The 288,358-nt window shown below is 42.8% G+C and overlaps 1 protein-coding gene and 1 pseudogene across 1 annotated transcript; one reads left to right on the plus strand and one right to left on the minus strand.

The window, feature by feature from the left end:
* The first annotated feature begins 39,411 nt into the window (after nucleotides 1–39,411).
* CHRFAM7A (CHRNA7 (exons 5-10) and FAM7A (exons A-E) fusion) lies at nucleotides 39,412–202,151 on the plus strand. Its single transcript, XM_061594988.1, has 10 exons — nucleotides 39,412–39,803; nucleotides 51,705–51,844; nucleotides 120,226–120,270; nucleotides 136,855–136,964; nucleotides 170,061–170,140; nucleotides 171,871–172,038; nucleotides 179,926–180,120; nucleotides 186,774–186,860; nucleotides 188,786–188,895; nucleotides 201,633–202,151. Exons 1-10 carry the CDS (start codon nucleotides 39,749–39,751, stop codon nucleotides 202,149–202,151), a joined length of 1,509 nt encoding a protein of 502 aa, XP_061450972.1. The 5' UTR covers nucleotides 39,412–39,748.
* On the minus strand, nucleotides 58,876–58,991 carry LOC133370083 (5S ribosomal RNA; annotated as a pseudogene).
* Nucleotides 202,152–288,358: the final 86,207 nt, after the last annotated feature.

Below are 288,358 nucleotides of genomic sequence, written 5' to 3' on the forward strand. Positions count from 1 at the left end.
AAAAGGGAACATACCTAATTCACACTTTCTGAAACAATGCACAAACCAAAACATGGACATCCTTTGAAATTCACACTTCTTTGAATTTTGCAATGCAGTTCTCCAGCCAAGTAATGTATATAAAAATGCATATACTATGACAAAGTGTGGATAAAAGTGCATATATTAGGGAAATAACATACAAAAATGCAAATTAGGTGAAACTGCTTTTCAAAAATCTATATATTAGGAAAGAGTTGCACTAAAATGCTGATGAATTTTCATGAGGACTTTAAAAAATCACAAAGTGATGCAGAAATGTGGAGAACTGAAGACTACAAAAATGAGTAACAGAGATAAACTGAAACTGGCAGATTCACCTATCCCCACCAGCAGTATGTTACTAAGAGGTTACACTATATCTCAGTAGCTACTGTGTGTGTGACATGACAGGTTGCACACTGCATGATGTCACAGCGACCCTGCACATGCAATTATAAGTGGTTCCACACGTGTGGCAAGATGTGTCTTTCCAACACTCAGAGATATAATTTCTAGGTTTCAGGGGAGGGAGCTAAATCCTGAAGAATGGTGGCTCTAGAAACTCACATTAACAACCTCTCTCCTTTTGATGGGATGCATTCCTATTGCTTCTTGTTAACCTTGAAGCTTTTTGCTGTCACAGTACTATACTTTCTCCTGAACCTTTATCTTTGATCTGTAAAGAGTGACATACTTGTTGTATGTTCTTTGTTATGTTTATTGAACATGACAATAAAAATGATAAAGGAAAACATCCTCAAGAGATAAATTTGGGAACAAGATGGGAAGTGATTAGCCAGACCCTAGCCTTCCCAGTAGCTCTATTGCCTTGATTTTCCCCAAGTTAAATGCATAATCTTTTATTTCCCTTTCCCCCCCAGAGACATGAAACAAGCTTATTGGGGAAACAGTGCCAGAGTGTCTTGGGGAGAAGGAGGCGAAAAGAGGACAGGTGGAGGGATCTTTTGTTTTGAAGGACAGGTCTGGCTTTTGGTCACAGTGAATTATTTTCTGAGGCCACTTTGGTCACAGTGTTTTGGGGAAGGGATGTTGAAGTAAATACACAGAGCTGTTCTTTACATGGGTTATCATTGCTCTCTGAGTTATGGCTATGACAACCAAGTACAAGTGGTGGAGGTAAGTCTGTTTGGGCAAACTGCTTCTTCCCAGTTGTTCTTTTTCCCAACAATTAAAAACAATCTCTCTGTCTCCCTTTTGCTTCATGGAGGGTACTTGCAGGGAGGTGCATCAGGGAGGAAAAATGGACTTTCCTAGTTTTTTTTTTTTTAATTAAGGTAAATTCACCTAGCACAATAGCCTCTGAATCTATTTTTCTGAACTTTGGCAGTGGTACTACCCAGCACGTATGTCCTTAATGTTCAAACACACATGCACACAAACACACAGAGGGAAGGGAAGTTATTTCTATTTTTCCAACCCCAAAATGGCAAAATCTGCCTTTGCAAGAGAACCGCTGCAGCTATCTTTTTGAAATTTAGCAGGCTTCATCCCCTTGGAAAGGGTGACCATGCCTGTAACCTACATCCAATTCTGGCAAAAAATAAAACACACAAACGCGCACACACAATTCCCCTGTGCCACGCCTTCATCAGATGAGTCCTCAGAGGAGGATGAGGAGCAGGGGATTGGCAGAGGAGGACCCAGGATAGGGAACAAGCAGACCCACCCCAGAAGCAGCTCCAGAACCCCCACCACTGGAAGATGTTCAGGACACAGTGGGAGCCCACCAGTCAGACTCAGGGAGTGAACAGGAGCCCCCTCCACTCCCTGCAGAGTGAAGATGCCTGAGAGTGGCAGAGCAACATAGACGTTCTGGCTGCTTAAGGCTATAAGTTCTGGGAGTCAGAGGGCTGATTGCTAGCACCTGACCCAGGGAGGGGAGCTTAAAAGGCAGTGAGGCACCATTTGCCCTTTGCTGGAAGCATCATCAAAGTGCCAGTGTCAGTCCCTTGCCAGCTGTGCCTTAAAACTCAGATTACCTTCGTCAGAATATTGGACTTTGCTTCGTTCACTGACTTTGCCTTTTGGGAAGATGACCTGCTACATGCCCTGAGACCCCTTGACCCTCTCCCTTGCTTATCTGCTTTAGGATCAAGCCCCTAAATAGGCAGCTGCCAGCTAATTGTTTTATAGCACCATATATCACCTCGATTCAGCAACTGACAGCGTTAGGCTATAGCCTCTTAGGCAAACAAGTGTCTTCCAAAATAGGTATTGATCTTGCATGTATGGATCTGCTGGATTGAAAGAAAAAGTACCAGGAAGATACTATGCCTAAGGAATTGGACTGGCTGCTAGGCCAATGAAGTGGGATTTGATTCATATCCCCATTTGTATTGGCATAGGTTGCCATCTGGGTAGCCTAAATGTGGGCTGACCTTTTGCTCCCATGATTTATTTGCCAAAAGTCCACTTCAGTAGGGCTGAGCCAAATGGGGTTTTAGAGCATTCCCAGCTTGAACAGAGCTGGCTGTGGGTTTAAGGGAGCCTTGGGCACAGTATCTTCTGGGGGGCTCCCTCCTGTGCCCTGACAAGCTTACCTGGCTGTGTTGGCAGATCTCTGAAGAGTGCTAGGTGGCTGAATCTAGCCACCCTTTACATTTCTCACAATTCCTCAGAGTGAAGGAAAGTTGAAATGGGGTCTAGATAACAGGCACCCTGGCACTGCTCAGAATGCTGGGCCAGAAAAAAAGTCAAGACTCAGCACTGCACCCTGCCTCTGTGCTTGGGCCCTGACATCTGCCTAAAGATGGCAGGTGCTGATGCCGGCCCTGAACTTGAAAGTGGGATCTTTGCCTGGGCAAAAGGTTTCACCAAACTTCCTCTTACTCATGTTCTTTGCTGCTGCCACAATCCACACCACTGGTGATTTCACCCCATACATCTCCCCTGTTTGTGCACTTTCCTAAATTGCCAACATGCCCTCTCCCTGCACACACTTGTGCAGCCTGTGAATGGGGTGGCAGAGAGTGGTGGATTCTGGCATTGTACTAATTTGGCGTTCAATAATGAGAAGCTGCTAAGAAACTAAAATCTGGAAAAAACCAGCAAATGATAAAAATAAAACACAAGAAGAACAGAGAATAAATGCACCCAGCATTAACTGCAGGATAGCTACAGGCATAAAGGTTTGGCTATGGGGTTAGAAAATAATAATAATAATAATGATAATGATAATAATAATAAACTTTATTTCTACCCCACCCTTTTTCCAATAGGACTCAGAGCGGCTTACAACTAAAAACAACACCATTAAAACATACAGAAGTATACAATTAAAAAATAATTAAACTATGAGAAAAATTAAAACCATAAAACATACATTAAAAACAGCAGACAATTTAAAATAATAAAATCATATAATATAGTCACCAATCCTATGACACTTAATCCTGGTCGTTCTCTATCCCAAATGCCCGTTGAAATAAAACAGTCTTTACTTGTCGCCGGAAGGACGGCAAGGAGGGAGCTAATTGCACCTCACTCAGATGGGAATTCCATAACCTAGGGGCGGCCACCGAAAAGGCCCTATCTCGTGTCCGTGTCATATGTACTTGCAAAGGTGTGGGGAGCACAAGAAGGGCCTCACCTGAAGATCTCAAATCCTGGACAGATTCATGTAGGGTGATACGATCTGTCAAATAACCTAGACCTGAGCTGTATAGGGCTTTGTAGGTCAAAACCACCACTTTGAATTGTGACTGGAAACAAATTGGCAGCCAGTGGAGCTGTTGTAACGGGGGTTGTATGGTCCCTGTAACCAGCCCTGGTTAGCACTCGGGCTGCAGCTCTTTGTACCAATTTAAGTTTCCGAACAGTCTTCAAAGGCAGCCCCAAGTAGAGCACGTTACAGTAGTCTAAGCGGGATGTAACCAAGGCATGCATCACCCTAGTCAGATCAGGCAGCTCCAGGAATGGGCGCAGCTGGCGCACCAGTTTTAATTGGGCATATGCGCTCCTGGATACAGCAGTAATCTGGTCCTCCAAATTCAAAGCTGAGTCCAGGAGCACACCCAAACTGCGAATCTGAGACTTCAGGGGGAGTGCAACCCCATCCAGCACCGGTTGAATCCCTATTCCCTGATCTGCCCTCCGACTGACCAGGAGTACCTCTGCTTTATCAGGATTTAATTTCAACTTGTTTGCCCTCATCAAGTCCATCGCTGATGCGAGACACTGGTTTAGGACCTGTACGGCTTCCTTGGCTTCAGGTGGAAAAGAGAAATAGAGTTGAGTGTCATCGGCATACTGATGGCACCAAACCCCAAAACCCCGGACAACCTCTCCCATAGGCTTGCCATTTCAGCTAGTGATCTTTAGGTGTGAGATCTTTTTTCTGGAGAGACAATCTAGCAGATCAGAATAACATTCCCATCAAAGTAAATGCTGAATCTCTCTGTGAGATTGTTCCAACGGCAAATTCATGTCAGCCTTGCAGGTCTGAGGTGCTCCAGGTTCATTGTAGGGATGTGGAGCTCAAAGGCACTCATCACCCAGTTTCTCACCTTCTCCCCGCTCTGTTCTAGGCTGAAATATTTTTTGGAGACTTTTTAGATAAGGACTGGCAGTTCTGTAGAAATGGAAGATCTATCTGCTGGATCAAGAACCTCAGAAGCTCCCTGATATGCACTTCTTTTCTCTAAAGTTAAATACTGTGAGGAAGGAGTGGAGCCATAGCTTCCAGGGACCTGCTTGGGAAGCTGCTTGGCTTGGTGCTTTTAGGGCCTGGTGTGTGCTTCCTGCTGAATGCTGGACAGCAAGGGTGGGGTGTGCAGATCAGGTCTCCAACACCCACTGCTCCCCTGCAAGGGGAGATAGAAACATTTACCTCTTATCACACTTTATGGTGATGGAGCTCCACTGAGTGGTTTTGCTCAGGGTGGTAGACAGGAGGTCTTTCCCTCTTTGCCTACACAGGTTCCACCTGTCCGCACTAGAAGAATTTGGTTCAGTTTGCTGCAGATCCTCATGTTATATTTCAATAAATATAACCTTAACCCAAAGTTTTGTCTCTTAGGGATGGGAGAGAGTTATGCTGAAGTTGGATGATACTGGATTTTCCTATAGTTTGCATGCTCACCATCTTTGTGGAGCAATCACATTTGCTACAAACTTCAACAACTTTTCTCTGACACAGATTTTCTTTAAAACATAAAAAATGTTGAATGTAGCAATATTGTTGTTGAAAACAAAGTTGATTTTAACACACAACACAGCAGTCATTTATACAGATCTCTCTCTCTGTCATCCTCCCCTCCACTTGAATAATCCAAGCAATTCAAGTGGGAAGGGAGTAAAGGAGGTTGCACAAATTCCCCCATCCAAATTGAGAGGATGGCAAAAGACGGTCTGCCTTGGAGATGTTCTTTCTTCCTCCTTTCCTGCTCTCTCTTTCTCTCTCCTTTAAACAGTCTGTGTGTACCATCAAGCCAAGCCAATCCCAACCTGTCTGGAATCACAGCATTTAAAGGGTTAATGCTACAGAGATTAAAAGGCAGCCTAGAAGATCTCCTTAATGCAGCAGCTGAGTCAGTGGCCAAATTGAGGGGACTCTCTAGCATTTCCTTTTAATCTCTGTAGTATTAACCATTTAAATATCTCCACTCTCCCAATACTCCAAGCCCAGGATGCCCAAACCACATTAGAAGATCATCCTTTAAAGATTGTTGTTTCTTTCTCCTCCCCATTCATCTTTTTTTGTGATCTCTTCCTCTCTCACACACACTTGCTCCTCTTTTCCTTTCAGCTGATCTCCTCGCTTCCATGTGGACATTAACAATAATGTTATTTTTACTGGGGGGGAAATCAAATGGGTAAATATCAGAAAACAGACAGACATGGAATGGAACTGCCTGCCAGTTTGACAGAATATGATTGGACTGGCACCAACAAGTGGATCCCATCCAGAGCTTGGAAAAGTTACTTTTTTGAACTACAACTCCCATCAGCCCAATCCAGTGGCCATGCTGGCTGGGGCTGATGGGAGTTGTAGTTCAAAAAAGTAACTTTTCCAAGCTCTGATTCCCATCCCTATTGTCTCTTGAGTCTTCATTTCAGGTGTGTGGGCAAAGGGATCATAGAGTTTACAAAGGAAGCTAAGGCTGCCCTCAAAGTAGATCTATCCTTTCCTCAATGCTCTTGGAAGTGTTTTCCAGAGTCCCTTACACAAGTGTTTCCCCTGCACAGCCCAGGACAATTTCCATTCCTCTGATTTGCCCACAAGACTCCAGAGTGCTCACTTCTGAGTCCATCATTTCTCAGATTCCAGCATCTCTCTCTACCACAACAGATCTTACATAGGTCAGCTTGGAGCTGCTGCTCTTGACATGTTCCAAAAAGGGCTCATCATGAGCTTGATCTAGAAAGCAGGGAGCTTCTTTCAGAATGACGGAGATGCCTGAGCCACTATCAAGAACATCAGAAGAACCCTGCTGGATCAGACCAAAGACCCATCTAGTCCAGCATCCTCTTCTTATTGTTGCCAACCAGATGCTTATGAGAAGCCCATGAGCAAGGCCTGAGTACAATAGCACTCTCCCATGCACCTTGCCCAGTAACTGGGCTCCTACTGGAAGGAAGGGTGGGATATAAATCAAATAATAATAGATTAACTAATAAATAAAGTGGTATTCAGAGGGATGTACTTCCTCAGATATTGGAGGTAATACACAACCATCATGACCAGTAGCCACTGATAGTCTTATTCTTATTTGGCTTTGATTTGAGTCCCATGTCTTGAGACTGGCTCTGCATGCGGTTTGAAGCATGGAAATATTACTGCCTTCCACAAACCTCGCAAGGTGATGTACAAAATGAAAGCAAAACCAGTTAAAAGCAACACAGACAATAACAGATACATTTAAAAAGAATACCAGGTAGACACTCATGGCAGAGACCCATTTGTTCAGCTGGGAAAGCCTGTCGGAACAAAAATGTCTCCAGTTGTTTCTGGAAAGTGCAGATAGTGGATGCCTGACATCTCCCAACACAATATGGGCAGCAGCTACATTGAAAGCCCTCTTCTGAGTTGCTGTGGAGAGGGCTTTTGATATCTTTGGAACTTGCAGGAGAAGTTATCCAGCAGACCGCAGTGACTTATTTGTATGGGATATAAAGGATATACTTATAAGGGGCTTATAAGGAATAAGGGAGTCTCTCAAGTAACCTGGCCATGAGCTGTACAGGGTCACATATGTTAGTACCAAGACCTTGATGTTGGCCTGGTAGGCACAGAAGATTGCCAGAGTCTGGCATCAGGTTGTATCCAACTAGCTTTTACTCAGAGTAGACCTCCTGAAATTGATCACCATGACTCATTTAACTGCATTAATTTCAATGGGTCTATTCTGAGTAAAAGCTAGTTGGATAACAATAATAAATTCTGGTCAAATCAATGCTGGGGCAAATATAGCAGGCTAGCTAAGGGAATGCAGGACAGGCCACGTGGCACATGTAGCTCTGTCCACCAGCAACCCTCTTCAGTATCTGCTGCGCGAGGCAGCTACTTCACTCTGCCTAAATGTAGAGCTGGCCCTGACATCTCCTCCTCCCTTGTCCTTCTGGAATGAACAGCCTGGAACCTGGACCATAGTCCCAACTGCTAGGGACCAGAAAACTCTGCCATACATACCCCTCATTGTGGATCCCTCATATAATTGGTCCTGTATGTGCATTTTCATTGTGAGCCACTTTGGGAGAAAATCTCGGCTGAAAAAATAAGGCACAAATATAAACAAGCTTTGTTTCCAGGAACCTCATTACTGGGCACATATACATATTACAGCCAGTGTGGTGTAGTGGTTAGAGTGTCAGCCTGGGTTTCAAATCCCCACTCAGCCATAAAGCTCACTGGGTGACCTTGGGCCTAACCTACCTCACAGGATTTCTCTCAGGCTTGTCTCCTCTTAACCTACTTCACAGAGTTGTCATGAGGATAAAATCAAGAGGAGGAGACATGTTTGTATGCCACCTACAGCTCCTTGGGGGAAAGGTGGGATGTAAATGTGATAATAAATAAATATGTATAACATATATTGTTAAATAAATAAATATAAAAATAATAATTACAAAACAAGACATTGCATGCAGTTCGTAAGGCATGACAACCAAACTATCAGCTCAGCAGAAGAGGACCTGCTTTGCAAGCAGACGTGCCCTGGCATTGCTGATGAAAAGAGAACCAGGTAACAGGTGATGGGCAAGAACTCTGCCTGACACCCTGGAGTGCCGTTGCCAATCAGAGAAGACAAAACTAGGCTGTATAGACAAGTCGTCTGACCACGTACAACGCAGCTTCCTATGTACGCAGAAAATAACAGCCTCCTGCTGTGTGTAGTCAATTTATTCCATGTCTCTTTGATGTTACAATACTGTCATTTCGTAGGAGTTGATAAATCTCAGAGCTTATCCCTATTATAGCTTTCCCTGGGATTATTAATAAATAATCTCTTTGTGATTCATGGCATACAATTCACCGCCGATGAGTCAGATGCATCAACATTTGTGTTATTATGTATCTTTATTCTATATTTTATTGATTTTTGTTGACTTATTGTATTATAATGTATGTTGTACACCGCCCAGGGAGCCATTGGCTATGGGCGGTTTATAAATGAAATTAAATAAATAAATAAATAAAACATTTATTGAAAGGGGTGTTCCTGCTTTAGATGCAGCTGCTCCCTGCCCAACGCCAGCAAGATAGGAGCCTATTTTAAAAAATCCCAAACCTTTGTGTTACTTTAAGTTGGCATGCTATACTCTGTTTCCTGATTGTTACATGTTTGGTTTGCAACAGCGAGCAAAGTTGCTGGGTGCTTCCTTCCTTCCTGGTACCCTCAAGCCACAGCTGCCACAGACAGCATCAGACAGAGGCACTCAGCGTGGGCCTGAATATGAAGTTGCTTGGTAACCTTCACATCTAAAAAATATCCATAGCTTTCTGATCTGAAAGCTGTGATCCAACATGTATCATTATTTCCAGGAGTCTATTCAAAACCATCCATAGAAGCATAAGAATATCCTCACTAGATCCATTCCATCCAACAGTCTGTCTCCAACAGCAGACATACAGATGCTCCCTGATAAATATGTATTTTCAGATCTGAAGGCTGTGATCCAATGTGCACCATTATTTCCAGGAGTCTATTCAAAGTGGGTGCATTAATGAAAGTATTGTTCACATCAACCATATCTCCAAGGGGAGGGTTTCTGATAACCAGGGCACCACCACTGGGAAGGCTCTATTCTGTGTAGAGATGGAACGATCTCTCAGGTTTGGTTCTCTCAGTTTCTCATTTTTCCAGTCTTAAATTGTTCTCCACATTTCTGCAGCAACTTGCAATGTTTTTATAAAAAAAGTCATGAAAATTCTCCAGCATTTGAGATCCTTGGGATGGGTTAATCTCCATTTTGTCATCTATTATATGCTGCAAATGTAAATATTTTATAAATGTATTGATGACTGTCCAGTATTTTATTTATTGAGACTAATGTGACTGCATTTGATATTATTGTATTTTATCTCATTTTAATGTACGTCGCCTAGAGTGGCTATCTGCCAGATAGGCGACACACAAATTAAATATTATTATTATTATTATTATTATTATTATTATAATCAACATGTTTTTGTAGGCAGTTTTAACTAATGTACACATTTTTTCAAGCAATTTCTCCTCATCTGCAGTCAAAAACACAAAAAAACAGGAGATGATGCCTCTGGGGTTCTTCATTTTATCTTTTATAGAAGAGGGTTATCATTTAACCAATTAGCCCATTAGTCTACCTTTTTTAGAATAGATTCATAGGATGTTATCCTTGTGAGGATGTGATGTGTTATTTAGCCAATTAGGTTGAAAAAATGAATTGGACTGCCTTCAAGTCGATCCCGACTTATGGCGACCCTATGAATAGGGTTTTTGTAGTAAGTGGTATTCAGAGGGGGTTTACCATTGCCTTCCTCTGAGGCTGAGAGGCAGTGACTGGCCCAAGGTCACCCAGTGAGCTTCATGGCTGTGTGGGGATTCGAACCCTGGTCTCCCAGGTCATAGTCCAACACACTAACCACTACACCACACTGGCTCTCCCAATTAGGTTAAAGAATCAATAATCCTAAAATGAAATGAGAAGGGTATAAAAGTAGGGTCTGGATTTTGTGGGACACCCTTACTTAGTAGATTGGCCGTGGTCTGAACAGAGGGGTCCACTGATGAAATCTTGCTTGTATACACTTGCTTCTGAGTTCGTAAGTATAGTGCTTAGTGCGTGATGTGTAAAAGAGGGTGTGTGTATTTTTCTCTAAACCATTCTTTTGCTAATCAATAAAATAATTCTTTTATCAATATTATCTCTGTGTGTCACTTAATCTGGTAATAAGGTTTGCTGAGACTCCTTGTAAAGTGATTGCAGAGAACTTGGGACCTTGCTCCCTTTGTAGCCCTGGAGTTTTCAGCAACCTAATTTTAACCCTAACATGAGAGTAAAGCATCAATGCTTGTAACAAGTAACGTGAACCATTGGGGGGGGGGAATACAACCTATTCTTCTCTCACTGATTCCTTCTTTAGTAACTAGTTACTAGTTACTGGGTTCTTGTTGGGTTCATATCAGGTGTTTAGGAGGACCATGGGTGATGCCACCCCAATTTCAGTGATCATGGGTAGAAGAAAGTATAGCCATGGGGAGGTGGTGAATTACCCTAGAAGACGAGGGCAAGGCTATCTGCGCCTTGTTCCTTGCTGCTACTCCTCTCATAGATGGGTTTCTCATTGCTCATCTGCTGTGCCCACTGCCCTGTGTGTGTTGTTTAATGCCAGATCGGTACACAATAAGACCATACTCAACCATGATTTGATCGTGGATGAAGGTGCCAGTTTGGTGTGCATTACCAAGATCTGGATGGGTGAGCTGGGATGAGTTGATCTGACCCAGCTTTGCCCACCAGGATACTCGGTGCAACACCAGCACAGGCTGCAGGGACGGGGGAGGGGGGAGGAGTTGTTGTGGTCTACAGAACTTCCATCTCTGTCCCCAGGAAACCACTCTGTCTTGAAGCTGGCTGTGAGGGCCTGCACCTGGTGCCGGGCCGAGGAGACAGTAAACTGGGTTGCTGCTGGTGTACCGTCCACCCTGCTGCCCAGAGGCTTCTCTGACTGAGCTGGCAGAGGCCATCTTGGCTATGGTATTGGAGGAGCCCGGAATGATAGTGCTGGGTGATTTCAATGTCCATGCTGAGGCTGCCTCTAGTGTTCTGGCTCGGGACTTTATGGCTTCCATGATGACCATGGGACTGTCCCAAGTTGTCACTGGCTCAACGTATAGGAAAGGGCAAACCCTTGACTTGATTTTTGCTCCAGGTGGAGGAAAGGGTGGTCTGGAGATAGGGGGTGGTGGATGTCACCCCATTCTCATGGTCAGACCACTTCCTGGTGAAGTTTAGACTTATGGCTCCGATCCTTCCCTGCAGGGGTGGTGGACAGATTAAGATGGTCCACGCCCAGAGACTAATGGAATGCAGAGGATTCCTGAATGCCCTGGGGGAGTTCCCAGTAGATAAAGCAGGTGACCCTATTGAAGCCCTTGTCATGCTGTGAGGTGCGTCGGGCTCTTGACACAGTTGCCCCTAGTACCCTCTCCGGCATTGTGGAGCCCAGCTTGCACCTTAGTACACCAGTGAGCTAAGGGCAATGAAACAGGCTGGACGACAGCTAGAGCGCAAGTGGCAAAAGACGTGCTGTGAGGCTGATTGGGCATGAGTAAAACATCATAACCGTGCCTACTGTGTGGCAGTGAGGGTGGCAAAGAAGGCCCACTTCTCTGCCTCCATTGCATCCTCAAGTAGCCATCCAGTTTTCTGTATTGTCAGGGGTCTGTCGACATCAGTTCCAGGAAATGGAGTTTTAGACCCTTTGGAGGCCCACTGTGAATTGTTTGCAATGCACTTTAAGGGTAAAGTTGCTTGCCTCCATAGCAGCCTTGATGCCCCATCCACATCTACTGTAATCCCTAGTGAGATGTCCAGTACAACATCTGCTGCAACCTCTTGGGAATAGTTTCTGTTGATGCAGCCTGATGGTGTAGACAAGGTGCTTGCGATGATGTGGCCAGCAACATGTCATCTCAACCCTTGCCCTTCTTGGCTTATTAAAGCTTGCCGGGGGGGTTTGACTGAGTGTATCCAGGGTGTGGTTACTATTTCACATATTCAAAGCCTGATTCTTGTTTTTGCAAGGACTGGGGAGAATTTCCCTTATTTAAAAACTGAAATGAAAAGGATTGGTTTGTAACTATCTTCTTTGACATAGCCAAATTTCAAAAATTATATATTTTGCTATGTAAACCACTTTGGGAACTTTTTGTTGAAAAGCAGTGTGTAAATATTTTTACTACTACTGTTTTTGGCAGGACTGCATATTCATTGAATGCTCAAAATACTCTGAAGTTCAGGCAAACCTTACTGCACACCAAGGTTCTGTTCTTTCTAGTGGCATATTAAATACTCTAAAGACAGAAGACATCATTCCTATTTACTTGCTTCAATTTACTGCTCAGCATAAGCAGAAGCTTGGGTGTCTTCAGATACTTCAAACTTGTGCAAGAGTATAGTCTGGTGTTGGAAAAGATTCTATGACAGAACTGCTTGCTTTGAAGCTGATTAGATCAGATTATTTACTGAACTGATAATATTGAAATCTTGATTACTATTTCTATCTGTGTTACAGGTTGTAGCATTCATTTCACATTTCCTAATTGTTGCTAAGACAATCTCTCAGTCACAATATTGCTTTTAATTGACTGATTGTGTATTTTTATTGTTTTTGTAAGCTGCCCTGAGGGCAGGATATAAATCCTCTAAACAAACAAATAAATAAATATTCTAAAGTGTTGGAAACTTGAGTTTAGGCATTTTAAGGCTGAAAATGTCAGTTAAAAAAAAAGATTCCTCACATCCTCCTCCAGTTTTTGGTGGTAATTACTAGGCACAAAAACAGAACAACTATGCAATGCAACCTTAATATGTTTAATTTGCATAATTAGCAAATAATTTGCATAAAATACAAATTAGCCTCCCCGGATTTCTGGGACTGGAATATGGCAACCCTATTCTTGCCCTCCTCCCAGTCCCCCTGCAAAAGGTATTCGCTGCCCATATCTTGTCAGGGCCAGATGTTAGAATGCCAATTTTTCTACTCCAAACCATGGGACAGAAAAGTGCTTTGCTTTGGCTTCACTATGTCCAATCTGATTAATTGACTGAATAGAATGGATTCCTCAAAACAAATGTATTTGAATTTGGATCAAAAGAGCCTCAGACTATCCCCTTACAAATTAAAGAATGGCAGATGCAGAATGATCTATAAAACATCACTGAGACATTAATTATGGGCTACCAGTGAACACTTTTTTTTCTTTTAAAATTAAAGTGCTTACATGAATCACTATCCATGCTGGCTGCAGTAAGTTAATTTCCTTTAATGCATTTTGTTATCTTTGAGTTTTAATGACTATTGAACTTATACGGAGATTGGCAGTGCTAAAGTAGCACGGATTTTTAAACAGGATGATCCTTACCTTTTTAAATCCCCTTTCCCCCAACAGCCTAGTGCAAGGGTTAGGAAAGACAATAAACCTGTTTGTGAACTTTAAAAAGCATATGTAAAAATTTTTGAGATCAGAACACAGGCTCACTTAAAAGGGGACTGAGGGGCAAAGTGGAAAGCATGCTGCACACAAAACGTATACAAAGGCCTGCCTTTACTTTTTTAAAACAATGAAAGCCACCCTCAAGAGGCTGTGCTCTGGAGAGAGGGAATGGATGCTTAACACTTGAGGTTGGCCTGGAAACTGCAGCTAGTGGGAAATGCAGTGGCTCAGCAGCTCATTGGGGCAGAATATCACCATCAATTTGCACCACTGCTGAAAGAATTGCACTGGCTGCCAGTTAGCTACTGGGCTAAATTCAAGATGTTGGTTCTGGTATACAGCTTGGGAGAAGGATATCAAAAAAGATAATCTCACCACTTATATAACCAATCGCAGAGCTTGGAAAAGTTACTTTTTAAAACTACAACTCCCATCAGCCCCAGCCAGCATGGCCACTGGATTGGGCTGATATGAGTTGTAGTTCAAAAAAGTAACTTTTCCAAGCTCTGACCAATCGACCACTACACTCTGCAACAGAGGGCCTCCTGCAGATACCAGCTCACCAGGAGGTCCGTTCCGTACAATTCAGCAGTCGTGCCTTCACTGTGGTGGCACCTTCCCTTTGGAATTCCCTCCTGTTAAATATTTGACAGGTGCCATCCTGTTGTATTTTCAGCACCTGTTGAAGACCTTCCTTTTTCAACCAGCTTTTTAAGTGGAGATCCCAGTCTGTATCTCTGTGTTGGATTTGAAATTGGTTTTACGTATGGAATTGTTTTTAGCTATTTTTACATAACGGATTGTTTTCAATTGTTTCAGCTGCTGATGTTTTTACTGTGAAATTGCTTTGAGATATTTTATGGAAAGTGATTAAAAAATCGAATGAAATCAATCACTCTTTCCCCAAAGATGTATTTGTGCTCAAAAATCCTCCTCCTCAGCTGCTTCCTTAGGCAGCATTCCAGTGACATATTTCTTTTGGGTGTTGTCACTTAGCTAAAGATTTCTTTGCTGATTTCTTTATGAGTTATGCAGCACAATCTTATGCATCTTTATTCAAAAGTAAATCCCCTGGAAACACCTATCTGGAGTCCCAAAGGGGGCCAAAATCAATGGGCGGGGGAGAGAAACAATTTCGGGTGGGAAAATGGCCAGTGGGGGCATTAATTCCCCTACATTCAAAAGCTGCAGCCTCTCAAGGCTGCTTTTCATTACCATTCCCTATATTTGCATACAACAAGGGTGGGTAGACTTGAGGCTTGCTGCAGGATCTACTCTTCTTTTTTTACTAGAACCCCAAGGTCCACCAGCCTGAATAGAAGCTCAGGAGGCTGCACGTACACTAAGAATTAAGATTCTAAGCGCATGTTCAGTCTGTTGGAAGTGGGGCAAAAGTGACTCCTGTTTGGGTTCTTTTCATTGTATTCCGGAAGGAAGATAGAGTCAGGGTCCTTCAGCTGGTGAGGCTTGCCTACCTTTACCTGTGCTCTTCTCTGCCTAACTTCCTTCTGTTGTAAACTGATATGCTCAGGGAAGCTGACCTGCCCCTCCTTCCTTTGTCTTCTTCTTCAACTGTCCAAGGAGAGAGAAGATACTCTGTCTTTGCTCTCTCTCCTGAGTCATGAGGGCAACACCCAAGTCTGGGCATTGTACCTCCAATTTAGTTAGTTAGAACTAGGTATGCCTTTCCTATCTACTATGTATTTCTACAAATAAAGTAGCCTTTTTCTTATATTATTACTAAGTCTTAAGTCTCAGTGATGCAGGGTAAAAAGCTGCTTCTTAGGTAAATACACACGCAGCTCAGACCATTGAATTACTCTGCATATGCATAACACAGTCCAGGAGAAAACACCATTCCTGGTTTTCCTCTGAGGTATCTTTATTTCAGCAGTCTAATTTTGGATTGTGATGGGGTACCTTTCAGGAGCTGATTCTCATCTACCAGGAGTGGGAAACCTTTTCTTTTGAGGGCTGTATTTTCTCTTCTGGGCAGCCTTCTGGGGGCCACATAGTCAGGATCAGAGACAAAAGTGAGCAGAACAATGAACATGGATTTTACCTTTACACAGTGGGCGAGTTTCTGCACACCCTTGCATACCCTCCCTATCCTCCATCTAGGCAAGCAAGAGTTCAAGGACATGTTCCAGTTGAAAGGAGAGTGCAGAGTGGGGCCAGTGAGGGGTGAGACTTAGGAGGTTGTGTGGCTCAGGGAGAATCCTGAGGGCCTTACAGAGAGGGCTGGAGGGCCACATTTGGCCCCTAGGCCCGAGTTTCCCCATCCCTCTCTTAGACAACTGAGAGTTGGAAACCCTTTTGTCAATCTGATGCATGTTCTCAGAGATCTAGCAGTAGATCCCAATCTGTTGTTGTTATGTGCCTTCAAGGTGACCCTATGAATCAGTGACCTCCAGTAGCAACTGTTGTAAACCACCCTGTTCAGATCTTGTAAGTTCAGGTCTGTGGCTTCCTTTATGGAATCAATCCATCTCTTGTTCCTCTTTTTCTACTCCTTTCTGTTTTTCCAAGCATTATGGTCTTTTCTAGTGAATGATGCCTTCCCATTATGTGTCCAAAGCATGATAACCTCAGTCTCATCATTTTAGCTTCTAGTAATAGTTCTGGTTTAATTTGTTCTAACACCCAATTATTTGCCTTTTTTGTGGTCCATGATATGTGCAAAGCTCTCTTCCAACACCACATTTCAAATGTTGATTTTTCTCTTATACGCTTTTTTCACTGTCCAGCTTTCACGTGTTCAGTGATATATCTTCGCATTTGAGATCCCAAACTGCTAAAGTTCAATTTAAAAACAAACAAGTTCCATTCAAGTCCATCCCAAGGAACTTTTTAGTTCATCCTTGGCCATTTTTGTTCAACATTCAGAATTTTATAAGCTGCTGGGCTGAAGTATAGGGCCCATAAGTAAATCAGGGGCCCACACCACAAGTAATAAAAGAGCCAAAACATCAAGAGGTTAAACTTTCCCTGTAACTGTATTCTAATACTAGAAAAGGCTTAGTGCCCAATGATTCAAGAAACAAAGACAGGGAAAAAAATGGAAGTGCTTCAGACCGACTGGGTTGTAGATCAGGCTATTAAGAGACAAGGTAGCCTTAAGCCTTTCTTGGAGAATGTTAATGTAATCAGCAGGAAACACCATTATGAAGAAAATATAATTACAGGTGCCTGGCAACAATTCATCTAAAAAGCACAGCAGTTGATACACCTCCAAATGCTGGAATTATCTATAGTTTCGAGACTAATTAAAAGGATCACATAGAGTGTTTGACACCTTCTTGACAGATGAGGTTGGCAACACTCTCTTTCATGGCAAGGGGGAGTGTCTAGGAGGCATTTGTGAGCCCCTTCTGTTCTCTGCTGCCTACCCCTGGTAAGTCTGTCCAATACATTGTCCCTGGTATTTTTGCCTTGTGGAGATCACTAGCTAATTTATTGATGGTATAAGTTGCTACAGTTGTTAGTCCTGGGAATAAGCTTCCTGCCCCACAGGAAATTCTGAAATTCTGAGTCAGAAATGAATACAGTATATCTCTAGTGCCCATCCATGTAAACCAGATATGGGGAATATTTTTGAGCCTCTGACATTTGTGTGGCTGGAATGTTTCCTACTTCTACAAAGGTAAGCGTCCTATCCATTGCTCCACCCATGTTTGGCTGTGGCCCTGTGCACCACAGGAATGTGGTCCCCGAAGGGTTGCCTACAAGAGAATGTGACCCTTGGGCTGAAAAGGATGGCCCACCTCTGGTTTAAGGTATGTAAACTAGAACTAGAACTAGAATTTTAAGAAACAACAACAGCTGTCCTTCTGTGTTTCCAGCAATGGAACTCCATTATTATTATTATTATTATTATTATTATTATTATTATTATTATTATTATTATTATTATTATTATTATTATTATTATTATTATTATTATTATTATTATTTTAAACAAACTAAATATGGTCTAGGGACTGCAGATGTTTAGATCAAATGATCAATTGGTCAATAAAAATAGAAGCAAAGCCTGAATGAACCAGGTGAACTCTAATGCCACACTAGAGGGCAGCACTGAACTGTAAATTCTTCACCTCCCACAAATTGTAGAGTATCTTGTAGTTCTGGTTTGTGGGATCACAAATGAAAACATCAGATGCATATCTCACAGCTGCAACATATTCTTTGCCATTGTAGGCCACAAATGATGAAAGCAATAGGGTAGTGCTAGAAACCCACTCAGTCTTCCTCTTGATTCACAGATTTTTCATTCCCAAAACTGTTTTTATGTGCTCCCCGCATCCATGCATATAAAAGAGCAGAAATAATAAAATTCAGTTCCAACCACACTGTTTCCAAGCAATTGATCTGAAAGACTGTAGTCATACCAAAGACAAAATTTCCTCTTTGGTCTTTTTCAGACAGCGTTGCAAAACTTCTTTAGGAACATAGCAGGCTGCCTTATAGTGAGTCAGACCACTGACTGGCAATCGCTCTTCAAGGTTTTGGGCAGGGCTCTCTCCCAACCCTCCCTGGAGATGACAGAGATTAGACCTAGAACCTTCTGCATTGCAAAGCAGGTGCTCTACCAAATGAGCTGCGGCCCTTACCCTGCAAAGAATCAGTATCAGAACAGAGCATTGGGTATGACTTTTCAAGTCAGCTACATGATTCCGTCCTTTGAAGCAGACGCCACAGAGTGAAAATGGATTGGCCTTCTAGTGCATGTGCTCAGGATTTAGAAATGAGGCTATTCTACCAAAGTAAGTTTACTTTGTAAAAAAACAGCCAGCCAATACAATCCCTTTTGGGTTTTTTTTTTAACTTGCCTTATACTGAATCAGACCGTGGTCCATCTAGCTCAGTACTGACTACATTGACTGGCAGTGGCTGTCCAGAGTTTCGGGTATTCTGCCAGCCTACTTGGAGATGTCAGGGATTGAAGAAGGGGTCTTCTGCGTGCAAAGCGGATGCTCTACCACAGCCCTTGTGAGAGAAATCATATCACCATACTTTAAGGCAGAGGGGACTAAGCTGTGGCCCTCCAGGTGTTGCTAGACTACAGCTCCCATAATCTGCAATGTGCCTATCTCTTAAGGCTTAAGAAATTGAAATCCTATATACACTTACCTGGGACAGAACAGAATCAGTCTTACTTCTGAGCAAATGTGCATAGGATTTCATGGGAAGCCCAGGTTCTTTTAGTTTTGGTTCATGCATCTGAAGGAAAGAGCCTGGGAGTTACGTTTGACAGGGCCTTGTAGGCCATCTCATCAAGCCACTTGTTCAACACAGGAAAACCATAACTGGAATATTATGACAGAGCTCAGCAGTGGAGGCTTATCCATTTGGGCTCATGGGATACTCTCCCACCAACCTCAGTCTGCTCTCAGCCAGCCTCCACTTACCTGTCTTCTGAATAACAACTGGCCCAGGGGATGGCACTGCCTGTCATCTTAGTTTCAGTGATGTCCTTGCAGAACTTGGGAGGGAGACAGATAGACACTAAACTAGAATTAGTTGGCTCTTTCTGTTATTTGGACTGGCTCTGCCTACTGTTACTCTCTCCATCAATTCCCATGGGCACTAGCCACCAGTGGGGTTCAGACATGATGAATGGAACTGATTTTTGACCACCTCATATTTAGCCATTTAACAGAGAACCAAAGTCTCCAAAAAATATTGAAAGCCATTTTTTACCCAGTGACCAGTGAGTCCAGTCTTATGAACAATGAACTGTGCTCAGTTTTGAAGGATATGTTTTGAGAGACAGTTTTAGCTCGGAGCCTGTGTGAAAGACAACAAGCTCCACCTGGTCTTGTTAGCATGCTTGAGTCCCTGATGGAGATATAGCAACCAAGTAACCCCAAGGTCTTCACATGGACTGAGGGGGGGGGGAGCAAAAAGGTTTAAAAATATGTGACCACAGGATGAAAAACATTCCTGCATCTCAAGTGCTCTGAAGATCTTCAGGCTTGCTTGCTTTAATCAAGATGATGGGCCTTATATAGAGAAGGGGAATGAATGTATGAATTATATTTGTATGGACTATGGACTTTTAAGATCCTCCGTGGCGCAGAGTGGTAAGTGGTGGTAACGCAGCCGAAGCTCTGCTCACAGCCGGAGTTCGATTCCAACGGAAGGAGGAAGTCGAATCTCCGGTAAATGGGGTCAAGATCCACTCAGCCTTCCATCCATCCGTGGTCGGTAAAATGAGTACCCGGCATATGCTGGGGGGTAAAGAAAGGCCGGGAAAGGAACTGGCAATCCCACCCTATATATACGGTCTGCCTAGTAAACGTCGCAGGACGTCACCCTAAGAGTCGGAAATGACTTGCATATAAGTGCGGGGACACCTTTACCTTTATCTTTTATGGACTTTTACCCATCCTTACTGGCTTTTGACCTTTCTGATCCATCCTGTCTTATTAATATACAGGATAATATATTTTTATAATAAAAAGGCTGAAAATAAGGAAGAACTGCTCTGGTTCTTATTTGTCAAAGCAATAATCTTTGTCCTTCTTGTATCTTGGAAATTTGAGGCTAGTAGCACTGCTGGCCTCCTGAGTTCTAGGGAAGAAAGATTGTTGCCAGGGCTGGTGCCAGAGGGCGGCCAGTTCGGGCCCTGCTCAAGGACCCCTGGGTTCCAAGGGGCCCCTGAAGGGCCCCACCTCAGGATGGGTGGGTAGCGCTCCTTTCCATGATCATTGGCAGCGTCAGCTCCCGACCCTGCCGTGGATCGCAACAGGGAGCTCCCAGGTACCCCCCTACTGCCACGCAGGCCCACAACACCTACCTGCATGCCCCACCTACCTCTCCCTTGACGTAAATGCTGGTAGCACTGTCATCAACCAAGATGGTGGCTGAGGTTTCCCTAAGGGGATGATGCTCCTGCCACCATCTTGGTTGATGGCAGGGATATGCGCACGTAGCACGCAAGCGTGCCATCAACCAAAATGGTGGCCAAGGCTTCCCTAAGGGGCTGATGCCTCTGCCGCCATCTTGGCCCTGGCGACAACCTTTCTTCCCTAGAACACAGCGTGGGCAGCATTCACCAAGGAAAAGGTAGGTAGGCGGGGCATGCATATGTGCATGAACCAGGGCCTGGGGCAGGCTGGTGGCCAAGGGCCCCGGCATGCCTAGCCCCGGCCCTGGTTGTCACTCATGTAGGAGGTCTCTGATCTCTGTCAGCATCTCCAGCAGATGGCTGCTGCTGCCGCCATGCCTCTACATGAAGACCTCCAGTGTGTGTGTGAGAGAGAAAGACAACAGTTGGTTCCATTGTTGAATTGCTTTAGGACATTTCTCCTAATGTACCCTACTGCAACTTAGAACATTTGATCTAGTCTAATAGGTTTTGCTCTCTTCTATGAGTTAACCCTTCAGGTATTTGAAGAGTATTATCATGTTCTGACATTTAAACCATTCTGAACTGAGCTGGTTCTACCATTAGGTGGTGTGAAACTCCTGCAGATGCTATGGAGTGGAGAGTAGTAAAAACTCTGCTGGATCAGGCCAAGGACCCATCTAGTTCAGCATACTGTTGTTACAGTGGCCAGCCAGATGCCTATGGGAAACCTGCAAGCAGGACATGAATGCAACAGTGCTTTCACCATGATTCCTGACAACTGGTATTCAGAGGCATACTGACTTCAACAGTGGATATAGAACATACCATCATGGCTAGTAACCACTGATCACCTTATCCTCAATGAATTTATCTAATCCTCTTCTAAAGTTGGTGGCTATCACTCCTTCTTGTGAGAGCAAATTCCATAGCTCAACTATGTGAAGAAGTACTTTCTTGTGTCTCTCCCGAATTTTTAGACATTTAGCTTCATTGGATGTTGCCAAGTTCTAGAATTAGGAGGTAGACAAAACTTTTCTCTGTCCACTTTCTCCATGCCATGCATAATTGTATATACCTTTAACATGTCCCCTCTTGCTCACTTTTTATCTAAGCTAAAAAGCCCCAAATGTGGTAACCTTTTCTCATAGGGGAGTTGCTTCACCCCTTGATCATTTTGGTTGCCCTTTTCTGAACCTTTTCCAGCTCTAAGATTTCTTTTTTGAGCTGAGGAGACCAGAACAGTACATAGTATTCCAAGGGCAATTGCACTTCATCAAATACAGGAATAAACAATTATAGCTAAATTAATTTTTTTAGCAATAGCTGGCATTTGGCTATTGAAAACAGATGCAAAAAAGCACACAGGTAAAACACACAAATAGAAATGTGTCATTATTGATGATAACAATAAGCTGCATTTTTTTTGGTAAAAAAAGTATAGCCCATGTTTCCACTCTTCTACATATTCAAGTGGCAACAGTTAATATATAACATTTATGCTATTAATTGTGCAAGAAAGGTGGGATACAATATAACAGCTGCAAAACCTGCTACTTATAAACTTACAGTAGCAGATAAGGCTCTAATCCCAAAGGCTTGTGACAAAGAATGACCCTTGATGACTTTCTGAAGGCCTGAAAAGCCAGACCACCCTGGAATAGGCATTCTGTAGGTGGGTGCACTACTGGCAAAATGTTGCTCTTTATGGCCACCAATGGGGCATCACTGATTACATGAAAGGGGTGATGAGATGTATGATGCCTTGCTTCACCTGATGCCTTCTCCGCATTCTGTTCCCTTCAGAGGCATTGTTGGTTGGGATATAGTGCAGGGCCTTCTCTGTAGAGGCACCAAGGCTGTGGGAAAATGCCATTTCTTGGGAAGCTCAGTTGCCCTCCCCTCTCACTTAGCTTTTAGACAAATGGTCGAGACATTGTTTTACTGCTAAAAGTGTTTTTTTCCTTTCCTTTAAAAACAACAACTCAGTTCTTTGGTATGTTATCATGATATTATTGAAGTTTGATGGCGTATGTCTTTGTTTTGCATCTACCTAAGCTGCTTGAAGGGCTCTGGTAACTGAAAGGCAGGTATGATGGGACTGCCAGAGGCATTGAGGCAGTATGGCTCCCTGTCTATGCCAATTTGCTGGTCTTTGACTGAAATAAAATTACTACTACCTGTCTGTGTCAGTCAGTAGTCTGGAATTAAGCCCAGGTGTACTGAATGTAGCTCCATGTCAGTGGGCAGTGGAATCTGCTCTAGGTTTTAGTTCAAAGTTTCAAGCAGCTGTCCAAGGTGCTTCAGTCCTACCCAATGAGGAGTTGGGGCTCTTCTGTCCAACAGCAGGGACCAACACCAGATCTAAGCATGCATTTTGGTGTGAGAGGGAGCTGAGAACTCTCTGAGGATTGTGGCCTTGTGAATGTTGGGAGTGGGGCAAGAGCAACTCCTGTTTTGTTCTTTTGTTTATGTTCCAGAAGGGAGATAGAGCTAGGGTCCTCCAGGTGGATAGGCTTGTTTACCTTTACCTGTGATGCTCTGACTGACTTCGTTCTGGCTGCTAGACTGTTAAGTCTTTAGGGAAGCTTACCTGCCCCTCCTCCTTCTGCCCTTTCCACTCCTTCCTTCTCTGACTGTCCAGGAGAGAGGAGACATCTCTTTGTCTCTGCTCTCTCCAAGACATGAGGCTAACTCCCGCACCTGGGCGTTACGCCTCCAACTTAGTTAGTTAGAACTAGGTTTGCCTTTCTATCTCCTATGTATTTCTATAAATAAAGTAGCTTTTCTTATTTTACTACGTCTCAAGTTTCAGTGATCCTGATGCAGGGTAAAAGCCTGCTTTCTTAGGTAAATGCACGGACATGCTGGCACACTTGCATTTCAACATCTGCTGTTACTCTGCTGCTGTGGTGCTGCTTTTAAACAAAGTTAAGCAACATAATTGCACACAGCCGACAGTGGAGACCATCAGAGTGGAATACAAATTGTTACAATTCATTGTCCCTCTCCCCTCCAGTTTTAAATTGCTTTTATATGTTGAATTTTACCTTCTCAAGTCACTTTGAGATTTTTTATTGTATAAAGCGACTGATAAACATAATTATTATTAATAATAAAGATAAATAAAATTGCATGTTTTTCAATGAACCTATCTGTACAGTAAGATGTGAAGCATTGTTTTCAGGGGTTTTCTTGCTTACTAGGGATGGGGAAAAAATTTGACTCAGTTTGCATTTAAAGATAACTGTACCTAATACTCACTTCCCAAAAACTATGCAAATCAGTGGCTGTTGAAGCAGTCTAAACTGCTGTAGCTAAAGCGGCAGAGCTCACCCCCAAGACCGAGCTGCAGTTTTGTTTAAAGATCAGTCTGCTGGTGCTGCCTGCTGCTGAACCACCATCAAGCCTTGCTCCATGGAGTATTCAGCTCGCGCTCCTCATGAAACTGTCCAGGATGCTATATCATCCCAAACTCCCTCCCTCCCTTGCTTTACTTTAACTTACCTTCTTTTGCTTTACCTTTTTTTGACCCTGCCATGCCTTGCTGAAACCTGGACTCTGCTCTGCTTTGCTTCGCTTGACTCTGCTTTGCTGGACCTTGAACTCTTGCTGTGAAACCCATCTTTTCTCTTGTGCCAGAATGTGCATATTGCTGTGAGCATCACTTGGAACAGAACACATGCCAGGTTTCCTAATCACAGCCTCCCCTCGCCCTTTTTAGCTGTCCCATGGAGATCTCGGTCCTCCAACCCTGATTTGTTGCTCATCCTCTAGCCTGGCCCTAAATCAGGGGCAGCCAGTGCAATGCCATCCAGATATTACTGAACAACAGCTTCCTGACCATTAGTCATGCTATCTGGGGCTGATGGGAGTTGGAGTCCACAACAATTGGAGGGCACCACTCGACTATCCCTGAACTCACCTCAGTGCAATCTAAATGATGTTGTGTAACTCAGCTCTGAGGTCTTGTCTGTGATCTATTGACTCCAAATGTTGGCAAGGTCTGTCTTGCTTGCCCTGTTTGCTAATGACATTGTTTGCCTCAGCACTCTGAACAAAACCAATCAAAATTAAAGCACCCCTCAATGTAGCAGGCATGATGCTGAAGTGGAAGGGGAAATACCAGCCTCTTAATTGCTGGTCTAACATCCATCTGGAACCTGAATTGCCAAGTCTGGTGTGTAGTTCTTCTCATCTGGATGATTTTCTGATTTTTAATTCAAGATATTCCTTTATAGAAGAGCACTGACTGGGTGAATGAGCACCTGCCAGAGGGTGCATTGGTTGCAAAAGGAGTAGGGAATCTTTTTCTGTCGAAGTGTTGTGAGCCATGCTAGCAGGGGGTGGACCCGCAAGCAGGAGGGGGTTAGGAGGACTTGGACTGGGACATTCCAGTCAGGGAAGGACCGAGTGAGGGGAGGAATGGTGAAATGGCTCCTGCTCTGGACATTGATGGGTCACCTCCAGCAGTCCCAGACACCCTCCTGGAGAGACCACCAGACCCACCCATCACTCCTCTGCCTGACGAGGCTCCTCTCCAAGAGCCCGTGCTGCCGGCAGACAGCCTTCCCCTCGCGGAGGGAGAGGATGGGATGGAAACTGAGACCTTGGCCCTGGTCCAGGAGGCAAATATGGTGGGAGATTCAACAGTCCCAGCTGAGGAGGAGTCTGTGCTTACGTGCACGCACCCAACAGTGACTCAGGGAGCTCGCCCAGCCCTACTTAAGCTGGTAATGGGGGAAGGGTTAGTTGCTGAGTCAACGTCTTATTGCTTCCAAGTTGTGCCTAGTTAACTAGAGAGGGATGCTGAGTTCTGAGTAAGTTGTAGGTAGATTCATGAAGTGCACTGAACTGAAACTTCCTCTTACTTCAATAAAAGAAAAAGCTACAGCTGTAACTGAGTCTGAGTTCTTTGGTTTGGTCAGGACACCAAGGGCCACATTCTCTCATGGGAAACCTTCCAGGGGCCACATGCTAGTGGCAGGTGGGGGCCAAAGGCAAAAGTGCATAGGGGAATGGGCTTAGCTCTTACTTCTGCCCAGCAGGCTACATTCCAGAGATGCAAAAGCCAGCTGTTTTCACACACGCACGCACACACACACACATGCACGCATGCACGCACACACACACCTCCCCATCCTTCATCCTTGTCACATTTCAAGGATACACTGCATCCAGACAAAAGGACATGAGGAGGGCTTGTGAGGAGATGTTGCCTGAAGAGAGGGATACTGCCTGGGGAGAATCCTGACACCCCTCCCCAAGAACAAAGTTAGAGAGTAGAAGAAACAAGGTGGATTGTTGAATGATACTAGTAAGTCCTGAGCCCTCTAATGATACAGACTTGGATATCCCTCTAATTTCTGTGTGGGTGCCTGGGGACTCAGGTCTAAATGCATACATCTTTAAAAGGTACATCGCGACTTTTTGTTATTCAGAATTAGGTATGTTGATAAACTGCCAAGCTAAATTTCCTGAATTGTTTAGTACAGAACCATTTACTTCCTGCCATCCAGAAACAACATTTCATATATTAAGGATGGAAGGATCTGTTAATTTTGGTTCCCTCAGTTTCTCATTTTTCCAATCTGAATGTCCATCAGATGAATGGCCATCACAGATACACTACCAGAGATTTCCCTTCCATACTGCCTCGCCAAAGGAGATGCACTTGTTATAAAAACAAAACTTAACAAAAACACTAGTTTGTTTTGGGGGCCCTGTTCAATAAGTTGCAGCAATTTGGTTTTTTAAAAAAATCCTCATGAAAATTCCAGAGCATGTTAGGGCAAATTTCTCCTAATAATCATATTTTTGTTGGCAGTTTTCACTGATGTATTTTTTGCAAGCAATTTCTCATCATATTATGCATTTTTGTATATTTTCTCTCATTATATTTATTTTATGCACACTTTCCTGTAATATATGCATTTTTGTAAAAATTGTTTGATTGGAGAACTGCATTGCAAAATTCAAATAAGTGCAAATGTAAAAGGATGGCTGTGTTTTGGTTCTCATGCTGTTACGGAAAGTGCAAATTTAATATATTTGGCTTGAAATGCAAACTGAATTGAATTTCTCACCCATCTCTATCATTCATATAACACACATTTGGTGAATGCAAGAGAATCTAAAACCAAATCAAGGCTTTGAAAGGGGATTCATAACCTGCTTGTCTGCAATAACTTGAGAAACTACACAGGGGATATAGGAACAGTCAACACCCTCAAACTGAATTCTTGAAGGCTTGTCACCAGTGGCAATATTACAATGGATTTATGTGTGTGCATGTGCGTTTACATTTCAATGTATTTTCAAGTTAAAAACATACTAAGAATCAGTAGAATCCTACTATTTTTTTTCCATATGCAGTCTTCAGATTGCTTGGTCATCAGGATCCAAACTGCCTTCAGTAGGACTACACTTAGAATAAGTTGCCCAAATTCTTTCACCTTTGTTTTTGCTTTGAAAAAACAAAACAAAACAAGAAAACCAATGGTTATTTATTTAACATTTTATTATAAAATGGCAAGGTGGTTTACAGATTAAAGTCAATATCATAAAGACAGTAAGATTCTGAAAACACTAATACCAGAGATATCCAAAATTTCTAACAGTGCTGGTGCTAAAAAATCAGTGTTTGGGAATGCCCTTACAAACAGGGGTTTTACCATCTGGTGGCTTATCATTACTGTAGCTGCCTGCCGTATCTTTAAGGGAAATGTTGAAACAGCTTCAAAAGCAAGCAACTTCTCTTTAATCTAAGAATCGTCTCACATAAACATTTTCCTCAACTGATGACAGCAGCATCAAGTGATAATTTGCATGTATGAATGGTCATTGCAGATATACTCCAGCCTCACTGAAGGAGATGCATTTGTTACGAAAACAAAACTAAACAAAAACAGCTAGCTTGTTTTGGGGCCCCAATTCAATACATTCTCATTGCCCTTTAAGTGGCCAGATTCCTGGATATTTAGTTAGCTGGAGAAACGTCTCACCCCAAATTTATTTATTCACTCATTTATTAATTTTTTATCCCACCCTTCCTCCAAGGAGCTCAAGGTGGTATACATACTTCCCCATTCTATCCTCACAACAACAACCCTGTGAGGTAGGTTGGGCTGAGAGACACTGATTGGCCCAAGGTCACGCAGTGAGCTTTATGACTGAAGTGGGGATTTGAACCCTGGTCTCCCATGTCCTAGTGCAGCACTGTAACCACTATACTAGAGTGTCATTGGGTTCTTTTCTTTTCCATTTGATTCTGTTTTGAGCTTCTACCCAGGAATACCTGGAGGCCAGTTTGGATGTCTGAGAAGCAATCTCCCCACTCCCTCCCCCTCATTTGAGATATGGCCAAACAACAGTATTTATTCAAGTTAACAATAATAAGAGATTAGTAACACAGACAAAACTACAAAGTCTTCTCCAGGTTCAAAATGATCCAGGTCTTCCCAAAGTCTAGCCGCGACAATGAACATCTTATGTCCTTTGGTCTTATGGTTAAATCAAAGGTGCCGCAGTGAGGGGTGTGTGTGTGTGTCTCTTGTATGTTCCATGAAAATGCAAAAACTGAGAATGTAACAACACAAACTTGTCCAGCAGTTGACAGCAGCACCTTGGATGTGTTGTAAATAACCCAACATGTTCAAGGAGGGAACGTACCTTGGGCAAGCACTGTTGAGGAGCTTTTGCTCCTTGCCACCAATTGAGGGTGCCCTGCCATTGTTGATCCTGCCACCTCCCAGGCCCCACCTCTCTCTGGGACAGTGTGCAGTGCCTCTTTCTGTAAACTTTGGAGAAAGGGAGGCACTGGTCTCTTCTCTTAGGGGGAGGGGAGGCACAATAACCCAGTTCTTCTAGATTTAGATGCAATAAAGTCTAACAACAACCAATGCGTTCCTCAGTCTTCACTTCAGGGAAGAGAACAGTTCTTAGTCTTAAGTCTCCTTTCCTGGCCAGAGCTACATCCTGGTGCTCCCAGTGACTTCTGGGGTGATCTAGCCCACTTACTGAAGGTGGCTAGTGAGAAGGCACAAGTGTCCCAAACACCAGCTTGTTGGTTAGCGTATTACAACAGTTGTGATTCAGCATATCTTTACAGCTCACCTGACATGCAAATTGGGTTCCTTCACAGCGATGCATCTTGCCTTACATACAGTAAGAGTGCACTACTATTGTTTTATGCTGTTATTTGTATTATTCTAAATTGTTTTTTAGTATTTTAAGTGCCTGTTTCATGGTTTTAAGGGTGTGTATAGTTTAATTGTATCTTAATCGTATATTTTTGTATGTTTTCAACTACATGTAGTTTTATTTGTAAGCCGCCCTGAGTTCCAGTTTGGAAAAAGGGCGGGGTAAAAATAAAGTTTCATTCATTCACTACTGGCCTTTACCACTTGGTGGCTTCTGTTCCCCCCCCCCAATAGCTTTACACGTTACTCCTTCCAAGTGTAGGCTTGTCAGATCTTCCATGTGAAGACCATAAGAGTTTCTATGTACAGACTTTATTATGGATGCCTTTGCCTTTGGAGGTTCAGCAGGTACAGCAGAACCTATTCTCTGAAGAAGTCCCAGTTGTGGAATTGTTTCCCCAGGGACACTTGACTGGCTCCTATGATGTTGGTCTCTGAGCTGCAACTAACACACTCATGATTTCTGAGCTTTTACTGGATTTTGTTTTAGATGATGCCCTGGTTTCTTATTGTCTTAATTCCCCTTATTATAGTCTTCTGCATTGATAGTTAATGTTTTGTACTTATTATCATTTAATGTTTTAAACCCTATTTAGCTGTAATTTCATGTTCATTTCCTCCCCCTCCCTTTCTTTACAGCTGTTAGCTGTCTCAGAAGCCTCCAGAAGGGATTTAACAACAAAAAATCCCTTTGATGAATATCTACTGCTTCATGATTTCTCATTCTCCAAAGTTCTAGATCCAGGGTCTTTTATGTAGAGGCATCCTGTCCCTGAAAATCCCTTCCCACGGAAGCTTGCTTCGCCACTTCACTCCTGATTTTTTGACCAAAGTGAGTTTATGTAGAAAGATGAACTCTGGCTCCTAGAGGGTTTTGGACTGGCACAGTGTGTGTGTGTGTGTGTGTGTGTGTGAGAGAGAGAGAGAGTGAGAGAGAGAGAGAGAGAGAGAGAGAGAGAGAGAGAGAGAGACTTTTGTATTCAGCAGACAATAGATGGTAGCAGTTTTTGGCCTACAATATCACAACTGTGACCTTTTTGTTTTGTGGAAGTTTATGAGTGTAGCAACTTCCAAACCACTCATACCACTACATCAACAGCAGCCAGAAGAGCAGTCACAAACTTACTTTGACATTGCAGCAGATCAGTCTCTGCCTACAGGCTGTGAGCATGCTGGAATATACATATTTACGTATAAACATTCTGAGATTGCATTCACATTCTCTATCATGAGGTTTTTCATGGGAGAATTCCAAAGCAGAAGGATGAGTTTATTAAAGAAAACAACCCCATATGTTCAAGAGTTTACATCTCCTTTGTTTTCTTTTTGTTTCATTTTTAAGATTTTGTTTTGGCCAGCTCAATTCAAAACAGCAGATTCAGTCAGTGTTCATATCTTTCCTTTTTTCTGCACACTAATTATTTGGGATTTATGATTTAAAGATGACAGCCTAATTGTTTGTTTCCCTGGGAATGTGGCTTTACTGTATGTTGCAGTTTAGTGAACTGTAAAATATCCCACAGATGCTAATCTCTATAAATAAAAGATTCATAAGTCCCTTCAACAAAATGGAGTTGCCTGCTCGCAAGTCTGCACTTGACAGCTGCTTAAAGTAAGATCTATGTTTTCGCTTCTGTGTGTGTGTGTGTGTTTGTGTGCATGTGTGTGTTCTCACATGACTAGGGTCATTACCTATCAAACACTAATGAGGACTATATTTCATGGATAAATGAAGCTGTCCCTTTGGATTAACATTAATATTATATGAAAATGTTTCAGCATCTTTTCAAACTGCTTAGAATAATAATGATCATCCTTTGATTACAGCAGAATTGTGTATTTCCCCCAATTTTGCATGAAGACAGGCAAAGGATGAAAAAAATTGTTTGGGGAATAGAATGCAGTGTTCCAAGAATTTCTAGTTATGTGCCTTCAAGTCGATCACAACTTATGGCGACCCTATGAATCTGCAACCTCCAATAGCATCTGTCATGAACCATCCTGTTCAGATCATGTAAGTTCAGGTCTGTGGCTTCCCTTTATGGAATCAATCCATCTCTCGTTTGGTTTTCCTCTTTTTCAACTTCCTTCTGTTTTCCCGGCATTATTGTCTTTTCTAGTGAATCATGTCTTCTCATTATGTGTCCAAAGTATGATAACCTTAGTTTCATCATTTTAGCTTCTAATGATAGTTCTGGTTTAATTTGTACTAACACCCAATTATTTGTCTTTTTCGGAGTCCATAGTATGCGCAAAGCTCTCCTCCACCACATTTCAAATGAGTTGATTTTTCTCTTATCTGCTTTTTTCACTGTCCAACTTTCACATCCATACATAGATATCGGGAATACCATGGTCTGAATGATCTTGACTTTAGTATTTACTGATATACATCTTTGCATTTGAGGACCTTTTCTAGTTCTCTCACAGCTGGCCTCCCCAGTCTTAGCCTTCTTCTGATTTCATGACTATTGCCTCCATTTTGGTTAGTGACTGTGCCAAGGTATTGATAATCCTTGACAAGTTCAGTGTCCTCATTGTCAATTTTAAAGTTAGGTAAATCTTCTGTTGTCATTACTTTAGTCTTCTTGACGTTCAGCTGTAGTCCTGCTTTTGTGCTTTCCTCTTTAACTTTCATCAGCATTTGTTTCAAATCATTACTAGTTTCTGCTAGTAGTATGTTATCGTCTGCATATCTTCTCCCTCCAATTTTCACACCTCCTTCATCTTGGTCCAATCCCGCTTTCCGTATGATGTATTCTGCATATAGATTAAATAAGTAGGGTGATAAAATACACCCGTCTCACACCCTTTCCAATTGGGAACCAATTGGTTTCTCCTGTCCTTACAGTAGCCTCTTGTCCAGAGTATGGGTTGTGCATCAGGACAATCAGATGCTGTGGCACCCCCATTTCTTTTAAAGCATTCCATAGTTTTTCATGATCTACACAATCAAAGGCTTTGCTGTAATCTATAAAGCACAGGGTGATTTTCTCCTGAAATTCCTTGGTCCTTTCCATTATCCAACATTGTTTGCGATATGATCTCTGGTGCCCCTTCTCTTTCTGAATCCAGCTTGGACATCTGGGATTTCTTGCTCCATATATGGTAAGAGCCTGTGTTGTAGAATCTTGAGCATTACTTTATTTGCATGGGCTATTAAGGCAATAGTTCGATAATTACTGCATTCTCTGGGATCTCCTTTCTTTGGAATTGGGATGTATACTGAATGCTTCCAGTCTGTGGGCCATTGTTTAGTTTTCCATATTTGTTGACAAATATTTGTCAGAATTTGGACAGATTCAGTTTCAGTAGCTTGTAGCTACTCTACTGGTATGCCATCTGTTAATGGTGATTTATTTCTTCCAGGTATTTTACGAGCAGCTTTCACCTCACATTCTAAAATTTCTGGTTCTTCATCATACGGTTCCTCCGTGAATGAATCTGTCATCCTTGCATCTCTTTTATAGAGTTCTTCAGTGTATTGCTTCCATCTTCCTTTTAATTTATCTCAGTCAGTCAGTGTGCTCCCCTGTTGATTATTCAACATCCCTACCCCTGGTTTAAATTTCCCTTTCATTTCTCTAATGTTTTGGAATAGGGCTCTTGTTCTGCCCTTTTTGTTGTCCTCTTCTATTTGTATACAATAACTATTGTAATAGTTCTTTTTGTCCCTATGTACTAGTCGCCAGAACTATCACTAGAAGCTAAAATGACGAAACTGAGGTTATCATACTTTGGACACTTCATGAGAAGACATGATTCACTAGAAAAGACAATAATGCTGGGAAAAACAGAAGTGAGTAGAAAAAGAGGAAGGCCAAACAAGAGATGGATTGATTCCATAAAGGAAGCCACAGACCTGAATTTACAAGATCTGAACAGGGTGGTTCGTGACAGATGCTCTTGGAGGTCGCTGATTCATAGGGTCGCCACAAGTCATGATCGACTCGAAGGCACATAACAACAACAACACAATCCAACATTGTGTGGTGCAGTGACTTAGGGCGTGCTCTCAAGAGTCAATTAGGACACATGGGGGGCTATCAGGACTTCTGGTTCAGTTGATATCTCACATTACAACATGAGTCAGCTTGAAGTGCATTTGTACTCCCCCCCCCGCCAGCTAATGCTCTGATCCAAAGCTCAGTCCAGGAGGAGTTTCTCTCTTCAGATAAATGTTGATGAATGCTCCATGATGGCCAGGAACACATTTGCATTACTAAGGCTACTGTGCCAAGTGTCGCTATTCCTGGAAATGTCAGATCTGGCCATAGAGAAAAATCAACTCATTTGAAATATGGTGTTGGAGGAGAGCTTTGCAGATACCATAGACTGCGAAAAAGACAAATAATTGGGTGTTAGAACAAATTAAACCAGAACTATCACTAGAAGCTTAAATGATAAAATTGAGGTTATCATACTCTGGACACGTAATAAGAAGACATGATTCACTAGAAAAGACAATAATGCTGGGAAAACAGAAGGGAGCAGAAAAAGAGGAAGACCAAACAAGAGGTGGATTGATTCCATGGCTTCTTTGTGTCAAATATACTTATAAAAGAAGGACATTACTTTCCAGATACTGGGGTCTAATAGACCTCAGTAAAGTTACAAATGACAATGACAACAACAACAGTGTTTTATTTGACAGTATCTCCAACCGAATGTAAAAGAAAAAAGGAATGATAAGGAACATAATGTAGCTATTGCATGTTAAATGAGAGTTTTCAGCACATCAAAGTCATTTGGAGTACCTCAGGACCTCGGACAGGTAACGTTTCCTTCACTACCCCATTCTCCGACTGCAGAATCATCTTTGTTCCTTTCATTACAAGATTTGTAAACTGTCCTTCAGCAAAGCTTTCAAAACAGTTTACAAAAACAGGAATACACACCACACACACTATACAAAATAGATCTTACAAGGATGAAGTCTGTAGATATGGTATTATTATTATTATTATTATTATTATTATTTACACATATCCCACCTTCAGTAGTGTAGTGACAAATTCAGATGTGCAGGGTCCCTTCATGATAGTCACAGCCACGTCCCCCTCCTCCCCCACTTTTCTCTCTCTCTTTTTTTTTTTGTGCTGCTGGGTTGAAAATGAGAATCTTGTTAATAATGCTGTCTCCCACAACATATCTCCCTAGAAACCAATCCGCATGAAAGGCGAGAGTGTTTGCTACTGAGAAGAGTCTTTTCAGTGGCTGACTCGCCTCCTTTCACTCTGATTGGCTCCAATCAGCAGGAAAGGACAAGTAAGCATGTTAGAAGACTCTTCTCAGTGGCTAACAGACTCCCCCCAAGACTCTGGGCAGCTACACCTCTGCTCATCTTTCCTCCATTGGTTCTCTCTCTCTCCATATTATCCTTAAAACAAACCTGTGAGGTAAGTTATTCTGAGAATTGGTGACTGGCCAAAGATCACCAAGAGAACTCCACCGTCAAGTGGAAATTTAAATTCTGGTCTCCCAAGTTACCCAGGGCCTAGTCCAGCACTCTACCCATTATCACACTGGCACTGGGAGATTTTTTTTAAAAAGTAATTGTCTGGTGCTGAAAGGATAACAAGGTCAACACGAGGTAGATTTTTCTGAGGAAAGAATTCCACAAATGGGACACCACAACACAATGAGAAGATTACCCCTTTGGTTACCACCTGCTTCATCTTGGAGGCAATCCTCTGGAGATCACCTCAGTACATGAGCTGGCTGGTGTGGGAGAAGGGTGTTCTTTCAGATACCTGGATCCTAAGCCATATAAGGCTTTACACGTAAGCAACAGCATTTTGAATTGTGCCTGGAAATTGATAAGTGCATGGCCCATGGAGTGCAGCCCACAAGTCTCCACCCGAGTCATCATTTTGCATGTGGTCCCACCCCCAGTCATTATTTTTCACCTGGCCCCCAGTTGGTAGATGTCAGGAGTCCTGGAAAGCAACAAAGTAGATCTTGCAAGACTGAAGTCTGCTCATGCCTGCTTTGGAAAATGAGGAAGTATCTCCAAAGCAACCTTTTTGACAGTTCAAACAAAAGGGGCATCCCAGCAGTGAGTAGAGACTCATAAAGCTTTTTTTAAAAATGATTTGTTAAAATATGTTTTAAAGTCTTTTGTTTTTAAGATGTTTTAGAGTGTTTTTAGTGGTTTTGTTTGCCACCCTGGGCTCTTTCTAGGAGAAAGGGCAGGATATAAATTTAATAAATAAATAAGTCAGTCAACAAAGCATTTACTATTTAGTGGTTCCTGCTTAAATATTATATTTCAAAGGGGCCCTGCAAAGGTCTTCTGAATTGTGGAATGGATCAAGAGAGAATTTCATGTGCCTTTAAAAGGAAGCAAGTGTGTGTGTGTAGGGGGGTAGGGATGGAAAGATATGTCAATTCTGGTTCTCTCATTTTTTCAGTCTTAAATTCAGTTGTCCACATATCTGTAGCAATTCACTTTTTTAAAAACAAAATCCTCATAAAAATTCTCCAGCATATTGGTACAATTTTCTCCTAATAAATACTTTTTTGTAGGCAGTTTTGACTAATGTACACATTTTTGCAAGCAAGCTGTCATCGTATAATGCTATTTTTTACTCATATTCGTATTTATGCACACTTTCCCCTAAAATACGTGTTTTTGTAAGCATTGTTTGGTTGGCGAACTGCTTTACAACATTAGAATGAGTGCAAATCTTGAAGAATAGCTGTGATTTGGTTCTCATATTGGTTAACAACGTGCAAGTTTGATAGATATGGCTTGAAATTTGAAGTGAATTGAATTTCTTGCCCATCCCTCACATTGGCTGAACAATTACGACAATGTTAGGAAAATACTCAATTAGCAGCTATTGTAGTGAAGCTGAATAGCTTGCTTAAATGAGCTTGAGAAGAGAAGGGGGAAAAGAGAGAAAAGGAGAGAAAGCAATATGTATGAATGGGGCATGTATGTGGCTTTGTCCCCACCCATGGCTAGAATATGACCTCTAGAGGGTGATCCACACAGAAGGAGATACAGTTCTTGGTCTGAGAAAGGTTCCTCACCCCTGCTCTAAGCCCCTGGATGCCTTTGAGCAAGTCTTACTAGCCCAGCCAAACAGACCTCCAAGGTGTCATGAAGATCTATGTGATTAATAACCAGCCTTGAATCTTGGGACAGTGAGGAGGCTGCAATTGTACATGCAGTTACTTGGGAGTAAACTTCAGTGTACTAGTGGAAGTTATTTCTGGGTAAACTTGAATAGGAGCATGTCATACATTCATAATTGTGGAGACAGGCCCACCAACTTCTCTTTAAGCAAGGATGCTAACAAAGGATGGCTAGCCTGGCCTGATCTAGGGATGGGGGAAAAATTCAATTCAGTTCACACTTAAAGGCAAACTTGCCTAATCTGTACTTTCTAAAACAACACAAGATCTGGAAAACAGTCATCCCTCAAAACTCGCCTTTCTCCAAATTTTGCAGTGCAGCTCTCCAGACAAATAATGTGTACAAAAATGCATATAGTAAAGTGTGCATGAAAAATGCATAGAATTGTGAAAAGAGCATACAAAATGCATTATATATGGGGAAACTGTGTTGTAAATATGTGTGAGGCAATATATTCTTAATATATTGCATAGAAAAGCATATATTAGGAGAAATGCATGCTAAAACACTGATGAATTTTCATGAAGATTTTTAATAACCCCACCCCCCAGCAAACTGGTGTGAAATTGTGGAGAACTGAACTTAAGAGTGGAAAAATAAGAGAAACTGAAACACATATTTGCCCATCTCTAGCCCAAATGGGACAAAAGTCCCCTCTTATAGTTCACCACTTACTTTCGGACTTGAAGCACTGGTTTCTCTCCTTTTCCTTTCTCTTTCCCTCCCTCTTCCCTTATGGGATCTTCTACTTTTAGTTTGCAGGGCTGATGGCATGGCCTCTCTTTCTTTTGCTTTTAATTAATGTGAACAGAATAAAAATGCAGCAAATAAATAAATAACAACCTAAGTTGACTGTCTTCTTTTAGAAACTCATTGTAGAAGAAATGCTGACAAGATAAACTGGGCTTCAGTCAGTTCATTGTTTAAGAGTCAAGAAAGGAATGTTTCTGAAGTTCAAACAGGTTAATATTATAATCAGGGAAGTGACACGGAAAAGAAGCAAATATTGGTCTTGTCATAAGCTGTAACTCAAATTATCCAGTGTTAAAGCATGCATATTAGAGACTTTTTTAAGTCAGATATTTATTTATCTATTTATTACTACATTTATATCCCACCTGTCCTCCAAGGAGCTCAAGGTGGTATTAATGGTTTGCCTCTCCTCCATTTTATCCTTGCAACAACCCTGTGAGGTAGGTTAGGCTGAGAGGCAGTGACTGGCCCAAGGTCACCCAGCGTTCTTCATGGCCGAGCAGAGATTTGAATCCTGGTCTCCCAGGTTCTAGTCCAGCACTCTAACCACTACACCATATATATTACATGCATAGATACCTATTTCTATATCTATCTACAGAGGCTTTTGACATTTTAGCCCAAGTATGGGGAACCTTTAGCTCCCTAGAGGTTGCTGGACTACAATTCCCATCACCCTGTGCCATTGGCCATGGTTGCTGGGGTAGATAGAGGTTGTAGTTCAGCATTGTTTATATGGTATTTTTGTTTTATTGTATATTTTATTGTATATTTTGTACGTTACTTTGATATTTTATATGAATTGCCATCTACCTTAGTGTTTATTCATAAAAACAAACTTTAAGTTGTTTTTATGATGATGTAAGCAGGTTTTTTTTTTATGATGATGATGTGAGCAGTTCCCAGGTCCTTTCTTTGTTGCGAGGCTCTGGGGGTGAGCTGTGTTTGGGTCCTGGCTCTCACCCATAGGGTGTGTATGTTAGAAGCAGAAGGGATTGATATCGGGTTTATTTAATAGTAATCTATATTGGTGCTACACTTGTATATGTATTATTGTGTATTTTTGTAACATTTGTTGTTTCTGCTTATTTTGTGTTACTTTATATTTTGTAGTGTTATAGGATGAAAGTATGATTACTTCTGTATCTTCTTGTCATTTCTATGGTTGTAAACTGCCTTGAGTGCAGTGATGTAGAAAGGCGGCATGCAAATTAAAAATTAAATTAAATGAAATGAAACCTCTGGAGAGCCAAAGGTTCCTCACACCTGTCTTAGTTCATCCACAACTTCTTGTCTTCTCCGTTGGAAAATGTTTTGAAAGATCATTAATTTGGGAAGATTTTTATTTTTAAGGTAAGAAAGGCTATCTCCTTAAAAATTCATAGAAAGCTTTTGAAATGTGTTTTTGCTTATTACAGTTACCACTGCTGTGGTAAATCACATATCATATTATGTTATCTCATAAGTATTGTTTGATGTGTTTAAATAAACAATATTTTTATAAACAGCTTACAAGTAATTTGATTCACATTTAATGTCTGTACAATGCCTATCATGACCCACAAGAAAATCCAGGGGTATTTTCTTTATGGGTAATTTCATACACATTCAGGTGAATACAGTATAAGCAACTCAGGGTTTGCTTAATAACTGGGTTGTGATATCCATAAGAAACACACTGCAATGTCTGGATTCACTGCTCACAACTGTAAAAATGTAATCTTAAGGAAGATCAAACTGCCCAAATAGCCAGGGATATGAATTGGAGGGCTCTCTGATGTATGTCTGCTGTGTCCGGAAAGTTTGTTAATACGAGGAGAATGTACCAGACACATGCTCAGAGACACCTTGTCCTAGCATTCTTTCCTTCCAGACATAAGTCTCTGGCATGGAAAACAGGGTTGCTATTATTCTTTAAAACTCTGTTTTTATGTTTTAAAAAATCTTCATTTGTTTTATGTCACAACTGAAGCAGGTACATAAAAAGCTAAGGTGAACAGGAGCAACCTATATAAATACATTCAAAGGAAGAAACAGGCCAAAAAACCTTCTTTTTAAAAAATGTTTTTAAAGACGTTTTGTTTTAATATGTTTTTAATGGTTGTTGTGTTCTAATATATTTTAAAGTCTGTTTTTATGACGATTTAAAGAGTTTTTAGTGCTTCTGTTTGCCGCCCTGGGCTCCTTCTGGGAGAAAGGGCGGGATATAAATCAAATCAAATCAATCAGTCAGTCAATCAACCGGATCATCTATGCCTATTTACGCTTACTGGAAAGCAAGTCCCACTGTTATATCAGTGCGACTGACTCACACTCACAGCCTCGGTGGGAAGTGGAATGGGATCACAGGCTGAAACTATGAAACCTTGCAGGACTTTGCGCTCTGACTCGGAAGTAAGCCTCAAACGTCTCCAACGGAGCTTCCTCCGTTCTAGGGAAGCCTGTGCCTGCCATGTGCGCCTAGTTCCGCGGTGAACCCGGATTCCCCATGGCAGAAGAGTATCTTCCTCCCGGTTGGGATGGACCGAGACAGCCAGCAGGGAAACGCCGCTGCTGCAGAAGCGCCGCTGCCTTCAGGCAAGCTCTGGCGTCGGGAAGGGGCTGAGCGAGCCAAGCCAGAAGGGACGAGAAGTAAGTGGATGGCTGGGAGGTAGAGAGGAGGCGGGGGCCCGCCTGGGCGCTCCCCCTATAAAGCTGGCTCTGCCCCGACTGGGGAGCTGCATTTTCCCCCTGCCGCCGCTGCTGCAGGAGTAGCTGGCTCTTGGCAACTGATGCTCGTCACCCGTGGATCTACTCGGAAGGAGGGAAATCCATCACGTGGGGAGAGGCGGAGGAGGCGGAGGCGGCGGCGGCGGCAGGCAGGCACAGGCAGGCGAGTCGCATTCCAGCGCCGCGGCTGAGCCGGCAGCTGGCGAAGGAGAGAACCGGAGATTAGTCCTGAGAGGAGGAGGAGCCTCCAGGAAGGGGCTGCAAGCGGGGCTCCCCGGGTCCGTGGCAAACTCCCGCCAGCCTCCTCGCTTCCTCTTGCGAAAGCGCCACCGCTCTGGGACCGCAGTCCGAACTGAGGGCTTCTGACTCTGGGGAAACACGCCGCTGGGTAGGGGCTCACGGGATGGGGATCCGGGAGCTGTCCGTGGTGCTGATAATCGCCGGGGGACTTGTGCACGGTGAGTCGCTTCCTTCAGCGCCTCAATGCCAGCAAAGAGCTGTCCTTGGTACTGCAAGCGAGAGTTTGCTGGGCGGGCTCAGCAGTGTCCTACCAGGACTTTTGATCTGAGCCGCACACATTTCACAGGCATTTCTCTTCCCCGCCCATCTCCTGCTTAATCTGGATGATCCAGATGCAGTTTGGATGGAGGAGAGGGGGGGGTGGTCTCCTCTGAGCATGTGGAGAGCGTATTTCCTTTTCCCGCTGACTATTTCCCATGCATTTTGGTATTTGTGCGAGAGGAGGGCTTACAGATCTGAGGGTGTCCTTTGATGATATTTATATTTATGTAAGGTATGCATTTTAAGACACTTAGGGCCTGCCTTTTAGTAGGATTTTCAAGGCAGCTGCCAAACAAAAACACAGTAATGACGAAAGCAATACATTAAGATTGTTAATGACAAAAGTAATGGAAGATTAAACAAGCAAAACCAGGATAAAGTGTGGCTTGTGTTCAGTGTGCATGCCTTTGAATCTGGTTTGCATGCCTGTTAAACCAATCTCTCCAGGTAAAGCCTAGAATTGGCTCACCTGATCATTGCAGAGCATCAGGAAGGCACTGAAGACACCAGTAGATAGGTAAGGGATTTGGGATATGAGGGTTCCTAGTTCAGCTTGGAGTTCCTTAGGAGCTTGAGAACACTAGAGCTAAAACAACAGATAGAGTCTTGTGGCACTTTCAAGTCTAATACATTTATTATGGTATAAGCTTTCATGGACCAGAGTTTACTTAATCAGATGCATGGAGTATATATACACATGGCATTGGGAGTGGGTGGGTTGTAAACAGGGAAATGAAATGCAGAAAAGTACAAACAGTGATAATTACATAATTAGCATTAATAAATCACAAAAACACTTGTTGGTAACACAGGCAGCCTGACACTGGTAAGCCAATTAACACATACATTGTTGTAAAAATCCTTAGTTTTGGTTCACACCACAAATGTGTATATACCATGTGTATATATGCCTGAGAAATGAAGATCTCACTCCATGCATCTGATGAAGTAGCCTGTAGTCCATGAAAGCTTATGCCACAATAATTTTGTTAGTCTTTAAGCTGCCACAAGACTCTTTCTTGTTTTTGCTGCAAGAAACTAGCACTACATGAGAGCTAAAACAATTCTTTTGGCTTTGGGGAAACTGAAAGGAAACTGTCCTGGCTGGCAGACTTTCAAATGAATACTCTTCTAATTTGATTTTTTAAAATAAATTCCTAATAATAAATACAATTGAATTTTGGGAATTTTTTAAAATAAAGGATTAAAGAGCACAGTTAAATGTTTTAAGCCCCTTTGATTTTCCTTGGAGAGATTTGCTTAACTGCCTGCAAAAGTACATCATGCCCAAGGTGTAAAAAGCTTGGCTTTAGCAAATAGATACTAAGGCTGCAATCTTATATTTGAGACCAGTGGGGGCTGATGGCTCCATGTCAGTGGGGCAGAGGAATCCGCTCTGAGCTTCAGTTCAAACTTCCAAGGAGCTGCCTCCTTGGAAGTTTGGACTAAAACCCAGAGTGGATTGCACTACCCCAGTGACATTGAGCCACCAGCCACCACTGTTTGAGAGAAAAGTCCCATTGAATTCAATAGGACTTGCTTCTGAGTAGACATGGCTTGTGCTGTGAAGCTGCAAACCTGTATTTACTGACCTGAGAAGTCCAGCTGAATTCAACAGGGCGTACTTCTGAGTAGAGATTCATAGGAATGCACTGTTAGTGCTACTGTTTGAAAATTAATATCAAAGAGTAAAGAATTTAGACTGCAATCCAATACATGTCTACTCAGAAGTAAACTCCATTGGTTGAATGGGTCTTACTCCCAGGTAAGTGTGTATTGGATTGAAGCCTTAGTTTCTAAAAAAAACCAGTATCCCTCAAAGCTGAATTTCAAAGTGATTTACAAAGATATAACTGGTTCCTTCCTATCACTTACATTAAACTATACAGAAATGCTATGAACTGTGTTGATTTTTACTGCTCTGTATGTGTTTGGTGAAACTATACAAAGAAACCAATATTTCAAGAGTGAAATTTGAAAATGTGGACATTAAAAAAAACCCTTAGGTGTTTGCCAGTTTTCATATTTGTATGAATCTTCATTTCAGTGCCAGTCCTCATAGCAGCTTTCCCCTCTCCTGTTTAAGTGTGCACTTTTAAAAATGGTGGCACATGAAGTGTTCTGGAGGAAACATTTTCCCATAGGAAAATCAGTGCCTGAACAGTGCACCATATCCCCTAAATAGCTGCAGGAAAGTTGTGAGGGTAAACCTCACTGTCTGTCTAAGTTGTCCACACCCAACTGGGACCAATACAACTTGCCTCATTGATATGTTTCAAGAATGACCCAAAGCCCTTGAATGAGGGCAAATCCTGACATGATATTTCTATCGATGCAAATCCATATTAGAATGCATACATTTTTGTGATGTAGCTATGGTTATGCTAGTGTCACCCATGCAGGTAAAGCAATGTGGGATTATTATTTTCTTTTGTCCCATCAGTGCACACAACATTTTGCAGAATAATAAAAGCATAAAACAGGACCGGCTCCTGCACCAATTACCTTACAATCTGAATTTCAACCGTTGGGAGGGAATAATTGTGGGAAGAAGGCAAGGGGGGAAGAGAAGGGGAGGGAGAGATGAGAGCAATAGAATGACAAATAAAATGTGTGGCCACTCATATCTTTTCCTTTTCTCTCCCCATCCATTTTTCCTTTTGTGTCATGCACTTTTGATTGTAAGCTTTGCATGCAAGCTGCTCCGGGAGCTTTTTCAGCTGACAGGCAGGGTGCAAAGGCTCGAAATAAATAAATATCATAAAATGCATACATTCCCATCCATGCATGTAGGCTTGCATGTGCAGAAATGCAATGTGAGGAACAGAGCCAGTTTACCATATACTTCTTCTTAAGGAGAGTGTGATGGACTGCCAGAGCTTACCAGTCTCGGGCTGGCCCCTTAAGTAGGCCCCAGTCTGCACCAGAGGGCAACACCCAGGCAGTGAGTCCTGAGGACATCTCATTTGGACACTGCCTGGAGACTTCACCTGTGGGAGAAGAAGGGTACCACATTTCCCCTCAGCTGCCTAGTGGTGGAGGAAGAGCCCAGCTGTTGTGGCTTCAACAGAAGGAAGTGACTGGAGGCAGGGAGGGCCTTAGAGAAAGGGAAGGAAGCTCTGTTGAGACCCAGGGAAGAGGTTGGGCAAGCTGGGTCTCTGCTGAGGCTGGACTTCACTTCCCTGGGGGAGGCCTTCCTAAGTCCTATTGGGTATGTCTGAGCAGGGGTACTGGCAGCCCGGGCTTACCTACCCTTCCTGAACCTCAGGGAGCTATTATTATTTATTAAATTTAGATCCCACCCTTCCTCTCAGAAGAAACCCAGGGCAGCGGGAAGTTGTAGGAGCCCTTAATTTAAGTTTCCCAAGGGCAGTGAGGCCAAAGGCCCCTGTTGGTGTTGTGGAAGAGCCTCCACTGGAACACTGAAGCAGCCCTGAGAAGGACAAGGTCAGCTAAAGGAGGTGGGCCTGGGAGGAAGTGAGGCCTTCAGCAGATAATGTGAAGTAACACTTCTGTAATAAAGCCCAATCTACAGTTGAATAAATGTGAGTTGGTGCCTTTACTTTGACCTCTTTGCCAGGAAGACATGATGTATCCCTTCCCCAGGGGTACGGCACAGAGAAAAATGCTAACTTGGTGAAAAGGCTAGCATCTACTGTATTGTAGACGTCTTCCAAGGGAGGGACAGTCAAAAACCATACACCGAATAGGGAATTCCATACTGCAGCCAATCTCAGTGGGCTTGCCGTCAGGGCTGATCAGCTGACTGGTTCTTCCAGCAAGCCCACTTTGGGCAGGCAATGCCGTGCTATGGACTTCTGCACTGGGAACTGTGTAGAGCAGCTGATTGCTGCGAGCTTGTTGTAAGTGCCAATCAGTTGTTTGGCTCTTATCGAAAGCCCATTTTGGGCAGGCCTTGGTTGTGCTATGAAGTTCCCAATCCCAGTCTGCTTGCTGTCACTACTGATTGGCACTGGCAGAAAGCCTTCCTTGTGAATGAACAATTGGAAGTATTGTTTCTTGCCAGCCATGTCTCCACCTGCTGCATACTTGTTGTCACATGTGATATCAGGTGTGGGACAAGTAGGAATGTAGTCGTTCAGGCTCCCAAGGGATCTTAGACCCCTTGATTTTTTGGGAGCATGGGCTCAGCAGAGTCCCTATGTCTCCAGGGTCCTTTCCTGCTGACTGGAGCCATTTCAGAGTGAAAGGAGGTGAGTTGGCCTTTGAAAAGACTCTTCTCAGTGGTGAACACACTCCATGCTGATTGGCTCCTAGGGATGTCTGTTGTGGGAGAAGCTGTGCATGGGAAGGACTGAGCAATGTGGAGATGACAATGGAAAGCAAGCAAGAGGAAGTGAAGGGAGGTAGGGAAGGGGAGAATTTGGGAAGAAGGGCGTGCTCTCTTTCTGTCTCTCTCCTGTATCATCTCCAGTTGGAACAGGTGGAACAGGATCTTATTCTCAACCCAGCAGCAAAAAAAAAAAAAAAAAAAGTGGGGGGGAGATTTATGGTTTTGTTCTAGCCCAAAGCCAGGGAGAGAAAAAGGGAAAACAAAAATATGTGTGTGTGTGATGGTGTTTCAGCTTTTAATGATGTTCTGTATATATCTGATGTGAGTTGTAAGGTGAAATGCAAATGAATATGCTTGGGGGGGAGTGAAGCCAATGGCAGAGGTTAGGCTCAATAATTTCCATGCTCAAGTTTCCTCCTAAAACTCATAAGCTCGGCCCAAATGCAGTTACTCTGAGTCTTAGTAGGACAACCAAGAAGGGAAACTCAGCAAAGGAAGTTCCTTACCTTACATCATCTCAGTTCATTAGCTCATCTATGTGCACAAGAAATAGTAGATCTAGCTGAGAAGCAGCACAGGCAGATCTGCATTGATAGTTGCAATGCATCACTAAGGGAAAGTGCTCCAAACAAAGTAAGAGACTGAAAGCTCAAGTTATTGTATAATCTTAGGAGATTGTATAATCTTAGAAGGGGGTGTAGCTGTGAGGGAATATGGTATGACTATCATGAAGGGACCCTGCACTTCTGGAGTTGCCACTATGCTACTGGGGGCCAGTGAGCATGGTTTGGGGAAAATAGCCTTGTGGGCCAAATTGGGACCCATGCCAGGCTTCATATTGCCTGTGGGATGGAGGTTCCCCATCCCTGTGGTAAGGTTGTAGTAAGGTGGAGTACCTCCCACTGTTTGGAGGATGTACATAGAGAAAGCACTTTAGGAGAAATGGACAAATAGCTTGGATCACAAAACATCTTCTCACCACTCACATTGCGTGCTAACAACTTGGAAACTTCAAATGGTCCAAAATGCAGCAGCCAGATTACTGGCTGGGGTTCCACATAGCTCTTGTATAACCCCCGTTTTAAAACAATTGCATTGGTTGCCAGTTCATTTCCAGGCCTAAATCAAGGCACTCATACTAGTGTTTAAAGCCATAAATGACACAGGGCCCGAATACCTGGAAGTTTGCCTCCTTTACTACAACCTCTCATGGGTGTTAGATCAGCAGAGGGGGTTCTCTTGGTAGGTCCACTGCCCTCAGAAGCTTGGGTGGTGGCTGCGGCCCTGGAGAGGGCATTCTCTGTGTCAGCCCTTAAGCTGTAAAACTCCCTCCCCACAGAGTTGCCTTTGGCACCTTCATTATACGGTTTTTGTCATAATGCACCTATTTACCCTGGCCAACAAGACTCCTCACACCTGGGATGGAGGCAAGGGCTTGGAGGTCACAAGGCCTGTTTTTCAGGCATGTCTCAGTTTGGCACCAGTCATTCTAGTGAACAAACATTGTAGAAGACATCTGAGGAAGTATATTGGGTCATGCAGGGGAAGGGGACCTTAGGTTTTCCCCAGAAATGTCTGAAAAATGGTGTGGACTGGAGAGAGCAGTCTGCCTTGAAGGGTTATTGTGAACTTGGAGGACTTTCTATAAAGATGATTTTCTCTTTAAAGAGGTGTGTTCAAATGCTAGGGCAGGGATAGGGAACTTGTGGCCCACCACAGTTTCTAACTCCCATCAGCCAGTCTGGCACCAGAGGTTGGCCAGGTCAAGCTCAGAAATTCTCCCAACTGGCCTGACCTGTCACCACTTCATTTAGGAGCTGAGGTTGGCCCCCATCCATGGCAGATGGCTAACCACCTAGCTCCACCCCCTGCCTCTGAGAAAGGGCCAAGGGGTTCATCTTCTTAGAACCAGCCATTCTAGGTGAGGTGACCTGGAAAATGCCTATGCTGTCACTGTGCTTTCTCATGGTGGTTAGGAAGCCTTTTTAAACAGAACTTTGAAATATCTGTAAGAAAAACCCTGAGCAAACTAAAGTGACAACACTAACATTCTCTTGGCCACCTTGCTCAGAATAACCTTTCTCAGAGCCAAGGTACCACAGAAGCATGTGTATGTGTACATACACTAGGGGCTCTGCCCTTGCTTGCTTTGCTCGCCAGCGCCACCTACTGTCACCAGAGCTCCTCCCTCCTTCCCTCTCCCCCCATGGGTCACCAATGCTCCCACCTCCCTCCTTCCAAACATTTCATGAGTGCTCCCTCTCCCTCCCACATGGGTGGCCATTGTTCCCCCTTCCCTCCCTCCCTCCCTCCCTCCCTCCCTCCCTCAGGGTTGCCAGTGCTCCCCTCCCTACCCCCATGGGTCACCAGCCAGCCCTCCCCTCTTCCCTCCATGAGTCACCAGCCCTCCCCCATGGGTCACCAGCCCTCCATCCCCTCCCCTCACCCACCCACCCATGTGTCTCTGGGTCTCCTTCCTTTCCAAACCCACCAGTGGGCCTCCCTCCCTCTCAAACTCACTGACCAACTGGCCAGGCCCAGCCAGCAGAGCTGCCACTGGGCACCTCACTTGCCACCTCTCTTGCTCACTTCTTCTTCCACTTGCCACTGGGTGCCTCCTTCACTGCTGCTGGCGGGCCCCTTGCATGCTGCTGCTCCTGCTCCCACTGCTGCTGCTGCCACTTACAACAGATGCCTTGAGCACTGCCACCACCCTGCCTTGCTTAGCTTCACCTAGCAGCATCATGTTACTTGTGAACACTTCTGCGCAGGTAGTGTAACACTTTGAAAAATATTATATGTAAGAGATATATATGGGTGAGGGAAGAGGAGAAGGAGAAGGAATGGGGGGCAATGTGGGAAGGAAGAGGAGGAGTATGGCTCTGCTGCATGCTGAAAAGAGCAGGATAGGGGGGTGGGGCTCAGTGTCCCACAGGTGGCCAGATTATGTCAAAGGCCTGAATTCTGATGCCGGCCCTACCCATCAGCCTGACCCAGCCTGACTGCAGATGGGAGATGCAGTCCAACAACATCCAGAAGGTCACAGGTTAACATCAGTGGATGGTTTGATGATGGGGAGGCACTGACCTGACCTCCTGGCAGGTGAGCTGTGGCTGCTTACTGAAAGGAGGAGGGTGCAGTGGTGGGGAGTGCAGTATGGTGCAAATGCAGTGGAAGGAGCACCAAATTTGTTCTGCTAGTGTGTTTGCACTGCACTATCCTCCCCACTGCCTCACCCTTCCTGGGACATTGAGGAAGTGCCTCCACCCCACCATGCCATCTGCTACTACAGCTTAGCTCCTCCTGTGCTAGAGGGATAACCCATGTTGCACGTTGCTTTGCATTTCTGAGCCCTTCAGAAGGGACCCTGGCAGTGAAAGAGTGGGCAGCAGGTCAGGCCAGTGGGGAAGACCACTGAGCTCTGGGGCCCTCAGCTGCTTCTTGTTGAAACCAGTGGAGCTGAAGCTGAGCAGCAGCCTTGAAGGGTTTAGGCTGGCCAGCCACTGGTGCTGGACCTGATGATGGGAGTTATTAAGAAGTTCATAATCCTTCTGGTTCAAAGGATGGTTCAAGTCCTGATGGCAGTTTAGTGTGTGCAGTTGTGCAGTGATCGGCACTGTTATTTGAAGGAAAGACATTCAAAACTGCAATCCTGAGCACACTTGCCTGTGAATAATCCCCAACGAGCACAGTGGAATTTACTTCTGAAGAAACACACATGATATCAGGGCCCCTTCTTTCAGAGCTTGGAAAAGTTACTTTTTTGAACTACAACTCCCATCAGCCCCAGCCAGCATGGCCACTGGATTGGGCTGATGGGAGTTGTAGTTCAAAAAAGTAACTTTTCCAAGCTCTGCCTTCTTTGCACATTGACTCAGAGTTAAGGCAATACTGGGCAATAGACTTGCCTGACAGCTAGCTGAATGGGTCTTGCTTCTCTGAGTGCTGTGCATAGGATTGTCTTCGATAGCTCACTGAATTCATTAGGTCCCAATGATAATGAAGTTGACATCTCCATGGGACTACCTGTTTGTTTTCCCCTAGGTGGCAAATAGCATTGCTGAAGACTGTGTTTATACAGCTAGGAGAATGGCTGTATACTATAGCCAGCGTGGATTTTTCACATTCCGCAATGTTAAATTGAAAATACCCCCATGTCATTCTAATGTTTCCCATAAGCTCATTTCAAAACAAAACCTTACCAAACTTATAGTCCTGAACTCAGAAACGCTTGCTTAACAACCTGCTAAATTTTCATGGTGATACACAAAACAGTCAGAGACAATAGAGAGTTCAAAGTCTAAAAAGAGAGGAAAAAACCCCAGAGCCCTTTTGGACTTTTTTCTCGGAGAGTTCTCATAATCTGTTGAAATTCATTAAAAACCAGCCATGTTCACAGAGTACCTGGAATCCTATTACTGACCTTGCCCCATATTCTGACTGTCATCTTCTGTAATTTAAAGGTTAAAAAATGCCTGGCTGATTTTTAATTAATTTAAGAAATTTTGCATTGAACTGAATGATAGTCGGCCATGATCAGTAAGAACCAACTGTCAGTGTTCTAAAAGCCAGGCTCCCAGCTGTTGGGCTTGCCTAATCAGGGGGCCACACCCACACCAGACTTTGATTTCACGTGAGACAGTCATGGCTTAATAATAATAATAATAATTTAATTTATGTGTCGCCTATCTGGCCAATGGCCACTCTAGGCGACGTACATCTCGGTTACAATAAAATACATCATAATAATACAATACAAACGATAAAACTATACACAATAACAGTTCAGAGTAATAGGCAATTTGTCATAGAGATTAACCCTCACCGGAAATCCCGAAGGCCTGTCTGAAGAGCCAGGTCTTCAAGGCCTGGTGGAATACATTCAGGGAAGGGGCATGCCGGAGATCGTACGGGAGGGAGTTCCAGAGAGTGGGGGCCGCCACTGAGAATACCCTCTCTCTAGTCCCCACCAACCTAGCTGTTTTAGTTGGCGGGACTGAGAGAAGGCCCTGTGCGGCTGATCTTGTCGGGCGGCATAATTGGTGGCTTCCCCCAAAGAATCCTGGCAAGTGTAGTTTGTGAAGGGTGCTGAGAGGAGACTCCTGTTCCCTTGACAGAGCTCCAGTGGGCAGAGTGGTTTAACAGTCAGCCACTCTGATTGAAACTCTGTCTGGGGAACAGGGCCTCTCCCAACAACTCTCAGAGGCATATGTTATCAAATGCTCAGAGGCACGTGTTACCAAATTCTTCCAAGCTACACAGCAAGTGGATTGGACTATGAAAGACCAACCCAAATTGTGTGTGCATTTTGACCAATTTGTAGGGCAGTCCAATATCTCAGAGAGGAGGTCAGGTCTCCTGCTCCCCTGGTGCATTCACTATAGCTGCCCAATTTCCCTGCTTTTTAAAGTTTGATAGAAATATCTGTGGGCTGTAGGTATGTTCTTAAACTACAAGGTTTTTTTGCCTATTAGTGAATTAATCAAGGAAATAGTGTGCAGGGGACTATTAAAGGAGCATGAAAGTCATGTTCTGCTCTTCCAAGAGGAGCCTCATTGGGGAGGGGAGGAATAAGAACCTAGGAAGCTGCCTTATACTGAGTTGGACCATTGGTCCAACTAGCTCTGGCCTGTCTACACTGATTGGCAGCAGTTCTCCAGGGTTTCAGACAGGAGTCTCTCCCAGCCTTAGCTGGAGATGCCAAGGACTGGACCTTCTGCAGGCAAAATAGATACTCTGTGGCGCAGAGTGGTAAGTGGCGGTAACGCAACCGAAGCTCTGCTGACGGCCGGAGTTCAATTCCAACGAAAGGAGGAAGTCGAATCTCCAGTAAAAGGGGTCGAGGTCCACTCAGCCTTCCATCCATCTGTGGTCAGTAAAATGAATACTTGGCATATGCTGGGGGGTAAAGAAAGGCCAGGGACAGAACTGGCAATCCCATCCCATATATATGGTCTGCCTAGTAAACGTCGAGAGACGTCACCCTAAGAGTCGGAAACGACTCACACTACAAGTGCAGGGACACCTTTACCTTTTTACCACTGAGTCACATAAGGGGAGGGTTTCTGTGATGGGAGGTGAAGGGTGCCTAGAGTTACCCAGTTAACTAAGGTCTCTGAAAAAACCTGCAGTCAGCTCTACCCTGGCATTAGCAGAGCTGAGAAAGATCTCTTGCAGAGCTGCTGCCAGCCCAGTTAGATTGCTGTAGGCTGTATAGACCAATGGTCTGATTTAGGACAAGGCAGCTTCATATGCACTTGTGAGAGCTGGCTCAATTTCATTTTCTCTCAGTAATGTACACATTTTCCAGACCATCTTGGATGAAGTTATTGAAGCCTTGTTGGTGATATATTAGTAGGATGAATTTCTAAGTGAAATGGATCTTGGCAGGTCATTTTGACACCAGCCAACCTTGCACTCCCACCCTTTTCCAGGCCCCTCTTTGCCAGTAATTCCCAAATTATCTCTGGCCGAAAGCATATTTTGTGTTCCCCGGTTGTTCCCACTGGAAATTGTAATGTATTCTTGGCTGCAGGAATAAGAACTCACTTGGGGGGGATCTTCATCATGTGTTTAAAGTCACTGCATCTCATTAGGCATTCATCTTTGATGCAACTCTGAATGAAATTAAGCTTTGTGTCTTTCCTGTGATGCCTGCTTTAGGATGGCCAAAGAAGGGACCTGGCCTTAAGCAGGGCGTTGCATTAAAGCAAAATTAAAAGTTTGCATCCAGGTATTGCGTCAAGACAAGCAGTATTCTGCAATCAATATGAATAATGGAAACTGAGCACATTTGCATATTTCTTTTATTTTTGCATAATCAGTCTTTGAAATGTTGCGTAAATTACTGCTTTGCATAAACTGTTACTACTTTGCATAAATTGCAGTACAATCCAATGCATGTATATGTATTCAGAAGTAAGACTGACAATATTAAAGGGGCTTACTCCCAGGAAAGTGGTCATAGAATTGTGCCTTTAAACAAGCTTAGGCTGCAACAGAAAGAGACAGAGACTGGCCCAAGAATAGTGAGCTTCAGGACTCAGTAGAGATTTGAACTTGGGTCTCCCCACTCGAATCACTATACAACACTGCCTCTTATTACTCCCATTGAGCAGATACCAGGCTGAGAGGATTGCATGAGGCAGTCTTTCCAAACCTAGTGCCCTCCAGATGTGTTGGACTACAACTTGCATCAGCCCCAGCCAACACTGGGGTTGATGAGAGTTGTTAGGCCACAACACCTGGAGGACTCCAGTTTGGTGAAGGCTGACCTAAGGTTACCTGCTGAGTACTTGGCAGAGCTGAGATTTAAAAGGGGTCTTTTTGGCTCACACACACACAGGTTAGCCCTTGCATGTCAGCAGATCTCAGTGAGATTATTCAGAAGAACAGCTATTTAATCATTTGGCTCTACCCTTTGCTGATTTTTGAACACCTTAATGATATCAAGTCAACAGTGAGGCGTTTTGAAATTCTTTTTCTTTTGCCTCTGTTTCCACAGTGTCCCTGCAGGGAGAGTACCAGAGGAAGCTCTACAAGGAACTCCTGAAGAATTACAACCCACTGGAAAGGCCTGTGGCCAACGACTCCCAGCCACTCACAGTGTCTTTTAGCCTCAGCCTCAGGCAAATCATGGATGTGGTAAATCTTTCATTTGTATAATTCGGAGTGCTTTGTTTTTTCTAATCTCAATGGGTTTCACATCTTCCTTTTCTCAAAGTTCAGTTGGAAGTTCATGAGCAGCCATTAATATCGGTGCCTTTGGGAATATTGATGAGATCTTATGTAGTAAATGGTTCATCTGCAAATATCTGGACTGAGCAGTTTGCTGCAAAGCACAAATGCATGCATGCTGTGCTTTGGGGCTTAAAGCAACACATCCTTACAGCTTTCTGAGAGTCAGAGGTGGTGTTACGGGATGGCTCAGGAGCCCCAAGTTTTATGTATTAGGCCTTTGCAACTTCTATCTATTTACTACCTTTTATTATTTTTTCCCTTTGCTTACAGCAGCCTTTCCCAACCAGTGTACCTCCAGATGTTGTTGGACCACAACTCCCATCAGCCTCAGCCAGCATTGCCAATGGCTGAGGCTGATGGGAGTTGTGGTCCAACAACATCTGGAGGCACACTGGTTGGGAAAGGCTGGCTTACAGGGATGTAGGATATGTTTCAAAGCCTAGGGCTAATGAGACCCCAGCCATCTGTCATCTTAATTTTATTTCACAGAATCATATAATAGGAGAGTTGGAAGGGGCCTATAACCATGAGCATGTCAGGGAATAAGTTTATTTTATTTTACTTATTTTAGAGTATTTGTACCCTGCTCTTCAGCCAAAAAAGCTCCCAGAGTGGCTTACATACAGTTAATTGAAACAAGGCCATCCCTGCCCGCAGGCTTGCAGTCTAAACAACATGACAAACCGAAAGAAAAGGGGCAGGGAGGGAAGAGGGAAAAAACAAACTCAGCCACCAATTCTTAAATAGCAGTTCTTAGGATCAGGACCGGTTCTGAAGGGTGGCCAGGTTGGGCACCGGCCCGAGGGCCCCAGAGCTACAGGGGCCCCTGAGGGGCCCTCCGCTCCCCTTCTGCGATCCACACCCCCCACTTACCTGCCAGCCGGTTTTTTAGCATTGCCCTTAATGAAGATGGTGGCTGCAGCTTCCCTAAGGTACTGAAGCTGCTGCCGCCATCTTAGTTGATGGCAGAGATGTGCACACGTAGCACGCATGTGTGCCATCAACAAAGATGGCGACGGAGGCTTCATTTCCCTTAGGGAAACTGCGACCGCCATCTTCATTGGCAATGGTAAAGACTAGACAGGTAGGGGGAGCGTGGGGGGTGCATGGAGGGCACACCCACCCACCCACTGGGGGGCCAGGGCAAGCTGATGCCCAAGGGCCCCTGCATGCCTGGAGCCGGCCCTGCTTGGAATGACCAGCTGGCATAGAAACAGTTCAGGGGTAGGAGGTGCCTGATGGAGCTGGTCTTCTGGCAAAGCTGATGATTTATTTATTTATTTATTAGATTTGTTAGTCGCCCATCTGGCTGCTTGTCCAGCCACTCTGGGCGACGTACAGAATAAAAACATACAAATACATTAAAACATTAAAATCTCAACAGTAATAATAAACCTACCCTACAGTTTCTTCCGATTGTATCAGCTGCTTATCTGTTTACAAAAGCATAAAATATAGTTGTCGAAGCTGAAATACCTTGGAGTGTAAACTAATGTCTAGATGTCCCTCTGTTGCCTGCGTTGTCAGGTACCTCTTATAGACCTATCCTCTGCAAAGTCACACACAACCCATTGGGAGAGTGGCCTCGTAGTTAGACTCAGAAAATCCAAATTCACAACCCCATCAGCTCGCTGGAAGACCCTGGGGCAGTCACTATCTATTAGCATAGCCTACCTTATTGTGAGGATAAAATGGGAGTGTTACTGGACTACAAGTCCCATCGCTGGCCCATTGCTGGCTGGGCTGATGGGAGTTGGAATCCAACAACACAGTATACTAATCATGCCGTTGGTACTATGCACACAGACCCTTATGCAGATGTTGTTTTCTATGCAAGGACATCAAGTATACTGAAGAGGTATTTGCCTTATACCAAATCATACTACTTTCACCAAAGCTTCAAAGTGGTTTCCAACATCAATACAAGTAAATACATCCATTAAGGCCAAATACAATTAAAAGCAAAGCTGATGGAATGAATCTCATCTCTTTCAGAGGCAGCCTGATAGAATGGCTGCTGCCAGGTGACAACTGAGGGGCAGGAGGCTTTCTGTCTGACATGCTAATTTCCTTTGTGCAAGGAGGTTTTCCCATGGGAAAGCATTCAAACATGAATTCTCCCAACAGCTTGAGGTGGCATAGCCCAGGAAAACTTCTGCTACATGTTCCTGCGGATTTTCTACAATGTCCTTAACAGGGATCATATATTAGGGCACAATCCAACTTGTATTTGCACAGGGCTGGGGGAAGTTGGACATGGCAGACCCACGGCAGAGCTGGCAGGCTCCTGGTGCTGCTGGGCTCTGCCAGCAGAAGTCCCTCATCCCAGGTGAGCTGCGGCACTGTTGGGACCCTGCCAACTCAGCTGAGGGTCCTCTGGAGAAGCCCAGCCTGGCAGACGGAAGCTGGAGGAAGGCCTGAATATGGGGTGTTTCTGGGGGTGTGGCAGAGGTGGAGCCAAGGGGAGACAACTTCCGCTATATCCAACTACCCTTCAGAATGCGCATGTGGGTCCTGATCTGGACAAATTTCCAGTCAATGGAGAGCACTTACTCCTCAACAGGAGTATTTGTCAGAGACAGCTTTTACCTCCCGGTCCCTGTGTACAGCTCCTGACTGAGCTGGTGTTCAGCCGGCCTGGCAGCCCCCAAAAGGCAAGTGGATGCCACGGAGCTTCCCGCCAGCTACTCCTCCACCAGTTGCTCCTCCATCACCACTGCCCCCCCCCGGCTTCCCATGACTTGGATTGCTTACATAATACATAATACCCATTATGTATATTGGGGGGGGGGGAATGAGGAAAAGCTTCTCTGCTAAACAGACATCCCAGCTGTGTGTGAAGACTAGGGATGGAAGGCTCTGTCAGTTTTGGTTCTCACGGTTTCTCATTTTTCCAATCTAAAATTCAGTTCTCCATGTTTCTGCACCTCATGAAAATTCTTTCAAATTTACTCTCTCTCTCTCTCTCTCTCTCTCTCTCTCTCTCTCTCACACACACACACACACACACACACACACACACACACACACACACACACACACACACACACACACGTATGTAGTTTTGACTAATGCACACATTTTTGCAAGCAAATACATTTTTAGGTTATGTTCATGAATATAATCATTTTCGTGCACCCTTTCCTGTAATGTGCATTTTTGCAAACATTCTTTGGTTGGAGAACTGCATTGCAACATTTGGATATGTGCAAATTTCAAAGGAGGACTGTGTTTCCATTCTTGTTTTGTTTTGGAAAATGCAAATTTGATAAATTCGACTTTAAATGTGAACTGAATTGAATTTCTCTCCCATCCCAACTGAAGACTAAGGAGTGGGTGGAAGATGGGAAAGTGTTGTTACTCCCCAGTTATTTTTGTACAGTAGACTTGAGGCTATATTCTTCTGTGATTCTCTGTGAAATCACAGAAGAAGCACAGACTGTGTCAATTAGGTGCAGAATTCAGATTCTTGGGAGTTCAAGCTTTCATTTTTTTCTGCCTGCCTTCAAACAAAGGCACATTTTCAATTTGGCCAAAACAAAGCACTTCAAAGTATGGTTAATCCTATGCTTACTTAAAGCAAGGGCAGGGGATTTGTGGCCCTCCAGTTGTTGCTGGACTACCCCATTGTTCCTGAGCATTGGACCATACTGGCTGGGGCTGATAGGAGCACAGTAATATCTGGAGGGCCACAAGTTTCCCACTCCTGACTTAAAGGTTTGGCTGGGTCATCCCCCACATTACACGTGCACACAGGCTTCTGGTTGTAAAGAAATGAAGTGTTTGGAGATGTAATATGAATTTCAGAAGCCAAAGAGATGTCTGAATGAGACTGTCAAGGGGTGGAGCTCCAGGATATGGGATAGTTCCATGATTGGTAGAAGCAGAAAAAATGATGCAAAATGAACATGGAAATGGACTGCCTTCAAGTCGATCCCGACTTATGGCAACCCTATGAATAGGGTTTTCATGGTAAGCGGTATTCAGAGGGGGTTTACCATTGCCTTCCTCTGAGGCTAGTCCTCCCCAGCTGGCTAGGACCTGCTCAGCTTGCCACAGCTGCACAAGCCAGCCCCTTCCTTGTCCGCAACTGCCAGCTGGGGGGCAACTGGGCTCCTTGGGACTACGCAACTTGCCCACGGCTGCACAGATGGCAGGGCATGTAACCTCTGAGCCACTCACTGTGGGGGTGATCTTTAGCTGGCCTTGACACCCAGGAGACATGAGCGAGGATTTGAACTCACAGACTCTGGACTCCCAGCTAGACTGTCCTCCCCAATGTGCTATACCAGCTCGATGCAAAATAAGCAAAGTAAATAAGCAGGTAGATGTGAGATGGATTCCAGTGGCTTATTAAGCCATTATGCACTTGACTGATTTGTGTAATTTATACAGGTTTTAGAATTGATATTTTATTGGTGCAGAATGGAAGTTACTTTGGTGTAGAAAGTATTTATTTAAGCACAGAGTGTCCTGCTAGTGATTAAGGCTGGAAAATGGCAGGGATGGGGAACATGTGGCCCTCCAGCTGCTGTTGGACTACTATTTCCAGTATCCCTGACCGTTGGCCATGCTGGCTGGGGCTGATGCGAACTGGAGTCCAGCAACATCTGGAGGGCCACATGTTCTTCATCCTTGGGACGTGGAGTGAGCTCACAAATTCCACTGAATTTCCATTGAAGTTAAAGGACATCATGTAATTGGCAGATGCCTCGATTCCACTGAAGTTGCTCATAGAACTGTGAGATTGTGAAGGACTTGGATGCAATCAGGCTCAAACCCACATAACTGAGGCCACAGGGTATCGCACAGAGACAGCAGAAATGAATCTTTTTCATTGCACCTGCTGAGCAGATGGTTCATAGGACTCATATAAATAAGCCAGTCACAAAGAGCTGTAAAACTCTCAACACCTAATTTGCCCTGGAGGGGAAAATATTGTTGTGCGCCTCCCCCAATCTCCAAGCCGTGAGATTTCGGGGGTCCCTGCGCCTATCCACGGTTTGGTTTCCTTTGGGAAGAAGGCCAGCGGAGACTGCGGTGTCTTTATGAAATATGGTTTGCTTATTTACACACATTCCAACCTGAGCTTCAGCATGGAGGGGTTCAATGTATCAGCAGTCTAATATCCAGCTTTTTCATCTGGGTTGCAGGAGGCACCCCAAAGGCCATGGTGCAGAGAGCCAGTCTCTCTCTGTGCCTGCCTTCCAGTTCCCAGCAATTCTGTAGACACAACTCAAACTACAAACCTCTGCTGGGCTTCAGGAGGGGGGGATGCTCTCCTGAAGTGTTTCAATGACAAAAGGGTCCCCCTAGCCCATTCACCATTGCCAGGCAACTGATCAGCCCATTATCTTACCTGGCCAATCTATTTGGTTAACAAAAGACTCATTTGACCAGCAGAGAGTCCCTCATTCCAAGGCACAGGATTCCAAATCAGAGGTTGGAAAGGGGACCCAAAGGGATTATCCATTCCAACCCCATACTCATAACAATATTGTTCCTGGCATTGAATCAGACCATTGGTCTATCCAGATTAACATTGTCTGCTGTAGTCTTCCCAATCTTTGGGTCCCCAGATGTTGCCGGATGACAATTCCCATCATTCCTGATGGCCATGCTGGCTGATGCTGATGGGAGTTGTAGTCCAATAACATCTGGGGACCCAAAGGTTTGGAAAAGCTGGTCTACTGTGACTGGCAGCGGCTCTCCAAGGGTTTCACCACCACCACCTTGTCACTCAAGGTCTCTAAAATGGAGATGCCAGAGAGTGAACCCTTCTGCATGCCAAGCTGAATGACGGGCACCTCCCCACCCCATTTTAGGAGTGCCAGAGTGATTTTGTGTATCAATTTGAAATTCAGATTTCAAATTCCAAACTAAGATGTTCAAACTCTGCCTGGGCAGGGAGTAAGGATGAGCATTCCGGAAGTGAACTATGACTTGTGCAAAGGTGAAGGAGGTTTTATTTTTTGTCTGGGAAGAAAGGGTTAAACGGCCCTTTTCATTCTTTGAAAGACAAGGGCCATCCTTCAGTGGCAGAGCAACTTTCATCCAGGTCAGTGGAGGCTGGGGATGGAAAGATCTGTCAATTTTAGGTCTCACTTTTCTAATGTTAAATGCAGTTCTCTACATTTCTGGAGCAATCTGTGATTTTAAAAAAAATTCTCCACCATTTTAATGCGAATTTCTCCAAATACAGACATTTTATAGGCAGTTTTGACAAAGGTACACATTTTGCCATTTCTCATTGCATCATGACCTTTTGCATGTTATTTTCACTCAAGCATTTGTTATTATGCACACTTTCCCCTAATATATGCATTTTTATAAATATTGTTTAATTGGCAGACTGCACCCCCAAATTCTGATAAATGTGAATTTTGAAGGATGGCTTTGTTTCGGTTCTCATATTGTTTTGGAACGTGCGAATATGATAAATTCTGCTTGAAATGTGAACTGAATCGAAATTCTCACCCATCCCTAGTGGAGGCTTCTCCATTTGGGCAAATGGGACACTGCCCCACCAATCCCAGTCTGCCCTCTATCAGCCCCTGCCAGTCTGCCTTCTTACTTATAACCAGTCAGAGGGTGGCTCTGCCAGTCATTGGCTCTAGGGCCATCTGCTGTTGGCATCCCTGTCTTTTGTATCAGTTGTCACTGCTCCAGGTAGGTCTGGGAACCACTTCCTGTCTGAAACTCTGCTTTACTGACAAAAAGAAAGCTCCTGGAGAAGAGAATCTGAAAATCAGGAAGTGCCATGAGATTTTATAATACTAAACTCCTTTATTGTTGGAAGAAAAAAAGTAAACTCTTTCCATGAATTGTTGTTATGCCTTCAAGTTGATTACAGCTTATGGCGACCCTATGAACCTTTTGGATGTATTCATAGGGTTTTCATGGTAAGAGGTATTCAGAGGTGGTTTACCATTGCCTTCCTATGACACCCGATGTTCCCAGGTGGTCTTCCATCCAAGTACTAACCAGACCTGACCCTGCTTACCTTCCAAGATCAGATGAGATTGGGCGTGTTCAGGGTATGGCCATAGGCTTTCCATGAATAGAAAGAGAAAATACCTTTTTTAATAAAGAAAATAATTTATCATCTAAAAGAGTCTTCCCTGCTCCCTCCACTCTTGGCTGCTTACATGCAGTCATGTATGAATTAATGATGGTTATTTAAAGATGGACCTCTGGCCTTCCAGGCTCTTCCAGAGCCTGAATAGTCTCAACAGATGTTCATGGCAAGATCTATTAAGAGCAAAAGAAATTTGGATGGATTGATCCTCAAATGCAAGAGAAACAGGCAGAAGTTGCTCTCGTCTCTTCCTCAGCAGATTTTTGATCTTTAGGCTGGAGGAGGGGGATTTGTGATTGCCTCTGGAAATGGCAACCTCACATATCCCCCTTTCATTCCATGGGGTCTAATAATACAAGACCAGCCTGTTTCTTGTCTGTGTCACTTTCCAAATCTTCCTTCTCAAGAACATAAGTTGAGCCCTGCTGGATCTAGTCCAGCATTCTGTCCTTACAGTCGCCAACCAGAGGCCTGTGGGATGCCGAGAAATGGATCATAATGAATTTTGCTGAATGCCCTTTAGGGAACTTGGAAGTTAATGGTAGTCCTGGATTTGAGCATGTGGATCTGGAGGTGATGTGGTGCCTGGAATCTGTGTCCAAGCCAACCACTTTGGACTCTGTCTTCCTCATTATTATTTTTGTATTAGTTAATACAAGTGGGATCCACATCAAAAAGTTGCAGTGTAAAGTGCTCCCTGTTCAGGATTCCAACCACTCTACTCCATTACCCCATGGCTTTCTGTCTCCCCTTCCAACAGTCAGTTTGCGTTTCATGGCCACAGAGCAAGCTGAGCCCTCATTGGGTTGCTTGGGGGTGGGTGGGTCCAGGGGTGAAGCCATCCAGGGACATGGGGGGTCTTAGACCTGGTACATTTTTTGGGAACAGGGTCCCAGCCAGGCCCCTATGTATGAGCCAATCAGAGTGAAAGGAGGTGAGTCACTCACTGAAAAGACTCTTCTCAATAGCTAACACACAGCCTTCCCTTTCATGCTGACTGGCTCCTAGGGACATCTGTTGTAGTGGATGACAGGGAGAGCAAGGGTGCCGAGGGAAAGTGGAGAAGGGTGTGTGGCTGTGAGGGGGCATGTAGTGACTATCATGAAGGGACTTACACTTCTGAATTTGCCACTAGACTACTGTTTGGGTTCCACTTGCCCTTGGGCTTCATTTTAACTGAGGACGAGAGTGAAAGAGTAAGCCAACTGCTTTTTCAAAAAGGTGTTGTTTTTTTAAAGGGTTTGAGAACAGATGAAGAGCTGTGTTGGATCAGATCAAAGATCCATCAGGTCTAGCATCCTGTGTCGTTAAGCATGCAGCCAGACATTACATCTCCTCCCCCTCCCATCCCAACCACACCGCAGCGACCAGGAAGGTTCAATCCTGCTGGATGCTATTTCACCAGCATGTTCCCTGCAGGGAACACAATTAGGGAAGCAAACCCCCATAGCCAGGAGGATTGAATCCTCCGCTCACCAGCTGGTGAGCAGAGGAGCCAATCCTTTTGCAGTCTGCTTCCCCAGTCCGTTCCCTGTGGGGAAAAAGCTGACAAAGCAGACCCCTGCAGCCAGCAGAATTGCACCTTTTGTTCACCAGCTGGTAAGTGGAGGGTTCAGTCCTGCTCAGTTTGACTGCACAAGTGTGTTCCCCTGCTGGAACAGGTATGTGCAGCCAAAGCTCCTTCTTTCTGCCCTTGTCTCCCTGACAGCCCTGGATCACTCTAGGAGACTTGACATGAGGTGATCTTCACCTCACTTGGGTGAAGCCCAATTCTACCTGAATCAGCCTGATTTGGTTTGGGCTTTGGATTTTGGCTGATTCCAGCACACAGCCCTAGGTTATATGACAATGAGCATCCATCCTGCATTCGTCCTGATTTGCTTGCATCTTCCCATAATCATTAGTTCTTTCCACACTTTCTTATCCACTTCCTTGTCACTTTCCTAGCTGCAAAAAGTCTGGCTTTTTAAAAAATTGGATACTTTGCATCATGATGACAAAGTGCTTTAATCAACTTTTCACTCTGTAAACCTAAACTTCTGGTATGCACTTGAATCCCTTCCACATCATGCAGACAGTCTGGAGACACCCTGCCTGAGATGATGTTGTGCAATGGTGCAACTATGCATGTCCAGTAGAGATAGTCTGGTCATCAGTGCACCACCCCAGGCCTCTGAGACCCTGTTCTAGTGTCAAATATTGAAAGAAGGGAATTACAGAAAGAGGCAGCCATCTAGAATCCCATAGAGCTCCAGCTCAGGTGGGCAGGCCAGGCAGCTGGTGGCTCCAATGCCTGGCAGCTTTCTCTGCCCTCAATGAAAATCCTTATGACATGAAAGGTATTGGGTCATAATAAAATGTCCCAAGCACACCTTTTGAGGCTCACTTTCTTCTTCATTTCTGATTTATGGCTTTAAAGAAGACAGTTAAAACATTGCATTTCAGGCCTGATTTCTGCTGTGCATATTCCAGAGCAAACAATCTTGTGCCTTAATGACAATGATCTTTATGTTATTTATGGGATGGATTTAGCTACTTTGCTGCTAAATCTGATACATGGCTAGTTAGAATTTGGCAACGCTGAGTCGATGCAGAGAAATAATTATAGATTTGTTGAACCAAACTGAAGAAACTAGTTGCTTCCAGAGAACACTTAGCGGCATCATTGACTACCAAGTTTAAAGAGTGTGCATTGCAGGGCACAAAAAAGGCATGTGGGTTTATGTCCAGGACTGTCTTTTGTACGCCATTTTCTTTGCCTTTCATGTTACTCCCATTATCATAAACTTGACCACGCAGATTCTCAGTTGATAATCCCATTTGCTCAAGCTGTCCAAGAAGAGTTTCTGTCTTTTTTATTCAGAGTGCCACATTCCCTTTGGGGAACCTTCAGAGGGCCACATGTCACTGGGGGGCATGGCAAAAGGCAAAAAGTGTATGGATCAACAAATGCAATGTTTTATCTTTGTACAATAGGCTAGTTTCTTTCTACACCCTACACCCCGTATTGTCCATCCAGACAAGCAAGAGGAATTAGGAGAGTTCAAGGGCACATTCCAGCCATGCAAAAACACTATGAAGCAAGGCCAGTAAGGGGTGTGGCCTGGGGAGAGGTCCAAGGGCCAGATAAAGAGGCCTAGATTGCCTGCCTCCTCCTCCTGCCTGCCTTGATCTTCCCAGACCTCTGTTGTGGACCCTGCTCCATCATCCACCTGGTGGACCCTGCTCCATCATTCACCTGATCTCCCATGGCAGGTATCCCTCATCCTTTTTATTCTCCTGCTTGTTACTTGCAGCTAATTGGGCACAGGTGGATGTGCCAGGCATTCTCCAACTAAGCATGCCCGACTCTTTAAGGGTTCCTGTGAAAAAAATACCCCTCTTCAAAAGAAGAGGAAAATGTTGCTGAACCAGCAGGCACATCTGGAGTCAGCACCCAGAAGAGATATAAGCTGCTTATCAAAACTCGACAGCCTCTCTTGCCTACGGTACCCTTAGGAGCAACTCATCAAATCACCATTGTTCTTATAATTGTTTGTGTTATGCAGGTAGATTGGAGGGGGGGCAGTCTGTCCTTCTTTCTCCTTCTCTATTTTGAGTTTGCTCTCTTGTCACTCAAGAGCAAAAGGAGCACTCCTTCTCAGTTCCTCAGGAGACAAGTTGAGATTTATCTGCTTTTGTAAGAAGTCTAAAGCATTTCTAGGTAATGGCCCATTCAAGACTGTGTAATATTTAACAGGCAAGTCTTTCATAAAACACTATCAAGGAAACCAGGAGCCAAGTTAGATGTGATATAGGTGACCTGTGATTAGGACTGCCCATAGTGGATCACCAGTTCTGCCATTAGGCAGATGCTCCAGGCAGCACATGCATGGCAGCTACTAAGGCTGTGCTCTGTATTCAGCCAATTTCCAAGGCACAGGCCAAACGGGATCTCTTTGGAGGCTTTTGGACCTTGGCTGAGTTGGGCTCAGATAGCTCCGGATCACTACCGATTGGGTACAGCAGCCCAGAGTGTTCTAGGGCTATCAGGGCAGGGAACAGGGCAGGAAGAAGAGGATGTATAGTCCACACAGGGCATGATGGTGGTGCTGGTGGTGGCGGAGGAAGTGCAAGAGTGAGGTGAGGGGCTGAGGACGGAGCTGGTCTATGGGGCAGATGGGGCCGGGGTATGCCAGCAGGCTGAGAGAGAGGGGGGGCAGGCAGAGGTGTCCTCTCATGAGGCAGCAGCTGCACTCCTTCTTCTTCCTCTTCAGAGGCTGCCCCGTCCTGCCATGGCTGTCCTGGACAAGCCTGTTGGAATCAGTCTCAGAGTCGCTGACATATTTTTCTCCAGTATGTTTAATGAAAAACTTGTTTAGAGCGCTTAGTGGATCAGTTTACAGGTCACGCAAGATTCTGCATCTCTACACAGGATAACTAAGCATGACTGCTCCAAGCTAAGATGTTGTTGCAGCAATTAGACATACCCCCTTACAACCCTTAAGTAGGTTTGGGCAGGCTCATCCTACTTGCATTAGGAAAATATCATGGAATGGGAGTGTGTGTGCATGCACGCGCTCCTCCAAGGTGGGGAAGTGGGGGCCAGATGAGCCAGCTGTCTCAGTGGTCTGCGTGTCAATGGGAGTGGTGGCACCTCATTGAGATCCTCTTCTAGAGGAGGTGTGTGCTGCAGCAGCACCTTGGGAGGAGAAGGGGTGGAGGGGAGGAGAAGGGAGGGGCTCCTGATCAGCCGCTCTCCTTTTGTTGTAACTGGAGCTCAGGGAGAGGAGCTGTCCCTGTCAAAAGTACTGAAGCCTCCTGTCTCAGCACTTCCTGGTTGTGAGTTGCTGGGACCCTCTTCGTCCCCTTCTTCTTCATCACTCCGCGGCTGCTCTGCAGGGCTCATGACAATCGCTGTTAGCAGCAGCAGCAGTTCCCATTAGGCATGATGGTGTCGGTGGTTTCAAGAAGACACAGCATTTCTTCCTTCCCTTCCTCCTGACTATACTTTAATTTTTTTAAAGCCCTTAACCCCTCCCCTGAATAACTTTGGGGATGGATATAGGGCAGGGTGGGTGGTCCCATATTTGGCCCTCATTGGGTCCTGCAGATCAGGGCCATGGGGTGGACTGAGAGGGCTGTGCACAGCCCTAGCAGGTACTACTATTTGTCCTAGGTCACTGAAGGTAGCCTGCTCTGTGCCCCCTAAGCTAGCCTGAAGTCCTCAGATATGGTGGAAGATGCTGTCCCATCTCTCCTGCTGAAGCAAGTTTGTTGTAAGATTCAACTGCCACCAGTGACTAGATTTTGTACATGGAATTAGGATGGGGGGGCACCATCATGTCCTTTAACTCGGGCAGCAAGATATCCTTGGCCAGCCCTACGTGTGGCTGTTTTGAAGTGGCAGTCTGACAGAGGGTGTTTGATCCTTTCTTCCCTTGCCCTTTACCTGGTCTGAATCCCCACTCTGTCCCAAAGCTGCTATTAGCTGGGGAGAGGGCAAAAAGAGAAGCACAGATCACACAAGCAGGAAATGAGCCTGCAGTGTAATGCTGCTGCTGAAAAAGCCAATGCAGTCAAAGGCTCCATTATCAGGAGCATAGTGTCCAGACACTGTGAAATAATAATTTCACTCTATTCCGCAATGGTCAGGCCACATCTGGAGTACAGTGTTTAGATCCAGGTGCCACATTCTAAAGAGGGCTTTAACAAACTGGGGCATGCCCAGGGGCCTGTGACTCAGATGGTGAGGGGTCTGGAAGGCAAGGCCTCATCTTCATGATACATTTAAAACAGTATGGTACTAATTTAAACAGTCGTGTTTAAAAGAATCCTGGGACCTGTAGTGTCTTTTTTTTATTATTATTAATTTTTATTCAAATTTTCAAAAACAAACAAAAAAACACAAAACAAAAACAATTATACAAACAAAAATAAAATAAAATGTTGACTTCCGATTTGTCGCAGATCAAACATAGGTCTACATATATAACAATCCTGTCTCTATAATTATATTACAAAATCACTTTCCTCCAGTAGTTATCTTAATTAATCATCGAATCTCATAAACATTACTTTAATCTTTCCACAAAAAGTCCAAAAGAGATTTCAATTCTTTGAGAGATATATCTTTCAATTTTTCTCCAAATAAACATGTCGCTTAATCCATCTGATTCAAATCTGTTAGGTCCAATAATTTCAATAGCCATTCCTCCACTATCTATATTAATTCCATCTTCCATCTTCAATAATCCTGTTAAGTCCAGTAATTTCAGTAGCCATTCTTCCATTATCAGTATCCCATAATAATCTTGTTATCATAGCCATAATCCAAATAAACATATCAATTAATCCATCTCGTCAAATCTATTAAATCCAATAATTTCCATAACCATTCTTCCATTATCAATATTAATTCCATCTTCCATCTTCAATAGTCCTGTTAAATCCAGTGGTTTCAGTATCCACTCATCCATTATCAGTATCCCATGATGATCTTGCTGTCATAGCCATAGTCATATAACAAGAGTCTGATGGGAATTTCCCCCTTCACAAATACATCCTTGCCATCAAATCTGAATATGTTGCTGAAATATTGTTGTAAAGTCACCTCTCTGCTCTTCTTTTTTACAAAATGCACTGGCTCATCTCTTAAAAGTTTTTCCATTGTCACATATTTGTAATTAATTCCATATATTTTTTCTATGTCAAGCTCCATCACATCATTCCAGTCAAGAAAATTATCCAAGATGTTGATAACTTTATCACTAATATCTTCATTAGTTTCTTCAGAGACAACGTTGAATTCCAAACAGTAAACTTTATTTCTAACATCCGTAAACTCCAGATCTTTTTCCAATTCCTCATTTGTTCCAGTCTCCATGGCTTGTATCTTCCCTTTAATTTTTCTTTTCTCATCTCTAATCCCATCAAAATCCTCTTTCACAGAATCCCCTATTTTTTTAAACTCCTGCATCATTTTGCTAAGTTCAATTTTCATCTCCTGTCTGCCCTGTCTCAGGGTTTGTTTCATTATCTCAAACTCACTCATTATTTTCTGAAACATAATTTCTTCCATGGTCTCAGTCACTTTCCTGGTTGTCATTCATAAAACCACAAAAACAAAAAATTATTTCAGCCACAATTGGGTTAATGTTTCAGGCTTGCAGACATCAATACAGCCTGCCTTATCTTATTATATATTCAGGAAAACAAAACAAGTTTAGTTCCCAGCTTCAAACAGTTAGTGGCGTCGTGAGTAAGCAGATTCGTCAAAATGAAATAGACCAAAAAAAAAAAATAGTTCCAGACATCATACTCCAAAGTTCATAAATCAAATTTGTTTATTTTTTTCCCTCCTTGAAATAAAAATCCCTCTTCCGTTAATATCTTTAGAATGCACTTCCAGGCCCGCTTTTTGCAATAAAAACAAAGATAAGCTTTTTTCGATTTCTTTCCTCCTTAGTTTCGTGAGTGAAAGAGAAAATTTTTAACTCACCCAGTTCTTTATAGCTGATGCATTGACAAATCTCTTTTTGGTGCAACAATTTAAACCAAGTAAAAAAAAATAGAAAGAAGGATGCTTGCCTGTTAGTTCGTTTTTCTTTGGAGAAAAGATAAACGTGTCACTTAATCAGCAAGAGCTTTGATGGAAGTCCGTCCGGCATTCGCTGGCTGAACTTTCTCTCATAAATTAATGAAATCCAGTCCCCCCAACAAAAACAGGCTTTATGGTTAATCTCACGTTTCTCCCTGACCGGGAGAAATTCTTATCCAGTAAAAAAAACAACATTCTGACTGATTAAAGCTGAAAAAGCTTCTTCTGCGACAAAAGCTTGTCTCAGAGGCAGCACAGGCTAAATCACCCTTCCCAGAAGTCCGGGACCTGTAGTGTCTTAAGGGTGCTGAGAGGAGAGACACCTATTCCCATTGCAGAGCTGCAATCCTCAGTGTGGTTTACAATCAATTCCTCTTCCCAAGGAACCATGGAATTGTAGCTCTGTGAGGCGAATACAGGTGTCCTAATAATATTCTGGGTGTAGGATATTTAGGCAAAGGATGGGGAACCCCTGGCATTCCAGATGTTGTTGGACTCAAACTCCCATCATCTCCAGCTAGTATGGTCAAGGGTCAGGTATGATGGAAGCTGGAGTCTACAGGTTACCCATGCTTTAAAGGTCAACACCAGTTGTGTCAAGAAGCACCCTGAGAACCCCTGCAGCCACAGGAACATGGATGCAATTGTAATTCCCATGGCATAGTACAATTATACCGGCTCTAGGATGCACACCTTAACGCGGTGAGGGGGTTTGAGAGTGTTGAAGAAGCTGAGAGCAATGCCATCAAGAGCAGAGCTTGGAAAAGTTACTTTTTTGAACTACAACTCCCACCAGCCCAATCCCAGCTGGCTGGGGCTGATGGGAGTTGTAGTTTAAAAAAGTAACTTTTCCAAGCTCTGATCAGGAGTCTTGACCAAGAGGCTAGACTCCTAGCAGGAGCACCCAAGGCGGAATGGTCAAAGCTGAGACACCAGACTAGGATGCATCCAGACTCAGAGGAAGGCAATGGTAAACCACCTCTGAATAACTTTTACCATGAAAACCCTATGAATACGCTATCCAAAATGCAACATGAGATAGTCCTGGAAGATGAGAACCCCAGGTAAGATGGCACTCATTGAGATACTGGGGAAGAACAATGGACAAGGAAAAGTAGTGCTGTGACTACTGACACAATTGGGTCAAAGCCAAAAGGAAGCCCAGAGGCTGATACACACAGATGTGAAAGGAGAGGCCGGAGTTGTACAGCGTACTCAATAGGAACTTGGATTGTGAGAGGAATGAACCAGGGAAAGTTAGAAATTGTCAAGAAAGAAATGGAACATATCAACATTACAATACTTGGCATGAGTGAATTAAAATGGATGGGGATGGGACATTTTCAATCAGGCAACTACAAAATATTTTATGCAGGAAATGAGAAATCAAAAAGAAACGGGGTTACTTTAACAGTGAGAAGGGATGTAGCAGAAACAATTATAACACAAGGTCTGAGCAAGTGATATCATAGAATCATAGAATAGTAGAGTTGGAAGGGGCCTATAAGGCCATCAAGTCCAACCCCCTGCTCAATGCAGGAATCCAAATCAAAGCATTCCTGACAGATGGCTGTCCAGCTGCCTCTTGAATGCCTCCAGTGTCGGAGAGCCCACTACCTCTCTAGGTAATTGGTTCCATTGTTGTATGGCTCTAACAGTGAGGAAGTTTTTCCTGATGTCCAGTCAAAATCTGGCTTCCTGCAACTTGAGCCCATTATTTCGTGTCCTGCACTCTGGAATGATTGAGAAGAGATCCCAGCCCTCCTCTATGTAACAACCTTTCATGTACTTGCTATCATATCTCCCCTCAGTCTTCTCTTCTCCAGGCTAAACATGCCCAGTTCTTTCAGTCTCTCCTCATAGGGCTTTGTTTCCAGTCCCCTGATTATCCGTGTTGCCCTCCTCTGAACCTGTTCCAGTTTGTCTGCATCCTTCTTGAAGTGCGGAGACCAAAACTAGACGCAGTATTCAAGATAAGGCCTAACCAGTGCTGAATAGAGGGCAACTAGTACTTCACGTGATTTGGAAACTATACTTCTGTTAATGCAGCCTAATATAGCATTTGCTTTTTTTGCAGCCACATCACACTGTTGGCTCAAATTTGGCTTGTGATCAACAACAATTCCAAGATCCTTCTCACACGTATTGCTGAGCCAAGTATCCCCCATCTTATAACTGCATTTGGTTTCTTTTTCCTAAGTGTAGAACGTTGCATTTATCCCTGTTGAATTTCATTCTGTTGCTTTCAGCCCAATGCTCCAGCCTATCAAGGTCCCTTTGAATTTTGTTTCTGTCTTCCATGGTATTAGCTATGCCACCCAATTTTGTATTATCTGCAAATTTGATAAGCATGCTCTGTACCTCCTCATCCAAGTTGTTAATAAAAATGTTGAAGAGCACTGGGGCCAGGACTGAGCCCTGTGGTACCCCATTCTTTACTTCCACCCACTTTGAGAAGGAACCATTGATAAGCACTCTTTGAGTACGATTCTGGAGCCAACTGTGGATCCACCTGATAGTTGTTCCATCCAGCCCACATTTAGCTAGCTTGTGAATCACAATATCATGGGATACTTTGTCAAAAGCTTTGCTGAAGTCGAGATATATTATGTCCACAGCATTCTCACAGCCGACAGGGGAGGTTACCCAATCAAAAAATGAGATAAGATTAGTTTGGTAGGATTTGTTCTTCATAAATCCATGTTGGCTCCTAGTAATCACTGCATTGCTTTCAAGGTGTTTACAGATTGACTGCTTTATAATCTGCTCCAGAGTTTTTCCAGGGATTGATGTTAGGCTGACTGGTCTGTAGTTCCCTGGTTCCTCCTTCTTCCCTTTTTGAAGACAGGGACAACATTAGCTCTCCTCCAGTCATCTGGCACTTCACCAGTCGTCCATGATTTCGCAAAGATAATAGAGAGCGGTTCTGAGAGTTCTTCAGGCAGTTCCTTCAATACTCTAGGATGCAGTTTATTGGGCTTTGCCGATTTGAACTCATTCAGAGTGACTAGGTATTGCTTGACCATTTGTCTATCAATCTCAAGCTCCAATTCTGACCCTTCTACTTTGTGTTTCCCGGGAGGGTCATATACCTTTTTTTGGAAAAGACTGAGTCAAAGACTGAGCACTTCTGCCTTTTCTTTGTCATCTGTTATCATTTTGCCATCCTCATTGAGTAGCTGTGCCGTCATTTCTTTTCTCTGTCTTTTACTGTGGACATACCTGAAGAAAGCTTTCTTGTTGCTTTTAGCATCCCTCACTAGCCTCAGCTTTAGTCTTCCTGACGCCATCCCTGCAATTCCGTGATCCTGCCTGTACTCTTCTTTTGTGGCCTGGCCTTCTTTCCACTTCCTGTATGTGTCCTTTTTTATTTTCAGGTCCTCTCTAAGCTTTTTGTGAAATTTCTTGAAGGGGCCACGTTTGGCAGAGTTTGTCTCCCAACAGATATCGGGATAATTGAAAACCACCATTACTACTACATCATGCCTCCTGAAAACATTGGCAGTTTGCTTTTCAAAAGTTACATTCTTGTCTTCTCCTTGATTGGGTGGTCGGTAGTAGACTCCAAGCACCACATTCCTTTTATTACTTGCCCCATTAATTTTAAACCAGATACTCTCGGTGGATCTACCAAGCTCATCTTCCTGTATTTCTGTGCAGGGATATATATTTTTAACATATAGCATGACTCCACCTCCTTTTTTCTTCCTTCTGTTCTTTTTGAACAAGTTGTATCCTTCAGTTGCTGTATTCCAGTCATGGGTGTCATCCCACCGAGTTCCAGTTATAGCTATCAAATCGTAATTGCCCTCCTGTATTAAGAGTTCGAGTTCGTCCTGCTTGTTTCCCATGATCTGTGCATTACTATACAGACATCGAAGACCATGTGATTTATAGCTTGGCTTCCTTACTACATTTTTCTGAGGACTGTTACTTGGCCCTATTAGAGCTGATCTCTCTGGTCCCGTTACTGTGCACAAGCCTTCAGTCATTACCACCAAGTTTACATCTCCCTCCCCCTTAGGATTCAGTTTAAAGCCCTCCTGATGAACTTCTCCATGCTGTGGCCAAACACATTCTTCCCAGTCCTTGTGAGATGCAACCCATCACTTGCCAGCAGTCCATCTTCCAGGAAGCATAGCCTGTGGTCCCAGAATCCAAATCATTCACACAGAGTATTTTTCTTTCCCTTTCTACTCCTCTTCTAAGTACTGGAAGGATGGATGAAAAACTTTCTGGGCCCCAAAGTCCTTGAGTTTCCTTCTCAGAGCTTCAAAGTCTTACGTGATTTCTTCATAGCTCCGTTTGGCAGTATCATTTGTTGCCACATGGATGAGGAGAAAGGGATACCTGTCAGTGGGCTTGATGAGTGATGGCAACCCATCACATCTCTAATCTGTCCTCCTGGTAGACAGCATTCCTGTTGAGTCCATCAATCTTCTCGGCATACTTGGGTTTCGATCCCACACAGTAGGGAGACTCCCACTACTTGTACTCTTCTCTTCTTGTTGTGGGGTGTGGTTTCATTGTCCCTGCTTGATTCAGCTTCAGCCTCTTGCTTGTTGTCGCACGGGGTCTTCTGTAATTCTTCCACCACAGGCTGTCCTCCAGTCTCATCCTCGAGTGGTTGAAAGTGGTTCCATAGCTCTACTGGTGAAGGGTGTCTTCTAGCTCTTTTTCTCCTAACTGTCACCCATTCCCACAGAGTTTCCTCCACTTCATTGTTGCTCTCCAAAGCAGTCTCCTCTTCTGCTACCACATGCTGTTGCTTTTCCACCTCCACTTCTCTTTGCTGCTGTTGTTCCAGTGTTCTGTCTTAGAACTCTTCATCTTCTCTTATAGTCCTCAGTGTGGCCACCTGCCATTCCAGGCCTCTCACTTTTTATTCCAACAGTGCCATGAGCTTGCACTTGTTCCATGTGTACACCATGTTGTTCTCAGGCAAGAAAACAAACATGGCACACACCTTGCAGGTCACAACCACTGGAGTATCCTTCCCATTCATACTCTCTTCTGCCTTTTGTTTCTTTCGGACTACTTGTTTTGGAGTGGCCTGTGCTTTATCCCAACCTACTTCAGGGTAAACATGAGAGTCCCACTGGTATGTGGTGTGCTGTACAAGGAGAATTAGTAATTATTTTTTTTAGGGACTCTTCCCTTGACTCCCCTGTCTAACTCCTTTGTCAAACTCCTGTTTGCTCTGCCTGTTCACTCTCTCTGTTTGCTCACTCTCTGAAAGCTGGCTTGCTTATACGTCCTCTCCTGTATACCAACTGAGACAGCTCCCTCTGCTCTGCTCAGTTAGGAGTCAGGAAGCAGAATGAGAGTCCCAGCACACACAGCTGCTGCTTGTTGCCCTCAGCAGTTCTCAGACCACGCCCTTCAGCCAATAGCTATCAGGCAACACCCCTTCCAATTAAGCTGCTATGGAGCCTTTCAGAGCACACAGCTTCAGGGCCCTCTTGGCCTTTTCCCTTTCCTCGCTACAGCTCCTTTGACAAACTCCTGTTTGGTCTCCCACTTTGCTTGCTCTCTCAATGAGATTAAACGTGAAACCTATTAACATAACCATCATCCAAGTCTATGCTCCAACGGCAAACGCAGAAGAGGAGGAATTGGATAGATTTAACAGGAAGAAATTGATCACACACCAAAACACAATGTGCTGATAATAATGGGGGACTGGAATGCAAAAGTAGGGAACAGAGAAGAACTAGAAATTGTGGGGAAATGGGGCTTAAGAAGGAGATATTGAATTCTGTGAAGCCAATAATTTATTTCTTGCAAACACATTTTTTGAGCAACAGAAAAGATGACTGTACATGTGGACATCACCAAATGGTCAATATAGGAATCAAATTGATTATATATTTGGTAGCAGAAGATGGAGAAGTTCCATACTTTCTGTGAAAACAAGACCAGGAGCAGACTGTGGTGCAGATCATGAACTGGTCATATCAAAAATCCGAGAAAAGCTAAAGAAGAACAACAAAGCAATCATAATGCCAAAATACAATTTCAATTCCCAGAAGAATATAAAGATCAAATAAGGAACAGATTTGAGGCTTTAAACTTAGTTGACAGAGAACCAGAAGAACTATATGAAGTCAGAGATATTATCAGGAAAGAATGCAAAAAGACAATACCTCTAATTAAAAAGAGAGAAAGACCTCAATGGAGGACTGAAGAAACTCTTAAAATGGCTAAAGAGAGAAGGAAAAAGAAAAAGGAGACAGAAACATTGTTAGAACCCTAAATGCAACAATACAGTGACTAGTACATAGGGACAAAGAGAACTATTACAATAGTTACTGTATACAAATAGAAGAGGACAACAAAAAGGGTAGAACAAGAGCCCTATTCCAAAAGGTTAGAGAAATTAAAAGGAAATTTAAACCAAGGGTAGGGATATTGAATAATCAGTAGGGGAACACACTGACTGACCAAGATGAAATAAAAGGAAGATGGAAGCAATACACTGAAGAACTCTATAAAAGAGATGACAGGATGACAGATTCATTTTTCACGGAGGAACCATATGATGAAGAACCAGAAATTTTAGAATGTGAGGTGAAAGCTGCTCTTCAAATACTTGGAAGAAACAAATCACCAGGAACAGATGGCATACCAATACAGCTGCTGAGACTGAATCGGTCCAAATTTTGAGAGAAACTTGTCAAGAAATATGGAAAACTAAACAATGGCCCACAGACTAGAAGTGTTCAATATACATCCCAATTCCAAAGAAAGGGGATCCCAGAGAATGCAGTAATTATCGAACTATTGCCTTAATATCCCATGGAAGTAAAGTAATGCTCAAGATTCTACAACAAAGGCTCTTACCATATATGGAGCGAGAAATGCCAGACATCTAAGCTGGATTTAGAAAGGGAAGAGGCATCAGAGATCATATCGCAAACATAAGTTGGATAAACAGACCAAGGAATTTCAGGAGGAAATTTGATTGTGTAAATCATGAAAAACTATGGAATGTTTGAAAAGAAATGGGGTGCCACAGCATCTGTCCTGATGCACAACCTATACTCTATTCAAGAAGCTACTGTAAGGACAGAATATGGAGAAACCGATTGGTTTCCAATTGGAAAGGGAGACAGGGGTGTATTTTATCATCCTATTTATTTAATCTATACACAGAACATATATGGAAAGTGGGATTAGACCAAGATGAAGGAGATGTGAAAATTGGAGGGAGAAGATATGCAGACGATACTATACTACTAGCAGAAACCAGTAATGATTTAAAACGAATGCTGATGAAAGTTAAAGAGGAAAGCACAAAAGCAGGACTACAGCTGAACGTCAAGAAGACTAAAGTAATGACAACAGAAGAGTTATGTAACTTTAAAATGTACAACGAGGACATTGATCTTGTCAAGGATTATCAATACCTTGGCACACTCATTAACCAAAATGGAGACAATAGTCAAGAAATCAGAAGAAGGCTATAACTGGGGAGGCCAGCTGTGAGAGAACTAGAAAAGGTCCTCAAATGCAAAGATGTATCACTGAACCCTAAAGTCAGGATCATTCAGACCATGGTATTCCCGAACTCTATGTATGGATGTGAAATTTGGACAGTGAAAAAAGTGGATAAGAGAAACATTAACTCATTTGAAATGTGGTGCTGCAGGAGTGCTTTGCGCATACCATGGACTGCAAAAAAGACAAATAATTGGGTGTTAGAACAAATTAAACCAGAACTATCACTAGAAGGAAAAATGATGAAACAGGTTATCATACTTTGGACACATAATGAGAAGACATGATTCACAGAAAAACAGAAGGGAGTAGAAAAAGAGGAAGGCCAAAAGAGGAAGGACTGATTTCATAAAAGAAGCCACAGACCTGAACTTACAAGATCTGAAAAGGTGGTTCACGACAGGTGGTTTTGAAGGTTGCTGATTAATAGGGTCACCATGAGTCATGATTGATTATAAGGGAAATATACGTGTGCAGGCACTTTGCCAAAGAGTCATCTATTAGTGCTAAGAGAGACTGATCTGTACCACATGGCTGATGTAGAGGTTTATAGGTATTACTGTCATTTGCATTCCCTATCACCCTAATCCAGAAAAAATAGCAGAGAGATAATTTATGCACACGCTGCTAGATTAATAAACCAACGGTCCTCCTAAATCTTAACATAAATCTTATGCTTCATAAAATATAAATGACATATGAACTAATATGGTTTAGATTAGATACCCTCATATCCCATTTAGATATCAAAGCATATAGTATTGCTTTACAAACTCAAGCTTAATAAGCTTAGTCATCTTTGTCAAGCATTCGTAATTTTAATAGGGTATTTTTTTGAAATGGAAACAAATGGGATATAATATTCATTTAAAAAAAATGCATGCACAAATATGTCTGACCTTTAAATCAGGTTATAACTATTCCATGTCTCAAGATTTCATCCCAACACAAATATATGACCTTTAAAACAGGTTATAACCATTCCATGTATCAAGATTTCATCCCACTTGCTTATACCTTATTGGTATAAACGTATTTGCCAACAAATAATCTGTTCTATGCAAAATATTGATCCCTGGGATTTTTAAGTTTCTTGATCCATATACAAATAGTTGTAACAATGCTTAGCAGAGCTAGTTTCATCCCCTGAAATGAAACCCGTTATTGCTGTTTTTTAATACTTACCTGGTAACCAGGTACTGCTACATAATTCTTGATTTGTAATTTTAAAAATGCATAAATTAAGCAAGTCTGTTGTAATCTAAGTCTTATCATTTGTATATATAATCCTTAAGCCTTTTAAAAACGCTCTGACACCTTTGTTAGAACTATCATTCATTCAGCACCCTGTTTTCCACATCTGATTGTCTCTTGTGGGAAATAGAATTCTGGGCTGGATGGATTCTCAGTTGGATCTAGCAGGACTTTATATTCTTCTTAGGTATAAGATAGGAATGGAACCTCCATAAATAAAGGAAGTATACCCCTAACCCTGCTTCTCCCCCGGTTTGAGAAGGATGTGGGGGCAGCATTGTGCTTGGGCCTGGATGGGGGCAGGATACACAGCAGTTACAGCTGACATGAGTGCAGGGTCAGGTCAGGAGATCTCTCTCTCTCTCTCTCTCTCTCATCCTCTTTGAAGGCCAAGTAAGGCTTTTTTTTTTACCTGTCTCCCAAGTTGGTCAGTGGAGGCAGGGCTTCCCCCCTCCTTATTCTACATTAAGGGTGGGAAACATTTTTCACCTCGAGGACCACATTCTCATCTTGGCATCCTTTTGGGAGCCACATGCTAGTGGTGAGCAGGGCCAAAGCGAAAAGTGGGCAGTGCAATGAATGTGAACTTGACCTTTAGCTTCTGCACACACTCACACACCCCTCTCTATCCTTCATACAGGCAAGCAAGAAGCATCATCAGATTTTAAGATTTCATTGCATTTTAATTTTTTTGTAACCCTCCCTGAGACCTCATGGTGAAGGGCGGGTAAGTAATCTAAGAAATAGTAAGTCAAATAGGATAATGGATGCATTACAGCCCAGCAAAAGCACTCTAGGAGGGCTGGTGGAGTGTGTGGATTGGGAGGGTGTTTAGACTAGTAAGAGTCCCAGGGGCCTGATAGAGAGGCCTGGAGGGCCACATTGGCCATCAGGTCTAGTCCCCTTTTGGCCCCTAGGTCTATATTCATTGGTCACAGGGGATCAGTACTAACCGCTCTGGGAAACCCTGCCCTAGACTGTACTGAAAAGGAAACCAACAGAATATTATCACTTTAACAAGAGGATCTTAAATGTAGTTGTAACTGAGGACATTATTTTCCCCTTTATAACAGCAATTCCAAATGTGAAAATATTAGGGGGATATTGTGAATCAATTACTTGATTGGTTTTTTTAATGCAAGCAAACAAACAAAAAAGCTGCCTCTGTCAGCACAGGATTATTTTCACAATTCCCAGGTAATTGTTTTTATTTTTAATAGTCCCTGCAAAAGTCTGATTTGCAGTGAATCAGCAAATGAGCAGGCTTGAACAAACCTCTGTAGCTGCTCTTTGATATTTTCTAAGCAGATACAAAGACTCCATCAATCCCAAATGTATAGCAGTTAACACATACTATTTAAAGCGATATATGCTAAGTGGACTTTTAGTAAAGTGTCAGCTGTGATTAAGAAGGTTTTGGTTGGTGTCTCATGAAAATGACTATGATCCTAGAAGACAGATTGCATGTGATTGATAGCCATAGACTCCTGGGGCCAGATAATAAAGCTTCCCTATTTAACACCGGAACTCTTACTAAAACAACAGAATCAGCAAATCCACATGTCATGGAATAGTTATGGTCACCATTAACCCACTAATGCAACAGAATTACTGCGCTGTGGGTAATTTCTATGCCTCAGGCGTCCATGGTTCAAGTGTCCCTTGCTCACGTCAGTTTAATTTTATATAAGTGTGGGGGATGAAATAAATATATCCAATTGCAAAGGAAAAGCACAGTGAGCTACCATGCCAAACACTAAGTGGAGAGCAGCTGCTAATTGGCATGCTGCATTTACACATTATTTCCCTGAATGGGGTGAGTGGTGATACGGACATTTGCTGGGGAGTGAGATCTTTCTCAGTGACCACCAAATTGTGTTTGCATTTTGACAAATGTGTAGGCCAGTACAATATCTCAGAGTTGAGGTCAGGTCTCCTGCTCCCCTGGTGCATTCACTATAGCCGCCCAATTTCCCTGCTTTTTAAAGTTTGATAGAAACATCTGTTGGCTTTAGGTATATTCTTAAACCGCAAGGTTTTTTGCCTATTAGTGAATATAGATAGACAGAGGTTTCTAATATGAAGATTTCGGCTGAAGATCAGGAAAAACGTCTTAACTGTTAGAGCAGTACGACAATGTAACCAATGACTTAGGGAGGTGGTGGGCTGTTCAACACTGGAGGCATTCAAGAGGCAGCTGGATAGCTGCATGTCAGGTATGCTTTAAATTGGATTCCTGCACTGAGGAGGAGGTCAGGCTTGATGGCCTTATAGGCCCCTTCTACTATCCTATGATTCTATGATTTTTGGAGAATGTTGATAGAGATACATTTTTCTCCCTCTCTTAGCACACTAGAACTCAAGGCCACCCAGTGACAGTGATTGTCGCTAGATTCAGGACAGGCAAAAGATATGTTTTTTTATACAACATGCCATTAACTTGCAGAACTCACCTCCACAAGATGCAGAGTGATGATCACTGGCTTGGATGGCTTTAAAGCACTTCATGGAGGAGGAGAGGTCTGTTGATGGCAATCCGAGCCTCCATGTTCAGAAGCAGTGTGCCAGCGAATACTTGTTGCTAAGAAGCAATAGCGGGGAGAGCTATTGTCTTCATGTCCTGCTGCTGGACTTCCTAGATGCATCTGGAAGCACGAACTGATGATGATGAAAAGTCCTTTGCTCATGATTCCTAATGATACTAACATGCCAGTCCCAGATCTGAACTAGAAGGACCTTTAGTCTAGTCTAGTGGGACTCTTCTTACTCTTATGCATTGCTCAGACCTGAAACAGCTACTCACAGGAATGTATCAAGGGTACCAGACCCTTCAGAAATTCAGATGTCAGCTATACCCCTTTTCTCACAACACTATTACTGCACTCAGTAGCAACATCCATGCTATCCAAGGTGAAAACGAATGCAACAGAAATCAGTCACAAATTACCCTGATCTGTTATGGTCTGGGATCCAGACTCAGAAATCCCAGTATTGGATAAAGAGGGATCTGTGCATCCTGAGGCTGGTAGGCTCTCTCTCTCTCAGGTAGCAGACACTGAGGAACCTTCTACAGAGATGACCAGAGGGTGGATTACTCATCTAATATGACCATGCTTTCCCCATCACCTGCCTCCTAAATAACTTCCTGCCTACATCATGATGAAGATTTCTCCCCAGAAAACTCCTTTGCTCATAATTCCTAATGACACTATTCTCCCAATCCCAGATCTGGCAGCAGATGTCTAAGAAGATCTACTGCCAAAGCGCTTCCTCCTTAAATGGGAGCTCTTATCCAGGGAGGCAGGACCAAGCACACTCCTTGGCCTTGTTCATTACTATATAAACATTCATTACGGTTCTGACCAATGCTGGAGCATTACTCTAGTCTAAAGGTAAAGGTGTCCCCGCACTTGTAGTGCGAGTCTTTTCCGACTCTTAGGGTGACGTCTTGCGACATTTACTAGGCAGACCGTATATATGGGGTGGGATTGCCAGTTCCTTCCCCGGCCTTTCTTTACCCCCCAGCATATGCCGGGTACTCATTTTACCATCCATGGATGGATGGAAGGCTGAGTGGACCTCGACCCCTTTTACCGGAGATTCGACTTCCTCCTTCCGTTGTAATCGAACTCTGGCCATGAGCAGAGCTTTCAGCTGCGTTTCAAAAGTTGTTGGGCTCCAGCTCCCTTCAGCCCCAGCCAGCATGGCCAATGGTCAGAGATGATGATTGTTGTAGTCCAGCAATATCTGATGGGCACAATATTGACTGCCCTTCCTCTAGGCTCTGTACTCTCTTGCAGGCAAGTCTCCGTCCATTGTTCTGTGCCATTTCAGACTTCTCACTGATGTTGTGGACTCACTTCTAATTCCTCTCTGTTTGCCAATCCATGAAATAGTGATGCAGGGAAATTTTGTTCAATCCACATTTTAAAATGAACCAACCTAATTTGCAGTTTCCAGGCTTACTGCATATGCAATTCAGAACACAGTATTAATATGTTTATGCAAAGAATGCATGGACAGGATAGCATGGGACATGATACAAATTTTGCATTTCAGTTTTTTAAAAATACATAACTGCATATTTTACAATGAAATTGTATATATCAAATGTTTATTGATCCAGTGACCATTACAAACAATCAAACAAGCATTACAAAACTAGTTACTCCATGATCTGTTGGTCTTTGATCATTTTAGCCTTAGTGTCAATAACAATATTTTTAAAAATTGGCAACATTTAAAACAACAAAACTTTCAAAAGGGCTGCATTGAATCTACCAGGAAACCGTTCCAAAATGGGTTGCAGTAATCATTACATTAATTGTATTTGTATAAATCATAGCTTATTATCTTTTGTAATAACCTATGGTTTATACAAATACAATTAATGTAATGTGATGTAATATAATGGTTGCAGTAATCTGTCCCTTGCTTCCTTATAAAAATTACAGTACAAAAGCCTGAAATTGTGTATTTTAGAAGAATGAATAGAAAAACCTACAAAAATGCATATTGCAGAGGGAAAAGGCATTTAAGGGAAAAGTTCATGTAAAAATGGGCATCTTTGGGGAAAAATAAAATGGAAATGGAAATGGACTGTTTTCAAGTCGATCCTAACTTATGGAGACCCTGTGAATAGGGTTTTCATGGTAAGCGGTATTCAGAGGAGGTTTACCATTGCCTCCCTCTGAGGCTGAGAGGCAGTGACTGGCCCAAGGTCACCCAGTGAGCTTTATGGCTATGTGGGGATTCAAACCCTGGTCTCCCAGGTCGTAGTCCTACACCTTAACCACTACATTACACTGGCTCTCAGGGAAAAATAAGTACACTGTTTCACATGTTTAAACATAAGTCTGCCCCATCCCATTTTCTGCAGATTTCTTTTAAATGCATAGTACTACTTTCACATTTAATGTGAAAAATAAGTACACATTAAGTGTGAAAGTAGTACTATGCATTTAAAAGAAATCTGCAGAAAATGGGATGGAGCAGATTTATGCTTAAACATGTGAAACTGACACAGAATGGAAATTGGTAGATCTCTATGGGCAGGGCTGGTACCAGAGGACAGCCAGGTTGGGCCCTAGCCAAGGACTCCTGCAGCTCAGAGGGTCCCCTAAAGGGCCCCTCCTTAAGGTGGGAGGGTAGAACTCCTATTCCACAATCTGTGCCAGCTTTAGCTGCTGACCCTGCTGCGGATTACGGAGAGGGAGCTCTCAGCCATCACCACCCCGATGCAGTCACTGCAGGCTTCAGTAAGCCCACATGCTCGCCCCACCTGCCTCTCCCATCCCTGTGAATGACATTCACACTGTGTGCTCAAGGCTGTCATCAACCAAGTTGGTGGCTGGGGCTTTCCTAAGGCGCTGACGCCCCTACTGCCGTCTTGCTTGATGGCAGGCATGCGCACACAGCACATATGTCATTCACAGGGATGGGAGAGGTAGGTGGGATGCACAGGCGGGCTTATTAACTCCAAACTGCCTGTATGGGAGGGGTTGGGCTACAGCACTGCAGGCTTAGGACCCAGTCACGCCTGTCCTGTCTGTGGACATTGGCACTGACCTGTGTAAGGTCTAACCTAAAGTTTAAAGTTTGCATTTCCTAATTTGAATGTCAACACAGATAATTTTTTGAGGCAGGTGGAGGAGCTTCCCCTGTGAATGAATGTTCAGCTTTTGGTTTCTGACTACATTTTTAGGGCATGATCCTTCTGGCAAAGTGATCGATCAATGTCCTTAATGCTCTGGACAAATGCACTGTGGGACAGCTTAACTATCTTTTTGTAGGTCTGTTCTCTGCGTTGAACTGTTTTCAAGCATTCTTTAGCTCTGAAGTCTCAGGAAGATTCCCTGGGAATCCTCCATCATGCTGTCTGAGAAACAAAACCCTTGCACAGATTGATGAGATAATCGTGCCACTAAAAGGCACCAGTTAAATGTAGCCCAAACAGGTGATGGAAGGATGATGAATGGAGGGCAGGCAAACAGTCATTGACTGACAGGGCAGTGACTCTACCTCCTGGGTTTTGTTGTCTGGCATCCTTTAGATAGCTGCTCAGGTTTTTATGACTCGTGTCCAGGTACTTAAATATTTCAGTCGCAGGACCATTATATAAATTTGCATAAAATAGCTACATACTAATTTCTATGTAAAAATTAAAAATTAGGCTGTTTTTGGAAAAAAAATAAAATGGAAATGGACTGCCTTCAAGTCGGTTCCAACTTATGGCGACCCTATCAATAGGGTTTTCATGGTAAGCGGTATTCAGAGGAGGTTTACCATGGCCTTCCTCTGAGGCTGAGAGGCAGTGACTGGCCCAAGGTGAGCTTCATGGCTGTGTGGGGATTCGAACCCTGGTCTCCCGGGTCATAGTCCAACACCTTAACCACTACACTACACTGTTTTTTAGAGGAGAAAAATCATTCTGGCCATTGGTTTCAGGGGTTAAGTTGCCTCTGGGCAAACTAAGTTGGTGGGTGGCTGGGATCTCATTGGTATTGCAACTTACAGTGTACCCAGTTGCCCTATGAGCAAGATAAAATGAATGAATGAATGAATTGCTGCATTTTTAAAAAGGGGGAAAGACACAGAAGATCTGGAGCCCAGGGCAAATGATCTGTGGCTCAGCCCCCCCCTGCCACCCCTTAACAATGCACCATTCAGAGCTTGGAAAAGGTACTTTTCTAAACTACAACTCCCATCAGCCCCAGCCAGCATGGCCACTGGAGTGGGCTGATGGGAGTTGTAGTTCAAAAAAAGTAACTTTTCCAAGCTCTGGCACCATTCATGACTTTCAAATACTCCCTGATTTTATTTATTTTAATGGATATATTGTGTGCCTAGAAAATTCTTACCACTCTGAATGCTGAAATTTGTAAAATGCTATGCATATTATTATTGTTGTTGTTAATCATTTTTAAGTACTGGAAGGATGGATGAAAAAACTATCTGGGCCCCAAAGTCCTTGAGTTTCCTTCCCAGAGATTTCTTCATAGCTCCGTTTGGCAGTATCATTTGTTCCCACATAGATGAGGAGAAAGGGGTACCTGTTGGTGGGCTTGATGAGTGATGGCAACCCTTCCATCACATCTCTAATCCGTCCTCCTGGTAGACAGCATACCTGGTGAGTCCACCAATCTTTTTGGCATACTTGGGTTTCGATCCCACGCAGTAGGGAGTCTCCCACTACTAGTACTCTTCTCTTCTTGTTGTGGGGTGTGGTTTCATTGGCCCTGCTTGATTGAGCTTCAGCCTCTTGCTCGTTGTCGCATGTGGTCTCCTGTAATTCTTCCACCACAGGTTGTCATCCAGTCTCATCCTCAAGTGGTTGAAAACGGTTCCATAGCTCCACTGGTGAAGGGTGTCTTCTAGCTCTTCTGCTCCTAACTGTTATCCTTTCCCACGGAGTTTCCTCCACTTTGTTGCTCCTCTCCAAAGCAGCCTCCTCTTCTGCTACTACATGCTATTGCTCTTCCACCTCCACTTCTCTTTGCTGCTGTTGTTCCAGCGTTCTGTCTTAGAACTCTTCATCTTCTCTTATAGTCCTCAGTGTGGCCATCTGCTGTTCCAGGCCTCTCACCTTTTCTTCCAACAGTGCCACGAGCTTGCACTTGTTGCACATGTACACCATGTTGTTCTCAGGCAAGAAAACAAACATGGCACACACCTTGCAGGTCACAACCACTGGAGTATCCTTCCCATTCATACTCTGTTCTACCTTTTGTTCTTTCGGACTACTTGTTTTGGAGTGGCCTGTGCTTTGTCCTGTCCTACTTAGTTATTTTGGGGTTTTTTTTTAAAGGGACCTCCCCCTTGACTCCCCCGAAAGAATTCTGGGAACTGTAGTTTGTCAAGAGTACTGGGAATTGTGGAATGGCCATGACTATGGTGGTTGTCATGAAGAGTGTCTGCACTTCAGGATTTACCACTATCCCTATAGAGTGCAAGCAATGTGCTGCCAGTAATTTAAAGAGGTCCTGTGCAAAAGCAGGTATGTTTAGCTTTTAAAATTCAGTTCATTTTGCAAAAGTTTACTAGCAGAACTTCTAATGAGGGTTTCCGACTGCTGCCTCCCACACTTGACTAATACAAGAGCTTTATTTGCATATGTCTCGTACATTCTGACACCTATATGTCTAAGCTCTGTAATGAAAGTTTGACCTAGAAGGAGCAAAACCTGTCAAATTGTTTGAAGGCAAGGAAATGGCTTCAAAGCTTAGCCGCTGCATCCCTGCAAACACATAGATGTGAATATTCATGCTTCGTGTGGTGGTGAGGAAGGGAGAGGTTTTAAGGCCCTCGGTTTTGCCAGAGGTTTACACCACACTAGATGAACAAATATGTAAGTGTCCATTTCTCCCAGTTTCTAATTTTTCTGATCTTGAGTTCAGTTTGCCCCATTTCTGCATCGGTTGGAGATTTCTTTAAAAAAAGCAAAAAGGTCTGCATGAAAATTCATATGCATTTTTATGTACATTTCTCTTAATGTGCATATTTCTGTACACTTTTTTGCCCAATAGATGCATTTTTGCAAACAGTTTCTGGTAATATATTGCATTCTTGTATGTTATTTTTCATTAATATATTTTGTTAGTCCAAGTTTCTCTAATATCCGCATTTGTGTACACATTTTTGGGTTGGAGAATGGCACTGCAAATTTCAGAGTAGTGCAAATATTAAAGGATAGCTGCGTTTCAGTTCATGGATTGGTCTTGGAAGTGCAAATTAGGTAGATTTGCATTAAAATGTGAAATGAATTATTTTCTTCCCCCTTCTGACTCGTACCCTAGTTCAATTATTTTCAAGACTGGTGCACTCCTATGGTTCCATAAAAAGTGCTTCTCAGGGATTCATTGATAAGGGGACAACTGATAACTAGCAAGATTCCCAATGGCAGTTTATTTATCACCACCAATCTTCCCTTAGAATGATCAACAGCTGCTAAGCATAGGGCACATTTTATGGTACACTCACACTTTTCAACATAGTTTCCAACAAGCCTGGCTGGCACCTAGTGAACAAGGGCTGCCAATGTGGGGCACTTCATGAGTCCTGCTGGATCAGGCCAAAGGCCCATCTAGTCCAGCACCCTGTTCTCACACAAGCCAACCAGATGCCAATGGGAAACCCACAAGCAGAACCTGATCACAACAACTGTCCCCACATATAGTTCCCAGCATATAGTTTCCAGCATGGTATTCAAAGGCAACCTGCCTCCAACAGTGGTATCAGAACATCGCCCCTGATAGTTTTATCCTCCATGAATTTATCTAATCCCTTTTTAAAGCCATCCAAGTTGATGGCCATCACTACCTCTTGTGTGAGTAAATTCCATAGTTTAACTATATGCTGTGTGAAGAAGTACTTTCTTGTGTCTGTCCTGAATCTTCCAATATTTTCCAGAGGTTGTTGGCCTACAGCTCCAATTATTTTGGACCATTGGTCATACTGGCTGGGGCTCATGGGAGTTGGAGAGCATCATGTTGGCTCCCCCTGCTCTAGAACATGTCCACAATCCATTGTAATGCACAGAGGTCAAGGCAGAGGAATTCCTTGATTGACAAATTGATACAGAATGGCTTCCCCAGGGGTATGAAGCCTGATGACTAAAAAGTGCTGCTCTGGTTGGGAGACTGCATCAATACGTGCATGAGTCGATCATTGCAAATGTAGTAGCTGGGGAAACATCAGCCACTCAGGTACAAGCCAGACCAACTTTCCCCAGGAACCAATAACTGAACCTTGTATATCTGAAGATGCTGAGAATAATTAAACTGAAAGTGCATAGAAAAATCAAATAAGAGGGAATGAACTTATTAGCCTCCCAGTTTTATGCAGGTTAACGTTCAAGTAAATAACAATAGCTCTCTGTACGAGGAGAGGCAGATCTGTTGTGGCACTGGCAGCTTGCCCTTTCTGTAATTCTCAAATGAAACATCTCACGCCACTCTCATTATGGGATGTTGCTTTAGAGGCAAGTAGTTTTGCTCTATGAGGCATCTCAACCATCCAGGAAAGAGATTTAGCCTGAGGCAGAGTGGCTAAAGATGGGCATTTATTAAGTGGTGACTTACCACAATGTGCTAGCGAGGTTATTAAAATCCATAATGTACTTAATGGAAGGGGAACCTACAGCTCTCCAGATAGGGTCGGACTACAACTTCCATCATCCCTGACCATTAGCCATACTGGATGAGGTTGATGGCACTGGAGTCCAAATGAATATGGGGGGCATAGGTTCCCCATGCCTAATGTACTGGTTTGAAATATGAAAGTTGGCAGCTTGCAATGTCTCTCCCATCCAGTCTAAGTCAAGCACTAGAACTCAAGGAGCACATGAATCCGTGTGACACCCACCCCGGTAATCAAGCTTCAGGAGAACCTAATTTTCCAGTTTGTGCAGAAGTCAAATTGATACAGCACTGATTGGTTGGCCCTTGTGTCAATCATGAAGCTGCCTCTCCTTCTCAGAGCTGGGCTGCTGACAGTGCTAATTGGCTGGTCCTCGCATCAGCTACTGCTGCTTCTCAGAGCAGAGCTATGCACAATATTGATTGGCTGGCCATGATGTCAGCCTCAGAGCCAACATCCCACCTTGTCAGAGCACTTTTGCAAGTGTTGCAAAACAGAGGGGGAAAACCTTTTTTGAATGTGCTAAACAAATTGAAGGCAATATGGTGCAGGGTTTTGGGGGAAGAAAAACAGAGTGCAAAACCAAATAAGACAGTCATCATTAAACATGGGGATGTGGGGGAGGGGAGACCTTTGCCCAGGAGACTATAAGAATGGCATTATAGGAATAGAGACAAGAAAAAAGTGTGCCATGCACCATTACCCCTACCACCACCCCGTTTCAAGTGTGACTATACACAGTCTGCGTTAAGGTTCTCAACTTGCCACAAGAATAAATAGTGTGGCCTGCCTCATCTGCAAACACCAGCAAGTAGGCATAGGGGAGAAATTCTATTCAGCTTGCATATAAAGGTGAATCTATCAAATTTGCACTTTCCAAAACAATATGAGAACTGAAACACAGCCATCCTTTGAAATTCAGGCTTATCTGAATTTTGCAATGCAGTTCAACCCATGTTTACAAAAATGCATATATTTGGAGAAAGCGTGCATAGAAAACAATATAGTGAAGATAATATACAAACTTGTATTCTAGTTGGAGAAACTGCTTGCAAAGGTTTGGACATTAACACTGCACACAAAAATGTGCTTATTAAGAGAAATTTGCAAGAAATATCATGATGACATTTTTTTAAAAAAAAATCGCAAATTGCTGCAGAAATGTGGAGAATGGAGCTTAAGATTGGAAAAATGAGAAATGGGGAGAACAAAAATTGATAGATCCTTCCATCCCTACCAGCAGGTGAAACTTTTTGTGGCATTGAAAGAACTATTATGACTTGACAATGTCAGCAGATCATTCATTCACTGGCGATCACTCGTGGCCGAGTAAGATTGTCTTCCAAGATAAGGTCTTTAACGGTGGGTCCATAAGTGACTGTGGAGGCCAATTCTGGATCCACACAGCCTCCCTGATTTGTAATGTAAATATGGTAAGTGCTGGTATAATATAAGACATATGGTAAGTGGAGTGAGTGAGGAGGGGGAGTACATGGGCTGTAGAATGCTGGATGATTGGCTGAGCGTTTGAATGGCTGGAAATATAAATGAGAGGATGACAGTTGAATCGGGTGTTTTGGTGGTGTGTTGTTGGTGTGTTGGAGAGGCTGGTGTGGAGAGTATAAGGTTGTTGAGAGAGTGGAATAGGAGTTCTGAGGCAATTATTAAGAAGTAAAGTACATAAGAGAACATATATGAAACCATACGCTTGTCAACAAAGTCTTAAATAATCTTGTTATTTCTAATGCTTAATAAATATTTCTTGATTTACTAAAAGCCTGATTCTTCAGCTGGGATACACAATCCAGGGGGGATGGCAGAGTAACCAAGGCTGAACAGTAATTGTATCGAATGGTGGCAGCGGCAGAGGAAAAGATATTGTATCCAGTACCACAGAGAAACCCAGAGCTGTAAGCTTCAGTGCAAGAGGCTGCAGGGGGGGTTGGGAATTACCTATACCCATAGACACAAGGTATCGAGATAGCCAGGCAGAGACTAAGGCACAGTCTATAGGCTATAAGGGATACAGAGTGTTGGGTAGTGTGGCCTAGCAGGAGGATCTTTTGAGATCTGTGCTAGTGCGGTGAAAGATAAAAATAAACCTGACGTCCCTGACTGGGGGTGACCAGAGGTGGGCTGCACATCATAAGGTGGGCCTGACAGTGCTAAGACATCACTAGTGGTCACAGGCAGGGAAGGATGTCACAAGGACATAGGTTTCCAGATGGAAGATGGCCACGATGAGGATGTGCTTGAAGTGCCTTCCATTTAGCTCGTTTGTCCCTTTCGCCCTGTACTAGTGCTTCTTCAATGTCCATAGCACCTTTGATAATGGCCGACCTGCAATTGGGACGCTCATGGGCCAAGGCTTCCCAGTTCTTTATGCTTATGTTACATTTTTTTAGATTAGCTTTGAGAACATCTTTAAACCTCTTTTGCTGTCCTCCGATATTATGTTTTCCATCCTTAAGTTGGGAGTAAAGTAGCTGCTTTGGAAGACATTGATCAGGCATTCAAACAACATGGCCGGTCCAGCGAAGTTGATGTTGGAGGATCATTGTTTCAACACTGGTAGTCTTTGCTTCTTCCAATACGCTAACATTAGTCTGCCTATCTTCCCAAGTAATTTGCAGAATTTTCCAGAGGCAGCATTGGTGGACTCTTTCAAGAAGTTGGGAGTGGCGTTTATAGATGGTCCATGTTTCACAGGCGTACAGTAAGGTCAGTAGTACAATGGCTTTGTAAATAAGCATTTTGGTCTCCCTGCGAATATCCCGATCCTCGAACACTTTATGCTTCATTCAGGAAAATGCAGCACTCGCAGAGCTCAGACGATGCTGAATTTCAGCGTCAATGTCAGCTTTTACAGAGATGGCTGCCAAGATAAGAAAAGTGATTGACATTCTCCAGCGTCACACAATTAAGCTGGATTGATGGTGCTACAGAGGGATTGGTTTGCACTTGCTGATGAAGCACTTTGGTTTTTTTGATGTTAAGCGAGAGTCCAAGCTTTTCCTATGCTTCTGCAAAGACATTTCGGATAGTTTGAAGATCTTCCTCTGAATGTGTGGAGACTACATTATCATCAGCATATTGAAGTTCTATGACAGAGGTTGTAATTACCTTACTTTTTGCTTTCAGCGTACTGAGATTAAAAAGCTTTCCATCTGTTTGATATGTGATTTCCACGCCAGTGGGAAGTTTCCCCTCAACAAGGTCTAGAATCATGGCGATGAAAATAGCAAATAAGGTCGGAGCAATGACACATCCCTGTTTGACGCCTGATCCCGCTTAATAGTATTTTGAAGGGGGTGGATGTTCATTTTACTCCTTGGTTTTCTTCCTTGGAGCCTACGTTGAGGAACAATATTAATGGCCATAGTGGATCAAATTAAGCGGTGATCTGTCCAGCAGTCATCGGCACTCGTCATGGCCCTGGTGAGGAGTACATCATGACAATCTCTGACACGGACAATTACATAATCCAGGAGATGCCAGTGCTTTGACAAAGGGTGCTTCCATGATGTTTTAAATTTATCTTTCTGGAGAAAGAGTGTGTTTGTGATTACAAGATTATGCTCTGCACATTTAGTCAGAAGTATAATTCCATTCAGGTTGCTATTGCCAACTCCTTCTTTCCCAATGGTTTCTGGCCATAAATCAAAATCACTCCCAACTCTTGCATTGAAATTGCCAAGGAGGATAATTTTATCCTCCTTAGGTATCTCTGATAAGATGGTGTCTAGCTGGGTATAACATTTTTCCTTGATGTCCTCATCAGCATCTAATGTTGGTGCATAAGCACTTAGAATAGTTGCCTGCTGGTTTTTGGTGAGTTTTAATTGGAGAGATGAGAGTCGTTCATTAATGCCAGTAGGAACTTCTAACAAGAGCTTCACAAGATCATTTTTAATAGCAAAGCCTACTCCATGTATTTGTTGTTCTTGTTCAGGCAGTCCTTTCCAGAAGAAGGTGTAACCTCCTTTTTCTTCCTTCAGTTGTCCCTCTCCTGCTTTTTGAGTTTCTTGGAGAGCTGCTATGTCAATCTTAAATCATCTCAACTCCCTCGCAATGATGGCAGTCCTGTGTTCAGGACGTTCACTATCTGTATTGTCCAGCAATGTCCGTATATTCCATGTTGCAGAGTTCATTTGTCTTTTGTGACCGCTAAGTGGTGACCCCACTGGATGCGGTGATCCAGTCAGGGAGAGAGAAGAGGCAGACTATGTTTAGGGCACCTTTTCTAGCGCCCTCCCTATATGGGGTGAGCAGAGTGGATCCTGAATAGGACTGCTCAATCGTGGATACAGCTGCCCAACTACTCAACTGCCTCGGTCTTTGAGCCAGGACGAATGAGTATATATCCACCACCCATGTGCTGTTCCTTGACTAGGGGGCTTCCAGATTTCACAGTCCTGCCCCTGTTACCACTCGCCGATCACCATGGGACTTTTGGTTTGGTTGGAAGACGCCTGTGTGTGAATTTGTTTTATGTGGGGAGATGGTGCACGACGATCAACACACAATCTTGACAGAAAAAGGCTTTGATCCAATGGCATGGATACCACGACAATTGGAAGTCTTTTATCTGCTGCAGTCTTCATCCGCCTTCACAGCCGTTGTAACATACACATTGTTATCCTCCACCTGTTCTGCCATTGAGGACTTTCTTTGATTGCTCTTTGTCTGGTTCCTCTCCCTTGACCTTACCACCATGGGTGACCCTGCTGGGAGTACATGACTCCCAATGGCATCACTCACAGGGTTCATTGGAACACACAAACCCACTCACCACTGCAAGGAACAAAGGGCTCCTGCTGGGTGGAAGGGTGGGATATAAATCTAATAATAATAATAATAATAACAATAACAAAGGTTGCAGAGAGATTTGAAAATCTTAGCGTACGCAAGGAATGTATGCATCTGTCTGTAATCTAGCCAAGTCTTGCATGAACCCTCTCTGAATGTGGAGATCATCTTTGGAAGCCCTTCTCTCAGTAACTGGAAAACTTTTCATCTGCCTAGGCCTAATCCTCTGCTTTATATCACTTTAAGGTGCTGGACTATAACCTGGGAGATCAGAGTTCGAATCCCCACACAGCCATGAAGCTCACTGGGTGACCTTGGGCCAGTCACTGTCTCTCAGCCTCAGAGAACGGCAATGGTAAACCCCCTCTGAATACTGTTTACCATGAAAACCCTATTCATAGGGTCACCATAAGTCAGAATTGACTTGAAGTCAGTCCATTTTTTCAGTTCTGCTGATCCCTTTAAGTAGTGCTGTTGCCTTAGTTAGGAGCTTGAAATGTGACACTCGCATCTATCTACAGCCAAATGTGAAGATGCGAAACCAAGAGATGTTGCATGTTAGTGGGATTCCAGTGTTGTCAGCTGGTTATAAATTAAATGCCACCATGCAGTGGTGGCTAGTGGCTCCAATGTCAGTAGGGCAGTAAATCCGGTCTGGGTTTTAGTCCAGACTTCCAAGGTGCTGTCCAAGCTGCTGTACAATCCATTCAAGAAGTGGATTCACTGCCCCACTGACAATGCAGCCAGCAAACTCCACTTCCACCATGCAAGAGGTGAACAACTCCAGCTAAATACAGCAGAGTGCCAATCTGTTCCCATTCCACATAGTCCTCCTGCTTTGCAAATGCAGTTGGCTCTTTTTTTTTTATAAATCACGTGTGTTTGTGTGAATGCGTGTAATGCATTTTAATTGCTTATGCTTACATTTACAATATGCTGCAAGTTGCTTGGAGACTTTTGAGTAACAAGCATCAAATAATAAATAGTAGTAGTAGTAATAGTAGCAGTAGCCATTTGCACTTATAATTTATATGTTATTTATTTATTAAATTTAGATCCCACCCTTCCTCCCAGTAGGAGTCCAGAGTGGCAAACAAAAACACTGAAAACACTCTTAAACATCTTAATAACAGACTTTAAATTATATTAAAACAAAACATCTTTAAAAACATATTAAAACAAAACATCTATACAAATATCTTTTAAAAAAAGTCTTTAAAACATTTAAAAAAGCAGTTCCAACACAGACACAGACTGGGATAAAAGTCTTGTTGAAAGAGGAAGGTCTTCAGTAGGCACTGTAATGATAACAGAGATGGTGCCTGTGTAATATTTAAGGGGAGGGAATTCCAAAGGATAGGTGCCACTACCCTAATGGTCCACTTCCTATGTTGTGCAGAAGAAACCTCCTGATACGATGGTATCTGCAGAAGGCCCTCACCTGCAGACGGCCCTCACCTGCAGACCACAGCGATCAACTGGGTATATAAGGGATAAGACGGTCTTTTAGGCATCCTGGTCCCAAGCTGCATAGGGCTTTGTGTGCCAAAACCAGAACCTTAAACTTGAACTTGGCCCAGTAGGTGCAACTAGAGATTTGAACGCCTGAAAAAAACTGGAAAACTGTGAAAAACCCTTTTCTACCCTCCCCTCCCAGTTTTTTCCCAAAAAATTGGGGGGATGGGAAAAATAGAAACACACACACACACACTTTTTTCTCCCCCCCAAGCCCTTCACATCTCTAAGTGCAACTGCAACTTCAAGTCATTTCGACCATTCATTGTCAGGCAACCTGAAAGGTTTCTTCCCCCACCCCCCAAAAAGCTAATTATATACATAAACTGAGCAAACTGGAGTACCTTCTTCATCATTCCATCAGTTTCAGAGGGAGTTAAAATGCAATACTATGCACATCTACTCAGAAGTAAACCCAGCTGAGATCAATGGGACTTACCGTATCCTGGGTTCTTACCCTGCAGGCTTAAGCAAGTACACAGCCCCCCCGTCATTTAAATCAGGAAGACTTTTGATGTGCTAACTTTGGGCTCAGAATTTTTGCATGCTGTGGGGGTGTAGATTTGGCTAGGTGAAGTTTGTTACTTTGAGTTACAATTAATTTGATTGCCCAAAGAAAGCAAACATATATAAGATGCTTCTATTTCTTGCCCAGGAATAAAGAAGCCCCATCTTCCTTTTGATTTAAGTGGAAGGCTGAAGAAGTAAGTTATGACAATCCCCCCGAAAAAGGCTTCACTGTTTAATGTTTAAACACCTCTGTCCCTCCAAAGGATGCCAGTTCATTTTATGGCCCACACCAGAATGTTGGCACTTGGCTCTGTTAGATAGAATTTATAGCCTCCCATGCCTGCCTGGCCACAACAACAGTCCCTTCATTAATTATTTGGTCTTAACCTATTGCTGCAATTAACTGTGCAACAATTTAACCTCTGCAGTTGGAGGGTCATTACTTGGTCAATGACTGATGGAGGAGAAAGGGTTAGCTCTGCTCCGGGAAGGGCTGAAGGAGAGCGGAAAATAAAAGTCGAGTCAATTAAAAGCTGCTCAAGTCAGCTAAATGGTTTGACCGGTAATTTCTCAGCGGTTCCCCTGCATCCATAATTCTTCTTCCCTGATTTATGGCCTGCATTATCAGCGGACAGCTTTCATCCTATGGGCAAACAAACAAACAAACACAGGGGGGAAAAACCAAGAAGTCATGGGAAGCTGCCTCACAGTGAGCCAGATCATTGATCTGTCTGGCAACGTGTTGTCCACTTTGACAGGCAACGACTCTCTAGGGCAGGGATGGGGAACCTGTGGCCCACCAGAGGGACTCCAACTCCCAGCAGCCCAGACAACATAGACAGTGGTCAGGGGTGATGGAAGTCAGAGTCCAATAGCATCTGAAGGTCTACGGGTCACCGATCCCCACTCTAGGGCTTCAGCCTGGGGTCTTTCTCAGATCTACTTGGAGATGCTGAGTATTTTTTCCTCCTCTCTCCCATTTCCTTTTCTTTTTGTGACACAGCATTTAGATTCTAAGTCTATGATCAGGGACTGTCTTATTACTGATATTTGTAAGTCACTCTGGGAGCCTTTGTGTGTGCGTGTGTGTGTGGTCTGAAGACCACCCATACCTAACCGCAAAGTCCACATTTTCCATATTCGTTCAGTGGCCTTGAGATCCATATATGTCCTGTTTGTGGTCAGATTTTTGTGAAAACCCAATTATCAAGCATCCATAAGTGTGGGCTATTTTCTTTTCTTTTTGCTTTAGCATTGGCCACTCCCCTAAGTCCACCCCTTTTCAGTGTTTGGTCCAACACAGTTGTTTGCTTTTTGTGTGCTTTTTCAGAAGAGTGAAGAAATGTATTTCTTTTTTTAATTCCCATACATGTGCAGGTTCGTGGCAGAGCTTGGAAAAGTTACTTTTTTGAACTACAACTCCCATCAGCCCAATCCAGTGGCCATGCTGGCTGGGGCTGATGGGAGTTGTAGTTCAAAAAAGTAACTTTTCCAAGCTCTGGTTCGTGGATGTGCTATTGGGTAGGAAGGAGACAAGGGGCTTGGCATTTGATGGAGGAACGCCCATGGACTGCCTTTTGCAGGAACATGGCAATGCATCCGAGTGCACAGACCCTAATGCAATTGATTATCAGCTTGGGAAAACATCATTTTTTTTCTGTGGGATTTCTAATGCGGATTTGTTAACGTGAAAATCCTTATCAGCTTGCAACGTCATATGGACAACGGTGAATTAATGAGGACACAAAGCAGTTACATTGCAGATTATATAGTTGTATGGACAGGCCCTGTATTATCTGTCTTGACTAGCCGTGGCTCTCCAGGGTTTTCATGCTAGGGTTTTCCCCAGCCCTACCTGGATATGCCAGGGTTTGTACCTGCGTCCTTCTGCATGCCAAGCATGTGCTCTGCCATGGAGATACAGCCCTTCCCATTTTGCTGGGCGATTAATAGGAATGTTTCTTGCCTTCCCCCCAAGAAGCATGGAAAAGATGCCACTGCAACCTCTACTTCCCTGGACATTTTTCTCTGTAAAACTTGGAAGTATAAGGTCTGATCTACACATTCAAAACAATAATGGTGGGGAGGTATCACATGCTAAAATTTCTTGCATATCTTCATCCTATTCTGAGCCCAACATTTGAAAGTGGTAGGTTTCACCTTTGAAACTATTCACTAATAGGCAAAAAACCCTTGCAGTTTAAGAACGTACTTATAGCCCACAGATATTTCTATCAAACTTTAAAAAGCAGGGAAATTAGGCAGCTATAGTGAATGCACCAGGGGAGCAGGAGAACTGACCTCCTCTCTGAAATATTGTACTGCCCTACAAATTGGTAAAAATGCAAACACAATTTGTGTTGGTCTTTCACAGTCCAATCCACTTGCTGTGTAGCTTGGAAGAATTTGCTAACATGTGCCTCTGAGCATATGGTGAATGGTGGCAACATCTGCAACCATCCCAAATAAAAGAAACAAGACATGTGCTGTGGTGATCTTGTTTTACCAGGGAGAAAGCAACAATATTAAGACAGTTGGTATAGTTCAGATAGCCACTTTAAATGTCTGATTTACTTTGCAATTTTAGTGAGGTTTCCTATGGTAAATTATTTTATTTTGCTGCTGTTTCTATGAATATGTGAAGTACAGTAACACTTTCCATAATTTACACTACAAAAACAATTGAGGAATAATGGCAGCAACTATACTGCAGAATAGTCTCCAGTGGAGATGAGGAGTATCTCAGTTTGCACAAGATAAAACAGTGGGAGATGAAATATATTCTAGCACAATTCTATGTGTGCAGTATGTTTTTAATTGAACATGCCCACCCTCCCTTAAGTGGAGTGATTTCAGCATAGCAGGCTGAAATATGCACCTTGGACAGATCAAGTTTGTTTTTTCCAACAGCTAAAGTCATTGCAGTATTACAATACATTGCAATGTATTGTATTCAGTCTAATTTTACATAAAAGCTGCAGTTTCAGATTCAACTGTTAATGACCCAAAACATAAATAGAACATAACCTCCAGCTTGAAACACAAAAGGTTGTCTTCACCATCATATGATATTGACCAATAAAAAGAACTTAATAAAAATAAATTTGACCGGATTTGTAGGATGAATAATGAGAGAAATATTTTTCTAGGTTAGATTCTCTGTAGCAACAATAGTAACACAGGAAAGAAGCAAAGTAAGAACAACACCAACAAAATACAAAAATGTAATTCTCCATCTTTTGGAGATGCAGTCCTGATTACAGATGTTGCTACAACTTATGCTTGGAAGCACATGGGAGGGCAGAGGGGAGGAGGGGGGGAGCAGGAGGGCAGGTTTGATCATTTGCATGCTTATTGAGTTCAATGGGATTTCCTCCCCTATAATCATGCTTAGGATAGGTGAAACTGACCATGGGGGAAGAGGAGGGAGGGAGAGGGAGGAAGAGAGGGCTGGAGTGGGGAGAGGAGGAGGAGGAGGAGGATGGAAGGGAGAGAGGAGGAGGAGAGAGGGGGAGAGGAGGGAAGGATGGGGAGGGCAGCGTGGGAGGGAAGGGAAAGGTAGGTTTGATAATTATCTCTGTTAAATTTCGTTCAGCTGAAAACAACAGGGATAAGTACAGAGTTGTATGCCTAGGAAAAAGAAATCAAATGCACAGTTATAAGATGGGGGATACTTGGCTCAACAATGCTACATGCAAGAAGGATCTTGGGATTGCTGTTGATCACTGGCTGAATATGAGCCAACAGTGCAGCTGCAAAAAAGCCAAATGCTATTTTAGGCTGCATTAACAGAAGTATAGTTTCCAATCACGTGATTATTATTATTATTATTGAATTTATTAGTCGCCCATCTGACTGGTTCACCAGCCACTCTGGGCGACGTACAGAATAAACAATACATTAAACATTAAAATTTAAAAACAACAGTAAAAGCCTAGGCCATCCCAAAAGCCTTCCTGAAGAGCCATGTCTTCAGGGTCTGGCGGAAGCTCGTCAAAGAAGGGGCATGACAGAGATCATTTGGGAGAGAATTCCAAAGGGTGGGGGCCACTATTGAAAAAGCCCTCTCTCTGGTCCTCACCAGTCTGGCTATTTTAACCGGTGGGATCAAGAGAAGGTCTTCTGAGGCTGATCTTGTTGAGCGGCATCCCTGCCGATGTTGGAGGCGCTCCTTCAGATAGATTGGTCCAAAACCGTACAGGGTTTTAAAGGTCAAAGCCAACACCTTGAATTGGGTTCGGTAAGCAACCGGTAGCCAGTGCAACTCCTTCAATACAGGAGTGATGTGAAGTATTAGTTCCCCTCTATTCAGTACTGGTTAGGCCTCATCTTGAGTACTGCGTCCAGTTCTGGACATGGCACTAAGAAATATGCAGACAAACTGGAACAGATTCAGAGGAGGGCAAAAAGGATGGTCAGGGGACTGGAAACAAAGCCCTATGAGGAGAGGCAGAAAGAACTGGGCATGTTTAGCCTGGAGAACAGAAGACTGAGGGGAGACAGGATAGCACTCTTCAGGGACTTGAAAGGCTGCCACACAGAGGAGGGGCAGGATCTCTTCTCAATCTGGGCTCAAGTTACAGGAAGCCAGATTTTGGTTGAACATCAGGAAAAACTTCATAACTGTTAGAGCAGTACGACAATGGAACCAATGACCTAGGGAGGTGGTGGGCTCTCCAACACTGGAGGCATTCAAGAGGCAGCTGGACAGGCACCTGTTGGGGATGCTTTGATTTGGATTCCTGCACTGAGCAGGGAATTGGACTCGATGGCTTTATAGGCCCCTTCGAACTCTATGATTCTATGATTTGCTTGTTTATTGAATTCAATAGTGGTTACTCCTGTGCAATCATGCTTAGGATAGGTGAAACTGACCATGAGGGAGCAGGAAAAGGGGGAGGGAGGGGGGAGGAAGAAGGGAAGGGACAGGAGGAAGCAACATTTCTGAGTTCAGGGGTATAAGTTTTGTAAGATTTTGTTTTGAAATGAGGTTATAGGGAGCAGCAGAATGGCATGGTGGGTATTTTCAATTTAACATGGCTGAATGTGAAAATTCATGCTGGCTATAATACAGCCACTCTTGTGGCTGTGTAATAAGTGCAATTTTAAAGCACGGCTGGGCAGAATTCAAACTTCTGACATGTGCTTTGGCACTTTTTTTTTTTTACCAGCACCCCTAAGATCCACCATCTGGACCCAGGTGCAAAATAGCGGAATACACGTAGCATTAAGGACTGGGGTGCTTACTGAGTGCAGATAGTCAGGCTGATTGTTTTCTTGTATCTTTTTGGTACCAGCATTGAACTCACAGTCCTTTCATTCATAAATTGACACATGATTTCCCCACACCCTCCCAAGCTATCTTTGTTTTAGAAGCAGAGAAGAACCTTTTGACAGTGCCATCCTATACATATTAGTCAGGTTGAGAAGTTGGATTCAGTTTGCATTTAAAGGTGAATCTATCAAATTTGCACTTTCTGAAACATATGAGAATCAAAACACAGCCATGCTTTGAAATTCACACTTATTCAAATTTTGCGATTCAGTTCTCCAGCCAAACAATGTTTACAAAAATGCATAGGGAAAAGTGTTCATAAAAATGGATATATTAGTGAAAATATCATACAAAACACGAATTATATAAGGATAAACTGCTTGCAAAAAATAGTACATTAATCCAAATTGCATACAAAAACATGTCCATTAGGAATAATTAATTAGCACTAAAATGCTGATGAATTTTCATAAAGTTTTTTTTTTTAAAAAAATTGCAAATTACTGCAGAAACATGGAGAAACTGAATTTAAGATTGGAAAAGTGAGAAATGAAGAGAACCAAAATTGACAGATGCTCCCATCTCTACTCAAGAGTAAGTTTCATTGAGTTCAATGGAACTTACAGGGTGTAGGATTGTAAACTTATTATCTCTGTTGTCAAATAAGTGGGAGTCAAGAAATTCTTGCCAATTTCCTGCCGATCCACCCAGAGATTCACCAATATCTCCTTCTGCCTCCCCTTGGTGTAAAGGAGTCTTTATCCTGTACGATCATGCCCATCCATTGAGGTATTTTTGGGAGACTTTGCCCTTTGTACCATTATTACTAGAGCTGTGGTTTGCATGCATGAAGGACAGGATCTTTTCTGCTACGACATCCAGTCTCTAAAACACTCACCTTGAGATGCTCATTTGGCCTCCTCTCTCCTCGTGTTTCAATGGCCAATATTGTTTTATATTCTGAGGCCTGGCCCTCTGCACTGTGTTTTTCTTTGTCTCACAATCCTGTGTGTGTTCACCCAAGTCCTATTGAGTTCAGTGGGATGTACCCTCATTTAAGTGTGTGCAGGATTGCTACTTTAGTTGCCCATTTAATGTTAAGTTGTTTTTAAATTTTTTTTTTACTATATTGCTTTTAATATTATGAGCTGTCTTGGGGCCATGATGGTGATGAGGCAGAAAGATGGGTTACAAATGTTTTAACAAGAAAAAATTAACTAAACATTGCTTATGGAAATCTAGCGGACAAGGAAGGTAGCTAGCCTGATCTTCTTTGTATTCGCTTTTAGCATGGTGGAGAATTCAAACACATGATCTCCCTCATCTGTAGGCCTCAGGAGATCTGTGGGATGCTCAAAGAATCTCTTTCAAATGGATGTCAGGACAGTTTTGTGGATTCTGATGTTGCTTGAACTTTTTCTTCTGGGATCACCTCTTGCACTGGGAATCCATTTCTGTTGAAGCTGCTTATTTAGCATTATTTTTTTTAAAAAAAATACCCCTGGGAATTGCATGCAATAAATATGTAAATAGTGCATGTATACATACAAAGGTGCAGGTTGCATACATGTTGTTTACATAAATGTTTACATAAATGTCATTGGGAAGGATAATGAATGGGATTCCATTGGTTATGTGGCCATCTAACTTTGATCCCCCACTCTAATTAGCCCACCATTGTTCTCCTTTGTTTGTTTCCAGCAACCAGATCTATTGGTCAATGTACATAAAATACCTACAATTTCAAAAATGCAGTTTGCCACGAGGTCAGGGATTTTTTTTTTTTACCAGTCTCAAAACATTGTGTGAGCACAAAAAAACCATCAATAAATCTATAACTTTGGAATTAAAACTCAGCTGCTCTGATCTGCAATCTGATTGAGCCTGAAGATCCAAACCAAACCTTAGCATCCTAAATGCAGTAAGTTAAGCAGGTCTGGCCTGGGACTGGGAGGGAGAGGAGGGGAATGGAAGGGCTGTCACTTCCTGGAGTCTGGAGGAGACTAGAGAATGCGGGGAGAGTGTTGAACAGTTTTTGTGGCTGGGAAAACAAAAGCCAGAAGGTGCACATGGCACCATGTACAGAATTCACACATGGAGGCAGGACAAGATGGCGGCAGAGCTGGTCGAGTGTTTGTTTTGCTCCTATATCAATTTTACATTTCTGCGGTTGTGAGCTATCTAATACGAGTGGAATTCTCACAGGAGCTGGGTGACTCCTGTACCTTTGCTGGGCTCCTGAATTCTCTGAACCTTGAACCATAGCATTGCATTTTACGGGATCTATCTTAAAAAGAAGAGGAGGGGAACTGGAGAGATAAGTTACGAACCGGTTCACGCTGGCGTCTGGATGAGTGAAACCCTTGGAGCAGGAAACTGAAAACATCTACGTTTGTTTAAACTTCTTGGAGTTGGAAGCTGAAAGACTCTTGTTTCCCTAAAAGATCTCCTCACAGCTGAACAGACTAAAACCCAGCCCACATAGACAGGTATTTATTATTATTTACCACCACGCTGCCTGGTATTCCGTCTAACTAGCCTAAATACTCATATAGTAGCAGCAAACACGGAGAAGCTTTGAAGTATTGAATTAACACAGCAGGAATAGCAAGAAAGCCGAGATAAACCTGAGCTCTCCTCCCCTACCACTTATGGGTGTTGAAATCTGAAAGAGAATAAGGAGGGGAGAATAATCTACACTGACTGCCAAACAGCTACACCAGCAAGCCTGGCATTGTTGCACTTTTTGTACTTTATGTACCTTTCCTGCCTCCCCCCCCCATGAAGGCAGCCGTGACAGTCTTCCCCTTTGAATTTGTGGCAACAGAGAGCAGCGAAAATAACTTCAAGCGTGACATCATAAACAGTGTACCAGGAGGAAGAAGAGTACGGTGAAGAGACCATGCTGCTGGAGGTTCTGCTGTGAATTGCTTACAGACAGAGCGTGCAGCTTGGCCAGCTCAACTGCAGGTTATCTCTTCAATTAGGCAAAATAAAAGGATGTTGCTTAAAAGCCTGTCCTTAAAAGTAATAACTACACAGATACCTCTCCAGCAAAGGCGGGATTTGGTCTGAACTTTTCCTCACCCCTTCTGACATGTAGCTTGGAAAAGGGGTTTTTAAGAGCTTTGGTTTAATGTAATTTTGTATCTATTTGTATTTGTGTAATTTTATTAATTTCAGCTATTGACAACAGAGTTGTCTGACCATAGTTTTACTCACTGAAGACTAGATTGGTTACTACGTGTGCTCAATATCGTAGTGCCACGTTTAATAGCTCACCATCTACCTTAGTCCATAAATCAATATTAGACTACTGTGAGCAAAAAAATAAAGGAAATGAGTCAAAGCAAAAGAGCACCAGATGGACCAAGAAATCCCAGAATTGCCATCTACGGAGAGTTTGGGCTTTCTAGATAGTGTCTGTGTAACAACTGGGGTAGGAGATAATACAGCCCATAGAAGAAACTCAGACATGCACTCCTTTAGTGAAGGCCCAACAAATTGGTCTATTGACCCAGACCCGAGAGAAGGCAATTCCTCTTCACCTAGGCGAATCCAGTATTCTGCATATAAAGAAATATTGAACATTCTCAAGAAAAGCATAGGTAAGCCCAATTTAGGAGAAACTGAGGAAGAAGCTCCCTCTTTGTGGGGGCTTTTACGAGATCAATGCTTTTTATCTAAGCAGACAGCAGAAAGAATTTTTTACAAAATGGATAAGTTGCAGCAGGAAGTATCTGGTTTGAAAGCCACTATTGGAACATTAGTTGGTCTCGTAGAGCTGGGAATCCTGACTGTAGCCTCTCAGGCAAGTTGCCCTACCCAAGGAACGGAGGACAGTGCGGGACAGGAATAACACCTTGCCAGGGATAAGCCAGATACTGAGGAATTAGACAAAAATACAGCAACCCAACAACTAAACGTCATATCTGAAGATTGGAAAATGAACTCTGAAATTTACCCTCATGCCCGCAGTAATGAGCAAGCCCTCAGTACCGATAATGCTTCTTTCATTTTAAACCTTACACCTTCTGATCCAAGGCTGTTAATAGTAGATAAATACTCAGACAAAGGAGTTTTCTGCAAATGCCTGTCCTTTCATGGACAGAGAGGCAGCATTGAACTAACATTCCAGGATCCAGAGCTACAATGTAAATTTTGGTCTTTATTATATAGGTTTTCCAATAGAGGGTTACTATTCGAGTTGAAAAGACTACAAAAAAAGTCCTATCAAGGGCATAGCAACTCTCCATCATGGGTATCAAAGAGAGAAAGAGAGCCTAAAAACAGCACCTGGAAAAGTAAGGGATGGAAAAATTTGAGGAATAAGATCCCTCCGTTTGTCACATATCTGAATAATATCAGGTTGTATACCTATAGACAAGAAAATCAGAAAAATCATTATATGTCTATTACCCAAGACAAATATTGGCCCAAGGATAGTAACAGAAGGTTTAATGATCAGCTTCCTAAAACTTTTTCAGTCAACTCCAATTGACTAGATACAAAGCACAAAGGGCTGAATATAATCTCTTGGAATGTGGCGGGATGGAAAAATAAAATGGCAAATCAAGAATTTATTGAAATGTTTCAACAATATGATATAGTCTGCCTGCAAGAGACCTGGACTTACGAATCTAACCCCCCTCTTTTACTGGGTTATAAAACATTTAGCCAGCCAGCTATAAAGAAATCTAAGAAGGGTCAAGGTAGTGGAGGCCTGGTGTCCTTCATATCTTTGGAATTAGCAGGAGAATCTCAATTGGCCAACTTTGGACTACAGAACACCTACCTTCTGTCACTACAACTAAAAACAGAGACAGGAGATCCCTTTTTTTGCATAAATATCTATTTTCCATCTACTAACTGCCCGTTAATAGCCCCTAAGATATGGAAAGATCTATTTCTTTTGCTGGAGCAGATAGATCAGAAGTTCGCACAAGCATATATTTTCATATGTGGACTTCAATGCCCGAATTGGGGCAAATTGTGAAGGTTTCTTACAACCGTTGGGCATAGATTTGGAAGATATTTTTCTAACATCCCATATCTCTATGGACAGTAAATATAATCAGCAAGGATTAAAACGTTTAGAATTTATATACCATCTGAATTTATACTCGCTGCATCGGAGCTCACTGAATAAAACTAGAGGCTTTTTCACCTACTTGAGTAAACTTGGTGCTAGTGCTATTGACCACATTATGGTCTCTGCCTCACTATTTCCTTTGAAATTCTTGGATGAACTGAAAGTGATCATTTTCCCATATCGGTGTCCTTAAGCGCACTGCTTGAACGTGTATCACCAACTGAAACAATAAATTTGATTGGGGAAATGTTGGGTGAGAGGAGACTGAAATGGTCCTGCAGACTAAGTAGCATTATCCAGAAGAAAATACAAAATAATTATTTGCTGAGCAAGTGACAATTATTTTGGGATAAATCCTTGAATCACTTAGATATCTTCCAGCAAATTGCCACAGAGCTTAAGCCCTGCTTTGTAATATCTAAAGATAAAAGTACACAGATAACTCGCTATGGCTGGTTTGATGTCGAATGTAAAAAGGCCAAGAAAGTATTGGCAAAAAAAAAAAGAGAATCCCGCAAGAAATCATCAGAGGAAACAATGAAAGACTTAGTTAAATGTAGGATGGAATACAAAAGATTACTCAAAAATAGGAAAGGGGCATACATAAAAACCCAGTGGCAGGAACTGGGACAAGCAGTAACGGAATCAATCAGTGAGATAATCTGAAGGAGCATTTTTGGTTGCCCTGGGTTTGTAAGGAGCTGCTTTATTATTTGTTTGTTTGTTTGTTTATATCCTGCCCTTCTTCTGAGAAGGAGCCCAGCATCTTATACTGGGGTTGGACTACCGTATACCCCAGTATTGTTTAATGAGAACATAAGAAGAATTCTGCAGCAGGGTTAGGCTAATGGCCCATTTAGTCCAGCATCCTGTTCTCAAAGTGGCTAATCAGAGGCCTATGAGAAGCCCCAAAACACTGTTCCTGGTATTAGCTTTCCAGGGTCTCAGGTAGAAAACATGCCTTTCATATCACCTGCTACCTGATCACTTTGAACTGAAGGTGCTGGGTGTTGAACCTGGGGTCTTCTGTATGCAAAGCAGGTGCTCTACTACTGAAATATGGTCCAACCTCCAAATCAAGGTCAGTATTACATATGGTGACTTTAGGCAGTTCTCTGTGGTCATACACAAACTTATATATTTTTTAAAAAGTTTTATTCAAGATAAAGTAAAAGTACAAAGTGTTCCAATTCGATTACATAGAAGCATTACAAAATAAAGCAACAACAACAGCAAAAACAAAATATGAAATGAACAAAAGTAATAATAGGTAATTATTAAGGTTAACTTCTTACCCCTTCATCTTTAAGCGTAATAATATAATACAACAGTTTCCTATATTGAGGTAAATAAATTAAATGGAGCTATGTCATCTATCACTTTATAGTTCCAGAATTGTATAAATAAAGCCCATTTCTCTACAAATTTATTTTGATGGTAATAATTCATCGCATTTCTATTATAAATCATTTTTATCATTAATACCGTCTCCCAAGTTTTTTTCAACCAATCCATCAATGTTGGGGGTTTGTTATTCTTCCATTTTTGCGTGATACATATTTTTGCCACTGTGAGCAAAGTAGCTACTAATTGAAAATCTACATTAATAATTTCTTCACAAAATAAGCACAAAAGAATTGTTTTAGGATTTCTGGATAACGTTTGACCTGTAATATTCTGTATTATATCTAAAATTTTGTTCCAAAAAGGTTTTATTTTAACACAGCTCCAAAAAAGATGTATAAAATCTGCGTTACTTCTTCTACATCTCCAACAGTACGTGTGCCTATATCTTTGTCCTGGACATCTATGGGGTGGCTTGATCCAAATGAATTAGGACCTCCCCAGATAGCTGGCGCTTATAGTACCAAGGCAGCCTATCCGCACAAGCCAATTATATCAAATGTCAGCAAGCTTGATCCATATTTTGATGCAATTGATTCCCTTGAGGCTGATCATATTCCAGCTTTTTCTCCATCCATCAGGAAACATTCATCCTCTATTCACCCAGTCTCGATCTGACAACCAGCAAATTACTGCCATTCCAAACTTTTGATTTTGTCTTGGAACATCTAGGGATGGAAGAACAAAGCAGCAGACCAGACTTTCTTGCGATATTTAAAACAGCATGACATCATCCTGCTACGAGAGACTTGGCTGGCTGAGGTACCGGACTTAAACAGTTTCACAACCTTTACTCTCGAAGCTACCCCCAGCTCCAAGGGGTGGTCTAAGCATATTGGTTTCTACTAAGCTCCAAATTTCTACTCTCAGACCTGACCCCCTGGAGAAGCTTGCATTATCTCTTCTCATCAATTTTGACTGGGCGTCCTTATTACTTTTCAATGTTTATCTCCCTCCCCTCTGTTTAAAGACCTCAGCTAAGGCTACTATGTCAAAACTGGAAGCCTATATTGACAAATTATCAATCTTATATCCTAAGACCCTGATGGTTCTTGCTGGGGATTTTAACGCTGGAATTGGTCCGAGTGATTAAGCCCCTTTTTTTCATTTCCAAGAGGCTCTGCCGATAATAGACCAGTTCTCGGGCATACCGGACAGATACTCAAAAGATAAAGGATTTAATTACCCTGGACTATACTTCATGCTGATGCTGAACAACCTAAACTTACTTCTTGCTAATGGCCAAGCAAAGGTTGATACCAACCGTGAATTTACCTTTCTATCAAGCCTGAGAACATCCATGACTGACTATTTTGTGCTTTCTCATGACTTCTATCACATCGTCTTATCGTACCAAGTGGGCAACCAGCCCAGAAGTGACCATCTTCCTCTTGCCCTCACCATGCACTGTGGGAACCACCCAGTACATCTTAAACAGGAGCCTCTTCTGAATGAAGAGTACGAAGTACGCCCAAACCATATTAAATGGTCAGTCATGCTGGATAAGAACCTCAAGGAGACATTAAATTCGCCCAGACTCATTGCACTTCGTGAAATCATATCCATGGCGGTAGTTCCAAAAACTGCCCTCGACGCTTTCCATCAACTGATCCTGTTTCTACAGAGAGATTTAATGCCCAAATTTCAGAATAAAGACCATCATCCCACAGGCAAATCCAAACCGTGGTTTGACAAAGAATGTTTGGCCTTAAAAAAAAAGCTATTGGCCAAGTGTACTCTGTATAGAAACAATAATTCTCAACTCCTGCTTGCTGACTGTTTGGAACTGAAGAAAGCCTATAAGCGTTTAACTGCACGCAAAAAGGCTCTTGCACAAAAGGAAAGCTGGCAATCTCTCTTAAAAGCCTGTAAACAAAGGGACTCGAGGGCTTTTTGGAAACTGGTTGCAAGAGGTTGGCCTAAACCCTCAACTAATTTGGACTTTTACATCTCCGCGAACATTTGGGAAGCGCATTTCACTGAAATTTGCCTGTGAGCACTCTGGCCGTCATCTACCTCTGATGGATTCACACGAATATCCTGAATGGCCACCAGTAACTGCTAAGGAAATCCTTTCCCTTATACATACTCTGAAACCAGGCAAAGCCCCGGGCTCAGACAACATCCCCGCTGAGGTATTTAAAGCCCTCCCAGAATGGTGGGCTCCATTATTGGCTGCCCTATTCACCTCCATTGATAGAACTGCCTGCATTCCGGAGGACTGGGGCCTTGCCATAATAATTCCGATCTACAAAAAAGGGTCCCACAATGATCCATCTAATTATAGACCTATAAGCCTCCTTAATATCGTCAGCAAGCTCTATGCTCAACATCTACTTGAGAAATTACAAGATTGGATAGTCCAAGACCATATCCTAGCTGAAGATCAGGCTGGCTACCATAGACCATTGTTTAGTCCTCCAACACTTGGCCGAAAAATACATGACCCAAACCGGTGGTGCCTTTTACTCAGCTTTTATTGATTTCAATAAAATCAATAAAAAGAGACAGGCTTTGGGACAAACTGGAGTCCATGAATATTGACAAGCACCTCTTACTACTTATTCGCACTTTATACAGCAACACCTTTGTGCCTATCAGATGCAATACTGCTGGCCATTTATCCAGGCCTGTCTCTACTTTCAAAGGTGTTAAACAAGGGTGCATTCTGGCTCCTACCTTGTTCAACTTATATATCAATTCCTTGATTGACTATCTTACTCCGCACTGCTCCTATCAGCCAAGACTGTCTCAAAGGCCTCTCTCCATCCTCATGTATGCTGATGATGTAGTTCTGCTATCCCTAACATGTATTGGGCTAAGACGGCTTCTACGTGCACTGGCTTCCTTTTGTCAGAATGAGCTCTTGTTAATTAATTACACCAAATCGAAGATTCTAGTTTTTTCAAGGAAAAGGACTATCCACCACTGGCAGATTAATGGCCATCAAGTTGAACAGGTGTCTACTTTTAGATACCTCGAGCTAATGTTCCATTCATCAGGCTCATGGCGCCACCAAGCAAGCAGAGCTATTTTAAATGCCCCAAAAAAGCTTGAGAGCCCTCCTTTTTTAATTCAAAAGGCGGCCAGTAATTACCCCAGCAATTCGCATCTTTGCAGCAAAAGTCATCACCCAGATACTCTACAGTTCGCAAGTTTGCACCTATTCCACCCACGCCCCTTTTGAGTCAGTCCAAACCTGATTTCTATGCTCCCTTCTCGGTATACCGAGCTGTGTTCCTAACTACATTCTTCGTTTAGAAGTTGGGGCCCTCCAGATAGAAACACGTATTTGGATGAGCAAGATGACATTTTGGTTAAAAATGCTATTTGCGCCAGTCGGCCTTACCTCACTTATATTGACGTATTCTTTCTAGTCCAATTGGAAACGGTCTTTGCAAGACAAATTGCTCAGTCCAGGCTTTTCAATCTCGTTGATCTCTACCTTAGAACATCCCAAAGCAAAACCCCTAATTTTCCAATGACTTATGGATATCGATTTCCAAAATCACATAACGCGAGCTGCACCTCACTTCCATCTCAGGTTCAATTCAAAACCATTCAGCGCTGCCTGCTATCTAACCACCTTGACAACACCAAAATTTAGGATAGCTTTTACCCGGGCTAAATTTAACATTCTACCTTCGGCTTACATGGAGGGGAAGTTTAAAAAAATTCCAGTTAAGGTGCGGCTCTGTCCTTGCAGTGAAGAGGCAATTGAGACAATTGACCATGTTCTTCTCCATTGTAGCTTTTACCGCGATCTACGTTTTGCCCTTATTACCCCTATCCTGCAAAGTATCCCCAGCTGGGATGAGGCCTTTTATGTCCAATTTCTTTTATCGGATGCCACTTTAGGTGGCAAGCTTTTGCGCGGCGGCCATACGTTGCAGAAGGACTCTGACCACTGAGCACTAATATAGTATTGACCTCAACAGGAATTTACTTTCAGCACTACTTTGGGCTTAATTGTTTTAACTGTTTTTACTAAAGGTAAAGGTGTCCCCGCACTTGTAGCGCGAGTCATTTTTGACTCTTAGGTGACGTCTTGCGACGTTTACTAGGCAGACCGTATATATGGGGTGGGATTGCTAGTTCCTTCCCTGGCCTTTCTTTACCCCCCAGCGTATGCCAGGTACTCATTTTACCGACCACGGATGGATGGAAGGCTGAGTGGACCTCGACCCCTTTTACCGGAGATTCAATTTCCTCCTTCTGTTGGAATTGAACTCTGGCTGTGAGCAGAGCTTTCGGCTGCGTTACCGCTGCTTACCACTCTGTGCCATGGAGGATCTGCTGTTTTTACTATCAAACCTGATTTCGTTTTTATCTTCTCATTTTGTATCTTTGTCTGCTGGTCTAAGAACCGTAAAAATAAATATTCATTCTCCAACAGTAGATATTTTGATTAAATATTTTGCTTAATCTATGTGGTGTTAAGTACCATTGATAAACTGCTTTTAAAAAATTCTTTTTCAAATTACTATTTGATAATGTGGTTGGGATATTCTTAAACAACCAAATCCACTCTTCTTCCGATATTGATAAATTAAATTTCTCTAAATCTCTGTTCAATTTTTTTTATATGTTGAATGTAATTGTTGCATACTTAATGAGGAGAGGATTTGATATATTTTAGCAATAGCATTCTTTTCCTCTGATTGTAGTAAAAAAGTCTCAAAAGCCGTAGAAGGACGTGGGTTTCCGTGTTTTGTTTTTATTTGTTCTACTATATGCCTTAATTGAAAGAATTGAAATAATGGAGGCCTCTTATTATTCAAAATTTCAGCTGCATTTTCATAAGAAATAATAAATCCTTGTTTAAATCAATCACTATACTTGAACAGTTTTCCCCATGTATGGTAGTTAATAGTTTATTGAAGTTGATTGTTTACAAATTTGTTTCTCAAAATTGAAGTCAGAGGGGAGAAAATATTGGTTTTGGTTTTTAACCTGTTTTAACAGTCACGGTTTCTCCCAAAAATCTTAGGAATCATCATTTTGGAGAGGGTGCAGAAAACTTAACATTGGAGATCGCTGCAGTTCTTAGCATTCTTTGGGAAGATGGAATGATGATTAAATTACTTCCAATTTGTAGATAGGCAGAGAGGTTCAACCTGAAATCCTTTCAAATGAAGGTGTCCAGGATTAAATCCAGGGTGGTGGTGGCTGGTGTCCTTTGGTGTCCATTGGGAGTAGTGGTAGGGTGGCAAGCAGGGAGGCCAACAGTAGGTGGCACCAGCAGCAATGACAGGCAGAGACAACCAATTCTAGTTTTCTCCCCATCCTCCTCCCTCCTAGGGTTGCCAGGTTCATGGCCTGAGACTAATCCTATATCTTTAGGAAAAGAGAAAGTCAGCCAAGTGCAGGTGTTCTTGCAACTGTGTAATAGGAAAAACCACAAGGTGGAATTCTCCCTTCCCCCTGCACAACTTTTAAAGATACAGAAGACCTCTTGGAGGCCAGGCCTGGCTAGGTCGGATAATTGGTCAGTTGCCTGCTTTGGATGGGGTTGTATTCCCTCTGAAAGAGCAGGTCCATAGTCTGGGGGTGCCCCTGGATCCATCTTTGTTGCTAGAGGCCCAGTTGACCTCTGTGGCTAGGAGTGCCTTTTACCAGCTTCGGCTAATAAGACAGCTGCGGCCATTTCTGGACCGGGATAGCCTGACCACTGTTGTCCATGCACTGGCAACCTCTAGGCTGGATTACTGTAATGCGCTCTATGTGGGGCTGCCCTTGAGGTTGGTCCAGAAGCTGCAGCTGGTGCAAAATGTGGTGGCGAGACTGCTCCCTGGGGCAGGGTATCACCAACATGTCACCCCGCTGCTGAAAGAACTGCACTGGCTGCCCATTTGCTACCAGGCCAAGTTCAAGCTTCTAGTTTTGGTGTACAAAGCCTTATACAGCTCGGGACCAGGATACCTGAAAGACGGTCTTACCCCTTATATACCCAGTCAGTCACTGCACTCTCCAGTTGAGGGCCTCCTGCAGATACCATCTTATCAGGAGGTTTGTTCTGTACAATATAGGAGACGGACCTTTAGTGTTGTGGTACCTACCCTGTGGAATTCCCTCCCTTTGAATACTAGGCAGGCACCATCTCTGCTATCTTTTCGGCGCCTTTTGAAGACTTTCCTCTTCCAACAAGCCTTTTAAGTTGAGACCTATCCCAGTCTGCATCTGTGTCAGAATTGCTTTTAATATGTCTTCTAATATCTTTAACCCTTTTTAGAAAAGATTTTTTAAAAGCATTTTTAATGCTTTTAACATTGTTTTGTTTTAATGTATTTTAAAGTCTTTTAATGATGTTTTAAAGTGTTTTTGATGTTTCTGTTTGCTGCCCTGAGCTCCTGCTGGAAGGATGGGTGGGGTATAAATGAAATAATAAATAATAAACCCTACTCCCTCCTGAGTTCTACAAAGGACAGCCCTGAGACTAAGGAGGAGAAAGCTGACAGCCAGTGCCACTCCCTGGACTAGCTGTAAATAGGAAGGCAATCTGAGGTTGGTGGGACAGTGCCTCATTCTCTCAAATAGGCCAGCCTCCACTAACCAAGGTCTTCTCCAGACAAAACATAGGCTCCACCATGTAGCTCTCGCTGTTTGCTTTCTTGCACACATGAACAGTTCCCAGTATCCATTTGTAAGATGAAATTGTTAAATCATTTCCACTTTGTAGCATAGTACACAGGCAGAGAGGTCCCTCTTCCTTGACATGAATTCCTTTCTACTGAAGATGCTCAGGATTAAATCTGGGATCTTCTCAGTGCAAAGCATATGCTCTATCATGTAGTGGTCCTGTTTGCTTTCCTGCACACATGAACACTTCCCTTTGTTTTGCAGCTGTGGGGTAGTTGCTAAAACCTGGAATGAAAGCCTTGATCTGGATCCAGCAATTGAGCTGTGCAACTTTTTTTTATCTCTGCCCGAGACCTGATTGTTAATATAAGACTCTAGAGGTGGATTTGTTCTTGGAGGCAAAACAGATGCTGATATGTTGCAAAGGGATGACATTTATTACTGTTTGTTCTTACATTCATATCCCACCTTTCCTCGAAGGAGCTCAAGGTGATGTACATGGTTGTCCCCTTCCCCATTTGATCCTCACAACAACCCTATGAGTAGGTTAGGCTGAGAGCAGGTGACTGGCTCAAGATTGCCCAGTGAGCGTCATGACTGAGTGTAGATTTAAACTCTGGTCTCCCAGGTCATGGTCCAACAGCCTAACCATTGCAACCACACTGGCTGTCCCTAATGTGAATAGCCATTGGAAGATGATTTTCTGAGCCTCTTTGGTCTTTCTGCTCATTAAGATGTTGTGTGCAGCTGCAGCAATCTCCCTCCTCCAGCAATAAAACTCCACTGGAATATTCCTGCTGCCCCCTCATGGCATGAATCATCTTATTTGTTGCCAATATGAAAGCCTGATCTTTTTGAAAAAAGAGAATACATCACATTCATTGTTTGGCAAGAGATGAGATGCCAGCAACTTTGCAAATCTGTCCTTTTGTTTCCAAATAAAACAGTTGGAAAAGGAGGTGGAAGCGGAAGGCCGCCCCACTCCTTGTCGAGATGAGAAATGGCCCGAAAGTTTGAGTGAGAGCCTGTGGAATCATTTCCTCTTGGGCAGAAACATTACTGGCTGCATGTCAGCATGTTGCACTGTTTTTATGGCTGGCCAAAAATTTTGCCTGGAAGCTGAGCTTTGGGGAGGAGATCTTTGGTGCAGCAACCCAAGGGAGAGCTTTTATGTCCAAAAATGCTCTCTCATGCATTCTGAATTTTAAATGTAGTGAAATGCACACGGGAGAAAGGAACAGTTGCCTGGAGTTATTTCTTCTTCTTCTTCTTCTTCTTCTTCTTCTTCTTCTTCTTCTTCTTCTTCTTCTTCTTGACTCCGTTGTGTGAGCTCTGCCAAACTGTACAAATTAGTGTTTCAGGCACGAAAGTAAGTACGTGGTTCTTTACCTCCTTTCTCTTGATGCCGTATCTTGACATTTGAGTCACGAGGCTGCTAAAAGCTCATGTACAATCAGGGTAACTCTCTGAGCTGGCTTTACAGAGAGAGAGAAATCTGTTCCTTCAGACAGTCACTCATTTGATTTGCATCCCAGTCATTGGTGGGAGTGAAGTCCCCAGGGTGGTTTGCGATGGCATTTAATTTTTTTTTTAAGTGCAGCAGTTATTTTACAAATCTTTTGTTTTAAAATTAAAGCCATGAAAGGAGTGGTCCCATAAGAAAAGACATTTGGGAGCAGGGAGAGAGATGGTGAGAACCCCTGGAAAACAGAATACCAGTTTAAAAAAAGCCAACAAACCAACCCAGAAACAAAAACACATCCACACCTGGAGGGATCTTTTAATTCTGCTGAAGGTGCATGGAAAAGGGAAACAGGAGCAGAAAGGTCAACTCTGAGCTGATCCACAAGCAGCACTTTTCACCTGCCTTGCCTGCCTCCCACACCTGGTTCTCTCACAGGGTTTACATAGACAGTGTGTGTAGTATCCAGGTAAGGTAGACTAGACCTATTGAAATGAATGGTCCCAAGTTAGTCAGGCGCCCCCTGGGATTAGCTGTAAGTAGGAAGGCAATCTGAGGTTGGTAGGACAGTACCTCATTTTCTCAAATAGACCAGCCTTCATTAACCTGTACAAATTAGCGTTTCAGACATGAAAGCAAGTAGGTGGTTCTTTACTACCTTTCTCTCCGAGTAACTCTCAGAGCAGGCTCTACAGAGAGAAAAAAGAATATTCCTTCAGTCAGTCTCTCATTTGATTTGCATCCCCATCATTTGTGGGAGTGAAGTCCCCAAAGTGGTTTGAGATGACTTTTTTTTTAAAGAGCAGCTGTTTATCTGTTTACAGTCCCAAGTTAGTCATGTTCATTATTTTCAGTGGGTCTACTCTGAGTGCAACTAGCAATAGTTATAACTGTATATCTTTTTTGACAGTGGCTACTGTCTAGCTGACCCAGGGAACAAGTGTGTGCTAGGGGATGAGCCATAGCTTACTGGTAGAGCATATGCTTTGCATAAAAATGGTCCCAGGTTGGATCCCTGGGATGTCCAGATAAGGATGGGAAGGGCTGCTGTATGAAATGCTAGAAGAGGGGTGGAGAAACTCTGGCCCACAGGCCAATCTTGGCCCACTGGGGGCTCCAATTTGGCTCACGAGGTAATTTCTGTGAAACCAGACCCACCTGTCAAGCAGGTGATGTCACCTCAATGGGTGAGTAATGTCAGCTGATGGGTAGGAGGTTAAATGCTGCTTGAGGAATGGGCACACCAAGTCATTCACTGCAGAAAGCTGGGTTGACATCTCCCTGCCCATCATCTCATGAGTGCATGGGGTTTTGATCCTAGTCAGTTTGGCTGCGTGTACCAGTTCCTTGTGGGGAACTGGTGTATGTAGTCAATCCCTGCAGGAAGTCTCATTGAACACCCTCCACCCACTCACACCAGCAGATGGGCAAGGAGTTCAATCCTGCCTGGTCACTATCTCTCCCTATTATGATGTCATAAGACTGATGCTATTATGATATCAGATGATTGGCAGATGGGTAGTCCCACCCTCCTGTCAAAGTTGGTCAGCAGGATTGTTGTTGTTGTTATGTGCCTTCAAGTTGATTGCGACTTATGGTGACTCTATGAATCAGTGACTTCCAAAAGCATCTGTCATGAACCACCCTGTTCAGATCTTGTAAGTTCAGGTCTATGGCTTCCTTTATGGAATCAATTTATCTCTTGTTTGGCCTTCCTCTTTTTCTACTCCCTTCTGTTTTTCTCAGCATTATTGTCTTTTCTAGTGAATCATGTCTTCTCATGATGTGTCCAAAGTATGATAACCTCAGTTTCATCATTTTAGCTTCTAGTGACAGTTCTGGTTTAATTTGTTCTAACACCCAATTATTTGTCTTTTTTGCAGTCCATGGTATGCACAAAGCTCTCCTCCAACACCACATTTCAAATGAGTTTTTTCTCTTATCCGCTTTTTTCACTGTCCAACTTTCACATCCATACACAGAGATCGGGAATACCATGGTCTGAATGATCCTGACTTTAGGGTTCAGTGATACTTCTTTGCATTTGAGGACCTTTTCTAGTTCTCTCAGAGCTGCCCTCCCCAGTCCTAGTCGCCTTCTGATTTCTTGACTATTGTCTTAATTTTGGTTAATGACTGTGCCGAGGTATTGATAATCCTTGACAAGTTCAATGTCCTCATTGTCAAGTTTAAAGTTACATAACTCTTCTGTTGTCATTACTTTAGTCTTTTTGACATTCAGCTGCAGTCCTGCTTTTGTGCTTTCCTCTTTAACCTTCATCAGCATTCGTTTCAAATCATTACTGGTTTCTGCTAGTAGTATGGTGTCGTCTGCATATCTTAAATTATTGATATTTCTCCCTCCAATTTTCACACCTCCTTCAGCAGGTCAGCAGGATAAGGGGAAATAAAAGATCTACACCCTCCCAGTTATATAGACCACTGTTCTTTAACTTGGGTCCCCAGATGATGTTGGACTACAACTCCCACCAACCCCAGTCAGCTTAGCTAATGACCAAGGATGTTGGCAGTTGAGGTCCAACAACAACTGGGGACCCAAGACTGAGGAACAGTGATGTAGACAATACTGAGTTACATGGACCAATAGTCTAACTCTGTGTAAGACAGCTTCCTATGTTCTTAGGGTCTTCCTTCAGCAGGTGTGGTTGCCAGGTTGTAACCAGAGATTTTCCCTTACCCTGTCTTGACAGTGAGTGGGAATCAGTGAAGTAAGATAAAGATCTGAGGTGTGGGGGACTCAGCCATAAACAGCTAGTCAGTGGAACAGATAAGGTCAGGTTGAGTCAGAGGACTTCAGACAACAGCAAAGAATTGGGTCAGAGTAGGGGTGTACAGTAGTATAGTTCTTTGGGGTCACAGGGAGTCATAGACCCTTTACTTTTTTGGGAGCAGGGTCCCAGCCAGGTCCCTATGTATGAGCCGATCGACATGAAACAGGAGTATATTAGCCACTTTGTCCTTTTGTGCTGGTTGGAGCCTATCAGAGTGAAACTTCTCAGTAGCTAACACATAATCTCCCCTTTCATGCAGATTGGCTCCTAGGGACATCTGTTGTAGTGGACTGTGGAGAGCAAGGGAGATGAGGAAAAGTGGGGAAACGGTGTGGCTGTGAGGGTGTGTGGTGTGACTATTATGAAGGGACCCTGCACTTCTGAGTTTGTCACTACGCTACTGGGGATGTATGGATCAGTCTATCTATGGTCCATGTCCATTTTGCATGTGTTCATTCATAAGAACATAAGAGCTCTATTTAATCAGGCCAAAAGCCCATTTAGTCCAACACTGTTGTCACAGTAGCCAATTGGATGCTTATGGGAAGCCCACAAGCAGCATCTGGTGCAACAGTGATCTTTCCACTTGCAGTTCTCAGGAACTGGTATATTGTTGGACTACCACTCCTATCATCCCTGACAATTGGCAGGCTGGCTGGAGCTGATGGGAGTTGGAGTCCAACAACATTTGTGGGGCCACAAGTCTCCCACCCATGCTTTAAATATAAGCCCCAGGACTTTGAATTGGACTCAGAATCGAATAGACAGGCAATGTAAATCGGAACAGCTTTTGCTGTGGAGTCCAGTAGGCAGGTAGACCTTCAAGGCTTAACAATAGATTTATGGCCTTAGAGAACAGGGTTTCATTACTTCGTGTTTTTTTTAATAGGCAGTTGCTTGACTGATGCATTACACAAATGTTTGTAAGGCTTGAAAGTAATAACATTGCCATTAGCATTGATGAGGTATTGCTCTGTATCACTGCAGTAACAAGCAACACCTTTATGAAGCCATTATTAACCAAGCCTCCAAGGAAACAGAACACTGATAATGACTAATGGATTGCTTGCCTCAGCCATCAATGGGGAGCCTTGGTGATGAAGCCAGTCTATTTCCACCAAGGTTCTTAAATAACCATTTGGCTGAAAGACATTGTTTACTAATGATAGACTGACTGTGGATGCAGTTCCTATTAACTTTTGTACACACAACATCCACCCAAGGGTACACCTGAGCCATAGATGCCAAGTTGACCTACAAACCCAAATCCAGAGGCTCATTTGCCTGGTCCATTGTGCATATGGAGCTTCTGTGTCTGTTTTCATTTTTAATGGAGGTGGAGGCTCCAGGTATACAAATGTATACATGGGCAGATGCTGGAGTGTAGAAGAGCATATGGAAGCCTTTGCAGGTGCAGATGGGTCAGTAGTTGTCCTATTTTTTGCCACCAGTACTGTGTAACTTGGATCCCCTATGTTAAAGAGGATTTCTGCAGCCAGGCAAAGAGCAAGTTTGTGGTAAATGTTCTGAAGCAGCAGCAAAGGAACTGTCCAACCAATTAAGAACAGAACTGGGAGCTGACCACAAGGTTATGTTGCATCAGCAGCAGCCAGGAAGCAAATAATGGGACATGCATTGGCTTTGTCATCCCACTTCTTCCTGGAGCAAAAGTTGGATCCTGATCCAGATGACACTTCAAGTTCATGGTTCCTTCTCCTTAGTGAAACATATGGCTCTTGTGCAGAGCTTGGAAGTAACTAGTTACAAGTAACAAATTACTTGTAATTCATTACTTTTTTGAGTAATGAGTGGGTAATTCCTTTACATTTTGATTGTAATAGAACTAGGAGTAATTTTACTACTTTTGTGGAGTAATTGTAACGTTTCCAGAATTACTTTTGGGCATTACTTGGGGGGGGGAGCAGGGGAAGTCTTCTGCTCCTCTGATTTGTGGATGAAAATCATGTGCCTCAAACTGGGTTTCTGTGCAGTGTCTCTCTTTCCTCATGCTCTGTGGATGGGTAGGAGGCAATGAGGGAGGAGGTGGAGAGTGAGATGGGGTGGAGTGGAGAAAACAATTATTTTAAAAAGAGATAGTGGTGGTGAAGAATGGAGTGGAGGGGAAAAGGATCCGGAGGTCAAGAACATGGATAAAGGAGGAGAAAGAAGGAGGCAGCAGCAGAATGGAGATAAAGAACTGTGGAGGTGAAAGATGACTGTGTGTGTGTGTGTGTTTGTTTGTATGTGTGTGTGAGTGAGTGAGTGAGTGAGTGAGTGAGTGAGAGAGAGAGAGAGAGAGAGAGAGAATACTGTGTTTGCACTTGGCACACAAAGTGGCCTCCACCACCCTCTCTGGCTACTGTGCTGCATTTGCAGTGTTTTAACTTTTTTGCATCTCAGGGGAAAATGTTTGCTTGAGTGAGTGTCCCTTAGTTGGTGGCAGGGCAGGGTCTGGGAGGTGGTTAAGTGAGAGAGACTATGCTGGCTGGCTGAGTGGGGGGGTTGCACTTGGTTTGACATGCAAAGATCTGAGTAGTGGCCTCAGCCTCCCTCCCCACCACCCTTACCAGCGGAGAGACCACCATTGCTATCTTATGAATAAAAAGAATTATTCTACTACCTCTGTATGTGTGTGTTTATTTTTAATGTTGTTTTAGGCTACTTAGATGTGCAGCAGCCAAGGCCAGTACCTTGTAGGTGGTTTTTTTAAAGTAACTGAAATGTAATTGTAGCGATTACTTTGGAGGAAAAGTAATCAGTTACTTTCACAGCAATTGTAATTGTAACGGTAATTACTACTCCCTCTTTGCTCCCTGTGGTGATTCTGGAGGGTCATGGTGTGTGTGTGTGTGTGTAGTATAATGTGACTGCAGATTTCCTGAGTGAGGTGATCTCGGGAACTGGAACAACACCTCCAGAAAAAAAAGTTACAACATTGGGGGCTATCTAGTTTAGAAGAGATGTGAATGGCGGCGGGCATACTAGAGGTGCATGAAATTATGTATGGAATGGAGGAAGTTGGTAGGGAGAATCTCTTTTCCCTCTCTCATAATACTAGAATCTATACTCATCCAATGATGCTGAAGGGTGAGAGATTCAGGACATCCAAAAAGCAATGCTTCTTTTCAGTGCTTAGTTAAACTAGGGAATTCACTACCACAAGATGTAGTGACGTTCATCACTTTTAGATAGCTTTAAAGCAGGATTGAACAAATTCATGGAGGAACATAAGTCTATCAATGGCTACTAGCCATGATGCCTTTATATTGTCTTCTGCATCAGAGGCAGTATGTCTTGAATAATACCCATTGCTGGAGAACCCAAGTGAGGGAGAGCTACTGCATTCATGTCCTGTTTGTAGGCTTCACAAAGGCATCTGGTTAGGTACTGTGAGGTCAGAACGCTGGATGGGCTCTTCTTGGGTCTTATGGGTTTTTGTCAGGGTGTCTTGCCTTCAATTGATCTCCATGTGTGCTGGGGCTGGTGATAGGGAATTCCTCTGATGATGACTTATTTGGCTCTGGTTCTAGTTCTGGGTTAGTCCTGATAAGTAAGTGGTGAGGCTAAGATTGAACCAAAAGTTGTCCCATATGATGATTTTTTAGCCTGGAAAGGGTGACATCAACGTATCTTTCAGCCTGTTTTTCACGACAAGGGACACCCACCTTTTAAATTAGGAATGCTTGAAGATTTTGATCTTTGTGAATTCTGCTTTGAACCAACTTGATCCACAGCTTCTGGACTAATGTGTAAATTTGTACTTAGTTATCCACTCGTTCTTGACTTCTTGAATGATTCAATGCAGTTCATGCCTCCAAAAGAAATGTATATTTTAAAAAATGTGTATTTTGAGGGGGAAAATTGAAATACATATTTAAATAAATGTTTAAATGCGAAATGTGCCTTTTTAATAATCACATTCATGCAGAAATGTGTTGGAATGGATCTATGAGTGAATGCACGTGGAAGTGATATGGATCAGAAATAGACTCATTTATCCATCTTTATTTCTATAAATGCTAAGTGTACATCTGCCAGGGGTGTGTGTCCAGTACATACAGCAGCGTTAGATGACATGGTGGGTGAGCATCACCATTTCATGTCTTGTGTTCACTGAATATGTGCAAATATCCCTAATTTATCCTGGATTGTGTGGATTCAATTGCTGGGGAGCTAATGTTTGGAATATCAGAAAGCAGCCTAGGGCACGGGCAGCCAACATGATCCTCTGTAGAGGCTGTTGGACTCCAACTCACAAAAGCCTTAGCCAACATGGTTAATGGTCAAGGGTGATGGGAACTGCAGTCCAGGAACTTCTCGAGAGCACCATGCTGGCTGCTTCTAGTCTATGAGTTCAGCTGATAACTGCTTTAGAGGGGTGAGTGGGCAGAAGGCAGATTGGAATCTTGGGGTGATTTGCAGTGGATCAGCAAGAGTTTTCTGACTCCCAAATTTCTTAACAGCAAAAGAACCTTTCCCACCATAATTAGGATGCTGAAATGTAGAAAGCTACCCAAGAATTGACATTTTTGTGTCAAAGGACTGTGAGCTCAGTTAAGTTCAGGTGCTGCAAAACAAAGTCCTAGGTTCAGAATATGCACAGAATAGCCTTTAATTCTAATAGTGTGCTTTTTTTGTACCTGACTCCAATGTTGGCTTGTCCATTATGACAAATGGGGCACTGCCCCACCAACATCAGCCTCCATTTGCCTGCTTTCCTACTTAACAACTAGCCCAAGGGGTGGCTCTGGTTGTGAGCTTCTACCTCTTTAGTCTCAGTGTTGCCATAGGAAACCATGAGATATAGAGTCAGACCAATGGTTCATCGTCCTCAGTGTCGCCATTGTAGGACTAGCAGGGAGAAGGATGGGAACAAAACTAGAATTAGTTGCCTCTGTCTGTCTCCCTATCTTCTGCCCCACCAGTTCCAATGGCACCAGCCATGACTGCCTGACTCTCATAGATCTTGGGGTTCTAGTAAAGAACAAAGTGGATCTGACCAGCCTGAAGTCTACCCATCCCTAGAATCTAGATGAGCTGTCACGGGGCATACAGTCTGATGCATTGGATCATCTGGACTGTTCATATTCATATTCACCAGTAGCCTATTTCTGAAATAGGTTAATGCAAGGTAAAATAAAGAAACTATATGCATTTCAAGTAGACTCCTTTGATTTTGAGTGTGAAGTTACGTAAAAGTCATAGGTGAGAGAAGATCTTTCATTAACTCTTCATTTCAGGTACTTTTTTTAAAAAAAACCCCAATGTTGATTTGTTCCTTTCTTTTCCTTTCTTGGCAGGATGAAAAGAATCAAGTTTTAACCACCAACATTTGGCTGCACATGGTGAGTATTAAAGCTCAGAAGTTTACTTGGAGAGGTATTAGAATCGTAGGAAGCTGCCGTATGCTAAATCAGACTTATTGGTCTATCCAGCTCAGTATGGTCTACTGAGTGGCAGAGGCTCTCTAGGATTTCAGGCAGGGGACATTCCCAGCCCTACATGGAGATGCCACTGGGGATTGACCTGAGACCTTTTGCAGGCAAAACCGATGCTCTACCACTGAACTACAACTTTCCCTGTTTAAATAAATGTGCATTACATCATGGAAAATGAAGCCATAGGAACATAGGAAACCATCATATACAGAGCCAGACCAATGGTCCATCTACCCAGTTTTGTCTACACTGACTGGCAGTGGCTATCCAGGTTTTCAGACAGGAGAGTCTTTTCCCAGCTCTACCTGTAGGTGCCAAGGACTGAAACTAGGGCCTTCTGTATGCAAAGTAGATGATCTACAGTAAAAACAACCTGTGGTGCCTCAAAAACTAACAGAGTGTGGCAAACCCAGTCGTTGCCTGTTGTGAATGGTTTAGTGAATGCATTCTGTTAATAAAAATTGACTCATTTCCATTGTAAAATGCCCATCAGATACTGTTAAATATTAATTGCTGCTGCACGCCAGCTGTCAAATGCAGTTAGAGATGCTGAGTATGTCACTATATCATCTGTCAGATCTTGTCAAATACTGACGACTGCTGTAGACCAGCTGTCAAATATTGCCTAAACATGACTACTAGAAGTGAGTGTTTAAAAAACCGTGTTGATTTTTAGTCCATGCCAGCTGCTAGCTACTTCCATCAACACCAAACTAATAGTGGCCGATGGTCAAGGATAATGGGAGTTGTCCTCCAACAACCTCTGGAGGCCTACTGATTTCTCAGCCGTGCCTTAGGGCTGTAAAAACAGCTTGACTATAATTTTATCTATCCAGACTTAGGGTTGAACACAATATTTGAGAGCACTTGCAATAAAAACACAAAATGCAAAGCAATCACCACAGAGGCAGACAAGAGGCAGAATTAAAATGATCATTGCCTAATTTTGAAGTACTCTTCTTATTCAGAATCTAATAAAGATTGTGCCTGGGGCAGTAAGGTGTCTAAAATTGACTAGATGAACTGGTGTGGTCTTGCAGAAGTTCATGGAGTGTGTAGGCAGGAGATTAGGGGGAGAGTGGAGTCCACTTGCTAGCCTCCCTCCCTCCATTGCATCCTCATTGGCCTGACCTCACAACTCTCCATACATTGGAATGTGGAGGTTTGAAGTAGAGACCCTACTCAACAGGGGAAGGTTACCTGTATGATCTGGGATTTGAAGTAGTCTACCCAGCTCCAGACCTTCCCAACCAATGTGTGGAAGGTGGCAGGGCTGGTCCATCAGGGACATGACTGAGGGGTCAGGGCCAATAAGTGTAGTCTGACTCTACTGCTCATGTGATTGGAATTTGATTTCTTCTTGTGCAAACAATGAAATGTTCTCCCCCTCTCTTCCTCTTGTGCACCCCTTAAATCTCTTCTAGGAGTCCCCCAAACCCTTTGGAGCAGATCTGGGGAAGGAGAGGGGGGAAGTCCCATTGCACAAGCAGAGCTGTGGTTGTCTGGGGTTACAGGGCGTCAGAGACCCCTTACTTCTTTGGGAGCAGGCTCTCAGGCAGGTTCCTATATATGAGCTAGTCATCTTGAAAGGGGACTGTGTTAGCCACTGAGAAGAATTTTTGTCCTTTCATGCTGATTGAAGCCAATCAGAGTGAAAGGAGGTGAGTTAGTCACTGAGAAGGCTATTCTCAATAGCTAACACACAGCCTCCCCTTTCATGCTGATTGACTCCTAGAGACATCTGTTGTAGAGGAGTGTGGAGACCAAGGGAGGGGAAGTGGGAAAAGTGGGGGGGCTGTGACGGGACATGGTGTGACCATCATGAAGGGACCCTGCACTTCTGAATTTGCCACTATACTACTGTGCACAAGTGGAAATCCATGTACTGGTAGGGCACAGTAACTGAATATAGCCTCTTATTCTCACAGTGGTGGTATGTGTTCTGGTCTGTGTGGATTCTTAGCTTAGAATATCTCACCCCATATGTCTTGTTGCAGATATACTCAACTAGGCATATAGAGGGAGAGTCCTACTGCTCTCTATAACTTAGTAGGTGGTGACAGCAGGGATTGTGCAGAACATTAAAGGAAGGAGCAGAGTGACTGACCTGGCCAAAGCCTTGCAGGAGACCTCGGGAACATCCACAGCCACACTAGCTAGTGAAAGTGACAAGCCAGTGAAAGGAAAGTACACTGTACATCAAAGTACACTGTAGCAGTGGCTCAAGTCATGGTGGGGAGGCACAGAACAGGCCTCCTGAGACCTGCATCATTGCTGCCTGCTTGAATGGGGCTGGAGTAGGGCACAAACAAGGTTGCAATAGCACAGTTCCACCAGCAAGGCCATCATATTGGTCCTACTGGTGCAACCGCAGAAATCCAACCTTATAGTTGTTTTGCTCCATCCAGGTAAGCAGCAGAAAGGCCATTGTTGGGAGGACAGCTCTGCCCTGCCACTTGCTGCTACTGGTAGGCTGTGAGCAGACAAGCCAGGAACTGCACACCTTGGTTTGAACTAGCCAGCCAATTCTCCATGTGAACCTGCCTGTGACTGAAGATCTGTTTCAGAGGCCCTGCCCATTGCCCAGTTACCATAAGAGATATGGCAGCTAGATTTGAAGGATGGTGTCTTTTTGATGGTGCCCTCAACCTTATGGAAAGTCCTCCCTGGGCAGGCCCACCATGCTCCTTCTCTTCTAACATGTAGGCCAACACAAATAACACATAGGTAGGCTTTAACATGTTAATGTTGGATGCACTAAATGTGCTATAATCTGAACTATTTGAGTTTGTAAATGCATAGTATGTTATTATTATTATTATTATTAATTCACGATCCCGCCTAAAGTATCCATTTTTATAAACATTAACTGCATGGCAAAATTTGGATGTGCAAGTTTTCATGGATGTCTGTTTCAGTCTTTATATTGTTTTAGAAAGTGTGAATTTGATACATTTGGCTTTAACTGTGAACCAAATCGAATGTCTCCCCCGTTGCTAGGTATAAGTCTCTCCTTGTGCCATCCCACCATGCCCTAGGAATGTCCCTTTCTAGGGACCTACAGCAGAGTCAGTTCTGCTGGCTTACATTCTACAGATTGAGCCCTGGCTGAGCCAACAGAGTCCTGGCTCTGCCAGATTTAGAGAGTTACGCCAGAACAGCCAAAGACCCACCTATTCCAAACTCACTCATTCCTGTATTTCTTGGGTAGGGATGGAAAGATCTGTCAATTTCGGTTCCCTCAATTTCTAATTTTTCCAATCTTAAATTCAGTTCTCCACATTTTTGCTGCAATTTGTGATTAAAAAAAAAAATCCTCATGAAAATTCCCCAGCATTTTAGGCACTAATGTGCACATTTTTGCAAGCAATTTCTTGTCATATAATGCATTTTATGTTGTTTTCATGCATATTTATGCATATTTTCCCTTAACATCTGCATTTTTGTACATGCTGTTTGGTTGGCAGACAACGTTGCACAATTTGAATGAGTTCTAATTTTGAAAGATAGCTGTGTTTTGGTTCTCATATTGTTTCGGAAAGTGCAAATTTGATAGATTCAGCTTCAAATGCAAACTGAATCAAATTTCTCACCCATCCCTAATCTTGGGTTTGGATTCTGTTGTAACTTGGCGTTGCTCTACTGTAGTACTTAAATGTAGCTTAGATTATGCTTTAGGCTGCAATCCTAAACGCACCTGTTAAGGAGGAAGCCTCACTGAACACAGTGTGACATACTTTTTGTTTATAATCTACCTTTCCTTCAAGAAGCTCAAAGTGGTATACATGGCCACCCTACATATTATCCTCACAACAAGGATTGATGTCCATATGTGATGTTAATACTTCAGTGCTAATTTTGTTCTTATGATACAATTTTAACCACTTTGGACATTGTTCTCTTAGGTACATCTGTTCAATAAAGAAAATAAATTATCTAATATAGAAAAAATAACAATGTGACAGTAACTATTGCAATAAACCTTGCGCCCTTATTTTAACTAATTTTTGTCTGAAAGGGTGCAAAGAGAATTCAGATGCAGACAGATACTGTCTCCCAATCCTTGATCCAATTGCCACTCAATCCAGATGGTTTCACTTTCAGAATGAAGATTTATCCTGAAGGTGTTATTTACGGATTTACGTATTTATGTATTTACGGATGTGATCTGTTGCCATTCTTTTGAACACTAATCTTAACTTGTCAGCTGCATTCACAACTGATATCTCCTCTTCAAAAACAAAAAAAACTAACAACCCTGAGAGGGGATGTTAATTCCATTTGTCATAAGTGAAGATGTTGGCACTGTGGCCAGAGCTTCTGAAACATATTAAGTGTTGAAGGTCCCCAAAATTGCAGTAAATGTAAGGACTGGTGTTCAGTTCTTTAAAAATAAAAAGGTCTACACAATGGATTAATTAAGGAAGTTGATTTTCATGATTATTTATCACACACATTGGCTCTGATCCAGAATTCTCCACGAGTAAGTGCTACATATGCTCCTATTTTTTCTTTTTGATTTCACATTCTCTCTATAAATCTGCCAAAATCCTGTTTTAAGCTTTCCTGAGCTTAGACCGCTGATGCACACATGGAACTCCCTTGTTGGTGTGGGTTTCATGGGGAGCAGGTGGAGTGAGACGGGCTTGGAATCAAGCCTCATGCCTCCTCACTCTGTACCACTGGTTCCTGTTCCTCTGTCTCCGTGTTGCATTCCTGCTGGCAATCTGTATGGCCAATTTATTTCCTGGGACAGCTGCTCCTTCCTGGATTAGTCACAATGGTGATTCCACCACCGAATCAGGGATCATGTTGTTAGTAGGGAGGTTGGAGCATTTGGATGGAAATGGAAACAAGAGCAAAAATTGCCAGTGTTTGCTTATTCATCCTATGTCTGGAACAGAAATCAATCCAGTGAATACAATCGGTATTTGCTGTTGTTGCTATTTTCAGTCCACAAATGACTGAAATGAGCCCTGGGCTCCTACTGGGAGGAAGGGCGGGATATAAATCAAATGAATGAATGAATGAATGAATGAATGGATGGATAGATAGATATAGATAGATAGATAGATAGATAGATAGATAGATAGATAGATAGATAGATAGATAGATAGATAGATAGATAGATAGATAGATAGATAGATAGATAGATAGATAGATAGATAGATAGATATGTAACATTTCATTTCCCCCTATCGGGACTGTGTTTCCTTCACACAGAAATGAACAGGGTGGAATAATGAAATGACAACATCATTGTATAATTTATATAATTAGTTATGTAAAGTATGTAAGTTACATAATGTCACCACAGTGGACAGCGAGACAAATCATGTAATTTTTGGAGGAAGATGAACTGCAGTGGAATGGAAACAATGCTGCATGCAATGAATACAGGGTGGAAAGAAAAACGATTCCATCTTACACCCTAGTGGTGAGTGGGATGAGATCACAACATGAGATAGGAAATCAAATTTGGCTATATGATAGCATACCTGAGGGTGAGAGAGGGCAAATGAGGGCAAAGTAATCTTATATAAAAAAAAATTCACATGGAGCCAAAAATTGCCAAAAAGTGGGAAACAGTTTTAGCAATCCCAGGGGAAAAAAAGAGAAAAGTAACAGTGAGTACAGTTTGTTCCTACCATAACAACAATTGACGTTTAAGAAGGCTGTCTTTTATTATTGTTACATTTAAAAAAGAAGATACGGAAAACAATTCATCTGCTTGCAAAGGTGGTCCTTGAACAACCCAGGCAGTTTAATTAAGGACACAATTATTGGTATTATCAGCACTGGGAAAGACAATAGCAAATTGCTGGGAATCCTGACTTAAGTCTACCTCCAGCAATTGACATCTGTAGAGCTAAAGGGCACAGTGGAGCACCACTTTGATCATTTAATGGTTTGACAGTGTTGTAAATAGCATGCCGAGTTGCAAAAGAATAGCTCAGTACAAATTAAAGGAGAAAAATGTAACACAGAGTTGAGCTGATGGTCAGGCAGGAGCCAGACAAGAGGTCAGTCTTCCAGATAATGAGGATTTCATACAATGGGCAGAGCAAAACAATCATTCTGGGGAAATGTGTGACTTTCTGAAGGTAAAACTAATGATTGAAATTATAGGAAAGAACCTGCCTGAGTTGTTCTCTGCTTAACATTGTGCAGAAGCTGCTGGGTTAGCGTAAATCAATAGGCGCTCTTCAGCCCACTGTGCTTCTCTGTCCACCTCACTTGAGGTTGCCAGCTGACGAGGCTGCAATGAAAATAAACAGAATGTGAAGGTGCAACAACCTTGGAAAGGTTTAGGGCAGGGTTGGGGAGCCTTAGGTTCAGGGGCCATATGCAGCCCTCCAGACCTCTCTATCTGGCCCTCAGGACTCTCCACAGGCCATGCCCCTCCCTGTCCCTGCTGTACACCTTGTTCAAATGCTCTTGCCTGAATGGAACATGCCCTTAAACTGTGATAAGGCCTCGTGCTTGCCTGGACAGAGAAGTCTGTCTGTAGAAACCTCTGACTTCTGCATAGAATCATAGAACCGTACAGTCGGGCCAATAAGGCCATCTAGTCCAACCCCGTGCTCAGTGCAGGAATCCAATTTGAAACATCCCTGTTCAGCTGCTTCTTGAATGCCTCCAGTGTTGCCCACCACCTCCCTTGGTCATTGGCTCCATTGTCATACTGCTCCAACAGTTAGGAACAGTCCTCATGTTCATCCAAAGATCTTATATGTATTGATGGGCAGGTGGGTTTAACATATATGAAGGAAGCATCCCTCCACTGCCTTGGGCATGTAAACAGCCACTGTCAAAGACTTGTTCCCCTGGGGTCCCTTGTCCTTAGTTCTCTTTGCTTCTGAGAACAGTCTCACTCCTTTGGGCCGCTGTTTCCCAGGCAAACTTTCCCTCTTTTAGGAGTAATTACTTCCGTAGTAACTGCCACCACCCTTCTGGCTAGGTTTCTTTCTCTGAGGGAAGGGACCTCAGAGTCCAATGTGAATTCCAAGGGATTAACCCTCATTAACTAACAGTAACAGTAGCGTTCAGCAGTCAAAGGACTAGATTTAGAACCCTCAGTTCCAATCCAATACACAACACTTATAAAGAGAATTTATTCAAATGTAAATGAGTTGGTATTTACAAAAGAGAGCAGCGGTTTGTTTCCTTAAAGATAATCACCCACAAAGGGGAGAGGTTCAATACAGACAAAAGAATACAACAAAAGTCTTCTAAGTTAAGATCCTATACTTACAATAGAGTAGACCCTATTCCTCCAGTAGAACAGCAGGGTTCCCAAACGGCTTTCTCTGTTGTATGTCAGCGAGTTGAGGTAGATGGAAAGAGGGAATCCCTTGGAAGTTTTTCCTTCCTTTTTTATGGACTTTAACAGTCACCAAAGAGGGGGGAAAGCAAACAGTCATCTCCCACCTCTGCGGGTCTACTCCTTTGAAGCCTTTGGAGATAAGGAAACCATCCTGTCTCAGCAGGGGTTCTGATCTACACACCCCTCTTCCTGACTTCTAATCCCAGGAAGCTGATAAGGAATAATAGCTAGGGATCAGTTACATCCCCCTGCCCAGGTTGCAAATTGCTTGTCTAACCCTGAGCTGCGGATCTCCCTCCGTAGGGAGTCCTAGGTAATCATGGGCTCCCAGAATCCTCTCTGGTGGCCCATTTCAGCTTGACCAAAGTTAGCTATTCTTGACAGCCACATTCTCTGGTTCCGCAGCCAAGGATAGGGAGAAAATTATCCCTCCCTTCTAAGTAAGCATTGGGTATGTGAAGCCAACATGTGCACCCGGGTCTAGCACTGAGGCAAAGTGTGCATGCCAGGCCTAAAGGGCAGCCCCGTGGACTTTTAAAGCCATTTTAGTCAATGGCCATCAATACATTTTGTGGCAGTGGATTCCATGAGTAAATTATATGCTGTGTGAGTAATTCCTCATGCATTATTAAGTGGTTTCTGCCAGACTTGGGAAACCTTCTTTAAGGCAAGGGCCACATTCCCTTCTGGGGAAGCTTCCAGGGGCCACATGTCAGTGGTGGGTGGGGCCAGAGGCAACAGGGGGCAAAGCAATGGAAGCAAATTTTGCTTTCGACAGTAGGCTAGCTTCTACATATGTACACACACACTATCCTCCATTCATAGAAGCATAGAATAGCAGAGTCAGAAGGGGCCTATAAGATCATCAAGTCGAACCTCCTGCTCAATGAAGGAATCCAAATCAAAGCATTCCCGACAGATGGCTGTCCAGCTACCTCTTGAATGCCTCCAGTGTTGGAGAGCCCACTACCACTCTAGGTAATTGGTTCCAGTGTTGTATGGCTCTAACAGTGAGGAACCTTTTCCTGATGTTCAGGAATAATGAGCCCATTATTCTGTGTGTCATGCCCTTTGGGACGATCGAGAAGAGATTCCAGCTCTCCTCTGTGTGACAACCTTTCATGTACTTGAAGAGTGCTATCATATCTCCCCTTAGTCTTCTCTTCTCCAGACTAAACATGCCCAGTTCTTTCAGTCTATCCTAATTGGACTTTGTTTCCAGTCCCCTGATCATCCTTGTTGCCCTCCTCTGAACCTGTTCCAGTTTGTCTGCATCCTTCTTGAAGTGCGGAGACTGGAACTGGATGCAGTATTCAAGATGAGGCCTAACCAGTGCTGAACAGAGGGGAACTAATACTTCACGTGATTTGGAAACTGCACTTCTGTTAATGCAGCCTAATATAGCATTTGCCTTCTTTGTAGCGACATCACACTGTTGGCTCATATTTAGCTTGTGATCAATGATAATTCCAAGATCCTTCTCACATGTCATATTGCTGAGCCAAGTATCCCCCATCTTATAACTGTGCATTTGGTTTCTTTTTCCTAGGTGTAGAACTTTGCATTTATCCTTGTTTAATTTCATTCTGTTGTTTTCAGCTCAATGCTCCAGACTATCAAGGTTCTTTTGCATTTTGTTTCTGTGCTGTACCCCCAATTTTGTATCATCTGCAAATCTGATAAGCATGCTTTGTACCTCCCCATCCAAGTCATTAATAAAAATGTTAAAGAGCACTGGGCCTAGGGCCGAGCCCTGTGGTACTCCACTCATTACTTCCGCCCAGTTTGAGAAGGAACCATTGATAATCACTCTTTGAGTACTATTCCGGAGCCAACTGTGGATCCATCTTTGCTGAAGTCGAGATATATTATGTCCACAGCATTCCCACAGTCTACTAGGGAGGTTAACCGATCAAAAAATGAGATGAGATTAGTTTGGCAGGATTTGTTCTTCATAAATCCATGTTGGCTCCTAGTAATCACTGCATTGCTTTCAAGGTGCTTACAGATTGACTGCTTTATAATCTGCTCCAGAGTTTTTCCAGGGATTGATGTTAGGCTGACTGGTCTGTAATTCCCCGGTTCCTCCTTCTTGCCCTTTTTGAAGATAGGGACATTAGCTCTCCTCCAGTCATCTCGCACTTCACCAGTTGTCCATGATTTCGCAAAGATAATAGAGAGCGGTTCTGAGAGTTCTTCAGCCAGTTCCTTCAATACTCTAGGATGCAGTTTATCGGGCCCTACCAATTTGAACTCGTTCAAAGTGATTAGGTATTCCTTGGCCATTTGTCTATCAACCTCAAGCTCCAGTCCTGCCCCTTCTACTTCATGTTTCATGGAAGGGTCACAGATCCTTTTTTGGGAGAAGACTGAGCCAAAGTAGAAATTGAGGACTTCTGCCTTTTCTTTGTCATCTGTTATCATTTTGCCATCCTCATTGAGTAGCTGTGCCATCGTTTCTTTTCTCTCTCTTTTACTATGGACATACGTGAAGAAAGCTTTTTTGTTGCTTTTAGCATCCCTCGCTAACCTCAGCTCATTCTCAGCTTTAGCCTTTCTGACACCATCCCTGCAATTCCGTGATACCTGCCTGTACTCTTCCTTTGTGGCCTGGCCTTCTTTCCACTTCCTGTGTGTGTCCTTTTTTGTTTTCAGGACATATCTAAGCCTTTTGTGAAACCACATTGGCTTCTTCTGCTGTTTTCCCCCTTTTTTCCTTGTTAGAATTGCTTGCCATTGTGCATTTAGAATTTCCTTTTTTAGAAACTCCCACCCATCTTTGACTCCTTTTCTCATTAGGGTGGCTTGCCATGGAACTGTACTCACAATTGTTCTGAGTTTATTAAGATCAGCTTTCCTGAAGTCCAGGGTACGCGTATGGCTACTCTCAGCTTTTCCTTCTGTTAAAATCAAGAATTCAAATATGGTGTGGTCACTTTCCCCCACAGTTCCTGTAACTGCCACTTCATCCACCAAATCATCTCTCTTGGTTAGAATCAAGTCCAGGATAGCTGATCCTCTGGTTGCTTCCTCCACTTTCTGTAGGAGGAAGTTATCTGCAACACAAGTCAGAAATTTCTTGGAGGGGCCGTGTTTAGCAGAGTTTGTCTCCCAACAGATATCGGAATAATTGAAAAACCCCATAACTACTACATCATGCCTCCTGAAAACATTGGCAGTTTGCTTTTCAAAAGTTACATTCTTGTCTTCTCCTTGATTGGGTGGTCGGTAGTAGACTCCAAGCACCACATTTCTTTTATTACTTGCCCCATTAATTTTAATGCAGATACTCTCGGTGGAGCTACCAAGCTCATCTGCCTGTATTTCTGTGCAGGGATATATATTTTTAACGTATTGGGTGACTCCACCTCCCTTTTTATTCCTTCTGTTCTTTTTGAACAAGTTGTTGTTTGGTATTTTAAAAATACAAACTGAAATAGGAACTATGTTTGGTGGTACTATTTCTTAGCAGAGATATAAAAGTACAAGCAGCAGAGTGAGAATGTAACTAGGCCACCTTTCTAGACAAATAACAACAGACACAATCTTCTTAGGTAAAAGATAAAGAACATTTACGACCTCTTCATATGTTCAGAAACATAGGCTCTAGCTTAGATGAAAAGTAAAATAGAAGTCTCAGTCCATCTTAGTTTTTATAGTGTTGCTCTCAGGAGACAGCATCTGCCATGCGGCCTCATCCCAGTGGTAGAAGATCAGCAATGGAGATTATTCAAAGAATCCCCAGGACAAAGGAGGAGGAAATCAGGTAACTAACCCCACCCATAAGGAAGTTACATCATGGTAAACAGGTACATGGAATATTTTCCCAAATATCCCTTAAAGTGAACATGCAATATTTGCCTATTCCAAAAGTTATATCCTTCAATTGCTGAATTCCAGTCATGGGAGTCATCCCACTGAGTTCCAGTTATACCTATCAAGTCATAATTGCCCTCCTGTATTAAGAGTTCGAGTTCGTCCTGCTTGTTTCCCATGCTCTGTGCATTAGTATACAGACATCGAAGACCTTGTGTTTCATGGCTTCGCTTCTTTACTACATTTTTCTGAGGACTCTTACTTGGCCATATTAGAGCTGATCTCTCTGGTCCCGTTATTGTACACAAGCCTTCATCAGTCGTTACCACCAAGTTTACGTCTCCCTCCCCCTTAGGATTCAGTTTAAAGCCCTCCTGATGAACTTCTCCATGCTGTGGCCAAACAGATTCTTCCCAGTCCTTGTGAGATGCAACCCATCGCTTGCTAGCAGACCATCTTCCAGGAACCATAGCCCATGGTCCCAGAATCCAAATCTCTCACACCTGCACCACCTTGGTAGCCATTCATTCACATGGAGTATTTTTCTTTCCTTTCTACTCCTAAGTACTGGAAGGATGAATGAAAAAACTATCTGGGCCCCCAAGTCCTGAGTTTCCTTCCCAGAGCTTCAAAGTCTGATGTGATTTCTTCATAGCTCCATTTGGCAGTGTCATTTGTTCCCACATGGATGAGAAGAAAGGGATACCTGTTTGTGGGCTTGTGAGTGATGGCAACTCTTCCATCACATCTCTAACCTGTCCTCCTGGTAGTCAACATATCTGGCAAGTCCATGGATCTTCTTGGCATACTTGGGTTTCGATCCCACGCAGTAGGGAGTCTCCCACTACTAGTACTCTTCTCTTCTTGTTGTGGGGTGTGGTTTCATTGCCCCTGCTTGATTGAGCTTCAGCCTCTTGCTCACTGTCGCACAGGGTCTCCTGTAATTCTTCCACCACAGGCTGTCCTCCAGTCTCATCCTCAAGTGGTTGAAAGTGGTTCCATAGCTCCACTGGTGAAGGGTGTCTTCTAGCTCTTCTGCTCTTAACTGTCACCTTTCCCACGGAGTTTCCTCCACTTTGTTGCTCCTCTCCAAAGCAGTCTCCTCTTCTGCTACCACATGCTGTTGCTCTTCCACCACTTCTCTTTGCTGCTGTTCCAGTGTTCCATCTAAGAACTCTTCATCTTCTCTTATAGTCCTCAGTGTGGCCACCCGCCATTCCAGGCCTCTCACCTTTTCTTCCAACAGTGCCATGAGCTTGCACTTGTTGCACGTGTACACCATGTTGTTCTCAGGCAAGAAAACAAACATGGCACACACCTTGCAGGTCACAACCACTGGAGTATCCCTCCCATTCATACTCTGTTCTACCTTTTGTTTCTTTCTAAGTACATGTTTTGGAGTGGCCTGTGCTTTGTCCTGTTCTACTTCAGGGTAAACATGAGAGTCCCACTGGTATGCGGGGCACTGTACAAAGAGAATTAGTAATTTGTTTGGGGTTGTTTTCTTTTATGGACCTCCCCCTTGACCTCCCATCTCGAACTCCTTTGTCAAACTCCTGTTTGCTGTGCCTGTTCGCTCACTCTGTTCACTCGCCCTCTGAAAGCTGGCTTACTTATATGTCCTCACATGTAGATCAACTGAGACAGCTCCCTCTGCTCTGCTCTGCTCTGCTAGGAGTCAGGAAGCAGAATGTCCACAGCATTCCCGCAATCTACAAGGGAGGTTACCCGATCAAAAAAACAAGATAAGATTAGTTTGGCAGGTTTTCTTCATAAATCCATGTTGGCTCCTTGTAATCACTGCATTGTTCAGGCAAGCAAGAGGCATTATTAGAGTTCAAGGGCACATTAGAGGCAGACAAAAACACTGGAAGCCGCACTGGTTAGGGGTGTGGCCTGAGGAGTGGGGATATGGCTGGGGAGTTGTGGTCTGGGGAGAGTCCCAAAGGCCAGATAGAGGTCTGGAAGGCCATATTTAACCCCCATGGCCTGGGGTTCCTTACCCATGGTTTACACATATAGTATGCATGAATCTCTCACCAGCTGGCCCTAAAGGACTATTTTTTAAAAAATGAAAGGGCAATGTGAACAGAATTGCATTTTTTTTCTTCTTCATTACAGACATTTTTTTCCAGTAATAAGCCTGCCTTGTCCCTTTGGAGAGTAGAATTTGCTCATGTTTCTTATCAGCAGAAGGACCGTTGGCCATCCAACCTAAATGGGTTTCTAATAGGTTATTTCAGTCTAATCATTTTCATCTAAAAGGAACCACTCAAGTTATGGCTCTAAAGAGAGATGTAATTGGACTTGTGGATGCTGTAGCTCAGTGGTTTGCATTGCAAAAGATCCAGATAGGGCTGGGGAAGATCATTGTTTGAGCCACTGCCAGTCAAAGTAGACCAGTTCAGCTTTCTCCAACCTTATGCTCTCCAAATAATTTTGAACTGTGTGAGAACTTCCACTGTCCCACTGTGGATCCCAGGGTCTTCAGAGCTCCAGGGCATTCTTGCCTTCAGAAAAACCTGGAGAGCTCTTCCTCAGATCCATTTAGAGCGCATCTCCAGAGTATTACTGAAATAGGCTTATTTAAGCCCTCTTGCTTCCCCATGAATCCCTCTACCATCAGGTGTGTAAGCATCTGTGATGTCCTTATATGTTAAAAACTGTAAATATGGCAAGTTTGGGTTTATATAGGGATATATGGTAAGTGAATTGAGTAAGAGGGGCGAGTACATGGGCTAGAATGTGGGAGAATGTTGGATGATTATTGGCTGAGGGTTTGAATGGCTGAAGGTATAAATGAGAGGATGAGATGAGTTAGGGAGGTTGTTGGGGGGAGTTGAGAGGAGAGTGATTGGAAAGGAGTTGAAGTGGGAGGCAGTTGGGATTGAGTTGACAGGGTTCTGAGGGAGGTTTGGATTCTATTAGGCTGATATTTGGACAGAATATATATAACTGGAAACATAAGAGTGACACTACATGAAACCATATGCTTGTTAAACATTCCTAAAGTAATCTTGTTATTTTCTAGTGTTATCAAATAAATACTTTTATTGGTTTACCAAAAGCCTGATCTTGGCTGGGGATATACAGACCAGAAGGGAGGGCAGGGTAATTACCAAGACTGAAGAGTGGTCATCAGTGGCTCTGCTTCGGACTGGAAGGAGGTCTCGAGTGGAGTGCCACAAGGTTCTGTCCTGGGGCCGATACTCTTCAACATTTTTATCAATGATTTAGACAATGGGGTGGAGGGAAGCCTTATGAAGTTTGCGGATGATATGAAACTGGGAGGGATAGCTAACACAATGGAAGACTGGAATAAAATCCAAAGGGACCTGGATAGACTAGAAAATTGGGCTGAAATTAATAAAATGACGTTCAATAAAGACAAATGCAGGATTCTGCATTTAGGCCACAAAAACAAAATGCACGGGTACAGGATGGGAAATACCCGGCTTAGCAGTAGTGCGTGTGAGAAGGACCTTGGAATTGTAGTGGATCACAAGTTGAACATGACCCAGCAGTGTGATGCTGCGGCAAAAAAGGCAAACGCGGTTTTGGGATGCATAAACAGAGCTATAGTTTCCAGGTCGAGGGAAGTAATAGTCCCACTATATTCTGCATTGGTCAGGCCTCATCTGGAATACTGTGTTCAGTTCTGGGCGCCTCATTTTAAGAAAGATATAGACAAGTTAGAGCGGGTCCAGAAGAGGGCGACGAGGATGATAGCCAGTATGGAGAACAAGTCTTATGAGGAAAGGTTGAAGGAACTTGGCATGTTCAGTCTGGTGAAGAGAAGGCTGAGGGGTGACATGATTGCACTCTTTAAGTACCTGAAGGGCTGTCACATAGAGGAGGGTACAGATTTGTTCTCTGCTGCCCCAGAGGGTAGGACTAGGTCTAATGGTTTTAAGTTGCAGGAGCGTAGATTCAGATTGGACATTAGAAGGAACTTCTTGACAGTAAGGGCAGTTCGGCAATGGAACCAACTGCCTAGGGAGGTGGTGGGATCCCCTTCGCTGGATATCTTCAAGCAGAGGCTGGACAGCTATCTGTGGGAGATGCTCTAGCTGTGGATTTCCTGCTGAGAGCAGGGGGTTGGACTCGATGGCCTACAAGGCCCCTTCCAACTCTATGATTCTATGATTCTATGAAGGGAAACTGTGTCTAATGGTGGCAGCGGTGAACGAAGAAAGTGTAACATCGTCAAGTATCCAGAGCAACCCAGGATTGTGTGCTTTATAGAGAAAGATACAGGGGGGTTGTGGACAGCAAGGGCACCCAGGCACAAAGTAACAAGCCACAGGGAGACTAAGGCGAAGTCCCTAGCAGTATTGTTTACAGGGAGTGGCTGGTGTTGCTGCCTAGCAGCAAGATCTTGAGAGATCTGTGCTAGAGCGGAGTGATAAAAAATAAAAATGACAATCCTGACTGGTGGTGTCCTGAGGTGGTGCCTAGTGAAAGGCGGTAGCCACAAGCAGGTGGGAACCTGACAGCTGGAGCCAAAGGTGGGATCGTCACAGCATCCTCCCCCTTCCTTCACTCAACCTTTTCCCTCATTGACTCGCCATTGGGGTGGCTAGCCCCAGAATCACTGCCTTTTTCTTCCTTCCATGCTATGTCCCCAGTTGCTGTAGCAAGGCTTGCACACAGCCAAGCTCATTACTCTTTGCTTTTCCTGCTCTGTCCTTGCTCCCTCCCTGCTTGGAACACCCTCTAAATGTGCCACCTGACATGCCTTTATCCTCTGGTTGGCTGTCTGTCTCTTCTTTTCCAGTGGGGCTGCCTTGCTCAGCCTTACTTCGTATGTTTGGCTCATCTCTGCAGCTGACTTTTGGGTTGAGACCTTGAGAGGGGAGTTGCTCCAGTGGGTGCTCCTGACAGACTACCACTCCCAGCATTCCTGACCATGGGCCACGCTGGTTGGGGCTCATGGGAACTGTAGTCCAACAACATATAGAAGGATGCAACAGATAAAATGAGCTAGATGGTTCAGTGGTCTGACTTTATAAGGCAGTTTCCTGTGTTCCTGTGTGGACCTTTAAAATATATCTATACAATATTCCAATTTTATGCTTGAGGTGGAAAGAACTATAAGTCACAAACTTGGCATTTCTTTTATTGGCTGCTGTGTGCAACTGGGTGACCTAAAATGTATTTTTAATGCTTTCCATTGTCCCCCACTCCCATGGTGGCTAAATGTACACTTTACAAAGAGTTTTCTTTTGCAAGGAAATAATCATTTTGTGAGTGTATCGCCTTTATCTGAGGAAGACTGTGCCATACATCTGAACTGCTACTAATGGAAAATTCAACTAACCTATGCACATTTGTTTTTAATTTTCAAGTATTGGACAGACTACTATTTACAGTGGAATATGTCAGAATATCCTGGAGTGAAAAATGTCCGTTTTCCCGATGGCCAGATATGGAAGCCAGATATCCTTCTATATAACAGGTAGGCTTGCAATGTGCAAAAGAATGGGATTGCTTGTTTGTTTATTTATTTCTTACATAGTTGTTTTACTCTGCCCTTGCTCAAAGACAGGAACCCAGGGCAGGAAACAACATGGTATGTGCAATATAGAATAAAATATACAGTGAAACAACCTAGAATCAAATATACTTTAACACAAATCTGCAGCAATAAATAATCAGCACCATCTCTTACATCCTTAAAACCTGAAGGCTTGGACTAGGTCTGTTTGTGTCTTGAAATCTGGAAGAAAGTAAACTACAACAGGGGTTTGCAATGAAAACTTTCATTTTGTTTTTGCTATTGAGGTCACATTCTTCTGTTTTGTTCCATTGTCTCTCTCCTTGTTTTCATTTGATGTTTGTTTTAATTTTTCTGTTGATTCCAATGGAGAACTAGCCTATGTTCAGTTGCCTATAACTAGGGATGGGATCCATTGGCCTGTGCCAGTTATCAACCTAATAAACTGGTATCAATTTGAATTCGTTCTTTGTCTACTAGCTGGTGCTTTTACCAATCAGTTTTTTCCCTCGCGAAGAATATTGATATTAATATCAGTATGTTGAAAGGAAACATTGATAAATGAAAGGAAATTGTCATGAGCTCAGTGGAGCATTCCTGACATGATTAGGAAGAATAAGAAATAGAATGGGACCCGGGAGAGGCTTCAGCACTTTTGACAGTGACAGCCCCTCCCCCTTGGCTCTACAACAAAAGCAATGCTGGCTGACCAGGAGCCAGCCCCTTCTCCTCTGCTCCACCCCCCCTTGCCCAAGCTGCCACCACTCCGCACACCTTCTCTACAGGAGGAGGATCTCGATGAGGTGCTGCTGCTGTCACCCTGGATGTGCAGACAGTTGTGCTGGTAGGCTCAGATGGCCCCCACTTGTCCAATGAGGAGGAGCGCTTGCTTGCTTCACATTCCCATTCTGTGACACCTTCCCCATGCAAGTAGAAAAAGCCCACCCTGAACCTACTTCAGGGTTTGGGGGGGGTCTAATTGCTGTGACAACATCTTAGGTTTTAGTAGTCATGCCTAGTTATGCTGTGTAGAGATGCAGAATCCTGTGTAACCCGTAAGATGATCCATTAAATGCTCTAGTCTGAAGTTCCACATTAAACATAATGGAGAAAAATACACCAGTGAGTCTGAATCTGAATCCAATGAAGTTGGACAGGACAAACTAGTGATAAAATTATCATTCTCAATATTCATATTTTACAGGCAGATTTTTTTCAAAGAATCCTTTTTCAAAAATAACCATGGAAAATTGCTACATAAAAATCCAATCCACAATGATAAGCAGATTAATGGAAAATTTGTTACCAAATCCAAATTGGGTGGAATTCTAGGACATCTCTACCTGTAACTTGGGTGTTTTCCATCTAAATGGCATTATACTCCTCCTCTAGGGCTTCATGCTTGCCAAATTTCAGGGAGATTAGAGAAAAGTGGCCATTCTAAGGGCAATTGAAAAGAGGGCGACATTCTGTAAACCCTTTATTTTCCATGGGGACCCTCCCTGAGTTTGGCTGTATATACTTTAGGTGTTTTCCATTCAAATGGCATGAAATTTTCAGGCATTATACTACACCCTCATGGTGTCATATCTGCCACATTTCCTGCAGAGTGGACCAGAAAACTGTGAAACATGAAAAAATATATTGCCAGATTCATTCCACCCCTTTTTACATTAAAGTAAATGCAAAATGCATGGGAGTACACTTACTTCTTTTGCCATCTCTCCCTCTTAACATGAATGCACATCTCTAGTAGGGAAGAGAGTGAGATTAAAAATGATTTTGCTATCCTGGGGCAGACATGAGCTAGCTTTGTACACATTTCCCTGCACCCCTCTTTCAATATGAAAGTCCTTTTCAGTATTAGTCTTATTTCATTTTGTCATATACAGTATTTGAAACAATATTACTGGTGGTATTTATTCAATAATGTTACATTCATTCCAATACTTACACTAATTTTCAGTGGGTTTGTTTTTGTGCATTTTCTTTACCTATTTTTTTGTTGCCCTCTGTAACAGTGGTGACAGGAGAGCTGCTTTTGGTGACTGCTCCTACTGGCCACGTTCCCCCCCCGCCTCGAATGCCATGGATGTTGCATCATTCCCAGATAAGTGAGCATAGGATTGCAACCTAAGCTTCATGCCAAGACTATAAAGTTACAGTAGTCGTAGTAAAAAGACCTGTGAAACCAGTTTGGTGAACCCCAAAAGGCTTTTGACTCATTTTTTCATGAACAACATTCCCTGCATTCCACATATAATTTGCCACTAGGGATGGAAGGATCTGTCAATTTTGGTTCTCTCTGATTCTCATTTTTCCAATCTTAAATTCAGTTCTTCACATTTCTGCAAATATCTGCATTTTTTTTAAAAAAATCCTCATGAAAATTATTCAGCATTTTAGGGCAAATTTCTCCTACTCAACACATTTTTATATGCAGTTTTGACTAATGTACTAATGTACACTTTTTTTGCAAGCAATTTCTCCTAATGTAATGCATTTTTGTAAGTTATTTTCACTAATATATTCATTTGTAAGCTCATTTTCTGCTAATATATGCATTTTTGTAAACATTGTTCAGCTGAAGAACTGCATCACAACATTTGGATAACTGCGAATTTTGAAGAATGGGTGTGCTTCAGTTCTTACATTGTTTTGGAAAGTGCGAATTTGATAGATTTGCTGTAAACGCGAACTAAATTGAATTTCTTGCACCATCCCTATTTGTAACAATAGCATTTCAAAAACAGCTTGTGACTGTGAACACAACCATTTAAAAAACTGCCTTACCCCATAACAGGCACTGTTACTGGTGCCACACAATACTTGTTCTGCACTTGGAAGAAATCATTATTTTAGTGTTGCAGCACCTACTCTTTGAAACTCCCTGCCTATTGACATTAGGCAGGCACCTTCGCTGTATTTGTTTTGGTGCCTATTTAAAACTTTTCTGTTTAGGCAAGCCTTTCCAGACACATAGATGACCTGTTTAATCTTTTTAGTTAGTAGCTGTTTTAATGGTTTAAATTTTTTAAATTTTTTTAATTGTTTTTAACTGTTTTATTGATAATTTTAATGTTTTATGTAAACCACTTAGAGGTCTTTACATTCAAGTGGTATATAAATAAATAAGTTTTATTTTTAAATAAAATAAATAAATAAGAAGTAAAAAATACCACAGCTCTAAATATGCTCCTTCCATATGCCCAGCAGCTCAGACAGTGGGAGCATCAGCCTCTGGTGAACAAGGATGGGATTTGGTTTGGTTTGCATCCTAATGAGAACCCACCAAATTTGCACTTCCCCAACCATACATGAACCAAAATGCAGACTAGGGATGGGATCCGTTGGCTGGTGCTGCTTTGAAAGCATTCTGTTGACCTAATCATCAATTCAAATTCATTCCTTATCCACCAACCACTGCTTTTACCAATCTGGAGGTTTTTTTGCTCAGAAAAAAAATAATATTAATATTCATATTTTTAAAAGCAATAGCAATATTTTGAAGGAAATATTTCCTTTAATATTTTGAATGGAATATCAATATTTTTAAAGGAAATGTCAATAAATTGTTATCCTTAAAATCAATATTTTAGAGACAGATTTTTTTTATTTTTAAAAAAGTCCATTTTCAAAATTAGCTGTGGATATTCACTACATTATAACCCGATCCTCAACTATTGAGACTAAGAGAATTAATGGAAAATTCAGTACCAAATCTGAATTGGCCAGAATTCTAGGACATCTCTACTACAGACTGTCACTATTTTTAGGGATTCATGTGCAATATGGGAACCTGTGCAATTAATGTTGATTAAAGTGCTCCTTAATGTTGATTAAAGTGATCCTCCGTGGCGCAGAGTGGTAAGCGGCGGTAACACAGCCGAAAGCTCTGCTCATGGCCGGAGTTCGATTCCAACGAAAGGAGGAAGTCGAATCTCCGGTAAAAGGGGTCGCATCTGTGGTCGGTAAAATGAGTACCCGGCATATGCTGGGGGGTAAAGAAAGGCCAGGGAAGGAACTGGCAATCCCACCCAATATATACGGTCTGCCTAGTAAACGTCGCAAGACGTCACCCTAAGAGTCGGAAACGACTCGCACTACAAGTGCGGGGACACCTTTACCTTTACTTTAAAGTGTTCTGTTACTCTAGTGCAACAAATCCACTTTAAAAAAAGGATCAAGACTTTTTCTGGTTTAGAACATGATGGGTAAATGCATGGAAAAGTGTGAAATGAATGAATGATTAAGGGAAACTCATATAAACTGCAAGCAAATCAGGATGAATGCTCATTGTTATATAACCTTCTCACCAACAAATCTGAATGAATCAATAATGATTGGACATAGGCTAACCTCCACATAAACTTTGTGCAAGCAACTCAGGATGAATTCTGTATAAACAGGTTGTCTAAAGGAGTCCACACCTATCTCTCAAAATTCACACTTTTCTGAATGTTGTGATGCAGTCGTTAATAAAAAAAAGAGAATATACTAACTAGGGGAAAGAGTGGACAAAAACGTTTGTATTCATGGCATTGATGTGCAGAAATGCATCATATTAGGGGAAATGGCTTGACAAAATGCATCTAGTAGACAAAAGTATTAGGAGAAATGTGCATGACAATTCGTACAAATTTTTGTGTAGATTTTTTTTAAAAAAATTGCAAACTAATGGATAAATAAGATGAACTGAAGATTGGAAAAATTAGGAACTGAGAGAAACTGAAATTGACAGATTCTTCCATCTCTACCAGTGAATAATCAGTTATGCTTGACTGCAGGGGAATTCTGAGGAACTGAGAGAACTCCATGATAACAAGGAATATTGGGAGGAAGAGCTTGCTCAGTTGCCCTGACTGCTCTGCCAGCCAATCTAGCTGTCAGTCAGGGGCATTTTTTTCCCAACAGTGTGGGTGCAAAGTGTAGCTTAAACATGGATCTGGGCTAAAACAACAAATGTTATAAATAATTTCCAGAGGGATAGCCATGTTAATCTGTTGTAGCTAAGCCAACAAAAAGTCTTATGGCTCCTTAAAGGCCAGCAGTTGGTTTCTTAATGGCCGCTGTTGTTAATAATGTAATTACCCTAGTCTGTGCGTCTGATGAAACGGATTGTAGCCTATGAAAGCTTGTTGACATAATGAATTTGTTGATCTCTAAGGTGCCACAAGACTCTTTGTTGTTATAAATAATACAATGTTGCAGCAACACAGTAGTTCACATTTCTTAATGCATATTTGTATACATGAATGCATTAAAATAACAGCACGGTTTGGCAAATTGCACAAAATTGTCGCTTAACTGAACAATATGGCTACTGTTATAATAGTGTTTTCATTTCCGCCTTAATTACAAAGTCACATTGCATTAGAGAGGGAGAAAGAGAGAGAGAGCACTTAATTTTGATTCAATATAATTCAGGTCTACACCAGGAATGTCATTTTCTTAGACAACACAAACGATTGCCTGAAGAGGCTTTAACACTGAATAATACATATGTATCTCATTTGTGAACTAGAAAATCTCATTAGAACTTCATAACGTTTCCTGCAAAGCATTTTGCACAGGTGGCTATTGGTACAGAAAACAGCCCCAAGCCAAATAGGAGTAAGAAGTGCAAGTTCTTACACTTGTAAGGGAAGGGAAGGACCAAAGCTCAGTGACAGAGCACATACTTTGCATGCAGAAAGTCCCTAGTTCGACCCCTGTCATCTCCAACTGGAAGGATCAGGTAGCAGGTGTTGAGGAGAGCTGCTGCCAGTCAGAGCAGACAATAGTAGGCTAAATGGACAAATAGTCTGACTCAGTCAGTACAAAACGGCTTCGACATCTTCAGTGAGGTTGATGGTAACCCATTGGTAGATAATTTCCAGATTATCACTGAGAATACCAAATTGGTGTACAAAGTTCTTAAGCCAAGCCAACATTTGTGGACCCGTGTACTAAATTCTTGTTAAGTATTCACAGTGCAAACCAAAGAGCTATGAGAATGAGAGAGTCTGGAATAGGTGGATCTTGGATTGTCCCGGATCAGCTGGAGCTCAGCCAGTGTAACTCCCTTATCTCAGCTGAGCCAGGAATATGCTGGCATAAGACCTTCAAACTGGCTGAGCCAGGGATTAGCTGATGAAACTTAAGCCAGTCGAAGTTACACTGGTGTAAATTCCCAAAAAGGGGTGTTCTGAGGACATGGTGGGGTGTGGCAGGGCAAGGAGAGAGTTACACCTATTTCAAACCACTTTCAGCTCAGTGATGTGACCTGGCAACCTGGCAGAATTTACACTAGCAAAAAGTGTGGTGCAAGTCAAACTCTGTTTCAAAGGCTTGTTTTCCCTCTGCCAGGCTCTGAACGGCTCAGCCAGCAGTAGCCCCTGAAGGGAATTTGAAACCGGTAACATAAGCTGGCTTTACTTCAGCTGGTGTAAATTCTGCCAGCTTCCAATAATTACTCTGCCCAAGTGCAAATCCCAACCTCACTTACCTGGGTGTACTCCCTATTGAATCCAGTAGGACTTGCTTCTGAGTAGACATGCATAACGATTGTTCTGCTAGTTTATTAGAACAGTTAACTGTGCTTATGTGAATATTATAGATCAATATCATACTACTCTTCTCACAGAAGGCCAAACTGAAAGAGGAGGGAGGAAAAAACACAATGCTGATATTCCTCATTTTTTAGACTCTCTGTTGTTTCAGGTAGGTCAGGGTGAGCTCTGCCATTATGTCGAGTGAGGCAGTGGCATGCAGCAGATGCAGGTGGGAACCAGTAGGCGGATGCCAGAGGGCAGAGCTGTGTGTGCCATGCAGCCTGCCCTAAGGTAGCCTGCTGTGCTCAGGTGCAGTGAAGGACACTGCCTATTTTACAATGTTGAGGTAAGATTCAAACCCATGGAATGAGGAGAGGCACCGGCTGCTTTTACACTGCACTTTATTCTGTTATTCTGACAAATTCTTACCTGGTAATTTACACATTGTTTTCGACCTTTCACACAACATGCAAGATAGTTCTGGAATTCTAGTGGAATATAGTGCAAGGTTAGTGCAAATTTTCATGATAAATAATACCAGAAATAATTTGTTTGCAAGGCTGGGAATCTGGAAGATTGCATGAGTTTTGCGCCAGCTGCAGCCACTCATGTGACAGGCATCCCAGCATGCAGTGCATTCCCACTCTTTAGTTGCGTGGGGGGGTTGCCTGATGAAAGTTTTACTAGTATTCTGGCATAGGTGCAGGAAGTAGCACCATTTCCCCCCCACACCCCTTTGTTGATACAACTAAAATAATTTAAAAAGTCAGATCCTAAAGGGAGAGGGTTTGCATGGTGATGGGATGAGATTTACTCCCCTGCAATCATGTTTGAAAATGAAATGGACTTCCTTCAAGTAGATTCCGACTTATGGGAACCCTATGAATAGGGTTTTCATGGTAAGCGGTATTCAGAGGGGGTTTACCATTGCCTTCCTCTGAGGCTTAGAGGCTGTGACTGGCCCAAGGTCTCCCAGTGAGCTTCACGGCTGTGTGGGGATTTGAACCCTGGTCTCCCAGGTCATAGTTCTAGGATAGGTAAAACTGACCATGGGGAAGGAGGAGGGGGGAAGAAGGGGATTGGAAGGGGATGGGGAGGGGATGGGAGGGGTGAAGGAAGGGGGAGAGAAAAGGCAAAAGGGAGGTGATGGGAGAGAGGAGGTGGGGAGGGCAGGTTTGATCATTTGCATACTTTTTGAGTTCAGTGGGATTGACTTCTGTGCAATCATGCTTAGGATAGGTGAAACTGACCTGGGGAGGGGTGGGGGGAGGAGGAGTGCAGGCAGGGAAGGGGAGGGGGAGGAGATTGGATGGGTGGGCACTGGGCAGAGGGGAAGCCCCTTTCCTTTCCAAAAAGAAAAAAATTGTGAACAGTATCATTCTTTTTCAGGGTTTTCCCCACCTGTTTATTCTACAGCAAGCACATGTAGCCTCCCCCCCCAATTTAAACCAAAGCAGTCACTGGCCGCATCCACACCAGAGTGTTATTTCACTTTAGGCAGTCATGGCTTCTCCCCAGAGCTTGGAAGTAATTCATTACAAGTAACAAATTACTTGTAATTCATTACTTTTTTGAGGAACAAATGGGTAATTCCTTTATATTTTGATTGTAATAGAACTAGGAGTAATTTTATTACTTTTGTGGAGTAATTGTAATGTTTCTAGCATTACGTTTGGGCATTACTTGAGGGGGGAAAGCAGGGCAAGCCTGCTCCTCTTATTTGTGGATGAAAATCATGTGCCTCAAACTGGGCTTCTGTGCAGCATCGCTCTTTCCTCATGCTCTGTGGATGGGTAGCAGGCAACGAGGGAGGAGGTGGAGAGTGAGACAGGGTGGGAGTGGAGAAAACAATTATTTAAAAAAATGGATGGTAGTGATGAAGAATGGAGTGGAGGGAAAAAGAAGCCGGAGGGCAAGAACATGGATAAAGGAGGAGGAAGAGGCAACAGCAGAATGGAGATAAAGAACTGTGGAGGTGAAAGATGACAATGTGTGTGTGTAAGAGAGAATACTGTGTTTGCGCTTGGCACACAAAGTGGCCTCCACCACCCTCTCTGGCTACTGTGCTGCATTTGCAGTATTTTAACTTTTTTGCATCTCGGGGAAAATGTTTGCTTGGGTGACTGTCCCTTAGTTGGTGGCAGGGCAGGGTACAGGAGGTGGTTAAGTGAGAGAGATTATGCTTGCTGGCTGAGTTGGGGGGGTTGCACTTGGTTTGACATGCAAAATCTGAGTAGTGACCTCTGCCTCCCTCCCCACCTCCCTTACCAGCAGAGAGACCACCATTGCTATCTTATGGGAAAAAAGAATTATTCTACTACCTCTGTACTGTATGTGTGTGTTTATTTTTAATGTTGTTTTAGGCTACTTAGCCCCCTCTAGGATGCACACCTTAACATGGTGAGGGGGTTTGAGAGTGTTGCAGAAGCTAAGAGCAATGCCATCAGGAGTCTAGACCAAGAGGCTAGACTCCTAGCAGGGGCACCCAAGGCGGAATGGTCAAAGTTGAAACACCAGACTAAGATGGATCCAAACTCAGAGGAAGGCAATGGTAAACCACCTCTGAATATCTCTTACCATGAAAACCCTATGAACAGAGTATCCAAAATGCAACATGAGATAGTGCTGGAAGACGAGACCCCCAGGTCAGAAGGCACTCATTGAGCTACTGGGGAAGAAAAAAGGACAAGTACGAGTAGCGCTGTGACTAATGACGCAGCTGGGTCAAAGCCGAAAGGAAGCCCAGAGGCTGATGTGCACAGAGACGAAAGGAGAGTCTGGAGTTGTTCAACGCACACAATAGGAACATGGAATGTGAGAAGCATGAACCAGGGAAAGTTAGAAATTGTCAAGCAAGAAATGGAACGCATCAACATTACAATACTTGGCATGAGCGAACTAAAATGGACAGGAATGGGACATTTTCAATCAAGCAACTACAAAATATTTTATGCAGGAAATGAGAAATTAAGAAGAAATGGGTTTGCTTTAATAGTGAGAAGTGATGTAGCAAAAGCAGTTAGGAGCTACAAAGCAAGGTCTGAGCGAGTGATGTCAATGAGATTAAACAGGAAACCTATCAACATAACCAACATCCAAGTCTATGCTCCGACGTCAAATGCAGAAGAAGAATTGGAGAGATTTTATGCAGAAGTACAAGAAAAAATTGATCACACACCAAAACAAGATGTGCTGATAATCATGGGGGATTGGAATGCAAAAGTAGGGAACAGAGAAGAATTAGGAATTGTGGGGAAATGGGGCCTAGGAGACAGAAATGAAGCAGGAGAAAGACTTATTGAATTCTGTGAAGCCAATAATTTGTTTCTTGCAAACACATTTTTTGAGCAACCAAAAAGACGACTGTACACATGGACATCACCAAATGGTCAATATAGGAATCAAATTGGTATATTATTGGTAACAGAAGATGGAGAAGTTCCATACTATCTGCAAAAACAAGACCAGGTGCAGACTGTGGTACAGATCATGAACTGGTCATATCAAACATCCGAGAAAAGCTAAAGAAGAACAACAAAGCAATCATAATGCCAAAATACAATTTCAATAACATCCCAGAAGAATATAAAGATCAGATAAGGAACAGATTTGAGGCTTTAAATTTAGTTGACAGAGAACCAGAAGAACTATGGAATGAAGTCAGAGATATTATCAGGAAAGAATGCAAAAAGACAATACCTCTAATTAAAAAGAGAGAAAGACCTCAATGGAGGACTGAAGAAACTCTTAAAATGGTTAAAGAGAGAAGGAAAGAAAAAGAAAAAGAAGACAGAAACACTGTTAGAACTCTAAATGCAACAATACAGCGACTAGTACATAGGGACAAAGAGAACTATTATAATAGTTACTGTATAGAAATAGAAGAGGACAACAAAAAAAGGTAGAACAACAGCCCTATTCCAAAAGATTAGAGAAATGAAAGGCAAATTTAAACCAAGAGTAGGGATGTTGAATAATCAACAGGGGAACACAGTGACTGACCAAGATGAAATAAAAGGAAGATGGAAGCAATACACTGAAGAACTCTATAAAAGAGATGCCAGGATGACAGATTCATTCACGGAGGAACTGTATGATGAAGAACCAGAAATTTTAGAATGTGAGGTGAAAGCTGCTCTTCAAATACTTGGAAGAAACAAATCACCAGGAACAGATGGCATACCAATACAGCTGCTGAGACTGAATGTGTCCAAATTTTGAGAGAAACTTGTCAAGAAATATGGAAAATTAAACAATGGCCCACAGACTAGAAACATTCAATATACATCCCAATTCCAAAGAAAGGGGATCCCAGAGAATGCAATAATTATCGAACTATTGCCTTAATATCCCATGGAAGTAAAGTAATGCTCAAGATTCTACAACAAAGTCTCTTAACATATATGGAGCGCGAAATGCGAAATGTCCAAGCTGGATTCAGAAAGGGAAGAGGCACCAGAGATCATATCGCGAACATAAGTTGGATAAACAGACCAAGGAATTTCAGGAGGAAATCACCCTGTGCTTTATAGATTACAGCAAAGCCTTTGATTGTGTAAATCATGAAGAACTATGGAATGTTTTAAAAGAAATGGGGTGCCACAGCATCTGTCCTGATGCACAACCTATACTCTAGTCAAGAGGCTACTGTAAGGACAGAATATGGAGAAACCGATTGGTTCCCAATCGGAAAGGGAGACAGGGGTGTATTTTATCATTCTATTTGTTTAATCTATACACAGAACATATCATACGGAAAGCAAGATTGGATCAAGATGAAGGAGGTGTGAAAACTGGAGGGTGAAACATCAATAATTTAAGATATGCAGACGATACCATACTACTAGCAGAAACCAGTAATGATTTAAAACGAATGATGGAAGTTAAAGAGGAAAGCACAGCTGAGCGTCAAAAAGACTAAAGTAATGATAACAGAAGATTTATGCAACTTTACAGTTGACAATGAGGACATTGAACTTGTCAAGGATTATCAATACCTCGGCACAGTCATTAACCAAAATGGAGACAATAGTCAAGAAATCAGAAGAAGGCTAGGGCTGGGGAGGGCAGCTGTGAGAGAACTAGAAAAGGTCCTCAAATGCAAAGATGTATCACGGAATGCTAAAGTCAGGATCGTTCAGACCATGGTATTTCCGATCTCTATGTATGGATGTGAAAGTTGGACACTGAAAAACGCAAATAGGAGAAAAATCAACTCATTTGAAATGTGGTGTTGGAGGAGAGCTTTGCGGATACCATGGACTGCGAAAAAGACAAATAATTGGGTGTTAGAACAAATTAAACCAGAACTATCACTAGAAGCTAAAATGATGAAACTGAGATTATCATACTTTGGATACATCATGAGAAGACATTATTCACTAGAAACACAATAATGCTGGGAAAAACAGAAGTGAGTAGAAAAAGAGGAAGGCCAAACAAGAGATGGATTGATTCCATAAAGGAAGTCACAGACCTGAACTTACAAGATCTGAACAGGGTGGTTCGTGACAGATGCTCTTGGAGGTCACTGATTCATAGGGTCGCCATAAGTCGCAGTCGACTTAGAGGCACATAATAACAACAAGGCTACTTAGATGTGCAGCAGCCAAGGCTTGTAGGCATTTTTTTTTAAAAAAAGTAACTGAAATGTAATTGTAGTGATTGCTTTTGAGAAAAAGTAATCAGTTACTTTCAGAGCAATTGTAATTGTAATGGTAATTACTACTTTTTTGGGCCATGTAATTGTAACTGTAATTTATTACTTTTTAAAATTAATCTTCAAAGCTCTGCTTCTCCCAAAGAATCCTGGGAAGTGTAGTTAGTGAAGGGTGCTGAGAGTGAAGGGTGCTAGGAGATGCCCTGTTCCACTCACAGAGCTTCATTCAGAGCGGCTCACTGTTAAACCACTCTGGCCACTGGAGCTCTGTCGGGAATAGCAGTCTCCTCTCAGCACCCTTCACAAACTACACTTCCCAGGATTCTCTGGGGGAAGCCATGACGGTCTCACATGAAATCAAAGTCTGGTGTGGGTGTGGCCCCCTGATTAGGCAAGTGCAGCAGCTTTGAGTCTGGCTTTTAGAACACTGACAGTTTTTACTGCGCATGCCTGAGACTATCATTCAGTTCAATGCAAAATGTATTAAATTAATTAAAGATCAGCCAGGCATTTTTTTTAACGTTTAAACTGCAGAAGATGAAGGGCAGAGTATGGGGCAAGGTCAGTAATAGGATTACAGCTACTCTGTGAATAAGGGTGATTTTTAATTAATTTCAACAGATTATGAGAACTCTGATAGAAAAAAGTCCAAAAGGAGTTCTAGTTTTTCTCTCCCTTTTTACATTTTGAACTCTCGATTCTTTCTGACTGTTTTGTGTATCGCCATGAAAATTGAAAGTGTTGTTAAGCAAGCGTTTCTGAGTCCAGGACTATATGTTTTGTAAGGTTTTGTTTTGAAATGAGGTTATGGGATAAATATTAATGAAAAATGAAATGAGGTTATGGGAAGCAGCAGAATGGCATGGGGGTATTTTCAATTTAACATTTCAGACTGCAAAAAATTCATGCTGACTATAGTAGTGGCTGTATAATACATACACATTTCATACAGATACATCGCTTTATATGACAACTTTGTTGTAGTTGGATGTATGTGCTGGTTACTTAAGGAAACCTGGAATGCATATGCATATAATATTTAAATTTTACATATAACCAGTGGGGTTCTTTGTAACAAATGAGGTGCTGGGACTCATATCTTGATAAAAGGACTGTGGGTGCCAGCACAAAACGGCTAGCATGGGCAGCAAAATAGAGGTACTGGTACTCCATAGCAGTGAGTACTGACATACACAAAAAAGCCCTGCATATAACATTGCATATAATAATGTGTATGTTATTGAATATGTGAATATGTGAATATGTTCATATTTTAAGCAGAACCAGGGGGAAAACCCTCACTTCTCATGTTTACAGAATGAGATGGGAATCAGAAATAAATTGTGCAGATATGCTCGACATTGTGATTTTCAGGAAATTCTACCTCTAGTAGATCACGTGCCATGCATATTCTAGGTTTATGTGAATACTGGTAGGGAAACATGGTTATTGGGCCCAAGATTTGGGGTGGGTAGGCTGCTCAGCATGAAGCCCCTATGTTCTTCCAAACATCCTTGCTGAATGTTGAGAAACTGCAAAGTTTCATCATTAAAAATAAAATAAAAAGCAACCAATGCATATCGTTAAAGAACTTTTGCCATCCCTTCTCCAAAGCTGCTTTCTCATCTCCTGCTGTTTAGCTGGCAAATTGCTCTTTGGAAATGATGTTCTGCATTTATGGCTGTCCATGCCCATTTATCTTGCCGAGCTGGCCACTGCATCCGTGCACAGTGACTGATATTTATGTGCAGGAGAGAAACGCCTGCCTGGTGACCACATGTGAGAGAGGACAATTAAGCTAGACAGCAGGCTTAAATATTTCCAGGTCTCTTGTCATTTTGTTTTTCACTCTTTCGTTCCTCTGCTCATCTCCATTGACTGTCTCGGCTGTTGCAAAATGTAATACAAAATTCTCCATTGAATATGCATACTAAGTGCCGCCACTGAAGCTGGAAGACTATTTGGAGTTGCTGCTGCAGAGCAAATAGTAAACAAGGAAGGGCACGGCCTGTGACCCACAAAGATGAAAGAGTGTCAGCTCCAGGTTTTGGAAGGTCCCTGGGCAAAACACCCTGTATGATTCCCACCTCCCTCAGAGAGTCTACCTCCTCACCGCCATAATCTCCATCTGATGCTGCTCCTCTTCCTCATCAGTGCTACCAAATGTTTGCTTGGCAGGGAAAGAGCCAATGAGCAAGCAGGCATTGGGTCCACTTCTCCTCCATCTCACCACCACCATTGTCTGGGCCAGAGCAAGAAGCAGGTGAACAAGCTTGCAGGCTGTAATGGTGAAGAGGAGGAGCAGGTCTCAGAGGTTCTCATCAGTGGGTCCCCTGCTGGTGTGCGGGCCCTCAGCCACTGGAAGCTGCTGTCCATTGAGACTGGTAGGGTGGAAGTCAGGGAGGCCAACAGTAGGGGGCATCAGAGCAAATGGCTGGTGGAGCTACAACCAATGATAGATGAAGCTTTCTAACCATGGTGTTGTCCTGCTCTCCCTCCCTGCTGAATTCTATAAGGACAACACTGAGACTAAGGAGGAGGAGGCTGCCAGCCAGTGCCACACCCAGGAATGGTTGTAAGCAGTTGGGGGCTGGCTGAGCAGTAGATTAAGCTTGGTGGAGCAGTGCCCCACTTGCCCTAATGGACTAGCCTCCACTGCTCTTGGCAGGGGCCCAATCATGCTGCCCGTTGATGCCGACCCTGAGCCAAAGGCGATACTCCGACTGTGCTTCCATCCAATGTACTTGAAAATAGGAACCCTTCATATGTGCACCAGAACAACTCTATTTTCACACCAAAGATCACTGCCCCAAAGGCTCTACCCCCTTTCCAGTCCGCCTTGTATTAACTTATTCTGAAATAGCTGGTCATATAGTGTAGAATTACATATAGAATTTGAGGATCAGAAGGGATCTTGGCGGTGGTGTTCAACCCCTGCTCAATGCAAGATCTATAGTGATGTATTTATTTATTCCAATTATATTCCACCTTTCCTCCAAGGAACTTGAGGTGGTGTACATGGTTCTCCCTCACCCTATTTTATCCTTACAACAACCCGGTGAAGTAGGTTAGGCTGAGAAACAGTGACTGGCCCAGTGAGCTTCATGTCTTAGGTCCTAGTCCAGCATTCTAAGCCTTTCCCAACCTATGGGTCCCCAGATGTTGCTGGACTACAATTCCCATCATTCCTGACCATTGGCCATACCGGCTGGGGCTCATGGGAGTTGTTGTTCAGCAACATTTGGGGACCCAAAGGTTGGGAAAGGCTGCATACAGCACGCTCACTCTCTACAGCATCCCTGACAGATGCCCCTCTCTTAAATACCTCCATCAAAGTAGTCTGTTTCACTGTCAAACAGCTCTTTCTGTTAGGAAATTTCTCCTAATGATTTAAGACAGTGGTGGGGAATCTCAGGCCTGGGCCCTTCAGAACTCTCTGTCTGGCCCTTGGAACTCTTCCCAGGCCATACCCCTCACTGGCCCAGCTGTGCAACCCAAGTGTTTTTGCCTGGCTGAAATGTATCCTTGTATTCTGCTCATGCCTCTTGCTTTCCCAGATGGAGAGGGGTGCATGTATAGAAACTAGCCTGCCGTACAAAGGTCAAATTTACATCAATTGCCTTGCTCATGTTTTCATCCAGCTGCATCCACCCCTGACATGTGGCCCCTGGAGGGCTGCCCAGAATGGAATGTGGCCGCTCCTGATTTCTTTGCAACTTCCGCCCATTGGTTCTAGCCCAGCCCTCTGAAAGAGCAGAGAACAAGTCCACTGCTCCAACTTCTGGATTATAGTTCCTCAAGTATTTGAAGCCAGCTAGCCTCCAGTACCCCAGGCCCTATATTCCTATCCTTACTGTTGACGCCTGTTCACCGACCATCAATGAACAACCAGTTAGGACAAGGAAGAAGGAGGAGTCTCCTCCTCCTTCTGGGCACCGGTGCAGATTGGGTCCAGGGTATGGTCTGAAGGGACATGCAGCCACTTCCTTGCTGAAGCTAGAGAGGCCCTGGTCTGGCCTGTGCATGGGTGAGCGACCACTTGGGAACCACATGTATGCTGTCTTGAGTTCTGTTATGGAAGAGAGGTGGGATATATATGTAAGTGAGGAACAGGAACAGTGATTTGGAGGAGAAAGAGGAATAATAACACAGCCCAACAACAACAACAAAATTTTTAGTTGCCAAGGATGTTTGAATGACTTTAGGGTATTTTGGGGGTGCTAAATCCAAAAATGACACTAGTTTTGCTGAATTGGCTCTAGTTTTTGAGATAATGGATACCCCTCAAATGACGATTGTACCCCAATATGACCTGTAGCTGCTGACATATGCAGCAGGGTTTTGTCTGTTTTTTTACTCTTGAGCATTGTTTTGCAAGTTTATCCATTGCATATAATATCATATTGTTTATTTTATTTTATTTTTGAAGAGGAGTGTGAGTTTGTCACGAAGAGGCTGCTTAAACAATCCTAATGCATTCTGCTACATTTGTGGTGAATACACTCTGCAAAAACAAAGAAAAAACATCACTGACTTTGTAAAAGAAGCATATCTTGCTTATTTTGGAGTGAAGCTTGGAGATCAAGATAAGTCTTGGGCTCCCCATAAGGTTTGCAAAACCTGTGTAGAGTGCCTACGACAGTGGAAAAATGGAGAAAGGAAACGTTTAAACTTTGGTGTGCCTATGGTGTGGAAAGAGCCGCAAAACCATCATGATGATTGTTATTTTTGTGTTGTGAATGTGAAAGGCTTCAATCGCTACAAGAAACATAAGTGGGAGTATCCTGATTTGGACTCAGCAAGGTGACCTGTGCCACACAGCGAAGACGTTCCCATACCAGTGTTTACCTCACTGCCTGACCTTTCACTGTCAGATGTTGAAGAAATGCTGGACGTGGAGTGTAGCACAGGTGGTAGCCCTGGAAGTGGATATGAAGAAGCTTTTCAACACCTGAGCAGTTCTCCCAAAAAGAACTCAATGATCTGATACGAGACCTCAGTCTGTCAAAGCAAGCATCTGAACTTTTAGCATCCAGGCTAATGGAAAAGAACTGTCTACAGCCGGAAGCTAACATAACAGCTTATCGGACAAGAGAGGAGGGACTTCTTCCATACTTCAGCCAAGATGAAGAACTTGTATACTGCAATAACATTCCTGGACTTCTTCTCCAAATGGGACTGCTGGAATATCGACCAGAAGATTGGCGGCTTTTTATAGACAGCTCCACCAGAAGCTTTAAATGTGTTTTATTGCACAATGGTAACCGCTATGCATCTCTTCCAATTGCTCACTCAACAAAACTTAAAGAAGAATATGAAAATATCAAAATGGTCTTGCAGAAGCTCTGCTATCATGAGCACCAGTGGTCTATTTGTGTTGACCTAAAGATGGTGAACTTCTTGCTTGCAGATAAAGAGTGATAAGCATCCAATTCGATATGTAGAAAAAGGGGGTCAAAGACCAGAATGCTGAAGTATTTTATAGAAAACTGGTTTTATTGCGAGATTATTTTTTTCCCCAAAAAAGCCCGAACTGGTTTTATTGCAGAATATTTTTCAAAGAAGCCCAACACGTTTGAGCCTGTAATCACAGGCCTTCATCAGGGGATAATGAACTTTTACAATGGTTAACCAAACAATTTTCGTCCTGTATTGCACTGATAACAATAAGAGGATTGTTGTCAGTGCAATACAGGACGAAAATTGTTCGGTTAACCATTGTAAAAGTTCATTATCCCCTGATGAAGGCCTGTGATTACAGGCTGAAACGTGTTGGGCTTCTTTGAAAAATATTCTGCAATAAAACCAGTTTGGGCTCTTTTGGAAAAAAATAATAATCTCACAATAAAACCAGTTTTTTATAAAATACTTCAGCATTCTGAACTTCTTGCTTGGGCAGCAAAGTGGATACACGAAATACCCTTGTTTCATCTCCTTGTGGAATAGTAGGGCAAAGTGAGATCACTGGAAAAAAGTGACATGGCCTTCAAGCGAACACATGACTGTAGGTGCAGCGAACATCATTAACAAGCCATTGCTTGACAGAGAAAAAATCATTCTCCCACCACTCCATATCAAGCTTGGACTGATGAAGCAATTTGTTAAGGCCTTGGACAAAGATGGTGATTGCTTCAAATACATTTGTAGATCGTTCCTTTGACTGACTATGGGAAAACTAAAAGCAGGAATCTTTGATGGTCCTAAAATTTCTAAACTCTTCAATGATTTGAATTTCACTAAATTTATGAATGATGTTGAAGCTTCTGCCTGGTGCAGTTATGTCTCAGTTGTCAAGAACTTCTTGGGTAACCACAAAGCAGACAATTATGAAGAATTGGTGCAAAACATGCTCGCTAACTTTAAACATTTGGGTACTAATATGAGCATAAAGGTACACTATCTCCATAGCCACTTAGACAGATTTCCGGATAATCTTGGTGATTTTAGTGAGGAACATGGGGAGAGGTTCCATCAGGATATAAAGGTGATGGAGGAAAGGTATCAAGGCAGATGGGACAGACACATGATGGCAGACTACTGCTGGAGCCTCCAGCGTGATTGTCCTGATGCCCCACATAAAAGAAAATCATACACACAGCATTTTTCTATGCATTAATTGTGATTATCTGAATCAGCTTACTTTGTTTTAATGTTATTGTACTGAATACAACGCCATGAGGTATTTCATGAGTTTACTTTTGTATGATTTGAGACAGTTTCCATGTCATTTGTGGGTAGGTTATGCCTGACCATTAAATTTTTTGAATTCATTATGTTTTTCAATGGGGGGATCCATTATCTCGAAAATTAGAGCCAATCTAGCAAAACCGATGCCATATTCGGAATCAGCGACACAAAGTTACCCTAAAATCGATCAAACATCATTGACAATAAAATTAGTGTTGACCAATAATCTGCCCTATTCTTAGCCACACTGTTGCTCCATCTAGCTCAGTGCTGTGTGTTGTCAGTATTGACTCTCCAGGATTTTAGACAAGGTTCTCTCCCAGCCCTACCTGGAGATGCTGGGGATTGAACCTGGGACCTTCTGCATGCAAAGCAGATGCTCTGCCCCAGAGCTATGCCCCTTCCCTTAAGACATAAGAACATAAGAAGCTTCCTTATACCAAGACAGACCATTGGTCCATCTAACACAGTATTGTCTACACTGACTGGCAGCAGCTCTCCAGGATTTCAGAGAGGGACTGAACCTGGGACCTTCTGCATGCAAAACAGATGTTCTACCACTGAGCTGCAGTCTACTCAGGTGGGGCTACTCAGTGAGGGAGATCCCCTGAAGACAAAGGCCACCCCAAACCTGGAACTGACATTGCCTGGCTGACAATGCTCCTTAGAGTCAACTGCCCATATAAGTACACCAGAACTGCCTGATAGTTTGGAGACTGGCTTTGATATGGTAAAGAAAATATGCTTTCTTTGGTCCTGCTTTGGCTGGAGTGAAAAACATGGAATAATCTAAGCTTGTTAGAGATGTCAATTTTTTGGGTACCTTTTGCAGGATCAAAGGGATCCCTGCTTCTCTTTTGCAATTCAATACATTTCCATAGCAGCATAGCCCTTGATTCATCTGAAGTCTGTGTTCTGTACTGTACTTTTTAAAAAATTTAGTGGCTTTGAATGGCTGAAGATCAAATGCTCCTGTTATTTTACATGTCACCTCTGGCATGAGTGCAATCACCACAGGTACTAGCAGGGGCTACTTTAAGATTCTCATTCATCCTTCCTCTTAGGCAATGAGCAGCTGGGACAGCAATCCCTTGCCCTCTAACAGAGAAGCAAGTCTCATTCAGCTCAGTGGGATGCACTTCCAAGTAAAAACATGTTGCAGATCAGACAACAAACTGCTTATTGCAAACTTGACATTGGGCCCATGAAGATCATGGGCCGCCTCTTGCTTAAAGCCTACAACTGGGGAAAGAGTCGTAGAATTTTGGATTTGGTACTTAGGTGGATGTGATGATGGCCACTACGGATGTTGCAGAATTCAGATAAAAATGAAAGCGGGACCACAAATTGTTGATGTTTGCTTATTCGGCCCATGTCCACAACAGAAATCAATATAGTGAATATGATTGGTATTTGCTGTTGTTGCTGCTGCTGCTGCTTTCAGTCCACAAATGATGTATCATTATATATTTTTTTCCTATTTGCATTGCATTTCCTCTGCACTGAAATGAATGAGGTGGAATAAGGTAATGACAACATAATTTACACAATTAATTCTGTATATTTACATAAGGTACATAATTTCACCATAGTGGACAGGAAGGCAAATAATGTAGCTGTTAGTGGAAGATGAATTGCAGTGGAATGGAAACAGTGCTGCACGTGACGTATACAGGGTGGAATGGAAGACAATTGTTCTTACATCCCGAATAGTCACTCACTTAGATGTCAGAACTGGAGCAAGAGATTGCACTGCCTGAGTCACTGCTGGTCATCTCGCCAACTGGCAGCAGAACTTACTTTTTTCTTTTATCATTTTCTTCAGCTGCAGAGGTCAGGTTTTGTGCCTCCCCCTTCCTGCCTCACTCAAAGAAGGGCCAAGGGGGTCCTTCCTCAGAGTGAGGCATTCTGGGAGGGGTGGCTATGAGAGAGCCTGCACCACCACCACAATTTGTGGCTTTGGCTACAATGCTGCCTCAACATAGAAAAACTTTTTCTAAGTTGAGGCAGCAAACCCCAGGCAGTTTTATACCCACCTCACTCAGAATGTGGGACCTCTGCCACTGAGCTATGGTGATGTGAAAGGACTCTGTCTGAAACTCTGAAGAGCTACTGCAAGTCAGATTAGACAATACCGGCCTGGAGAAAGTGTCCCACCTGTTATAAAGTGGCTTCCATTGGAGACTTTGGAACACAGATGAAGCACCTATCATGGCTGGAGGTGTCCCTGGGCTGTGCTATAGCTTGCAACAGGACCCCCACAATATACTCCAGAGTTTAGATAAGGGGTGGAGCACCTGTAGTCCTCTAGATGTTGGACTCCAGCTTCCATCATCCTTGCCCATTGGCCATGTTGGCTGGGGCTGATGGGAGTTGGAGTCCAGCAACATCTGGAGAGCCACAGGTTCCCCAGGTCATGCCATACCAGGGATGGGGAATCTGTAACCCTCCAGATATTGTTAGACTCCAGCTCCCATTTGCCCCAGTCAGCATGGCCAATGGCAAGGTTGATGGTCAGGGAAGATGGTAACTAAGCCATCCCTGTTTTAGATGAAGCAGAACTCATTCCTTCCTGCCTCTAATAAAATCTTTTCAGAGCAGAACTGAGCACTTCTGCCCATCCCTCTCTCTCATTCAAGCCCAGCCCTCTGGTTTCAGCATCACATTGGCTCAACAGGGCTTCAAAGCAGATGCTGCACATCTTATCTGGGTTCTGCTTCCAAGACTGGAGGCACTGTTGATTAGGCACTTCAGCCAAGGAACCATGCCAAGGCCCCGAGCGACTGCCACTTTCTTCCCAATTCCTGCCATGTCCATGAATGTCAGTGTATAAGTCCCAGGACGAAAGGATAAACAAAGAGGACATCTGTTTTTGCACCATGTCTTTCACTGGTCAAGTGCATTTGACAGAAATGATGCTTTCCTTCCACTATTCTTCATCTATACAAATAGCACAACGCAACTCTGTGGGTACCCTGATGCCTGCTGAAAGCTGCAGTTCTCTTTGCCATATGTCTGTTGATTAAACACATCCCTGCTGAGTATAAATAAACCACGTTGCCTGTCTCCATCTCAAAGAGCATCTTTCTTTGGGTTTCACATCTATTTGGACTAGCCAATATGTCAGCAACAGTTGCTCCTGACCCCCATTTCATCAGTCCATTTGATGATTACTGTTGCCGTTCCAGGTGGTGTTTACTTATAATATTGTTTTAGCTGTGTGGAGAAGATGAGGCTTCTGTCAGCCACCTGAATGTGCCTTCTTTCAGAGCTGACAAACACTTTCTGCTTCCCACTTGCTCTGAGAGCCTCTCCCTGTGGTGCGCTTCACGTTAAATTATTTTGGGATGAACTCTGCTCCAAGGTTTACTGTTCCTATTGCACATGCCTGTCGAGACCACTTATTGTTTTCGGCTTAAACATTTAAGTTGCTGTTTGGGCTCTGCATAATAAATTACTCTTGAAGGAGGGGCAAATCAAAGGCCTCCAAAATCTTCCAGGTGCAAGGTGGGTCAGTATATACTCAGAACAGGTGTTCTGTTCTACATCAATCTTACTGGATGCATATTTATTCTTTTGCAAATTTGGATTCTCCCTAAACACTTGAGGGGAAAAAAAGAATACCATATGTGCTCTGCTCATCAATTCATCTTTGCCCTGTCAATTTTAATTGATATATTTTTGTACATAAATCTTTTAAAATACAGTAAAGGATACAACTTTTGAACACAGTACGGAGATGCAGTGTTGGCTGAGACCCCATCTGCACTATACATTTAAAGCAGTATTATACTGCTTTAACAGTCATGGCTTCCCTCAAAGAAGACTTGGCTCTTCAGGAAAGCTTTTGGGATGGGTTAAGCTTTTATTGTTAGGTTTTTAAATTTTAAAGTTTAATGTATCGTTTTATCGTGCACGTCGCCCAGAGTGGCTGGTCAGCCAGCCAGATGGGCGACTAATAAATTGAATAATAAATAAATAAATAAATCCTGGAAACTGTAGTTTGTTAAGGATGCTGAGAGTTTTTCAGAGACTCCTATTTCCTCTCACAGAGCTGCAATTCCCAAACTGGTTTACAATCAATTCTTCTTCCCAGGGAACTCTGGGACTTGCAGCTATGGGAGAGGAATAGGGTCTCCTAACAATTCCTAACAGCTGCCCTGGACAAATTACAGTTCCCAGGATGCTTGGGGGAAGCCATGACTGTTTAAAGTGGTATAATACTGCCTTAAGGATGGGTCCTTAATGGCAGAAGAGAGTATAACTAGATCTGATGTGGATAAACAGTTCTTTAGGTTGCTGAACATGTTTCAGCCATAAGGTCTTCTTCAGTATCAACAGTACTAATTAACAAAACAACAACAACAATTGTTATTGTTTTGTGATTGCTATTATTGTATTAAATTTATATCCTACCCTTCCTCTCAGAAGGAGTCCAGGGGAGCAAACAAAACACTAAAAACACTCTAAAACATTTTAAAAATGTACTTTAAAATATATTAAAACAAAACATCATTTAAAAGAAGCTTTTTTTTTAATTAATTTTTATTCCAGTTTTCAAAACCAAAACAATACAAAAAGAAAACAACACAAATCAATAACTAGTACAATACAAAAAGAATATATATATATATATATATATATATATATATATATATATATATATATATATATATAAAAGAAAGAATATTGACTTCCGATTTGTCATAGTTCAGCTATAAATCTATGATATATAACAAACCTATCTCTTAATAGATTATAAAATCACCTTCCTCCAACGGTTATCTTAGTTGGTTTCAAATCACATTAACATCATATCATTTTAATCTTCCACAAAAAGTCAAAGAGAAGTTTCCAATCCTTGAGATATATGTCAATCAATTTTTTTTCTAAATAAACATGCCAATTAATCCAACTCATCAAATCTACTAAGTCCAGTAATTTTAAATCGCTCTTCTGTCATTATCCATATTGGGTCCATCTTCCATCTTCCATCTTTACGCACCCAAAAATCTTGCTGTCATAGTCATATAATAAAAGTCTGATAGGAATTTCCTCCATCACAGATATTTTCTTGCCATCAAATCCCAACGTATCACTGAAGTATTGTTGCAAAGCCGCATCTCTGTTCCTCTTTTCCACATGATACACTAGTACATCTCTTGAAGGTTTTTCCATTGACACAAAACAGGGATTAATTCTGTTAACTTTCTCCATTTCAAATTCCATCAAATCCTTCCAGTCCAAGAATTTTTTTGAACCGATAATATCTTTATCTCCAATCTCTTCAATTCCTTCAGGGACAGCGCTGAATTCCAAACTGTAATATTTGTCTCCAGGATCCATCACAGCCAGGAAATCCAAATCTTTTTTCATGTCCATAATTAAGCCAATCTCCATAGTTTGAACCTTGCCTTTAATTTCTCTTTCATCCTTTTTTTGTTTTCCAGATCTATCTTTATTCTCCTTTCTCATAGAATCCTGAGTTTCTTTCAGCTCCTGTCTCATTTCGTGAAATTCAGTTCTCCATGCTTGTCTATTATTTCTCAGTTCTTGTTTTATTGAGTTAATCCCATTCATTATTTTCTGAAACATGTCTAAAGATAAAGTCCCTTCTTGTACATCCATGAACTTCTTAATTGTCATTCTTAAAGCCAAAGGAACAAAACTCCTTCAATTTTCAATGTCCCAAACAAAGAGCAGCTTATTTCTTTAACCAGTTACAAAGGAGTTAATCTTTCCAACAAACTAACGTCACACGCTAAACAGCCCTTATCTCTTATCTGTCCAGAAGTGTAAGAACGGCTTTAGTTCACAGCGTCGAAATAGCTAGTAGCAGAGAGAATGAGCAGATTCATCAAAAAAAAGTAGATCAGGAAAAATAGTCCCAAACCATAAATCAAAAAGATTTCTTATCTCTTTCAATCAGAAATCTCTCGTCCGTTGTAATCTTTAAAATGCTATTTTCCATGTCAGCTTTTTGCAATAAAAAAAGATAAGCTATTTATATTTTCTTCCCCCTTAGTTCCGTAAATAAAAAAAAAAGGAAAGTCTTACCTCACCTAGGTTATCTCAATTGCTGTTACTTTGACAAATCTCTTTAGCTGTATAGATAAGAAAATGATGAATGTAGACAGGAGGATGTTTGCCTGTTAATCCGTATAAAAAAAAACGGGTCACTTATCCAGCTGAGCTAGCATAAAAATCCTCGCTCTGTCTGAGCTGCTGGAAGACAGACAATTCTAACGAATTCCAGACTCCAACAATCAAAACAAAGCTATGTGGGAAATCTCACGTTTCTTCTTTAACCGGAAGAAATTATTCCCAGTCAGAAAAGAGCCTTCTGACTGAATTTAAACTGGATAAGTTTCATCCAAGACGGAGCTTGTTTCAGAGGCTGCACAGGCGTAGGGATCCTCCTGGGAAGTTCCATTTAAAAGAAGCTTTAAAAAGATATTTAAAAGCAATTCCAGCACAGACATGGACTGGGATAAGGTCTCTACTTAAAAGGCTTTAGTAGGTGCTGAAAAGATAACAGAGATGATGCCTGTGTAATATTTAAGGAGAGGGAATTCCAAAGGGTAGGTGCCACAACACAAAGGTCCACTTCTTATTTTGTGTAGAGCAGACCTCCTGATAAGATGGTATCTGCAGGAGGCCCTCACCTGCAGGGCGCAGCGATCAACTGAATATATAAGGTGTAAGACGATTTTTCAGGTATCCTAATCCCAAACTGTATAGGGTTTTGTACACCAAAACCAGAACCTTGAACTTAGTCTAGTAGCTAATGGGCAGCCACTGCAATTCTTTCAGCAACGGTGTTACATGTTGGTGATACCCTGTGCCAGTGAGCAGTTGCACTGCCTTATCTTGCACCAGCTGCAGCCTCTGGACTGACCTCAAGGGCAGCCCCACATACATTACAGTAATCCAGCCTGGAGGTTACCAGTGCATGGACAACAGTGGTCAAGCTATACAAGTCCAGAAACAACAGCAGCTGTTTTAGCAGCTGAAGCTGGTAAAAGGCACTCCTAGCCACTGAGGTCACCTGGCCCTCCAGCCACAACGATGGATCCAGGAGCACCCCCAGATTATATTTTACCCGTTCTTCACCTGAAGATCTCAAATTGGGTTATAGCATGTAAAAACACAAAAATATATAATAATATAGCACTAGACAACAACAACCAAATCCATAATCCCAAAACAAAGTTCATACAATATGCATTTAACAGGGCTGACACCAAAATCAGTTCTTCAATTTTTAAAGGCCAGGGTAGGGAGATGCTCTAAAGTGGATCCAGTGTAGGGAGGGCATCCGTGTTTAGGTGCCAGTTTAATTTTTGCTCTGTCAAACTTCCTTTTGGTACCGCTTTGTCAGGGATTAAGGCCTGCTATTTACTATAATTACAGACTTGGTGTTTTTTTTTGCAAAAATATCAATATTTTTATCAATATTTTTAAAAATATTGATAATTCTATCAATCTTTTGAGCATTTAGTGATGTTTTGTATGAGACAGTGGCAGGGATGGTGGTGGTGGTGAGGGACATTTTTGAGGGAAATAATAATATTTATATTTTTGAGGTGGTTTTTTTTAATATAAAAAAAAGACTGCTTCAGCCACGGAAAACCACTAGGAAAAAACCCAATCTGCGAGGACAAAAAAAGTGTGCATAAATAGGAAATCTGGTCTCAAATTCAAATTTTATGAAATTCGACTACATCCCTAATCCAGAGTACACAGTATTTCAGGTTTATTTATAACAGGGCTCGTCAGGACCAGCCCAAGGCAGTTTGCTGACTGAGGCAACAGACTAGGTGGTGCCCTTTCTTAATTGCAAGTACAGAAGTCAGCTGGCCCAGCAGTTGAATCTTACTGAAACAGTAGCACTGTGCTTACTGCACCTGAGGTCAGCAGGCTACCTTAGTGGGTGCAGGGCAGGCCACGCCCATCTGTGTCCCCCAGTGCTTCCCACCAGTTTCTGTGCCCCCTAAGGCAGTCTCCTTGCTTTATCTAATGATAGGGCTGACCCTACCCTAGGGATCATCCTCATTCAATTTTTAAAAAATGCTATATGAGAATTTTCCAATCACTAGGCTATTGGGACGGCCGTACTACCCTAAACACGCCCAATCTCGTCTGGTCTCAGAAGCTAAGCAGGGTCAGGCCCGGTTAGTACTTGGGTAAGAGACTGCCTGGAAATACTGGGTGCCGTAGGCTTAAAGGAAGGCAATGGTAAACCACCTCTGAGTACCTCTTACCATGAAAACCCTGTGAATATATATATATATATATAAAGATTCATAGGGTCGTCATAAGCTGTAATTGACTTGAAGGCATATAACAACAACAGGCTATTGGGGTCTGCTAATAATAAAAATAATGCTCTGGTTAAAACATTCAAGCATCTGCCATAGACCATCAGTGTACATTCATATATGAACAAAATGTATGCACTGCCTGCCCTCCTGTCCTTCCAATAATCTTCTGTAGCCAATACAGTAATAATATAAGAACAGCTGTGCTGGATTAGACCAAGAGTCCATCTATCTAGTCATAGAATCATAGAGTTGGAAAGGTCCTATAAGGCCATCGAGTCCAACCTCCTGCTCAATGCAGGAAACCAACTCAAAGCATCCCTGACAGGTTTGCTGTCCAGCTGCCTCTTAAAAGCCTCCAGAGCCCACCATCTCCCTAGGTCATTGGTTCCATTGTCATACTGCTTTAACAGTTTTGAGGTTTTTCCTGATGTTTAGCCAAAATCTGGCTTCCTGCAGCTTGAGCCCATTATTCTATGTTCTGCACTCTAGGATGGTCAAGAAGAGATCCTGGCCCTCCTCTGTGTGGCAGCCTTTCAAATACTTGAAGAGTGCTATCATATCAGTCTTCTCTTCTCCAGGCTAAACATGCCCAGTTCTTTCAGTATCTCCTGATAGGGCTTTGTTTCCAGTCCCCTGATTGTTGCCCTCCTCTGAACCTGTTCCAGTCTATTGCATCCTTCTCAGACTGGGGTGTCCAGCATCCTGAGGCCACTAGCAGGGCAAAAAGACAATAACCCTCCTTGTAAATGGTGCCATTTGTGACTGGTAGGGTGGAAGGCAGGAGGAGCCAAAGCTAATGACAGGCAGAGCCAACTGAGTCTAGTTTTGCCTCCATCCTCCTCCATACTGAGTTGTACAAGGGCAAAACTGAGAGTAAGGAAGCAGGCAGGCAATGCCCCTCCTTGGACTGGCTGTGCATATGAAAGCAGGCAGGTGAGGCAGGCTGAGGTTGGTGGGGCAGTGCCCCATTTGCCCTAATGGACCTCCACTTGTAGTTTAACAGTGTCTGATATTCAGAGCTTCTGCATGTGGAGGCTCTGTTTTGGCTTATTGTGGGTAATTGCACTGATAGATCAAATCCTATGTAAGAATTGTGTTGCTGGATCTGACCAAAGATCCATCTCACCCAGCACCCTGCTTTCCCCAGTGGCCAACCAGGTGCCTCTAAGATGTCCACAAAGCATGGCATGAAGGCAATAGACCTCTCCCATTGCTGGCCCTGAGGAACAGGTATTCAGTGACATATACTCCCTCTGAACATGGAGATTCCATTTGATCATCATGGCAAAGAGCCACTGATGTGCAGGGAGGACCTTACAAAATGGATTAATGCTTAATTCAGCCCTGGTAAGTAGGCCCTGTGGGAGGACTCGGAAAAGAGCAATGGTGGATTTTAGCTAAACATATGCTCACACAGAAGACATTTTGGCAGACTCCTGTCATTTCTCTTTGGTAATTGCTAACATGTTCATTCGGCAACTTCCATAATGGTTGTTGCTGAAAAAACAACACTGAGTGAAAAAAACCCTCCATGATAATGTTATGTTTTGGTCATTATTATTATCACGTTATGGAATTAGGGTTGAGCTGGAGAACCTCTTGGGGTACCTTTTTAGTGCAGTAACTCTGGCTGTTAATGATTGGGTTTGGACAGGAAGAGGTGCAGCAGGATTTCTGGAGATTACATTTCTTTCTTTCTTTCTTTCTTTCTTTCTTTCTTTCTTTCTTTCTTTCTTTCTTTCTTTCTTTCTTTCTTTCTTTCTTTCTTTCTTTCTTTCTTTCTTTCTTTCTTTCTTTCTTTCTTTCTTTCTTTCTTTCTTTCTTTCTAATCCTCACTTCATAAAAGTATATGAAGGCAGCATACAACATACAAAGGTATAATAAAATCAGCAAAAACATTGAGAAAAGGATAATTAAAAACTTCAACAAAACATCAACAAATTCCAGTTGGTTAAAAGAAAAAAAATCATATTGCAAAGTCCTATCTAAACAATACAGTTTTCAGAAAACATTTAAAAGAATGCAGGGATGGTTCCTACCGAATCTCTACTGGTAGGGAGTACCACAGAGCAGGACCTGCCACATTAAAGGCTCAGTCCCTGATGAAGGCCAACTGAACTTCAGGGCTGTGTGGGGAACCACCAGAAGTGTCCAACAGAGGATCTCAGTAATTGAGGTGGAGCATAAGGGTTAGGGTTGAGGCCTGGCACAGAGGCCAGGTATCTTTCCTTGTTGGGGAGATTGTTCTCTCTAGCTGGACTCCTCTAGAAGAAGAGAACTTTTGCGGGACGGGACTCACCTTTCCCCTGATCGAGCTGATTGAGTCTGTGTGAATATAGAAAGACGCTTGAGTAGCTGCAACAGGTAGAGACTCAGACAAGAATCAGGCTGCAGGTCAGAGAGCAAAACTGAGCTCTCAGCTCTTCAGGGCAAGCTCCCACCCCCCCAAATCAGATAGTGGAGCATTATGTGTTGTGGTGTTAATGCTGTGAATCTCCAACTAGGCTCAAGTTATCTACGCATAAATAAACCTTAAGTCCGGTGACCTTGTTCAAAGGACACCGACCCAGGTTACACATTGGAACCCTTGAAACTTTTCTCAACAAGAATCCACCATTGTGGAGTTCCCGTCTGTCTCGTGTGATTGTGAGGGAGGAATGAGGACAGGAGCAGATGACTGACATTTTCTGCTCCCAGTGTCCTGAGGCTCCATGTTTTCTCAGATTGCAGGCACAGCTGTAGCAATAGCTTTCTTGACTGCTCATTTTGAATGCAAGTCTAGGAAATTTATTGGCAAATTTATTAAATGCAACACTAGCAGCCCTTCTGTTTTTAGCTTGAGAAAGTGGAGAGCGACAGCTGGGACCTTTATTCCTTTTGAATTTAGTTCTTAGCTGTGTTTGCAAACTGTTCATAAATCAGCTCAGATTTCCTCTCAAATGTTTGTGTGAGTGAGTGAATGTGTGCAAATGGGTGTGTGATCAATCTGCAACTGTTTTCGTAAGATTCTTTTGGGGAAAGGGCATCCAGAAATATAAAACAAGTGATTCTTCCTAGCAGAGCCTCTCAAAAAGTGCTATGTTTCTCTAACTGTGAGCAGGGGTGTAGTTGTACAGGGTCTCAGGGGGTCTTAGACCCTTTACTTTTTTGGGAGCAGGGTCCCAGCAGGGTCCCTATGTCTTCAGCCTTCTATGAGACAATCAGCATGAAAGGAGTGTGTGTTAGCCACTGAGAAGAGTCTTCTAACATGCTTCCTTGTTCTTTCCTGTTGATTGGAGCCAATCATTGAGAAGCCATTGAGACTCTTCTCAGCAGCTAACACTCTCCCCTTTCATGCTTATTGGCTCGTTGCGGGAAAAGGCATTAATAAGGATCTCATTCTCAATCCAGCAGCAAAACAGGGGTGTGTGTGGCTGTGAGTAACATGAAGGGACCCTGCACTTCTGAAATTGCCACAGTAGTACTGGCTGTGAGACCAGCAGATGGGGATGGATCTGTCAATTTCATTTCTCTCCATTTCTCATGTTTCCAGGCTGAAATTCGGTTCTGTAGCAATTTGCAGGGTCTTTTTTAAATCCCCATGAAACTTCTTGAGCATCTTTGGATTTCTCCTAATAAATACATTTTTGTATGCAGTTGTGATTAATGAGCACACTTCAGCAAGCAAAAGTTCACTGCATGTGGGCCTTTTAGTTAAGGAAAAAGGCAAGTATGCAGAGACATGATAGAAGGTCAGATCATACATGGCGTGGAGAAAGCAGACAGAAATAAGTTTTTCTTCCTATTTTAGAATATTAGAAACTGGGGTCAACAAGAGATCCAGGACAGACAAAAGGAACTCCTTTTTTTCACACAGAGCATAGTTAGATTATGGAATTGCTCCCACAAGATGTGGTGATGGCCACCAATTTGATTGGTTTTAAAAGGGGCTTAGGCAAATTCATGGAGGATTAGGCACTCAATAGATGCTAGTCATGATGGCTATATTATTAGAGGCAATATGGTCTGCCCCCAGAGACTGATGGAATCTGATGGATTCCTGAATGGTCTGGGGGATTTTCCAGCTGACACGGCTGGCATTCCTGTCAAAGCTCTTGTCTCACTGTGGAATGATGAAATGCATAGAACCATCAACACAATAGCTCCTGACTGCCCTTGCCATCGCTATGGAGCACACAGGTCACCTTGGTAGTCTAGTGACCTGTGTGCAATGAAGCAAAAGGGACAGCGGCTGGAGCACAGGTAGCATAAATCTTGGTCCAAACCTGACCAAACATGGGAAAGGTTGCACCACCATGCCTACCATGTGGTGGCGGCTGCGAAACTTCTCCACCACCATTGCATCTGCAAGTAGCCATCCAGCAGAGATTTTCTGAGTGGGGAATGGGCTTTTGTCAACTAGCCAAGAGAGTGTTGCTCAGATTCAGACAGAGTTAGTTAGATCAAGTCCAATGGAGACATCCAGAACACTGTCTGTTCCATCTGGACTGGATCAGTTTCAAGTTTTGCAGCCTGAGGATATGGACAAGCTGCTTGAAGAAGTGCAACCAACCATCTGCCCTCTTGACCCTCCTCATCTTGGTTTCTTATACCTAACCATTGGGGATTGAGTGGGTGGGTCCAGAAAGTGATTAATACTTCACTGGAGGAGGAGGAGGAGGAAGCAGTGGTACGTCCCCTCCTTAAGAGGACCTCCCAGAACCCAGAAGTGTAAAGAACTATCACCCAGTGGAACATAACCTCTTTTTGGGCAAGGTGCTCAAGAAGGTGGTGGCTATCATTTCAGGGCCCAGTTCAAGGTGATTGCGTTAGTGTTTAAAGCCCTGAATGACTTCAGTCTCAAGTATCTGAAAGACCAAATATCCTTCCCTACAGATATCAGCAGAAGGGACCCTCTTGGTAGTTCTACCGTCCTCAGAAGCTCAGGGAATGGTGGCCTGGGAGAGGGCCTTTTCTGTGGCAACCCCTAAGTTGTGGAACTCCCTCCCCATAGAGCTATGCCTGGCAACTTCACACTGTAAAGTAGGGATGGGATCCATTGCCAGTTGGAAAGCATTCCTTTGACCTAACAGGCCAGTATTGATTCAAGTTAGTTCTTTGTCTGTTAGCTGCTGCTTTTACTAATCTGTTTTATTTCCTCAAAAAATTTGATATTAATATTATTAATTTTAAAGGAAATATCAATCTTTTGAAAGGAAATATATAGTGGAAGCCTCAGTTGTCTTCCTCATGCAGCCTTCCTAATATTCTCCATACCAAAAAGGAAAACAGCAGGGGCAAAACGTAAAGCTTCATCCACTATACTGGGCTGAACCTGTGCTAGTAGTGTTTGAGCCTACAGCTTGCATCTCATGTCATAGAATCACATAATTTTAAACCCTGGAGATCAAGCAGTCCAATCCCTTGCTCAGCGCAGGAATCTACAATACCCCTGATGGGTGGCCATCCATGCAGTCTGTTCCACTGTCAAACACTGTGGGGTCACAAAGGATGCTGGGACAAATATTGTGGCTCTTTCCTGGCACCAGCAATTCCAGAAAACAGCACACATCCAGGTATGCTTCTGGCTTTACATGGTGCATTCAGCATTGATAATTTTATGTGCTGGGTGCAAAATGGAGAGGTAGCCAAAGAAAGACAGAGTCAAAAGAAGTAAATGTAATTTAAAAGCAATCAAAAAAGCAAAAGCAAAACAAAACTAAACACCTTTAGGTCCCAAAGTTCACACTAGGAGATTCAAAAAAGGTCCCAGACCTGGAACACTGAAGTCAAAATACTCTACAGTGACTATGGCTGTTTTGTTTTGTTTTTAGATTGATGGACTAATTTTGCTTTTCTTCATTCTTCCTTTTAGTGCTGATGAACGCTTTGATGCTACATTTCACACCAATGTTTTGGTAAACTCTTCAGGATACTGCCAGTATCTCCCCCCAGGTAAGAACTGTCAGCCTGGGAAAACTGCATTTCCCAGGGAAGCTTACATGTTTCCAGAGATGAGATGAGAAGAGGAGATTAGATAGATAGATAGACAGACAGACAGACAGACAGACAGACAGACAGACAGACAGACAGATAGATAGATAGATAGATAGATAGATAGATAGATAGATAGATAGATAGATAGATAGATAGATAGATAGATAGATAGATAGATAGATAGATAGATAGATAGATAGATAGATAGACAGACCTCCCCTGTTTCTGACACCATAGCAGCTGTTGCCACCACCTCAGTGAGGTAATGAGTGGGTAAAAATAGGATGGAGAAAGAAAGACATTCTTCCTTGACTCAGATTAAATAAAATCCAAGATGGAGATAGACCAAGGGCTGTAATGCTTGCCTTTGTATTAAAGGTAGTGCTGTGTCAAAATTCCATCTACCATCAAATAATGAGAAATGAAATTGCATTCAAATATTATGAAAGGGAGAGAACATTTTGGAGAAATTCTCATGGGTTTGGTGGAGAGTCATTTTTTTGTCATGCTTATTTTTATTTTGAGGTGACTGAGGGGTGCTGTGTGAGTGCCCTTTCATTCATTTACAAATCATCTCACCAGCATTCTGGACTCTGCAGCCTTCCTGTGTATTTGTGCTTCAGTCAAATCATGAAGTCACTCCTTCCATGGGGCTTTTTCTGATGAGGAAGTGTGGGAACCTAGGAAGGCTTCAGAGTGGTGGAGAAATGCTTCCTAGAAAGGAACAAAAAACACATATATGGACTACCCAATGATCAGGCAAGCTCAAAATCACCCACCCACATTCAAAAGAAATTAAAAAGAATGCTCTATTCTAAAGAACAGAAATAAAAATGGAAGCCTCTTTCTCAGGGGAGGAAATATTTTGAGAAATTGGAAGACAGATTTCAGCACAGTACTAACTGAAGGCAAGTGAGAAGGCCTTCTTGGTGGTGGCCTCCAGGGGGGTGGAATGCTTCTGAGGTATGTCTTGAGCCATCATTATGTGATTTTTGTCATCAGGTCAAGAAACATATCTTTACCCAGGCTTTTGAGTGAGTGGATGTTTTCCTTTCTGTTGTTTTGTTGCCCTTACGATTTTTAGTTTTGTGGTTCTAATGTAATAGCTTTAATTATGTGTGCCTTCTTTTGAATTGTGATATTTCAGGAACCATTTGATGACAGGTGGGCAATAAGTATAAATAAGTACAGCATGTGAGCTGCTGGAGTTTGCATTCAAAATTTATTAATTTTCCTGACATCTCTGTTCACACTATCATGTCAATGTGGTAAATTCTCTAAGGTGTGAATAAGTTGTAAGTGCAAAATATCATGTGATGAGATGCCTTTCTGCCTGAAGTTTCAATTGATCTGTGGGGTTAACATTTGAAAATATCTGAGGGTGAGCATTCATGTGTGTGAAATAATTCTGTTCAGGGGGAAAGCAGTGACTGTTGTCTTATAAAACAGTGAAATGAACACCAATCTTCAGATGTGACACTACAGAATGTCATCATGTTGATAACAGCAGTGTTGACCTCAATACTCTTATTTTCATAAAACTTTCAGCAGAAACACTTTAAAGAAGATCAGTTGTTTTAAATGTCAGAGAGTGGTAGTGTTTTCCTCTGAGCTGTTATATTAAAGGGAGAGAGAGAGAGAAAACTGCTGAGAAATGTCTACTCATATATATATTCTTTTCAACCTAGGAATATTCAAGAGCTCTTGCTCCATAGATGTGCGCTGGTTCCCCTTTGATGTACAGAAATGTAAACTGAAGTTTGGATCCTGGACTTATGGTGGATGGTCTTTGGATCTCCAAATGCAAGAAGCAGAAATATCTGGATACATTTCAAATGGCGAGTGGGATTTAGTCGGTAAGCTGTATGGATATTCTTAAACACAGTTAGAATATTATTATTTATTATTTCGGTCAAAGACCAGCAAATACAATTAGAATAATAGAATCATAGAATAGTAGAGTTCGAAGGGGCCTATAAGGCCATCAAGTCCAACCCCCTGCTCAATGCAGGAATCCAAATCAAAGCATTCCCAACAGATGGCTGTCCAGCTGCCTCTTGAATGCCTCCAGTGTCAGAGAGCCCACTACCTGTCTAGGTAATTGGCTCCATTGTCATATGGCTCTGTTAGGAAGTTTTTCCTGATGTCCAGTCGAAATCTGGCTTTCTGCAACTTGAGCCCATTATTCTGTGTCCTGCACTTTGGGACGATCAAGAATAGATCCCGGCCCTCCTCTAACAACCTTTCATGTACTTGAAGAGTTCTATCATATCTCCCTCAGTCTTCTCTTCTCTAGGCTAAACATGCCCAGTTCTTTCAGTCTCTCCTCATAGGGCTTTGTTTCCAGTCCCCTGATCATCCTTGTTGCCCTCCTCTGAACCTGTTCCAGTTTTTCTGCATCCTTCTTGAAGTGTGGAGACCAGAACTGGACGCAGTATTCAAGATGAGGCCTAACCAGTGCTGAATAGAGGGCAGCTAGTACTTCCCACGATTTGGAAACTATACTTCTATTAATGCAGCCTAATATAGCATTTGCCTTTTTTGTAGCCACATCACACTGTTGGCTCATATTCGGCTTGTGATCAACAACAATTCCAAGATCCTTCTCACATGTTGTATTGCTGAGCCAAGTATCCCCCATCTTATAACTGTGCATTTGGTTTCTTTTTCCTAAGTGTAGAACTTTGCATTTATTCCTGTAGAATTTCATTCTGTTGTTTTCAGCCCAATGCTCCAGCCTATCAAGGTCCCTTTGAATTTTGTTTCTGTCTTCCACGGTATTAGCTATGCCCTCCAATTTTGTATCATCTGCACATTTGATAAGCATGCTCTGTACCTCCTCATCCAAGTCATTAATAAAAATGTTGAAGAGCACTGGGCCCAGGACCTATGATACCCCACTCGTTACTTCCGCCCAGTTTGTGAAAGAACCATAGATAAGCACTCTTTGAGTGTGATTCTTGAGCCAACTGTGGATCCACCTGATAGTTGTTCCTTTTTTTTTTTTTCAATAATTTTTATTCAAATTTTCATAAAACATACAAAACAAAATCATAAAACATTCAAAGACAAAAAACAAAATCAAAAATAGTTAAACAAAAAGAAAAAGAAAAAAAAAAAACAAAAATAAAAAATAAAGAGTAAAATATTGACTTCCCATTTGTCAAAGATCAAATCAGTTATAAGTCTATAATATATAGCAATCCTGTCTCTTAAGTCATATTATAAAATCACTTTCCTCCAGTAGTTATCTTACTTAATCATCAAATCTCATAAACATTACTTTATTCTTTCCACAAAAAGTCAAAGAGAGATTTCAATTCTTTAAGAAATATATCTATCAATTTTTTTTTCCAGATAAGCATATCGATTAATCCATCTCATTACTAATTATGATAATCTTATTGTCATAACCATAGTCAAAATAAACATTTCAATTAATCCATCACATCAAAATCTGTTAGGTTCAGTAATTTCAGTAGCCATTGTTCTATTATCTCTATTAGTTCCATTTTCCATCTTCCATCTTCAGTAGTCTTGTTAAGTCCAGTAATTTCAATATCCAATCTTCCATTATCAGTATTCCATAATAATCTTGCTGTCAAAGCCATAGTCATATAGTAAGAGTCTGATGGGAATTACCTCTATCCCAAATATTTTCTTGCCATCCATTCTGAATAGGTTGCTGAAATACTGCTGTAAAATCATATCTCTGTTCTTTTTTTCAAAACACACTGGGTCATCTCTTAAAAGTTTTTCCATTGTCACATGGCTGCAGTTAATTCCATAGATTTTCTCTATATTGGGCTCCATCACATCATTCCAGTCCAGAAGATAATCCATGCCATTGATAACTTTATCTCTAGAATCTTCATTAATTTCTTCAGAGATAACATTGAGTTCCAAACAATAGATTTTATTTCTAAAGTCCATAGACTCCAAATCTTGTTCCTGTTCCACGTTTGTTCCAATCTCCGGGATCTCCTCTCTCACAGGGACCCCTATTCCAGTCTCCAGGGTCTCCTCTCTCACAGGGACCCCTGTTCCAATCTCCGGGGTCTCCTCTCTCACAGGGACCCCTTCCAGGGTCACCTCTCTCACAGGGACCCTTATATCTTTAATCTCCTGCTTCATTTTACTCAATTCAATTTTCGTTATCTCAATCTCATCCATTATTTTCTGAAACATAGTTATTTCCAGATTCTCAGCCACTTTCTTAATTGCCATTTTAAAAGAAAAATATAGGAAAACCACTTCTTATTTCAGCAACAATTGGGTTAATACTCCAAACTTGGTGACATCACAGTATAAACAGAGCAGACAGCCTTATCTCTCCAATAGTTAAGTAAACAAAATGCAGTTCCCAGGATCGAAACAATTAATGGCAATCGTCAAGAAACAGATTCGTCAAAATAAAATAGACCAAAAAGAGAGTAGTCTCAAAACAGTATAATATTTTTCAAAATAAAAATCTGGAATAGAAATCCCTCTTCTGTGTGTATCTTTAGAATGCAAATCCAGGACAGCTTTTTGCAACAAAAACAGAGATAAGCTATTAATTAGTGCGTAGCAGAGAGAAGTTACGGCTCCCCAGTGAGATGTCAAAAACCGATCAATCTGGCAAATCTCTTTTAAACAGCAACAATTTAAGTCAAGTAAAAGAAAAATATAGAAAGAAGGGTGCTTGCCTGTTAATGCGTTCTCTCTTAGAAGATAAGATGAACGTTCGCTTTAACAGATAGAGCTTGCTGTTGAAAATCCGTCCCACCTTCGTCGGCTGGACCTCGTCCCATAAATTAATGAGATCTGGTCGTCCCAACAAAAATAGGCTTTGAGGTTAATCTCTTCGTTTCTCCCTACCCGGGAGAAGTTTAATCAGTCAAAAAAAAAGAAAAAACTGACTGATATATCTGAATAAGCTTCTTTTGAGGCAGGAGCCCGTCTCAAAAGCAGGCACAGGCTAAGTCACCCTTCCCGGAAGTCCACCTGATAGTTGTTCCATCCAGCCTACACTTAGCTACAATCTACAAGGGAGGTTACCTGATCAAAGAATGAGGTAAGATTAGTTTGGCAGGATTTATTCTTCATAAATCCATGTTGGCTCCTAGTAATCACTGCTCTTTTATATATATTACTTGTATATTTTCGGTTATTTTATCTTTGTTTTTATCCTTGTTTCTAATGTTTGTTTTGTAAGTTGCTTTGAGTATCACTTTTCTGAAAAAAAGAAACTAAATAATAATAAACAGTTTAGCGGATTCCCAGAATCTACTGAATCCCTTGGAATGTTGTCCACCCCAAGATGTGAAGGGGGGGTGATTATTCCATGGAATTCTTAGGGTTGGGCCAAAATCCTTCCAGTGAAATCTAGGAAAGGACGTTTTAGCTATGGGCAGAATGTGCCAGAGCTCCATTGCTTTGACCCACGGGTGACCAGAGTCTCTCCCCCCATGTCCATTCCAAAGGGCATTATGAAAATACATAAATAAATAATATGGTGATCACCACAGGGCCTTTTCAGCGGTGGCTTCTCATTTGTGGAATGGCCTCCCCGGCGAGGCATGTCTTTGTCCATGAATACTGATTTTCAGGAGGAGTATGAAAGCATTCCTGTTAGCCCAGGCATTTGATGGCTGAAGGAGGTGATTCCTGGCAACCCAGAGATCACTAGATGGAAGAATGTTTTATCTGCAACTGGTTTTAGAATGTTTTAATTGTAACCATTTTTAGAATGTTTTGAACAGTTTTTAGAATGCTTTTTGTTGTTAAAATGTTTTGTTGTTAATGTGTCTGAGCCCTGGTAAGTTTTCCTTCACCAGTTCAAATCCCCCCAATCGCAAACACTTCAACACAAGCTCAGCCTAGCCTTAGGGTGATTGCATACATCTTTCCACATTTAGCTCTACATATCTATTACAGCACTACATATCTATAAGCAGCAAGTGTTGACAGTTCAATCAAGAAGGTGTCATGCAAGAGAACACGACATGTAGACAAGAGACAACTCCCCTTTCCTGTGAGAAAGGAGATGCCGGTTCTTGCAGGCAACTCTGGCAGAGTAGGAATATTGTTTATTTACTTGATTGATTGCCCATCCTTCGCTGGAAGTCCCAAGGCAAGCCACAGCAATTTAAAACCCAATATTAAAAACAGTTTAAAACAAATTAAAAGTAAAACACAGAAAGCTCTCTTATACGGAGTCAGACATTTGGTTCATCTAGCTTACTATTTCCCACACTGTTCGCCAGGGTTTCTGGCAGGGAATATTCCCAGTCCTGTCTGAAGATGCCAGGCAGTGAATCTGGAACCCTTGGCATGCAAGGCGGCTGCTCTGCCTTTGAGCTACACCTCCATTAGAATAAAACCTATGGTACTCTTTAAAGGGGCCTGGGGGTAAGACTTGCAAAATGTGTCTAAGGGATTTAGAAACACAAGTGGGCCTTTCTTCTCTAAATCAGCTAAAGGACAAGAAAAATCTCAGCTAATGCTCTTGGACATTGCTTGCATTATCAACTTTTAATTCTCATAAGCCTGAATATGAATTTAGTCCCTTGTGTTAGACAGCTCTTTCACACAGGCTAAACAGGTTTAACAATGCTGATCTGCAGCGCACATTCCTCTGGAGTATGCATAACAGAACCATCACAGCTTCCCCCCAAGAAACCTAGGAATTTCCACTTGGTGCGGTGTGTGCTAGAACTCTCTCACAGAAATACATCTCCCAGGGGGCCTCAAGTAAAGAGAGTGAGTTGCCAGGGCTAGGAAATGGAGCCCACAGTTCATACTGCTGCCCTGTCTGGTAAGCCACTGAGGTTACAAATCAAAGTAGTGTCTGGGCAATCATCCTCCACTGGTGGACCGCATGTTCTCCCCTCCACAACAATAGTATAGTGGCAAATTCAGAAGTGCAGGGTCCATTCATGTTAGTCAGAGTCACACCCTGGCTTTTTATGCTGCTGGGTTGAGAATGAGATCCTTGTTAATGCCTTCTCCCACAATAACCGATATCCCTAAGAGCCAATAAGCATGAAAGGGGAGAGTGTTAGCTGCTGAGAAGAGTCTTCTCAATGGCTGATTCACCTCCTTTCACTCTGATTGGCTCCAATCAGCAAGAAAGAACAAGGAAGCATGTTAGAAGACTCTTCTCAGTGGCTAATACACCACTTTCATGCTGATTGTCTCACAGGATGCTGAAGACATAGGGACCCTGCTGGGACCATGCTCCCAAAAACATAAAGGGTCTAAGACCCCCTGAGGCCATGGACAACTACACCCTTGCTCTACAAGAGGTCCCAGAACAAAGTTATATCTGGGTCATTTTGGAGCTAAGAACAGTGCTTTTTTCCTGATGGTATATGGGTTTTTTTTTTTTTTAAAGCACTGCAACTTGGCAACCCTATGATGGGGAAGCCCTGCTTTAGACTTCCTTTGCCCCCAGGCTCATTGGGAGCCTCCTCTCTGGCTTCTAACTCCAACACACTGCCTGAAGCCACTCAGGGACCCCTCTGCCCAAAGGGGCCACTAACACTACCTTCTCATCCTTGCCCAATTGGAAAGTAGCCACTCTTGCTACCAATCGTGACCACACCCATCTTTCCCTCTCTCTTCCTCTTTTGCTTGGAACAGCTAGATCAGCCCGTTATAGCAAGTCTAACAGGCCGGGGAAGCAAGTTGGATGAAGACCCAGGCAGGGAAACCTTCCACGTGAACAGTTGAAGCTGAGTCGGAATTGTTTTTGGCCAAATGTTAAGCCAAAATTCAATAGGAAAGGGTAAGGGGCCCAGGAAGAGGGGATGGGGTGAGGATGGCATTTTGCAGTCTATCAAGATAAGAGCACCATCATCTCATGCTTTACAAAAAACAAACACTAGTTAAGAATATGGTGGTTGTGCCACTGAGAGTGGAGCTGTGCTGTTGCTAGCACCACTGCTTGCAGCAGCAGCAAAACCAAGGTTAAAAACAGCACAAAGAAGCCTATTCCATACTGCTAAAGGCAAGGCCTACACATGACGGTAGCCAAGTCTGGCAAACTCAAGGTAGCACAGGAACATTGGTCCACCTAGCTCAGTATTGTTTACACTGACTGGCAGTGGCTCTCCAGGGTTTCAGGTTGGGTATTCTCCCAGCCCGACCTGGAGATGCTGGGGATTGAACCTGGGACCTTCTACATGCAAAACAGTTGCTGTACCACAGAGCTATGATCAGATCCAAGACAATCTCCTAACCAGGCACTGACCAGAGCTGGATTTGCTTAGCTTTAGCAAGGTGGATACCTCATGTGTCTTTTGACCAGGAAACATTTTTGCGACAAAGAGCCACATCTGGTAATGGGTGAGTGGTCAGGAGCTATATGGCTGGAGCTTATATGGCACCTGGGCTCATTCACAGACACACTGAAAGGAATAATGTGTGCAGGGATGGGAGGGTTCACTCCTGCTTCCCATCCATCTTCAAAGAACATAAGAACAGTCTGCTGGTTCAGGCCAATGGTCCATCTAGTCTAGCATCCTGTTCTCACAGTAGCCAGTTAAGGAAAGCCCACAAGCAGGATCTGAGTGTAACAGCATTCTCTGCACTTGTGGTTTCTATTAACTGGTATCCAGAAGCATACTGCCTCCAACTGTTTGGGTTGAACATAGACACCATGGCTAGCAGCCACTGATTGCCTTATCCTTCCCATTGCAGATGGGCTTCCTCAGTTGCCAAACAGTTGTTTGGTGGATTGGGGGGGGGAGAGCAGACTTACATGAAGACACATGGGATGACTCTCCCAACACACTCTCCTCCACATTGCAATCACACTCCACCTAGTCCAGCAAACCATGGTTTGGAAGGCGGGGGGACATAATTTCCCATGTGGGGAGCCAGCAAATTTTGGAAGCAGGTGGTGGGGAACTTGGTGGTAACAAAGAGGCAGCTTGAGCACCCTTGGGGGCTGCAGGAAAGGGCTGCAAAGACTGCATGTGGCTCACAGGCTATTGGTTGCCCACATGCACTCTAGGTCAGGGGTTCCCAAACTGTGGTTCTTGGACCACCAGCCCTCCAAGAGCTTCATCCATGTGGCCTGTGACACTTCTGCGTGAACTGGATTAATCGGATGGCTTTAAAATAGGATTAGGCAAATTCATGAGGATAAAGCTATCAATGGCTACTAGTCATGGTGGCTTTATTCTGCCTCCATAGTCAGAGGCAGTATGCTTCCAGTTGCTGGAAACCGCAGAAGGGGAGAGTGCTCTGGCATTCAGGTCCTGCTTGCAGGCTTCCCTTTGGCATCTGGTTGGCCACTGTGTGAACAGGATGCTGGAGCAGATGGGCCATTGGCCTGATCCAACAGGCTTTTCTTATGTTCTTATATGTTCTTAAGTATTCTTATTGATTTTTAATTATATTTGCATTGTTTCTTTCATTTCTTATATTGTATTTTATTGTGTTATGATTTGAGTTCTGTAGAATGCAGATTGTAATACAATAAAATACAATGTATAATAAAAGAAGCAACAAAAATCTAGTTAAAAACCATACAGCATCTAGTACTACACGTTACAACTGCTACAACTGCAGAAGCATCATTAACTGGTCTACCAAGACCCTCAGCAATTTTCAAGAGGTGTGTTGGGGGAAAAAGTTTGGGAACCATTGCCCTAGACAATAACCCTGGGGCCTTTTCCTAGAAATTACTTGAGCGAAATTCACTGTATCTCAAGTTAACTCCTCTCTGCTTCCTTTTGTCCACCATTTCACAGAAGTTCCTGGGAAAAGGACAGAGTCTTTCTACGACTGTTGCAAAGAGCCTTATCCGGATGTGACCTTTACGGTGACGATGCGTCGGAGGACTTTGTATTATGGGCTCAATCTTCTCATCCCATGCGTGCTGATCTCAGCTCTTGCCCTTCTTGTTTTTCTGCTTCCAGCCGACTCTGGGGAGAAAATTTCACTTGGTAAACTTATTACTCTGTTTGTAAGCAAAGCTATTTTGCATGCATTTTCAGTTTAAATGTCACAGTCACTTTCCGGCAAGGAGAAAATAGTTACAAGTTGAAACTCTCAAGAAATCACAGAATGTCTGGCCCGGGGGTAGTGAGAGAAGGAAGCTGAATGGAAAGTGAACCGAACAGACTCACAGCATGATGACAGAAAGGGAGATACAGCAGACTGGGTCTTACTTTCTTCTCCTCCTCATACACGAAATGAGTATGTTGTTGGTAGGGATGGATGAAGCTGTAAATTTCAACTTCTCTCAGTTGTTTTTTAAAGAAGTGCTCGTGGAAATTCATCTGTATTTTAGTGAACACTTCTAATTCACACATTGTTGTGTACAGTTTTGCCTAATATATATATATATTTGGAAGCATTTCCCCCTAACATAATACTTTTCTGCTATTTTCACTAATATATGCAGTTTTACACATACTTTCTCCTAATATGAATATGTTTGTACTCTTACTTTTGTTGGAGAAATGCACTGCAAAATTCAGAGATGTGTGAATTTTGAAAGACAGCTGCATTTTGCTTTGTACATTGTTTCAGGAAGCATGAATTGGGTAGCGTCTCATTAAAATGCAAACCACACCAAATTCCTTTGCCATCCCTAATAATCACTATAACCAATTTCAATAATCCATAATCAATTTATTGCAGTTAATTATTTAAAACATTTCTACATCATTCTTCATCAGATTTGATTCCAGATCAGTTTACAAAATTACCCACTGGTTACTGAGGCCCCACAGGTGTACATTTGGCTTTTATCATCCGCCTTTTACATAAAGCAGAATAAATCTGAGCTAGGGACAGGTCAGCCTTTTCCCATTCTATGTCTTGCTGTTTTTTGCAGATTAAAACAAAAAGCGCTAACATTAATATAATTTGTACACACTGTCCCATAAAGTATGCATTCTGTACACATTCTTCCCCTACAATATGCATTTTTGTATTCATTTCATCCCCCCCCCCAAAAAATATGCATTTTTGTACACATTTTCCCCTTAATTAAACTTTGTGTCTTCAATTTTTGGAACCAAAGCTGCATCATATAATTTTAAGAGGTATGCATTCCAACTGACTGTTCTAAAAATGAGACTAGTGAATTAGCTCAGCTCAGTTTAAAATGTGGATCCAAATGAGTTTCCCCTCGCTTCTTAATTTGAGCCAGCTCATCTGACATAAGGTGGTGTACTGTGTTTGGAGTGTGTTGTAGAGCAGGGGTAGGATACCTGTGGCCCACCATGTGTTGTTGGACTCCAATGCCCATCAGCCCCAGCCAGCATGATCAATGGTCATGGAATTATGGGAGCTGTAGTCCAGCAACATGTAAAGTGTCAAAGGTTCCCCACTCCTGGTTAACCCCACGTACCTCTTGCCTGGATTGTTTTAGCTGTACTCTGCTACAAATGAGAGGAGACAGTAGCCACTAGCCTATAAACATAGGAAGAGCCCTGCTGGATCAGACAAAAGGCCAGTCTGGTCCAGCATCCTTCACCAAACTGGCCAATCAAATCTCTCCAGGAAGCCCAGAAACAGGGCTGGATGGTAACAGCCCTCTCCTGTTGACCTTTCCCAACCTGGTGCCCTCCAGATTTTAGTCAGAGATGTCAGGAATTGTTGTTGAACAACTTCTGAGGGCAACATATTCCGTATTTCTGCTCTAGTTTTATTATTTCTAAACTATTTTCTGAGCCTGCATCCTTTGATATGACGATACGACCAATCCCCACTGTAGTAAAGGCCAGACTGAGGGTATGTCTTCCGTGCAGTATATGATGGTTGCATGATATATTGAGACAACTCTATGCAGGGCTGGCCTCAGACATGCCAGGCCCCTTGGGCACAAGCCTGCCCCAGGCCCCAGCGCTCCCCTTCTGTGATTCGTGGCAGGCTCGCTGCCTTGGATCACACACCCCGCCATTCCCTTGCTTAACCTACCTTTCTTAGCTGTTCTACGGTTGCACACACACCTTTGTTAAGGGCAGTGTTGCATACGCAACCACAGAACACGGTAGGTTAAGCAAGAGAATGGCGGAGCTCCGAAGCTCTCGTCATGCAATCTGCGGCAGCGATCCTGCCACGAATCACAGAAAGGGAGCAGATGGGCCCCTCAGGGGCCCCTGTAGCCCCAGGGGCCCTCAGCCAGTGCCCCACCTGACCACCTTTTGGAACCGGCCCTGGCTCCATGGCTGCGATGGAGGTCATCAAGCCCTGAGCTGGCTCAGACAAAGTTGAAGTCCCCCAAGACAAATGGTCTGGGAGTCTCCACCACAACATCAGAAACTGCCTCTGCCAGCTCAGCCTGGGAGGTGGTTGGGCTGCAGGGTGTGTGATACACCAACAAGATCCCTGTCCTATTTCTGCAACCCAAAACCAAGTACAAACTTTCACATCCATCTCCCAGATGGATTGGTTTGCTGGAGAGAATGATGGAAATGCTATGGATGATCACCATGGGTCTTCTGTCCCTCTAACTTCAACTAATGCTGCACTGAATACCCTGGCAAGTGAAGCTGGGTAAGGTCAGGGCTCCCCATCTTGCCTGCCCAGGTGCCAGTAATGCACACCAGGGCAGCCAACTCATCCATGAACAGATCATGGCCAAGAGTCATTTTATTGGTGACTGACCTGGCATTAATTAATGGGAGAGCAGGGCAGTATGGCTTCCCAAATCTCTGTTGGAGGGGTGGCTGAGCAGAGGTTACAGGCAGTCTGTCTTGTCTCCTATGATGATATTGGCTATTCCACATTCCGATTCCTTTCCCTCCCATACTGTGGCAAAATTGGCCCCATGGACGTCCCCACCTGTCCACTCTGATGCAGGCACGTGATGTTATTTAGTTTTTGTTTGTTTTCTCTCTCCTTAACCTCCCCCCCTTGCCAACCAAAAATAATTAAGAGGTGGCTGAGTGGTGTATAGTCTTCCATGTAGAGATTTTTTAAAATAAACATTGCAACTTCATACTGTCCTTAGTTTCCCCATGGCCTCACAGACCTTCAATAAGCCACAGTTGTTACAATTGTCTAGTCCTTACAAGTTCTGCCTGTGGAGTTCTGAAGAGCACTGGAGGATTTCTTTGTTGTTTTAAAAAACTTCAGTGAAGCTTTTAACTTTTTTAAAAGACTGTTGCTGCTGTGCTTTAATAAAAATAAAAATCCAGAGTTCCTCGGGAATTTTAAGAAACCAAAAATAGTGCAGTTTTGAAAGGTTCAGTCTGCCATTTTGATAAAAAATGGCATCTAACTGTCCAGACATAGACAATAAGCTGTTCCTGATCTCAGGAACCATCATGAAAAAATTGGTTAAAATACTGTAAGTGTAGTTTTGAAAGGTCCAGTCTGCCATCCTGATTCAAAATTGCACCCAGTTGTATTCAAACACAGACCATAACCAGCTCCTTGATCTCAGGAAGCAACATGCAAAATTTGGTTTTGGTTTGCATCGCGAACAAACAACTTTCCAACAACCACTTGTCCTGTGGTTTAGCTCTCTCCAGACAAACAACAAATTGTAGCCAAGGTTTGTTCTATGGTTTGCAGCTCATGGTTTGTCCGGGAGGGGAAGCAAAACTGTGGAACAGCCTACCTGAGGAGACACGCCTGGCGCCTACGGTACTTTCTTTTAGGCGCCAGGTTAAGACCTGGCTATACTCCCAGGCATTTTAATGTTCAATGTTATTGTAATATTTTATTGTAATATTGTATTTTAATCTTGTTTGTTTTGTTCACCGCCCAGAGAGCTACTCGCTATGGGCGGTTTATAAATGAAATAAAATAAATAAAATAAAATAAATAAAATATATAGGAGATACAGCTATTCTGTACAAAAATGTACAGGAGAGAGAGAATGTGCTCTGTGGCTTTGTGAAGGCTGGGATCCAACTTGGGGGTGGGGTATTGGCATCAGACTTTGATGCCAAATCACACTGATTTGCCTTGTTATTTGGCCTCATATAGAGCCAATGCTCACTCCTAATAGACATTTGTTAAACGTTAAGAATTTGTTGTTTTGTTTACAATTATTTGAAAAAGGATTTGGCTGCATAGGATGACTCATTTTGGCACTTCAGTTTGGCATGGTTCTCTATGCAAGTGATGTGCAATGCAAAATGAAGTGCCAGAGTTCACCTTTAACAACACTGCAAGAAAAAAAAACAGAATGAAAAAAAGTGTCAGACTCTTTCTAAGTCAATACTGCAAAGAAGATGGTAACCTTTTCTTTATTTCTGACACGTTAAACTGCACAGACAGGACCCTAAATATGGCTACTAAATATTTTAGAGTTTGTCACCATACAATTTTTTTTGAGGGGGGGAAGTATAGCCACAACTGTAGTCTGTTTGTTCACACAGAGTCATTCCCCCACTGTCATATAAAAGCAGGGACAGTAGCCATTGGAGGCTGGTTCATTAGTGAATGCACCACTGCCCCATCAACTTTAGTCAACCCTCAGCCAGCCCCGACTCACCAGCCTTCCTTCTTACATCCAGTCCAGGAGATGACACTACCTGTAAGCTTCCTCCTCCTCAATCTCAGCGATGCCCTGGTAGAACTCCCTTGCAAGGAAGAGGATGGGGAAAAAACTAGGATGAGTTGGCTCTGCCGGCCATTGACTCTGTCTCCACCAACTGTTGGCTTCCCTGCCCTCCGTCATACTAATACCAATGGGCACCAACCACCACTGCCAGCATCAATAGTCAGCATTGCTGGACATATGCCTGGGCCCACATTCCTCCAGGGGGGCACTCCCAAACTCCTGGTCCTCCTCCTCATAGCTGTCACTACCTGTTCACCTTTTTTCTCCAAGCAATGACAACTGTGAAGGGATGAGCAGCAGTTTCTGCAGGCCTTATACATACTCCCTCTGAGCAGTTGTGCAGATTGGACCTAGAATGAGAAGGAAAGTGAATGGGTTCGAGTGGCATGGAGATGGAAGGCCCAGTCACAGAGGAGGGTCCATGGTGTCATGAATCCCATGGAAAGGGCATGGACTGACATGAGTGATGAGGAACAGTCAGACTGGGAATGGGAGGAAGGCGTTGGGATGGTGCATTTGAGCATGTTTCAGCCTGCAGACTCCTGCGCCATGGACAGTGACAGTCCAGCCCCTATAGACACAGCTATCTCTGAGGAGAAACTGCCTGTTCAGGAAGTTGCTTTTCCACCCTCTCCTAGCCTAGTCATGAATATTAGTTTTTATGCACATTTTAAATACAGTGTTGTGCACCTCCCCAATCTCCGAGCGGTGAGATTTCGGGGGTCCCTGCGCTCCTCCAGGTTTGGTTTCCTTTGGGAAGAAGGTCAGCGGAGACTGCAGTGTCTTGAACCTGAGCTTCAGAATGGCAGGGTTCAAGGTATCAGCAGTCCAATATCCAGCTTTTCCATCTGTGTTGCAGGAGGCACCCCAAAGGCCATGGTGCAGAGAGCCAGTCTCTCTCTCTGCCTTGCAATTCTCTAGACACACTAAAACTACAAGCACACAGCTTCTGGTAGCTGCCAGGAGTGGGGGGGGAGGCTCTCCTGTAGAGTTTAAATGACAAAAGGGGTCTTCCTGGCCCATTCTCCATTACTAGGCAACTGATCGGCCCATTATCTTACCTGGCCAATCTATTTGGTTAACAAAAGACTCATTTGACCAGCAGAGAGTTCCTCATTCCAAGGCACAGGATTCCAAATCAGAGGCTGGAAAGGTGATGCACAGGAATCATCCATCCCAACCCCCATGCTCATAACGATATATATATTTAAAAACATTGTTTGGTTGGAGAACAGCATCACAAAATTTGGATAAGGGCAAATTTGCCCGCACCGTCATCATTGCGCAGCCCCACTCCTCCTTGGGAGGAGGACCTTGCTGAGGTGGTTCAACCCCCTTCCTTGCTCATTTTGCCACCTACACCACACAGCCCATCTCCTGAGGGGGAAGATATTGCCAAAGTCGTCCAGCCTCCCTTACTGTGGCCAGTAGGTGCTTATGCTGGCAATTCCAGCAAGTTCTCACTATTCCTCTGAGGGGAGCACTCTTTTGTGCATGCACTCTCTGTAGTGACACAGGCTTTGCAAGTAGGGCACCCGCCCATCCTTACTTAAGGTCAGTGAGGGGACATGACCAGCTGCTGCGACAACATCTGTAGCCTGGTCTAGTCATGCTTAGTACAGTTCTGAAGAGATGCTGATTCCTGTGTAACCTGTAAGCACTTTTATGCTGAGACGTTCTATTAAACTAATAAAAATGCAAGCACACCTTCATGTTTGAGTTTGATTTCTGTGAGTTCAGGCAGGACACATGGAGGGCATCTTCCAAGAGCCTGCTCAAACATGGATTATACAAGTAATCTTCCCGAGTTGCCCTTGCAATGATGTTTGTGTCACAAAACATGAGTAAGTGAACCAAGCTACAGGTGGAAGCTAAGGATGGTGCAAGAGCTCATCAGAACCTGGCTCAGATTCACATCCAGAGACTTTGGAAGAACTGAGTCCAATTGGGATATTTCAATTCCTGAGCTTCTTTTCCTGAGCATGTGATTCTTTTTAAATGTTCTTTCTCTTTTCCTCATCACAGAGTGTCTTCTTTTCCTGATTCCATGCCCAATAATTTGTCTTTCAGGAATCACAGTTTTACTCTCCCTCACTGTTTTTATGCTCCTGGTTGCCGAAATTATGCCAGCAACATCTGATTCTGTGCCATTAATAGGTAAGTTGCAGCAATATTTATTTTCAAGGTGCAAATTTATTTACAAACTTGCAACAAGGCCACAATAATATGGATCAGGAAGTGCATGTCTTAAATAGTCTTAACTGCCAAATAATTTTAGATCCTGTCCTATAAGGGTCGGAAGACTGGCTTGTGGGTTGGAAGTAGAAAACTCCATGCCTTCCTTCATTGGCAAACATGTAGTGAGGGAAGAAATTGCAAAGTTTTCAGTGCATACAATGAAAATGTTTATGCTGTGGTGCTGGTAGTCAATGATGCTGTTAATTCCACTGCCGTGACCCAGAGCCCCATGCATGCAGGGGGTTCTCATTTCTCACTCCCTTTTATAAAAGAAAAAAATACTCTGCAGTTGTGCACAAGTGTTTTGCTGTTGCCCTCATTAAGTGCTGCTAATCTTCTGGCAGAAGATAATAGAAAACCCTTACACATCTGGGCCTCCATCCATGCCATCAATAGTGAGGCTCCATCTTGAACCTATAGACTGGAGTGGCTAACCTGTAGTCCTCCAGCTGTTGTTAGATTTTAATTCCCATCAGTCCAAATCAGCATGCTCAATGGTCATCAATGATGGGAGTTGTAGTCCAACAATATTTGGAGTGCATAGGATTAGGGAAGACTGCCTTAGATACAAATCAGCCTCCATTTCACAAAAAGTCCAAGTGTTGCATTCAACTTAAGTTCTACTCAGGGTAGATGCATTCAAATTAATAGACCCAAGTTAGCCATGCCCATCAATTTCAGTGGGTTTACTCTGAGTAGGACTAAGACTACATACAACCCCAAGGTTTTTCTTTTTAACCAAATAAAAAACTCAAGATGGAAATCAGGACTGGAAAACTTCAGCCTTTGAAAAGGGGCCAGCTCAGTTCTGCCCATAGACAAAAGGACACTGGCATCTCCAGCTTAACATAATTAACATAGCAGGGCTAGAAAAGGTCTCTGCCAAAGAGCTTAGAATGCTACTGCCAGTTAAATTTGAGAGTACTTGGTTAGATGGACCAGTGTTGTGACTCAGAATAAGGCACTTTCATGTCTGTTGAAATGCAGCTTTCCCAATTGTAAGGAAGCAGCAACTGAAGACAGAAGGACATTTCTTACCATTCTTTGGAAATAGTTTTGATAGTATTGGCAGTGATTTGTCAGCCCTTGAGAACTAAAAAGCAAAGCAAGCTGTATTAGTCCATAAGAAAAAAAAGCCAAAAGCCATAGTTAAGCAATATCTCTATTAAATGTTAATAAAGGTGTTGCCCATCTGTAGATCCTTGAGGAATGATTACTGACTTGCTTTCATTCTCAGTTGACTTTGCCTGCCCACAGTGATGTCATCACTTAGCAGAATTCTGATTGGCTATATAGCATTTTGATGGCATCCTGTTCAGTGGATGATTCCTGACAGGCTGTGATCATCCAGGTGGCTGGTGCAGGAATGAGAAACAAAACAAAACACAGAGGGGGGAGGATGTGCTGAAACAGGAGGAGCCAGCAAAAAGCATGACATCAAACATGATACAAAAAAGATGACAATTCACACATTCAGAATGCATTTAGGGATGGTTCTTTTCTTCCTAACTGAAATACTTGTTTTGGACCTCAGAAGCTGAAAATGAAGAATATCCATTGGATCAAGCTGCTTTATACTAAGACTATTGGCCTGTATAGCTCAGTATCGCCTGCACTGACTTGCAGCAGCTTTCCTGAGTTTGAAAGGAGACATTCCCTGTCCTACCTGGAGATGCCAGAGACTGAACCTAGAACCATCTGAAAGTAAAGCAGATGTTCTGCCACTGAGCTACGTCCCTTTCCCTGTGCAACTATAGACTATGGATGAGAGCTACTTAAAGTAACATTGTAGTCTAAATTTTCCCCACATCCTGACCATATCTTTTATTTCTTTCCTTTTACAGCACAGTATTTTGCCAGCACCATGATTATCGTGGGGCTTTCTGTTGTCGTCACTGTTATCGTTCTGCAGTATCACCACCATGATCCAGATGGGGGGAAAATGCCCAAGTGGGTAAGAGCCCATTTGAAGCACATTGTCCCCTCTGTCTCTATATAAACTCTCCGATTCGAGTCTGGCATTTCTTCCCAATATGTTAGCTGGACAAGGAAACAAAGTGGAAATGAGTTGGGAGCACAGATGTCATCATTATATCCACATGGAGTTCCACCATGTGCAGATAACAGGCTGTAAGTCCTGTACCTGCGGCCCTCCAGATGTTGCTAGGACTCCAGATCCCATCAGCTTCAGACAGTATGTCCACTGCTCAGGGATGAGGGGAGGTGGAGTCTGACAGCGTCAGGAGGGCCATAGGTCAGAAGCATTGCTAGGGGACCTGAGTCCTGGGCATTTGTGCCAGGGCCGAGACCTCTTACCTCTTCCCCATTTTGAAATGTTGCTGTCACAGTGGCTGGGTGTTCTGCAAATTGCAGTGCCAGTGAGACCCCAGCCACCCCCATCTTAATTTGCCTGGAGGTGTTCTGTACATGCAAGTTGGTGCCACTGGCCTGTACCGTGAGTAGGACAGGAGATAACTTTATGTACTTTGAACTTTCTGAAACAAAGTGTCAACTGAGGCACAGCCATCCTTCAAAATTTCTCCAAATTTTTCAGTGCAGGTCTTCAGCCAAGTAATGGGTCAAAAATGCAAAAGCTATTGTAAAATGTGTGTATAAATGCATATATTAGTGAAAATCACACAAAAATGCATTGGAGTAGGGAAAATTGCTTTCCAAAAATGTGTTTATTGGGAGAAATTTGCATTAAGATACTGATGAATTTTCATGAGGACTTTTTAAACAAAATCACAAATTAATGTGGAAATGTGAACTTTTCATTAGAAAAAATGAGAAACTGGGAGAGACCAAAATGGACAGATTTACCTATCTCTAGCCCTGAGCTCTTTACGTACCTAGAAACATCCTTGCCATAGAATCCCCATCCCAGCTATAACTGTTACACTGTTCAATAGCAGCAGCAGCAGCTAACTAAAACAGAGGTAGGAAGCTTCTGGACTGTAAGCCACTCGTGGCCCTTCAGGGGGTCCCATTTGGTCCCCAAGGCCATTTTGCCCAAACCACTGAGCAGGATTAAAGCCCCACTTAAAATCAGCTCTTTGAAGCAGTTTGCCTGTGCGCGCACACATAAGCTACTTCAAATATGCTTTTGCAAAGGCTTTAAGACAGGTCCTATGCTCCTGTTTGCTCAGAAAGGAATACAGGGGCTATCTTAAAGTCTTTTAAGTCTCCACAATCAGGAACTTGAAGGTGAAGGAGGGAAAAGAAGAGGCTTTTCCAAGTCTTCCCCTCTCCCTTCAAGTCCCTGAACATGGAGAATTAAAAGGGAAATGCAGGGAGATTCAAACAATGTTTTTGCAACTCTCTCCCCTCCCCCTTTATGTCCCAAATTGCTGAGACTTAATGCCCACCTGCCAATCATGTGATGTCTTAATGATACCATGTGATTGACAAGTCAGAGGCCCCACCCACTGTCAAATTTGGCCCATGAGGCAGATTCCCCACCCCTGAACTAAAACATGTTCTCTGTTACTCAAAAAGACAGAACTGGATCACTTGTAGCTCACAGGACACTTAAACCCTCATCCCAAAACCATATATTGTAGCCCTCTAGATATTGCTGGAGTCGAGCTCCCATCAGCCCCAGCCAGCATGGCCAGTGGTCAGGGATGATAGGAGTTGTAGTCCAACAACTTCTGCAGGGCAGTAGGTTTCCTGTTCCTGCTTTAAGCCACCATCCTAGCTGACAAACAAAATTACAGGCTGCATACACACCATACATTTAAAGAACCCTGAGATCTATAGTTTGTTAAGGGTGCTGGGAATTGTAGCTTTATGAGGGCTAAACTATCATTCCCAGGATCCTTTGGGGGAAGCCATGTGGTTTAAATATATGGCAATGCAGCCAGATTGTCTCATGGTGACTTCAGTGCATTGCAGTTAAGAAGCAATGCAGAGGAGAAGCTGACAGAGACTGGGGGGAAGATTGGTACTTTTAGCTTCAACAACAAATCCCTGCTTGATCATCCTCTTGCAGGCAGGGGAGGCAAATTGCTATAAAGAGGGGGAAAGGAATGAGACATCACCAGAGGGAAGGGAGGTGTGGAGGAGAAAAAAAAGAATCTAGATCTAGCACAGGGATAGCCAATGTGCTGCCCTCTAGATGTTGTTGGACTGCAACTCCCATCATCCCATCAATGAGGGTAGCACATTGGCTTCTTCTGATTCAGTGGCTCTCTCCAGCCATTTGGAAACAAGCAAGAGCACCCTTGGCCTCAGTAGGAGAGGGAACCAAACTGTAAGGTTGCATTCCCTTCCAGAAACTTTTGCCCCATCTGCACTTTAAAGCAGTATTAAACAGTCACAGCTTCCCCCACAGAATCCTGGGAATTGTAGCTTGTTAAGAGTGCGAAGAGTTGTTAGAAAACACTCCTATTCCCTTCACAGAGTTACAATTCCCAGAGTTCCCTGTAGGGATAGGGTCCATGGCCAGTGATGGTTTGAAAACATTCCATCAAACTAACAGGCTGGCATCGATTTGAGTTCATTCTGTATCTGCTAGCCACCACTTTTTCCTTTAAAAATATCAATGTTTTGAAGGAAATATCTTCATTTTGAAAGGAAATATAGATAAATTATAATCCTTACAAAAGATGTTTTAGAGTGGATTTTTTCTTTTAAAAAAAGTCCTTTTCAAAAACAGCTGCAGAAATTCACTACGTTATAATCCAACAGCGATTGAGAATAAGCAAATTAATGGAAAATTTGATACCAAATCCAAATTGGGTTGAATTCTAGCACATCTCTAGTTCCTTGGGAAGAGGGATTGATTGTTAAACTACTGTGAGATTGTACCTCTGTGAGGAGAAAGAGGTCGCCTAACAACTCCAGCTACCTTAATAAACTGGGGGAGGGAGGAGCCATGACTGTTTAAAGTGGTATAATTATACAGCCACGAGAGTGTAAACAAAAGAGTCCAGGTTGCCTTTTCACCTGGGCCATGTGTCTCCCTGTGAAGTGGTCTCCAAATTCCTGTAACGCCAATGGGTGGAAATTGCAAAGAAGCAGATTTTGGCTAAACATCAGGGGGGAAATGTCATAATGGGAAGAGCTGTTCAATAGTGAAACAGACTGCCTTGGGAGGTGGTATGTTCTCCTTGGCTGGAAACATTTAGGCAGAGGTTAGATGGCTATCTGTCAGGATCCTGTATAGAGCTTGGAAAAGTTACTTTTTAAAACTACAACTCCCATCAGCCCCAGCCAACATGGCCACTGGATTGGTCTGATGGGAGTTGTACTGCAAAAAAGTAACTTTTCCAAGCTCTGAAAGCTAGATAAAAGAACCCCAACCTCAAGAGATGATTTACAGTGCAAAATTGGGTATATGTATCTAAATCTGCAAAGTATAATTGTAGCATAAATGAATGAAGAATGTTCAGCTTTAATCTCATAAAACCAATTCTATATATGTACAAATACCAAAAAACAGAAAAATATATCAGATGAATAAAAATGTCTAAAATATCATTATTATACAGCCACGAGAGTGGCTGTATACTATAGCCAGTGGGGATTTTTCACATTTTGCAATGTTAAATTGAAAATACCCCCCAAGCCATTCTGATGGCTCATTTCACAACAAAACCTTACCAAACTTATAGTCCTGAACTCAGAAACGCTTGCTTAACAACCCTCTCAATTTTCATGGCGATACACAAAACAGTCAGAGAGAATAGAGAGTTCAAAGTCTAAAAAGAAAAACATAGAGCCCTTTTGGACTATTTTTTTTAGAGTTCTCATAATCTGTTGAAATTCATTAAAAATCAGCCATGTTCACAGAGTACCTGCAATCCTAATACTGACCTTGCCCCATACTCTGACCTTCATCTTCTGCAGTTTAAAAGTTGAAAAAATGCCTGGCTGATTTTTAATTAATTTAATAAATTTTGGCTGGAACCCTATGATAACATCGGGCATGCTCAGTAAGAACCAACTGTCAGAGTTCTAAAAGCCAAACTCACAGCTGCTGGGCTTGGCTAATCAGGGGGCCACACCCACACCAGACTTTGATTTCACTTGAGACAGTCATGGCTTCCCTCAGAGAATCCTGGGAAGTGTAGTTTGTGACGGGTGTTAAGAGGAGACTCATGTTCTACTGAGAGAGCTTCAGTAGCCAGACTGGTTTAACAGTCAGCCACTCTGATTGAAGTCTGTGAGGGGAACAGGGTATCTCCTGGCAACTCTCAGCACCCTTCACTAACTACACTTCCCAGGATTCTCTGAGAGAAGCCATGACTGTGCAAAGTGAAATAAAGGCCTGGTGTGGATGTGGCCAGGGAAAGCTTTGGTTTAAATTTGGGTGGGAGGCTACATGTGTCTGCTATATAATAAAAAGGTGGGGGAAAGCCTGAAAAGCAATGATACTTTTCACAATGTTTTCCTTTTGGATAGGAAAGGGGCTTCCCCTCTGCCCAGTGCCCGCCGAACCAATATCCTCCCCTCCCTGCCCCTCCCCCAGGTCAGTGATGGACTATGACCTGGGAGACCAGGATTTGAATCCCCACACAGCCATGAAGCACACTGGGTGACCTTGGGCCAGTCACTGCCTCTCAGCCTCAAAGGAAGGCAATTGTAAAACTACCTCTGAATACCATTTACCATGAAAACCCTATTCATAGGGTCAACTTAAGCCGGGATTGACTTGAAGGCAGTCCATTTCCATTCTCAAACATGATTGCACAGAAATAAATCCCACTGAACAAAAAGTATGCAAATGATCAAACCCACCTTCCCTCCCCCTTACTTTGCCCTTCCCTTCCTCCCCCCTCCTCATCCCCTTCCAATCCCCTCCTTCCCCTTCCCCCTCCTCATCCCCATGGTCAGTTATACCTATCTTAAGCATGATTGCACAGGAGTAAATCCCATTGAACTCAATAAGCATGCAAATGATCAAACCTGCCCTCCCCTCCTCTCTCCCTCCCATCACCTCCCTTTTGCCCCTTCCCTCCCCCTTCCTTCATCCCTCCCCTTCCAATTCTTTCCTTCCCCTCCCCTTCCAATTCCCTCCTTCTCCCTCCTCCTGCTCCCCTGTCCCCCTTCCTCTTTCTTTCTACTCTCCCCCCTCCTCCTCCCTGGTCAGTTTTGCCTATCTTAAGCATGATTGCATGGAAGAAAATGCCATTGAACTCTATAAGCATGCAAACGATCAGACCTGCCCTCCCCTCCCCCTTCCTTTGTCCTCCTCCAATACACTCCTTCTCCCTCCTCTCCTCCTCCCCCATGGTCAGTTTTTCCTATCCATAGGAGTAAATCCCATTGAACTCAATAAGCATGCAAATGATCAGACCTGCTTTCTCCCTCCTTCCCCTCTCCTCTCCCTTCCTCCTACCTTCCCCTCTTCTTTCTCCTCCCCTGCCCACTCTAGCCCTCCCTCCCTGTCCCCATGGTCACTTTTACCTATCCTAAGCATGATTGCACGGGAGTAAATTGCACTGAATTCAATAAACATGCAAGTGATCAAACCTGTCCTCCTCCCCTCCCCCTCCTGCCTGCTCCCATCCCAGTCCTCCCCTCTGCATTTCCTCCCCTCCCTCCTCCTCCTCCTCCCTCCTCCTCCTCTGTGGTCAGTCTCACCTATCCTAAGCATTATTGCAGGGGAGTAAATGAGAAATTAAGAAGAAATGGGGTTGCTTTAATAGTGAGAAGTGATGTAGCAAGAGCAATTAGGAGCTACAACACAAGGTCTGAACGAGTGATATCAATGAGATTAAATGGGAAACATAACCATCATCCAAGTCTATGCTCCGACGGCAAACACAGAAGAAGAGGAATTGGAGAGATTTTACGCAGAAGTACAGGAAGAAATTGATCACACACCAAAACAAGATATGCTGATAATCATGGGGGATTGGAATGCAAAAGTAGGGAACAGAGCAGAATTAGGAATTGTGGGGAAATGGGCCTAGGAGACAGAAAGAAAGCAGGAGAAAGACTTACTGAATTCTGTGAAGCCAATAATTTGTTTCTTGCGAATACATTTTTTGAGCAACCGAAAAGACGACTGTACACATGGACATCACCAAATGGTTAATATAGGAATCAAATTGATTATATAATTGGTAGCAGAAGATGGAGGTTCCATACTTTCTGCAAAAACAAGACCAGGTGCAGACTGCAGTATAGATCATGAACTGGTCGTATCAAAAATCAGAGTAAAGCTAAAGAAGAAGAACAAAGCAATCATAATGCCAAAATACAATTTAAATAACATCCCAGAAGCATATAAAGATCAAATAAGGAACCGGTTTGAGGCTTTAAACATAGTTGACAGAGAACCAGAAGAACTATGGAATGAAGCCACAGACATTATCAGAGAAGAATGCAAAAAGACAATACCTCTAGTTAAAAAGAGAGAAAGACCCCAATGGATGACTGAAGAAACTCTTCAAATGGTTAAAGAGAGAAGGAAAGCAAAAGCAAAAGCAAAAGGAGATAGAAACACAGTCAGAACCCTAAATGCAACAATACAACGACTAGTACATAGGGACAAAGAGAACTATTACAATAGTTACTGTATAGAAATAGAAGAGGACAGCAAAAAGGGTAGAACAAGAGCCTTGTTCCAAAAGATTAGAGAAATGAAAGGGAAATTTAAACCAAGAGTTGGGATGTTGAATAATCAACAGGGGAACACACTGACTGACCGAGGTGAAATAAAAAGAAGATGGAAGCAATACACTGAAGAATTCTATAAAAGAGATGCCAGGATGACAGATTCATTCATGGAGGAACTGTATGATGAAGAACCAGAAATTTTAGAATGCGAGGTGAAAGCTGCTCTTCAAATACTTGGAAGAGACAAATCACCAGGAATAGATGGCATACCAATAGAGTTGCTACAAGCTACTGAGACTGAATCAGTCCAAATTTTGACTAAAATCTGTCAAGAAATATGGAAAACTAAATAATGGCCCACAGACTGGAAGCGCTCCATATACATCCCAATTCCAAAGAAAGGGGATCCCAGGGAATGCAATTATCGAACTATTGCCTTAATATCCCATGCAAGAAAAGTAATGCTTGAGATTCTACAACAAAGGCTCTTGCCATGGAGCGAGAAATGCCAGACGTCCAAGCTGGATTTAGAAAGGGAAGAGGTACCAGAGATCATATTGCAAACATACGCTGGATAATGGAACGGACCAAGGGATTTCAGAAGAAAATCACCCTGTTTTATAGATTACAGCAAAGCCTTTGACTGTGTAGATCATGAAAAACTATGGAATGCTTTAAAAGAAATGGGGGTGCCACAACATCTGATTGTCCTGATCTGTAACCTATACTCTGCACAAGAGGCTACTGTAAGGACAGAATATGGAGAAACCGATTGGTTCCCCATCGGAAAGGGTGTGACACAGGGGTGTATTGTATCACCCTATTTATTTAATCTGTACACAGAACATATCATAAGGAAAGCAGGATTGGACCAAGATGAAGGAGGTGTGAAAATTGGAGGGTGAAACATCAATAATTTCAGATATGCAGACGATACCATACTACTAGCAGAAACCAGTAATGATTTGAAACGAATGCTGATGAAAGTTAAAGAGGAAAGCACAAAAGCAGCTGAATGTCAAAAAGACTAAAGTAATGACAACAGAAGATTTATGCAACTTTACAGTTGACAATGAGGACATTGAACTTGTCAAGGATTATCAATACCTTGGCACAATCATTAACCAAAATGGAGACAACAGTCAAGAAATCAGAAGAAGGCTAGGACTGGGGAGGGCAGCTGTGAGAGAACTAGAAAAGGTCCTCAAATGTAAAGGTGTATCACTGAACACTAAAGTCAGGATCATTCAGACCATGGTATTTCCGATCTCTATGTATGGATGTGAAAGTTGGACAGTGAAAAAAGTGGATAAGAGAAAAATCAACTCATTTGAAATGTGGTGTTGGAGAAGAGCTTGCAGATACCATGGACTGCAAAAAAGACAAATAACTGGGTGTTAGAACAAATTAAACCAGAACTCTCACTAGAAGCTAAAATGATGAAGCTGAGGTTATCATACTTTGAACACATAATGAGAAGACATGATTCATTAGAAAAGATAATAATGCTTGGAAAAACAGCAGGGAGTAGAAAAAGAGGAAGGCCAAAGAAGAGATGGATCGATTCCATAAAGGAAGCCATAGACCTGAACTTACAAGATCTGAACAGGTGGTTCATGACAGATGCTCTTGGAGGTCACTGATTCATAGAGTCGCCATAAGTCGTAGTCGACTTGGAGGCACATAACAACAACAAATCCCACTGAACTCAATAAGCATGGAAATGATCAATCCACTCTCAGCAAACTTGCACAGGATCCCATTTCTTACCTCCCAGATTTAAAGCAGGGAAATTCACAGGCAAAAAACCTTGCGGTTTAAGACCGTACCTATAGCCAACAGATATTTCTATCAAACTTTAAAAAAATAGGGAAATTGCGCAGCTATAAATGCACCAGGGTAGCAGGAGACCTGACATCCTCTCTGAGATATTGTACTGCCCTACAAAGTTGTCAAAATGCCAACACAATTTGGGTTGGTTTGTCACAGTCCAAGCCACTTGCTGTGTAGCTTGGAAGAATTTGGTAACATGCCTCTGAGCATATGGTGAGTGGTAGCAACACCTGCAACCAGCCCAAATAATAGAAAGAAGACGTGCTGTGCTGATCTTGTTTTACCAGGGAGGAAGCAACATTATTATGACAGTTGATATAGTTCAGATGGTCACTTTAAATATGTCTGATTTACTTTGCAATTTTAGAGAAGTTTCCTATAGGAAATCATTTTCTTTTGTTTCTGTTTCTGTGAAGATGTGAAGTACAGCAACACTTTGCAAAATTTACACTAAAAAAACTCCAAACATAATTGTGGAATTATTATTTTTTAATTACATTTGTATATCGCCCCATAGCAGAAGTTCTCTGGGCAGTTTACAACAAATAATGGGACTGACTTCTGCAGAATAGTCTCCAGTGGACCTCAGGAGCGTCTCAATTTGCACAAGATAAAACAGTGGGAGGTGAAATATATTCTAGCACAATTCTAGGTGTGCTCTATGTTTTTAATTGACCGTGCCCACCTTGCCTTAAATAAAGTGGTTTAAACATAGCAGGCTGAAAACATGCACAGCTAGAGTCATTGCTGAAGTAGCAACATATTGTGATCAGTCTGATTTTACATCAAACTGCAGTTTCAGATTCAACTGTTAATGCACCTCCAATTTGAAACACAAAGGCTGTCTTCACCATCATATGACATTGACCAATAAAAAGACTTTGAAATTAAAAAAAAAATTGACACAGATTTCTAGGATGAATAATGAGAGAAATAATATTTTCTAGTTTAGATTCTCTGTAGAAACATTAGTAACACAGGAAAGAAGCAAAGTAGGAAGAACACCAACAAACATACAAAAATATAATTCTCTATCTTTGGAGATGGCAGGTGTTGCCACCACTCACCATATGCTCAGAGGTACATGTTACCAAATTCTTCCAAGCTGCACAGCAAGTGGATTGGACTATGACAGACCAACCCAAATTGTGTTGGCATTTTGACCAATTTGAAAGGCAGTCCAATATCTCAGAGAGGAGGTCAGGTCTCCTGCTACCCTGGTGCATTCACTGTACCTGCTCAATTTCCCTGCTTTTTAAAGTTTGATAGAAATACCTCTTGGCTATAGGTATGTTCTTAAACTGCAAGGTTTTTTACCTGTTAGTGAATTGTAAACTTATATGTAGAGGCAATTGTATCAAAACACCAGCTAATGTAACTAGCAATATGACAAGCAAAAACTTGTGTACCAAACAGATACGCTATAGACCAAATGGGTTTCTACCCTATACAGATTTTCTTCAGTGGTCAGTATGCATGCAGCTTCTCACAAAACATAGCTGTTTATTGGTATACTAATACATCATATACTGCCCTGTAAAGAAAATTTTTACGAGATTAAAGCTGAACATTCTTCATTCATTTTTATTGTAAGGATCCTGTATCTGTAAGATTCCAGCACTGAGCAGAGGAATGGACTACATGACCTCCAAGGACCCTTTCAGCTCTAAAATTCTACAAAACAAAGAAATAATAAATAAATTTCACTATCAAAAAGAGCAGATATCAGGTTCTCTACATATTCAGAAAATAATTATATGCCTTTGCACCTTATGATATGGATATGCTTATATACATACTGTTACGTCCAAAGCAATATGTTAGATTATATATAATAAGGTACCAAGGTCCATCATGACAATCTCCTATAAAAGTGACATCAGGACTTCTGCTTGAGACCCTGGTGAACTATTGCCAGTCAGGGTTGAGCGTACTCGGCAAGATGGACCATTGATTCAGCTCATTATAAGGCAGCTTCTTAACACTGAAATAATTCAGGAGATAAACAGAAGATACTATTATGATATTATGAGATCTTTTGCATTAGGTGAGACCTATTAGAGTTTTTTTTTACAACCAACTTCTGTGTTTCTTTGTGGCTCTGACATTCCTGCATCGAGAGAGTTTGATCTGACTCTCATAAGGAAATGCAAAGCTGAAAACTGCTATATAAATTCCACATATTTTGATTGAAAACATTGTTTTAATTTTGGAGAGATCTGGACCTGAACACAGCTGGAAACTGCAAATTACAAAGCCTGGGCACTTAAAAAAAGCTTTCAGTAGCTTGGCACTGAACAGAAAGGGGATTTTTAAAATTATAATTGTCATTTTTCTGAAGAACACTTTGCAGTATGAATTCCAAGGCAATTGGTGCATGTGTGTGACTCAGAAGCCAATGAGAAAGTTTTATTTAACAAGACCCTGGTTCATACATTCAGCCAGGACAGTTTGGCAATCTGAGCCCCTCTCCTCCACCACCACCCAGGTAGCATTAACTATAAATTATGCAATATCCATGTGAATACCTGCTTAATATGTTCTTTCTTTGCTTTTGTGGGGGGAGGAGAATCAGATAAACTCCCCTCCATGTGATTGGCCAGTCATCTAGAGCAGGGATGAGGAACCTAGTATTCTCCAGATGTTGCTGAACTAAAATGCACATCATTCCTGACTATTGGCCGTGCTGGCTGAGGTTGATTGGTGATGGAATCCAACAACATTTGGAAGGCCACCAGTTCCCCATCCCTGATCTGGAGGCCTTGGTTCAGTCTAAATGGCGGAAGGGAAGAAAACTCCCTTATACTGGGCAAGACAATTTGTCTGTCTAACACAGTTAGCGTTGGAACTCACTTTTGCCTGTATCCAACATTCTCTGTCTGGTAGTGCAAGGGCTCTTGTGCTAGCAGATAGGTGAGGTTTAAGCTATGAACACACTAGTTGCCAGATCAAAGCATTTCCATTAGCCACACCTGGAGGGGAAATGGGTTGATCTGCTGATCAGCTGCAAAATATCCTTAAAAATAAAAAAAACACCCTCAAGCTGATCTCACCAGGTTTTTAGTAAAAAAAAAAAAAGGGCAGAGTTTTACTAGCATCGTGTGCCCCCGTTTTCAGAAGAGATGTGGTGGAGACACACTGGAACCGGCAGAATTGTGAGTGTGTTTCTACCCTTAGTGTTGCACAACAGAGGAATCCAACACAATAGTTGTGCTATCAGAAATTCATTGCACAACAGATTGTGTAACAAAGTTACTAGCAACCCGCATATGTATTCTTTTGTTCTATAATGTTCCTCTGGTGCAAAACATTTCACCAACAGAACAACTATACCACTAAGTGATTTTAACTTAGGGCTACATTGGACATCACCCTTTGAGACATGTTTGTAGTAAGTGATGAATGAATGCAATGAATACCATCATCACTACTACTGTCTACTTCAGCTGCCAGGATATTTTGAAGGCCTTAGGCAGGGCATCTTTCATGTTACCTGCTCCCTGATCCTTTTAACTTGGGGATGGGGAAACTCTGGGTAGCGATGGAGGACTGACCCAATTTGATGGTTCCAAACATGTGTGTGGACCAGAACGCAACTCCCAATTGGACTACACACTTCTCTGGATTTTGCAATGCAGTTTCAGTGCACAAATGTATGTGCAAAAATAAACATTTTAAAATGCATATTTTATGGAAAAGTGCATTGAAAAACATCAAAAATACTTTTTTGGAGGGGGGGGATCCATACAGTCATGTTTCTCATAATGCATGTAATTTAAGAGTGATTTTGTTCATGCATTATTTTTTAAAAAAATCTGCACAAAATGGGAAAGAATGGATCTATGATTTCAGTCTCAGCAAAAGCAAAGCAGGATCAGTCCATCCCTACATGTGGCCCTCTAGATGTTGTGGGATTCCCACTTTCATCTGCCCCAGCCAATATGGCCAATGGTCAGGGATGATGGAACAACATTTGGAGAGGCACAGTTCCCAATCCTTGCTTTAACTGGAGACACTGGGGACTCTATCTGGGGCTTCCTAAATGCAAAGCATGTGCTCTTCCATTGAGCTTTGTTCTGTCCCCTAAAGACTGCTCCTCTGCCATGCTTTTGCAGTGCTACTCTCTAACTGAATGTATGAACCGAGGTGGAGTGTAGGCATAGGGCTCATTGGACAATGATGTCACCATTCTAAAAATCAAGAAAGCAAGTAACATGCAAGAGAGCAGATATGTTCAAATGTATAATAGCTACTGTACATTTTAAGGTGTTTTCACACATTTCCCAGACCAGAATCATCCTTCTCAACTGGTGTGCCTGGTTCCTGAGAATGAAAAGACCGGGGGAGGATAAAGTACGCTCAGCATGCCAGCACAAACAGCGTCGATGCAGCATGTCAAGTGTTGAGATAAACACTGTGAGCGGGCAGCAATCCAGTAATGGGAATATGCTTTACATTGGGTTCAGAGGCCTGGAAGGTGTCCATTGCACCCCTACCACTGATTCTGGTGTGATCTGTGGGCGAATGACTTGCTCCCCAAGTGATGAAGAGAACCTCTTGCACAGTGGACATCCATCAGAAACTGACCCAGAGCTGGCTAAGATCCTGGAGGAGGTTCGGTATATTGCCAATAGGTTCCGAGACCAGGATGAGGTGGAAGCCATTTGCAATGAGTGGAAGTTTGCTGCTTCTGTCGTGGACCGTCTCTGCTTGATGGCATTTTCAATCTTCACAATAATTTGTACCATTGGCATTTTAATGTCAGCACCCAATTTCGTAGAGGCCGTTTCTAAAGATTTTGCTTGACCTACACTCATAGACTTGCAAAAAGAAAAGTTTTTAAAAATTGGCGATCGGTGAAAATATGTTACGTAGCAATAGCCTATTCAGTGCACTTTGCTTATAACAGATGTTTGGATGCAAACTTTTTTGGGGGAGTACAGTGTAAGAAATGGACAGTATAATTATGAATAGCTTTAGGAATTGCTGGGGCTAGGTGTATGTAGTGCACCAGTCCCCCCTCCATAAATCCACCAAAACTGGTGTCCAGAATAAATTATTTGACTTAAGTCTATCTGCATCCTCTTTGCATTATTTATCTCCTTAGAAGTTTTGGCAAGGATTGAGCTGATCAAGAAGGACATTGGAACTAGCAAAGCTATAGAATCTGTAGCATCTCATCAGACAAAGCCCTACCTAACCATCCTATGGTTTTGAAGGCAGGCCATAGCTTAAAGGCAGAGCACATAACTTTACATGCAAAATGCCCAAGGTTTCATCCCTGGCATCTACAGGCTGGGCTGGGAAAGACCCCAGCCTCAAATGCCACAGTTAGTCAGTGCAGGCAATACAGAACAAAATGGGCCAATCGTCTGATTCGTTTATTTATTTGAAGCATTTTTACCCTGCTTTTCAGTATAAAAATAAAAATCAGAGTGAGTAACTTACAAAAATCAGTAATAAATCCCTGACCTAAGGAAAAGAGACTGGCAGGGAGGAGGAAAAAAGCAAACTCATGCACTAGTTCTTAGTTACAGAGTTCCCAGAATGACCACTTGGAATACAAACTTTTCAATGAGTGGAGGGATATGTTGTCAGTCTTTCGGGTGTTTTATCTCTCCTTCTGCTGCAGCCTGATAGAATGACTGCTGCCAGGTGACAGCTGATGGCAAGGAAAAGCCTGATGGAGCTGGCTTTCCAGCAGAACTGATAATGTGGCCCTGCTTCCTTCCGCTGCAGCCTGATAGAAGAGTTGTTGCTGGATGACGGCTAAGGAAGCCTGGATGGATCTGGCTTCTCATGACTTGGCATGAGGCAGCTTCTTATGTTCCCATGCTGCTTATAAGCTTTCCCACCATGGGGTTAGATGATGACTTTATTCAAAAGGGATGGATGCTGGGAATCCTTGGGGTGGCAAATTCAGTACGGAGTCCTACTTTCCATGCATGGAAAGCCAGCATACCTGGAATACAGTCAGTTCTGATCATTTGTGTTCATAACAAATGGTTACTAGGTTGTGTCTTGGTTACTACTCATAGTGAAGGTGGTTCCATTAGGGTGAATGGGGCACTGCCCTACCAACCTCAGTGTGCCCTCTGCCAGTCTCCACTTGTCTGCCTTCTTATTTACACCACTCCACAGGTGGCCCTGACTGTCACCTTCCTTCTTCTTAGTTTCAGTGTTGCCCTTGTAGAAATCACCAAGGTGGAAGAATGGGGACAAAGTTAGAATGAGTTGGCTCTGCCAGTCCTTGGCTCTGGCTCCACCTCCTGTTGCCTTCTCTGCCTTCCACTCCACTAATCCCAATGGGCATCAGTTACCCCTGCATAGGAATATTGTTGAAGTGTGGTGTCCGTAGGCTATACGGTCTTACTTTTTGACTCTGCACTATCTTGCTGACATACTATCCTTTAGTAGTGCTGTGCTGGATGTATCCCTGTTTTGCTCTAAGGTAGTATTTCAGAAGGGTGGGTGGAGATATTTTATGCTAGTCCTCCTGGAGCTATGCTACATCATGACAAAACACTGATCTGGTGGGGGCTCCTGGGACAAAATGACAGTCCCCATTAATAGGTGCCATTTCTCTCTAGAGGGCTCAGTCATACTGACATTACATCACAGGTAACATTACTGCAGAGGGATTTAGTCATGGAAGATTGCAGTCCCCAATAGGGCCTCTGGGAGGAGTATTGATCTTCCCAAACCTACCCCTCTGGAAACTGTCAAGAAGTGTTAATTTGCTGTTTTATCTCTCTCCTGCCCGCAGAGTGAAGCATGAAGCTGTCTGGATATCTTTGGCTCAGCCTTCTTTAAAACCATCTTTTAACAGCTGTTTTTGGTTCAGTAATGTAATTTGGCTCTGTCAAAACACCTTCATATTGAAGCAGATTTCAATGTATCTATTTTGGGCTATACCTATCACATTTATTTATTCTATGATAGTTGACATTAAAGTTTATAAACCCCCCAAAAGGACTCTCAGAGTGGTTTACAGTAAATAAAAGGAAATGTACAATAGATATAAAGCAATCAAATAAAAACAACATTTGAACAGCAGGGGGAAAATGCAAACAGAACCAGCAGCAAAAACAAACAATGTTCTATCCTAAAACCAACCAATTTGAGGAGATGGAGAATAACCAACATTGGAGGCATAACAAAACCCTGCAAAACAAGCCAAGGGAAATTCTAGGCAAAGTAAGGAAGGCTGAGTTCAAGTTTTAACTGGAGAGCTCCATGTTGAGCTCAAGCTGGAGAATAGTATGAGCAAGCTCAAATGTTGCTTCAGCAACAGTCAACCCCAGACTGAGGTCTAAATAGGGCTTCTGTTGTATTTGTGTTAAGCCTCTGCTGGAAGCAGTACCTTTCAGTTAAAGGGATTGTCTCTGCTTAAGCAGCCATTGATTCCAGAGACAGAGGCTTCTAGGCCAAAGTCCTTGGCCTCAGAGGATGATGGTGTAGCCTTAGGCTGGGGAGATGGTAGATTGGGCTCCTGATGCAGAGGAGCTTCAGTAAGGCTCAGCACTGAGGGCAATTCTCCCACCTACTCTGACACTTCATCCAAGTCCATGACCTCATATTCTGAATCTTGTTCTTGGTCATGACAAAAGAATCTTGTTGATGGCAGTGATGGTTCCATGTCAGTGGGGCAGTAGAATCTACTCTGGGTTTTCGCCTAAACTTTCAAGGAGCTGTCCAAGGTGCTCGGCACCTGGTTAAGAACATAAGAACATAAGAAGAGCCTGCTGGATCAGGCCAGTGGCCCATCTAGTCCAGCATCCTGTTCTCACAGTGGCCAACCAGGTGCCTGGGGGAAGCCCGCAAGCAGGACCCAAGCGACCCGGTTGATGACAAAAGGTGGCAATGATACTGAGATATGATCTGAAGGCACATCTAATCACACTTGGTGAAACTAAGCATGCCTGGTTCAAGTCAATGCCTGCACTGGAGACCACTTGGGAACCCCATGTACACTGCCTAGGGTTCTATTACATAAGAAGCTCAGGATAGAGACATCATAAATAAATAAATAACCGATGTGACTTCTACAGAGATATGGAATCCCACTGAGAAGTTCTATTGTTGGGATTCTTCTGGCTTCTCCTTATAATTTATCAAAGATTTTTGCCAGAAGAGAAACCTCCAAATGTGCCTTGCAATTCCACTGACAACACTGGGATTTATGAAGAGTAAACGGTGTGTTTCCTCACCGCAGCAAATGTTGCTTGTTTGAAACATTTAGGGGGGAAATGAAACTCATTTGGCTTTCTGAAGAATTTCTGTGGTACTTTGCCAAGAAGAGGGGGGGGAGAGAGAGAGAGAGGGAGGGAGGGAGGGGAGAGCGAGAGAGAAGGAGAGGGAGAGAGGGGGGGAGGGGGAAGAGAGAGAGAGAGAGACTGAATTCAGGTTTGAATTTTGTTTTGAGCCAAATTATATTGATGATACTGGTTATGCCTGACTCTAGTGAACAAGATAAAGAATGAATGGACATAGATGCAAACAACAACAAACACAAAATAACAGTAGAATTCCAGATGCAAGTCTGGAAGGCTAGTCACTTTCGCACACTTACTTAAATGCTTCTAGTAATTGCAACAATCAGTGTGAAGAAGGGGAGATGAAGATGATTAAATGCAGCCCTTTGTTTTCCTTCCAAAATATCTGATCACTGCTACTATCACGATACACATGCAACTCTGCTGTTTGGGATGGACTGCAGCTTGGTAGCAGAGCATTCGCTTTGTATGCAGAAGGTCCAGCATCTCCAGGTAGGGCTGGGGAATACCCCTGCCAGTCAGTGTAGACAATACTGAGCTAAATGGACCAGGGGTCTGATTTGAATTAAAGCAGCTTTCCTAGGTTCCATACATTATAATACAAATTGCATCCGGTCAAAATATTTGTCTATCTAGCCCAGCCTTTCCCAGTTTGGTGCCCTACAGATGTTTAGGACTACAATTCCCATCAGCCCCAGTCAGCAAGGCCAATGGGTAGAGATAATGGGAATTATAGACCAACAACATTTGGAGGGGCACCAGCTTGGGAAAGGCTGGTTGCAGCAGCAGCCCTTCAGGGTCTCAGCCAGACTTATTTTTCATCAACTGCCATAGTTCAGTGGTAAAGCATCTGCTTTGCATTCAAAAGGTCCCAGGTTCGATCCATAGCATTTCCAGGTAGGACTGGGAGAGATCCCTGCCTTAAATGCCACAGAGCAGCTGCCAGTCAGTGTAGACAATATTGAGGTAGATGAACAGATTACCTGAGTCAATATACAGCAGTTTTCTATGTTCCTAATTCCTGCAGTAGGAACAGGAAGAATGTGTTCATTAACCAGCTGGTGATATGCCTACAAAGCTGCATGTACATCCCCTACCTGGATAGAGGAGGGGTGTCTTTTTATTGTTTGCTCTTCAGTAAACAAGCTTTGGATTATACCCTCAGCAGGCCTTTGAATTCATCTTCATCAAACAGAAACAAACAAGCATATTGAATGCTGTTTGACATCCAAAGGGAGCTAGCGGATGTGGAGAAGCCAGGAATTAAATCCACAGGGATTTGTCATGTAACACTGTCTGGTCACTGAGCACCCCAGCAATATTGTGCTGCATTTCAATGGATTCTCTGCTGAGGGGTTTGCCCTGATCCCCAAACCATTTGATATGCTAAATAGATATGGGGTGTTTTGCTACATAAAGCGAGCTGTTTGTTCTTTCCTCCAGTTCTCTCATTAAAGAGCTATATGTTTCCCATAAGGAAAAAAAGAGAAATCAAATCTAACCGTGATGCCCTAGAGAAATTTCCACTTACCACTCCTCTGTCCAGCAGTTATATCTAATGTAAATGAACTGAGCAGACCTGGATGGATCAGCTGTCAGAACCTATTCAAATTTATGATCTGTGCTTATCTTTGGGGCAAGGATCAATTCCCCTTCAAGCAAAACAATCTTCTAGTCCAGTTACAGAACAGAGTAGGATGTTTCTAGAACAGATGTCAGGCAGAGGATTCTACTTATGGCTAGTGCTAACATTAACACCCTCAGAGATGTTTCAGCTGTCAGGACCCCCAGCTTAAACATCAGCCTGGGCTCTGACTGATTCAGGTGAGGAAGGGAAAGCCAGATCCACTGAGCCAGTGGTACCAGAAGTGGAGGTGCTGAAAATCAATCCAGGCCCCAGAATCATGACCAGACTGTGCCCAGAGCCTAAGCTTATCACATCAGGGACCCTTATGATCCTTAATCAAGACCTCTGAAGTTCACAATCTTGGAGCCTGCACATCAGAAAACCATGCTATATCAGGCCAGAGTTCCAGCCAGTTGAACATCCTGTTCTCACACAGGTCAACCAGATGTCAATTGTTTGTTATTGTTATTAAATTTATTACCCATCCTTCACCAGAACAAAAAGAAATTACATTCACAACTAGTGAGGGTCCTAGATATACATATATCTCAAGTGTCAAAGGCCAGGGTGAAGAGGTGTGTCATCAGTATAAGGAGGAAACAGTATCATGAAGGGGACAGATGTACCTCTGTAGAGAGAGAATTCTACAACTTAGGGCTGCCACAGAGAATGCCCTCTTCCTGGGCCACCACCAGCCCCAATTTCTGAGATGGTGGAGACGGCCTCCTTTGCTGATCTCAATACCTGAGAGGACCTGTAGGGAAGGAGGTAGGCTTTCAGATATTTGGGAAACTCGCAAGCAAGATTTGAGTGCAACAGTGCTCTCCCCATTTGTGATTCACAGCAACTGGTATTCAGAGACATACTACCTTTGACCGTGGAAGCAGAACAGAGCCATCATAGGTAGTAGCCACTGATACCCTTATCCCTCATTCACCCTTCAGGTGGACTGTTCCCTTCTACATAAAAAACCCTACCCATCTGCATTGCGGCCCCTCAGTACAGGCACCAAGCCTGGGAGAAATTGTCCAAGAACTGGAGGAGAGCAACCGAGAGGCCTGCCCCTTTAAAGTCTTCTCCTCCTCCAGGATGGGTGACATGAACTTGGAGGAATAAAAGGCTTCAGTCTGGTCCAAGCTTTCATTGGAATACACTTATATAAAAGCATTTCTAAAACTGCTGGTTGTTTTAAAAACCTCTAAGAGGCACACAAGAACAATAAAACAGTACCATAAAAACAGAGAGACAACATAAAAAGCCATCAGACAGTTTTGTTGCTCACTTGGAGGTCTCCATGGAGCCCCCTTATCCATCATGTCTAAATGAATGCTGGCATTCAGAGAAGCATTTCAGTGTGGAGGATTTCTGTAGAGAAAGCTGACTTGTTCCAGATAGAGTGGTAAGGAGACAGGAAAAGGAGTGGGGGAGAGACAGGACCACCTATCCTTGCTCCATGATAGCCCTGCCAGTCCTGGGGGACATCCAGAGCTTGGAAAAGTTACTTTTTTGAACTACAACTCCCATCAGCCCAATCCAGTGGCCATGCTGGCTGGGGCTGATGGGAGTTGTAGTTCAAAAAAGTAACTTTTCCAAGCTCTGGGGACATCTTGTTGGTGGCAGAAGATGTGAGTGGAACCAGCTGTTGCTGATGATTACCAGCCAGCCAGAATACTACAAAATCAGCACCGCTGGGGCAAAGGAGGCCTGGATGGATGTCAATTGATATTGTTATTCTGTCAGTGAACGGTTTCATTGTCTCCTTGGTATTTTGACAGTGTATTTTGGCTGAGTGGAAGGTATGACTGGTGACCGTGATTGGTGTTTGTGGGACATATTGGAGTGGTTAGGTGGATGATGTGTTTGTCTGGATTTGTGGATGTGTGAGAGGTGTGGGAGTAGAATGGAATGAGGCATATGGAATGAGTAGCAGGCATTGTAGGATTGTGTAGATGCAAGGCAGGATTTGGGGGTGATGTGTATTATTTATTTATTATTTGATTTAGATCCCACCCTTCCTCCCAGCGGGAGCCCAGGGTGGCAGTGTAGCAGTTTGTGAGTCAGAATGTGCCTGGGCAAGAGGAGAGCTGAAGAAGGAAGGTGTCCCTGACGCTGAAGATTCTAACTGTGCTGCTACATTTTCATTTTTTTTGAGATTTATTTATTTATTTATTTTATTATGCTTGTATACCTCCCCATAGCCGAAGCTCTCTGGGCGGTTTACAGTAACTAAAAACATTAAACAAATACAATTTAAAACAGATCTTATAAAAACAATTTAAAACACAATTTAAAAATTTAAACAGTATAAAACACATGCTAAAATGCCTGGGAGAAGAGGAAAGTCTTGACCTGGCGCCAAAAAGATAATAGTGTTGGCGCCAGAAGTACTTTGTCAAGGAGATCATTCCATAAATTGGGGGGCACCACTGAGAAGGCCCTCTCCCTTGTTGCCAGCCTCTGAGCTTCCCTTGGAGTAGGCACCCAGAGAAGGGCCTTTGATCTTGAACGTAGTGTATGGGTGGGTTTGTATCGGGTGAGGCGTTCCATCAGGCATTGTGGTCCCAAGCCGTGTAAGGCTTTATAGGTCAAAACCAGCACCTTGAATCAAGCTCAGAAACATACAGGCAGCCAGTGCAAGCGGGCCAGAATCGGTTGTATATGTTCGGACCGTCTGGTCCCTGTTACCAATCTGGCCGCTGCATTGTATTGTTTAATTGCATGGCACTGAATTTCTCCAGTTTATTGTTTGTTATATGTATTGTGTTTGTAATTTTGAAAACTGCTTAGAGACTCTTCTTAGGGCAAATCCAAATTGTATATAAGGCAGGCTGAGAGGAGGTGGATACTATGGATCCCTGGCTGAGGTGGCTGGGTCCTGGCTCAGCCAGGCTATGCCAGCGGAAGCCCCTCCTTCTGGCTCAGCTGTGGTGCAGCCCCAGGGCAGACAGTCCAACCAGGCTCAGCCAAGGACCTGCTGGAGGAGCCCAGCCTGGTGTAGGGAAGCTGGTGGAAGCCAGTGCAAGGCCCCCAAAAGGGGCATTCTGGGAGTGTGTCGGGGAGAGGCCGAGGGGGAGAATTATGCTACATCCATGTATTTTGTTTCCTTCCTCCATGCCGTGCCAGCACAGCCAGAGTCCTTCCCTCCCAGAGGCCTCCAAACAGCAGCTGGATGTGGCAGCCCCTTCTGCCAGCTCTGCCTCCGTCAGCTCCACTCCCACCATCCTCTGACAAGATGGATTGTTATGCCCAATATTAAGCAGTATAGAAATATATTAATTAATAACAGTAGATGCTCAAGCCTTCAGCCTTTTCTGACCTCATCACGGCCAAGTATAAACTTAAACTTGAACTCGAACCGAACTGGGCCAATTCAAAGCAAACTGGCCATCACTTTAGTTGGGTTGAGACAACCCCAGATTACTGTGGGCCAGAAAAATCCAAGGCTGTCAGGGGCTGAGGCTTCAAGAAAGCAAGGCAGGCAGGCATCGGGTGAGAAAAAGGAGAAAAACCACAAAGAAGGCCTACAGCCAGCGATCTTCCTGAGCAGCTGGGCCTCCTGGGAGAAGGTAGGAGTTCTCATCCAACCTTTTTCCTGCCTGATGCCCTGAAGCAGCTCTGCATAGAATGGAATCCTCTCCACTTACTAGTTGGTAAGCAGAGGATTCAAGCCTGAGCAGTGCAGGCTGCTGCTCATTTGCAAGGGGCTTCTCTGCTGTTCTTGGTAGGGAGAGGGGAAGGAGATGCAGGATCTCCCCCCCTCCCATGACTTCATGTTGAATTAGGGTTTATACATTAACCCTGCTGGATTGGAAACTGGGTGGCATGGTGACTGCATGGGGGTGTCAGCGCCACCCTGATCAGTAGATAGGCTGAGTCAAACAGCGAGGGAACGGGAGATTAGACATATAACTGGGATGCTCCATAAAGGCTAGCAGCTGGAAGCTTTATCACCCTGAGATAAAAGAGATAAGCACTGTAGACTCTGTATTGTGCCACTGTCATTCCACTTGAAATAGTCCTGGCTTCCCCTGAAGAATCCTGGGAAGTGTAGTTTGTGAAGAGTTTGGGGAATTGTAAGGTGACCCCTCTTCCCCTCATAAAGCCACAATTCTCAAAGTTCTCTGGGAAGAGGGATTGACTATTAAGCCACTCTGACATTTGTAGCTCTGTGAGAATAGGGTGTCTTCCAACAACTCTCAGCACGCTTCACAAACTACACTTCCCAGGATGCTTTGGGGGAAGCCATGACTGAAGTGGAATAAATGTCTGGTGTGAATGTGCGTATATGTGACAGAACGCCATTGCTCTGTAGAGTGGGGGAAAAGAGAAAGCAAACTTTGGGAGTATGTAAGAATTAGGTGTATGTAAGAATTAGGTGGCCAAACAATATGATTTGAAACTTAAGTTCCTGATGATGAGAAGAGGCTGGGACTTCTTGAAGAGATGAATCCTAGCCCCGTGTGCCTCTGCATGGGGCAGCATTGGGGATGGCATGGCCCAGACAGCGATGGGGTGGGGTCTTCTCCCCTGTTTGACTGAGCTCTTGAGGAAGCATCTGGGATCTTTGGTTGTTTGATGGGAGTTCAGCTGGGGGGCAGCCTAGGCCTTAAAGACCATGGTCATGGCCCAACCCCAATCAGGGCCATTTTGACTCACCAGCCCTCAGTTTTAGTGTATCACTGAGCTCTTAGGGTTGCTGGTTGACAGACAGAAATTGTTCCTCTCAGTCACAACTTGCACTTGGTTGGGAAGGTTAGGCATATATTTTCTTCAGTCACAAAGTGGAAATGTCATTGGGTAGAATCTAATATAGTGGAAATGTGCATTGGCCATGCCCCTACCTCAGGAGGGGCGGGGCTTCCCTCATCATGCTGCCCTCCAACTGGCTGCCCAGCAGGATCCCAGAAGCATGGCCTGCACCACATTGAAATCTAATGTTGGCCAACGCCGAAGGGTGGCACCCAATCGGTGATCTGTCCAGCAGTCATCAACACTTGTCATGGCCCTAATGAGGCAAACATCACGACGATCTCTGGCATGGACAATTACATAATCCAGGAGATGCCAGTCTTTTGACCGAGGGTGCTTCCATGATGGTTTACATTTATTTTTCTGGTTTGTAATAACAAGATTATGCTCTACACATTTAGTCTGAAGTAGAATGCCATTCAGGTTGCTATTGCCAACTCCTTCTTTCCCAATGGTTTCTGGCTATAAATTGAAATCATACCCAACTCTTGCATTGAAATTGCCGAAGAGGATAATTTTATCCCTCTTAGGTATCTCTGATAAGATGATGTCCAGCTGGTTATAACATTTTTCCTTGATGTCTTCATCAGCATCTAATGTTGGTGCATAAGCACTTAGAATAGTCGCCTGCTGGTTTTTGGCAAGTTTTAACCAGTAAATTGAGAGTCGTTCATTAATGCCAGTAGGAACTTCTGACAAGAACTTCACAAAGTTATTTTTAACAGCAAAGCCTACTCCATGTATTTGTCGTTCTTGTTCAGGCAGTCCTTTCCAGAAGAAGGTATAGCCTCCTTTATCTTCCTTCAGTTGTCCTTCTCCTGCTCTTCAAGTTTCTTGGAGAGCTGCTATGTCAATATTAAAATATCTCAACTCCCTTGCGATGATGGCAGTCCTGCATTCAGGACGTTAAGTATGCCCTCATTGGACTGAATTAGTCAATAGTGCCTCATTGTAGATCTCCCATGTTATTCACTAAAAGTATGGCTTTTAAACTCATATTTAACTATTTCTTATGCAGCATTGTGTTCTTCTTTCTGAGTGTGGGGACAACCACAGATTTGCTTTGCGTTCCAGGCTCCAAGTGAACTAGTCTACTTCTGATTCCCATCTCAGGCCTCATCCAGACGACTGCAAAATGTGTGACACGCCCGCTATGTGTGTTCATTATTTTCCAGTCGTCCAAATGACGTCTCGCGCTGTTACGCATTTTCGCGGGTTAAATCCGCTCCTTGCAATACCGGCAAAAATGCGATTTGCTGTTTAAAATCAGGAATCATCTGCTGTGCAATACCGCGGACTTTACAGCTGATGGGCGGTTCTTGGGCGTTTCCCCTTGCCCCTTCTCCTCATTCCAGCCAATCACGTATCTGTACTTTTGCGCATGTGCGAGAATAAGCCCGGGAAAATTGAACCAATCATCGCAATGGTGGGGTGTTGGGGGGAGGGTTCTGCAACTACTGCGCAGATGCATTTTATTTTTTGCCAGCCTGCAAACTGGGCAGCTGCTCTGGGTGAGATCTGCAATGCACAGCAAGCGAGAAAGGGTGGTGGTGGTGGGTTTCAGCCTGCCTCCGAAACGCTTGTCAATTTCATTCTGCTTGCTGGGTTTTTTTGCTTCAAATCAGCATACATTCGTTTAAGTGTAATATCACAAATGCAAACAAGAAAAAGGCTGCTTGTCGGTTTCAAGCCTGCTCCAGAAAGCTTTGTCAATTTCATTCTGGTGGGAAGGAAAGGGAGGAGGGGGGGTGACACATTTCTTGCTTTTTTGGATAAATAAGTGCATTGCCAGAGTGTGTATCTCCTTAAATATCAATAAAGGCAGAAAAGCATACATTCCTTTAAGTGTAATATCGCAAATGCAAACAAGAAAAGTGCTTCTGGTCGGTTTCAAGCCTGCTCCCAAAGGCTTTCTCAATTTCATTCTCAGTGGAAAGGCAGGCGTGAAACTGACCAGCAGCCTTTCCTTCCCAGGCGAGAACTCCTTTACAGCCATATTGTGCTTCGTTGCAAAGGGGGAGAGGAGCATACATAATGTTTTTGCTGACCAATTGGTTGATAGGGGGGGATTTTAGAGGTGGAGCTTGGAAAAAGCGAAAAGAATGTAGGGGTCTTACCTCTGCGGGTGCGGGTGCAAAAAAGCGTTTTTTTAAATTGGGAAAGAGCGAGCTAAAAGGCAAAGTGAGGACTATCAGATGACAAACCGAATATGGAAACCGTGGATTATCCTGCTCCATTTGGATAAGCCCTCAGTCTCTACTTCCCTACTAAACTGGACATGTTATATACAGTCCTGCTACCAGCAGTCTAGCCTCGTCATCTTCTTAAAGCCTTTGCCTGCATGCCTTTTTCCTGATTTGAGAGCAAACTTGCTTGGGAGCTCAGTCACAATTCCTACTGATTCACTGAACCAATAACTCATGGATGGGGAACCTATGGCTGTCCAGGGGAAGGGCATCTGTTTTGCACACAGAAGGTCCCAGGTTCAGTCCCTGGCATCTCCACACAGGGCTGGGAGGGACGCAAGTCCTGTTGAACCCGATGGAGCTTACTTCTGAGTAGACATGTAGCCAAAGTCTCCAGAAACTTTGCAAATCTCGCTCCAGTCAATTCCCAGAGCCCAATAGGGAATCCTTGGAAAAGGAAGCCATTCTCTTCTCAGGAGACCCCAATACATGCTTGAGTCAAAGGGAATTGGCTCCTACTAGTCAGGACTGGGAGACAATTGCTATAAAAGATGCCTCATTCCTGGATGTCACTGAATCTTGGGATTTGTATATATACTCACATCACATGGCATTGCCCATGCCATTACACCTCCTAGGACATGAATAGCAAATGTGGTGTCCTCCAGATGTCATGACTTTTGATCACTACCCATGAGGTTGATAGGAGTTAGAGTCCATTAGCATCTGAGGGTACGTCATTAGCTTCCCCAGAAGCCTATGATCATCGTCTGAATCTCAAGAGAACACAAGACTGCCATTCCTTAAGCCAGTGGTGGCGAACCTTTGACCATCCAGATGTTGTTGGACTCCAACTCCCATTAGCCCATCAGCCCGGCCAATAGCCAGAGAAGTTGGGATGATCTGGAAGGCCACATGTTCCTTGTATGTGACCTAAGCTCTGCTCCTGAGAATGAGACCCTGATGTATTTCCTAAATCAGGACTTCACTGCATCCATAATCAGCATCTCAATGACGGTTTTCGTGATGGCATAGATAATAAAGCTGAAACTGTTTTAAAGAAATATTTCAACAGCCATCAACAATTTAAAATTCAAAGTGTGAAAGGCTTCTAAAAAACCCATCATGATATTGAAATATGGACCTAGAACTGTCAATCAGATATGATGGTGATGGGGGGGGGGCATGGCTTGCTAGCAAGCAGAATGGCTGCTTAAACCAGAGTCTCCAAGAACCACAGGACAACTTAAGGCAAGGAGCGACATACAAGAGTTAATTTTAAGACATCAATCACCACATCTAAGAGGCAATGCTGCAGGGACTGCATGGCCCAAAAACAAAAGTGGCGAGACTAGATCTTAGGTGTGAAATCGAAGCTGGGTTAACACAGCTGTCAGATGAAGCTGAAACTGACAATATGGCACGGGCGGTTCAAAGGTCCAAAAAGGCAGGAAACTCATAGGGAACTCCAGGGACATGGGAGACTTCGATGAATTCATTGATAATATTAGGAAGGCCCTTACAGCAGATTGGGTGTCTGCTTTACAACCACTTGAGGCAAAAATAGGAGCCTTATCTGATCAAATCACTCCTATTTCTGAGACCGCTAATGCAGCACTGAAGCTAAGTCAGGATAACCAGACGGAACTGCAGTTGTTAAAGATGGCAACAGAAGATCTGGAATATTCTGATAGAGAACGCCGCAAAAATTTTGTATCAGAGGGATCCCTGAACAAGAGGAGGGGGAGATGCCCCCCTATTTTTGATAAATTGGTTGAATAACATGCAGCTCAATATCACAGTATCAGCAAACGACATTCAGAGAGCTCATAGGATCCCAAGTTCAGGCTCCAAACCTTGTGACTTTGTTATTTATTTCGAACATTACTGCATGAAGGAGAAAATCTTTAAAGCGCTGCGTAATATATGTCAGCTAAAACATGGGGAGCAGCCACTTGAAATCTTACAAGGTATCAGTCCTGAAACCCTGTGTAGACGCAGAGCTTTTCACCCATTCACTGCGATCTTAAAAAAAGGGGGAATTGCTTATTGTTGGGGCTTCCCCTTTAAGTTGGCAGTCCAAATGAGTGGCAGGTTTCTAAGCTCTGGAGATGAACAGCAAGCCGAGAACCTGCTGTGAGAATTGAAACTGACGCTGATGGAAGGAAGCAAGGAAGAGCGGGGGGGGGGCTCCGCCAATTGCAGTTCAGAGCAACCATGGATTACAAATCAGAAGAAGGGGAACAAAAGGAAACTACGCACCACCAAGCCATTATGAACACTGGAAGATAGAGTTTATTGTGATTATAAATCACTCCACATGAATCTCCTTATAATATAGTGCTTACCCTCCCCGTGGGAAGGAGATGGACGTATGTACCTCCATTCTATGTGGCCCCCTGACACCCCGAATGATGTGAGACTTTTTGATGCATGGTCTCAGGCCTGCCTGCAGGCAGTTGGCATCATCTTGGGTTTCAGTTAAAGTTAGTTTCTGTTACTGTTCAAGTTAGTTTTATGTTGCACTACAGATTGTCACACCATATACTCTCCAGCAACTCCCCTTCATACCAGGCAATGAATAGTGCTTTCTTCAAGGAGCAATAAGTGTTGAAAGCCGAGTCCTATATACGAATCATTTCACTCAATGTGGGAGGGCTAGGATCTGTAGTAAAAAGAGCACAAGTGGAATCAGCTTTGAAAAGAGAACATCCAGACGTCATCTTTTTACAAGAAATGCACCAAAAGAAACCCCCCCAAATTTCACTTACTAAAAAGTTCCTGGCTGGGTGAGCAATACTGCGCTCAAAGCTCTTCTAAAACAGGGAGTTGCTATTATCTTCTCAAAGGCATGCCCCCTTGTTGTAGATGACCATTTAGCTGACCCAAAAGGAAGGTTCATATTTGTAGAAGGTTTGTTGGGATCGCAGAAACTAACCTTAGGCTGTATCTACACACCTAACAAGAGGCAACAGAGCTTCCTCAACTCAACACTAACCACTTTCCAACATTTCCATGAAGGTAAAGCTATAATAGGGGGTGACCTTAATTTATGCTTGGATGCTGCACTAGACAGCTCTTCAAATAATTTTTTTCCAGTCCTGGGAAGGGGAAAAACAAAATCCCTCATTTACAGATATGGCTTGAGAGACACATGGAGGGAGATACATCCCACTGAGAAGAAGTACACATTCCATTCTTCAAGGTTTAATTCTAAGTCACGCATAGACTATGTATCGGTCACTGACTCTGTATGGCACAGAATATTGAAGGCAGAGATTGGTATTATAACGGTGACTGGTCATGCCCCTGTAGTAATTGAACTAGCTGTAGAAGAGGTCAAACTTACCCATGGTTGTTTCACAATGGATTACTCGCTGATGCAGTGGCCTGATCCCATTTGAAGGACATGTTAGATTTCTACTTCAAAGAAAATGATACTCTTGATGTTTCTATATAAACGCCATGGGGTGCAATGAATTAGGGGCTATTGCATCAGCAAGATGTGCAGACATAAGAGGGAACAAAAGGCTGTCACTAAAACAATACTGCAGGAAATTGCCTCTGTCAGTTAAATAACTGTTAAGTGTTCAATGTTTAATGTATCTGTTGAAAATAATAAATACATTAAAAAAATATGTTGGTAGATGTGTACATTTGCTATAACTATGATTCTCTTTTGTATATCACTTTCAGTTGTTCAAAGCACATCACATAATTTATTTATTTATTATTTATTTATTAAATTTATATACCGCCCGACTAGCGATAGCTCTCTGGGCGGTGAACATAAAATAGTATAAAAATACAATGAATAACAAAATAATATTAAAATACAATCAACAATACAATAAACATTTTTAAAATTAACATCTTGTAATCTCACCCCCTGTTATAGCTTTACATAACATCTTGTAATCTCCACAGCAACCTTGTAAGGTATGTAAATTTTATCCCCATATTACAGATGGGAAAGCTGAGAGAGAATGAATTTCTTAAGTCCACCTGGTGAGTCCATGTGGGAGGTAAGGTTTGAACCAGGGAAATATTAATTTGTAGCTCAAAGCTCCGTCTTTTGGCCATTGGACTTCAGCAGCTCATAAGTATTCAATGCTATATTTTTTGCTGAGTAGCCTGAACATTTGCCTTGCCTCCCTGCCATGCTGCCATGAGCTGAATTCATGAGCCATCTATATCCCTTATTGCAGAATCACAAACTGTATAATTGATTGGCAAAATTATGTACATCTGGAACTGTCACAAGTCTTCAGATAATCTATAGTCCCTTTCTGCAGATGGTAGCAATATTGATTTCCCATTCTATGGACATGCCATAAAAACCATTTCAAATGTTTCCCTTCTTCTTAAATAAGGGATATGCCAAATCTATCAGTCTGACTAAAACTCAAGCGGCATGAGTGAATGCGATAGATTGTGGCCCAGGACAGAGGACCTAATTTTAAGTCTTCACTTGAGGATGGAAAGGGACTTGTTTTGAAAATTCTAGTGCTCCACCCAGGACAATGTGAAATAATGATAGAAGATGCAATTTAGGATCCTGTTTGCAGTCACAGCTAATTGGACATGAGGGGTCATGGGGGAGAAGGAAGCAGCAGCTGTTTGCAGTGGCTGTTCCCTAACTCCACTCCAAATGATGATCGATCAAAGTCCAATTTTGAGCAACTGTTGGAATCAATCTAAGGCTATCTACATACCATATATGTAAATCACATTTAAAACACATTATTTCACCCGAAGAATCCTGGAAACTGTAAAGAATGCTGGAAATTGTAGCTCTATGTGTGATAAACTACAGTTCCCAGAATTCTTTGCAGGAAATAATGTGCTGTCAGTGTGTAAATGTATGGTGTGTACAGAGCTTAAGACTGGATTTTTGGGGTCTGGCCTATGAGACTCAGTTAAGTAAATAGATAAATAAATAAATACCGGGTGCCTACTCCAAGGGAAGCTCGGAGGGTGGCAACAAGGGAGAGGGCCTTCTCAGTGGTGGCCCCCAAATTATGGAATGATCTCTTTGACGAGGTGTGCCTGGCGCCAACACTGTTATCTTTTCAGCGCCAGGTTAAGACTTTCCTCTTCTCCCAGGCATTTTAGCATGTTTTAAATTGTTTTATATTGTTTTAAATTTTAAAATTGTGTTTTAAATTGTTTTTAAAATATGTGTTTTAAATTGTATATTTGTTTTAATGTTTTTGATTGCTGTAAACCGCCCAGAGAGCTTCGGCTATGGGGTGGTATACGAGTGTAATAAATAAATAAGTAGAGCATCAGAGGAGAAATGCTATTACACTAGATTGAATTTTGTTCTGTTTTGTTGACCATTTCATTTTATTTTTGCTTTGGTTACCTGCCCTGAGACCTTGGGACAAAGCAGGTTGGGCATCCAGACAGACAGACAGAAACCTAATCAGAAGCCCTGGTTCTTAGGATGGATGGGTCCAGAGCTGTCGCACCTGATAAATCACAGACACTATTTTTGTTCTTAATTTTGCCTTTTGGCATGCCTTTTTAAAATTGGTTGTCATTTGTTATTTGCTATTCAGCCTCTCAGCCTACGTCTATACAAATTAAACCTCTGGGATGGGGGAGGATGCATTATATGTACCAAAAGCAATCTCAGTTATCTGAGTTATCTTTAAGTTAAGTTATCTTTAAGGAGTCAAAACTCTATCATTCTCTTTATTTGTGATGTTCAGGTTGTGCATGCCACTCCTTATGCAGCCAAAACAAAGCCATTCATGACCAAGAAAGAGGTATTTCCAATATTGGATATAGTATGCCTGTGAATGCCCATTGCTGAGAAAAATGAGTGGAGAGGGTGCTGTTACTCCCAAGTCCTACTTGTGGGTGTGACGTCCCCACTCACTTGTCCCTGTCTTCCTGCAGCAGATGAGGGGGATGCCTGCCTCTATACACTGTAAAATCTACCCTGTATAGAGGCTATTCAGCACCTCCCAACCTTTTTGTGCAATGTTTTCACTCACAGCCTGGGCACTCCAGTGTCCCACCCTTATCTCTGGATGATCCTGGATACCCCAAATCCACTGTAGTTATATTTATTGTGAGGTTTATGTGAGGCAAACCTTTTCTTCAAGGGATACCCTTATGGTATTGTTGTGCACCACCCCAATCTCCTAGAGATAAGAGATCTCCAGGGGTCCCTGCTCTTGGCCAGGGTTTGGTTTCCTTGGAATGAAGGTCAGTGGAGACTATGGTGTCTTTATGAAATATGGTTTATTTACTCACATTCACAGCCTGAGCATAAAGTGGAGGGGTTAAAAGCAGCAGCAATCCAATAGATCTTGCTTTTCCATCAGGCTGACAGGAGGTATCCTGAAGCCATCGTGCAGGGAGCAGGCCTCTGCATGTCTCCAGTTCCCAACCTTTTCTCAGCTAGCTAAAAATACAAGCCTTTCTTTGGCTGAAGTTTCAATAACAACAGGATCTCCCTGGCCCATTCACCAGTTAATGGACATTTGACAGACCCATTAGCTCACCTGGCCACTCTGTTAGATTAATCTAACCAGCAGAGCAGGTTTCTCAGCTGTGGAGCTCACTTCCAGGTGAAGTGTTCCAAATCAGAGGATTGAAGGGGATTCATAGAAATCATCTATCTCAACCCCCAAACCCATAACAGTAAAAAACTGCCACCAGTTTCAGAATGAAACACCTTTAAAATATTTATCAAGGGTTGAAACACACTGTTCTGCCAGTTACAGTGCATCTCTATCTCTCTCTTCTGAAAATGGGGGCACATGACAGTTAGCCAAACACCACTCCTTTTTACTGTAAAACCTGGTGGGAGCAGGTTCAGTGCATTTTTTTAAATATTCAGCTTCAAAAAAATTTCACAACTGATCAGCAGATCATTTCATTGCCCCTCCATGTGTGGTAAATGGAAACACTCTGATCTGGTGGCTAGTGTATTTACAGCCTTAGTTTCAAAGAGATTTCACAACTGGTCAACCTGTAGCCCCACCAGGTGTGGCTAATGGAAACTCTTTGCTGTAGGTGACTAGTGTGTTCGCAGCCCAGGAGAATCTGCAGAATATGTGTATTAGATTCAGAACAATTTATTATATCACCTTCCTGACTGATATTTATTTGGTAGACAGTAATCAAGTTTAGGCATGAGTATGGAACAAGATAAGCAAAATGATACCTTATTTACATTTGAGTATTTTGAAACATTAAAGATGGAATTAAGCTCTGTATATAATATATCACTACATTACACTATCTAACTAAATCTCTGTCTGCCTCAGGCCAACCTCCACCCTCAACCCCAATTCCTAATCTAACTATCCAAGCCCTAGAATAAAACCAAATGACTCATTAAATGACAAAACCTCCCATTATATTTTAAAAACAAACCCTCACTCATTCTGTCCTCCCAACTAGAGAATCCAACACCCAATCAGAACCGTTTATGCCAAACACTCACTCCCTAACATTCCATTTTACCCTTCCCCTCTCTACTTACCAAATAAGGACATATATTAACAAATAAACATCAGCAGAACCTGGATAAAATATTTACATAGCCTTGTGATGTCACAGTGTTGTCTCCCAAATGGGTTAGTTGCCCGGTGCGCAGTACAGCCAAATGACCACACCCAGGTTGAAGGGTCCAACGAGCTTTATTTCATTCTGGCCAGAAAGAGGTGCAAGGCGATAATTCACAAAACAAGCACACCCCTTATGGGGGTGCTACACTTTTATACATTGCAAGCAAAAAATCATAGCACATTCTAATTGGCCCCCTAATGCCATCCTGCCACCTTTCCATTCCTCCATCTTCTAACTTATGCATGCCCATCATTTCTTATGCACCCGGCACATTAATTTCTCCACCCATATCTGCATTCCAAGCTAGCCATCACACAACAGCTTCCCAGCACGTATTTTACTGATAAGCTTCAGCAAGGCATGTAACTCCTCTAGGCCTCCTAAACTTAGTTTCTTTTTTCTTAAAAATGCTGGCCCTTGAAAACGCTGGCCCTGAGTCATCAGCAGTGGGCATCCCATGAGCATCTGGCGGCCAAAGGTGAGAACAGAATGCTGGATTAGATGGGCCTTTGGTCTGATCCAGCAGTCAGGGCCTTCAGTGTGGCTGCCCCTGTTTGTGGAATAGCATTTCTGTTAAGATATGACAGGCCCCTACTATCTGCACTTGCCAGAAACATTGTTTTAGCTTCATTTTGTTTTAAATGTATCTGCTGTTTTTTGTGTTTTTAACCATTTTTTTGCTGTTTTTATTGTACATTGCCTTGAAATGTTGGTATAGAAGGTGATTGATGATGATAATAATAAACAACTCTAAACTGTAAAGGATGCCTTTGCAGGAAAAGTAGTGCAATGATCCTGAAATTTGAAAGAATTCATCCCCTCCAAAGAGCTAACAAGCCAAAAAAGAAGAAGCTATAAATGGTTGCTTTAAAAGGAAGGAAGGAAGGAAGGAAGGAAGGAAGGAAGGAAGAAAGGAAGGAAGAAAGAAAGAAAGAAAGAAAGAAAGAAAGAAAGAAAGAAAGAAAGAAAGAAAGGTGCTTATTTGTCAGCAGTTTGCAGGCTTTATCCAATAAGGAGGGGCAATGATTTCTGCAAATTTCATCCATATCTGTCAAAAGGGGAGGGAAGGTTATACCTTTAAAAAAAATCCCCAACAGGGCTTCATTTTTCTGAAATGGAATTTGGATTCATACCTGAATTGAACTGGACAGCCTCCAAAGTGCTTTGCAGTGAATCAGGCTGTTTTCCATTGCACCAAATTAGGGTCTGAACTTAATCTTGTGGCAAGTGCACACCCTGTGTAGAAAGGGAAGTACACTTATTACACTATATATAGAAAGGCATCTGAAAAATTGAAATGTTTAAATAAATATGAAGCCATTATTTCTTCTTTCTTTTGGTCTCTCCCCCTCCTATACCAAGAAATTAAACCCTGCTGCAACCTTACAATATGTCTTTGATTTGTGTTATGTCTAACAGAAGATGATGAAATTCCTGAGATGGTTGGAACAAGAGACAGATGTCCAAGGTTGCTTACAAAAAAAAATAATTGATGTCAGCTCTATTTTTCATCTGGTGAGTAGTCCAAAGGAAAGTGTGTGCTAATATATTTCAGTTAGCACATTGCAAAAAGGATGTAAGCAGACTTTTATTTTCTGACAGAGTGCCGAGTGTGCCCCTGCTGAGTTAGCAAAGGCTTGGAAATATGTGAGGATGGAAATGACAGCTAGCCATCAAAAACCATTGTTTATAGAGCTCATTGGCAAAAACCTGCTTGGAAAGAGGGGGAAAAACAATTACATTAAATATACCAGAGGAGACAAAGGTCTCACATATGCCATCCATTAACTCCAGAAGGCTTTAGGACTCTTCCGTTGGATGGATCCTGTATGGAGCTCTTTCCAAAGTAGTGACCTAACAGAAAGTATTCAGGACATAGGCCAGCCTTCTGCAGCCCAGTGACCTCTAGTTGATTTGGATTCCAATTTCCAGCAGCCCCAGCCTTCGTGGCTAATGGCCAAGTATGACAGAAATTGTAGCCAGACCATCTGGAGGGAACCTGATCAGGGAAGACTGGCCTAGGCTTTGGTCTCTTCCTGCCGAGGAGCTAAGGACAAGGGTCTCTCCCCATGTTATTCTCACAATCACCCCATCAGAGAGGTTAGGTTGAGATATAGCAATTGGTCTTCCAGAGAATTCCATGTACAAGCTGAATTTGAACCCAGTTCTTGTTAGCAGAATGAACAAAGGAGATGGAGTCCAGAGAGAAAAGAAACTGATACTGTACTGTGAGAAACTGAACAAGAACAAGGTATGACTCTAGAAGAAATAAACAGGGAGGAATTTGTGTTTCTTACAAGGTTTAGGCCTAGTTCATGGTAGGAAGAAACATAACTCGCTCAGAACTACACAGCCAATCAGAGCATGAGTTACCTCAGCAAGGATCATTCCACTCTGAGTGGTTGCTAGCAACATCTCCACACACCTCTGGGCAGTTGACTAACTCTAAACAGAATTAACCCTTAAGTTACTAACTGAATGATCCCTGCTACTGCACTTCCAACTGTTTTCCATTTTCCCAGTCCAGCAATCTACACAGCGTTGACTCTTTGTTACTGGTTATTTATTTATTTATTATTTTATTTCTATCCCATTCTACCTTCCAGCAGGTGCCCAGGGCAGCAAACAAAAGTACTAAAAACACTTTAAAACATCATAAAAACAGACGTTAAAATACATGAAAACAAAACAACTTTATAAACATTTTTTTCAAAAAGCTTTGAAAAAAAAGGTTAAAAAACATTGTTTTTTGTTTTGTTAAAAAAAGGTTTAAAAGCATATTAAAAGGAGATTCCAACACAGAAGCAGACTGGGATAAGGTTAGTCAATGCTGTGTTCCATTCACCAATGTTATTCTTAATCCTCCTATCCAAGTTGTTCTGGATCTGTCTAATTAGCTGATGTCTCACAAGGTGTGCATTTGAAGGAGGACTGCCAGCATCTGTGGATCATAAAGAGCATGGGTATCAGAATGTGTAATGGCTGAATTTTAAACGGTCTAGTAAAACAACGGTTAAAGCCCATTTAATCCACATGTGCTCAGTAAACTCGCCCAAGGGTTAAAGAATTTATATACTGACAGAAACCAATTATTCTTTCTGGAGACACTTCAATGGATTTCATGGCATTGCAGCTGGTGGTAATAAGAGTACAATACAAAACAATGCAAGATCACTAACTAAGGGGGAAAGGAAACTCATGAATTGCAGTCCCTAGTCTCAATTCTGACTATCTTAGGTGAAGCCATGCATGGCTTCTGAGAACCACCTTCTGAGAACTTGCTATTGTGTTTATATTTATGTTGTTTGTTTGAGTGATCAGTTCATGACTGGGGATGGGTGAGAATTTTGATTCAGTTTGCATTTCAGAAATGTGGAGAACTGAATTTAAGACTGGAAAAATGGGAAACTGAAAGAACTGAGATGAACAGCTCTTTCCATCCCTCGTTTAGGCAAAAAGCCTTCTTCCAAGATTCACCTAAATACATTTTGGTAATCATCTGTGAAAGTGACATAAACTGTAAAAAGTCTTTTTGGTCCATGCCTGGAAATGGAAATGGATTGCCTTCAAGTCGATCCTGACTTATGGCGACCCTATGAATAGGGTTTTCTTGGTAAGCAGTAGTCATAGGTGGTTTACCATTGCTTTTCTCTGAGGCTGAGAGGCAGTGACTAGCCCAAGGTCACCCAGTGAGCTTCATGGCTGTGTGGGGATTTGAACCCTGGTCTCCCAGGTCACAGTCCAACACTCTCACTACACGACACTGGCTCTCTTAGGTCCATGCCTAGGGCTTCCAGCTTCATAATATGCTAATTTCCAGCGAAGAAATCAAGTTTATATAAGTGCATCTTTGGAAAGGTTGCATATATTGCCTAGCCATAAACGTGCTTCCAATTTTCTAGGAGAAATAAAACTAAAAATAAATCCCAGGATATGTTGCCTGGGGGCGGGGGAAGGAGGAGGAGAATTAAAGCACCCAGCTCATTTGAACTGTGTAATAGGTAAAAAAAGGTCACTGCATATCTTCTCAGAAGCATCCCATTCAAAATAATTATCTTTCTTAAAAAACCCAGATATCAGCTGTGTAGCCTCTTACAGTAATATCTTTCTCCCCTTTGGCAGTTTATGTTTTAAAGCAGATCTATTCTTTTAAAACTCATAATATTTCCAGAGCTTTTATGGGTAACCTCGTTGTGTCTGCCAAAATAGACATTTCCCCTTAAAACTGCTGTATCTCAAGCAAAGGAGGGAGATGGGGGGCAGTGAGTGAAGAATCATTTGAAAGGATTTGGTTCTAAGAGTGTCCTGATTTTTTTAAGAAAACAAATCAAGCTGCTTAAGCAAAATAAGTAAAACAGGAGAAGAATTGATAATAAATCTCTAATGGCAAATTCTCCTTGGAAGAGAAAGATAGTTCAAATGTTTGTTGTTGTTATGTGCATTCAAGTCGATTATGAGTTATGGCGACCCTATGAATCGGTGACCTCCAAGAGCATCTGTCATGTACCACCCTGTTCAGATCTTGTAAGTTCAGGTCACAGAATCATAGAATAGTAGAGTTGGAAGGGGCCTATAAGGACTTCAAGTCCAACCCCCTGCTCAATGCAGGAATCCAAATCAAACCATTCCCGACAGATGGCTGTCCAGCTGCCTCTTGAATGCCTCCAGTGTTGGAGAGCCCACTACCTATCTAGGTAATTGGTTCCATTGTCGTATGGCTCTAACAGTTAAAGTTTTTCCTGGTGTCCAGTCGAAATCTGGCTTCCTGCAACTTGAGCCCATTATTCCGTGTCCTGCACTCTGGGATGATTGAGAAGAGATCCCAGCCCTCCTCTATGTGACAACTTTTCATGTACTTGAAGAGTGCTATCGTATCTCCCCTCAGTCTTCTCTTCTCCAGCCTAAACATGCCCAGTTCTTTCAGTCTCTCCTCATAGGGCTTTGTTTCCAGTCCCCTGATCATCCTTGTTGCCCTCCTCTGAACCTGTTCCAGTTTGTCTGCATGCTTCTTGAAGTGTGGAGACCAGAACTGGACGCAGTATTCAAGATGCCTAACCAGTGCTGAATAGAGGGGAACTAATACTTCACGTGATTTGGAAACTATACTTCTGTTAATGCAGCCTAATATAGCATTTGCCTTTTTTGCAGCCACATCACACTGTTGATGTTGACTCATATTCAGCTTGTGATCAACGACAATTCAAAGGTCTTGTGATCAAAGTCTGTGGCTTCCTTTATGGAATCAATCCATCTCTTGTTTGGCCTTCCTTTTTTTCTACCCCCTTCTGTTTTCCCCAGCATTATTGTCTTTTCTAGTGAATCATATCTTCTCATTATGTGTCCAAAGTACAGCAACCTCAGTTTCTCATTTTAGCTTCTAGTGACAGTTCTGGTTTAATTTGTTCCAACAAATGTGGCGCAATTAAAATGGCAATGGGATTAGAAGAAATTTCATTTAAAACTTCAGAGGCATGATCTCTTCCTACCTTGGTGCAGCTGTGCAGAGCAGGGGAGGGGAACAAAGCTTTAGGATTCAATCCTGAAGGAGGGAGGGATGGGACAGCAGAGGCGATTCATGCACCTCTGCCACTATTGTGCCGGGCAGGACAGAAGTGAGGGCCGAGGAGTTCTCCAGTGCTGGAGGTGGGATGCCGCTGAATACCAGTTGTTAGGAATCACAGAACAGTAGTGTTGGAGGGGGCTATAAGGGCATCAAATCCAGCCCCCTGCTCAATGCAGGAATCCAACTTAAAGCATACCCAACAGGGAGCTGTCCAGCTACCTCTTGAATGCCTCCAGTTTTGGAGAGCCCACCAGCACCACCTGGCAGGTGGTGTCAGTACTGTTGCACTCAGATCCTGCTTGGAAGCTTCCCATGGGCATCTGGTTGGCCGCTGTGAGAATAGAGTGCTGGAAAACATGGCCCTTTGGTCTGATCCACCAGGCTCTTCTTCTGTTTTTCTGTTTTCTATCCTTTACATTTCTCTCTCTTTCTGTTTTAAAACCAATTTAATTTCTCTGATTCTTCCTCTAACCTCAAGAGTGAATGTGGCAGTGGATCCAATGGGAAGCTCAGCATCAGCAGAGGAGCCCTTGTTTGGCCACCAGAATTGGGAGCAAGTGTCTACTCTAGATGTCAATCAGCTGTGATTAGCAGAAGGGACAGGCTGGCAGTGATGGTGTCATGAGGAACGAAGCCATCTCCCTTATTCATTTCAACATAGAGGAAAGGGGAGAAAGACTTCCTCAGTGTTTGTTGATACACTGTCAAAGACTGAGACTTTATCCCTGTGTGAAAGTGGAAAGTCAGTCGTGTTACTAGACTTGAAATTCCAAAGGTTCATGAAGACCATCATCTCAAGCAAGCTGGCTCCAAGAATAACAGAGCATTGCTTTGACAATTAATTCAAAGGTCATCTCCTTTGGGCCTTTTATCAGGAAAAAAGTATGCTTTCTTATAGATTAATCAAACAGAATGGATAAAAAAGTCAGAAGGATGGATAAGAAAGACAACGGTCCATATAATTCCCTGTATTCCCTGTGGTTACTAGCTCAAAAAGATATATCAAAATGGCATTCCTCTGGCTCTCCATGGACACTGGTTCTTTGTTAGATGGCTCAATATGAGGTGAGAAGTCATCTGGAATCTGTCACACTGCCATGATGCCTTATTGATTAAGGGCAGTATAAGGGTCCGCCAGGACCTAGACTCTCAAGTTATAGCAGTAGATCCTAGTGAGATGTCCGGAGCACAGTCTTGTCCTGTTTTGTTGGATGAGCTTCAGTTGGTTCAACTCGAGGACGTGGACAAGGTGCTTGGACAGGTACGTGCAACCACTTCGGTACTGGATCCTTGCCCCTCCTGGGTGATAAAAACTAGTAGGAATGGAACAGGTAGCTGGGCCAAGGAAGTGATAAATGCCTCTTTACGAGAGGGAGTGGTCCCGGGCTGTCTGAAAGAGGCAGTGGTGAGACCACTCCTGAAAAAGCCTTCCTTGGACCCAGACAATTTTAACAGCTACAGGCCAGTGGCGAATGTTCCATTCCTGGGCAAGGTCTTGGAACGGGTGGTTGCTGGCCAGCTCCAGGCGCTATTGGATGAAACTGATTATCTAGATCCATTTCAATCGGGTTTTAGGCCCGGTTTTGGCAATGAGACAGCCTTGGTCGCCCTGTACGATGACCTATGTCGGGAAAAAGACAGAGGGAGTGTAACTCTGTTGATTCTCCTTGATCTCTCAGCGGCTTTTGATACCATCGACCATGGTATCCTTCTGGAGAGGCTCGCGGAGTTGGGAGTTGGAGGTACTGCTTGGCAGTGGTTCCGCTCCTACTTGGCGGGTCGTCTCCAGAAGGTAGTGCTTGGGGAACATTGCTCGACACCGCGGGCTCTCCAATATGGGGTCCCGCAGGGGTCAGTTTTGTCCCCCCTGCTTTTTAATATCTACATGAAGCCGTTGGGAGAGGTCATCAGGAGTTTTGGAGTGCGTTGTCATCAGTATGCTGATGACACGCAGCTCTACTTCTCCTTTTCATCTTCTTCAGGTGAGGCTGTCGATTTGCTGAACCGTTGCCTGGCCTCGACAATGGACTGGATGAGAGTTAACAAACTGAAGCTCAATCCAGACAAGACTGAGATGCTGTTGGTGGACGGGTTCTCTGATCGGATGGTGGATATATACCCTGTCCTGGACGGGGTTACACTCCCCCTAAAGGACCGGGTTCGTAGTCTGGGAGTCTTTTTAGACTCTTCCCTCTCACTTGAGGCTCAAGTAGCCTCGGTGGTTAGGAATGCGTTTTACCAACTTCGGTTGGTAGCCCAGCTACGTCCCTATTTGAGTAAAGAGGACCTTACATCAGTGGTACATGCTCTGGTAACCTCACGTTTGGATTACTGTAATGCGCTTTACGTAGGGCTACCTTTGAAGACAGTTCGGAAGCTACAACTAGTGCAAAATGCGGCGGCCAGATTGCTGACAAGGACCAAGCGGTCCGAGCATATAACACCTGTTCTGGCCAGCTTGCACTGGTTGCCAATATGTTTCCGGGCTAGATTCAAAGTGTTGGTATTAACCTATAAAGCCTTATACGGTGCGGGACCACGATACCTTGCAGAACGCCTCTTCTGATATGAACCGGCCCGTGCACTACGTTCTGCTACGAAGGCCCTCCTCCGGGTTCCAACTCACAGGGAGGCCCGGAGGGTGATGACAAGATCTAGGGCCTTCTCAGTGGTGGCCCCCGAACTATGGAACAGTCTCCCTGAGGAAGTACGCCTGGCGCAGACTCTGCTGTCCTTCCGGCGCCAGGTCAAAACCTTCCTATTCTCTGAAGCATTTTAAGTTACACTGATTTAATTTTAAAAATGTTTATTGTGTTGGATTGTTGCTTGTATTTTAGTATTGTTTTGTTATTTATTGTATTTTTATGCTGTTTTATGTTCACCGCCCAGAGAGCTATTGCTAGTCGGGCGGTATATAAATTTAATAAATAAATAAATAAATAAATAAATAAATATATAAGATTGATTAATTGATTGATTGACAAGCCTCACACTCTCATCTGGACTCTTCTGGAAAACAGCTCCCTCCTGAGTTTTTTTGTCTAGCCTCCTGCTCCAGTTTTAGCTCCACCATCACATGCTGGTCATGGATACTCTAGAGCAGGTCTGGGGAAACTTTCATCCTCCAGATGTTGCTGAGCTACATCTCCCATAATCTCTAGCCATTGTCCTTGATTGCAGGGGGTGAGGGAGTTGTAGTTCAGCAACATCTGGGGGGCCAAAGGTTCCCCCACACCTGCTGTGGAGTTTCCTGGCCCTGCTGCATTTCCTTCCTTGATGTTGCTGCCTAATCACTTGCCCTCTGTAAGGGAGCAAGAAGAATGATGCCTTGTCCTCTCATCCTGGGAGGTGGCATGGCTTGGGCTGAGAAAGAGAGAGAGATGATCAGTGGCAAAGAGGAGGCTTCTTGAGAACACTTTACCCAGGGATTGTCCATGTGTCACCCATAGGCACATATGTACCCACAGAGTCCTTCTCTGCAGCCACAGGGCTCTCTCCCCCACCCCTCCCCTCCGGAAATTAGGCTGGGAAAAATTTTCCGTTGTAGCCAATAGAATGAATGCTGCTTGTACTTGGTTGCAATGTGTGTTGTACCTATGACAGTTTCTCTGGTTTCCAAATGTGCTTCTCGAGCTTGCAAATATGTCTATAGGTGCAAAAAGGACAGTCCTGCCCCTCATCTTGCCTAAGGATAGGGATGGGTGAGAGATTCGATTCAGTTTGCATTTCAAGATGAATCTCTCAAATTCTCATTTTCCAAAACAGTATGGGAACCGAAACATAGCAATCCTTCAAAATTTGCATTTAATTAAATTTGGCAATGCAGTTCTCCAACCAATGTTTGCAAAAATGCATTTGTTAGGGGAAAGTGTGCATAAAAATGAATATGAGTGAAAATAACATAGAAAATGCATTCATTGTATGATTAGAAATTGCTTCCAAAAATTGTGCATGTTAGTCAAAACCGCCGACAAAAATGTGTTTATTAGAAGAAATTCACACTAAAATGCTGGAGAATATTTTTTTTTTTTTAAAAAATGCAAATTGTTGCAGAAATATGGGAATTGAATTTAAGATTGGAAAAATGAGAAACTGAGAGAACCATAATTGACAGATTCCTATCTAAGGCATCCTCAAAAAATGAACACACACTGGTTGTTTAGAGTTGTTAAGAGGGAATTGAGAGGAAATATTAATATTAAAACAAAGAGAAAGAAAATAGACAGGAGCTTGAAAATATGTAATAAAATAATATGGAAAATTAAGTGACTCTACAGGTTGGTTTTAAAGCAGGGGTGTCTCATCTGCTTACCTCCAGATGTACCTCCATGGCCAGCGGTCAAGGATGGTGTGTGTTGGGACTTCCCAGGAGGAATCGCTCCGCCTGTGCAGCCTTTGAGACGAGCTCCCGTCTCAGAGGAAGCTTTTTCAGTTATAAAACTAGTCAGATTTTTTTTTGACTGGAAAAAACTTTCTCCCAGGTAAGGGAGAAACGAAGAGATTATCCACAGAAAGCTTCGTTTTGTCTGCTGGACTGGAATTCATTGGAACTGGCTATGAAGGAAGGCAGCCAGCAACGTGGAACGGAGCCAGGGATTACTAACAGGCTCTAACTGATTAAGCGAGCTGTTTTTTTTTCTTTGAAGAAAAACAGAAATTAACAAGAAGCATCCTTCTGTCAATGATTATCATGTTGTTATCATTATTGCAAAAGAGATTTGTCAAAGGGTTAGCAACAAAGAAGCCCTGGGTGAGTTATAACTTTCTTTTTTACATACGGAATTAAGGAGGAAGAACATTGAAATAGCCTATCTTTGTTTCTATTGCAAAAAGCTGGCATGGAATTGAGCATTTTAAAGATATAAACGGATGAGAGGCAGCTAATTTGGAGAGAACATTTGATTTATTTGACATTTGTGTATTATATGTCTGGGACTATTTTTCTGGTCTACTTTTTTTTTTCTTGGCGAATCTGCTTATTCTTTATGCTACTAGTCATTTGGATGCTGTGAACTAAATTTGTTTTGGACATATAAGAGATAAGGCCATTCATGCTGTCTAGAGGGTGATGTCATCTGGCTTTGCAAGATCAACTCATTGGTGACTGGAAAAAGAAACAAACTGTTCTTTGCTTGAGTATAGTGACCATATTGGAAGGGGTTTTGTTCTTTTGGTTTCAAGAATGACAATCAAGAAGGTCACTGAGACCCTGGATGTTCAGGAAGGGTTTCTCTCTCTAAATATGTTTCAGAAAATAATGAATGAGATTAAGCTAACGAAACAGGTGCTGGGACAGACCAGGCAAGAGATGAAAATTGAAATTGGCAAAATAAGACAGGAACTGAAAGAAATTCAGGATTCTATAACTGGACAAGAAAAAGAAGATAAAAGAAAGATAAAAGAGAAGGCTCAAGACTTGGAGATTGGAATAGATTTATTAAATATGGACCTGGAAAAAGATTTGGATTTTTTGGCTATGATGGATCCTAAATACAAATATTGCTATTTGGAATCTAGTGCTGTCCCTGAAGGAATTGGTGAAGAGATTAGAGATAAAGATATTAATGGCTCAAAAAAATTCCTGGATTGGAAGGATTTGATGGAACTTGAAATAGAGAAAGCGTATAGAATTAATTCCAGATATGAGACAATGGAAAAACTCATAAGAGATGTGCTGGTGCATTCTGTAAAAAAGAGGAACAGAGACACAACTTTACAACAACATTTCAGTAATACATTCAGAATTGATGGCAACAAAATATTTGTGATGAAAGAAATTCCTATCAGACTCTTATTATATGACTATGGCAGCAAGATTATTGGGTGTGCAAAGACGGAAGATGGAAGATGGAATCATTATGACAGCAAGATTATTGGGTGTGCAAAGATGGAAGATGGAAGATGGAATCATTATGACAGCAAGATTATTGGGTGTGCAAAGATGGAAGATGGAATCAATATTGATAATGGGAGAAGAGCTATTGAAATTATTGGACTTAGTAGACCTGATGAGATAGATTAATTGACATGTTTATTTGGAGAAAAATTGATGGATATATATCTCAAGGATTAGTAACTTCTCTTTGACTTTTTGGGGAAAGAATAAAATGATGTTAATGAGATTTGATACCAATCAAGATAAACACTGGAGGAAGTGATTGTATAATTTTATTAAGAGACAGGTTTGTTATATATCATAGACCTATAGCTAATCTACGACAAATCGGAAGTCAATAGTTTTTATTGTAATACTAATTTGTTTTGTTTGTTTTGTTTTGTCTTTGAAAAATTTGAATAAAAATTAATTAAAAAAAAAAGGATGGTGTGTGTTGGAATCCAACCACATCTGGAAGGCCACAGGTAAGCTACCCCAGTGTTAAAGGAGGAGAGAATATCTTTCAGTATACAAAATCCTCTACCTTAGATGCCATTCAGAGTAGATACTACAGGGATAGCAAAACAGACTGAGTTATAAGACAGCTTTCTTTATAAAATATTGCATATTACCTACATAAGTAATTAGTTCTGATATAACCTTTTACACTCTTCCTTCCAGCAGACTTTGATGCCCTATAAATGTTTGTTTTTGGAATGGTTTGATTCCCAGTGAAAGGCTTCAGCAAAGACCTATGATATTTCCAGACTCAGTCTAATTTGAGATTATCTATGAGAGTCTGTTCATCGCTGCATCCTAATAGAGTAATTTTGCTCACCAGTGACACACAGATGTCTCATGCTTGGAAATAACTTTTTGCAAGCTCTTCTTAGAGTGAAAATATGAGAGATGCAAGAGCTCTCCTTAGCAATTTGTTTAGATACAAGGACTTCACTTATCCATAGCTCTTATTTCCCTGTTGCTAACACTCACTTTTATTCTCCTGAAACAGAGCATAACTCAGTTTATTTACTCCCAAAGATTTCTTGAAATCAGACAAGAGAAGCAAGTAGTATCTTTCCCTTTCATCATCAATGCTATGAGGGAAGTGTTGCTTCAATTTAACCTCCATTACCCTTTCTTAAGGGGAAAATGGAGACTCTTAGTAGCTTCAAAAATACAAAGTGCTTGCATTTTCATTTTTTGTATTTTTTTGCACACAGAAACAAAAAGTGATGTATTGAGTTCCTAGTGGGATGCTCTACATCAGTGGTGGGCTGTGCTAAAATAAATGGTCATTCAAGGCCACTAGTTGGCAACACTTCAGGTGGGATTCCGTGGAAATCTAGGTGGGCTTGGCCTGCCTAATAGTTATGCTTATATTGGGGCCACGATATTTTAGTTGTGTTAGGTTCTCACTATTAAATGTTTTACTTAGGTTAACAGAAAACTATAGAAATATTTAGAAAATTAAGCTTTCACTTTTTATTTTTAGTTAGTTCTTAATCAAAAGACAGACAGACAGAGAGACCATTACTAGAGCAGTCTCCAGAATGCCTCAGATTTTTGCCATATGGTTATTTGGCTTGCCAGTATGGTTGTTTGCCTTGCCTCTTGGCCTGAGTAAACACTGAATGATGCTCCATAAAGATGTTACAATTTTGACATTGGCTATGTGCTCATTACAGGCTTAAAATGCAGCAAGGCTGTTTTTCTCCATTACATTTCAATTCGATTTTGCAAATCCTGGGGTTTGCAGCTGCACCACTGTTGGTGGTTCCCCCATTCCTCCGACTATCCTAGCTTCTTTTGGTGACACTTTCATCCCTCCAACTCCACCCCCTTGGAAATCATTTTTATTGTTTCTCCTGGTGTTGGAGCTATAAATAACCAAAGTGAGTGAGAGGAGACAGACCCCCCCTTCTTGTTTACAGAGACTGGTGGGCAGAGCACGGATCTCCCCCTCATGCCTCTAGTTTTAACATGAACAAGACTTGCAATCCTAACCTATTTACCAGGGAGTAAGCCCACTAAATTCAATGCAGCTTATTTTTTAGTAGAGATGAGTAAAATAGCAGTGGGCAGGTGGTGAGTGAATGGGAAATGAGATGTACCTGCTGACAGCAGGCATGTAGGCTCACCCTCAGGAAATGTTTCCACTGTATACACCAGGATTTTGCCACAGTTTTAAAGCCAGAGTGAAGCTGGTTTTGGAGGTATTGAATCAAAATGCAGTATTTCAGAAGAAACTAGTGGATTGTGGGTAATTGTGGGTGACATTGTGTACCCAAATTCAGAGAACAGGGGTGACTGTGTTTTAACCTTCTGTTTTTTTTAAAAAAAATAACACTTGCCTGATTTGAGGGTATATTTGGACCCCAATGAGATTTCCAGAGGAAGGATGGGGTTACGTTGTATCCAAGAGACCTCCCTTTTTGTCACCACCAGTGTGCTTAACACTACCAAAACACCGTGAGCCAAAAAACGCTTACTCAGAGGAGGTAAAAATTTTCTGAGCAGTATATGCTGGCCCCTTCTCCATGCATATTAAGTAAACAAGGATGTTTTTTGGACCCCAGTGGGGGGTTTCTTGTTTCCAGAAGAAAAATGGTAAGTGATTGGCTGTAACTGACAATGCTGTAGGTCTACTCATGTGTAAATTACACAATACAAGGCAGAAACTTGCCCCCAGGACTTCCAAGATATTTTTGGACCCCAGTAGCATTTTCATTTCCAGAAGGAAAACGGTAAGTGGTAATTGGCTGAAATTTGGAGACATTGTGCGGGTGACGGTTTGTGACAGTGTCTGAGAAGGAAAACCTTGTAGGTCTATTCTTGTGTAAATTACAGAAGCAGAAATTTGCCCATAGGGCTTTTTGCTGGGGTATTTTTGAACCTGAGTGATTTCTTTCCCCAGAATGAAAGTGGTAAGTCGTAACTAGTTGAAATTTGGAGACATTGTAGTTGTGATAATGTCCTAGAAGGACACCCCTGAAAGCCTACTTATATGTAAATTATACAATGAAAAGTGCACCTGGGTGCAAATGGACCCCAGAAGTCAGGATGAAGGTTAACTCAGTAAAGTCTCCCTACTCTTAGTGATTTGATTTGATTTAATATTTGTATGCTGATTCTCCAACAAAAAAGTTGAGCTCAAAGCAGCTTTCAACAACAACAAAACTTTTTAAAAAATCAGCACTTCTATCAGTATAATATATAAAACCAGCAATATTATTTTTTGTTATACTTTGGAACTCCCTTCACTGTACTCTTTCCTGGACCTGCTTAAAACATTTTTGTTTAGGCACATCTATTCAGACATGTACACATTACATGTGCTTTACTCTGTTTTTTGTTCATTTTCATTAGTTTTTGAAAGTTTTTAAATACCTGCATTTAACTCTTTTATTGATAGCTTCAATGTTTTATTTTATTCTTTTGTAAACCACTTGAAGGTTTTATTCAAGCAGTATCTAAATCTTGTTAAATAAATAAATATGAAGAAAGCATAAACCAACCAGTTCAAGTAAACAGTCAACACAGTTCTGCATCATTCCATCCATGGGAGCTTACCTTCTTCTTGGGTTATACTTCCACACGTAGTGGCTATACCTCTCAGACATTCTCATATCTTTCCCTCCTCAGCCTTTCTTCCAGTTATTTAAAACTGATTCTTCCCCCATCCATATATACATATATACTAAACAAATCACCGGGAATAGATGACATACCAATAGAGTTGCTACAAGCTACTGAGACTGAATCTGTCCAAATTTTGACTAAAATCTGTCAAGAAATATGGAAAACTAAATAATGGCCCACAGACTGGAAGTGTTCCATATACATCCCATTCCAGAGAAAGGGGATCCCAGGGAATGCAGTCATTATCGAACTATTGCCTTAATATCCCATGCAAGTAAAGTAATGCTCGAGATTCAACAACAAAGGCTCTTGCCATATATGGACCGAGAAATGCCAGACGTCCAAGCTGGATTTAGAAAGAGAAGAGGTACCAGAGATCATATCGCAAACATACGTTGGATGTTGAACGGACCAAGGAATTTCAGAAGAAAATCACCCTGTGCTTTATAGATTACAGCAAAGCCTTTGACTGTGTAGATCATGAAAAACTATGCAATGCTTTAAAAGAAATGAGCGTGCCACAGCATCTGATTGTCCTGATGCGCAACCTATACTCTGCACAAGAGGCTACTGTAAGGACAGAATATGGAGAAACTGATTGGTTCCCCATCGGAAACGGTGTGAGACAGGGGTGTATTTTATCACCCTATTTATTTAATCTGTACACAGAACATATCATATGGAAAGCAGGATTGGACCAAGATGAAGGAGGTGTGAAAATTGGAGGGGAAAATAACAATAATTTAAGATATGCAGACGATACCATACTACTAGCAGAAACCAGTAATGATTTGAAACGAATGCTGATGAAAGTTAAAGAGGAAAGCACAAAAGCAGGACTACAGCTGAATGTCAAAAAGACTAAAGTAATGACAACAGAAGATTTATGCAACTTTAAAGCTGACAATGAGGACATTCAACTTGTCAAGAATTATCAATACCTTGGCACAATCATTAACCAAAATGGAGACAATAGTCAAGTAATCAGAAGAAGACTAGGACTGGGGAGGGCAGCTGTGAGAGAACTAGAAAAGGTCCTCAAATGCAAAGATGTATCACTGAACACTAAAGTCAGGATCATTCAGACCATGGTATTTCCGATCTCTATGTATGGATGTGAAAGTTGGACAGTGAAAAAAGTGGATAAGAGAAAAATCAACTCATTTGAAATGTGGTGTTGGAGAAGAGTGTGATGTTCCAATATATTAGTGTATATATGGTAAGTGCTGGTTGTTTAGAGTATACATGGTAAGTAGTGAAAGAGGAGGGGGAGTGAATGGGCAATAGAATGCTTGATGATTGGCTGAATGTTTAAAATGGCTGACAGTATAAATGAAAGGATGACAGGTAAATCTGGGTGAATGTGAGGTGGTAAATTGTGGAATAGGGGGGAGAAGAGAAAGAGTGGATTGCTTGGTGGGGTTTGAGAGAGTTGTTTGTCAGGAGAGAGTGAAGGAGGGAGGTGGAGTTCAGATTAGTATTGAGTAAAACCATATGCTTATGTGCCTTAAGAAGAAATCCTGTTAATCTTGTTAGTTTTGTTATCTGTAATAAATACTTAATTTGGTTTACCAAAGGCCTGATCCTTGGCTGGGGTTTCACAGACCAGAAAGGAGGGTAAGGTAATGACCAAGGCTGAAGGGGAACTGTAACAAATGGTGGCAGCGGTGAAGAGAATAACAATACCAGTATTCAGAGTCTCTGGGAATACTAGTATTGGGACGTTACTGGTGGTTGCCTAGCAGGAGGATCTGTAGAGATCTGTGCTAGAGCGGATAGGTAAACCGTAAGAGAGTGCGGTCCGGACTGGTGGAGTCCCTGGTGGTGCCTAGAGACAGGCAGTAACCACGAGCAGGTAGGAACCTGACAGGGAGAGCCAGGGAAGGAAGCATCACATGTGGTGTCAGTAGTGGTGGGATACGAACAACAGAGAATCCAGATACAGTGGTGTGGCAAACAGAAATAACAAAACAAGATTTCTTGTGAGAGTGACTGGCAAAGAGTGTGTGGCAAAGAGTGAGTGACCATGGCTGAATACATAAAAATGAAAAGAGAGGAGCTGGTGGAGAAGTGCATAACATTCAATTTACCTCACGAGGGTAAAGGGGTAGATGAATTGAGGGTAGCACTTATAGGATTTGCAACTGCCCAGCAAAAACAACCTGCCAGGGAAGAGACCCCAGAAGGATATTTAAGCAATCCCGCTTATATAGAGTACTTGAGAGAGAAGTTAAGATGGGAGGCTGAGGAAAAAGACAAGCAGAGAGAGTTGGAAGCTGAGAGATTGAGGATGGAGGCTGAGGAAAAAGATAAACAGCGGGAGTTGGAAGCTGAGAGATTGAAGATGGAAGCTGAGAGATTGAGGATGGAAGCTGAGGAAAAAGACAAGCAGAGGGAGTTGGAAGCTGAGAGAATGAGATTGGGGTTTGAGGAGAGGGAGAAGCAACGAGCATTGGATGCTGAATTACAAGTAGAAAAGTTAAAATTTGATAGAGAGAAATTTCACTCTGAGGAGACAAGGAAAGACAGAGATGGAGCAAAAATAAAAATTACTCCAAAGGACTTTGCTGTCTATGAGCCTGGTCAAGATCCTCAAATTTACCTCAGCACCTTTGAAAAAGCAGCTCAGTTGTGGGGGCTACCTGAAGATAAATACATGTAGTATTTATCAAATCTGATTAAAGGGGAATTGGCTGAGGTATACCAATATTTCCCCTCAGACAGGCCCGTCACCTATGCTGAATTCAAAGAAGCAGTGTTTAAAAGATTCAGACTGGGGCCTGATTATTTTAGAAAGCTTTTCAGAAACTGCCAGATACAGACAGGGAGGTCTTTTGTGGAACTGGGAGCAAAGTTGATGGATATATTTGGAAAGTGGATGAGTAGTGCCAAAGCTCAGTCTGTGGAAGAGGTGAAAAGCCTCATGATACTGGATCAATTATACCATCAGTTACCACCAGAAATAAGGCTCCTGGTCAAAGACCGTTCCCCTACATCTGTGCAGGAGGCCGCAGAGATGGCGGATCACTTCGCCTCCAATAGAACTGGCTGGGTGGGGAAAACATCAAGAGAGTTTAAACCCAGACCATATAGAGCTGGCAGAAGGGATGTGGTACCACAGCGAGTGAGTCCTCCATTAAAATCTGAAGGGCACAGGACACCCCAGAGTGGATCTGTGTACCCTAAAAGTGAGGAGAAATTATGCTACAAATGTGGTAGACCGGGGCACCTACGTTTTCAATGTGAGGTTGCCAACCCCATTAGTAATCCTGCTCAGACAAGGGCAGTGAAAACAGAGCCCAAGGCTTTAGAAGCAGCGAAAAATGTTCCGTTTTGCCAGATAAACTGGACAGAAGTAACAGACCTTGATTCAAGTCTGAGAGAGGAAGTGAGTGTACAAGGGGCAAATTATTGGGCATTGCTTGACACTGGTGCCACTCAGACGTTACTGAGGCCAGATTTAATAAAATCTGAAGAAATATTACCTCAGGAAACAGTGACTATCCAAGGAGTGAGGGGTCAACCAGAGAGTTTGCCTGTGGCCCTAGTGAAAATGGAATGGAGAGGCCGAAAGGGCCAATATAAAGTTGGTATTAATGCCCAGCAACAAGAACCAGTAATACTGGGAAGAGATGTTATGGGAGCACAGGGGAAAATATATGTAGTGACCAGACAGCAAATTGGCAGAGAAAAAGAAGCCATATTAAGGGGGGCTGAAACAAACAGGGTGGAATCTGTTAACCAGCCTCAGGTCACCATAGCAACCACTAGCAGGCCTGCTGAAGAAGACAAACTGTATCAAGTGGTCTCTGGGGAAGAAGCAGATCAATTCAGGGAAGAGCTGCATAAAGATATAAGTCTGAAGCAGATAAAGGAACAAGCGCTGACCCAACAGATTCCTTTCACTGACAAACTGAGGAATCAAGTTGTGTGTGAAAATGGGATTTTATATAGACTGTGGATGCCTGCTGAGAGAAAGTATGAATGTGAACCAGTGAAGCAATCGATAGTACCTAGCAAATACAGAACCAGATTGCTAGAGGTAGCCCACGATGTCCCATGTGCAGGACATCCGGGAATAAAAAAGACCAAGAGGAGATTGGCTGCACATTATTATTGGCCAAATATCTCCAAGGATGTAAAACAACATTGTCTATCTTGTGGAATATGCCAAAAGGTGGGAAAAAGTGGAGTAAAGACTAAGGCACCCTTAAAGCCCCTTCCTATAATTGGACAACCCTTTTATAGAGTGGGAATAGATTTGGTGGGCCCTTTTTCCAAACCCACAAGGCATGGCAAGAAATATCTAGTGGTGGTGGTGGATTTTGCCACCAGGTACCCAGACGCAGAAGCACTGAGATCTGTAGAAGCCCCTGTAGTGGCAGAGGCTTTATTAAAAATCTTTATGAGGCTGGGTTTCCCTCATGAAGTGCTGACAGATCAAGGCAGTGTATTCATGGGAGAAGTGATGCAATGTATGTGGAAATGTTGTGGTCTAAAACATCTAAAGACCACTACTTACCATCCCGCCACTAATGGGCTAACTGAGAGATTCAATGGAGTTTTGAAGGGCATGATAAGAAGCTATGTTCAAGATCACCCACAAGACTGGGATGAATGGTTGGGATGCTTCTTATTTGCATACAGAGAAGTCCCTCAGGAGTCAACAGGCTTCTCACCCTTTGAACTAATGTTTACTAGAAAAGTGAGGGGACCTTTGGAACTGCTAAAAAATTCATGGGAAGGAACTCTGGGAGAGTACAAAACTTCTGTAGTAGATTTTGTATTGGAATTCCACAATAAATTAACATCAATGATGGAAGTAGTGAAAGAGAATTTGAGTCATGCAGAGGAGAAGCAAAGTTACTGGTATGACAGAACAGCCAGAGAACGTGTGTATAATGTGGGAGATATGGTTATGGCGTTCATACCCAGGAAACATGACAAATTACAGGCTAACTGGGAAGGACCATATACCATCAGAGAAAGGCTTGACACAGTGACATATGTAATCACCACAGACCAATTAAACAAAAGCAAAGTGGTTCATGTAAATATGTTAAAGCCTTACCATACCAGGGATGCAAAGGTGTTGCAAGTTACCTTATTCCCTGAGGGAAGTGGGCCTGAACTTCCAGATTTGGTACAGGAAAGCAAAGACAAAGGAGGGGTAGATCAAGTGGAATGGTCAGAGGAGGTGAAGGAGGAAGTAAAAGAAGAGATTCTGAGAGTTTTGAAAACCTATAGGAATCTCTTTAGCAACAAACCTGGCCGAACCAGTATAGTTATACATTCCATTGATACTGGAGATCATGCCCCAATCAGATCTGTTCCGTACCGTGTGAATGGGAAAGTTTTGAATGAGATCAAAAAGGAGGTGGAAGAGATGCTGGAATTAGGAGAGATCAGGGAATCCATCAGTCCCTGGGCCTCAAGTATTGTCCTGGTTCCGAAAAAAGATGGAACGACCAGGTTTTGCATTGATTATCGGCTAATCAATAAAATTACTGTCCCAGATGCGTATCCTATGCCTAGGGTAGACGCAATGTTAGAGTTATTGGGGGCAGCAACCATTATCTCTACACTAGATCTCTGTAAAGGATTTTGGCAAATGGAACTAGACGAGCAATCCAGAGCCAAAACTGCCTTCAGTACACCAGATGGGTTATATGAGTTTGTGACCTTACCCATGGGACTAAGGAACTCACCAAGTTCATTTCAGAGGCTAATCAATACTGTGTTGCGAGGCATGTCAGATTTTGCAGTGGCCTATATCGATGACGTGGCCATTTTTAGCAAGTCGGTGCCTGAGCATGTCCAACACCTGACAACAGTATTGGAGGCCTTAAGAAAAGCAGGCCTCACAATAAAAGCTAAGAAATGCCAGTTTGGACTAAAGGAAGTAATCTATTTAGGACATAAGGTAGGGAGTGGGAAAATCACCCCCTTATGGAGCAAGGTGGAGGCAATACAAGCGTGGCCGATCCCCTTAACCAAAAAACAAGTAAGGGCATTTCTGGGTGTGGCTGGATTTTATAGGAAGTTTGTGAGAAATTTTGGGGAAATAGCAACTCCCTTGCATGAATTAACAAAGAAGAAGTGTTCTGAGCATGTGGTATGGACGGATGAACGTCAGAAGGCTTTTGATCTACTGAAGCAAGCCTTGTGCCAAGGACCCGTATTAATAGCACCAGACTATGAGAAACCATTCATCGTGGCTACAGATGCGTCGGACCTGGCGCTGGGAGTCGTCTTGCTGCAGGAGAGAGAAGGCACCAGACATCCAGTGGCGTACCTGAGTCGCAAGCTGATGCCGAGGGAGAAAAACTATTCGTCGGTCCAGAAGGAGTGCCTAGCAGTCGTGTGGGGACTGAACAAGTTGCGCCCATACATGTGGGGACGAAGATTCACAGTGACTACGGATCATCGGGCCTTGTTATGGTTGCAGACTATGAAAAACCATAACACTATGCTGCAGAGGTGGTCCTGGGCCCTACAGGACTATCAAGTGGACTTCCAGTTCATAAAAGGCAAGGACAATGTACTGGCCGATGGACTTTCTTTTTTTTTTTTTTTTACAATAATTTTTATTCAAATTTTCATAAAACATACAAAACAAAATCATAAAACATTCAAAGACAAAAAACAAAACAAAACAAAAATGATTAAACAAAAAAATAAAATGTTGACTTCCCATTTGTCGCAGATCAAATCAGTTATAGGTCTACAATATATAACAATCCTGTCTCTTAAATTATATTATAAAATCATTTTCCTCCAGTAGTTATCTTAATTAATCATCAAATCTCATAAACATTACTTTATTCTTTCCACAAAAAGTCAAAGAGAGGTTTCAATTCTTTAAGAAATATATCTATCAATTTTTCTCCAAATAAACATGTCGATTAATCCATCTCGTTAATAATAATAATAATCTTATTGTCATAACCATAGTCCAAATAAACATATCGATTAATCCATCTCCTCAAAATCTGTTAGGTCCAATAATTTCAATAGCCATTATTCCATTATCCCTATTAATTCCATCTTCCATCTTCAATAGTCCTGTTAAGTCCAGTAATTTCAGTGTCCAATGTTCCATTATCAGTATTCCGTAATAATCTTGCTGTCATAGCCATAGTCATATAATAAGAGTCTGATAGGAATTTCCTCTCTCCCAAATATTTTCTTGCCATCAATTCTGAATACGTTGCTGAAATATTGTTGTAAAGTCATATCTCTGTTCTTCTTTTTTACAAAATGCACTGGTTCATCTCTTGAAAGTTTTTCCATTGTCACATGGCTGCTGTTAGTTCCATAGATTTTCTCTATATCAAGCTCCATCACGTCATTCCAGTCCAGAAGATTATCCAAGCCATTGATAACTTTATCTCTAATATCTTCATTAATTTCTTCAGAGATAACGTTAAATTCCAAACAGTAGATTTTATTTCTAATATCCATAAACTCCAGATCTTTTTCCAATTCCACATTTGTTCCAATCTCCAGGGCTTGTATCTTCCCTTTATTTTTTCTTTTCTCATCTCTGATCTCATTCTCCTCTCTCACAGGATCCCCTATTTCTTTAAGCTCCTGCGTCATTTTGCTCAGTTCAATTTTCAGCTCCTTACTACCCTGTCGCAGGGTTTGTTTCGTTATCTCAATCTCATCCATTATTTTCTGAAACATAATTACTTCCAGATTCTCAGCCACTTTCTTGATTGCCATTTTTTAAAACCATGAAAACAAAGCAAAACAAAAATAAAGAAGAACCACTTCTTATTTCAGCAACAATTGGGTTAATATTCCAGGCTTGATGACATCACAGTATAAACAGAGCAGCCTGCCTTATCTCTCTATGTTCAAGAATACAAAACAAATTTAGTTCCCAGCATCAAAACAGTTAGCGGCGTCGTGAAGAAGCAGATTCGTCAAAATAAAATAGACCAAAAAGAGAATAATCCCAGACAATATAATATTCCTCAGAATAGAAATCCCTCTTCTGTGTATATCTTTAGAATGCACTTCCAGGACAGCTTTTTGCAATAGAAACAGAGATAAGCTGTTAATTTCGTGAATAACAGAGAAGAGTTATAACTCACCCAGAAGCTCTTTAAAGCTGATTAAATTGACAAATCTCTTTTTGCTGCAACAATTTAAACCAAGTAAAAAAAATAATAGAAAGAAGGGTGCTTGCCTGTTAGTCTGTTTTCTCTTTGAAGAAAAGATAAACGTATCGCATTAAACAGATAGAGCTTGTTCGGAAGTCCGTCCGGCATTGCTGGCTGGACCTTTTCTCATAAATTAATGAAATCCAGTCCTCCCAACAAAAACAGGCTTTTGAGGTTGATCTCTACGTTTCTCCCTGCCCGGGAGAAATTTCATCAGTCAAAAAAAAAATGTTCTGACTGATTTATATCTGAATAAGCTTCTTTTGAGGCGGGAGCCCATCTCAAAAGCAGGCACAAGCGAAGTCACCCTTCCCGGAAGTCGCCGATGGACTTTTCAGGCAAGTGGCTGGGACTGCAGTGACGTGACCAGACAGAGGAACAAAGAAAGACATTTTCCCCATAGAGACTTTTATTTGTTAACGCGACGTATAAATCCTGGAACAGGAATAATACTCTGCCGTTGTTTAAGGGGGGGGAAATGTGATGTTCCTATATTAATGTATATATGGTAAGTGTTGTTGTTTTAGAAGATACATGGTAAGTGGAGTGAAAGAGGGGGAGTGAATGGGCAGTAGAATGCTTGATGATTGGCTGAGTGTTTAAAATGGCTGAATGTATAAAAGGAAGAGTGAGAGTGGAATCTGGGGGGGAGAAGAGAAAGAGTGGATTGCTTGGTGGGGTTTGAGAGAGTTGTTTGCCAGGAGAGCGTGAAGAAGGAGGGAGGTGGAGTTCGGATTAGTATTGAGTAAAACCATATGCTTATGTGCCTTAAGAAGAAATCTTGTTAATCTTGTTAGCTTTGTTATCTTTAATAAATACTTAATTTGGTTTACCAAAGGCCTGATCCTTGGCTGGGGTTTCACAGACCAGAAGGGAGGGTAAGGTAATGACCAAGGCTGAAGGGGAACTGTAACAAATGGTGGCAGCGGTGAAGAGAATAACAATACCAGTATTCAGAGTCTCTGGGAATACTAGTATTGGGACGTTACTGGTGGTTGCCTAGCAGGGGGATCTGTTGAGATCTGTGCTAGAGCGGATAGGGAAACCATAAGAGAGTGCGGTCCGGACTGGTGGAGTCCCTGGTGGTGCCTAGAGACAGGCAGTAACCACGAGCAGGTAGGAACCTGACAGGGAGAGCCAGGGAAGGACGCACCACAATGTCCTCCCTGAATCTCAAAATGGTTTCTGCCCTTCCAGGGGGACAGTGGACATGATCTTCACTGCACGACAGCTTCAAGAAAAATGCCAGGAGCAGAACTGACCTTTATATATGGCATTTATTTATCTGACTAAGGCCTTTGATACTGTGAATTGAACCACTGTCTGGACAATCCTTCTGAAAATTGGATGCCCTGATTAATTTGTGAATATTGTGCGACTCCTTCATGACAACATGACAGCGACAATTTTGGATAACAATGGCTTTCAGAGTGATCCATTCAGAGTAAGATCAAGTGTAAAACAGGGATGTGTCATTGCTCCTACCTTATTTGCTATCTTCATTGCTATGATTCTATACCTTATTGAGGGGAAACTGGTGTGGAAATTATATATCGAACAGATGGAAAGCTTTTTAATCTCAATAGGCTGAAAGCAAAATGTAAGGTAATGTCAAATTCTGTCGTAGAACTTCAATATGCTGATGATAATGTAGTCTCCGCACATTCAGAGAAAGTTCTTCAAACTATCCTAAGTGTCTTTGCAGAAGCATATGGAAAGCTTGGGCTCTCACTTAATATTAAAAATACCAAAGTGCTTCATCAACAGGTGCGAACTATTCCCTCTGTAGCACCATCAATCCAGCTTAATGGTGTGACGCTGGAGAACGTTGATCATTTCCCCTATCTTGGCAGCCATCTCTCTGTAAAAGCTGACATCGATGCTGAAATGCAACATTGTCTGAGCTCTGTGAGTGCCGCATTCTCTCGAATGAAGTGTAAAGTGTTCTAGGATCAGGATATTCACAGGGAGACCAAAATGCTTATTTACAAAGCCATTGTACTACCGACCTTAGTGTACACCCGTGAAACATGGACCATTTATAAACACCATTCCCAGCTTCTTGAAAGATTCCACCAACACTACCTCTGGAAAATTCTGCAAATTACTTGGGAAGATAGGCGGACTAATGTTAGTGCTTTGGAAGAAGCAAAGACTACCAGTGTTGAAACAATGATCCTTCAACATCAACTTCGCTGGACCAGTGATGTTGTTTGAATGCCTGATCACTGTCTTCCAAAGCAGCTACTTTACTCCCAACAAGGATGGAAAATGGAATACTGGTGGATAGCAAAAGAGGTTTAAAGATGTTCTTAAAACGAATCTAAAAAAATGTAACGTGAGCTTCAAGAACTGGTGAGTCTTGGCCCATGAACGTCCCAAATGGAAGTTGGCCATTATCAAAGGTGCTATGGACTTCGAAGAAGCATGAATACAGGGCGAACGGGACAAATGAGCTAAGTGGAAGGCACGTCAAACAAATCCTCATCGCGACCATCTTCCATCTGAAAAGCTATGCCCTCACTGTGGGAGGCTGTGTGGATCCAGAATTGGCCTCCACTGTCACTTACCTTATCTTGGAAGACAATCTTACTTGGCCATGAGTGATCGCCAGCGATACACTACAAGCTACACAGGAAGTGGATTGGACTGTGAAAGACCAACCCAAATTGTGTTTGCATTTTGACAAATTTGTAGGGCAGTACAATATCTCAGAGAGGAGGTCAGTTTGATAGAAATATCTGTGCTTAGGAAAGGTGAAACTGACAGGGGAAAGGGGCAGGGAGGGAGGGAGGGGGAGAAGATGGGGAGGAGATTGGGTGGGCAGGCACTGGGCAGAGGGAAAGCCCCTTTCCAAAAGGAAACATTATGAACTTTTGGAAAGGAAAGGGGCTTTCCCTCTGCCCAGTGCCTGCCCACCCAATCTCCCCCCCCTTCTCCCCCAGCATCATTGTTTTTCTGGGTTTCCCCCCACCTTTTTCTTCTACGGCAGGTACATAGAGTCTCCCACCCAAATTTAAACCAAAGCTGTCTGGTGACATCCACACCAGACCCTTATTCACTTTAGACAGTCATGGCTTCCCCCAAAGCATCCTGGGAAGTATAGTTTGTGAAGGGTGCTGAGAGTTGCTAGGAGAAGCCCTATTCCCCTCACAGAGGTACAGTCCCCAGAAGAGGGGCTGACTGTTCAACCACTCTGGCCACTGGAGCTCTGTCAGGGGTCTAGGAGTCTCCTAGCAGCTCACAGCAGCTCCACAAACTACACTTCCCAGGATTCTTTGGGGGAAGCCGTAACGGTCTAAAGTGGAATCAATGGTTGCAGTGGGTGTGGCCAACTGAACAGCCAAGCCAAACAGCTGTGAGAAACAGATCCAGTGATACCTGTTCTAGGCTTGCTTAGGGAAACTGCCAATACATCAAATCACCTTATTAAATTCTATCCACTCAATTGCTCAAAAGCTTAGTTCCCAGGGCTAGCCCTGTCATGCAGGGTACAGTGACCCACTCCAGACAGCACCATGGGGGGCAATAACTAAAGGAAGTAAATGGTGTCTAAATGGTGCAGGAAACCAGGAGAGAAGGTGCTATTTGCAATCTTAACGAAGACAGTGAAATGGGGAGGCAGTGTTAGACTGCATTCAGACAGCAGTCTATTCCATTTTCCTTACCTGATAATACCTGATAATTTCCACATTTTATTTGATCTTTCACATGATGTAAAAGCCCCTTCTGGAAATCTAGTGGAATATTGTGGAAGTTTAGCATTTTTGTCTGTGTTAATTGCTTCCAGAAAAAAAAAACTCTTTGCAATCCCATTAACCCAGAAAATCATGGGAATAAAGTGATGAAATTTGGGGTGGTATACCGGCTACCCAGAGGTCAAGGCTCTGGAATCAGGCCTCCATCCTTGGGCACACTCCTGTGAAGGACAGGCAATATATAATCAGAAGCACATAGGTTGCATATATGAACTCAGAGGGTAGGACTGCTAAGGATTGCACTGTAAGTGGCAGAAAGGGCACGAATGGCTGGGGATGAATACCTAAATTATCTTAATTAAACATGTGGGTTCTGAAGGTACTGTGGTGCCCTCTGCTGGTACTCAAAACAGACAGGGGGGAATACCTTCTGAGACCTACTGGCATTATATTACATTTCTGCAATAGATCCATCGCCCCCCCCCGACACACACACAACTTTCTATAATGCAGGAAAAATAGAAACAGTAGTATTGATTCCTTCACATAAAAAGAGAGGACAACTATATCACAAATATCTCGAAGGCTCTTCTGTAATGAGGAACAATATAAATAAGTTCTTAAGGGCATGCCTGCCCCTTCTACTCTTCAAAGCAATGGAACAATCAGTGGTTTCATATATTGCAAACAGAGTAGGAAATCTTTCTGAACTGCATTTGCATTTCAGATGAAATGTAAAACTGTTTACGCACTGTACCCTTTCATATTTCTCACCTAGGTTTGTCAATACAAGGCATGTGAAGCAGAGTAAATAGAGAAATAAATTGCAAGAACAAATAGTTTATTTTAAGCCCAATGTACCAAAGCAACACTTTTCTCTCTGGCTAGCTTTTCATTTTGCCTGCCTACATTGGTTTCTGTTGACAGTTTAAGTTTCCAACCTTAAAAGCAAAACCAAAGTTAGGCTGAAGCAGAGTGGATTCTGCAACAGAGAAAAAAAATAATATGCAGCAGATTCTATCCTCCAGAATAGGGGCTCTGAGAAACCAAAATAATGCATGTATTTATTTTATTTTATTTTAAAAACCACAGAGGCAACTTTGGTGGTCCTCTTTAAGACTATGGCTGTATCATATATCCTTTAGAACAGCACCTCAGTTCCTGCGCTTCAAGAGAAACTCCTATGAAAGATGGGAATTGTAGCCCGGTAGCAGAGTACATGCATTGCATACTGAATGTCCCTGGCATCCCCAGTTAAAAGGATCAGGTAGCAAATGATTTTTTTAAAAAAAGGCCTCCAAGGTTGGCACAAGGCATTTTGCTGCCTGAATGAGGCAGACCAGGTGCAGCTGCCTCCCTGTGCACAGTGATAGCCGCTGCCTTCCCCTCCCTCACTGCTCACCAACATGATCTTCCTCAGAGCAATGGCAAATCCTGCTTACTGTTTCACAGTAATAAAGTGTGGCTAACAGGCACTCTCCAGGGTCACCTCACCCACAATGCCTCACTCTTCGGAAGGACCCTTCTTTAGATCAAGGCACTGGCAATGTGGGCAGGGCTTTATGAGTGCTACTTCCACTTTACTACAGTGGCAAGGTGGTGGTGGTGCTCCTAGAGTCCTAGGCAGTGATGGCCAGGATGGAGGCATGGCTAGTGGACCAGCAGCACTAATTTGGCCAGTTGGCAAAGCAGCTCTGGTTGGTTCTGTGGGCAGGTGGAGATGGCAGTAGTGGATGAGCCGGGGAGCCCTGACTCATCAGCCTCCTGATCTGCCACCTGAGCAGAGCTTGGAAAAGTTACTTTTCTGAACTACAGCTCCCATCAGCCTAATCCAGTGGCCATGTTGCCTAGGGGCCCTCAGCCAGAGCCCAACCTGGTCACATTCTCTTATTTCACTCCCCTTTTGCTGGCATGGAAGGGCTGCAATCAAAAGAAAAAAATAACAATTGCCACATAATGACTATTCTGCATGCATATTTGAAAAGCTCAGGGAGATGGCTGTAAAGGTTTTATGATGCATTTATAGCTATGTTTTAAGGAAGGTAGATGGTATTACTTGGACCAGTCTCATTTGAAAAAAGCAGCACAGCATAATTTTTTTCTCTAACCATTCTCCCTTTACCCACATCTCTGCCATTTGATGTGTTTTGACAATGATATGAGGAAGTGTTGGCTGCCATGCCCTTCAGTAGTCTTATTCATATTCCCCTGGTTTAATTACTCCTGTCAATTCTTCATGTTTCATTACCTTCACTTTAGATTTTGTCTGTATAAACATTTGGGGAATATTTCCCCTCCCCTCACTGCTATCAGGAAATGGCATCCAGCCATCTGGATGTGTAACTTTCTCGTTGTCAAAAGAGCTGATGCATTCATAATGCAGTCCTTATTAATACCTAAATTATCTGTTTTCCGCTCTTCAAGCAAAAAAGAGGCTCTTTCAACACAGAGCAGTAGTTACAGAATGAAGTTTGAAACCTGCTGGAAATAATTATATAGTATTTCCCCATAAATAACAAATTATTTTCATTGTCTTCATGGTTATTGATGCGTATCAACCATGTCAAAAATATCTTCTAAAATATCTGAAGGCACGTAAAGGCCAGTTCTAAGCAGGGTCAGGTGTGGTCAGTGCCTGGATGGGAGACCACCTGGGAACCATATGTAAGCCTCCTTGGGTTTCTATCGTGAAAAGAAAGGCGGGGTATAAATGTAATAAATAAATAAATAAAAGTGGGAAAATGTAATAGAATATTCAGTGGAATTCGTTGTGCTTATTAAAGATCATCAGATGCAACTCTAAACACAATCAGCAACATTGAATATCTGGATAGGCAGTTCTGGGTGAGAGGTTGGGAGGGAAGCAGTCGACATCCAAGAAAGGATCTACTTAGCCACAGTCTGGTCATGCAACTTAAATAAAAGTGTGCATTAATTCTTTTGGGTAAAGTTATTCTAGAACAGGGTTGGGAAACCTTCCACATGTGTTCTGATTTGGCTTGGAGAGTCAACCAACACTATTCAAGCTAGGAGTTCAGCTCACACTCTTCAGACTGGAAATGCAACCAAGAGGGCACCCCTTTTTTTTGCCAAAGCCAGGGTGGGTGGGGAATATGTTGTCCTCCAGATCTTGCTGGACTCCAATGCCCACCCTCCCTGACCATTGGCTATGCCGGCTCAGGCTTATGGGAACTGGAGTCCAAGAGCATCTGAAGGGGCACAGATCCTCCAGATGCTCCTCCTTTTGGGGGGAGGCACCCAAATCCCACCAAAATTAGACTACAATGCGTTGGGAAGCACACCACCCATGGTTCCTAGGCAGATCTGCTCTTTGGCTGGCCCAACTGGATATTTGGCCATGAAGAGGCATGACAGCATTGTCAATGCTGATGAGCAGGTGACTTGGTTCAACCTTGAATTCATTTGAAGAGTCAAAGGAGAGCCATAAGCACCAGAGGGTTGAATCCTCCCTGAGAAGGGTCAGAGGAGATGCCTCAAACAGTGAGCAATGGATGTGTCAGCTCAAGAGAGAACCAACTAACAGAACTCTTTTCCCCAAGATACCTCTCTATAGGGCAGGTGTAGGAAACCTGTGGCCCTCCAGATGTTGCTGAATTGCAACTCCAATCAGGCCCAGCAAGCATGGCCAATGACCAGAGATGATGGGAGTTCCATTCTGCAAGATCTGGAGGGGTTTGGCAACCACTGCATCTGCAGCTCCAAGGAAATAACTGTTCCTGTGGACAGTGGACTCCCTACTCACATTCCAGAATGGGAACAGCTTTAATATTAGCAGAGACAGCCTATGATGAGGTGAGTTGTTCTTTCTCTGGAATAGCCAGCTTGGAGGATAGTCACACTTGCCTGGTGTAAGCCAAGGCTTCGGTATCTGCCCATTGAGGCAAAGGTGGTCAGAATCTCTACTTGCAAGGACTATAGTTCACCCTTGACCACTGACCATGCTGGCTGGGGTTGATGGGAGTTGGAATCCAACCACATCTGAACAGCCACAGTTTTCCCAGTCCTGGAGTAGAGGAAATGAGAAAGTAAAATATGTGTATTGTATCCATTACTAGTCTTACTCAGAGTTTGTTATGTGCTTTCAAGTCGATTACAACTTATGGCAACCCTATGAATCAGTGACCTCCAAGAGCATCTGTCATGAATCACCTTGTTCAGATCTTATACGTTCACGTCTGTGGCTTCCTTTATGGAATCAATCCATCTCTTGTTTGGCCTTCCCTTTTTTCCTTCTGTTTTCCCCAGCATTATTGTCTTTTCTAGAGAATCGTGTTTTCTCATTATGTGTTCATAGTATGATAACCTCAGTTTCATCATTTTGGCTTCTAGTGACAGTTCTGGTTTAATTTGTTCTAACACCCAATTATTTGTCTTTTTCACAGTCCATGGTATGAGCAAAGCTCTCCTCCAACACCACATTTCAAATGAGTTGATTTTTCTCTTATCCGCTTTTTTCACTGTCCAACTTTCACATCCACACATAGAGACTGGGAATACCATGGTCTGAATGATCCTGACTTTAGTGTTCAGTGATACATCTTTGCATTTGAGGACCTTTTCTAGTTCTCTCACAGCTGCCCTCCCCAGTCCTAGCCTTCTTCTGATTTCTTGACTGGTGTCTCCATTTTGGTTAATGACTGTGCCAAGGTATTGATAAATCCTTGATAAGTTCAATGTCCTCATTGTCAACTTTAAAGTTACATAAATCTTCTGTTGTCATTACTTTAGTCTTTTTGACATTCAGCTGTAGTCATAAGAACATAAGAACATAAGAAGAGCCTGCTGGATCAGGCCAGTGGCCCATCTAGTCCAGCATCCTGTTCTCACAGTGGCCAACCAGGTGCCTGGGGGAAGCTTGTCCTCTTTATTTTTCGTTAGCATTTGTTTCAGATCATTACTGGTTTCTGCTAGTAGCATATCTTAAATTATTGATATTTCTCCCTCCGATTTTCACACCATCTTGGTCCAATCCTGCTTTCCATATATGTTCTATGTATAGATTAAACAAAGAGGGTGATAAAATACACCCTTTCCTACTGGGTACCAATCGGTTTCTCCATATTCTGTCCTTACAGTAGCCTCTTGTGCAGAGTATAGGTTGCGCATCAGGACAATTAGATGCTGTGGCACCCCCATTTCTTTTAAAGCATTCCATATTTATTTATTTATTTATTTATTTTATTTTATTTAATTTATATACCGCCCTAAGCCAAAAAGGCTCTCTGGGCGGTGTACATCAGTTTTTCATGATCTACACAGTCAAAGGCATTGCTGTAATCTATAAAGTACAGGGTGATTTTCTTCTGAAATTCCTTGGTCCGTTCTATTATCCAACGTATGTTTGTGATATGATCTCTGGTACCTCTTCTCTTTCTAAATCCAGCTTGGACATCTGGCATTTCTCGGTCCATATATGGCAAGAGCCTACTCAGAGTAGACCCATTGAAATTAATGTACATGGCTAACTTGGGTTAATAGATTTAAATGGGTCTACTCTGAGTAGGACTTTGTTGAAGACCAACCTGTGCTATATACAAACCAAGCCAAATAATTACACCCCACCTGCCTCAGCAAGGAAAATAGCCATTTTAATATTGGCAATGTGTAGCTGCATAAAGAGGCATGAAAGTTTAAGAACACATGACGGTCACATCCCACATTAAAATATCCAGTTCTTCTGTTCCCCAAGGAGCTGTATTCCAAGCAATGAACTTACACTCAAATTTAATGGAACATATTCACATGCACTGACTGGAAAATAGAGACAGATATTTTACTGACAAATCCTTACACTCCTTCCCTGTAACTAAAAGGATGCTAGCTATTATAGGAATATGATAAAGAATTTACTCCCATTAAAATCTCAGATGGACAGAAGTAATTTAAAGAGACTGTGATTCATAGATAGATAGAAAGAGAAGCCCCTAGAGTCTTTTAATTCTAGTTATTTTGATACTTTGGATGAGCATTCATATTCAAGTTCATGAGCATGGATACTCATCACTCATTAGACAGTAGGATCAAATGATGACATGTTGGTGTGAATAAGCCACTATCACAGATGAATCACCAAAGGCACAATTGTTACTGAATTCAAGATCATCTTCTCTCTAAAACGCACCATATTTTGACAATGTCTGAAAAAAGAGCACATTTAAGTCATCAGTCAACTCATACCCAGAGATGAGATCTTGTGGAAGCAGCAGCGAGGGCAAAAAAACAATGAGTGCATCCAGTGAGATGGGGTGGAGGGGCAGTCCATGACCTTCCTGATGGCTGCCACTCAGAAAAAAGAAGGAGGGGCCAAAGCCAAGATGCTGGAAAAATAGAAATTTATTTGTATTGCAAGCCCAAAGCGTTTCAGCCTGTTAATTTTCAGGCTTTCATCAGAGGAATGCAGGCTAATGAGAAGTTTGAATGAGCAGACTGCTTACAACAGTATAAACACCTCCAAGAGTCAGAAGATGGTATATGCACTACATTGCTGGTGGTGAATGACATCATCATCATCCAATGCCCATGTGGGGCACAACTGGTGATTCAGCAGTCAAACTCTGCCTATAGTGATGACCACCAGTAAGGATGTGGGAGCTCAAACCAGGGCTTCCAGCAGCCATTCTCCAGTGCCTTCCTCCAAGTACCACCTGTACTTTGGATCTTCAGGAGACCAAGCAGATAAGGCCTTAGGGCAAGAATGAAGAACCTGTGGCCCTCCATATGTTGTTGGACTCCACTTCCCATCAGCCCCAGCCAGTGTGGCCTAGCGTCAGGGATGATGGGAGTTGGAAGCCCAGCAACACCGGTAGGGCCACAGTAGAGAATCAGCTGATCTCCTGGTTTGAATAGTGATGGTTGATTTTACAAGCCACTTGGGACACACCAGGCTCTACAAAGCACTTGTAGACAAACTGGATGATCAAATCAAGCAACTTATCTTGAGCATGTGGACTACCATCCTGCCTGATGACTTGGATTGTGACCCTGCCTGCCTTTAGCTTTGCATTTTCCTCTGGCCTTTCCATCCCTCTGCTGCCTTAGAGTGCAGCCTTCTGCTGGCTCTGACTCTGTACTTTCTTCTGGTCCTTTGCTCCTCATGGGCTTGACCTACTGCCTAACCTATAGGGCCACATCTAATTGCCCTTCTGAGCCTTGTCCCTTAGCTCCTGCACTGAACCTCAGATGCAGCCCATCTCAGAGTATGGCACTTGCAGGGGGTTGCTGCCCTCTGTCCCACCTCATTGGTCACCGCTGAGGCTGTGAAACCTCTGACAATGATTGGCAGAGATGGTGAGAGTCATGGAATGTTATTAACATCTTGCCTGCTGAGGACATAAACTTTACCCACACTCACAGCTGAGCTACAATAGACCTCCAATGTAGCTCTAAAAAGGAGGGGGGAGCTCTTGTTTCTGGACAGCAACTATAACACTATCTGATGTCCATTTCAGACTAAAATGTAATGTGCATGAGAGCAGTACTTTCCTCTGGCTGAACAGATCCAGCAATCGAACGAAAACAATCTCCAGCAATAATAGAGAGGCTTGACTGTAGGAGCTGGGATGTCAGAAAAGCTTCTTTTTTCTTTATCAGTGAGCTAAGTTGAATACTGGTGGCGTGAAATGTGCAGAGATAGGAAGAGACAGGTAGTTTCAATCTGTAAATTCCATATAAATGTAGGACTCAGAGGTGCTAGAGAATCTTTCAAAGTTTGTAAATGCTGATGTCAAACATGTGCAACTTCACACTGTTCATCCTATTGATTTCTTTCCAAAAGATTCAGATTAGTGAAGATATGTATCACTCTGTTTCCAGTTCATTTTGCCTGGTGTTCTTCATACATTGGATCTGTCATTTTTTTGAAAAACAAAATATGTTACCATGAAATAGTTATCCCAATGTACACATTTTGTGTGAAACCAACAGGATGATTCCATTCCAATCTGTGTACTAGCTGAGGATGTGCAGATTAAATCAGATTATTTCGAAATATGGACTGAACAAAATTCTCTTCCCTCCCTAATTAAAAACACACACAAATGAACAAACAAAAAAACCCCAGGCATTTAAATACTTTGTTGTGAGAGGTATAGCTATTGTTTATCTGGATTGGACTGAGAGTATTTAGTGCAGCATTCTAACAAGGACCAGGAAGATGCTATATACAGAGTCAGAGCATTGGCCTACTTCACTTACTATTTTATTTATTAAATTTCTATCCTGCCCTTTCTCTCAAAGGTCCCCAGGGTGGCAAACATCAACATGTTAAAACAATACAATGTATTTTAAAACAAAACTTATTTAAAACAATTTCAGAACCAATTGAAAACATTTCAAAACCACATAGAAACATTTTAAATCAATTTCAAAAGTATCTAAACATTTAAAAGCAATCACATGCCTTCAGAGTTGCTAACTGCAAGGTTGCCATGGCCAGTACCTTTCAGCCATCCAATGCCTGAGTCATCAAGAGTGCTGTGTGTAAATGGCCTCTCAAAAATTCTCCACCCTATTTATGGACAGAGGAACTGGGGGCACCGTTCACCCCAAGGTGTTTTCTGTTGTTTTTGCTCTCATGCCAAGTAACTATGTTGGAAGCCGGGCCACCATTTTTCTCTCTTCACAGTGTCCCAGGCCTAACAGCATTCCAGGGCATTCAGAGGAGAGAATGACAGCCAGAACAAAAAACAGCAGAGGATATTCTGAGAATATTCTGTATAGTGACTTCCTTTTCCTAGGGGGATAAGGTGGGGGGGGGAGAAAAAATGTCCTCTGAGAAATTTTGTCTTAGCTCTATTATTTATTTATTTAAGGCATTTATATACCGCTTTTTAGGCTGACCTCACAAAGCGGTTTACATAAGATTATTACAACCATAAGTATTTTTTTTTTAAAAAGTTACAATAAAATGGAAAAGGCAGGTCATTTAGGAAGAATCTGTTCCTCCTTCTTCTCCTCTCCCCACGGGTCAAGATGGCTCTGCTGCAGATGCCCCTGTGGTGAGAGTTGGGGGATGGAGGGAGGGGCCACTGTGGCAGCTGGACGGTGACAGGTCCTCAGCTTCTTCTCCTCTCCCCTCGGGTCAAGATGGTTCTACTGTAGATGCCTCTGTTGTGACAGTTTGGGGAAGGAGGGAGGAGCCACTATGTTGTCTACATATTGACCAACATTGACTCTCTGGGGATTTCAGATAGGAACCCACTGGCCCTACCTAGAGATGCCAGGAGCTGAACATGGCACCTTCCTCACACAAAGTAAATACTCTGCCACTGAGTTAAGCCTTTTAACTATAGAGTCAGACTACAGGCCCACACAACTTTGTCTAGGTTGGCTCTCAAGGTTTCAAACAGGAGATTTTTGTGGCCCTACCTGGAGATTCCAGGCATTGACCCTGGGACCTTCTGCATGCAAAGCAGCAGTGCTCTACCATGAGGTATGGAAATCCCCCAATGTCTGATATTCAGACATAGGGTTATACCCAATGTAGTGCTAAGGTGACTTAGTGATGTATTTGTTAAAATATCTTGTGCTAATGGGACATTGTTGCTAAGAAAATACATAAGCAGGTTGCCAGTAATTTTGTTGCACAGTAGATTGTTGCACAACAAATATCAGCTAGCGCAACTGTTGCATTTGCATTCCCTTGTTGCACAACATTAAAATCCACCCATCTGCTAGCTCAAGAGCTCTAGCATTAGTGGACAGAGAACACTGAATACATCCCATTATAACCATTGGTATGCTTGCCATCTAAGCCAGCCTTCCCCAACCTGGTACTCTAGGAGTTGTTGGACTGCAAGTCCCATCAGCCCCAGTCAGCATAGCCAGTGTTTAGGGAGTATGGGAACTGTAGTTCAACAATATCTGGAGGGTACCAGGTCAGGGAAGGCTCAACTAAGCTAAAGCCTCTTTAGTCCAAGTTTCACACTCCAGTCACTCACTATCTCTTATATGACTTTTGAGTGGCTGAGGCTGCCGTGGAGCCAGGAATGATCTGAACAATACCAGAAACTGATGAATCTTCCTCTCATGCCTGCCGTCAGAGCCCTTAGCCAGATCCTCTGGGCTAGCAACAGCCGTTCATTGGCACAGTGCATATCATTCCTTTTCACCATTTCCATTTAAATCCTTTTCAGACATTATGTTATTCATAAAACTTTAAAATTACAGAGAGAATCTTGGAGATGGTGATGGAGGACATCTCTCACATTTTATTAGCTTGATAACAAAGGAGTTTTTATAACTTGAAAAAAAAATATTCTGCAGCACACTTTTATTTCTGCAGTGAAGAATTCATTATTTACCCTGCAGTAGTATATGTTTGTGGATAAAGGGTCGAGATAGAGGCTGTCTATTGAAGATTTCCCCTACACCCCGAGGTAAATTGTTTTTAGACATCTTTATAAAGTCCAATATGCTATATAAACAGATAGATAGTTTCTAGTAATGAGAGTTCTTTGTCAGTCACCTGATGAATAATGCAACTCTTTCTCCCAAACATGGGGAATTATTGTGTGACTCTATGGTACAGTTGGCTTTGCAGACCATGAATATACTGGTTTTCTTTATTCTGCTCCCTCCTAATTATAGTTATATTTCACTTTGGGAACTGTTGTCCCTAGTTGCTATTTTGAAGACCAGAAGGTATTATTTTAATGCTGTTCTAAAAGGAAACTTTTGGAACAAAAATGGTATCACAAATAATACATTTGTATGAAATTAAAATATTTGGACTCAATCTAGCCAAAACAGTGAAACTTTCTAAGAATATTATTTTAAAATTAATCCATTCCTGGAAATTGATGGGGCTTATGGATCCCATCCATAGATAAACTGTTTAGTTTAAAAATTAAGAACATGCATTGACCTTTCAGTTGTGTTTATTGCTCTGTGACAAGAGAGGGCAACCTTTTTTTCTGTCAAGGGCCACATTCCCCCAGGGGTTAATCCATTGGGGTCTACATGCCAACAGTGAGTAGGGCCATATCTGATGGAGGGCAGGGCCAGAGGTGAAAGTATTCTGAATTAACTAATCTAGAATAAAGACTTCTATGCTTTAGTTTTCACTATGGCTACCTTAGATTACAGTTCCTAATCCTGTGTAGGTCTATTCAGAAGTAAGCTCCTGTGTTTTGAGTGGGTTACACTCAGATAAGTATACAGAAGATTTTTTTCTACTTCTGGAAAGCAAGTGAAAGCAATTGCTTTCTAAATTTAATGTGCTATACACATGCATGTAGGCACACATCAATTTCTTCTTAGACAGCTTTGGGTTTGGGGTATGGAGACTTCTTTTCCCTAACCCATACAATTGGGGGGGGGAGCCTGCCCTCACAGGGGCTCTAGTAGTGGGGAGGGTTTGCTGGGAGTAGAAGAAGTGTCATTGCTCTCATTCTTAAGCCCTTAAAAAAAAAAGCATGCTTGGTAGCATTATTTCCTGTCAGGGCACATGGGAGTTTCAGTTTTCTGTGTTGACCAGTTCAATTATCTGGGTGAGATTTTCTCCAAGACAGCTTGAAAAGCAAACAAATTAATTATGAGGTGAGTAGATATTTGTATGTGTGCATGCCCATTGTGAGTTAATTCACATCCTGGGTCAAATTTGCAGCTTCACTTTGGGCTTGTTTAGAAAGGCAGGGCATCCTTACTCACCAACTAATAGTTAAGAGTAAATTGTGAAATACAGGCATTCAAGCGGGTTTTCAGTACCAAGCATACTGTGGAAACTTGGGCAGTGCCACCCATCGATACCTTACTCTTCATCACAGCTAACACAGATTTCTCAGCAAAAGACAACAGACTTCCAGATCAGCCACTCTGGTCTTCCATGTTTGTGATCTTTGTGTTTTCACCATCAAGCCACTGTTTCCCAGCGCTCCTGCTCCAAGCTACACAATTCATCAGAGCTGAATCTAAATAGAATAACCCAACAACTTAATATACCACTTCAAGTCTTTGGAGGGAGTCTTAATATGGATTGATGCTTCCAATATTAAATTCACCCTATTACTAATATTGCTAAAAGCCATGCAATATTACACATGGTTCTTTTACAGGATCGATTTATGCTCCATTAAAGTGTGCGCACACATCACGCCCACCCCTCAGGGACTTGTAGCACTACCCTCACTTTAAACAAAAAAGTCTCACTGAAATAATGGGTAAGATTCTCAGTATAATATGCTGCACTTATTTCTAGCGTTAATACATTTTGGTCGCTCCATCCTCCTACTTATAGAACACTAAAATCTCAGATAAAACACAGGCTGTGAATTCATGAATGCATTTCAGTTTCTGCATAATGACACTGGCTCTCTTAAAAGAAACAACTCTGCTCTTTGTTTGTTTGTTTATTTCATGTGATTGGGTCAAACTGTGAATTTCAGTAGATGTTTGTTTTGGGTGGCAAACAAATGACAAAACACTAAAAAAAATCTATAAAACATATTAACAACAAATCTTACAAAACATCATAAAAACAAAACATCTTAAAACACATCTTAAAAGCAAAACATCTTTTAAAAATCATTTATTATTATTTTTACTATTATTTAAAACCTTTAACCTATGGCATCAGCAAACCAATGGTTTTGCCAATGGGTCAAGTTCGATGTTGTAAGACCAGCCATGATTGTTTTCATTTCTATCATGGGTGGAGATTGGGTGTCAAGGGCCAGCTAAAGATCACCCCCACAGCGAGTGTCTCAGGGGTTACATGCCCTGCCACCTGTGCAGCCGTGGGCAAGCTGCAGAGTCCCAAGGAGCCCAGTTGCCCCCCAGCTGGCAGTTGCGGACAAGGAAGGGGCTGGCTTGTGCAGCTGTGGCAAGCTGAGCAGGCCCTAGCCAGCTGGGGAGGACTAGCCTCAGAGGGAGGCAATGGTAAACCCCCTCTGAATACTGCTTACCATGAAAACCCTATTCATAGGGTCGCCATAAGTCGGGATCGACTTGAAGGCAATTCATTTCCATTTTTCAAAATGCATGTATTAGTAAAAATAACATGCAAAAATGCAGTATATTAGGAAAAATCGTTTTGCAGAAAAGGGTATATTAGGAGAAATCTGCATGAAAATATTGACAAAGTTCCATGAGGACTTTTTCTGTTTTTTAAAAAATGCAAACTGATATGAATTTAAGATGAGAAAAATGAGAAACAGAAGCCAAAACTGACACTAATCATAACTATGGAATCTACTCTTTATACCCAAAGGTCACATTGATAAGAACCTTTTCGTCTCCAGGTTTAGTTCCTTACATGATTCTGTTTCAAACATTCTCTCCACAGTTTGGCCCACTTCAGGTGTTTAAAGCTCACTTCCAGTATCGATACATCAGTACTTTTATAGGACCTAATAATGTCAGCCACGCCATTGCAGGCTCATTCACCTTGTCTTCCAATGTGGCAAATATGTGCCACCATCCACCAGCAATCCCTTCTCCATTATATATAGGACAAACTGGCCTGCAAAATAATAAATATATATAATTCTGACATCAGAAATGGCAATATTCAGAAACCACTAGGAGAACATTTCAGATGATCAGGCCACTCTGATACTAATCTTAATAGTGGCCATCCTGGAACAAAGGGGCATCAAAAGAAACTGGTTGAACTGCTAGCTTATCAACAAGTTTGATTCTATTCATTTGGGTCTGAAGAGAGGCAATGGTTTCATGTTCCTCTATGGGTGTTAATTTACTTTGCACTGCTAAGATTCTGTTCATCACTAATTAGCTAATTAGCAAATCGCTGCTGCTGTGAAGGGTCACCTAACTGTCAATTTATCTAGCAGTCTGAAAATGATTGCATTATCACCCATTACTGTTTCTGTGAAGGGTCATTTTGGATGCCTTGAAGCCCCAAATGAATTGTCATAGACTGTACTTTGCATTCCATTGCTGCTTAACTCCAACTTCACATTCTCCCCACCCTTTACACCTGACAACTCACATTCCATGCATCTTGATGAAGTGGCTTCATGCCCATGAAAGCTTATGCCATAATAAAATATGTTAATCTTTAAGATGACTCTTGCTTACCTTTGCTGCAACATACTAATATGTCTACTCTTCTGAAAACCAAGACTTATGATGCTTTGTATTTCTTGTATTTCTTTTTATCAGACATAAAAACTTCAGCAGAGCAAATTCACCTCCAGAGTGGTGTTTTATTGCAGGTGTATTCTGCAACAACCTGTGCATCATTAAACTATGGAATTCGTTCCCACAAGAGGAAGCGATGGCCACCAACTTGGATTGTCACAGCCATTCGGCTGTAAAAGAGGATTAGACAAATTCATGGAGGATGAGGCCATCAGTGACTATGAGCCATAATGGCTATGCTTTGCCTACATAGTCAGAGGTGATATGCTTCTGAATACTACTTGCTGGAAACCACAGGAGGGGAGAGTGTTCTAGTACTGTACTCAGGTCCTGCTTGTGGGCTTCCCATAGGCATCTGGTTGGCCACAGATGGAACAGGATGCTGGACTACATGGGCCACTGGCCTGATCCAGCAAGCTGTTCTTATGTTCGTGACCAAGGGTGTAGTCATCTGGGGTCTTGGGGTGTGTGTCTTAAACCTCTTACGTTTTTGGGAGCAGGATCCCAGCAGAGTCCCTATGTCTCGAGCATCCTATGAGCATCCTATGAGCATCCTATGAGCCAATCAGCATGAAAGGGGAGCACGGGAGCATAAGAGTCTTCTAACATGTTTCCTTGTCCTTTCCTGCAGATTGGAGCAAATCAGATTGAAAGGAGGTGAGTTAGCTGCTGAGAAGATTCTTCTCAGCAGCTAACACTCTCTTCTTTTATGCTTATTGGCTCCTAGGGTTGTTGTGGGAGAAACCATTAACAAGGATCCCATTTTCAATCCCGCGGCAAAAAAAGGTGAGGGGAAGGGTGTGTGCCTACGACTAACATGAAGGGACCTTGCACTTCTGAATTTGCCACTATACTGTTGTTCTTGACAGAACAATACAGTAGGGCCCTGCTTTACAGCGCTTCGCTTTACGGCACTTTGCTAATGCGGCGGTCTCAATTAGATGCAATTAGACTAAAGCCTCACTCATACGGTGCTTGTTTCGGTTTTACGACAGTTTTAGGGCGTCGCACGCCATTCTGTTCAATGAGTTCCGCTTTTCAGCAGTTTTCGCTTTTCTGCGGGGGTCCAGAACGTAACCCGCTGTATGAGTGGGGCCCTACTGTAGTGCATTTGTGTGGATTTATTCTGTTTTAGTTTGCTCTGCGATGCTTCCTCAATGCTACCACATTACTACTGTTTGGAAGGACTATAGAGCAACAGAAGTGGGATAAAAACAAACCAGAATATCAGTGGTATGAAAGTTACAGGATTTCAGTAAGAAGTTACAGGACATACCATATAGTGGTTAGAGTATTGGACTAAGCCTTGGGAGACCAGTGTTTAAATCTCCACTCAGTCACAAAGCTTGCTGGTTTATATTATTATATAAATATAATAATAAATATAAAAATAAATAAAACAAACCTGGATGCCATTTTGAGCTAAACAAACATGCCCAAGGATTTCTTCAGGGTTGCAAAAACCAGTGGGCCTATGCCCAAACCTTGTGGGAAACAAAATACGTTCTTCAGCCCCTTGTGTTACCAGGCTCAAGGGAAGCTCTATATGACCACAGAGGCAGAGCATCTGCTTTCATGCAGAAAGTCCCACTTTCAATCTCTGGCATTTTCAAGTAGGGCTGGTGGACACGCCATCCTGAAACCCTGAAGAGCCGCTGCCAGTCAGTGTAGACAAATCTGCACTAGATAGACCAATGGCCTAACTCACTATAAGAGAGCATCCTATGCTCCTGGAAGCTTCATAAAAGGGGACAGTCTTGTACCATCCCTACTGCAATAGCGAAGATCACTGCCAAGCCCCCTATCCCCAAATATGCACTGCTAAGAGCTCTACTCTCTCCCCTGTATGCTGCGTTCATTTTCTCAGCAACAGCCTAACTTCCATTGGTTGGAACCCCAAGATGGCATTTGTTCTTTTGATTGATATATAGGATGGGAGCATAATTGACAGACAATAGTAAAAACAAACAAACAACTTAGAAACAGACCTCAGGAACTGCAGTGATAAAATATTTTTCTATTTATTTAAAGCATTCTGTACTCAGTCTTGCTTCATCAAAAGAGCAAAGCAGCCAGCAACAAAGTCTACAATTTTAACAATTAAAAAGGTTAGCTACAAAAACGCTGAAACGCTATAAACAGCAATGTAACACCCCACCGAAAGCAGCAGTTATTCCAAATCAGCATAATAAAATAGCCGTCTGAAGCCTTCGTTTAAAGCAGTGGGCAGTGGCCTCTGACATGTGGGCCTGATGAGGTCCTCCAGATATCTCCATTTGGCCAGCGAGGGTGTTTTGACAACAGTCCTTGCAAAGTGCTATGTCTTTGCAGATACATTTCAAACACAGGCACAAAAGTCATTTTCCATCCACCTGTTAAACTCATGATGGGGGGGGGATAAGGATCTGACCTGCCAGCTGGATCCAGTTCCTCACTCCTGTTTTAAAGTGTTCTTCCTGACTTCCAAGTAGGAAAGAGGGGGTGAGGTGGGTATCCCTCAGGAGGGAATTTCAGGCTGTGTACTAGCATTCAGATGTGTGCATTTAAATACATTCACACTAGCATGAAGGCATCCACTCCCCAACTGGCAGGTTAAACTTCTAGTGGAACCCTGAATGGCAACTCTACCAATGTACACTAACAATATTTTCACAAGGCATTCCCAAAAGATGTATACAAAATATGGGCTGTGGTTTTTCCAGGCACAGGGATCGGAATGGAGGGATTGTTTCTTTGGTGGCTTCCCTCTCCTCCCAGATGCCTGACATGATGGTGCATTAGTGTCCCTCGCTACTAACTTTTAGGAGATATTTAAAAGCATCCCTGTTTACCTATGCATTTGATAGCTAAAACTTCTGTTACTGGCAACTCTGAAATTATTAGTCCGAGAGAGTAGCTGATTGCTTTTAGGAGTTTTTAACTCTTTTTAGAAGGTTGTCTTTTAACTGGTTTTAGAAGGCTGTTTTTAACTGTTTTAAAAGTTTTAATTGTATTGTTTCAGTTTTGACATGTTTGCTGCCCTGGATTCGTTTGGAGAAAGGCAAGGGATATACATTTTCATCATCATCATCATCATCATCATCATCATCATCATCATCATCACCATCATCATCATCTTTGTCACTAGAGGCCCAGGTGACCTCAGTGGCTAGGAGTGCCTTTTAAGATAGCTGTGGCTGTTTCTGAACCAGGATAGCCTGACCACTGTTGTCCATGCACTGGTAATCTCCAGTCTGGATTACTGTAATGCACTCTATGTGGGGCTGCCCTTGAGTTTGATCTGGAAGCTGCAGCTGGTGCAAAATGTGGCAGCGAGACTGCTTACTGGTTTTATAAGCATATTTATAAAGGGAAAATGCCAGTGATAATGGTGTTATCTGTCTTGTCAGACATAATTCAATAGAGGATTACTCTTATGTTTAATAACTTGAGAGAAAGGGGCTGGGAGTTGGATTTTTAACTTTTAAAGAAATTATTGATATACATGTAACTTTAGATGACGCACACACAAAAAAGCAAGCAAATGGCATTCTTTTCTACAGCGCTTATTTATAGAAGAATTAAAGGCTTTTGTCTGGCCACCTGTGGATGTAGATGGAAACAGTCCAGAAATATAACTGTTCTAGTGATTTCCAAGTTTCTTGTTCAAGTGTTGCCTCAATATTTCTTTGTCTATTCCTGACAGCCATGATTTACTAACTGTCTAAACATCCACCAGGATCAACCTGGTTAGGCAGAACCAAGTAGGTCTGATATTGTGGCATTATTTTCACATTGTTAAGGAAATCTCTATACAGAGGAATGTCTTGCGATGGTCTATGGATGACTAACACAATAAACAGTATTCTATTCTATACTATATTAAGGAACCCAAGAATAATGCTCTGTAAAAGAAACCCTCTTGCTAAAGTTGTCCATTTAATAAAGGTCACATTCACACCAGGCACCTCTGTTGAACACCATGTTTTGCAGGATGGTGACAAGAATGGAGTTCTCCCAGTGAGACAATCTAGACATTCATAGCTGTCCCCACTGTCCCCACAGAGCCTTGTTTCTGCCCTGCCTCTTTTTAACACAAACAGTAATGACTAGACTGGGGAACCTAACGTTTGTTGGCCTTAGGACCACATCCACCTTTGGCTAACCTTCTGGGGGCTGCATGCGGGGCAGTGAGTGTGGCTGCCTCACACTCTTCCACAAACACTTCCACACACACAGGATACATCCAGCCCCCAGACTAGGATTAGCCACCCTGGGTTAGGCAATTCTTTCAGAGCAAAAAATGGATGGTGGTGGAATGGAATGGAAGGAAAAAGGAGCGGGAGGGCAAGAACATGGATAAAGGAGGAGAATGAGGCAGCAGCAGAATGGAGATAAATAACTGTGGAGGTGAAAGATGACAACGTGTGTGAGAGAGTGTGTGTCAGTGTGTGAATATTGTGTTTGCACTTGGCATGCAAAGGAGCCTCTGCCACCCTCCCTGGCTACTTGGCTGCATTTGCAGTGTTTTACCTTTTTTTGCATCTCAGGAGAAAATGAGTGGGTGGGTGTTGTGATGTCCCTTTATTTTAATATCTGTAAATATGGTAAGTGCGGGTTTATTAAGTGATATATGGTAAATTGAGTAAGAGGGGGGAGTGCATGGGCTAGAATGCTAGAGAATGTTGGATGATGATTGGCTGAGTGTTTGAATGGCTGAAGGTATAAATGCGAGGTTGACAGTTGAGTTGGGGGGGAGTTGTTGGCAATTGGTTGTGGAGTGTGGATTGGAGTTGGTTGTGGGTTGGATTATATTTGGCTGGTATTTAGGCAGAATATATAAGACTGGAAACATAAAGAGTGACATTAAATGAAACCATACGCTTGTTGAACATTCCTAAAGTAATCTTGTTATTACCTGGTGTTATCAAATAAATACTTTTATTGGTTTACCTAAAGCCTGATCCTTGGCTGGGGATACACAGACCAGAAGGGAGGGCAGGGTAATTACCAAGGCTGGAGGGAAACAGTATCAAATAAATGGTGGCAGCGGTGAAGGGAGATATTGTAACATCGTCAAGCATCCAGAGCAACCCAGGATTGTATGCTTTATAGACAAAGATACAGGGGGGTTGTGGACAGCAAGGGCACCCAGACACAAAGTAACAAGCCATAGGGAGACTAAGTTGAAGTCTCTAGCAGTATTGTTTACAGGGAGTGACTGGTGGTGCTGCTTAGCAGTGGGATCTTGTGAGATCTGTGCTAGAGCGTGTGAGAGAACAAATAAAAACCAAGATCCTGACAAGTGGTGGCCCTGGTGGGAGTATCACAGGTAGAGCCAGCTGAGGGGATCATCACAGGTGTCCCTTAGTTGGGGGCAGGACAGGGTCTGGGAGGTGGTTGAGTGAGAGAGATGATGCTTGCTGGCTGACAGTATGTGTGGGTGTGGATTGCACTTGGTTTGATGTGCAAAGATCTGAGTAGTGGCCTCTGCCTCCCTCCCTGCCTCTCTTACTAGATGAGAGACCATCACTGCTATCTTATGGATAAAAAGAATTATTCTGTGAGAACAAAGACATGAAGCACAGTGAAGTGAGGGCATTTGGTAAGTCCCTGATGGATGCCCTATAGCGCCATGAAGACTTCTGTGCCTGTTATGTTCACAACTCCATGATAAAGGACATTGTGGTACTCAAGTACTGGTGGATGCCATTCAAGCACATTGGTTTGCACCAGGTGTATACCAGGAAGCTCTATGTGTCAAGCCACCACAAATAGAAATTTACACAACAAAATGAGAGAGATAAAAGCCATAACTGCTGCCTTTTTCTATCAGACTGTATTTCCAAAAAGTTTTTTTTCCAGGCTAGAGTGAAAAGTCAAGGAGTGAGATAACGGGAAGTGCAACATGTGTGTTTTGAAGGTTGGAGAGAGAGAGAGAGAGAGAAAAGGTCTTTTAAAACCGAGGCTTGAATCTAGGAGGAGAGAAGAGGGGGGGCCGAGGAACATCAGAGCTCCAACACGTGAGCTAAGCTCTCACGGAACGCATTGAGGGACATAACCGGGGAGAGACCTGATTTTGGATCAGAGCTCTTCCACGTAACTTCAGCTAGACAGAGCGTAAGGATGATTTAAAATTGTTTGCTAAGTTCTCTACAGGGATTCAGAGATGGTCAGAGGAGGATCCAGAAGCCGAGGCAGAGGCTTCGGGGGGGCATTTGGAAGAGGAGGAAGGAAGAATTGGAAGAATTCAGCCTGTAAGTACAGAACCTCCAAATGTTTTTATTGCAAAAAGAAAAAGAAAATGGCCACAGAAATGAGACAGCTGGCACTTTTATCAGCAAGGTGTGGACCAGAAGAATTTACAGTTTCCACAGCCCCCACAGCAAATCCAGCAGTTTTCAGCCACCTCTGCCCTGGATGAGTATGACACGTTAACATGCAGGGAAGGGGAGGACTCACAGGCATAAAAGGAGGGGGGTGATGGTTTTATGTTATAAGCTGCTTGGGTTTCAATAGAAATAGTTTACCATTGCCTTTTAAATACTGAATGTGTTGCCAAAGTAATTATAGTTTAAAACACAAGGAATAAACCACATTATAGGAGTGGGGGGGGAGACTTCATTGTAAATATATCTGATGAATTATGTGTAACTGTCTAACTGACCAGTCTCCTGTTAGTCTGTTAGGACATGCTGTTCTCTGTATACCGAGGGTCACCATCCGTTGCACTCCTGATATTTATTTTATTGGACATTCCAAATTCTCAAATTCATAATTTGACCATGTTTTTAGATGCAGCACCAGTGCCTTCACCTTTGCCACCAGAACTGTACAGCGTCCCTCCTCGCTTATGGGGATGGTCCTCCACTGATGTGGGACTATTGAAATCAACCACCCCAGTTGTGATCCATGTAAAACATTCCACAGTATCCTATCCCATTCAGAAATAAATTGATGCCTATTTGGCACAAGGAATTCTTAGGCCAAGGCTTCACCTGCAAAATTGCAGTTTGCAAATACAAAGGTAAAGTAATTGAGATATGTTATTGCCCCTGGCCAATGAGAATTGCCTGAACATATTCAAGCTATCTTACAGATTCCGCTACCTACTTCAAAGCACCAAGTTCAGGCCCTACTAAGAACCTGAGCTTCTGCAGACCATGGAGTCCAGTGTTGGGTGAGTTAACCAAATTTTTGGTGGAATTGACTGTGAAAGATGCCCCTGACAAGATTGTACCACACCAGAGCTCACCCAGCTCTTACAAACTATTAAATGTATTCTGACCAAAGCTCCAGCCCTGGGCCTGCCTAATTATGAGAAACCCTTCAGACTGTACGTGCATGAGCACCTGGGAGTGGCCTCTGGGGTTCTCAGCCAAGAGTTTGGTGGAAGGCAACGCCCTGTGGCTTATCCAGTGCAACTTGATCCTGTAGCCAGAGGAGCTGTGGGCTGCTCAAGGGCACTTGCAGCTACTGTTCTACTGATCCAGAAGTCTAAAGACCTAGTCATGGGCTACCCATTGCTTGTCCTGGTCCCTCATGAGGTGTCAGCCATCTTACTTAAGTGTCAAACTCAAGCCTGGTACACCAGCGTCTAGCTAATTATGAAGCTGGATTACTGATTGCATTACTGGCTGCCTCCAATCTAAAGCTGGAACGACGCTCCACCCTGAATCCTGCTACTCTACTCCCAGATGTGGATTCAGCTCCTACTGCTGAGCATGACTGTCTTCAGGTCATTCAACAGCCTGAGACTCCTACTGATGTCCCTGGAAAATGCAGACTGTGAGTATTTTACTAATGGTTCCTCTTACATGCTTGAGGGCCAGAAATATACTGGTGCAGCAGTTGTGACTTTGTATACATCGTGTGGGCGGCTCCATTGCCTCCCCCACCAGGGGGCGCAAGCGGCAGAGCTTGTTGCTCTGACAGAAACCTGCTATACAGCAAAAGTTTGACTGTGAATATTTACACCGACTCAAAACATGATTTTGACATATGCCATGCCACTGGAGCACTGTGGAAGCAAAGAGACTTCTTAACAGCAAATGGCCAGTGCATTGCTCATGTTGGCCCTCTTAGATGCCATCTACCACCACAAATACCTGTTATGCGTTGTTCAGCCCCTCAGAAGGACTCTTCTGCAATCACGAAAGGTAATACCTATGCTGAGCACCCACTTCGCACTTATGTTTGAAATGACACCCTTAAGCAATATGCAGATTTTCTCTCCCCACAGGAAACTAAAGACTGAGAACAAAGGCATGAAGCACAGTGAAGTGAGGGCATTTGGAAAGTCCCTGATGGATGCCCTATAGCGCCACAAAGACTTCTGCGCCTGTTATGTTCACAACTCCATGATAAAGGACATTGTGGTACTCAAGTACTGATGGATACCATTCAAGCACATTGCTTCGCACCAGGTGTATTCCAGGAAGCTCTACGTGTCAAGCCTTCAATACTGCGTCTAAGCCAAAAAGCCACAAAGGGGGGGCGACCCTGGGCTACTTTGCCATTTCAGAAGCTACAAATTGATTTCATTTCCTTGCTTCCCTCACAGGGCTACAAGTTCATCCTAGTCTGTCATGGTTAGCTTACATATTGGATCGAAGCCTGTTATGCTGCTCACACCACTGCTGCTGTTGTCCTGAGATTCCTTTTTTTTTTTTTTTTTCAATAATTTTTATTCAGATTTTCATAAAACATACAAGACAAAATCATAAAACATTCAAAGACAAAAAACAAAATCAAAAATAGTTAAACAAAAAGAAAAAAAGAAAAAAAAAAAACAAAAATAAAAAATAAAGAGTAAAATATTGACTTCCCATTTGTCAAAGATCAAATCAGTTATAAGTCTATAATATATAACAATCCTGTCCCTTAAGTCATATTATAAAATCACTTTCCTCCAGTAGTTATCTTACTTAATCATCAAATCTCATAAACATTACTTTATTCTTTCCACAAAAAGTCAAAGAGAGGTTTCAATTCTTTAAGAAATATATCTATCAATTTTTTTTCCAGATAAGCATATCGATTAATCCATCTCATTACTAATTATGATAATCTTATTGTCATAACCATAGTCAAAATAAACATTTCAATTAATCCATCACATCAGAATCTGTTAGGTTCAGTAATTTCAGTAGCCATTGTTCTATTATCCCTATTAGTTCCATTTTCCATCTTCCATCTTCAGTAGTCTTGTTAAGTCCAGTAATTTCAGTATCCAATCTTCCATTATCAGTATTCCATAATAATCTTGCTGTCAAAGCCATAGTCATATAGTAAGAGTCTGATGGGAATTACCTCTATCCCAAATATTTTCTTGCCATCCATTCTGAATAGGTTGCTGAAATACTGCTGTAAAATCATATCTCTGTTCTTTTTTTCAAAATACACTGGGTCATCTCTTGAAAGTTTTTCCATTGTCACATGGCTGCAGTTAATTCCATAGATTTTCTCTATATTGGGCTCCATCACATCATTCCAGTCCAGAAGATTATCCATGCCATTGATAACTTTATCTCTAGAATCTTCATTAATTTCTTCAGAGATAACATTGAGTTCCAAACAATAGATTTTATTTCTAAAGTCCATAGACTCCAAATCTTGTTCCTGTTCCACGTTTGTTCCAATCTCCGGGATCTCCTCTCTCACAGGGACCCCTGTTCCAGTCTCCAGGGTCTCCTCTCTCACAGGGACCCCTGTTCCAGTCTCCAGGGTCTCCTCTCTCACAAGGACCCCTATGTCTTTAATCTCCTGTGTCTCCAAACAATAGATTTTGTTTCTAAAGTCCATAGACTCCAAATCTTTTTCCTGTTCCACGTTTGTTCCAATCTCCGGGGTCTCCTCTCTCACAGGGACCCCTTCCAGGGTCACCTCTCTCACAGGGACCCCTATATCTTTAATCTCCTGCTTCATTTTACTCAATTCAATTTTCAGCTCCTTACAACCCTGTCGCAAGTTTTGTTTCGTTATCTCAATCTCATCCATTATTTTCTGAAACATAGTTATTTCCAGCTTCTCAGCCACTTTCTTAATTGCCATTTTAAAAGAAAAATATAGGAAAACCACTTCTTATTTCAGCAACAATTGGGTTAATACTCCAAACTTGGTGACATCACAGTATAAACAGAGCAGACAGCCTTATCTCTCCATGCTTAAGTAAACAAAATGCAGTTCCCAGGATCGAAACAATTAATGGCGGTCATCAGGAAACAGATTCGTCAAAATAAAATAGACCAAAAAGAGAGTAGTCTCAGACAATATAATATTCTTCAAAATAAAAATCTGGAATAGAAATCCCTCTTCTGTGTATATCTTTAGAATGCAAATCCAGGACAGCTTTTTGCAACAAAAACAGAGATAAGCTATTAATTAGTGAGTAGCAGAGAGAAGTTATGGCTCCCCAGTGAGATGTCAAAAACCGATCAATCTGGCAAATCTCTTTTAAACAGCAACAATTTAAGTCAAGTAAAAGAAAAATATAGAAAGAAGGGTGCTTGCCTGTTAGTGCGTTCTCTCTTAGAAGATAAGATGAACGTTCGCTTTATCAGATAGAGCTTGTTGTTGAAAATCCGTCCCACCTTCGTCGGCTGGACCTCGTCCCATAAATTAATGAGATCTGGTCGTCCCAACAAAAATAGGCTTTGAGGTTAATCTCTTCGTTTCTCCCTACCCGGGAGAAGTTTAATCAGTCAAAAAAAAAAAAATCTGACTGATATATCTGAATAAGCTTCTTTTGAGGCAGGAGCCCGTCTCAAAAGCAGGCACAGGCTAAGTCACCCTTCCCGGAAGTGAGTTGTCCTGAGATTCCTGATGAAAGATATTGTCCTCAGATTTGGTCCACCTCTTGTCATTGACTGATCAAGGCACACACTTCACAGCTGATGTGTTGGCGTATGGTTGAGCCCATTCCAGATTCTTCTTATGACCCACATAGTGGTCAAGGCTGCTGAGCGCAGTACCTGGATTCATCACAGCCACATCAAACCTGCCGTTGTTGACCACAGCCAAGATGTTGCCAGTCTTATTCCAGCTCTCAAGTTAAGGTGAGACCCAGAAGACAAGTGGTTCATTGCCAACCTGTTCCAGGAGGTCTGATGAACACCATCCAAGAACTGTGTGAATCACACATTGCTTGCTATTCAGTATTATTAATTTGTTGTCTTATTTTTCTGTGTCTCCGCTGTGCAAAACCTTTGTATCAGAAATATTGGTGTGGCTTCCTAATCTTGGTTGGTTAAGAAATCTTGTTGTTAGTCTGATAAACCTAATCTTCTGTCTTGTTCTAATATACTGCATGTATTGTGATAGTATTAATACTGCTTTGCTGTTGTTTGCAATGTTTACCAAATCTTATTCAAATGTGTGGAAACTGGATAAAAAACCCCATGATAAATCCAGTGAGCTTTCATGAAAGAAGGAAATTAATGATCCAACCAGAAATTTAACATCATGGGAAAGATGTTAAAAAGGGCGGAGAATGTAGTAAAAGTAAAAGAGAATGAAATAAAATAGATAAAATCAAGGCCATATCCCAGGACAACAGGAGACTTGCAAGCTACATTTACATACGCAACTGTGTATGTCTTGTGTCTTGTTCTGCACATTCCTTCCTGCCTGGTTAGGTAAGCCTTTGTGTGCGCCTCTCTGTGTAAGCTGTTGTGATCTGCAAAAACATATAAATAGGGGAAGCAGAAAAGAGGGGGCGCGACTCATGCTTCACCCATTGTTGTGTAATGTATGTGTTTGCCCTACTGCAGTAGTTGTGAATAAAGCCTTGGACTGGCCGCTACTTGTTTGGTCTTTTCTCTACCCGAGAGAACCCCTATAAGTTTTACGACAGTTCTTGGCGTCCTTGGGTGGGCTCCCGGGTCATTCTGGGGGCTGACTTCTGTCTCTTGCCCTGTGATCATGAGCTCACCGCCTTGTTGTGCAGGATCCTGGACCGAGTGGTTGGTCTTGCATCCAGGCGATAAAGCAGCCTACTGAAGATCGAGTAGCCGTGACTTCATTGCATGGTGAGTATGTCCCAGGACTGTAGTTAAGAAAGTACCTGGGAGGGTACTAGACAGGTTGGGCTGTGTCTGGTAACTGGAGCTTGTCATTGATTGTCGAAGCTCCACATAGTTGGAGAGTGCTCCCTGCGTAAGTCCTTGTGAATCAAGGCAAAACGGCTTGCACACCCACACACAACAGACGCCCGAACCATGGCTTGCCCAGGGGAGTCCGCTGAACCATTGCCAAGCTGGCATTAGGGATCCATTGAATCCCATAGGTGATGTTTTCTGTGGCCTCCTGGGGTGAGTAAAGCCTTGGACTCGCCGCTACTTGTTTGGTCTTTTCTCTACCTGAGAGAACCCCTATAAGTTTTACAACATTCTACTACCTCTGTGTGTGTGTGTTTATTTTTAATGTTGTTTTAGGTGACTTAGTGTGCATCAGCCAAAGCCAGCACCTTCTAGGCACTCAATTTTTTTTAAAGTAACCTAAGTGTAATGATTACTTTTGAGTAATAGTAAAGTAAAGTAATCAATTCCTTTCAGAATAATTGTAATGGCAATGGTAATTTATTCCTTTTTTGGACCATGTAACAGTATTTGTTATTTATTCCTTTTAAAAAGTAATCTTCCAAGCTCTGTTCTTATGAAAGTTCATCAGCATTTTAGTGCAAAATGTTCCTTAACATAACACATTTTTGGATGCAGTTTTGCATAATATACATATTTTTTGCAAACCAGTTTTCTCTGATATAATGTGCACTTGTATGTTACTGCCACAACTGTATGCATTTTTATGCACACTTTATCCTAGCATATGCATTTTTGTGTACAAGAATTAGCTGGAGAACTACACTGCAAAATTCAGAGAAGTGCAACTTTCAAAGGATGGCTGTGTTTCAGTTTGCATATCTTTTTCCGGATGGGTGAATTAAGTGAGTCTGCCTTTAAATGCAAACTAAAATGAATTTCTCCTCTATCCCTAGCTGAGTCTCCCACATTTTTCCTGGGGCTCAAAATAAGGAAGGGTTTACTGTTAGACCAAATCCCCAAAGTTTCAAATGAGAGTTACAATATGTAGCCACTGATGCAGGCCAGATGTGATAAGAGAAAGGCTTTGAATATGACAATGTAGCCATCTTGATTAGCGTTGCATCTCCATATCAGTGACCTCTGCACAGATAAAGGATTATTCTTCATTGACGGAGCACGCAGAATCTTTCATCCTAAAGGTTGTAACCTTGAGTTATCGCATATGAAATATTAGGAAACTCTAATTAAAGTTTATGAAGAATTTTGGCACCTCGAGGGAAAAGGTATGATAGACAGGAGAGCAAAGAAATGACTACACGGTGAATATGAGAGGAAATAAAGGAAATTAACTGTGGGTTGGAGAGAGGGTAACACTTTAACTCATTTTATTTTAGGGCTGAGCTAAGTATGCCCTTCTACTTTTGCCATCTCATCTGCAGGCTGCAAAACCTGAATATTTTCTCAAGGGGGGCAGAGAAAACTGTGACTTGCAGCACCGGTGGTGGTGCTCCTCTCTCTCTCTCTCTCTCTCTCTCTCTCTCTCTCTCTCTCTCTCTCTCTGGGTGGGTGTGGGTGTGGGTGTGGGTGTGGGTGTGAGAGAGAATGAAGACTCTGGAATGAAGACTCCAGAGCAGGGATGGGTGAATCTGTCCAGTTTGGTTTCTCTCATTTTTCTACTATTATGTTCAGTTCTCCACATTTCCACATCAGTTTTCATTTTTTAAAAAAGCCTTTATGAAAATTCAGCAACACTTAAATGCAAATTTCTCCTAATATGTACATCTTTATACAGTAGGGCCCCGCTTACCGGCACTTTGCTTCCCGGCGTTCCGCTAATGTGGCGGCTTTGATTCCCCATTTTTAAAGCCAATTTTGCCCTTTTGCAGCATTTTGTGGCATTTTTGCGTCATTTTTGCATGATGCGCCCCATTATATTCAGTGGGGTTCCACTTTATGGCGATTTCCGCTTTATGGTGGGGGTCCAGAACGGAACCTGCCATATAAGCGGGGCCTGTCTGTATTGCACTTTTGCCTAATATACACATTTTTGCAAAGCAATTTCCCCTTAAAAATGCATTTCATAAAGCCCAGGACCCCAAAAGCTTCTGGAATGCCTCTCCCAATATGAGCATACCTGGACCCTTTGAGCTTCTTCTGATGCCCTTCTCCAGGTCCCCCCTCTGAGAAAGGCTTGTATGTTTGTGACAAAAGAGAGGTGCTTTTCAGTTGTGGCTCCCTGTCTGCAGAATGGCCTCTCCAGCAAGATCCACCTGATTCCTTCACTAACATCTTTATCCACCAGATAAAGACTAATTTTTCCCAGGCATTTGATAGACTGAGGGCACAATCCAACTTACCGTTCTGCTGGGCTGGGGGGAATTAGATGCCATGGACCCCTGGCTGAGCTGGCAGGCTCCCAGCACTGCTGGGCTCCACGGGACTCTGCTGGCAGCAGCTCTCTGCCACAGCTGAGCTGTGGTGGCACCACCAGGAGCCTGCCAGCAGTGCAGGAGATCCACCAGGAACAGCCAACCCAGTAGCCAGAGGGCCAGCAGAAGCCCCGGAAAAGGGCATGGGAGAGGCGGCATCATGGGGGGAACTTAGCAAGATCCTCCTCATGTTCGGAGCCCTCCCTGGGTCCCAATCTGCTAGCACAGTAAAAAATTACAATGGGCCTCTATGGGGACTGCTTACTCCCCGGGAGGCCAATTCACGAGAGCCAGAGCTTCCCGGCCAGCTCATGCGCATGGCTCTGAATGGAGAAGGCGTTCAGCTGGGCCGGTGGCTCCCCAGCAGGAAGAAGGTCCTGCGGGGCTTTCCACCAGCTCTTCCTCCTGTGCCAGCCCCCCTTCTGCCATCACCCCAGCATTTGGATTGTTCTACAATTGATTTGTTACTAGTGTGCTAGCAAAGCTTCTGTTTTGCTTTTCTTTTTATGATAAAATCTATTTATATTTATGATTTAAATGTACATTACTTGGAGACTTTTGGGTAACAAGCAACTAACAATTATTATTATTAGTATTATTAATACTACTACTACTACTACTAATATGCTATGTTCATGAGTATATGCATTTTTATGAACATTTTTCTTTAGTATATACATTTCTGTACACATCACTTGGCTGGGAAACTATACTGTATTGCAAAATTTGGGAAAGTGTGTATTTTGAAGGATGGTCTCACTTTTAACTGCAAACTGAATCAAACTTCTCCCCCATCTCTACTTGAGGACTTTTGATTTAAGATTATATTTATTGAATAACATAACTATCTTCAGTAAGCTGAACCAAACTTTAATAAAGGGGACAGGTGTGTCCTTCCTACTACCCTGGACAAAACGACCCTACCTGAGCTTTGTTGCCAAAAGGAGGAGACGTATAGGGGAGCCGTGAGGAAGGAGACCCATATCCATGAACCCCACCCACCATTGTCCAATGGTCAGCACCAATGGTCAGCAGAGTGCACAGTCCAGTTCTCAAGAACACCAAAGCAAGAAGTCTCCAAAGTAATGGGAGGTGGTTGGTGATTCCTCAGTGTGCTTACCAATGTTAGTCATCCAAATCCACTTACCTGTCCTGAGCTCCGTGGAGAACTGTTGGCAGGACTAGTCTGAGGAAGAGGAGGCCTGGGATCCTGGAGAGGGGCTCAGTGGTCTGGGAGTAATGGAATGTGATATCAGGAAGGGGCCAAGTGATCTGTCTATTGCTGGCTGCATCCCCAAGATGCTGGCTAACAAAGGGGTGGGGCCACCAGTCTCATCCCCAGTCCCACCTCCAGTGGCCATTTCCCCTCGAGATTGGCCTCCTGTGACTGCCCCCTCCAATGCAGGTGGTTGATGCCTGATGTGGAGCCAGGGGATAATCTTGCTGGGGTGCCTCCACCTCCATTGCCAAGGGTGAACCAGAGGTTGCACAGTTGTGAACAGACTGCACCTGTGAACCAGCCCACTTGTAGGAGTGTCCACTTGCTTGTCCAGTCCTGGAAGGAGAGTTAAGTCCTGTGCAAATAGTTATGCCCACCCCATCCTTCATAAGGGGGCTTCAGGGGGATGTGTCAAGTGCTGTGACAACATCTTCACTTGAGTAGACATGCTGCTTAGTGCCTTGTAGTGATAGTAGTCCTGTGTGAGCTAGGAAAGGGCTGTAGCTCAGTGGCAGAGCATCTGCCTTGCATGCAGAAGGGTCCCAGGTTCAATCCCCAATGGCATCTCCAGGTAGAGCTGGGAGAGAACCCAGCATAGAATCCTGGAGAGCAACTGCTAGTCAGTGTAGACAGTATTGAGCTAGATGGACCAGTGGTCTGACAGGAGTCTTGAGCCATGCTCCAGTCATGGACTAACTTGTAGATTAAAGCCACTGGCAACAACTGAGCTGAGAGTCTCACATCTGAGTCTGTTGGTAGATGCCAGGGCATTACCTGCCTGCATCAAATGCCAGCTGGAATCAAAACCAAACAGCCAATGAAACAGGCCCCAAGACAATCAGAAGATGAGGCAGTGTGTAGGTGAAAAGAGGTACACCAAGGCTCATGATAGGGCTGCCATTGATTATGTCCATCCCCCAAATTAATTATTCCAAAATAACTGTTGTTTTCTCTTGCTCATTTCACACACACCCAACCCCCTCAGTTTGCTGGAAACATTTCTGGGGTAACAGAGAGGCTCCACTATTTACCCCCCAAGTTTAAGTCCTTGGAGCAGGAAAACAACAGCAAAGTCAACATCAAATTTGGGATCACTCTTGTTTGAAATCATAGGTGCAGATTTGAGAAGATCGGAGCACTGTCTTTTGCCACACCTGGATTTTCTAGGTGTTAAGAATACTGAATATTCATTGCCAGGGCTACTCCTGACAGTCTCATGCCAGGAGTTGAATAGGAGTTTTGCTCCGTCAGCCAACAATGGAATTCCTGGGCTTCAAGCCTCTGCTGGCACTTTGCATTGCTTGCTTCACCCCTCCCTATGATTGCTCATGGCCTGTCCCTGTCCCTGGTAGCTTCCTCTCCCTGCCAGTAGTCAAAGCACTTCCAGTGCATAGCTTGACTAGGTATTGCATTTTTCTCTCCTACCCTTCTTCTAAGCACCTCTCCTTTTATCTCACAACAACTGTGTGTGTGTGTGTGTGTGTGTGTGTGTGTGTGTGTGTGTGTGTGTGTCTAGGCTTGCAAGACAACCCCAAGCCCATGTTCACTCAGCAAGCATTGTGTAGGAGTGATGATTTGAACCCAGACCTCCACACTGTCAGAGAGAGAGAGAGGGCAGAAAAGGCATCCACCCTGTGAAGATGCAGCCTCCTGGTAGGTCCTTCTTTTTCACAGTTTCTCCTTCTTCTCGCCCATGTTTCTGTCGCCTTCCTGCCTGATGCCCCACCAGAGCTTGGAAGATTACTTTTAAAAAGTAATAAATCACAGTTACAATGGACAAAAAAGTAGCTACCGTTACAATTACAATTGCTCTGAAAGTAACTGATTACTTCACTTTTACTCAAAAGTAATCACTACAATTACATTTTAGTTATTTTTTTAAAAAAAATTGCCTACAAGGTGCTGGCCTTGGCTGCTCCACATCTAAGGGCTCATCCAAATGGATATCCGGTTCGTCATCTGACAGTCCTCACTTTGCCTGTTTGTTTGCTCTTTCCCAATAAAAAAAATGCTTTTTTTGCGCCCACACACGCAGTGAGAGGACCCATACTTCTAGCTTTTCCCCAGCTCCGCCCATAACACTCCCCCTATCAGCCAATTGGTCCACAAAAATATGACATATGCTCCTCTTCCCCTTTGCAACAAAGCACAACAAGGCTCATGCGCTTGAATGTATGAGCGCGAAAGTTTGAATTTCGTGATGGTTTGGTAGTAGTGGCTGTAATGGAGTTCCTTATCGCTCACCACTCTGGAGCAGTGCCGGCCGGGGGAGTGTCTCCAGGTGCCCCTGACCATCCATGGGGATTGTGGGCAGTGCAAGGATCAGCGCTTGTAATCGCTGGGCGAATCCCCCTGTAGCCCTTGGGCTCATTCACTGCAGGGTTCAGCCCCGGACTGTTATGCAGCTCGGCGGCAGGAATGCTGCCCCTGAGGGAAGCAAATAGCCCCCCCATGGGTGGCCGCTCTTGGCTCGGGTAGGGAATGCTGGCAAACAGCCCCACGCGCTGCTGTGCCAATCTGCACTGAAGAGACCAGCACAGGCTTTGCGGTGTTCCCTCTGATAAAAGAAAAATGCAAACCACTTATATGTCTATAATTTCTGTATTTTTGTTTGTTTGTATTTGCGATATTTCGCAAAACCGACTGTATACTTTTCTACCTTTAACGTTTCTGGAGATACACTATTGCAATTCCACTTATTTCTCCAGAACATCAAGTAACGATTTGTCATGTCTAGGAAGGTAGACCACCAGTCTCTATGGTTGCGGGTGGCTGAGATGCTTTAACAAACCACTTATATGCTAATAATTCCTGTGGGTTTTTTGCTTGTATTTGCGATATTTCGCAAAACCGACTTTATGCTTTTCAGCTCAGCTGGGCTGCGGAGAACCTGCAGGCTGTGGTTGAAATTGACAAGACTCAAAGAGAGTAGCCTTGCAGGCAGGAAAGCAAAATTGACTAAGGGTGCGTGAGTGTCTGTAATCCAAGAGGAAAGCCTCTATTTCTCTTCTCCCCCCCTCTCCCTTGACTCTGGATGCCTGGAAGCAAAGACCAATACGTTCAAGAAGGGCATTTGATGTGGGGGGTGAGGGATGGGAGGTGGAGGTTAGGCAAAGATAAATATTTTCTCCCTTGAAAAAGTTTACAAACAACCACAATTGCAGATCTCACCCTGAGCAGCTGCCCAGTTTGCAGGCTGGCTAAAAGCAACTGTTGTTGCTTCTGCTGAAATGCGCTTTTTTGCATCTGTGCAGTAGAAGTTGCAGGGGGCCCCCCTAACACCACACCATTGCTCTGATAGGTTCCTTTTTCCCGGGCTTTCACCGGACATTCGCACACAGGCGCAACAGTGGAAATATGTGATTGGCTGAGAATGAGGGAAGGGATATGGGGAACTGCCCAAGAACCTCCCATCAAACGCCCACAGCTGTAAAGTCCGCAGTATTGCATCCGAGCGCCTGAAGGTACAGCAGATGATTCCCGGTTTAAAAAAGCAGATCACATGATTTGCGGTATTGCAGGAGTGGATTTAACAATGCAAAAATGCGCAAAAGTGCGCGGCATCATATGGACGACTGAAAAATAATGAAAACACAAAGCGATCATGTCAAACATTTTACAGTCACCTGGATGAGCCCTACATAGTCTAAAACAACATTAAAAATAAGAACATACACACAGAGAGTAGTAGAATAATTTTTTTATCTGTAAGATTAACAGAATGGCATAACAGAATCTCACATCCCCCCAACCCACCCCCAGCAGTGATGATACCCCAACACACATATAATTCACTTGAAATCAAATTTTACACTTGAAATGATCCTTTTACATTTTATGTCTCAAAAGAACAAGATGCTCAAATAGCATGTCAGACATGGAATGTATTTTTACAGATTACATTGCCACCAGTACTGAACAGGCATTCTACTGCAGTGCTTGAAGGCATGCCTGCATTGTGCTGCAAAAAACAACGCAACACCCCTTTCAACAAAAACAGATTTTGATACATATAGCAATCCCCTATCATCAAAGAAAAATGCAAATTTTAGTATTTTAGTAGTTGCCTTTGTAATTTTTTTGTCAACAGTATAACTTAGAGGTAACTTAATCCTGTACATATTGTTGCGTGCCTCCCGAATCTCCAAGCGGTGAGATTTCCGGGGTCCCTGCGCTCATCCAGGGTTTGGTTTCCTTTGGGAAGAAGGTCAGCAGAAACTGTGGTGTCTTTAAGAAATATGGTTTGTTTACACACATTCCAGCCGGGGTTTAGGATGGAGGGGTTCAAGGCATCAGCAGTCCAATATCCAGCTTTTCCATCTGGGTTGCAGGAGGCATCCTAAAACCATGGTGCAGAGGGATAGCCTCTCTGCCTGCCTCCAGCCTCAGCCATTTTCTAGACACTTCTAAAAACACTCAAAGCACAAGCTTCTGCTAGCCACCAGGAAGGGTGGGGGAAGGCTCTCCTGAAGAATTTCAATGACAAAAGGGTCTTCCTGGCCCATTCACCAGTTGCTGGGCAACAGATAGACCCATTAACTACCTGGCCACTCTATTATCTTAACAAAAGAAACTCCAGCAGAGCCAGCTCCTCACCTCAAGGCATAGGATTCCAAATCAGAGGCTGGAAAGGGGACCCACAGAGATCATCCATTCCAACCCCCACGCTCATAACAATACTTATTAGGAAGTAAGTTCCATTGAACTCATTGGGTAGACATGTATGCACAATTGAACTGTCAGAAGCAGAACTTAAGAGACATAACGTAGGTAAACAGAAAATGCACATATCAAAAGTAACCCACCAGCATAAATGTTATCCCTTATCCTGCAATTAAAAATGTAGTCTTGCACGGCATATAGTGAAACTATGGAATTTACTACCACAGGAAGCAGTGATGGGCACTGTGATGTTCCTATATTAATGTATATATGGTAAGTGTTGTTGTTTTAGAAGATACATGATAAGTGGAGTGAAAGAGGAGGGGTAGTGAATGGGCAGTAGAATGCGAGATGATTGGCTGAGTGTTTAAAATGGCTGAATGTATAAAAGGAAGAGTGAGAGTCGAATCGGGGGGGGAGAAGAGAACTGAGTGGATTGCTTGGTGGGGTTTAGAGAGTTGTTTACCAGGAGGGAGGTGGAGTTCGGATTAGTATTGAGTAAAACCATATGCTTATGTGCCTTAAGAAGAAATCTTGTTAATCTTGTTAGCTTTGTTATCTTTAATAAATACTTAATTTGGTTTACCAAAGGCCTGATCCTTGGCTGGGGTTTCACAGACCAGAAGGGAGGGTAAGGTAATGACCAAGGCTGAAGGGGAACTGTAACAAATGGTGGCAGCGGTGAAGAGAATAACAATACCAGTATTCAGAGTCTCTGGGAATACTAGTATTGGGACGTTACTGGTGGTTGCCTAGCAGGGGGATCTGTTGAAATTTGTGCTAGAGCGGATAGGTAAACCAGAAGAGAGTGCGGTCCAGACTGGTGGAGTCCCTGGTGGTGCCCAGAGACAGGCAGTAACCACGCGCAGGTAGGAACCTGAAAGGGAGAGCCAGGGAAGGACGCATCACACGTGTGGTCAGTAGCGGTGGGATACGAACAACAGAGAATCCAGATACAGTGGTGTGGCAAACAGAAATAACAAAACAAGATTTCTTGTGAGAGTGACTGGCAAAGAGTGTGTGGCAAAGAGTGAGTGAACTCAAACACCATGGCTGAATACATAAAAATGAAAAGAGAGGAGCTGGTGGAGAAGTGCATAATATTCAATTTACCTCATGAGGGTAAAGGGGTAGATGAATTGAGGGTAGCACTTATAGGATTTGCAACTGCCCAGCAAAAACAACCTGTCAGAGAAGAGACCCCAGAAGGATATTTAAGCAATCCCGCTTATATAGAGTACTTGAGAGAGAAGTTAAGATGGGAGGCTGAGGAAAAAGACAAGCAGAGAGAGTTGGAAGCTGAGAGATTGAGGATGGAAGCTGATGGGAAAGACAAGCAGAGGGAGTTGGAAACTGAGAAGTTGAAGATGGAAACTGAGAGAATGAGAATGGGGTTTGAGGAGAGGGAGAAGCAATGAACAGTGGATGCCGAATTACAAGTAGAAAAGTTAAAATTTGAAAGAGAGAAGTTTCATTCTGATGAAACAAGAAAGGACAGAGATGGAGCAAAAATAAAAATTACTCCAAAGGACTTTGCTGTCTATGAGCCTGGTCAAGATCCTCAAATTTACCTCAGCACCTTTGAAAAAGCAGCTCAGTTGTGGGGGCTACCTGAAGATAAATACATGCAGTATTTATCAAATCTGATTAAAGGGGAATTGGCTGAGGTATACCAATATATCCCCTCAGACAGGCCCGTCACCTATGCTGAATTCAAAGAAGCAGTGTTTAAAAGATTCAGACTGGGGCCTGATTATTTTAGAAAGCTTTTCAGAAATTGCCAGATACAGACAGGGAGGTCTTTTGTGGAACTGGGAGCAAAGTTGATGGATATATTTGGAAAGTGGATGAGTAGTGCCAAAGCTCAGTCTGTGGAGGAGGTGAAAAACCTCATGATATTGGATCAATTATACCATCAGTTACCACCAGAAATAAGGCTCCTGGTCAAAGACCGTTCCCCTACATCTGTGCAGGAGGCCGCAGAGATGGCGGATCACTTCGCCTCCAATAGAACTGGCTGGGTGGGGAAAACATCAAGAGAGTTTAAACCCAGACCATATAGTGCTGGCAGAAGGGATGTGGTACCACAGCGAGTGAGTCCTCCATTAAAATCTGAAGGGCACAGGACACCCCAGAGTGGATCTGTGTACCCTAAAAGTGAGGAGAAATTATGCTACAAATGTGGTAGACCGGGGCACCTACGTTTTCAATGTTAGGTTGCCAACCCCATTAGTAATCCTGCTCAGACAAGGACAATGAAAACAGAGCCCAAGGCTTTAGAAACAGCGAAAAAGGTTCAATTCAGCCAGATAAACTGGACAGAAGTAACAGACCTTGATTCAAGTCTGAGAGAGGAAGTGAGTGTACAAGGGGCAAATTATTGGGCATTGCTTGATACTGGTGCCACTCAGACATTACTGAGGCCAGATTTAATAAAATCTGAGGTAATATTACCTCAGGAAACTGTGACTATCCAAGGAGTGGGAGGTCAACCAGAAAGTTTGCCTGTGGCCCTGGTGGATATGACTTGGAGAGGCCGAGAGGGCCGATATAAAGTAGGCATTAATGCCCAGCAACAAGAACCAGTAATACTGGGAAGGGATGTAATGGGCACCCAAGGAAAGATCTATGTAGTGACCAGACAGCAACTTGGCAGAGAAAAAGAAGCCATATTAAGGGGGGCTGAAACAAACAGGGTGGAATCTGTTAACCAGCCTCAGGTCACCATAGCAACCACTAGCAGGCCTGCTGAAGGAGACAAATTGTATCAAGTGGTCTCTGGGAAAGAAGCAGAGCAATTCAGGGAAGAGCTGCATAAAGATATAAGTCTGAAGCAGATAAAGCAACAAGCGCTGACCCAACAGATTCCTTTCACTGACAAACTGAGGAATCAAGTTGTGTGTGAGAATGGGATTTTATATAGACTGTGGATGCCTGCTGAGAGAAAGGATGAATGTGAACCAGTGAAGCAATTGATAGTACCTAGCAAATACAGAACCAGATTGCTAGAGGTAGCCCACGATGTCCCATGTGCAGGACATCTGGGAATAAAAAAGACCAAGAGGAGATTGGCTGCACATTATTATTGGCCAAATATCTCCAAGGATGTAAAACAACATTGTCTATCTTGTGGAATATGCCAAAAGGTGGGGAAGAGTGGAGTAAAGACCAAGGCACCCTTAAAGCCCCTTCCTATAATTGGACAACCCTTTTATAGAGTGGGAATAGATTTGGTGGGCCCTTTTTCCAAACCCACAAGGCATGGCAAGAAATATCTAGTGGTGGTGGTGGATTTTGCCACCAGATACCCAGATGCAGAAGCACTGAGATCTGTAGAAGCCCCTGTAGTGGCAGAGGCTTTATTAAAAATCTTTATGAAGCTGGGTTTCCCTCATGAAGTGCTGACAGATCAAGGCAGTGTATTCATGGGAGAAGTGATGCAATGTATGTGGAAATGTTGTGGTCTAAAACATCTAAAGACTACTACTTACCATCCTGCCACTAATGGGTTAACAGAGAGATTCAATGGAGTTTTGAAGGGCATGATAAGAAGCTATGTTCAAGATCACCCACAAGACTGGGATGAACGGTTGGGATGCTTCTTATTTGTATACAGACAAGTCCCTCAGGAGTCAACAGGCTTCTCACCCTTTGAACTAATGTTTACTAGAAAAGTGAGGGGACCTTTGGAACTGCTAAAAAATTCATGGGAAGGAACTCTGGGAGAGTACAAAACTTCTGTAGTAGATTTTGTATTGGAATTCCGCAATAAATTAACATCAATGATGGAAGTAGTGAAAGAGAATTTGAGTCATGCACAGGAGAAGCAAAGTTACTGGTATGACAGAACAGCCAGAGAACGTGTGTATGATGTGGGAGATATGGTTATGGCGTTCATACCCAGGAAACATGACAAATTACAGGCTAACTAGGAAGGACCATATACCATCAGAGAAAGGCTTGACACAGTGACATATGTAATCACCACAGACCAATTAAACAAAAGCAAAGTGGTTCATGTAAATATGTTAAAGCCTTACCATACCAGGGATGCAAAGGTGTTGCAAGTTACCTTATTCCCTGAGGGAAGTGGGCCTGAACTTCCAGATTTGGTACAGGAAAGCAAAGACAAAGGAGGGGTAGATCAAGTGGAATGGTCAGAGGAGGTAGAGGAGGAAGTAAAAGAAGAGATTCTGAGAGTTTTGAAAACCTATAGGAATCTCTTTAGCAACAAACCTGGCCGAACCAGTATAGTTATACATTCCATTGATACTGGAGATCATGCCCCAATCAGATCTGTTCCGTACCGTGTGAATGGGAAAGTTTTGAATGAGATCAAAAAGGAGGTGGAAGATATGCTGGAATTAGGAGTGATCAGGGAATCCATCAGTCCCTGGGCCTCAAGTATTGTCCTGGTTCCGAAAAAAGATGGAACGACCAGGTTTTGCATTGATTATCGGCTAATCAATAAAATTACTGTCCCAGATGCGTATCCTATGCCTAGGGTAGACGCAATGTTAGAGTTATTGGGGGCAGCAACCATTACCTCTACACTAGATCTCTGTAAAGGATTTTGGCAAATGGAACTAGATGAGCAATCCAGAGCCAAAACTGCCTTCAGTACACCAGATGGGTTATATGAGTTTGTGACCTTACCCATGGGACTAAGGAACTCACCAAGTTCATTTCAGAGGCTAATCAATACTGTGTTGCGAGGCATGTCAGATTTTGCAGTGGCCTATATCGATGACGTAGCCATTTTTAGCAAGTCGGTGCCTGAGCATGTCCAACACCTGACAACAGTATTGGAGGCCTTAAGAAAAGCAGGCCTCACAATAAAAGCTAAGAAATGCCAGTTTGGACTAAAGGAAGTAATCTATTTAGGACATAAGGTGGGGAGTGGGAAAATCACCCCCTTATGGAGCAAGGTGGAGGCAATACAAGCGTGGCCGATCCCCTTAACCAAAAAACAAGTAAGGGCATTTCTGGGTGTGGCTGGATTTTATAGGAAGTTTGTGAGAAATTTTGGGGAAATAGGAACCCCCTTGCATGAATTAACAAAGAAGAAGTGTTCTGAGCGTGTGGTATGGACGGATGAATGTCAGAAGGCTTTTGATCTACTGAAGCAAGCCTGGTGCCAAGGACCCATATTAATAGCACCAGACTATGAGAAACCATTCATCGT

This window comes from Rhineura floridana, chromosome 14, assembly GCF_030035675.1.
Source record: "Rhineura floridana isolate rRhiFlo1 chromosome 14, rRhiFlo1.hap2, whole genome shotgun sequence".
In the NCBI taxonomy this organism is placed as follows: Eukaryota; Metazoa; Chordata; class Lepidosauria; order Squamata; family Rhineuridae; genus Rhineura; species Rhineura floridana.

Excerpts from the sequence above, each read along its gene's own strand:
- CHRFAM7A (XM_061594988.1), top strand. The coding sequence starts at position 39,749 with ATGGGGATCCGGGAGCTGTCCGTGGTGCTGATAATCGCCGGGGGACTT. Across the intron at positions 180,121-186,773 it reads TGGGGAGAAAATTTCACTTG|GAATCACAGTTTTACTCTCC; the intron begins GTAAACTTATTA and ends TTTGTCTTTCAG. Across the intron at positions 188,896-201,632 it reads GGGGGAAAATGCCCAAGTGG|ACCAGAATCATCCTTCTCAA; the intron begins GTAAGAGCCCAT and ends CACATTTCCCAG.